The sequence below is a fragment of the Haliotis rufescens genome, unplaced genomic scaffold (genome assembly GCF_023055435.1).
Source record: "Haliotis rufescens isolate VD_foot unplaced genomic scaffold, xgHalRufe1.0.p SCAF_11, whole genome shotgun sequence".
Taxonomy (NCBI): domain Eukaryota; kingdom Metazoa; phylum Mollusca; class Gastropoda; order Lepetellida; family Haliotidae; genus Haliotis; species Haliotis rufescens.
The window spans coordinates 32568354-32856711 of NW_025963791.1; the positions used below are offsets into that span (position 1 = coordinate 32568354).

A 288358-nucleotide genomic window follows, 5' to 3' on the forward strand; every position below is an offset into this window, starting at 1 on the left:
ACATTATTTGTGACATTAATTGTATCATTATATGTAACATTATTCGTAAAATTATTTGTAACGTTATTTGACATTTTTTGCAACATTATTCGTAAAATTATTTGTAACATTATTCGTAAACTTACTTGTAAAATCATATGAAACATATTTGTAACATTTTTTGTGACATTATTTGTAACATTATTTGTGACATTATTTGTAACATTATTTGTGACATTATTTATAACATTATTTGTGACATTATTTGTAACATTATTTATGACATTATTTGTAACATTATTTGTAACATTATTTGTGAGATTAATTGTATCATTATATGTAATATTATTCGTAAAATTATTTGTAACATTGCGGAGACGAGTTTTACACTAGTTCCACCGCATTAGCATTCGATTGGCATTCGCAACGGCGTATGGATCTGCCTTAAAGAAATTACAATATGTTGTTTGTAACTTTCATCGTGTTTCATACCGAGCTCAGGTGCCAATCGTATCAGATACAACATTGCATATTCAAGATCGATGGTGTAAACCGAAGAGAATCAATGTTTTTAATGCTGTCTCGATATAGTGAATATGGTTACTTTATGAAACACATTATTTATAACAACGTGATTCCTACCCGCCAATACTAAACTTGCAATAGACAGTGTTATGCAATGCAATGCGTGTTAATAAGTATAATAAATTATCATGAATTAACTAATGAAATTACTATTCATATCTGTGCTCGTCAAACGACCTGAATTATACCCCAACATTACAAACACAAACAAACACGTATGCCAAGGACCCTGAAGAAATACATAAAATATATACTTTTCTAAATCGTCAATGTCAGGTAATAAACTGCCTCGATTATTCTCCGAAACAGATTCATTAGGCGTCAAATGCAAAATAGACAACTGATGAAGCCTATATAAATAGATCCCTGAAAATCACTTATGTCACCTCCGCCTCCGTGGTCTAGTGGTAGAGCGTCCGCCCGGAGAGCGGAAGGTTCGGGATTCGATCCCCGGGCGCGTCATACCAAAAGACGTTAAAAGATGGTACTTGTTGTTACCCTGTCTGACGCTCGGCATCAAGGGGCTAAAACAAGGACTGATTGGCTCGGAGTCAGTATACTGTGTCTGAGTGTTAAACTGCGGCATGGTATCTCAGTGAGCTAGCACTATAAATCGGCATCAGTCCGGACTACGTAGTACAAGCAGCCACACAAACACATACACGTGCATGCACGTCGCTATATAAGTGCAATAATCTTGGACGCGACGTTAAACCCCATTTCACCTCACCTCACCAGTTATGTCACCACGTGTTTGCGCAAAGGTGTCCTGTTCCACCGGTAGCACCCGCCACTCACGCAATGTGCTTAAAAAGGGATGTGTTGGTTAGTTGCCCAACGACGCACCCAGTAATACTCCTGCCATGCGAATCGTTTGATGACAATCTCCAACACGCTGTAAATCATGGGAAAACAGGAACAGCGGGCGCCTGTTCTCAGGTGTTAACAAAATACACATAAAGCGTACGTGTCTCTTTTGTAAAAAGGGCAAATGGCACAGTAAAACAAACTGTTTCTATGGAAACAGAACATTATCAACTCTACTACAAAGAATCGTGATTGCTTTTCTTTGTGGTTATGCGGAGAATGCATTACATAAAATATGCGCAGATATAAGAAAATATCTGATCCACAGTGCGGTTGAAAGTTCCTTTTTTAAACGGTCATGTTAAGATTTTTACAGACTTGTATTCGGTGCTTACATATGTTTATCATCCGCTTAGTCATCAGCCAGAACTTCTACTGTTATATTTGAAGGTGCAAAAAAATTCAAGGATGGTTTACTCTCAGTTTGAATTGTCAAAAACTCCACCTGGTTGATGTATTCCGTTGAGGGCTGTGTGTCAGCAATCGGATATATTATAGTGTCATGGATCTGAGCATGTCTCCACTGCAATCATTACTCTAACCAGTTTCTCTAGCATCACGTGGGGGCAAGTAGACCTCCAGGTCGCCCACGCAGTGTTAACTTATAACTCCTCCTCAAGCAGGTCAGATGTGTACATACTATAGCGTGGACAAAGCTCGGCCGTCATTTACTGCTACTATAATAAACGGACCAAATTTCTTAAACTGTCGTGTATGATGATTATAGTGAGTATGATCGAGATCCATGACGTAGTTTAATCAGAATCAATTGTGCTTAAGCCTTCTGGTCCACAATTAAGGATTATCAACATGCATTTTCATAACACAGGTTAATTACATGTGAATATGGTACTATTGATGTCCGTATTAAAAACAGCAAATGCGAAAGTACAGTGGTCCAAGGTCTTTGTACTGAGTGTTCTTTTAAATGTTTTACATGAAATACAAGCAGGGAGATTTGTGATAAAACATATCATTGCGTGGTGTTGGTACTTAGAATCACGAATACCTATCAACTTGTGTTAGATATTCGAAGGTAAGAATGCAGTGTACACACAAACCTAAAATGATGGACTTCTAACGATGTTGCTATATATTTGATAAAGTTGTTTATTGCAACAAAGTGTTTGTTGCAATTTAATTGCATTTTCAACCCAAATCGGTTCTTTTATGGAACAGCAGTGACCTCTCTTGGATACTACATAGTCATAAGAGAATGCAAGATTCGGGGCAAAATATTCGCTTTGCAACGGCATCTGTCCGTGATTTTGCTTGAGAAACCATTCTGACAGGTTGATTGTGACATTCATGGTCGACAAAGTTATTTAATGTTGAATAACGCAACATCATCCAAAAACAATAATGTCTTATATGTTTTAACAGATACGCCGATATTTTAAACATCTTACATGTGAAATAACATGATTTGATATCTACTGTAGGTGTGTGATATCATCATTTGAAGGAGGAAACATGAGATTATCATTCGAAGGAGAAAACATGAGATTATCATTCGAAGGAGGAAACATGAGAACATTATTTTAAGGAGGAAGCATTGGGTCATCATTCGAAGGAGGAAACATGAGATTATCATTCGAAGGAATAAACATGAGAACATTATTTGAAGAAGGAAGCATGATGTCATCATTTGAAGGAGGAAACAACTTTGAGAATATATCAGATTCTACTATTAATATCTTTCCACACTAGCCAGCGGCATATAAATACATCAAGTCTAGATACCTGCTATTCCTGAACACGGGACACATCAGCCCTGACCTGTGAAACAGCTAGCACATACCCATCGCTCTATAGCCTGCACGGGATGCCTAACCCTAAGTATTACGCACTGTCCATGGGCACAGCGAACACCTATCAGACCTGCGGGTAAGCTATAGACCAAAGTGTGTCATATCACATCCACGGCATTAGAGTATTACGCAATGTGTCAAAATAAGATTAAACAGAAGTATTATGCAGTATAGGAATTGACTACTCACGTTGTGCATTATCAAACCAAAAGTTCTGTTTGATTTGCCTGGCTTCACTTTGTTGGTGTGACAAGTTTTAGAGATATAGATCACACATGACGTTTTGTTTGTTTGTTTGATGCTTAACGCCGCACTTATTCCAACCGTATGACGGCGGTCTGTAAATAATCAAGTCTGGACCAGACAATCCAGTGATGGACATCATGAGCATCGATCCACGCAATTGGGATACGATCACATGCATCAACCACGTCAGCGAGGCTGACCACCAACCTCTTACGACAAGCATAGTCAGTTATTTGGGCAAGCATGGGTTGCTGAAGACCTATCGTCATGCTTTCTTGGTTTTGGTTGTTTCATTTTTTAACGCCCCATAAATTACACATGACTCAATAGCACTGACTGAGTAGCCAAGCCATTCTGTTTGGTTTATGTCCACATGTTTACGCCCACTAACGGTATACTGTTTCCTGATTAATTGATAAAAGGATGGACGTGGCTTGTGTTGCAATATTTCTAACAATTCGTATTTCTGGCTACAATTATTTGTGTTAATGATACAATAAGCAGTCTGTTAAGTTATTATGATAATTGTTGACGTAGTTATTCATGATAATTGACTTCAATATATTCTTTTGAGCGTTTTGGGAGTTGTACGCTAACAAGATTGAAATCAATTCTTAAATGCCAGCATTTTAATATACAGCAACAGTCCAGTTATATGACGGTGGCCTATAAAACGCGAGAAACTTGTGATTGATAGTATGAGGGACGTCTCATGCCGTCGGATTATGTAGACACCAAACAAAACAAATCACCAAGCCTGACCACAGATGTATTAAGTCTCCTCTTACGACAAGCGTGTGTTACTAGGGATCTATTCTAACCAGACATCCCAACTGATGCAATTTTCCTTTACTTACTCCAACCTTTGGTGTCTACATTTCACAACTTGTGAGGGACAATCGATCATGTTCTTTCTGTCACGATTTCAAGCCGCGTCATACAACTCTTGCTCAGAAGTTGTTTGGGCACTGTTACAACATTCAAGGCCTCAATAAAGCTTCACACAGTTTTATGGTAGACATGTGAAGGACATTTTCAAATTTGAAGCATCAGTGACAAGAATTATGTTCGATGCAATTCCTTATTTTGATCTGTACCATATGTTCCCGTGTTGTTTTAGGTGAACAATTGACTTGCCTTGCATGTGTTTGCGACGGGGGCAGGATGCGCTTACCTTATCGCGAACACCTGGTATCATCACTATTTGATAATGTTTCATGAGCACATGCTCAAGATAAAGTCGGAAAAGTAACTGACTCTGTTGTTGGCAGAGATATCTTATGAATATGGAAAAGGTGTCCTCGTTTTTATGTACAACGGGAGATATATCGACCGAGTGGTTTTTCATAAGTATCAATAATTATTTTGAAATTACAGAAGGCGTGTTGGTAGCATGATACTCACGCATGAGTTTGTGTAATGCGAACAGCACACAATGACTACTCAGATGCTCATAGAAAACCTTTTTGCTTTGAATAACACTCATGCAATGCCATGAAAATCACCATCTACGCGCCGTGGGCATGCTGCAGACAGGAATGGGGCAAAACGAAGTTGCCAAACATTTTCATGTTCATCGAAACACAATATTATCTCTTTGGAGATGTTATCTACAGCGGGGCAACACTTACGACTTGCCACAGACCGGTCGTCCACGTGAGTTGTCATGGCAACAAGACAACCATATTCGGCTAGTGCATCTACGAAAACGATACCAAACTACCACATTAACAGCTCGGACAATTCCTGGATTGAGACCAGATAGTGGCAAAACCGCACGCAGCCATATAAGGGAGCAAAACATCGAGCCCAGACGTCCACCGATATGCCCATTTTGTCTTCCACGTCACCGTCGTCACCAAATTTGATGTAGCCAGCATCGGTGGTTCAGAAGACCAGACTGGGACTGTTCACAGATGAATCCAGGGCCCATCTGGACAAATCTGGTGGTCGTGCAAGGCTCTAAATGGGTATAGGAGAACCTTTTAGCTACGCTAACAATGCCCAACTTCGTCTGTTTGGGGTTGAAGTGAAATGGTAAGGGGTGGCATCACAAGTCCTGTGAGAAGACATCATTGTCAATGGCAATTTCAACAGCGTACGCTACCGGAACGACATCGTTCAAGGTCATGCTCCACCCTTTGTGCAAATGCAGGGACGTAACGCCTACATGTTGCACGTGTTGTAATGTAATATTTAAGGCAGAATAACCTTACTGTACTGCCATGGCTGAATGTTTCTCCAGACCAGAGAGGACCAGATCCAGCCGGTAACGCTAGCTCAGTTGGACCAATCTTTGGTTGAAATTTGGTACAACAGGCTGGTGTCTTAAGTGTCCCACCGATGCCTCGCGCACACACGACATTGACATTGTTAATTGAATAGTTGCAACATCCTCTTGTTGGCCGTGTCTCTCTGGCTCATGTTATTAGGTAGGAGCCTTATCAGGGAATTTATTATTATGAAACATTGATCAGACGAATGGCCACAGAGCTCCAGATAAGCTGCGTATCTGCGTAAAATACGCATCAGAAATGCAGAAATACGCAGTAAAATAAAATCCAAGCGTATCAAATACGCAACGAACATTACAGATACGCTACAAAAATAAAACTTGTGCGCATCATCAAAATATTGTGAAGTAACCGTGCGTATGAGATTAGCAAATCAGCAACTTATTTTGAAATTATAAACGGGCATTCCGTCAACCTTGCCAAATTCCACGATGACAGTTACATCATGATCATTTGCCATCACACTTTCTTGTGGAAGTATCGTGGTATTTTTGAGTCCTATAAAGCTCTCGAACCCGCACGAAACCAGTTTGCAGGGCCTAGATGAATAGTGTTTTTAAATATTTAACTTAAATACCCACATGTGTTAAAACTAGTGGGTAACAGAAATTTGAATACCCAGATAGAATTACTGATACCCAGTGATTTTAAAATGCATGGGTAAAATACCAACAACACCAAAAGCTTAATAACATAATTTTTAAACCAATGTATATGAATCGCAGTCACTAGGTGTCGCTATTACAGATACTTTAAGAAAATGATAGTCAACGCCAGAGACTAATCAGCTAATCAGATTCCATTGGGCGTAAAAGGAAAAATAGTCACTGTGGTAAAGATTTAATGAATAGATCATTGACAATCATGGATGACCGATATGTTTTGTGCGCTGTCTTAAGAATGTCTTTCACAGAACCCACATAGTCTGCACGGTTTACAAGAATACTTATCATCTGGTGACTCGTAGTAGCTAAATCACTGAAACTTTACATATTTGTATTCCTGAAAGTGCAACATACTTTTGGGGTACGCCCGTATGCGGAGGATGCTTTCTCGGGGTGATGTCTACATTGGGGAATGAATGGAAACAGTGTGATCAGGTTGCGTGTGTGTTTCATCGTACACGGACGGTGTGTGTAGTTGCTCTTACTTACAGCTACTTGTATGTCTGGTCCAGACTTGAGAGTATACAGGCCGTCTTGTTATAGCTGGAATAGACCTGACTGCGGCGTTTACAGTAACTGTACATATGTTGCTGTCAATGCAGGTGTGTTGCTGGAGAGTTTCATCATTTGTGACAAAATGTCCTGATATGATACTATCACTGTGGTCACCTGGTTTAGTTACTGCCCATTGGGGGGCGGTCGGGTAGCCTAGTGGTTAAAGCGTTCGCTTGTCACGCCGAAGACCCGGGTTCGATTCCCGACATGGGTACAATGTGTGAAGCCCATTTCTGGTGTCCCCCGCCGTGATATTGCTGGAATAGTGCTAAAAGCTGCGTAAAACCATACTCACTCACTCACTCACTCACTCACTCACTACAGCCCATTGGATAAAGGAATAAAGTTTTCCTTAAGTTTGTCTTGTGGGATAGTGGTATACAAAGAGAAAACATCAAATGCCTTGACATAATAGAACTTGGTTCTTTTTCTATGATTGCAAAGACTAAAGCAAGATAAACATGGTGACTACAGACACAGTCTCTGTCTTCAAAGGTTCAGGTCAACACAAAATGTCGAAAATGAAAGCAAAAGACATCTGAGAAACAATATGTGAAATGCTTGGCTTCCTCGTATACCACATCTGTGTGAAATTTGGGGGTAAGACATTTAGGCAAGAATGAGGCATCTCTAATGTAGGCACTTACCTGTTTCTTTATGTACACGATTCGGAATTCCTGCGCAGATTGGCTAACCAAAACAAGACGTTTAACTTCAGCTTCAGGTATATCGATGCTCTGATATATATAGTAGTTCAATATTGGTCAAATAGCCAATTTCTTTCCACTGATTTGCCGACCAAAGCAGGAAAGTGAAGGAGACCAGTGAAACCGACTCATCTGTTTCATATTTAGATTCAGAATAACAAAACATATCCACAAGACTGTATGTTTAGAGTGATGACAACTTTTCATTATGCAACTTACCCTTTATACCCCAGCAGATCCAGCCTTGGGTGTCTACAATCCACAGGGCATGAGGCACAATCGAGCAAGCTCTTTCTACGATTATGTCAAAGAGTTTCATATGACTCTTGCTGAAAAGACAAGGTTATAAACTTTAAGGTCTCAGTTAAAGCTTTCAAATGTCTTATGGTAGACATGTGGAGGATGTTTCCAAATTTAACTATATTGACTTGCTCTTTCAGATGAATATTTGACTTGCCATTGTATGTGTTTGTGACGGATGCCACCGGTGGAGCAGAATACACTCACCTATTCGCGGATACATGATATCATCCCTATTTGACAGTAATTCATAAACATGCTTATGACAGTCTGCATCGTACAACGGATTTCTTATGATTAATATGAAAATGTTTTTGTCTGTTTATTTATAAAACAGAACTACAGTTGTAACATCGATTATCAGCTTCATGTAGGAGGGCAAAAGCCGAAGGTATCACACACGAACATGGAGAATCCGGGATTCGAACCACGACCTCGAGTTTATATACCTATGCGGTGCACGACGGAATGCGGTGATCTGGACAACCAACTTCCAGTATAAAGAGTGAGTGAGTGAGTTGGGTTTAACGCCGCTTTTAACAGTGTTCCAGTTACATCACGGCGTGTCAGCTTAATGTTGGAGGAAAGCCCGAAGTGATGCAGGTCTTAGACGTTTACCACTTCGGTGAAACCCACGAGCACGGATATGGTGCTGACAAACCTAGAAACATAATCGGGGCGAACCAGGATTCGAACCGTGCCCCCGCCAGTATAAAGAACGACATCGGCCGTATACTAAATTATATATAGTTTATATGTACACATATTGTGTATGACAGTCCGTATTCACTTCACAGACCACAGGCAACATCCACAGGTCGCATATGCATCATACATATTGTTGAGAAGGTTGACAATAAATAGGCTAGTGTGTGGCTAGATATGGATAATTGATGACGTCACGAGTACGTCATTTGATCCGTCCTCATGACGCCTCTAAGCTGCAGTAAAAGCTTATGGCGTATGTGCAGAAGAAGTTGCTCTACCCCCATGTGTAGTGTAATAAAGTATAGTCTTGCCCTGATGTAATAATAGTCCAGGGTAAAACTGTACATTGTGACACTAAACATGAGGGTAGAGCAAACTTTATAACTTTTGGACATGCGTCAAAAATCAAATGTGTTATAAGGGGCGCCGTAGTTGACAGTTTGCGAAGAAAGGTAACTTACAATATGTTGCCTGCACTATGATGTTACCATACAAAATACGTATTAAACATAATAAATAGATGTCACTATACGTTATAAGAGCAATGTGTAATTATTATCCAACATTCCATGCGGCAATACGCAGCATTTGTAATTATGTTCATTTATAAATATGATTCATTTTGATCACGTGACAGTAAACATCCCCCAGGTGCATTGTGGGGCCAAGGTGACCCATGTAAAGGCAAGTTTGTGTCGCTGGTTATTGTGAAGTTTCGTCGTAATAGTTTAAACATGTTTCTGCCTCTAATGTTAGCAAACAGGAACAGCAAGATAAAGTACTGTCGGTGCCTTTGATCTTTTAGCGAAGCATCTTAGTATGCAGTTTTATGTAGCGATTTTCACGGCACAAAAACGAGTAGTTTATCTTCATTAAATGAAAGCCCTTTTCATCCTGTAAAATCTATTGCCATAGGATCTTAATATTTTTGAATAATTCTGTATCACTGTCACTGACATGTACTATTTGGTAGATTCAAAAATGTATATTCGTACATAAACTCGTCTATCCCATAGTAAACTTACCCTGATGCTTGCTTGTTTGGTGTTTAACGCTACACTCAGCATTATTCCAGTTCGAGTCTGAAACAGACGGGGCGGTCGGGTAGCCTAGTGGTTAATGCGTTCGCTTGTCACGCCGAAGACCCGGGTTAGATTCCCGACATGGGTACATTGTGTGAAGCCCATTTCTGGTGTCCCCCGCCGTGATATTGCTGGAATATTGCTAAAAGTGGCGTAAAACCATACTCACTCACTCACTGAAACAGACAATCCAGTGATTAACATCATGAGCATCAATCCACGCATTTGGGATACGATGACATGCTTCAACCAAGTCAGCGAGCCTGACAACACAATCCCGTTAGTCGCCTCTTACGACAAGCATAGTCGCCTCTTAGGACAAGCATGGGTTGCTGAGTACCTATTCTAACTCTGATCATTACATGTTATCTGTAAATTATTTTCTTTTACCCCGATACGATTCTTCTCTGCATGCAGATCTGAAGACACCTCCATTTGAGATTCGGTCAAGTGAACATTGACCGAACATTGAGTGCCCAATCAAAATGAAGAATGACTGGGTTCTTTAACCAATCAGATGTCAGCTCTCTCAATCGATTAAGCTTCACACCGAACACAAATTTTCTCAATAGTTCTGGTGTGACGTAATATGAGGTGAGATGGAATGGCAAAGTGTGACATGAATACCCCTCCCAGACTCAGCATACTGCCTTCGAGCTGACCTGTCCTTGTTTTAGCCCTTAATGCCGATATACAGGCAGAGTAACAACAAGTACCATTTTAACGTCGTTATGTGGTATCGGTATGACGCGCCCGGGAAACGAACCCCGGACCTTCTGCTCTCCGGGCGAACGCTCTACCGCTAGACCACGGAGGTGGTCCGACAGAGTATGAGGAAGTATTTGGATCTTCACCCAGAGAGATATCGGAGGAAAATATCTGATTTTGATTACACTGATAATGCCTGTTTAAAACATTTTAGTATATAAATCTCTATTGCAAAAGAGGGGTTTGGGGGTAGCCTAGTAGAAAATCCGGCTTCTTTTAAAGGGGTTCCCTACCCATGATGCCCCTACTGTGTTACTCTATGCTTATATAGTATATTGCTTTAACTTAATGCCCATTTACCTGTCGCAGAATAATACAAATAACGTTACAATTGAGACCCGTGAACCATAAATCATCGACAATGATATGCGAGTTTTGCGTTTGGGTGTGTTTACCATTCCCTGCTGTGACGCGATCACGCTGTGCCGAGATAACTCCCAGTCTGTTGACCCCCGACCTCCATGTGACAGGTTGACAGGCATAACTTGTCTATTTCGTCGCTTGATGTGTTTATAACGGTATAGATATCTCGGTGTTGGACAACAGTGTCAAAACAACCCTATGATAGTTAACACTTGATAGCCATGTGTGGGGGAATCGCGGTATCTTTGCTATAGCGTGGATGGTATAATCCAGGGTTGTCTTCCCCTTGAATATATGCAAATATTGATTGCCATGAGAGTACAACGACACACTAAGTCAGCCAGGGTGGTGATTGCCACCATAAAATGTTGTCGCCAGTGCTCCTGTGCAGATACTATGTCTCAATATCCCACCCTTAATATATGATTTGCTTGTCTGTTTATTTGTTGTTTAACGCCGCACTCAGCAATATTCAAGCTAATATGACGGCGGTCTGTAAATAATCGCGTCTAGACCAGACAATCCAGTGATTGACATCATGAGCATCGATCCGCGCATTTGGGATACGCTGACATGCATTAACCAAGTCAGCAAGTCTGACCAACCGATCCCGTTAGTAACCTCTTACGACAAGCATGGGTTGCTGACGACCTATTCTAACCCGGATCTTCATGGGTCCCTTATATCTGAGGTCCATGTTGAACTTCGCCATATGTTTTAATCAAGATTGATAATAGTACATAGTTCATAAGAGCCGGGGGCACGGCTGGCCCAGTCGTCTAAGCCGCCGCGATTCGCTGTGCAGAGTTGCGTCGCTTGGACACGCCGGAAACCTATGATTGTGGGTTCGAATCCCGGTTCGCCACGATTATGTTTCTAGGTTTGTCAGCACCATACCCGTGCTCGTGGGTTTCACCATAGTGGTAAACGTCTGACACATTAGCTGACACGCCGCGATATAACTGAAATACTGTTAAAAGCGGCGTTAAACCCAACTCACTCACTCACTCATAAGGGCCATACAAATTGATAAACTGTTCATTCAATACTATAATTCAAATTACCAAGCACCGTTTCCATTGATTATGAATTGTGTACGCTGTATTATATAACAGTTACTTACCATTGATATATATATATATATATATGAAAAGGTATATACATCAATATATCAATATATATATCAATATATATATATATCATATATATATATATATATATATATAAGTATCAATCTTTGCATATTTCAAGACAGCATGTCTTGTAATTATAAAGAAACATAATTCTCACTTGAGAGCTTCTTTTGGGATCAATGTATAAATAATGTATAACATCTCGCCACGACGTAAGGCATAAACTCACTCACTCACTGTTTGGGAATCACAAATATAGTAAGTTGGTGTTTCCTATGAGCAGAGGGGGGTATGCTAGAAGGGGGTATAACAAGAAGAAGATACCACCGTTGTCAGATTTCTATGATGTTTGAAGACAGCCCTGTACATATCAATGGGAACATGTTTTATTAGATGACCAGCACTAAAAATGAATTGAACATGCATGGAATGATATCGTAAACGGTATATCCACTTGTACATGTATGAATGGCCGTGCCACCATGTCTCCCCAGTTCTCACACACAATAGGGCATGCATATACCAGCTACGGCACGGTGACGAATAAACCTTTCCACCTTTGATCGGGTGTTTCCACCTTTGATTTGAACAGAACTTGCCTATTGATACCAGAATGAGTTTATTGCTTACAGACCATAAGGCACACAGGTAGGTAATTCGCATTTGTAAATAAACAACCTTTGGTATGCAATGAATTGGACAAGGAGCCCCAGACAATGAACTCTCCTGTACGGTTGGGTAAAGGTTAGTTGTATCCATCTCGTCCCCCATTCGCTTGAGACAACCCGTGAGGAATATATGCTCCATAAAACTATGCCTCCACATGTACGCAAAGCTTTATATTTGATGTCTTTTGTCAACATGATTGCTGCCTTCACAGGACATGGCGTCCTTACAAACGTGTATACTTTTGTCATTTATACAGAAAATAAAACATGACTAAATAGTTCAAACAACATTCCACATTATTTGAAATATTTTTATTAATAATTCATAAATATAAGTTTCGTTAATAAAACCTTATGTCCCCATGACAATATATTCGCAAATGAGTTCGTTTGTTGCTGCCAATGTTAGAAGATTGTTTTGTCGTCGGTAAGCTCTTGGAATGTCGGAAACCTTCCCACTACCAACACCACGCCACGCCACGCCACGCCACACATCACGTCATCACCACACAACACTACACCACATCGCCACGCCACGCCACGCCACGCCACGCCACACCACACCACACCACACCACACCACACCACACCACACCACACGCACAAACGCCATCCACACTTCCATCACATCAGGAATTTTGCCTACAGTTGCGAGTACCGTATCCAGAACATTCGCCCTTGTAACCAAAATAAACGAATAACGGACACTGTATGCTCCTTTCGTGACATGGTGAATCACATTCATTTTGGACGGTACAATTTTCAGGGCAATCGTCATCAATAACAGAATTTCGGATTACAGAATCATGAGTATCATGTAATAACTAGTGATTCGTGTAGACGTTCCCAACAGTAATCTCCACAATGCTGTGGATCTGAAATGACGGTGTCCGGTAGACTACACCTTACTGTTTACAGAGAATAATCGACAAGAAGCGGGAAATCCGGAGTGACGGTGTCCGGACCATCAAACTGCGCTGAATAGAAACAGTAATTGTTCAGAATCGGACTTTCGAACTTCACTGTAAATAAACAGTAATTGTAACTGAAGCGGACTGTCAAACTTCACTGTAAATAAACAGTAATTGTTCAGAAGCGGAAACATCAAACTTCACAGTAATAAGACAGTAATTGTTACTGAAGCGGACTTTCAAACTTCACTTTATTCTGACAGTAATTGTTCAGAAGCAGACTTTCAAACTTCACTGTAAATATACAGTAAGTGTTCAGAAGTGGGCATACAAACTTCACTGTACATAAACAGTAATTGTTCAGAAGTGGGCATACAAATTTCACTGTAAATAAACAGTAATTGTTCAGAAGCTGACATACAAACTTCACTGTAATTAGACAGTAATTGTTCAGAACCGGACTATCAAACTTCACTGTAAATAAACAGTAATTGTTCAGAAGCGGACTATCAAACTTCACTGTAAATAAACAGTAATTGTTCAGAAGCGGAATATCAAACTTCACCGTAATTAGACAGTAATTGTTACTGAAGTGGACTATCAAATTTCACTGTAAATAAACAGTAATTGTTCAGAAGCTGACATACAAACTTCACTGTAACTAGACAGTAATTGTTCAGAAGCGGACTATCAAACTTCACTGTAAATAAACAGTAATTGTTCAGGAGCGGACTATCAAACTTCACTGTAGTTAGACAGTAATTGTTACTGAAGCGGACTATCAAACTTCACTGTAAATAAACAGTAGTTGTTACTGAAGCGGTTCATAAATGTTTCCTGTATATAGACAGTAACTGTTCCCAAGCGGACTTTCAAACTTCACTGTAAATAAACAGTAATTGTTACTGAAGCGGTTCATAAATGTTTCCTGTATATAGACAGTAATTGTTCAGAACCGGACTTTCAAACTTCACTGTAAATAAACAGTAATTGTTCAGAAGCGGTTCATAAATGTTTCCTGTATATAGACAGTAATTGTTCAGAACCGGACTTTCAAACTTCACTGTAAATAAACAGTAATTGTTCAGAAGCGGACTTTCAAACTTCACTGTATATAAACAGTAATTGCTCAGAAGCGAATATCAAACTTCACTGTAAATAAACAGTAATTGTTACTGAATCAATTGTTACGGTGTCCGGTAGATTACACCTTACTGTTTACAGAGAATAATCGTCAAGAAGCGGGAAATCAGGAATGACGGTGTCCGGACCATCAAACTTCACTGAATAGAAACAGTAATTGTTCAGAAGCGGACTATCAAACTTCACTGTAAATAAACAGTAATTGTTTAGACGCGGTCGATAAATGTTTACTGTATATAGACAGTAACTGTTCCCAAACTGACTTTCAATCTTCACTTTAACTAAACAATAATTGTTCAGAAGGGGACTTTCAAACTTCACTGTATATAAACAGTAATTGCTCAGAAGCGGACTATCAAAGTGCACTGTATATAGACATTAATCATCCAGAAGAGAGAACTCCTGATTGACGGGGGCCAAACTAAAGAGGTTTTCACTAAAATTCACAACACATTACAACAGCATGCTCACACTAAAGATCTTAAAACATACAGGTGCGACATGCACGTGTTACTTTTCACGCATCTTTCGTCAAGTTCAAAGCCTAGAGTGCTTCCATGTTTCACAAATATACGTCATCAAGACTTGCGTGGCCCTATCAGAAGATCTAGGGTCTTCGTCTTGCGTTAAACCTACCCAGCAGTTTATTAGCCGTGACAGAGTACCGCAGGTGAGGGCATATAAGATCGTTTCTAAACTCTGGGTAAATAGTCAGTCAAGTATCCGAGGTTTTAAGTCAACAAAAGATCGAGCGGTTTTAACAGAACACAGTATCCCGAGTGTGTTCTTATTGTGCAGGCATTTCATGCGAGAGAAGATAGCGTAAGGGTGAAAGCAATCTGTTTGTAGGTCATTCTGATGGTGAAAGGTTAAGGCGAGGTACACAAAGATATATTGTAGGAACTCAAGACGAGCATAGGGTTGCCTAACCTATATTTTCATATTTAAATGATAATGGATAGACATGCACTCAACGAACCAATGAATAATAAGAGAGGAAATGACAGACGCTCAATGAAGGCCTGCATCCTGAATACATTTTCCGTTGCATTGAAACGTTTTCATATTTTGTTCTGTTCGTGGTTGTTCGAATAGTTGTTACAGCGCATTATACGACGAAAATATTTCCCCTTTATTGCGACATGGGAAATATTCGTATCATGTGGCTGCAGAGATAGATGAACGAAATGATCTCAACAGATGCAACTGATCCTTAACGTTCACAGAATGTGGGGGGCACGTCTACGGCGCCGCGAGTCGCAGTGCAGAGTTGCGTCCCTTGGGCATGTCAGAAACCTATGATTGTGGGTTCGAATCCCGGTTCGCCCCGATTGTTTCTAGGTTTGTCAGCACCATACCCGTGCTCGTGGGTTTCACCGAAGTGGTAAACGTCTGAGACCTGCTTCACTGCTTTCGTCCCACATTCAGTTGACACGCCGTGATGTAACTGTAATACTGTTAAAAGCGGCGTTACACCCAACTCATTCACTCACTTACAGAGTGTGACAGTAAATTGTTTTGTGAACACTGCGACACGGAAATAATCTGTTCCGAGTTTCATTAGTATGTACATGAATGTAGAATTAATGTATTCACTCTGTTTCCTGTTATTATCTAAAACATATTTTATCAATGAGTTTACTAGTATTCAACGCGTGTTCACTGTTTATGAAACCAGGATCACATTTCTAACAGAATCAAACACAGGTGATATCGATATATCTCAGATTTATGTTCAGATACTAAAAACGAAATCAGATAAAGGAAAACCACATTGGGTAACGAGAAAAAATACACAATAATCGTTTCATGCACGGAGATCAAATGAAATGCATAACATCCTTTAACTTGCGACTCATTCAACGCAGTATGAGACGCCTCGATTGAAACTTAGGATAACTGTGTCAATATGACGTGTACATGTCCACGCAACACAGTTGCTTTGTGATAGCTTTCAACAATAACATAGTCGCATTGAAATTATATTCGATGCATTTAACCAGCTGGTGACACTTCTCACGACAACCACCCAGGCGGTGAGAGTGTATGAACACATATCCTTCCCACTGCCTTCTAAAAAAGGGTGGAAAAACCACAGTGACTGCTATATCTCAACAAGGGAACCTGTACGAATAACACCCGTCGACTCCAATCTGTCGAGAGCTATGGCAGTCTTATCGGGAGTTACCTCCCTTTGGAGAGCCACGCTCAGGTCATGTGACTGAATAGCGGCTTGTACTAAGCAGACGAGATTTAGCCCATCTGTTAAACCGCACTATACTCCAGCGTTCAGTCTACGAAGGAGTGTGTTGGAGTGTATACATTTCGTAAACCGGGCTTTGAGAAGCCAGCGGAAGACCATGCTGGAATCATAGCGGTGTCAAGGGTTATTTGTTTAAGGAGAGAGCGTTTGTGTGGGTACCCACGTCAACTTTCACCGACAGTATGGAAAGTATACAGGAACTCGAGAATTTACTTCGATTAAAAGATGACAAGATCCGAGAGTTGCAAAGGCTGGTGGAGGATAAAGAGGACAAGATACAAGCCTTGAGGAGCAAATTAGACAAATTTCAGTCAATATTACCCCAGACATCAATAATTGGGGGTCCACGAAAACAGAGAGCCCAGGGTATTAGTGCTGAACCCCAGGCTCTGCGATCTATCCAAGACTTAGCCAAACAATCCTTCAAGAAGCATTCAAAGACAAACAGGTGAGTGATATAAACAACGGATGTGGTGTGGTGTAAATGCTGGTATTGTTCAGGACAGATGTTTCTGATTGCTATCGACATGTTATTAACCTGATATTGACATGCAAGATTTATGATATTGCCAATGTTGACATGTACACTTATTGCTAGTGACATCGATGCTGATTTTTGTTTACATACATGACGATAAACAACACATGCATTGTAATAGACACATGTTTATTTTTGAGAAACCGGTGTCAATGTCGTCTGTGCTTGTTGACAGCTGTGACCGCATAGTCCACCTTATACTCATACATACGGAAGTATTGATCAGTATTTGTAAACATGTGCTCTCAAAGACACCTGTACCATAACGGCACTAACGTTCACCCAGATTTCGTTGTCAGTGGAAAATCCCTGAATCTAATACCACGGTGTATGTACAACATGTATGGAAAGTTCATAAGTCTTTTTTCCTCGAGGTGTTATCACGCAACCAACGCTATCACTGGGTAATTTATCATAGGAGCTATCACTGAAGCGACCACACTGCCTCGGGCTGTAGTACGACTTGACGCAGTGCTTACACATCTCGGCAGAATAAGCCCTATTTTCCATAAACAATTCGCTATGAGAGGGATATTGTTTTGCACATGTAAGCTTATCTTACTTCTGAACAATGATGAGTGGGCATCTGAAATGTCTCAAACGTCTCTACTTGACAAACGATTAATAAATATAAATAAAGTAACTTTAGTCGATCCTAACATAGATTGGGTGCACACGTGTTTTGTTCGACTACAAGGAGACGTATTGTTTTCAAAACATAGCCTGAATGCATCTCACTTGTCAAACGCCGTATTGTTTATAGGCTAAATGTTCTTCGTACCTACTATCGTTAGTTAACCGTGAATGATCATTCGGACGATTAAGCATATTATGTAGCCATTCTTACTCGATTGTACACCATGTATTTGACATTTGACGATGATTTTTTTCTCTTGGTTAGATTTGAATCTACTTACGATGTGTAGAATAGTACGTCGGAGGTACGACAAATGTACCTTTTCAATAAGAGCCGACTGGCGAACAACGTGGCCTCTCGATCCCTGCCTTTCGTAAACATAAACATCACTACACATTGTATATACTCTGGTAAACAATTGTTATTTTCGGACCAGGTTGGTGAATTCCAATTTCCTCGTGTAGCGTCTAGGTGCCACAATTACTCATTATGTATGTAATGTATACAGTGACCTTGTGCAGGAACAACACCGCTGAGCGAGCGAGTGACATCTCGCACATTTCAAATGTGTTTCATTAAATATGGGTCACTCTATGCGTCTCCACAGGCTATAAGGGGTTATGTGCAAATGTACATTTCAAACGCGAGTCTCTTTATGCATTTTGGTCATGAAATGAAGCATTCCAGGCAAATGTATAATCTTGATTTTATGATGTGTGATATGTCTGATTCGTGAAACATATGGCAACATATGTCGAAATATCATATTTCAACAAGATAGAATACGTTTGTGTTGTGATTTAGTTGGTTGCGCCAACACGGGCCCAACACGGAAGTAGACCTACTCGGTAGTCGTGCTGAAATCAATGACCTGTCAATCACAAACCGTATCGTCTTTTATCACTTTCAAAATAGTTTTAATAGATATTGGCATGTATGACTTTTATCCGACTATTTGCTGGTCCTATTTCAAATAGTTAGTATGTCCACAAGTATATTTCATCCCATTATATTAATCTCCTGTTTAAATTTATTTTAAGTGTCGCTACCTACTTACAGCATATCACCTAACAGGACACGCCGCACCGGAAAATCCGCTTTTGTCTACTTTACCATTCAAGTTAGCAATGTAGAGTCACTCTCTTATTTGCATTACGTGAGCAGATATTTGTTATGATTATATGGTAAGGGCTGTGTCGCTTATACTTATTTCAATGAGTTACAATTTAATGTCACATCAGCATTATTATTATATATATATATTGTGTCCCATTACATGGCACATACAGGTAACTGTAAAGTATACATAATCATTTACATAATTATTGCCTGTCATACCTTCAAATGAACATGGACATTAATTCCCTACCGTAATGTATACGCTTCCAAATGTATTACACAACAAACTTAAAGTTTCCAATACATCCCTACCTTGGGGGTATAATTAAGGAGAAGCTAATGTGACCACTGTCCAGATAACCTTCAGGAGAATTATAGGAGCCTGTAGGGTACCCCCGGGATCGGGGGATCACTCGAGTGACCTGTGCGTTTCGCTTGACCTGTCTTTCCGCTTTGCTGAACATGGTGACTGTTTGCGGAAATGCTTCATCACTTTTTCTCTGGCATACGCACCTTTCATTTTGACATGGTTACGTGGATTTATGCTGGGCGTTATATCGGCGGTTATGCATGACGCCGTATAGCGGGACTGTGACGTTTCACGTTTGTTTTTGCTTCAGCTATGTGAGAAGCTTAACCCATATTGGAAATTGTATCCATGTTCAAAGTACATAAAACATCGACATTTTGAAACTAAAATCGTCAGGTTGAGATTACCCTATATTTGTTATCGTGTTCGTCGTGCAATTATGACAGGTGTTTTCTCGGGGCCTGGGGGTAAAGGGAACGGCGTTGTCGTACATGAGTGGAGCCACAGTGCTTTCATGCCGACACTAAGCTGACACTACAGTTGACCAACAAACCAACTCATGATATGACAACCAGATTATTTTTATAACTTTCACAACACATTTCAGAGAGAGAAATACGCACTTTGCGACGTCCTCAAATCGTGCACTTTGCAATGGCCTTGAACGTCTGACCGTTAACAAACGTGAAAACATTCAGATTAACGGTGATTGTAGGCAATGACCCTTGCATAAGTAAACGTTAGTATTATACGTATTGTACACACTGTTACAATTGATTTGTTGTTTAATGTGATAAGTCGTCGAGCCTTTTAACAAAGACATAAGTATAGCGGTAGATTTGGTGTGTTTGCGTGGATATTCTTCTCGACTATGTTGACTTTTAAACACTAGACATTTGTATAGGATATATGTTCTCTTAGATGTAGTTCGTGCAATATATGTTGCCACTTAGCATAGATGTCTATATAGACGTATATACCTGGTGACACCTTGTCTGGTAGTCCTGCACCATGACCGTGGAATATATTTATTTTATGAACAAATAATAATCTAGAAATGCATACAAAAGCAAGTCTAGCCAGCTCAAGCTAGCTCTATTCCACATAGGGAATTTTTTTATTTTTAGAGTCAAGAAGGATATTGTGTAATATAAGATTTCAGAGACTAAATGTTAGTCTACTTGTCTGGTAACACTACAACCTATGGAAACATGCTAACATATTTGAAAGTCACCTTCGAAAGTAAAGCTATCATGAACCGAAGTTTAACTAAGAAATCGAAATAAGACATTTCGAGGAAAATGGGTGGCTATTCTTGTAAATAATCGTGGCATTTATATTCCATAGGTAAGTATACGTTTTCAGAAACGTACAGTACATAACAGTGATATACTTCCATAACGATAAGATTGCAAGACAAATTGGGGCAATACGCCTACAGCCATGTCTGAAATCTTATCAGTCCAGTGAGAGAAGTACACCGGAGACATGCATGCCGTTACTTCCCATGGCCCCTTGTGTGCGTTTGTTGATAAGTAAATCCTACACCGAAATTGAATTAATTACGAAGCTGTATATTTCAAATCGATTTCAGTATGCGACAGCAAATATATTTGCCGTGGTTGAAGATGATTTATGACTTTGATTGAAAAGAAATACAAGAGAAAGTCATTAATATGGATATATTACATTTTCGATTATTATTTACCGTACATAGTTTGTGAATGTCGGCGTTTAAACTTTGATTTGTTGTCCATGCACAAGCTAATGAATTAACGTGTGTCTTTGTTACCTGTTAAGTATCTCCCTGTTTTATGACGTGGTCAGTTACTATACGAACAATAGACCAGTGAGTTGGGAATCATGCTGTAGTTTCTACTCGCCAGGATCTGTAGTTATTTTTCACTCTTAATGTTTCCTTGGCGATATAGTTTGTACACTTTAGTAGATTGTAAATAGCAATAAAGTTCGGGTTTCATGCATCACGACAAATAAGCCTTCACAATTACCACCAACTATTACAGCCTCCAGCCTCCACATTTGTCTCGCTTAGTCGCGAATCGTGTCAAGTTCTGGAGGACGAAAATGTCAACAGACGGAGAATACTAATTGTCTCCTCAAATTATGTCTAGGTTGTCAACAGGTAACCCTTTGATCAAGTACATGGTCGGTTCGATGTACCCTCATTCCCCACCACTGAGCGTGACACAGCGGTTCTGATGAAACACCTGTATATTCAGGGTGTTTACTGACTGTAATAGATAGCGTCTAGTAGCTTACCTTTCTTTGAAGGTATAACTGATAGCATCAGAGAGACAATTTTTACTCGAATCACTTGCTTGACTTTTATTGTCACATTGTACATGTATGGGGTCGTTTGTCTCTCCTAGGCTATCAAGGACGTATCGTTCGTTTATTTATGTTAAACTTTATAACTGTATACTAAAGGAACATGAATAGTTTGTATGTCAGGCTTCAGTAAGAGCGAGCTCATGTCTTTCTTGAGGTGTGATATATTTTATGACAGAATATTGTAATCTCGTTATGTCTACATCGATGGGAACGGGTTTTTAACTTTGAGCTAACTGATCGGTATGCTTCTTTCATATATATGCAGTTGAGATGCAGTGATCAAGGTATTATGAGATAATTAACCGTATGATGTGAGATGTGCGTATTTTGTTCAGGTAATTTGTTCAGGTAACTATACCAGAGACAACTGTGTCAGGTTATACACCCTCTACATCTCCTTTAAGGTCTCAGTTGAACTTTGACACTGTATCCGCATTCTGAATAACTCAAAGACAGAATAATCTTTCCCATACGCACAAACACCAATGTGACCACATAACTTCTACCTCCTTTGCCATGTCAATTGTATGCCAGTTTCCACATCACGAGCAATATGTACGCAGTATGTGATTTTAAATCACACGTACGTAGTAAGCTAAACATGCATCCTAAACACAATGCATCACATCACGCAAGGAAACTGTAAATCTAACGCCCTGCTTCTTGTTGTCATTATCTTCTCACTCCTCCATGTTGAGAATCCCATCAAGACTCTCCGCACCATGATCAGCGATCACAAGTCACATTAACGGCTTGCCACTCATCCAAACCAGCTGAGGTTAATTCTACATTGCCAGGCTAATATACACGTAATCCCTCTTGCTCACAAAGTCAGGGCGGTACTCGTACGCGTGTTGTCTTTCTCTGCCTTAGATGTTCTCTCTCCAGCATCTATTAAGTCCTCTCTGTACGTGAAGGCAATCTCAATCTCATTCTGTCAACATATTTCTGCCTGAAATGTATACACGCTGCCGATACCGTCAGGGAGAGATTACCTTGAAAGCTAAACGATAGCAGTTATTGAAACCATATGTCTCCGGAATATGCAGTGGTACATAGCAACCGGCGAATGTACAATGACATATATGATGCAATGAGACAATTAACTTGTTTATCTATATACCTCCGTCATCTTAGGTATGTATGTATGTATGTATGTATGTATGTATGTATGTATGTATGTGTGTGTGTGTGTGTGTGTGTGTGTGTGTGTGTGTGTGTGTGTGTGTGTGTGTATGTATGTATGTATGTATGTATGTATGTATGTATGTAAGTATGTATGTGTGTGCGCGTGTGTGTATGTAAGTATGTATGTACGTAAGTACGTACGCACGCACGCACGCACGCACGCCTTTCCAAATTGCGTTAAGAGCACCGAGTTAAATTGTCGTACAAATACTGCTGATAGTTTGAAGACTTTCATGTATAATGATGAATTACAATAACACGTTGAAATGAAAAGCGCACTATTAGGTATAGCAGATGTTCACTTTCATAATAACATCCTGCACGCGATATTCTAGGACAACGCTTTCAACCTTGTTAATATGATTTGATTACTGATTCTAATTTAATGCTGCGATCAATCAAAACATTATCGCCGATAGCGGGTTTTCCATACATCTTGTGATATGTCGTATGAAGCCTGACCTGCATTTGTGCTTGCTGGAAAAGAAAATCTGGATATAAAATAGAATTACGTGTCATTCAAGCTTGCGCTCCTTACACGTCAAAAACCTATGTGACAGACAGGATATGTCAAGCCAGCTCCGGGGTTGAAATGTCGTTTGCATAAAGATTATTTTCTTCTAACCTTCCTGATCAGCGCTGTATACATGCTAAACTCATCTTCCCGGGGCAAGGGAGTTAACTGATTGTGAGAGTCTAGTTTCCAACCTCGCCGAACTTGGTGCACGTGCTCTGCAAATCCTACAATCCGACAGTCGCCATGTTGTTTATCAAACGGATGTTGATCTCGTTACGCGACTTTGATTGGACTATGCATAGACTCGTTAGTCCAGTCCAAAATATAACTCCATAATTCCAACCTAGTTCGGCAAGTGGGGAAACTGGACTTTTGTGGTCAGTTAACTCCCTTGCCTAGGGAAGATAGTTAAAGTAGACATCATATCACAATAAAAATATATATCGCCTTGGGCCTACCAGACACTAATAACCGTGTTACTATTTAGCGAAAATACGTTTTACCGTGTTACTATTTAGCGAAAATTCGTTTTTGTTTCAGTTTTGAGTGCAATGTTTGTTTTAACGGATGACTGGATCTTATCCCTAAAGAAGTATTCCTTTCCTTATCATCGCCGTACTGTGTCTCTGTGGTATATTGATCTTACGTTGCTGAACATCAGACCTATCTCAGATTAGTCAATTGTCTGATATCTGAGGTGTAAAAAATTGGCTACCCTATAAGTCTATTCGAAATCGGAAATATGTTCAACAGCTTTAGCCTCTTAATCTTGCCATCTGTGTCGATATGGGTGGCGAGTATAGGAAAGTGTAATTGCAGATGTATTGCTTAAAATCAAGTGTCAGGCAATAAAGTATTGCAATAAATGCTTCCTTATTTATGCAAATTATGTGAATGGCAGGTGCTACCGACCGGACATGCTTACCCTTTTCGCGAACACCTGGTGTCATCACTGATTTTCGGTGGTCCATTCATATAATTTTCACAGCTATTTTGCCCTTTGCGCCAAGTGGAAGCTGTTTCGGTGGATAACCCAGACTGGTCGTTCTCTTGCAAGATCGTTTTATATAATATTGTCTAAAGAAACACAGGGTATTTTGTTATATATACGTTCTGATTCACAGACGGAAACAAATATCCGATGGTACTTAAAGAAAAACAGGACACCTTCCCTTGTTAAATCATTCTTTCGTGTTTGGAATATGACCTTGAACGGAAATTTATGTTATGTCATGAAGCGACAGGCAGTTCCAAGAAAGCTGCAGATTCCAACGGACTTGTATTGACATACTAGCAGCCTATCTCCGACAGGCACCAGGGGGTCCTATGGATTGTCAGAACAAGTATTTTGTCACCTCCCTTGCGACGCCCTAGAGAACCCCGTCATCCCGATATCTCACTACAACAGTGTCCCCTGTCGTCTCCGAAATGTTGGGAATGTTTAATCAGAGAGATAAACAAGTGGACAAGTGTGAAATTCTCTATCAATAAGTCAACAATAGATATGTGCAAACTTGATATTATATAGTTCTCTTTATCACAAACCTTAAATGTAATGTAGATAGATAAGCTTACTTTCAGGTCCTAGGTGTGCTTAGACTGCGTGTATAATCAATATTATATTATTTTCCAGCAAGCAGTGACCATGTTGATAATTGGGAGTTTGTTGAATTAGCAAAGGGATTGTCTACGTGATAGGATGTGTCTCTTATGATTTGCTCCTGTTAGCCCGTGGCTAGTAGTCTAGTGGCATAGTCCAATTTCAAACCTTTCGTCAAGAGTGTCGACATTTAGTTTGCTATACGCGTGACAAATGAATTAGATTATGATATTAGAGATTGACGATACTTGTCTAGATATAGAACACTATAAAGCTCTATCTGATGTCTCGACTCTGCACCTAAGCGATGTATGTATGTTTGTAATTGCTTGCATTTCCTTTGATACTGACGTATGCCAGAGAATACGTACACATATGAATGGTATCATGTAATGTTGATGTAAGGCGTGGGGGAAAATCTTGATAGCTCGATGACATTCAGAACGTGAACGCGAGAAAATAATCATCTTGTTTAAATAAAAGGCTTTTTTAATTCGTAAATTAAAAACTTGTTTAACTGTTTTATATATCAAGTACGAATTTAATTACTATTATGAAGGGGTACGGTTGATCCAGTCGTCGACCGCGCCACAATTCATAACGAAGAGTTGCGTCCCTTATCGTGCATGAAACCTAATATTGTGGGTTCGAATCCCAGTTCGCCCTGATTATGTTAGTTCGTTGTTTCCCTCGTTGGTTTCCTTATGTAGCGGCCAGCATTACGTTAGGAATTCTCCAAAGCAAGCTGAAGTAACTGAACTACTGTTCGAAATGGCATCGAACATAAAAAACCCACTCACTTTTTTTTTATTTAGAATAAAGGTATATTTCCATAGATTCGAGTTCATGAACTGTTACAGTATTCTTGAGAATGGCGGATGTAGTATTGTTAGGGTGGTGTGTGTATTTACTTGGTGGGGTGGAGGGCTGTCGGATAGCGTACAGGTTGAAACGCACAGGGACCCCTGAAGGTCCGGGTTGGAATAGGTCTTCAGCAACCCATGCTTGCCGTAAAATGCGACTGTTTGTCGTAAGAGGCGACTAACAGGATCGGGTGGTCAGGCTCGCTGACTTGGTTTATGCATGTCATGGTACCCCCATTGCGTAGATCGATGCTTGTGATGTCAATCACTGAATTGTCTGCTCCAGCCGCGATTATTTACAGACCGCCGTTGATGCATGTTATCGTATCCAAATTGCGTAGATCGATGCTCATAATGTCAACCACTGAATTGTCTGGTCCAGGCTCGATTATTAACAGACCGCCGTCATATAGCTGGAATATTGCTGAGTGCGACGTTAAACAACAAACATACAAACAATGATATCCTCACCCCGTGTGTGGGCAGCACCGCCCAAGCAGCACTGGGTTCATTGTGAGCACCTGTTGAAATTCCCGAAACGACAAGGAAATTAGTTACCTGTTCATACGGGAAGGTCACACATTATCCTACACAGCAGCATGTCACATTTACATTCCTACCATTGTGAATACAGAAGCGAAAGGAAATGGAGTTGTAATGATCGAATTTCGGCTCATTGTACATATATACCTGTTGGACACAACCCCTTGAAGACAACCAGTATGTCGGTTAATGTTCGTTGCCGCAGGGAAGGATATTTTCCGCCTTGGATTTCCATAATCACGTTTCATTGTGTTTGTATTTGATATTTCCAAATCCAAATTCTCAAATTAAACAAGGATTTATACGTACACAGGTTTGACTTATGCTGTCAGCCTTGTAAGCGATTCGTCGTTAGGAAGAGGTTATGAAGAGACTGAATAGTTCAAGATAAATGAAGCGTGCAGTGGATTAAAGATTATTCAGTTTTCCTATGAATGTCAATTGTTATGTTATTATTCCTATGTAAATGTTGTGATCTAGCATGGTATGTAAGTAATGTTTATCTTTTGCTATTAAGAAGCTTATAACAATTGGATAAGTGGTAAGCTTATATTTGTGATCTTCTCAAAGTTCGTTATGTTTGTTTGTTGTTCAACGCCGCACTCTGCAATATCCGAGCTATATAACAGCAGTCTGTAAATAATCGAGTCTGCACCAGACAGTCCAGTTATTGGCATCATAAGCATCGATCCACGCAATGGGGATACCATGACATGCATCACCCAAGTCAGCGAGCCTGACCACCCGATCCTGTTAGTCGCCTCTTACGACAAACATAGTCGCCCTTTACGACAAGCATGGGTTGCTGTAGCCATTTACTGCACGGGTAGTTCGTTAAGTGACCAATTACGGACTGTACCGTTACCTGCTAGTAGTCGTCACAGATACATGCAACATTGTATCTTAAAACAATATTATATACGTCTGAGCATTCGTCAATAGGTATCTTTTAATGGTATCATTGGTGCTACATTCACTGACACAGTGCAAAGTAGTATGCATTTATCACACTTATTTCGTACTGGGTATTTATAGATGAGAATGTGTAGCAGCGGTACCTGTTAAAGAGTGGGGTTAATTTAGACTGTATGAGTGCGCATGGTTTTACCAATACCACGGCGGGAACACCGGACGGGCTTCACACATTGCACCCATGTTGGTTGGTTGGTTTGTTGTTTTCGCCACACTCAGCAATATTCCAGCTATATGACGGCGGTCTGTAAATAATCGAGTCTGGACCAGACAATCCAGTGATTGATATCATGAGCATCGATCCACGCAATTGGGATCGATGACATGTATCAACCAAGTCAGCGACCCTGACCACCCAAACCCGTTAGTCGCCTTTTACGACAAGCATAGTCGCATTTTACGGCAAGCATGGGTTGCTGAAGACCTATTCTACCCCGGAATCTTCACAGGTCTGCACCCATGTGGGTAATCAAACCCGTCTTCGGCGTGACGAGCAAACACTTTAACCACCAGGCTACCCCACCTTATAGTTTGTGTGACGGTGTTAGAGGGAGTACATACACTTGGCTTATTCAATCAGTGGTTCGTGCACGTTAATAACGACAAACACTCTCGCAGAATCTCGCATACATTCCTTTTAGCATTAAGCTTTGATCATACGGTATGGTTGTTGGCGAGTAACGTCGTTAGTAACGAAGAATAGATGGAAAGCCTTGAAGATGATAGATGCCGACTATGAGGAACCACCGGTAGTCGGTGGATGACATACATGTGATATGTTCATCGATCCTCCGCCCAACTGCACTGCGATATCGCATAGCTGTGTGCGCAACAGGTTACTGATGTCTGTTCAAACGGTTATGATACTTTCCTGAAGCCTTGCTTCATGATGTTATGGTCAGTGTGACGTTAAGTATATAGAGCCGACTTCTTGTGTGTCGGTGTCGGTGTGACGGTGTCGGTGTGTCGGTGTTTATACTGTGGCATATTACATGTCGTTGTAGACCCGTGAAGATTCCGGGTAGAATAGGTCTTCAGCAACCCATGCTTGCCGTAAAAGGTGACCATGCTTGTCGTAAAAGGCGACTAACGGGATCGGGATCGGGTGGTCAGGCTCGCTAACTTTGTTGATGCATGTCATCGATCCCAATTGCGTGGATCGATGCTCATGGTGTAAATCACTGGATTGTCTGGTCCAGACTCGATTATTTTACAGACCGCCGTCATATAGCTGGAATATTGCTGAGTGCGGCGTTAAACAACAAACGAACAAAACAAACATGTCGTTATCATGGTTATGTCATGCAGAAACCTTTGGTAGTGTAAAAAGGTGAGATGAGAATGGATGTAACATTCACCCGAATATGTAACAGCGTAGAAAAGTAGCATTCACACTTGAGCACACAATTACGTAGTTTTGATGTCTTTCAAACGAACATTTATTTTCACACAAAATGTACACACGCGAGTTTATAGTTATAATGTTACATTTCCAACCTGAATGAAATCTCCCCACTGTCCAGTATAGAACTGTTATGCAATTAACAACTAGATGGATATCACTTGGCCATAAGAGCGCTGTTACATAAATCATGTCGTGTTTGTCTTTGACACATGCTTATAGGTGTCTTACAGTTATGCAATAGGAAATCTTGTATCCCAAATCAACGTCAATTTACTGGAGTGGCACTCATGGCTATTATACTGCTTGAAGCTATTGCCAATAAAGCATATCTCAGACAGGTCGATGTTAATTGACATGGATAAATAGCCTCTGGCCACTCATTGACAGCTTGGCCAGTTGTCCTGACCCTTGATAGTTCATGAAGAGGAACCTAGAATGCATTTTGCTTCATAAAAGAAGGGAAATCGATATTGATATTGACATTGGGGCATATCCAAGATGTTACTTAAAGTGATATGGCACCTCCTTCACTGTATCCATCATTTCAGGAGCGGACACAGGGGTGGGAAGTGGGTGCTAAGTGATATATATTGATGTGTTCCTAACAAACACCATACACACACACTAACACACACACATCCTTCAAAAAGGGATGTATCCCCTCCTTGGATATATATATATATATATATATATATATATATATATATATATATATATATATATATATATATATATATATATATATATATATATATATATATAATAATAATAAAATAATAAAGTCCACGTTAGTCCATCATCTTCTTTATATCAGTTTCATACATAGTACTCATGACAGCTCTTCAGTGTAACTGACAATGACATATGTATAACTCTCCATGATCATATACATATGTTTCTTAGCAGTTTAAGATATTTTAATGTTAATGATTAATCCCATTGGTTTTACTGTACATGTGCATCATGTATCCGCTTGTATCCGATTTTCAGTGATCCATTCCTGTATGTTTCACTGCTATTTTGTCTTTTACGCTCAAAGTACTCTTTTTTCGGATAATCGAGACTGGTCGTTCGCTGGAGTTGACGTTTTATTTTTTACATGCACATTATAAGAGTGAGTGAGTATGGTTTTACGCCGCTTCTAGCAATATTCCAGCAATATCACGGCGGGGGACACCAGAAATGGGCTTCACACATTGTACCCATGTCGGGATTCGAACCCGGGTCTTCGGCGTGACGAGCGAACGCTTTAACCACTAGACTACCCGACCGCCCCGCACATTATAAGAAAATCGTAGGGGCGTTCGTACTTGTATTCATCCAAAACGGTGACCAACCAGTCCCCATATATTTTTTAGGCAGCTGATCTAAGAAAACACCATCAGCCTTTACCCAAGTATCAGGTGTCGTCATTACATGGATGAACCCCTTGGTACAAAATCGTTGTACAGTCAACGTTATCCTGAGCGTCATTTAATGTGTTTCATCAACGTACGTTTATGATGTTATTACGTATATATAATACAATTACCTGATACGTAGTATGCACGAACCCAGGTTAAATGATATATTAGATTATATAATGTTTCAAGGTGTCTCTTTCAGTCAAGTAGTGATATGTATACACTTCAAGTTATGACATAATATAACACCAGGCAGTCGCTTCATGTCTTAATCCTTATAGTCTTTTCAAGTTCCACATGTGCAACAGACAAGTTTAATGGCACTTGCAAAGATATGTAATTTCTAGGTCCTGACAGATAAAATTGATAAAACTGCCAATCCCTTAACGTAATATTCCTAAAAATAATTTCTAAACATCTTGCGCCAAAACACCATGCCAGATATTTTAACTTCATTTGAAATCGTAGCTGTGTTTTATGTTGATAGCAGCATGTGTTTCTTAACTCATTTATAACGTAATGCCCACAACATAAATCACCCCAAGACGTGAATATTACTGATGTTAACCCACATCCAGCTGTTACGCATATAAATACAGCAATGTGTTGTCAATAAAACAAACTGTATCTTTATTGCCGCACACCGACTGCAAGCTAACACGAAATAAATAACAGATAGTGCAAGGTGCATTTGAAAGTAACAGATATTGCTGTAGTAATGGCCTCTGTCGTGTTCTGGGATGGACGTACTTTCCGTCAAAAACAGATAACAGGTTTGGGCTTTGTTTTGTTTTGTTTGACATGTATTGTACTGGGTGTTAACTCAGTTATATGGATTTAGGTCAGATTGAGGAGAGGTTCTCATATGTCCACATGATGTTCATTTCTACTGCTGTCGCTGTTTGTTGTATGATTATTCCATAGTCCTCACTTCTGTATAACTCTCCATGATCATGTGGTGTACAGAACATGGAATACTATTCCATGGTATCTATCAACACATGCAGACCCTGTTTGGAGTCAGAGCACATGTGTTCCTGGATATTTGTTTTTTGCGTTGAAAGTACTCGTTTTGTGGGGATTGGATGGCTGAAATAGCTGTCGAGGCGAGCCTTGCTCCAAGGCTGTACTGAATGTTAAGTCCACGAGTGTACAGTAGTTCTTTTCTTTAATAGGCAAAGTCATGTCGTTGCCTAATGTACATTCAAGAGCTACCTGTTGCTGACAAATATTTATATATACTGAATAAACAGATATAGAACAATGTGGCAGAAGCGGAGAGTTCTAAGGAAGCCAGTCTCTTATAGGGGAAAACTTGTTCTTATTGTTGATATAATCTAGAAATTCTGATTTAAACTAATACTGTTTGCCTTCGAGACTTGTGCAAGTCTACACTGCCCCCCGACTATGGCCTACTCTGTTCTCTGACACATGCATGAATAAGGCATTTATGAGCTGTTGATGTGTACACGAGTGTCATGGCCATAGTGCCACTGACTCGGGATTAGTCATGCGCTTTCACTTGATCCTGCTCTTAATGATGAAACACGCCTCCTCAATTTAATAAGCGTATCGCATTGTTGCTATCGAGAAGCAAACTATGTGGTTAAGGAGCAGTGTACGTGGTTGGCCTGCTTGGTCTGATCCTACATAAAGTCTTCTATAGTAATACTGGTTAATTCAAATCGGAGTCATGTTGTTTCCTAATGTACATTCAAGAGCTACCTGTTGCTGACAAATATTTATGTATACTTAATGGACAGATATAGTACAATATGTCAATGTAACGTTTGCTCAATGTGCGTACTCGTTGACCTAACAGGTGATATTAATTTCAAGAACAAGCTCACATGATATACTAATGTACATTAACAATAAGGTTAAAGGGTTTTCTGCTTAATACGATCATTTAAGAGAATTGTGTTTCGTTCATAAATACAACTATGCAAATGTTGAAGGCAGCGACCTTTGTTAACACTGTCTCGTTTCGAACGTGCTTGCATGAATTGGGGACATCGTATGGATGCATACGTGCGGCATGTACGTGTAGACGGAAGTAACTTAACGTTGCTTTATGCAGAGATTTCTTTTGGATATGGAAAGGGTTTTGTCGCTTTATTTAGTTTCTGTTTTACAACAGTTAATACACATTGAGCTAAAACGACATGAGTAGAATACTTGTGTTGTAAATAGGAAGATTGCCAAGCGGGCATTTTTCATGACCCCAATCCCCACGTGAACACGACGCAACAAAATGAAGAAAAATGGTATACTTTTTTACAATCTTTTGCAAAAAACGTTTCCTCATCGAGATTACTGTACAGTGGACAATAAGCAATGCGTACCCACTATCAGTTTCCACATGCATGCCATAAAACTGTCTCAACTCTTACCGTAAGATCCTGAGTTTTATCACAAAACGATATGAACACAGAACATTTACAACACCGAGAGGATCAGTTGCAGGTACTATGTCATTGTAGGCCATTAAAGATGCACATTGCGCCAGCGTTACGATTCCACCAATTGTTATGGCAGATGTGTCGTTTCAGATGAACACGCCCTTGTACGTGGGAATGGGAACTGTGTGCTGATATTTATTCATCAATTATGCCTCCCCCACAGATAGATATTGGCCGGTATGAGATTTGTTACACCCTTGCTAAAAGCTTGTCTTGAAAGTACATAATAAGTCCATTTGCATGTCTACTGGCAAGGGAACAATCTTACAAGTCGTGATAATTCCTATTACAGTTGGTTTGGCAGACTGACATCTAGTCTCTTAAATAAAAATATTTTACAGAAACGGTACAGTTGTTAAAACACACTTCAATAAACTATAATAAAAAGGAGCCCAGTGACTCCTCGTTTTCAATAACTTAAGTAATATAGACTTGCCAACTATATTGACTTGACTTGCATAGGTTGCACTGGATATATTTCTTTTAAGGTAAACGTGACACATGATTAGCTTGGGTGTAGTAAATTACCCATTCGATTGCTGGTATGGAGAAATCGAAGTGTAACATTCCTGTTAGAGGAGCAAACATATGACAATAGGATTTCATCAACTGGGTGGATGATAATGAATGTATGCGAAACATCTTAAATACTGGATACAATATAAGCATTCCTAGAGATTGCATTGGCTAGCAATATTTGGACATCAATTTGCGTCAAGGTTGCCTCCATGGCCGTTGTCCTCCAGGCTCCACATGATGTAAAGCGCCCCACGACTCGGCAAACCATCTTCTACACTATCAGACTATTCAATCCTGGCCTTTTAATCAAATCTGTATGTTGTTTCTAGCTCGAATTCACGTGTCACTGCATATTCCTTTCTGCATCATATCCCACCCCTCTCGCGTTGTTAAACTCGCCACAAACACAATGCCACGAATAGACGACATTAAGTGCAGCTAAGTGTATACGTTTAAGGGTACCTATTTAGGTACATTTACTTGATAGGCTAGTTTATCAACGTTACCCGATGTGACAATACATTCAAGAATCCAGTCACACGTACCAAGTTGTTCACAAAAATCACAACCAAACACATTACCTTGTTTCCTGATCCGTGAACATCCGGGTAAGATTGGTCTTCAGCAACCCATGCGACAACTATGCTTGTCGTAAGAGGCGACGAACGGGAAGGGTGGTTAGGCTCGCTGACATGGTTGATGCATGTCGTTGCGTAGAACGATGCTCACGGTGTCAATCGTTGAATTGTCTGGTCCAGACTCGATTATTTACAGACCACCGTCATGTATTTGGAATGTTGATACTTTATGTATCGTTATGTATATCAACTAAGCTTTTGAAAATGTGTGAAGAACTACTTCATACAAGTGTCATTGTCTTCAGATCGAGTTCATTTATCTGGTGAGCCAAAGTACCCCCTACAATGATTCAACATCTGGAACCTTCGTTTACCATTAATTACCAGAAAATTGCATTCACAGACCGATACCGGAGCTCCAAGTTACCAATCACGACTCTATTAGTGTACACACTGGAACAGTGACCACCACGTTTGAATTGTTATTGGTAATCCCAACACATCGCCTTTAGTTGTCAAGGTATTTCTTGGGGCAATATACAACTATTAACCGGACATGTAGAAGGGTGGAAGGCGCTATGGAGACGGTCGTTTAGGTAAACTGGGTCGGTGTGCTCGTTCCCAGTGTCAAAACGTCATCGTTTATCACATGGGGATTGTTGACGTCTGTCGACACCATTAGGCGGTGTGATGAATTGTGTCGTGACGATGAGTGTTTATTGATTTTGTATTTTGTAATTTTGGCAAAGTGCATTTCTGAAAGAATCAAACGCTTTATAGAAACCGCGTTGATAAGGTATGAAAGATGAATTTGCATGGTTGTGAAACACTTATATTCCACTTTGCATACCGAAAATTGTGCTCTTGGTTAGACATTGATTGATAGCGATCGCTTTCAATGTGATATGTTATGAAGGATTTTCTCATAAAACGATATCGAAAAACATGCCTTGTGTCATTGATTGACTAGGTACATCGCCACAGGATTAACTATAGAAAATTGATCGCACGTCTTTAACACATTTGTGCCCAGTTTTAATATACTGATTAAGTGGTCAAATTGTCCAAATACGATAATTGATCTAAATCTAATATTACTCCAAATGTACGACTTATTTGTGAAAATATATATCCGACTTACCAAAATGATCTAAATGTTTTCCCTAATCTGAATTCAATACCTCGATCTAAGAGTCAAAATTGCAGGTCAGGTCCAGTGTGTGTAAACATATTCCAGCCTGTCTCTCGTTAATCAGGGTTTGGTACGCGAGTTAGATGCTGAACACATAGACCAGTTTGCAAAAACGGTACATGCTATCATTTCTTATCATGCCTGTGATTTCCCCTCCACTGTGATATTTGGCCATTATCATTGTGACCTGTCCCTCGGCGGCTATGCCTGGGTGGTGTGGGATGCGAGTCAGGGACTGAGGTGAACAGTAGACTAAAGTATGAGACAAGATAACCTTCTGTACAAGGCAGATAGCTAATGATGTTTTCCAGTAGGCTCTGTATGGGTAAACTAATCCTCATTATGATATCATTGTACTTTGTGTGGTCCTTGCAGGATTTTCCTGGATCATAATTCTGAAGATGCATTAATGACTATACTTATGTATTAAAATTATAAATATAGATATGAGCTAGTTCATAACCAAAGACTGCCACGAACTGTATACGAGAGCTGTGGTAATCTAGAGGTTTAACGAGGATAAGGCAATGGCAAATTGGCAAGTTTGAATGAGGTCGGTCTATTACCATATTGTTTACTGATTTTCTCCACTTTTGTTATGTATGTTAAGAAACTGCCAGGCCAAAGAAAGTATGCACTTGAAAAAATAATGTTTCAATAGAATTACACCTTTTGTAAAAACGTTACTAGGCTGAAAACACGGCAAACGTAAGGTCCAAAACACATTTAATTAACCCGTATTTAATATATCACCATCGAATAACCATTTCTTGTTTGTTTCAGTTTTAGACACCATCAAACATGGGTGTATATTATCCTTTGCCTGGCAATGTATTATATCAGTTAATGATTATCCTAAATACACGGAGACAATGCCTCTGTTCACACATGGCACATGGCACTTATTACACCTTTACTTATAATGGATCATACGATTCTCAACATTATGAGACGCCATTGCACCTTGTGACATGACAACGTTTTAAATGAGAGTCTCTTACAATTCTCCTCAATGGCTTAATGTTATAGACCTGATAAACGTAGAAGTTCACAATGCAAATGCGAATTCGACACCCTTGACTTGTAATATGATACAAACTGGAGGAATACAAATGAAAGGAAACAGAGATTTATTAAGCTGGGTATGTGAGGACATATTAAGTCAATGCGATAAGCAGACATGTAGTTTCCTTGTAACTGTTGACAGTTGTCCCAGGCGAGATTTAAGAGAGCCGGAAATACCGCTTATGTTCTCAACGAAAGTGAATTATGGTTTATGTTATTTACTAAGTATATAAGTATCTCTTTTGGAATATGTTTATCTAGGTGTTATGGCTCTGCATCGAATGAAGCGAATTTCAATTGCTTGTTAAAGCTACAGATTTATTGAATTGAACTATTAATGCTGCTTTGAGGAAGATGGTAGTGTCAGAGAGAGTTTATTGGCTTATTGTTTGTCACGTTGACATACATTTGTCTGTTGAGAGACCAACGAGTTAATGGTCTTGGGTGGGGGCCTGGGACTGCTGTAGAATCGAAACATATTTGCGGTGACTGATTCAAGACATTGTTTGCTTCAACATATTTGTTTTGGTAAGGCTTTCGACAGTGACCCCTGCTATGAGTTTTTTTTCAAATCCTAACACCTGGGCCCTATTCCACAATACGTCATAGGATCCGTGAAGATCCGGGTTAGAATAGGTCAAGAAGAGGCGACTATGCTTGTCGTAAGAGACGACTTACGGGATCGGGTGAATTGACAGGTGTTAACGGTGATATCACCATCACACATATCACGGCAATCAGGGACTGTGGTTGATAGTGTGCACAACATGTTCGCAAGAGTTGGTGACAATCTAACCAAGTACTTTTTGCACTCAACAATGGCCATGATTACCTGATCAAGATCGCCATCTAAATCTGTTCTGGAGAAGGCCAGAAATGATATTACGTATACTAACAAGCAACTAATATTATACATCCGAATTCATTTGGGAAATACCTTTGTCATCGTTTGACGTACTATGGACGTATATGACAGTTACTGAGATTGATTAACATTTGACGATGTCATGTTTCATACGTACAACCAATGTCAATACTTGAGACGGTATCAGTTTGATGAATAAGTCATATGTCACTGCTCCTTGAGTAACTGTTTTTGGCGTGTCTATCAACCCTCACTTCGGGCTACATACATGCTCGACCCTAGACTTGCACAAGTCTCTAAGGAAATAGTTATTAGCATAAATCATTATTTCCCGATTACATAAATAACACGAACAAGTGGTCCCTATTGGAGACTGGCCGCTCATCTAGACTTGCCTATTATGATGATAAAATTACCACACATCCATAGGCTTATCTTTCAGTACAGACTTGGAGCAAGGCTAGCTCGATCCCAAATCGGTCACTTCCCCTCCTCTAAGGTCACAGGGTGCGTCAGACTAAGATGAATCAACGGCACATCACGCATTATAAGAGCTATAAACTAAACTGTTAAACGTGGAAATGTTCTAATTGGCCTATCAATATTCGCTGTAAGCATTGCTTTACAATCACCCAGACGTCGGGCTTTCACTGCGCTGACATGATTAGATAACACAAGATCTACTTCCGAGAAACAAAATTACACATTGCCGTAAAAGACCCACGTGGCTTTATTACCGTTTCGTCGAAAGTTTCCATTCATTTCCGGTTAGGCAGAAACGTATTGGCGTTGAGGACGTTTACGTGTAAGCAAATGTGAAGGTCAACATTAGAATTATCTTGTTCATTAGTGGGTTCTATTTTTAGTCTCTAGCGTGTCAGGTTGGAAGGAGAGAGCCTGTAGCAGATGTGTAGATATGCTGATACAACATCACCGCCATTGCTGTATATTTTGTAGGTCACCAGCAACGTCAAATTATATGACGCTTTAGACATTACATAACGCTTTATGGTCATATAAGGCATGTGTGACTTCTTCAGAGTATCACTTACCGAATGAGTTATCAGGCTTTCAACACCAATGCTCGCCTAGAAGATTTTACCTACTTTTTAGAGTTTCAGTCTGCTTTCTAAAACAGTATGTATGATGTGTTTACTGTGGAAGATACATACCGATGTAAACGATGTAACTATAATTGCAGACCGTCTGAATGTATTTTAAAGTGGGTTTATGACCGGCTTGTATCAACTAATGCATACAACGGGAGTCTACATCAGAGTATCACTGAATGAAGTATACCGTCCTATCTAAAATGATGCCATGGTTTATGCAGAGTGACAGGTGAAAACCGCAAACATTAATCCAGATTTACATGAATGCAAGTAGCAGACATGACATCAGAAAATGATATGTTTGCAGGACCAGATGCTGTGTTCGTATATGCTCCTAGTACACCTGCTTCGACCCCAACCTCAAACTTGCAAACCTTTGTAACCTACTTTCATATCCGAGTTCGCCAGGTTTAAATTTGAAACCCTCAAGATGTTGTTTGCTTATTGTTGTTATTCATGCCGATAAGGACATATCAGGATTGTCAGGGTGTTGTGTCGGTATTAGTAGTATCTGGGTACAGTAGCAGTCCACCCTGGCACACTCGTTATTGTCAGACCAGTAGATAACACCCTGTAATCCGGAACACGACGGTGGTAGCCACCAACCAACAATGTTTGTCGATAAAACTTTGTTATCTAATGTCAACGCGAGCAACCGTAATATCTTGCCCGGAGTAGATCAATACATATCAACATGAAGAGTAACAAGCATTGGGTTACTTATCAGTGTTGTGAACTGGATGTAATGACCGTCAGGATTTTAATGTTTACTGCTTGTTTGATTACTTATGAGAAAATGTTTTAGTGAGAATATATGGTTCATATCATGCGTCATGGCCTCGCTGCATCTACATAACAAGGGGTGTATGTTTGAATCTACATAACACGGCTTGTATGTTTGAATCTACATTACAAGGCTTGTATGTTTGAATCTACATTACAAGGCTTGTATGTCTGAATCTACATTACAGTGGGTGTACGTCTGAATCTACATTACAAGGGGTGTATGTCTGAATCTACATTACATGGGGTGTATGTTTGAATCTACATTACAAGGGGTGTATGTCTGAATCTACATTACAAGGGGTGTATGTCTGAATCTACATTACAGGGGGTGTACGTCTGAATCTACATTACAAGGGGTGTATGTCTGAATCTACATTACATGGGGTGTATGTCTGAATCTACATTACAAGGGGTGTATGTTTGAATCTACATTACAAGGGGTGTATGTCTGAATCTACATTACAAGGGGTGTATGTCTGAATCTACATTACAAGGGGAGTATGTCTGAATCCACATTACAAGGGGTGTATGTTTGAATCTACATGACAAGGCTTGTATGTCTGAATCTACATTACAAGGGGTGTATGTCTGAATCTACATTACAAGGGGTGTATGTCTTAATCTACATTACAAGGGGCGTATGTCTGAATCTACATTACAAGGGGTGTATGTCTGAATCTACATTACAAGGGGTGTATGTCTGAATCTACATTACAAGGGGTGTATGTCTGAATCTACATTACAAGGGGTGTATGTCTGAATCTACATTACAAGGGGTGTATGTCTGAATCTACATTAAAAGGCTTCTATGTTTAATCTACATTACAAGGGGTGAAGGTTATATATTTATAACTGCCCACAGTCAAAGAGACATTAGCAAGATAAAAAGAGATATTTATATTCTGACTGTCATTATTGGAAGATAGTGAATGCCTTGCTTTGTTTATTGTAACTAGATTATATTTGTGCCATGTGACAAAGTCACAGGACCTAGGTCACAGGTCTATATTCACCGTATGTAGATAAGTATTCATTTCTGCCCCTCCCTGATAGTGTGTGGGTCACTTAAGTCGGCATTTGTAGAATGTTTTCAGCAGTATTCAATATTCATGTATGTCTTCCTCGAATTGTCTCCTTAAAACTTAAGTCCTTTTAAGAAGAACAGATGAAATCTGAAACTCGCAGTGTTATGATTGGTATTTCGGGAGAGCATAAATATTACTTCATCATGAAAATATGACAGAAATAAAATATCACGTACAACGATTGCCTATTGCACACGTAGTTTGTCTTATCCACAGCAACATACAAGTGAGACAATATTCCTGCAGATATATTATTTAACCCTTACCTTTTTCTCACCACGTCAAGCAGCGAAAATAGAATCCTATTCTTTCTACTTCTTTTAAACTACTATCTATCGTGGGCATACATGAGCTGAGTACGTTTTCCGTACTCTCTATCCTCAATCTTATTAGAAAACTCTTGACATGACTGCACCTATTCCTCCTTAAAAGCAACAACGGTGAACTATTTGTTTTCCTAGTGTCAGCTTCCTCGCTGAATTCTTGGATCGTATCAAAGGAAATACGTACACCGACGGTAGGGTGAAAGATGGGGCCTTCACGAACTGTTACTTTACAGCTTAGCGGAGAACGTTGGCATGAACTGTTATGAATTGTGTCCCCCTTTTTCAGTGACATGCTCCTACGTGTTTTTGGTGCGGGTCGGTAAGCTAGTGGTAAAAGTTTTCGCTCGTCAAATCGAAGGCCGGTTCGATTCCCGACATGGGTACAACGTGTGAAGCCCATTTCTGAATATTTCTTGAATTATGCTACACGCGATGTAGAACCATACTCACTCATTCACTCTGCGTGCTTTAGTATGCGTTTGTTTCCAACCTTAGCTCTTTACAATTCCTCCCAGTCTACAGCTTCTATATGTAGTTCACGAACCTCTCTATTTGTGCTTCATAACCATGTCACAGAAAAGAACAACGTGTATCAAAATAACAAGTCTTTGAGAGTTGTTATCCAGAAAATGTGCATATCTTCATATCTATATATCGACTACAACCTCACATGGGATTTTCCTACAAGATTTATAGAATAGGTTGAAACGTACGTACGTACAGACAGTTTGAACTGAGCTTTACACCTTTCCTGGTGCAAATTTATTGTAACAATTACACAGTGAGAGGAAGAGGAAGACAAAGGTGTATCCGTTTCCTCTGAATTAATCAGAGAATAACACCTTTCTCCCACTTTAACAACCTCAATGAGGACAGACATCTGTTTCACTTTCTTTTTGTTTGAAATGAGATGTTAGCCTTACGTTCTGTCTTGTACGCGTTGATGAATGTGCTGTTGAGAGGTGTGCAGGAAGCGCGCCATCAACATGAACTAGGTGTGGGGGATTGTTATGTAAGCCAGTCATATATCATATTGCATGATGGTGCATTTGACACAGGGTTAGAAAGTAGTATGACGGCTGTTTCAGAGACACTGTTACAAAACCTCCAGGTATATGGAATATTTTTTATAGCCACGGTTACAGCTTATCTGCATTCAAAATTTACATGTTCAACGTAGCCCCGAACGTTTAACAAATAATTTCTAATCGAGGTATAATATGGACAAACAGAGTTACGTGTAATGAGTTGGTAGAAGTTGGATATGTACATTAAAATAGGAATGATAACTGAACTTAAATTATAGGTAAGTGAAGCCACAAACACTTATCTCACTAACAAGGGAGGGAAATGTGTTCGTAACAGTCTAGATAAATAATTATCAGAATAATTAGGAACTATATTCTTTATGGTAATTGTGTAACATGCTTTGGCAAATGGGCTGTTGTTCACCTGTCTGAAAGAGGTTAGACTTGCGTATTCGGCAAAAATATCAATTAAAATAATTTGGCTCTAACAACTGCAGGTTGGAGAAAATTGTGCCAAAAGTGTTCATAGAATAGGCGTAAAGAATTTGGAGAAGACAAGCAACACCGCCCGTGGTATGTGCATCCTCCCATGCTTTCAAGATAAACTTGCAACATAGACTCTGTGTGTAACAACATACACAACTGCATCAGGCCGTTTTTATAGTGCATTCAATTACCTACATAGCTGCGTGTTACTGCCTAGACCCAGACTCAGCCACACAAGATGGGTAGTTTTTGCAAGGTTTATTTGGTGGAAAAACCGACCTGTTCAAATATCCTTGTTTTTTGGAACAAACAACAGTAGTTTGTGAGGCATTCTATCTTATACACACATACATGTCGGCTTTCCGTAGATATAAAGCAATGCCCATCTGTACTGATTGTACACCAATGACTTGACAAGATCAACAGTACAATGATTCCGGTGGGATGACGTGAGTGTAACGTTATCGATAACACGATGTCACTTCCTGTTCGGTATAAGTTGTGTGATTATTTGACTCCAATACGCCATATTGAATTACGTATATACAGTAAGATTAAGAAAGAGAATTTGTGGATGTCAACTTCTTTATTAGAAGGAACACAGCGTTTGTGAGTATATACTTACTCCTTCAACATGATGTATATACTCCGAAACGTTATGTTCCTCATAAAAAAGAAGTTGACATTCACAAATTCTCTTCCCTATGTGTATCACTTCTGAATGCGTTTCAACGACTTGACACAGCAAAATTACCCACCGAAATATTGTTTGTTCATCTCCGTCATACCACATTAACTTCATTCATTGACAGATCACTCCTCAGCATACTCAAGACGCAATTACTTGTGTCGCTTATTTGTGAACCGTCCTGTTGAGAGACAATATTTACTGAACGTGGTGTCAAGATATAGGGTATAGGCATGCATCCTTGTACCATTCAAAGCTCTGGCATCGACACAATTTTACAATCAGAATGGTCGCTGCCACAGCACCACATACCTTTGGTAAACATCTTCTTCTTCTACACACGCACATATTTATCTGCTCATGAGCATATATAGTGTCTTGTTGTGTCTTTGTAACGTTCCATGTACAGCCTATAGCATATTGTCAGTCAACCCGGAACCGGGTGATCATGTTAACACCAGCAACAGAACAGGGAAGGTTAACAAGATGGGTATCTTATCTGTGCAAGCAACCCAGTGCGCAGTTAGGAAATCGTTAATATGTTCCCTTGCCATCTTCGTGTTAGCCCAGGGAGATAAACGCTGCTTTATCTAGGTGATAACTCGTAACGAAGCATCACCTACTATACATGCAGCCTACAAGTCTATATCAAAGCTTAAGTAGACGGCAAAGTAGGCTAGGGTAATATAGATAAATACACACCAGCACGATGCTGACGGTAGGGCCTGTGTGCATATTTGTTTAAATCACACGACTGGAAGTCTCATATCTGCTGTTTTAAAGTTTTCTGGAATATAACTATCGAGTTGTTCGTCTACATTTACAAGTGTTTATTTAACTGTGTTTTTTCAATCTGGTGAAGGAGATGTTATCTTTATGTTGGTTTATTGTTGAATCGAGAATTATTGCTTCTCTATAGTGAGTGAGTGAGTGAGTGAGTTGGGTTTAACGGCGCTTTTAACAGTATTCCAGTTATATCACGGCGTGTCAGCTTAATGTGGGAGGAAAACCTGAAGTGATGCAGGTCTCAGACGTTTACCCACGAGCACGGGTATGCTGCTGACAAACCTTGAAACATAATCGGGGCGAACCGGGATTCGAACCCACAATCATAGGTTTCTGGCGTGCCCAAGGGACGCAACTCTGCACAGCGAATCGCGGCGTCTTTGACGACTGGGCCACCCGTGCCCCCTTCTCTATATTGAGGCTCTGAGTAACTTCGTGAGTGACTGAGATTTAATACCTCTTTGGCAGTATATTACGCCGTGTCAGCTCAATGTGGGAGGAAAGCCCGGACTTTGGTGAAACCCACGAGCACCAGTATGGTGCTGACAAACCAAGAAACAAATTGGGGCGACTGGGATTCGAACACGCAATCATAGGTTACTGTCGTGCCCAAGGGTCGCAATTCTTCATAGCGAATCTTGGCGCCTTTGGACGACCTGGCCACCCGTGCCCCCTAGTGTCTGAGAGAAAGATACGCAAGAACAATAGAATTTTCTTCACAGGGTTTATGTTTATTAAGTGAGGACAATGTAATGTGTGAAGTGATGCTCCTAGTAATATTACAAAAAAATGACAGCGAGGGACACTAGAAATGGACTTTTCACACTGTACCCATGTGGGGAATCGACCCCATCCCTTCGGCGTGACGTGTGAACGCTATCGCCTCTAGGCTACCCTGCCACCCTGTATAACAATTAAATCAAGCTCCATCCTACGTATAGAATAATACATGTATGTATATGTGTGTGGAACCGGGACGACACAGGACAGCGAACTTGTCGACACCAGGATCTTAATGAGTACCAGATAATCACTAAGACCTTTAGACATCGATGCATTTGAGTTGATAGTTATGTTGTACCCCAATCAGTATTGGAATCAGCCTGGTATGTTACAACACAACAGGTGCTCCGACAGTCCGGTTTTTATGCATACTTCTAAACTGCAGGGCTGATTAAAGTATACATCGTTTGATGGTGGTTAACACTAAAATGAAACAAACAATATATGGTTCTTATGATGACTTATTTGATACGGGTATCATAGGAGATATTAACCTTAGGTTTGGAGTGTTTCGTCGGCTGTGTTTAACATTGTAACTTTTTGGTCAAATCCAACGTTCATGTGTATAAATCATCCATACTACCGTGCCATATTAACGTTAAATGGTATTGTATGGATAAACGGCGCACAATCCACTGATGTTATACATTAAGGTGTCGACGCTAAGTCTAACACCCTGTTCACGTCAATGACAAAACATCGAGTTCATCAAAGTCAGGGGTTATGTTTCAGGCGGCCGATCACAAACAATAACAACTCTCAATAAATATACCTGCAATTTCCTGCTATAATAATAGACTCACTCAAGCAGAATCCAAAACGAGATGTATATCAAACCTTTTTGAAAAACATGCTAACCTGCTGAACATGATCTTTATTATACACAAGCCGGTATCGTTTACATATTCTTTTCTTCAGGAAAAGTGATTGTTAAACGTTTTATGTTTAATAGGAGGATAGATATTATATTATGGCCCTCAGGGTTGATGTTAGTGCGTCACTAGGTTGCCATTGTGTATTCTAATGATGGATTACATCAAGGGAAATGTAATAAACATGGTGGTTGTGTACGGTCTTTGTGACACATTACTCAAATAATAGTTTCAGTTAATCTATTTCGACGGAGAAAAATTCGTTGTGCGGCAAGGAAAATAGGTTATGTGGAAATTAGAAAGTGCCTCTTTTGATATAGGGTTAAGCGTCGCTTTCATGGGGGTGGCCCAGTCGTCTAAGGCGCCGCGTTTCGCTGTGCAGAGTTGCGTCCCTTGGGCACGCCAGAAACCTATGATTGTGGGTTCGAATCCCGGTTCGCCCCGATTATGTTTCTAGGTTTGTCAGCACCATACCTGTGCCCGTGGGTTTCACCGAAGTGGTAAACGTCTGAGACCTGCATCACTTCGGGTTTTCCTCCCACATTAAACTGACTCGCCGTGATATAACTGGAATACCGTTAAAAGCGGCGTTAAATCCAACTCACTCACTCACTTTAGATACCGGGCTGCAGTATAACATGAATACAACACTGAGACACACGAGACAGACTCCGGGCCAACCAGTCCTTGTTGTATCCATTTTATGCCGAGCGTCAGGGAGGGTAACAACAAAGACCATCTTTTAACGTGTTTTTAACTGTCTGCCAATGGTGTCCAGTATCAATCAGTCTTTGTCGTTCAAAGAATCTCTGCCTATTTCATGTCAGTCGTGTTTCAATTTAAATGATATGTATACATGTGTAACCTAAAACAAGTCTCTTTACTCCCATGGTTGCAATGACGCCTCTTAGATACGTCGAATGACATATAATTAAAACTTTTATAACACTGAGAGCATGAGAGCAACTACACAGCTACTATTTACAGAGGGACCTGGGAGCCGACGAAATCGCTACTTATGCAACTGCGCAATGATAACATGCACAGTATACACATATCCTTTCTTGAAGATGAAAGGAGCGTGAGCGTGTATATATTTGTACATCATCAGCTGATTTACTTATGTCTGCCCCGATCCAGGAAGAGTGAGTTTTACGCAGCTTTTCACAATATTTCAGCAATATCAGACATTGTTGCCCTGTGGGGAATCATACTTGTGACGTTGACCGAAGTGATAAACGTCTGAGACCTGCATCACTTCGGGCTTTCCTCCCACGTTAAGCTGACACGCCGTGATATAACTGGAATACTGTTAAAAGCGGCGTTAAACCCAACTCACTCACTCACTCACTCATACTTGTGACGAGCGAACGCTTTAACTGGGCTTCCCCACTGCCCCCGATCCAGGGAGGGTAACGGTAATGTCTGATCAGGAACCCCCTCTCCCCATGGGGGTTTAGCTGTGAAATGTCGAGTATTAATGCCAGAAACCTTTGATCGTGGATTCGGATCCCTGTTCGCCCCGATTATGTTTCTAGGTTTGTCCGCTCCATGCCCGTGCTCGTGGGTTTCACCGAAGTGGTAATCGTCTTATACCCCGCTCACATGCACAACATTTACTAACGTAAGTAGTTTTACGCATGTGTAACTATACCTACGTGCGTTTATGTAAATTTACTATGCGTTCAGATGAAAAGCATCTTAGGTGTGTAAATATTCATCAGTTTGCTCACGACTTTCAACACAAAACAGGTTGTTTTCCAATCAAAGTTGAATGAGAAGAGAGTTACTTTTCAACATGCGTTTGATTTAATTTGTACACAACGTTTTGACTCCTTGAAACCATAAAGAAAACACCGTCCCCTCAACTCTGTATATACGCATAAAAGTTGGCAACTGTTGACAATTTGTTTGGTGTTGGCAAAAGAACAGATATTAATTAGATCAACCACTTACGTTGACAAAACATATACATACAGTGCAAATGTACATTTACATTTGCACCTGCTCCAGACTTGATGCAAATTTGCTCCTGGTGTAAATATACACGAGTAAACGCGTTCACATGACAAGTATACACACGTATGTATTTCACACACATATGTATAGAGGCGCATGTGAACGGGGTATTAGACCTGCAATCAGTTCGGGCTTTCCTCCTACATAAAGCTGACACGCCGTGATACACCTGGAATACTGTTCAACTCACCCACGCACTCACTTGCCATGCCAGGTACGATACCAAATGTTTTGGACATGTAATTAACACAAGCCAGACCAAAAATATAACCAGCGTGTGACCTGCTCAAGGGGACCCCTTGTACAGACCCTCTGCCTCAACCTGCCGCAGAGATTAGGTCAGCAGACAGGCTGAATGCATCTTTCTGCCAAATAATACCACACTTGAGAAGTTCAGAATATGTCGAGATGGGCAGGTTCCTTATGATACTGTGCAGGAATCCGCGAGGTGGTATTGACTGCTGCATGTTCCGTGACTCATGAAACTGTGATTTACTTGGGGAAGGTGTAGTCGTTCCTCCACCCGCCGAGGAAGTTTGTAGATGTGTTTGCTGTCAAACCAACTTTATATTTCCCCAACCATAATATCTGGTTTCCATTGTGTCGGCATTGTATTTGGCTTTTACGAGTGTAACGTGGGAGATGGTTAATGTAATTCTGCATGTAGGTCCAAATCTGCACTGCTTGATTTTGACAGTGAGAAGATGCATTAATGAGCATGTGTGGAATCGAGATGATCGCAAGAGACAGTTCGAGTTACTATTGCAACATCACGAGTCACCTTTGAACACAGTATTGTGGAAACTTAACTTAGATGAATCCGGTTTTAGTCAGATGGAGTGAGTGAGTGAGTATGGTTTTACGCCGCTTTTAGCAATGTTCCAGCAATATCACGGCGGGGGACTCCAGAAATGGGCTTCACACATTGTACCCATGTCGGGAATCGAACCCGGGTCTTCGGCGTGACGAGCGAACTCTTTTAACCACTAGGCTACCCGACCGCCCTACTAGTCAGATGGAAGTGAAGTGTATGTCGAGAAACACACTTAAACATATTCTACCAAAAAAGAGGTACCTACAGCTGGGACAAAAACAGAGTGGTTGAACGACTTTTTAACGTAGAACTTCTTTTGCAAAGAAACCGGACCATTTGCAAAGTTTTGCCACGGTCAATTGTACCCAAAGAACACCCATTACACAAAATATCCAAAAAACACGAAATTCTGTTCGTTCGTTCAATTTCACGGTACCTGCAAGTGCTACCCGAGAATAGAACGTCGTCGCCATACCGCACTCCATAAATATATAAAGTAAGTACTTTCTATGCCATAAAACAATGTTTCCCCCTGAAACAGATATGAGTGCTTAATCAAAGTTGGCATGAACTCATCTCTGAGATTTTGCTGGAGAGCCTACTTCTTGGTTCATTTGTGATGGGTATAAAACTTTTCGTTTAAGCTTGTGTGCGCGGGAGCTGTGAAAATACATACACCACATTGGACGGTTCTCTTGAAGCAATTATCGCTCTACGTCATAGTCAAGGTATTACAAATATTTAAAATATTCATTATATTCATATTAATATCGCTTCTGTTAACTGGAAGTTGAAAATATTAATGGGAACACTTGAGGTTATGAGATTTATTATATACACTCGCAATTTAACCAGATCACGAAGAGTTTGGCTTTGAGGGGCTTAGCGTATAATATGCCTTTTGGACCATGGATTGTTTCTTGTTTAACTCCACACTTAAAATATTCCAGTGATTAACGGGATCGGGTGTTCAGGCTCGCTGACTTGGTTGATGCATGTCATCGTATTCCTAATGCGGCGAACGATGCTCATAATGTAAAATGCTGGATTGTCTGGTCCAGACTCGGTTATTTACAGACCGCCGTCATTTAGCTGAAATATTGCTGACTGACGCGTAAAAGAAACAAACAAAATATGACGGTGGTCTGTAAATAACCTAGTCAGGACCAGACTATCCAGTGATATATCTTGTCACCAATGCCCACGGGGTATACGCTGACACACTTTCAGCTAAATCATCAAGCCTGATAATTGTTTGTTTGTTGTTTAACACCACACTCAGCACTCTTCCATCTATCTGACGGCGGTCTGTAAATAATCGAGTCTGGACCAGACAATCCAGTGATTGACATCATGAGCATCGATCCACGCAATTGGGATACGATGACATGCATCAACCAGGTCAGCGAGCCTGACCACCCGATCCCGCTAGTCGCCTCTTACGACAAGCATATGATAAAACGATCCATGACGTTGCCTCCTGCAACAAGTACATTCTAACCCCGAATATCCAAGTAACTCAGTGCGATGTCTACCATTAAGATGAGATCACTCAGACTGTTTTCAAACCTGGGGTCAGAAAAACACATCTTCTTCGAGATGTTGATTGATGCGATTTCTGCAATAAGAGATTTCACCGTGCGTTTATATCCAGATATATAAAGCGACACATATACCAATTGCTTGTAAATTCTCCGTATCTGTCAGACAAGAGCATCAGTGAAAACGATGTCCAAATTCTAATTGAAAACGACCCGTCCGTCTATGTTGATGACGGTTCAACTCGTCCTAACAAACCAATCTTCCAACTGTCTAGACCATCGTTTGCTACACATACAAACAAGAGGAGAGCATTCTATTAATAGCCTGAGGGAGGTCCGGGGAAGCTGGGGCTGCTCATCAATCGTCACGTGATCTGTTCCGAGTTCCAGAGGCATATTTTGACGTAAACGATGCATGCTACATTAACATCTACTTGTTTGCCGTTAACCGAGCGAAAAAACAAATACTCTTGTAAGCTTGGGCAATCCAGTTTGTAAACAGGGGAAATGATCGTCACAGCCATCTATTTTGTCATATTTCTATGGCATCTGGGGGGCGGTCGGGTTCGCTCGTCACGCCGAAGACCCGGGTTCGATTCCCTACATGGGTACAATGTGTGAAGCCCATTTCTGGTGTCCCCCGCCGTGATATTGCTGGAATATTGCTTAAAGCGGCGTAAAACCATACTCACTCACTCACTATGGCATCTGGTTTGGTAACATATCATTTAGCGTCTGTGCCTATGTATGCTAAGCACATGCTATGCGCGTATATCTGGAGGGACAAATGCACCAGCGTGTTGGTGACTTTTTAATGAAATATAATTATTTCACCTTAAGACACCTGTGTGAGCGATAATCACGCTGAACTGACAATGACAAAGCAGGTTTTCGCAACTACAGCATTTTGTTTTAGTTGCACTTGAAACTGATAATAAATAATACATGGTTTGCGTATACAAGTGTAATGAGGTAACCTAACGTTTTCAACATCCCCATCTATCACGGCTACTTTCAAAGGATGTATAAAATAACAATTATGCGTAAGCTAGATAGCATATGTCTCGTCGGTTACTATTTCTGTCTTCAAACTCGTGTGCGAAGATTTACACAGCTCACAATGATATCACGGCCTGAGGCTTGGCGTCAGTGAACATAATAACATGTAACGATTATCTTTCATCTGTCTATTTGTGTTGCTTGTTAATAGTACAAACAGGTAGGGGAACCCATCATGTTCTAATTTTCTTTTAAGAAGCGTTTCTTGAAACTATACACCTGATCTGTTTTGGTATTCTGTGATTACATTTACGGTGAAACCTCGATAAGCCGAACTCGATATATAGTTTAAATGAAGTCAATTTAAGGTCCTCGCTGAATCCTTATTGGCAATATTGGTTAAAATCACTCGCCTTGTCGCGATCTCCATATGGCTCCACGTAAATGCGATAGTGCACAAAACCTCTTGAATTTATGTTGAGCCATCTGGATATTCGATGTGCACAAACCTTCTTAGATTGTTTTGGCAAGTCTAGATTGCCTCAGCTCTAGTCAGAAATTTGGTATTGGTCTGGGCTCCGTTTGAATTTTACTTTTTATTTAGTGGATCTTTAAACGAGATATCTGTATTTCTGGAACGAAATGTCAATCCAAGCCTGCCTCATGCTGCCCATCATGACTTCCTTCATACAGTTACGCTGCGTAGTTGTCTACGATTTCCAACAAATCATTTTGGATTTGCGTGAGTGAGTGAGTGAGTTGGGTTTAACGCCGCTTTTAACATTATTCCAGTTATATCACGGCGTGTCAGCTTAATGTTGGAGGAAAGCCCGAAGTGATGCAGGTCTCAGACGTTTACTACTTCGGTGAAACCCACGAGCACGGGTATGGTGCTGACAAACCTAGAAACATAATCGTGTTGAACCGGGATTCGAACCCACAATCATAGGTTTCTGGCGTGTCCAGGGGACGCAACTCTGCACAGCGAATCGCGGCGCCTTAGACGACTGGGCCACCCGTGCCCCCAATTCTGGATTTGAAGTGTGACAATCAAGTTCAATATAGGAAAAAGAGCCAATTTCTATTCAGTGGAACAGAGGGCAATACTGTTCTTCACTTATTGGTGGGTATTCAAAGTGTTAGGGGTACGTATCTCGTAGAACATTGTATGCGCTGATATATCACCGATGACCCTTTCTGGTCTATAGTGTATTTTAAGAAACTCGTTACGATATATTCTGTTTCCCATTTTCTACCAAGCCCAACCTATGCAGAGCGTAAGCTGGACTGATCACAACACGGCATAAGGCTTCTCTGTGAACATTCTCCATCCACCAATGCGTGCCATCTGCTCAACAGTTTGTTGCATGTGTTGGTACGGGCGTTTAGAATGGCAGCGGTTTTCATTTCTCGCAGTGAACCCGCGGTACGGGTTAAATATATCCATACCCCCTCCAGGTTTCTTCAGTTCATGCATCGAGGTGATTCCTTTCTCCTTTGTTGGATCGTAGAGTATGAGGGCAATCAGGTAATATGGGCCTATCATCTGGAGTGCTGTGTCAATAGAAGGTGGCGAATACTTGTTTTCCTATTGGTCTAAGTACATACAATCGGTCCCGATCAATTAAGGTGATAAATGGTACCCAATAATACCCGTTGTTTATGTTTTATGTTTGATTCATAGATCATAATATAGGTCGTTGAGAGTCAGTCTGACCTGTGATGTGTCATTTGAATTATTATCGTAGTAATAATTTGTGAGATTGTTATGATGTTCATGTGGCGTGACTCTGTTGTATGATATGATACACGCATGAGTCAAGTTTCAGAGGTGTAATCAACACTCCTTGAGAGTAACTTTTATGTAATTTGTACAATTGCCTATATATATATGTGTGTGTGTGTGTGTGTGTGTGTGTGTGTGTGTGTGTGTGTGTGTGTGTGTGTGTGTGTGTGTGTGTGTGTGTGAAAGAGAAATCCAAAGTTGATCTGTATAAATTAAAAAGCACAGTAAAGTTCTAACTCTCACGCACTATATAGTAATAATTAAATAAGTGGAGTAAGATTGAGCACAGTTTTAAATGGCTAGCGCTTCAAGTCTCATCAGGCCATAACGGACATGAAGTAGTAAGAATAATTATAGATATTAAAACCAAATGTAGTACTGGTTTTCCTGATATCTTGATTTGTTTCAAATGTTACAAATAAACGAAAAATAAAGTAAACAAAAATCGTAAACGAGAAATCTCTGTTAAAAGCGTCCATTGTACGATTCCAACTGCGTCATAAGCAGGTGCTTGTGAACGGTTACATCTAATGACGGATATATCCCGGCTAAGCGTATGATTATCAAAATGTCTTAAATAAAAAGGATATAAAACTCTAACAGTCTGCAATTTGTGTAAATGTAAAACTTTCCCACAAGTAAAGGTACTGGTCTAGAACAACATCTAATTCACATTTCATTGCCTGGCAATATATCGGTGGAGATGAGTTATGAATGGCGGGGTGATATCTGACTATATCCGCATGCACTGATTACCATGTGTTGTATAGCAGAGTGACAACTGACTTGATTAGATTGTTCCGTGTATCAGATTACTTCGTTGACTACGTTGTAATTGACTCTTGTCTCCGTACGTACCAGGAAATCCGCTCACAGCGCTCACATTACTGAATAATGCGTTTTATGCTTATATATTAGTCTTCGGATAATACACATGTATCGTGTGCGTGTGAAATTGCAGATTAAGTACACATTCTTTCTGATGGTATAGTGTGTTCTGTACTCACTAAATGAAATTTATAAATGGACATATATGAGGGATTTCTTGTTGCTGCACCGGCATACCAGATACATTATCAACATGTATATTCAATTAGGTTGTATTAATTCAAGTCTACGCTGCGTTTGTAACCAACTCGTGTTATTCCGGGACAAGCCGAATAGCGACTCGTATCGCTCTTTTTTGCGACTCAGTTCCGCCTAAGCGCAAACGGGCATAGCTAAAAGAATTGTCAACATGTTATGTAACGATGTGGATTGTGGATTCGAACTCCATCAGATCCAGGCACGATTAAGGGACGACACTCCTGCGTTTTGACAACTGAGGCTACTTTCCCGCACTCAATATGAAGATATCATATCAACATAAATGCGTTAAATACTTTGTTATCCCAGTAAAGAGCTTGCATATGCTAGTCAGTCGCTGACATCCCGGTATGTATATGTGTAGATGTTTCTCTATAGGACAATGTTAATTAATGCTGAGCTGATATATGCATAAGGCGACGTACTGACAACGAAACCCTTGTCTAGGTTTACAGTATGGCTCCAATGGGACGTAAAGAGCACGGGAATATGTGTCACTTATCCATAAATGTGTTTTATCATTATTAGCGCACATGTTTTTACAAATAATTGATAATCACGACAGGACCGGTTGGGTCCTATCCTAGTGCATAAGTGTTCGCTCGTCACGCCGATGATCTGAGTTCTATTCCCTACATGGTGTCAACCACCGCGATATTGCCGAAAGTGGCATAAAAAATAATACTTTACAGTCCCTCCAGTTTTAGGATTGATATCGTCCTCTACAACATTGATTTGTGATTGAGATAAGGCAATGGATACGAATGTGTATTAGCGTTGACTGGTCCTTACAAATAGTGTGAAGCCCTTTAACTGACCAGCAGGGTGTTTTCTATCGTAGTATGTTACCCGAGTACTGCACTCATTGGTATACTGAACCAATCTTGGCTTCACTAGTAATTACAATGAAACTAACCTAACATCCTACACTGGCATTCAGGTTATGGAAACTTTGCTTAAATTGTCTCCAATTCTGTCTGGCTATGTTTCTATTATTTGTTAAAATAGGTAACGAAGCGACGTCATGGTTAAAATGAAACAGGTATGTCGTTACCACGTGCTTTGTGGCGATCAATGTTGCTGAGAAAAAGTTCTGAGATTACATGTGTGCGTTGCCAAAACCTTACACGCCGGCCAGCGTGAACAACATGGCATCATTAGGTATGTTTGATCCCCATTTTGTACAATGTCTGGAGCTCATTTCGTTTGCCCCCCACCATGATATTGAGGTAATATTGCTTAAACGGTATAAAACATTTATTCACTCACTTTCATTAATAATAATAATAATAATAATAATAATATAGTGACAAAACCCTTTCCATAGCCACAAGAAATCTCTGCTTAAAGCAGACTCGATTGTGTGATTCTGACTGCATCATGAGCATGCGTTTATGAATCACCGTCAAATAGTGATAATACCATGTTTTCGCGAAAGGTTCACATATCTACATGTCAGCCATGACCAATCATCTCAGTATAATCAGATATGTTACTGGAAACTTGGCGGGGACGTGCAACTGAAGGAATTCTAATGTTCTAATCGAAAGGTGCAACGCTGTTGCTCGGCTTCTACTTGCCTATCTATATATACATGTCGTTCAGTCAGATATTTCGATGAGTATCCTTGGCACCCTTTCCCCGCAACAATGACCACAACGAGGTCTTATCTGTCCGCATCTTTGATGTCTATCCCGATAAGCCAACTAAACGTCAATCTACGCCAAAAATGGCGGATGACGGTCAAGATGTGGCGATACCGATGCTTCAATGGCAGGGTTGGCGGGCTGTTTCTTCGCGGCATGTCGGTTTGGGAGATTGACGTCTTGTTTATTGCACTTCACGTTGTTTTATAAGGTTCTCGGATGTAGAGAGAAGTGGTTTGAACTGACGTTGGTGTTTCACGTTTACAGGACTTTGTTTTTACGGAATTTTATAGAAGTTGCATTGGTGGTTTTTCTCGTAAATAATGAATTATTGGATCTGAGAGAGATATGATTTGGAGCCATATATCGTCGATCATTACAAACCAGATCTACTTTCTTTTCTTTAAACATTTAGGCATTATATACATTGGAGGTAATGCTTACAAATCGCGACACAGACAACGTACTATCTAAACATGAACACGTTATATGTTGGTTGTTCAGGTATCCTGTGTCCACAGGTACGGTGGAGTATCCTCGTGGTTAAAGCGTTCGGTACAGGGTGTGAAGCCCATTTCTTGTGTCCTCCGCCGCAATGCGAGGCCTGTTCAAAAAGTTTTAAGCCTGATTAACTTTCAACTTTAGGCCATAACAAAGTGAACTAGTCAATGTAGTACATTGTTTGAGTAGTTCATTGCAAGTGCAGTTGGTCTGTTGATGCCGATGGTATATTAGTGACAGCCAGTTGAACGTGATAGGGGTCCAAATGGACACGCAAATAGAACAAAACGAGTTCCGAACAGTCATCAAGTTTTAGACTTTAGAGAAGTACTTCTCAAGAAATTCATGACCGCATGTTACAAGTGTGTGATGTTGATAACTGCCCTCGCTATTCCACTGTTAAACGTTGGGCGGTTATGATTAAGGCTGGGAGGACAAACCTTGAGGACGACCCTAGGTCTGGACGTCCCTAAACTGTCATCAATTAAGATTCAATCAAGGAGATGAAAAATATATAGTTATATTACTGTCATATAGACGTATTACCATTGCTGAACTTGAGGGAAACACAGGTCTAAGCCATTGATCTATTGTAACTATCATTCATGAACTTATACAGATGAATAAGATATCTGCTCGTTGGGTGCCAAAGTGACTAAATTCTGATCTCAAGGAAAAAAGACGTGACATTGCCAGAGAAGATTTAGAGCTGATTGAGGAGGATTTCGTCAAATTAAAAAAATAAGATTAGTAACGGATGATGAAACATGAGTCTACCACTATGATCCCGAGTCAAAACGACAATCCATGGAATGGCACCATTCCACTTCTCCGGCACCAACAAAATTAAAGTTTTCAAGATCAGTGAAGAATTTAATGGCCACTGTATTTTGGGATGCATAGGGTGAGATCCTTGTTGATTACTTGACGATTACAAAAGACGATTACCGGTGCTAACTCTGCTGATTTCTTTCATCGCCTTAGTTATGCTATCAAAGAAATCCGGCGAGGAATGCTAACTGCTGGAGTTCTTCTCCTTCATGACAATGCCTCTTCTCACACTTCTCGACTTGCAAAGGCTGCTGTGCGACAATGTGGGTTCGAAGAGCTTCCTTACCCTTCATACTGAAAGCAAGAACACCTTTTGGAAAGCGCTGTGATGGCAACGATGTCCTCAAAGTTGCTGTGAATGGGGGTTTTTCAGGGTGGCTTGAAAAGCTTCACTATCGAGAAGTGAATTGAAAAGCAGGGAGATTATTTTTGGTTTTGATGTTAGGCTTAGAACGTTTTGATCAGCCCTCGTATTGCTTGTTTATTGCTAAAAGCGGATGTAAAACTACATACTCTCTCTCTCTGTCACTCACTCCCGTGCTCATATACATATTATATAGGATGAGCTTCGCTTACTGTTGTCAATGCCAGCGACCATGCCAGTCTTGGTCGATGGGACAGCCTAGTGGTAAATGCGTCACGCCAAAGGTTCTCCTCCCAATATGGGTACAAAGTGTGCAGCCCATTTCTTGTGTTCATCGCTGTGATTTTGCTGAAATATTGCTAAGAGCGGCGTTGGACCATGCTCACTCCAATCAATCATTCCCTTCTTTCTCGCCTTGCGTCCCGTTTCTCCTTTTTGTGAAATTTTGAAAATCTTACACACCTACGCTGCAAATTTCCTTCAGAACGTTGGATCAACCGCAAATAAACGTACAACCTTCTCCTCCAGATATTGAAATATACACCATTAAACGCAGAACGAAATTCGAGCGAAACGAAACAAGCTTCCCTGTTGCGAACACAAACCTGGGAATGTATTTTAGATCAAGAAATATTTACCTTAACACAGTCTCTCACAATACCGAACGTGAACTGAGTAGAGGGAATGCTTGTGGGGGTGTTCTCAACAATAAAGAGGATAATTTTACTTCCAACTGTTTTTCATGGTCTTTTTCCAAACTTTTTTCAAGGACAATTGGAAATGTGTTTACATATAGAAAGAAACAGGATATTCAGGCTCGGAAAGTTGAAATTTTAGTTCAATAGATTGTTTTTGTTGTTTAGGCACAGTGAAGAGAACATGGTTGGGAAAACAAATAAATACACCCCCATCAGATGAAAACTTAGTCTGCTGACAAGATGTGTCTTTACGCTGCGGGCTGCCCTGGTGCTTGTCCTGTAAATCAACTTTGTTGTTCATCTACGGCATGCTGAAATATGCCAATGGCAGTTTGTCTATCATGTCTCTCATTGAAATGTTTTTGTAATACTGAAATCGAGTGAGTGAATGAGTGAGTGATCATTGCTTAACGCCGCTTCATCAATCTATCAGCTTTTCCCAGCGACACTGAATTCGAAGCAGAAGTTTGAATCTAAGGCATGTTTCAATAACAATATCATATTTATATAACAAATTTATAAGGAGCAGAACTAAACTTCACATTTCCGAATTTAAGTATGCGTGTAGATTCAAAAGAGTACTAATTGTTTCAAGAGCACACAATTGATATGTGCCCCTAAATTCAACATGCCCCGTTCCTTTACGACGTATAAGGACATCAACCAATCCAAATATATCCTGTCTTATTTAAAAAAGCATTAGGACTCGCCTTCTAATTATACTTGAAAAGCCCTCTTTCATCTGTATCCAATTTACAAGATCAAGTCAGTCTGCTTGGGGGTGGGAAAGATTACAGCTGACGCATGTTCTGTTAAATTTGATTCTAAGTCTCAACCACATGTCTACGTAAGTACAGAAATAAACACACTCGTGTGTGAAAAATACACATATCTTGTGGATGTGAATAGCCCTCGAAATGTGGTGTACTAATACACGTCGTGGGAGGGATAGTGGGAGGGAGTCGCCGACTAGGTCTGACAGAGTTGTCTACCTTGTAGGATTCTAAACTGTATCGGCCTTTCATGTTGCTTGTGCAAACACAGAGCTTGCAAATTACAACAATATTATCTTTGGCAAACTAAACCTGTTATTCGTTATGTAACATGGGTTGTTTCTTCATTTTGTAAACTGTTTCAGTATGTCCAGGACATGTGTACAGAATGTCTTAAATCAAAATAAACATTTTCATTAGGAACTTTCTTGGTCACAGTGCACCCTTGAAACGTTAGACCGCCCCTGTGGTATAATATGGTGGATAGAGTGTCGGTGGAAGGTCGTTGGTTTGATCCCCGGCCGCGTCATAACAAAAGACGTAAAAAGGTGGTACGTGATGTTACCTTGTCATTAAGGGGATAAAACAAGGGCTGGCCGTATCAGAGTGTGATGTGTCTGAGTATCCATGCTTAACTGTCTCATGGCATCCCAGTCGGCTAACACTATAACATCCGACTAGTACAAGCAGCCACACACAAGTTCATCCACATCACTATATATACAAGTGCAATAATCTTGAACGCGACAACCCTTTTCCCTTCACCTTGATTCGTTATCGCAGTGAAAGGAAATTGAATGAAGCACACCACAAATATCCGGGTATCAACAAATACAACGTGTACTGTGACAGAAGTACCTGTATGTTCGGACATCCTTTCATTGAGCACATGTCTGTTTCATTACATGATGTTGTCATCGTGTGGAACAATAGACTCATTATATGTTGTTAATAGAACAATATTATATAATATAGCTACGCGATAAATCGCCAAAAACAATAAGAACGAAATGTCGTATATTTCACGATATAACATGTCATGACGTAATTTCTGGGATTCGAACATGCGCTCGCAAGTTGATGACGTCGTATATTGGACAACGGTTTTTTTAGACGGGAGTGTCTAGTGAGTTATTCCCCATAGATGTAGCTGGACGGATGAACTCAATGGCCGAACGATCGCACCAAAACGTTGGAGAGATATGACAATCGGTATCAGGAGAAAAGGCGCAGATGAACGACGTGAGGATTGTGAGAAAACCAAACTTAACTATACCTGTACATCAAATTGATTTGTCCGACATTCCCGATTTCGGATTGTATTCGGGGAGTCGTCATTATCTAAAGACGGGTAAATGTTTTTAAAGCTCATACAATTTATTGAAATTGTTAAAAAGGCCTGTACAACATGTTGATATCACATATAAGAAATAAACGATTCGTGGTCGTTGTTTATCGTACAGTAAAACACTGCTGCGCCCCTCGTGGTTTATTCTCCCTGCAGTGTTTTATTGTACGATAAACAACGACCACGAGTCGTTTATTTCTTACCTAACACCCAACAGTTGTTTGTTATAAGTTGATACATCAGTCAAAATAAAAATAAGTCAATGTCATGTTTTGAACACTGCGACGTAAACATGATTCAGTGGGATTGTATACATGCGCTAGTAATAGCCTTCCGGGTGATTAATCTAACTGACTGAAGGAGAAGTGTAAATCATTGACAACATAACGCCAGCGCCCAAGCGATTTACACCGATGATTATTTGTGATGCACCAGACGCACTCTGGCGAGATAGCTTATTGTGTAGCTGCCCACAACATACGTGTGTGAGATATGTCAGGCAGAAATATTTACCAGTCAAATGGCAGAGGTGCTTACCGTAGGTGTAATGAGATATTTGTGTGAGATGCTAACTGCGTTACGTGTTATGCTGAGACGTCAACTGTCAACGCATGGCAATTACAAGTGGTCTTGTCTCGTTCGACAATACACATGTTTAAGAAATTGTGAAATGTGATTATTACACTATATTACACAAGAACTATTCCGACGTCATGTATAGTGTTCAGTGCATACAAGAGAATACTCTGCAGCCATAGGCATGTGTGGGGTTAATGTAGGACCAACCATTCTCAGTCGCAGCTTCACAGTGGAATGTAATCCCTGTCACACTTAGATGCACTGTAACACTTGAAACATTTGGCAGACATTTAAAAACGTAGCTTTGTACAGAGTCATATGACATTTAGAAGCACGTTTTGAGCGCCACAGAACTGCCAGCAGCTGCGTCGTCGTCATCATCATCATCATCATCATCATCATCATCATCATCATTTAACCAATGTTATATTTGGGGTAACACTTTCTTAGTAAAGTTTCAGATTCTAGTAGAGTACAGATTCTAGTATCTTAGAGAGGGCCGGGGGTTAAGTCCCAGACGGGATTCGAACCCACACTCCCAAATCACAAAAATAACTTATGTTACATTTAAAAGACCTTAAAAGACGTTATATTAAGACGTTAAAAGAAGGCACTTGTTGTTACCTTGCCTGGCGCTGTGGATTAAGGGGATAAACAAGAACAAGCCAGCTTAAAAGCAATATGATATGCCGGAGTGTGTATTTATGTTAAACTGCGGCATGGTATCTCAGTGGGCTAGCACTATATAATCGACATAAGTTTGGACTAGTACAATCAGCCACACTCACGTGCATGTGAGTTTTTATATTAGTACAACAATCTTGAAAGAGACATTAAACTTATTTCACATCACCTCATTTTCCGATGTTGATTGTGTAAGGGTTAAACTATGAAAGAGTTCCGTCCAAACATTATTAAACACCGAGTAACACAGCGACCTCTCGCACGTTAACCCCGAATCGCTAATATACAGTTCACTTGATCAAACGCACACAGCTTGTGTTCGAGGCAGCTGAAACGTAAACACAAATGTATTATCTACCCTATGTTTATTTTCTTAATAAAACCCTCAATCTTTTCGCGATTCCCTCCTGATTCGTGTCTACATAATCTTCCGTGATGTTAACACAGTGAAGCTTGAAGAATTACTTTTTACATTTGAATCAGATGTTGGCCAGGTTGCAGCTTAAAAATTCGTTTTTCCACTGATAAATTAGGAATTTTGTGACTTTTTATTGTCTCGTTATAATCAAGATAAACAATATGACGGGCGTCCATTACCAAAATAGCTATTGGTGTTTAGGATAGATATGTTTTTCTGTAACTAGACATAATTATTTTGTTTACGAAAACGTTAAATCCGATTAGACGTTTTAGCGTAGAGTGTATATTTATGTGGAATGATGCTTGGTAACAGAGGCACCAAATTATTTGTGTCGACTTGAGTTAGGAGATAAATTACTTTTGGAGTAACTTTAAGGATCGCATTGAAAAAGCGGACCACATGTAGACATAGATGTTCAGAAACCGCAGAATGGTTTCCATGGTACTGGTCATGACCAGAGTGGTTTACTCGAATGGGATAGTTCGACGTACCGTGAACTATTATATCGGGATCCACCCTTTAAACTACATTAAATTCGACTAACTGCAGCAAAACATGTAGAATGAGGACGGTAACAGTCGAAACGGGACGTTCGAGACAACCGTATATTCGACTAATTTCACTGTGAAGAGGCGACTAACGGGATCGGGTGGACAGGCTCGCTGACTTGGTTGATACATGTCATCATATCCTAATTGCGTGGATCGATGCTCATGATGTCAATAACTGGATTTTCTGGTTCAGACTCGATTATTTACAGACCGCCGTCATAATGCTGGAATATTGCTGAGTGCGGCGTTCTACAACAAACAAAACTATGACTATATTTCCAATTAGACCATCATTTTCTATTATACTAACTAGTGTACCAGCTACATGGGTTCCTTGCCCCACCCATTGAAAACACATTGATGTACACATGTACTTTGCTTGTACATGTAGGAGATAGTATGTCTCATGTAGGCGGCTACTGCAGAGAAGAGGGCAGCCAGTACAGCAATGTATCGCCCACACGTAATAGGGTGGGTTTGGTGGTTAAGTACCACAAATGAGGACTCCAGGCTTCGTAAACACAGTGCACGTACACTGTACATGAATGAATGAGTCATGCCATCGGCTGGTGCCTGTTTTGTTCTGCAACTCTCTCTTGTGAATGTCTGGAGTAAACAGGTGCAAGGATAGGATGTGTTATTGACATTGATTTGTTTACTCATCACTTTTGTTAGTTTGTTGGTTGTTTAAAGCCGCACTTCGCATTATTCCAGCCATATGACGGCGGTCTTTTAATAATTGTGCCTGGGCCAGATGATCCAGTGATTGACATCATGAGCATCACTCCACGCATTCTAACCCCGGATATAGATCTTCAGCAACCCATGCTTGTCATTAAAGGCGACTGTGCTTGTCGTAAGAGGCGACTATCGGGATCGGGTGGTCAGGCTCACTGACTTGGTTGATGCATGTCACCGTATCCCAATTGCGTGAATCGATGCTAATGAAGTCAAACACTTCATTGTCTGGTCCAGACTCGATTATTTACAGACCGCCGTCATATAGCTGGAATAATGCGGAGTGCGACGTTAAACAACCAACAAACTCAACACTATGCACATAAACTCGATGCAGTGGTCGTTAAGATAGCCTCTCCAGCAGTACAGAACCATCAACAAAATCAACACTGACATTGAGATTATGTCCCACGAGAAAACGTTCGTATTGTGGCGTTTGGGGTTTGATTAAGTCTTATTAAGGTGCGTTAAACCCAATTCACTCACTCACTTACTCTTATTTAAGAGCCCAACGCTTTTTCAATTTGGTCGTAATTCGAGCGTACACACACATTTTAGACAAACGACCGCCTGCAGTCTTGTGTCTTACTCCAATACCTGCACCTGATAGTCTTCGATAACACAAAGGAGTCAGGAGTAAGCAATACGAATGTTCACCATTATGAAGTAGCCAGGGACTTTTTTCTTGCCAAACTGCGGCGTTTAACGACCGTGCATCTGATGAAAGGAAGTACCTTACACCGGAGGCGGGCATCCCACTACTTGTAACAGATCGCGAAGCTGGTGTGTGCATGTAGGTTGTGATGGGAAGAGGAAATACCAACCCTGAAGCATGTTGCGCAAGGCTGATTTGTATCACACTTCAAATCTGAAGAACTCCTAAGATGTAAATAAAGTCACCTTGAGTGTAGGTGTCCCGAAATAGAACCGCTCCACGTGAAGTCGTGATCACTGATCAATTGTGCGTGCTTATTTTAACTCAAACATTGTTGGATCCGGGTGAGGGGGTGGGGCGATAAACAGTGCGTGCATCCTTAAATATTCTGGATCCACCTCTTTCGAATTATTCTTCATTCATTCATTCATTCATTCATTCATTCATTCATTCATTCATTCTGATTCATCATGGTCATTCAAACATTCTGCAGGAACAATCGAGTTATCTCGAAGTCAGTATTCGTTTTCGTGATCTTCGGGATAACGCGAGTTCATCTTCATACGCAGTATTGTTACATTACAAATACCATTGGCATTTACTGAATATGTGTACATGTAACTTATATACAGATTTCTCTGAGCTTGGGCTGTTTCTGTAATCCCATCAACCTGGTCCCATAAGTGTCGTAAACAGGAAACAAAACTATAAATATGTCGACGTGACATAAAAAACGCGGATAAAATAACGTTTAAAACAACGTAACGTCAATGTATTACAGCAATGTACAATCAGATGGGTTGTTTATTCACATACAGACAGGTTCACTGGTCAGTGCCAGTTGAAGATCCGGGGTAGAATAGGTCTTCAGCAACCCATGCCTGCCGTAAAAGTCGACTATCATTGTCGTAAGAGGTGACTAACGGTATCGGGTGGTCAGGCTTGCTGACTTGGTTGATGCATGTCATCGTATCCCAATTGCGTGGATCGATGCTCATGATGTCAATCACTGGATTCTACTGGTTCAGACTCGATTATTTACAGACCGCCGTCATATATCTGGAATAGTGCTGAGCGCGGCGTTAAACAACAAACAAACAAACAAACACTGGTCAGGAGGTACCTGGCGACCCGTTTCAACCTCGGAGTGCACATGTGTGACCCATGTTTCACGCCGTGTGGAGGCTCATCCCAACATCTGTTTCGTAACTAGATCGGTGTTGAACGATCATTCTCAGACCACTATTGCTCAGGGGAACATTTCTTACACACACAAGACAACATGTTGAAGGGTGTGAAAGCTATGTAAGTGTGAGACACCGGGAGATGTGTATTACTGGATACAGCTGATGAATGACATGCACATGGAATCTACATGCTTCGTTTAGGTTTCAGGTAACCTAATCATGAACAGAGGCAATAAGGCGTTGTGTATTATGTTTTGAATCATTTCCTCAAGATCTGGAGGGCGGTGGTCAGTCAAATGGTAAAGCGTTTGCAGAAGCCGTGGTTCGATTTCTACCATGGGTACAATATGTGAATCCCATTCTCGTGTGATGTTGCAGGAATAAGGCCAATGGCACATGTAGCAAAATGTGGTACAAATGTGTCTATGAAATCGAGTATTCAAATATAAAAACTGAATCCTGTTTACTACTACTACTACTACTACTACTACTACTACTACTACTACTATTACTGCTTCAGAATCGTTAACCTTTAACTACTACTACTACTACTTCTTCTACTACTTTAGAGTCGTTAACCTTTAACTGCGTTCGTAGGAGTAGCCTACCGGTTGCTGCATTCGCTTATCAAGCCGATATCCTGTGTTCCACTTCACAATGTATGATCACGATATGGCTGAAATATTGCCGCTGTGACTTTAAATAAATAATAACTAACTCCAATGTATGAAGCTCAAGTTTGGTGGAGTACGTGAGTGAGTTTGGTTTAACGCCGCATCGAATAGAATGTATATGTTACATCATAGCTAAATGTGGATAGACGTTAACCTCTGTTGAAAGCACTAGTCACGTTCGTGGTGCTGACTGACCAAGGTTTTACATCATGTGGAATCTGGGATGAGAGCCCACGACCAGCGGATCAAACAGTACCTTGTTGCGCTGCACACTGCTTGGTTATCCTGACTTAGGATGGAAGTGAACTTGTAAGTCAGTGACATGAGTCAGACACTAGGATTCCGGATTGTATAGGTCACGGTGACACTGCGTCAGGTCCACAATAGTGAAAACACGACAGAGTTCTAACCAATTGATATCTCATTGACATGTCAGGCACTTCACGGTTTTCAGTAGTGTGTGGTTTAATTATTAAGGCAAACATACTTGACTTAACGCGGTGGGAAAAGATAACAGCGTCGCCATCATGTGTTCAATCAATATCATGAATACACTTCCCAGTGTCTTCATGGCATTGATTTCCGATATGATTTCTTTTAATTTGACAGTTAATGTGTATTGCTGTTATGTTTGTGTTGTTTAGGGCTTGCCGTTTAGCGTAGGCGTAATGTTAGGAACAGGAATTCAGACACTACTTTTCTAAGCAGGACGTTATCACTTTCCTATTCAGCTTTCGTGGTTTGTCAACATTTGATTGATATCAGAATTAAAACATTTGTTTTCAGCACTGATAAGTATAGAATACGACAAGCAAGAAACATACTTACGCTTGATAATTATAATAAAAACGACAAAACCCTTTACATATATAAGAAATCTCTGCTGAAAGAGTCAGTCGATTGTACGATGTTAGAAGTGTTGTGAATAAAGAATGTTTTACAGATGACAACTTATTGTGACGTGTCAGTGTTACCTTTTGATTGTATGATAACTACGATGGCAGTTACAGTATCACCTAGGTTAGGGTACGAACGCATCGTACTATGAGAGAAGTAAATATGACACAAAGAAGTAAATATGACACAAAGAAGTAAATATTGACCCAGATCTAATAAGGACATATTGTATACTTGTCCACACGAAGAGAAATGTACCGTTACTTGTCTGACTATTTCCAAATTATCCCCATCATGCAACTGTATCTGCAACATTAACGACTGCTTGTTAACCCACCTGTTATCTGTATCAAATCTATTATATTGTGTAACGAAGGGTAAACATTTTGCAGAATGCCCACCATGTTCCTTTCATACCAAGTGTCATTATAAAAAGATAAACGCCGTAGCAGCACAAACGTACACCTTCATGTGCCTGATGGCGTCTACATCAATCGGTGTGGTGTGAATGGGGAACAAACACACTGTGTGCCCGGAGAGTGAAGCTTAGTCAATGAAAAGATGACACGACAGAAAATCATAATGCTTGTCCAATAATTCTGTGATCAGGGAGTAACAATGTAGTCTATTATCCTTTTTCTTCCAGAAATTCTGTCACATATTGTTTCCGTCTCAGCGCAACTCTTTTATTGAACGATGACAGAAAGCAAAAACCTGTTTCTTTGAAGTTTGTGAAATATGATAAATAGCTATGAAAACGAAATCATAGGATAGAAGTTGAAAAGGCTTTTTCCACTTCTTGTCAATACACTGTCGTGGCTGGAATACCGGTGGCATTGTCAAGTCAAGTCGGCTATACATAATTCCTTAACAATAGTAATCATTGACTCGCTCATTAACACACCAACATGCTGACTGAAGTGTGATGGCGTTTGTCACAACCTGCAGCGAGTTTGGGGCTGACGAGGGTGGGTCTGTTTTCATTCCTCTCCCCGAGATTTGTGCGAGTCTGACTGTTTGTATTGGGAATGGGGTGAGTCAGTGAGTTGGGTTTATGCTTTATGCAATATTCCAGCGACATCACGGCGGGGGACACCAGCAGTGGACTTCATACATCGTACACATGTGGGGAATCCAACCGGGCCCGCGTGGTGAAGAGCAGACACTATTACCACTGGCCCACCCCAGTTGTCCCTTTGGAAACTAAAGAAATGACTGAAACGAGAATATGGCATCTCAAATATACCTGATGTATTCCTTGGTATATTCGGCATGTTATGAATATGTGTATCATTGGTATGTTGAAAGGTATTATCAAAACTATGACCGATTGTATTCCGTGGTTGAGTTAACATTGGAATGAAACTATATTAAACGCATAATTCAATACGGTATCTCATCAGTCATTGTATATAGATTTTCATGTTTAGAGTAGGTGAAATTCAGAGAGTAAACGTGACGGTATAGAGAAAATGTCCCGAATCGAAGCACACTCTTTTTGCGGTCAGTAACTCATGACTTATGACTTTAATTGATTTGTCGAGTTGGGAATGTCATTATCCGCTCATCCGACTAAATGACTACATAAGACAGCCTCAGTGCACATCGTCTGAGTAGGAATTAATTCAACCATTTATATTTCGACATTTTCGTGGGACTCCTTTATTCCGGTGATGTTACTGTGTAGATGTATCTGTTGACCTTTACACCTCGTACAACGACGGGTATCTCTCTATGACACATGCAAAAAGTCACATGAATGTGGATTTATTATATACATATGAATGAAATACTGGAATTTATCAGTGACGATAGATCAAGTTATCAGTCACTAGTGACTGATTTAAACAAGGTGCCGGATGCCGACCGTACTCAGTCTCAACCGCAGGTGCATAACTTCTCTTCAACTGACCCGTGGAACTTTTTGACGAGTCTGATGTCTGGAAATAACATCTATGGCAATGTTACTATCACTCTTGCGCCGGCCATGCTTCGCCAGACATTAGGCACAACTGGCGACAGCGAGACGTACCGCCGAGGCGAGAAGCGCCCGCTTGAATTTTCCGAGAATTGAACTTTCCTAATTTCATTCATGACAGCAAGCAACAATGTTTCAGTTAAAATGTTCGGGGTTCTATAAATGTGTTTATGACAACTTTCATACTTATCTGTGAGAAAATTTGATCAAATTTGGCGGATTTTGTAAGCCTGGAGAGCGCTCAGCTGATCGTTCGACATGGTCACAGGACTAACTGTTTATGTATTCCTACGCCAATAAAATATATATATTGCAAGTAATAAAAATAAAACATGTATATAATAAATAGAAAATTCAATGTTTTCTCAAATACCACTTTTATCTCATCTCGTGAAGTGGGGAGGGTCTAATATTTTTACTCGTGACAGCGTCACTCGTGAAAATATTAGACTCTCCCCACTTCACTCGATGAGATAAAAGTGGTATTTGAGAAAACACATTAAATATCCTCTATATATTTAATCATGCATGGTGAAGGTAACGATTTCCTAAGTCTAATAGTTCCTAGTATTTTATGAGTGCTTCAGCTGCGTGTCGACCCTGTCAACATAAACGGAATGTTTGGTCACACGCGATGAAATAAGAAGTATCTCCGGTTTTGAGAGCTACGTGCCATCCCATTAAAAACTTGAAATAATATACCAAAAAGCTATCGAAATTATATATTATATGCTAATTTTAATATTCAAATTGTGTAACTCGATCATAAAAACAGCAATGTCAACAGCACCATAATGCGAAATACATTTGAGTAAACTCAACTACATTTGATAACAGCACAGAAGAGGCAAGTGAGGATAAGATAGATGGATGAACGATGTTTTATCATAATTAGGAGCAACGTTTCGGTAAAGGTTCTAACACAGTTATCAAGCAAGTGGTATTTCTCAAATGGCTCTCAAAGAGGTTAGCACAGAAGAGGTTTAAAGGCAATTGTTTCATGTAATACCATAAGGTATCCTATCGACTTAATAAGAACGGATGATATTGATTCGTCCTCTGTGTTTATGTTCGGGACATCTTCAAGCCCCTTTTACCAAATTTGCAATCGACCTCGAATGGTCTCACTTTTACTGTTAAGCGCTCAAACGCCCGTTCCGTCTGTTGTAGGGAGCTTATAGTAATGGCCCTACCTGGCTAGACTTACACCAATCAACACCCAGACGACGGTGAGCTGAGTGAATAACACCTAATAACACCCACCAGCCAGTTACAGAATCAATTAAAGCTTTAATTGGAGTCTAACGTTTCCTCCTTGGAAGGTTATTTCAATCACGTCACGTCTTTGTTGTCAGAAAGTGGGCACAGTTGGTTTAGCAGTCTAAACAATTGCAGCAGATGGCTTGTTGATAGGCAGGATCGAATCTCGCGGGAGGTTGTGAAAATGAAGGATATCCTGATGTCGATAGCTTTGATTTGTAATTGCTGTTACCTGCAGAATGTATTAGTTAACATATTAGTTCCACGCTTCAGGATTGTTGTGCAAGCGTTAATACAGTCAGGGTCTCTGCCATTGTGAACATTCTGCGTCAACAATCTCGCAACATAAGTACATCTAGTCCATTAGTCATCACTGATATTCATATAATTGTGGCAGCTGTTTTCCATTTGACGCCAAACGGAATCTGTTTGGGCGCCTAATGTAGACTGGTTGTTCCCTTGCATTGACAATTTATATTCAATTAGCACTACTTTTGATCGTTCATTGATGTTCATGTTAATTGTCATACTTCAGCCAATTGCGTATTAAAGAGTCGCTTGGCACCCGACACTGATGTAACTTTAGAATATATGTAGCGTTAACATTCGGTTTTATATTAATATGTTTATTCACGTTCAGATAATAAATCATGCTGACAAACGTGTCGAGATGCATGCGAGTCACATATTTCGTGAAAGTAAACACATAAACACCAACTTGGGTGCAACAACGACATCTTCTATGAAAATAAACATGTTATACTCGTAACATCGCTTTACTTAACTTCAAACCACCTCTACAACTCACACAACGGTGGATATAGCCGAGATGAGCAGTCGCTACACGACCAAGGTGTTGCCCAGTGCAGGTTTAGTCATTTGTAACGATAAGCTGAGCTTCAACACCATCTTGGTGGTCGTTGTTAAAGCATACAATTAGTTAAGATGTATACTACAGTATATCATAACTTCTACGTCTGTGTTTGGTCCAGGAATATGGATGACGTGTTTAGCAACCTAAATTGTCACAAACTGATAAACTTATTGTGTTTGACATGCCTGAATTCTCTAATGTCGGAGAAGAGAATAGCCAGTAAAACGAAATCTAACGAAATGTCGGAGAAGAGAATTGCCAGTAAAACGAATTCTGACGTAATGTCGGAGAAGAGAATTGCCATTAAAACGAATTCTAACGTGATTTCGAAGAAGAGAATTGCCTTTAAAACGAATTCTAACGTTATGTCGGAGAAGAGAATTGCCTTTAAAACGAATTCTAACGTTATGTCGGAGAAGAGAACTGCCAGTAAAACGATCGCAAGTTGATTGGCATCATCTGTGTAGGTTTACAGAAACCCAAAGTCGGTATTGGATATGCGGTGATTTAGATACACAGCATTAACTAACAGTAATAATGTCTCAAATATGTTATCCTAGGTATGTAGGGATGGTATATGCGAAGGAGTTTAAGGATAGGCCGTTGATGGTTTGATTACTGTATAACCTCATTAATCCGGAAACCAATAAATGTTAATTCAAAACTAAGCAAGGTTCGCGAGTTTGGATTAGAGAGGTTCAAATGTATCTGGTGGATTACAGCTGTCAGACACAGACCATCTTTGTTTCTTCCGGTGTCTAAACAACACGGATTCAGGAGTGGTACGTTAGCGTGATCGGACTAGGTAAACGTGTGTATGGCATTAGCTCATCATCTCAGGAGCATATGGTATACACTCAATTAAAAATTGTTTTACCTGTTTATGAAAAACGTCCTCCTTCTCGCACACTTCACAGTGTCTACTTTCTGGTCTATGTTGTCGTGGTCTTAATTCGTTACCTACGGGCAATGACCTTAAACCTATACATAATAACAACCATAGTACAAGCTCGAATATGATATAAAATGTCTAAAAGCATAAAATACATTATTATGTATATATATATTCTAGTTTCACATTAGTCACTATGAATTTGACGCAACAGTGACCAAAAACTTATGATGCATTTCCCTATTTTGACTTGAACCGTATGTCCCCGTGTTTTTCCTTCAGGTGAACAGTTGATTTGCCTTTGTATGTGTTTGTGACGGATGCCACCGATGTGACAGGATACGCTCATCTTTTTGCGAACACCTGGTATTATCCCATTTGATAACGATTCATAAACACATGCTCATGATATAGTCGGAATTAATCAATCGACTTGTGATCGATTTTGTTTTCACTACAACGTGTAAGGCTGAACAAAAAACCTGCAGGTACGCTTCATAATACAAGTTAATATTTCATTACATGTATATCTGCTGTGCAGGGAGGGAGCTTTGGTCATAACTGTATGTATTCATCCTTGTTTATTTGTCTATAAGCGTTCAGAATTCAAATAATGATTATATTCGAATCACGCAAACGTGAAAGGTGGCAATGCGAAGACGATACCTTTTTTGCCCATTCTAATCATTTCGACGAGAATATACGAATGAATGTAAGAGACATCTTCAACAATATTCCACAGATGTCCTGAAGGCAACTCATTGGTGTGTGTATTGGGTTCTGAGTGTCTGTTTCACAATATTTCATTACCGATAGCCGCGACAGTCCGTCGTTAGATAAATGAGCAATTCTATTTCAACACCTTCAGCAAAAAGTGCATTGCTCGTTCACTCGAGGAAAGCTAGTTACTCGCAGTTATCAATGCGCGCGCCTTGCCTGTAACCTACCCTCCGCTTCGTGCATTCAGCGGCCACTGCCTCAAGTGTAAACCGATACCAGTGGAGATATCAAGCGATTTTATTTTCTGCAAGGGTTGAAGGGGAAAGCACGCATGTTTCTTAGCTCTTCACGTGCTTCGTGTGATAGCACCTCGTCGTCATTGACACAGGACATGCGCTGTCACAGAATGTTGGTCAGTTGGCTGCGCAGGTCGGAGGTCATGGGACAGTGTCAAAGGTCGGGAAACGGGATGCGGTGAAGTTTGGAGTTTGTTTTCTTCTAGGAGTGGCCATAGGTATTCTACAGACGGAAGAGTATGAACAAAAGCATCGCCTCACACCGCCCCAGTCTCGCGTTTGATTGATGCGATGCAAGTCTAGGCGAGATTGTAACGCGGAGGAGGAAGACACAATGTTTTGCTGTCAGCTCTGCCGAGGAATTCTGAAGCTCAAATACTTTTCATTAAGAAGATTAGTGTCTTGTTCAACGAGTCTCTGTTTTATCCCTGAGGTGTAGGAATACTCTCCGTCAGATTCACAGTTAAAGCTTCTGTTGCGAAAGGATTCACCAACGAAGGCTATTCTGTCGGAGTTAATGTTTGTGTGGACCGCGAAATTGGATATATGTGTTTTTAATAATTGATGGATAAACAAGGTAGGTTTCATATTTCTCCTTCACATCCCTCATTTTCATGTAGTCTGGTCTACTGAAGATGACACTAGGTGTATGTTACAGAAACATTAATTGACCTGATATGTCGCAATCTATTGAGGTTTTTTATACCTGTATATAAAATATATTTAAGAAAGACGGGTGTCACATTTCGCTGAACTAAGACTTTCTTAACATGTCTGTGAAATTAAACGCCCACGCTGTTTCAGAAATATAACCCGTCATAGAATCGACACATAGGTATATCTATATCCAGTATCTTCAATACCACGTGTAATTCTGTGGTGACTTTAACGGTCTCCGTAGGATGGCAAACATCACAACACAGAAGGGTGATTACATTATGTTCAAACTGAGGATTTAATGACTACTAATTTTTTCACCTGTTAGAAAATGAAACACCTTAGGTTTTCTCAACAGGTGATATGTGTGGTGTTTCCTGAACAAATTCAGGGCCTATCCATTGCCGAGCCGCCGTTTGAAACATCCTAGAAGAATTTGTCTACGTGCATTCTTGAGTGGAAGCACCTCGTAGGGCGGAGGCTGGATCAAGGTTCGTGGAGGTTTATCAGATTATCCTGTGGTTTTAACTAGGGCGGGTGAATGCCGAAGCCGTGCCCCGCGACCGAGCGAGGTTCGGGGATCATGGGGACTCTTAGGGATCTTCAACTGGCCCTGCAGGAGAAGATCGAGGAGCTGAGGCAGAGGGATGACCTCATTGACGAGTTGGAGGGGGAGCTGGACGAAAAGGATGCTCTCATACAGAGACTCTATCAAGAACTTGACAAATACCGCTCCATTCTCAAACCCGTCACCGACAGGTCGAACTCCAGGGTCACAAACCATGGCCCCGTGCGTGAAAGAAGCAAAAGAACTGCTATCTCAGCTGAACCTGCTTCTGTTCGGTTTCTTCAAGCGGCATCATACAAAAGTAAAAGAATTGCAAAGTCACAGACGTAAGTTTTTGTGAGTTTGTATTTTTGTAGATTTCTGTGTTTAGATGATAGTACCGTGTTTGTAAGACTGACCATGGTGGTTCTGGATAAATGGTTTATCGCCGTTGTCGACTTCATAGTATGACAGCTTGGCTCTAATAATAGTGACATGTCGTATTTTAGGTCCGTGTATCACTGTTATATGGTAGACATATCTGTCCGAGAAGACAATACGTGCTTCAGTGTAAAATGTAGAGATCGATACCTAGGCCACATTGAATCATTGAAGACTCGTCGTCCTCGGTCGTAAGCCTGTGACTATAGAGTCCCATGGCAACAATAACTGGGAAAAACATGTTGAATTCTTATTTTGGTTTCAGTGATTCAAAATATATTACTGAGTGAGTGAGTTAACACCGCTTTGAACAGTATTCAAGTTAAATCACAGCGTGTGAGATTAATGTGGGAGGAAATCCCTAAGTGATGCACGTCTCGTTTACCACTGAGCATGGATATGGTGCTAACATATCTAGAAACATAATAAGAGCGAACCGGGATTCGAACCCACGTGCGCAGCGAATTGCGAAGCCTAGAAGACTCGGACGCCCGTGCCCCCACATTCACCAAGACAAACATGTTGAATTCTTATATTAGTTTCAGTGATAAAAAGAAAAATATTTATTTCTCGTTACATTATCCATGAACTACATTATCAATGAACTCCGCCCACCACTGACTTTATATTTACGCCTCCGGTCGTTTAATGTCACGTGTTTTAGTTTTTGCAAATTGCCGTGATAGGTCGATTGGGGCATTAAAACTCGCCACACAGCCTCAACACTGTGTGGAATACTTTGACTTTTATACGTACAATTTCCATGTAGGTTTCTGTGAGGTCATGAGTATTATTAATATGCATGTCAATATGTAGTTAAGCAAACATCAATACAATTTCACAATTCATTCTGGTAACATTATTGATTATGTTACCAATCACTAAGATTACAGCAATGATTAGAGCGACAAACAAAAAACACGTAACGTCCACTTAAATGCAATTTTCGTAGACAGTTTCAAATTCGTATCACTGTCTCATTGCAATTCCTCGTTGTGAATTTTGTATGCAACAAATAGCCTTTACCTTTTAGAAGAGTAACTAGAGTGATGATAGCAGTGTAACAATGTTTGTCATCGTACCCCCACGGATTTGATCATTGACCACTTGCCTATCTACATTCTTTGGTGATATAACTGTCATAGAATGAGAAGTTTAATTGCGGCGTTAAAGATCATGTATTCAGTCACATGAAACATAACACCGACTCAGGGGCCCAGAGCGTCTACCGGGAGAGCGGAAGGTCTGTAGTTCGATCCTCGTCATACCAAACGACGTTAGAATACTTGTTTCCCTTGTGGCGTTCGGCATCTATGGGTTAAAACAATATATTCAGAGTACTGTGTTTGTGCGGGGTAGCTATGTTAAACTTCATGGCATGGTATTGCATCTGAGTTGGCTGGCACTATGAAACCAACATTAGCCCGGACGTGTGCACACACACACATACGTGCACGGACGTGCATCCGCTCGTGGATGTATAACTGCAATACCTTTTACCGCGACGTTAAACTCTATTTCACCTCACATAGAAAAAGCTACAAAAGGGATAAATCTTCAGAGATCAGGATTCAAAGGCATCTGTATACGTAGCAACAATGCTTCCTTTTCTCGGCTATGTCGAACAGAACAGGTCACTGGTTAGGTTTAACGAAAGTGAATGTGGCTGCTTCGATACGTTTCGTACAATGTAAACGTCGACCCTCGGTACACATACCAAACATATATCGGTGTCTGTACACATACACGTTGCTTCAATTACTATCACTCAATGCTTCAGTCATCGCGATCTCTTTCTGACCAAAGATCAACTTCATGCCATCACTCTGCACGTACTGGTCATCGCTATGTCCGCTGATGAGATATACTGGTCATCGTCTGGTCAGTGCTGTCTGGGTTATTCCAGATAACGGAAACAGATGTTCATTGTAACTGAAGCACCACACCGATCCCTGTGTACATAATGGTGCTATCTACTCGTGTTGAGTGTATATATGTTTCATTTCCAAACAGTATGGGTCATGGGTGTGTTACTTCAAACTAGTCAGTGGCATTACTTAGAATAGTGATCATATAGGTATATTTAATCTCTGGAATGCAGTTGACGTTCCTGCCATTTGGATAGCTACACGTGCATTTGAATAATTTGTTTTGCCATTAATTCCATCGTGTCAATATTAATAAAGTCATAACACTCTGTTCCTGTAAAAGACATGTATGGTAGACAAAGAACAGACAATACAGAGACGTGGTGACTGTTTGCCTCAAATATCCCTTAATGTGCTATAGTTGCATGTATGTACACCTTGACGTTACGTTGATACCAACTCTGTTCTCTGGGTGTGTTTAACATTAGCCACAAATATTTGATTGACCCAAATTGCAATATAAATACAGACTTAGGTGGATTTATCTCGTGTAAACCGTTTGTTCAGGGGATTTTAAGACAAAACGTGTCACTGCCTAGGGCTTTAATTCAATTAATGTCAGTCGAGGAAGCAAAATACCAAGCATTCGTGCCCATTAGTAGCCAATCCCAGCTTGATTTCCTTATGTAACGGGATAGTTCTGACACTGATGTGTTGGGGGTGAGGGTGGTTGTAATTGCTCGTGGAAGATCTACAGTTGGTAATGACCCAGTCTCAGACATCTTCCAGAGACCTTGGTTGTGTCTGTTACATGTTGGTCAACTCGACATGTTAGTAAATATTTGAGTACGACTCGTACAAGCAACATGTACTTCGTACACTCTGGGAACACTTACGATACGTGGTTTCGCCACAAGGTTTATATACACTACTCAAAAGAAGAAGAAGAACCTGTTCTATTTTTTACATTACTGGAGTTAACCTGTAATGTCATGACATTACCCGTAGTAATATGATGTTTTTTAACTTCTTTTGAGGAGTATATTATCATTGTATTATGCAATTCTGTCCAAACCACCTGCACAAGTGGCCATCTTGAGTGAGTGAATATTGTTAATATCTGCAACCTATAAGTTACATATATTGTTAATTGGGTCTAGTCCATACACATCAGTGTTTGGGTTAAGACTCGCATGATGAACCAACTTGTACGTCGATGTCATCATTTCATTTGGCTCGTACGACAACCATGGGGCAGCAGACGTTTATTCTAACGCTAAGTCTCTGAAAATATATACTTTTGGTGGAAACAAGCAGTTACATTTCAATTGCAAAGGGGCCCAAGTGAGAAAGGAGATTCCGAACCTGAACCTGTGGAATATCTGGACTTGTTTCATTCAGAGCCATAGCATTACAGTAAGGGCTTGGCGGGAGGGAGAATATATGGTCTATGGACTGTGTGACCGACTACCTCATAGGATGTATTTTAGAGAAATTCTATTATGCTGAAATACGACCTGCATCCCGCAAATCACAGACATCACTGTATGGGATTAAAGGTGAATCAACTATATGTTCTTGGGTAAGCGGAATAGCCTTCCGCCCTGAAGCGTTCACTTTGCACCTACATTGAACGCTTTGTACACCTTGATGTTATGCTAATCAACATACTCCTCAAGTTTGAAGCATTTTTATTAATAACAAAAGGGGTGTCTGTGCTGATAAGTTAATAAGTTGCCTGAGAAGTTGCATAAGGAAACATTGCCTGAGTAATAACTGTGCATTACCGTTAGTAAAATTATGTTTGAGTGTTGTATGACATAGGTTGCTTTCAGCAAGATTATTTTGATATGATTATGGAAATGGTTATGACGCTTTTATTTATTTTATTTATTTCAACAATTTCCTACCACAGACACATCTTCCAGATTGACATTGTGGGTTGATGTTAATATACTACTCAAGAAACGTTAAAGAACATCCACACTTGAAAGGCTGTTTTACTATACCAACCAGCCAGATTATCTGTAGTCGTATGAAAAAGAAACCGTGTATTTTTTGTATGTCCGAAGGTTTGTTGGCGATAATTACTTTTATCACAAACCTCTTGTGGGTATGATAGCATTATTGAGAAATTAACATTTACAGTATTGTGTCTGCAAATTTTGCAAAATTATACGCGCTGCTATATGACCGTAGTTTGAAAGTAATTTACATGTATTATTTCAACGGTGGGGTTAGGGGGTAGGGGACTGAGAGGAAAAAAAGGACATCATCTGCATTAGTGGCTTGTATTTACCCAAACGATAGACACCATTTTCAGTGGGAAAGGAGGACCCACTCAATTGTTCTTAACCCTGAAAACATTTCCAGGACACCCGGTGTGGGAACGATTTATTTATTTTCGTAAAATCCGAGGACAATTTTGTTCCCGTGCTTCAACCACGAATATAAAATGGTCAGCCCCTAATGGGCAGGATCGAGAAGATTTGTTTCCCCGAAGTCCAAAGCATTATTCGTATACAGAATAGGGTACTTGAAAATGGTTGTTTTCTATAAGCTACTTCAAACGTTGGTAAGAGCTAGATCAAACCTTTCTGCCGTGGAAGAATTGAGTGAGTGAGTGAGTATGGTTTTAAGCCCGTTTAAGTAATATTCCAGCAATATCACGGCGGGGAACACCAGAAATGGGCTTCACACATCGGGAATCGAAACCGGGTCTTCGTCGTGACGAGCGAACGCTTTAACCACTAGGCTACCCGACCGCCCCTCCGTGGAAGAAAGTTCGCTCAGTTTCTATAATGAAAAGGCCTGACCAAAAGAGCAAATTGGTCTCGAAAAGTGATAAGATTCCTAAAGAAGGATTAACCAACTACTAAGTAATAACAGAGTTCAGCTATGTGGTACCATTAATATGAGAAGCACGTCTAAGACATTGACCTTAAGGTATCATCTAACAAGCACTAATAGCCGCCACTCAACTTAACCAGTTAAACCTGTGTATTTAAGGTGCTTAATCGGGAGGACGGGAAACACAGTTACATTATCTTCTCAACTAGCATCCAGTAAGGCGTGCTTAAGTTGGACCTCTAACTCCAGGTATCATATGACTTATTGTCATTTATACATTAGGACATCGACCAAGCATTTTGACATTTGTAACCAAAGAAACTAATGACGGCGTTGACTAAGGCACACGTCTGGAAGATATCAGAAGATTAGCTCTAAACCAGGCACTGTGGCGAGATAGGAGAAAGTCGTGTATCGGAACTGTACTTTAGTTTGTGGAGATTACTATCTTCCATGCACAACCGGTTCTGTGTACGTCCTTACGTTCACCCCTGTCTATTCGATGACGGGTTGGTGTGGAAATGGTGGCAGTGTATATCTTGGTGCTGGTGTAGGTGTATACATTAGGCACCTAGGTAATTACATGTGGACTATCATGACATAATATGTTACCTGAAGCTGCAGTTAATTATGTAAATGCGTGTAGTTTAGTTAATGTTGTAAAACTGACGAAAACCATGCATCAGTGTGAAAATTAGAGAACATGTACACATTGAGTTGAGCCAAGTATAATATTTTTCAGTTCAATTTTGTGTGCGGATGGATGAATAGATAGATAGATAGATAGATAGATAGATAGATAGATAGATATTAGTTATAAAATATAATGAAAAGGAGCCCAGAGACTTTCTTTATTTTCCTGATACTGCAGTAATCTAGACTTGCCAAACATTATAGACTTGTATGGGTTGTATTGGATATATTTGTTTCAGGGTCTGTATAACAGACTAGACAATGACATCAATGTCTATTCAAACGCATCGTACCAATTAGAGACATACAGAATCTGTATGTGTCTGTAATCAAGCTCTATTGATTTTGATAATATTGGTAAACTGATTGTTCATTACAAGGAAGCCGGGAGGCCGTTGATTACATCGATATTGACATTTGTCTATGGCTGCCATTATCTGGACCAATGGTATAATTACCCTTTGTCTATATACATTAATAATAAATGACTGATATGTATGAGATATACAGTGGATGCATTTAGTTCGAGAAAAATCGATAACCATTATTCCTCTGTGGCAGTCAGTGTGCAGTTATGATTGATAGGTATTGATATACATTACGAAAATAAGCATAGTTCATTTACAGGTATGAAAGCCAGCATTGATCGAGTAGGTATTGTCTTGGTGTTGGAAAGAAAATCATAGACATTTGTTCTGCAAATGTGTCTGCACGTTATTCGCCTGGCTGAAGTTGGAGTCATGGTTATTCATACATTCACATGTGATATGGCTTTAAGAATGATATATCGGAAACGGATCTTTTTATATTAACGTGGCCTAGTAACACCCTTGTTGTTTAACGCCGCACTCAGCAATATTCCAGCTATATAACGGTGGTCTGTAAATAATCGAGTCTGAACCAGACAATCCAGTGATTGATATCATGAGCATCGATTCACGCATCTGGGATACGATGACATGCATCAACCAAGTCAGCGAATCTGACAACCCGATCCCGTTAGTCGTCTCTTACGACAAGCACCGTCGCCTTTTGCGGCAAGCATGGGTATCTGTGTAAGGAATGATTTGGGTAGGATTTTGGAAGATTCGCTAAGATACCTGTCTTATGTGGGGAGCTGTGATAACAGATCACACGACCACCGGGTACCTCTTTACATAACGAGATCTTTCACACCCGAATGCAAACAGGGGTAGAATTATGGTCAGTTGCTTGTCTGGATATTTCCTTAAATGTGAGTACGGTTATCAACTTGTTGGTTTCCTTGTTGTTTAAAAGTCAATAATAGTGCTATTGTGATGGCGTCCTGTAAATAATCGTCTGGACAAGACAATCCACTGATTAATATCGTGAATAAACGATCCACGCCGTCGGGATACTATCACACGCTGTCAACCAAGTCACTGAACCTGTCTCTTAACCAGCTGGTCGCCTCTTACGACAAGGAATCGGTTTGCTTGGGACCTATTCGAACCCGAAATCCCCGGGAGGATTTCTTTAAATGGCCATGTAAGACTAGTGATGCCGATCACAGACCCTGACCCAGCATGTACACCTACATCACCATCACTAATACAACTATATTTTAGAAGCTTACCCGGAACAATAAATGGGGATTAAACTGTGATCATTATCTAGACTGGTCTCGCTGCAATGTCGTACATCAACCAGTCGCTGCACGGACGCAGACATCGAGGCGTACTGGAAAGATACCACAGTTTAATTAGACACACACAGTCAGGTGCTAGCTTGTGTTTTTACTCCCTTGTTGATTTAGTTTGCTGAAAAAGTACAAGACGCTAGCGTCAGTAGTATTTGATGTTGTGTTTCTCATGGTGTATTCTAGGGCTGAAACCGGTTGTGTTCGTAGTCACGGATTTGTCAAAGTCAAGAGTACAGGCGATAGGAAAAGCACATACGTCCTGTGTACCAGTTCTCTAATCTGTTAAAGGCCGCCACGTAAGACTGGGGATAGATTTTTTTCAAATAGTTCTTGCATATATATGCAAAAACAATATTAGGAAATAATTATTCATGAGATGGTCCATGCAGACAGTAACGTGATCTACACTTGAAATAATGGCTTATGATAAATGTTGTTGAAAATGTGTACTTGACATCCTGCAAAGAAATTTGAAACTTGACTTTTACAATTATATAATAGACTAAGTACATTTTCAATAGATTATAAACATGCTTCACATAAACACCAACTATTTGTAACACAGGGACGATAGCCATGAAAATATCAGAGGCAAAGTAAACATCCGTTATTAATCCATGTATTGACCGTTTAGAATGTATTGGTATGGTTTCATCCCGAGTCGACTGCGCTACTAGTGACCTTATCGCACATAATACCTCACAGTCATACTCAACTTTTTCCGATGGTAATTACAAGAGACAAATGGCAATTTCATCCTATCTACATGGTTGCATCCCATAAATCGTTTCTGCCGGAAGGTCCGGCTCATGGCAACAAAACATTAATCATCATACTCATCGGTGGAGTCATTCTTGTTCGACAGCTCTTCTGTGAAATTGACAATAGCCATTTTGAGCGTTATCTTCCTGCCATGTATGTCTTTCACTTAGAAAGCAGAGGTTAACAATTAAAATAGCTTACTTAAAGACCAAATATTTTAAAGCAGGTATTGCGTCGTCTTAGATATATACATTTTTGCCACAGACACGTCGTTTCACATCTTAGGAGCCTGTTATAAAAAGGCAATTTGATGGACGTATGGTTTCAGTTAAGAGATTCAAGCACAAATACAGTTTTTGTAAAAGGATATACGTCCCAGATGGTTTGGATCGGTGCGATCTTCATGTATACGTATGTATATTTCACACTTCAGAACGTCACTCTGAACGATTAGAATAGATAGAAGGAGATATAAGAACCGCTACAAAAAGATATACGTAGCATCACGAAGAATATTCAGCGTTTCTAATGAACAAACTACTTCAAATGTAATCTGTTGCCGTTTGAAGATGTTGCAGTTCATCGGTAATTGATAATGAAATCAGCATTTCCGGAAATGGTCAATTTCATATGCACGCGAAATGGACTGTATCTCATAACCTCCTGACCTTGACTGCAATGCGATAGTGTTGATATCTCTACAATAACAAACATGGATATATTGCAGGACATGATTGACAGCCAGGCAAAACCTTTGATAGTGTTTACTCTGGTCAGTTGAGCATCTGCTTAAAACGCTCTAGGGGTCGGAGAGGGGTGGAGGACATATGGCGCTGGGGGGTAGTGGCAAATGATAACGGGTTAACACCTCGTCTGTTGCTTTTCCCATGATGGCACGTTATAAGAAGAGGCTTAATAGCGGTTTCATTAGTCAAGAAAGTAGTCGATTACTTGGATTTGGAGCGTGGACCTGGCACATTGTTGCCCAGGAATTGTTCTGGGGTTTATCGAAAGAGTTCATGTCGCCACTGTATTAAACAACAAATCATCGCAATTGCTGCTTTTCGAACTGCCACTCACTGAGAAGAGACAGTGTGTAAATAAAGCTTTTCCTCAGCTTTTAACAGATATTTCTTATGATTATGGAAAGCGTTTCGACACTTATACCTTCATGGTAAACTAGCATCTTGGTGCCAGACGTATATTACGATATGAGATAATCTTAATGATGATTTGGAAAAGTTGTCCTGTGATGGAAACGAATAAGGGAAGAATGAAAAATATAGGGAAGTGAGCTTTACTGTATGTACATGTGAAATAGCGCGTATACAAACTCAACAGGTCAGAATCAAATATTGAGATACGTGCATTGTTTCCAACGTATATTTGGTTTTCAAGGCTGGGAACCCCTGATAGCATATCATTTTACTGTCTAAGCCTAAGTGTTCCCCTACGTGTTCTTTTCCATCAGTATACATGAAATAGTTTTTCCAGATATAGGGAAACCGTGATCACTGTTAAAAAGTCTGTCTGGCCATAAGTATAGAACACATTGATTCTCTGTATATTTTCTCAATCCGGTCGATTTCACTTGGGGCGGTAGCGAGTGGTTTGGGGTGTTTTTCTCAGATAACATGCACTTTTGTACGTGGTTGTTTTGAATGAGTAACTACGTCCGCTGCTGTATAGACTTATCTACTAATCTAAAACCTTTTGTACTTTTTCTGACGTATTATTCTTAAGCATTCTCTCTCCTGAAGTGTGACGCGTGCACCTGATCGACAAAGAAGTGACTGGCAGACATAAATAATATTTCTTCCAGCGATGAGGAGATAGACTGGAATGTTTGCGGAAGGGCGTATCCGCATCTCCTAATGTATGTTCCTATTTGTATTGGCTGAAGTGAACCTACAAATCAGGTATATCTAAAACTGATCATAATTGCTCATATCGCTCTCGTGGGCAATGCCTCGGCCTCGAATACCACCAGTATGGTGCTGAGCATACGACACGGTTGAAGGTAAATGACCCTCCTACTGCAAGTTCGTTTCACTCAATATCACCCCGTGTCCTTCATTTGCCGTGTCGTAAATCGTGTCAATATCGACTCCCATTTCAATCTTAAACCCAACGCCCTCATTTTATCAACAAATAAGCCAGCATTGTAGAGATTTATTTGCTCATTACATGTTCGTTGAACAACCGACACTGTGGAGCAGGACTTAGAGGGTTTGGATTTGTGAACGTTATACTTTTGGGAATCGCATTTGTGGAAAGAGTTAAAGCGCCCAGATTGCACCAGAGTCGTAAATTACTCGGACGGATTGTCAATGGTTTTAACTAAAGCTCTGTTTAATGCTTAATGACTTGACATGCCGACAAAAAATCTATTACCGTCACCAGATCATGTCTGAAATAACGTTTATTACCTTGAGATATTTCGGTGGTTTTCTTCGTAGTTGAGTGTACTTACATTACAACCACACGGTATAAATGCCATACAGCGCTGGGTTTATTAATACCACTTCTCGTAGTTAATAAACCCGTGTGATCTCTTGAAGCAATTACTTAGATTTTATTAAGTCGGTTTCCTTTGTTTCTGTTTATTAAATTCAAGGTACCTGACGAGAAACAAATGTTTGATATTGAAAGACATGAATACTGACATATCATAATGTTGAACTTGCCAGACTCGATATATGTGATCTAAATCCTATCTGTTTCCAGGCATGATCATATGCACGTACCCTTTTGATTTTGGGCTGTGTGATGTACTGGTGCCTTCGAAAAGTTCTGGTAATGTCTGAGTATCGAAACTGTTGACTGATGTACAATGGGTTATTCACTGATAAATGTAGAAGTTCATTAGAGGCTATATTTTTGTAAGAAATGTTTTGTTAGTCGTTAGATTATGTTTGCCACGAGCATCAATTTAGCCATCCTAGTTATCTGCAGCCGCTTCTACGAGGGGAGTGTATTATCACAATCGATCTCTGCAACCTCATCACTTTCGTCAACCGAACGACATATCACAAGAAACAAAATAAACATCAATCACTTTTGCGTTCTCGGCGTCTCAGGAGCTCACTTCAGATAATTCTACAAGTCATGTCGGCATTAGCTGATGTCATCACATACTTGTGTGAGATGGATGAACTGCATTGCGAAGATGGCAAATCCCTTGCCTGTTACATGAGAGTCGTGTAAAGGTAATAGGATAGGATATATCCCCTGCATTGGGCGCATTTAACGCTGACATGTAGAATACCTACTTACTGAATACAGGTGTCATGCTATTTACCGTGTTCGGCGTGTGTGGACATATTAGTAACTCGCCAAGTAGTGAAGTAGTTAATACCAGAGTAAAGAGATTTGGCCCATAGTACAAGGGCGTGAGATTGAATGACTTGATGAAAAATGATATCGACGCTTCCTAAGCACCACCAGTCACAAGGATATTTTTCCTGAAATGGTTTACATTCAATTGAATCAATTCTATTTAATCGAGAATAATTGTTCTCTGGCTTTGACGTTTTATTATTATTGTTAAAGGAATAAGGTTGATTATAACCACGCTTGTAGATATGAATAGTTACGTGTACTGCGTTAACGGTACCTCCTTGAGGTCTAGGAATATATGAACGCTGAAATTACGACGTCTTGAACCCAAGTTGATTTTCTCTAGGATTGTTAATTTCTGTACATATGTTTACAGTTAACAACGTATGTCGGACTAAGCACGTTTGATACCTGAAACCACACTTCAATTTCAAACAAATGCCTATTAACTATCCAAGCCGCGCGTCTTCATGACACTTTCCTCGCCTATATAACAGCTGATTTCTGCACCATATTTACCCCGCAATACCAGATTAAGTTTGACCTTTCTTATTAAGCCTATTGACCCGTGTTCTTTGATGTTTCCAAGTAAGCACCATCGTGATCAATCACGATTCAGGTGTAATAAAACACCATCAAAGTAGCATGCAAACGAGAACGAAATAGATTGTGTTGCATTTCATATTTCTCTCTTCGTCTATTGCGTGTAGGCATTGTGTCAAGGTCAGGTCAGATTTCCTCAAGAACAAAGCAGTTATTGTCAAGGTCAGTTATCGGGTACAGTTAATATTCAGATCAATATTTATGGTTTGATGTGCTGGTTGTAATATTGACGTTCGGCATCAAGAGGTTATATTGTTTCTACCACATTTTTGTGTACAGGTTGCCTTAGCAATTATTCAGTCTACGGCGGCCTATGAATTCGTTTTGACAATGATTTGCATATTTGTGCCAGACATATTTCCTTCTTCTTGCTAAACATTCGTAAAGGATGATCGTTTACCGTAACCGTAACGCTTCCAATAGATATAGGGTTTGGAACATATGTAGTCCCCGATTAAGAGTCGATGAACAAATTATTTATTAACTGCTGAAAATCAATATCGTTAAATGATAATCAATATCGTTAAAAAGAAGACTTTTAATATAAAGGACAGTTAGATAAACATTTAATTGCAAAGGATGTATAGCAATAATATACATAGAGGAAAAGCCTCGTTTGGGGAATTTATTGTTTGTCTCATTTTGCGGCACGGTGATGATGATGCTGCCGATGGTGATGCTGATGATGATGTTGGAGGTTTAACGAGAGCTTCAGGAGGAACCTGTTTGGAACTCAGCATGACAATGTGCTTCTAATTCTGTGCCGTCGTTTGGTACCCTCCGAACGTTCATTAGCACGTTTGGTATATACACTGTATACGAATGATATTCTGGAATGCACCCATTGTGTTAGAACATATCTACAGAAGCAAATTTGCTACCAATCATTATGAGAGGGCGTGGTTTGGTTAACGTGGAGGCTCTTCGTGACAGAATTGTTTTGTGCACATTTATTTGTTTGATAATCCTCTTGTGAAGCATGTCAAGACTCATGAAGAAAACAAGGCATTCCACAGTTTTCGTAAACGAGCCAAGGATGTGGGACATAATCTCATTGTCAGTGTTGATTTTGTTGATGGTTCTGTACTGCTGGAGAGGCTATCTGAACGACCACTGCATCGAGTTGATTTGCAGTGTGTTGAGTTTGTTTGTTTGTTTGTTGATTAACGCCGCACTCCGCAGTATACCGGCTATATGACGGCGGTCTGTAAATAATCGAGTCTGGACCAGACAATCCAGGGATTGACATCATGCGCATCGATCCACGCAATTGGGATACGATGACATGCATCAACCAAGTCAGCGAGCCTGACCACCCGTTCCCTGCAGTGTGTTGAGAAGGTCAGCAACCATACAGAGTCCTTCGCTTGGATGAGGTGGCCTGGCCTGAAATGAGAAACAGAAGGCGTTCTCAGGACCAGTCACTTCCCACTCGAAATCGTCAATGTATGATTTTGCATCAAAATGCAAATGTGAAATGTAGATTATGTAATGAATTTAATGAGACTGTCCAGGACATTGTCAGTGGATGCCCAGGTTTGGCACATACACAGCATCTTAAGCGACATGATGGAATGGCTCGATCATTTTATTACCGTCTTCGCCATGCTTGTGGTTTGACACAGAGGTCTATCCATGGTACGACCCATAGAAAATGATAAATACAAAATTCTTTGGTATAGGCCCGTATACAGCCTCAGACGTATCCAGGCCAACAAACCTGATCTTGTCCTTTTTGATGAATCCAATGAAATCATTTATATAATTTTCTCACCCCTCTGACACCAATGTGATTGACAAAATGCAGGAAAAACATGGCAAATTTGCGGACCTCGCTTTCGAAATGTCACGCTTGCTTCCCAAGGACCAAGTTGTCCGACTCCCCATTGTTCTCGGCGCCCTAGGTTTGGTACCTCTCAATCTGTTGACTGACACTGGGAGAGTACCCGGGCTTGCTACCAGGAATACAGCCCTTTCTGACAATCTGGGAAATGCAGAAGGCTGCAGTGCTGGAGAGCCTTCACTTTCTCCGAAAAGATCTGGGTGGGTTCGATGAAGTCCCATTCGCTGTCTGGGCTGTATGTAAAGGGGGAAATAAGTTGATGATGAGTCTAACCAGCCTGACTGTGCAAGGATCACCCAAACCCTACTTTCTGTATTTATTCATTTTAATCTGTAAATAGTAATTATAATGAATATATATAGCGCCTAATACCAATCAATAGGTGTTCAGTTTTTTTACATTTATTCTTGTTTCTCAAATGATTTATTGCTTGTGGACGTTTGATTTTGGTTTCTAGAGTACTTCAAACGTAACTTTCACTAGTGTTGGGCCATCTTATAATCTTAATGGTTTATTCTTTATGTGAAAAAAACATTCTTAATATTGGAGTTTCGTTTCACAAGTAGTTTCATGCAAAATGAAATGTACATATTTTCAGCTAAACTTTACGTCACTGACGACAATAGAATGTCTTTTTGTATTGAGCCTTGTCGGAGATAATCCAATCCCCTGATGAATTTTGCTTGGCCTTTGCTAAATTGTGTGTTTTCAAAATTCCATTTGGACATATCTTCAACATAATGCTTTTAATATGAACTGCCTCTTGGTATATCTTTTGTCGTATTTCAGACATATAACTGCGTGTGTAAATATTCATAGGAGAATGTATGAAGAAATTAGTACAGTATATATCTTATTATGGTCGATACTACAAATAACAACGGTTTCTGTTTAATCCCGAATGTTGTCTTTAAGAATTGTATCTAGAAACGCAGTGCCAACTTTCCAACAGGTGTTCGTTGTTTAAATATAATTTTTTTCTTCGAAGGTTTTGTCAGAAACAATAACTAATGTATAACATCACAATAACTCATTCAGTTAATTGTTGAGATGCCGTGTATCACGATCGTTTAGTTTGAATCAACGTGTATCCTTGAACATACATATAGAATTACGCTACGGGGAATGGGCGCCAGGGCGTGTATTGTGTTATCTCAAAATTGTAAACATCAGGTATTCGCATTGTCGCTGCCAGCAATCACTTCGACTTATGTTTCATTTTAATGCAAGGTAAAGGCTCAAAGATTATTTTCTCAGAAAATTGATTTTCGATTCGTCAAAGCCCTATTTGTACATAGACCGTGTTTTCTGAGCCACGAAGACTTTCTTCTCGCAGATGAGACTTATAGTGCTAATTTTGCACGTAGACTGTTCAGTTGCTATAGTTACCACGTACTAATGTTTCAGTGAAATCATTTGTGTCACAATATGATCTGTCTCTTTTTCACATGTTAGATGAAAGATATATAGAGATAAAGTTTTGTACGCATGTCAGATTTTTACGCATTTTAGGGATATATTTACTGTGTTTCAGCTAGATTTGCAGTAGACACTATAATATTCTAACTTAATTTGATATGAACTGCCCACAGAATGCTGGGCCAGGATATATTTTGAAGTTCATACATGTTGGTAGACTAACACTTAGTCTATGGAAACATTTCTGTAAAATAATTGTAATATACCTTTTTAAAAAAAAACCTTTTCTCCTCTGTTGATTTCATGTCAAGGATACATATATTCTACAGTCATGGTGTATGGCACTGTTGGTTCCGACATTGCACAGGTTCATGTTAGTAGTATAATTGAGATTAACATCATTACCTTTAGAACTGCTAAAAGTTTGGCTTGTGTTAATGAGATGTTGGCCGTTTCTCTCGGCTCGGCTTTGTTTATAACTAATAACAGATGCGCGCTTTGATATCTGTAAGGGTCCGAGATTCTCTATATTCCGGACACAGTTTATGGTAAGCGACGCCGTTGTGGAAGACCAGATGGTTAGATATTTCAGAATACTTCTCATGTGAGTCTTTGAATATACTAAAAAGGTATTCATATACGGTTATGAACACTTGCTTAGTATATCGTCGGAATCCTAAAATGGAAATGTTTTTGTGGCCTTTTACTTATGGTTGTGGAAATGTTTTTTCGCATGTATTTACATCGAATCTGGCCCAGTTCCAGTGACAACACAGCGGGGCGCCGTTGGCTCCTCACATCGTAAAAAGGCGGGGAAACGAACTCAAACCATTCACATTGCAGACCAACACACTAACCACTGGACCATCCCATCACATCTGCTAATGGTCATCGCTTTTCGAATTTCCTATCGCGTCGCAAATATGCAGTGTGACATACTGCTCTGAGTTGATGGTCTGTGTTGTCATTAGTCACTGAGAACTCAAACCTGCCGCCGAGTAGAAATTCATTAAATGATTTCGGAGCTACACCATGTCATCATTACCATAATATAACACGCTGAGTCACAGTCAATGTTTTCATTGAAAACAGTTTCTCCAATTTCTGGTATTAACTTCCCAACAACAGCTGCATTATGTCAGGAACATCAGATAGTAATGTACACATCCTCGTTCGACGTGATATCACTCTCTCCGTATCAAATGTTCCACTGGCTAGGCAACCTATCTTATCACTAACTTCGTCTGTTGCCAGCCACGTTCACTCTACACAGAGGGGATGCTATGTTTTTTATGACGACAAGAATTGATAAGCGGCTCACTCATTAAAATTTAATATATGATCCATTGTTTGAACACAATGCAGCTGAATAGGACTCGAAATCCCAATCATTCTTTTTTGATCTGTGATTTCATTTGGTTATTGTTGGATGTATTTAGCTTTATATATGGTCGGTAAGTACACTGCCGTTTGTACATAGCTTTTATACGATAGAGCCGTATAGTTTCACAGTTAAATGTTTAAGGTGGTGACGAGTCATTAAAGTATCGGTACATCTCAATGCGTTTTGCTACGATACGCTTATTGTACAGTAATGGAATATATCGATAATAAACATTCATGTATATGTGAGTAGAACGTGATACATGACATGCATGAACATGACTTGTGAACTACTACAGTTACTGTATGTACAAGAGTTCTTGAGTTGCTGTCAGTTATGTTGAATCCAATGTATGATGGTTAGATCTCAGCCCCTGTGTTGATGGCATAGGACCACAAAACACACATATCGAGTTTTCATGTGTCGATAAGTGTACCGTATCGCAGTCTTTCCATCGGGGTACGTATCGTATCGTATGTATCGTTAAACCCTAACAGTGTGTTTATGGCATTTGTGATTGTCTTTTAAGATTGGCTCACGGATGTAAATGAAACTCCAACCACCTTACAGGTTACACACAAACAACTGTTTTCCCATATACGTAATACTATAAAGTAACGTTAGAATAGCTTTCAAAGGCTATTTTCTGTACGTGTGTGCACAATTTGGCTTTAGAGCAGCAATAAAAACAAAAAAGACTAGCCTAGCCAGCTCCTGTACCGAGGTACAGGAAGCTAAACCAACCCCAATTCCGCACCAAATGTCACTCACTTGAAAATATCTTCGACAGCACTAAATATAGAAAAAACATGGTCAGTTTCAACTACTGGATGGATGTGCATTCAAACATAAAAATGTTTCACAAAATCATCCAACTACAGCAGCCAGATGATTCAATCTGCACTGAAGGCTGATTCTGGTTTGGTGTAGTAGAACCAACATGCTAAGTGTGGTGCGGTAGCCCGATGGCGATTGTCAGGTTTGTGCTGGTTTCTGTGTTCGATGTCCGAACAAACTTGGCTTGCTGATGACGTGGCTGAGACGTTCCTGGCTATTTATTAAACCATGTGAACAAACACGTGTTATTTCAGCACCATGCCGGTGGTCGGTGCTTTCACATAAATGGTAAAAAAAAGTGCTATAACAATTACAGCTTTCAAACCAACTCACTCACTCACTCTAACAGATATTTTGATGAATGTCAGGTTGTGAAGTTGAGTGAGTGAGTGAGTATGGTTTTACGCCGCTTTTAGCAATATTCCAGCAATATCACGGCGGGGGACACCACAAATGGGCTTCACACATTGTACCCATGTCGGGAATCGAACCCGGCGTGACGAGCGAACGCTTTAACCACTAGGCTACCCGGCCGCCCCATTTGTGAAGTGAAAGCCTAAACAACCGAGAAAAGTTCATGACGGCTCCTCTAGTCTGTGATCCAGTAGAACAGATTCACTGGATGACAGCTATGTGATATTATATTCGTATAATTATGCAATAAACCTGTCAAGGATTGGACTGGCAGAAATCATGAATAAGTAAAAGAAATGGAAATCTCAATCTGCCCAATGTGAATATTCGTTATACCCTTACGTGGGTCTCTAAGCCAAATCCTACAAGGAAAGACCATTAGCAAGGCATTTCATCATGGTCTGTCACTTGGAGACATTAGTTTTCTGACGCAGGTTGATTGTCGGCCAGGTGCCTTCGATCGGATAAATGGGTTAGCATTTGACCGCGATGGGAGGTGCAGTCAAGGTTAATTGAAAGCTTTCATTTCTTGTCATCTGGTCGAAGCGTGATGTGTTTCATAAATTAATCCGGATGATGTTTCAGTTCCATCCACTGTATGTGAACTGTATGTACCGTTCAGAAAATTGATTTTGACAAGTCCATCTTTTACCCAATCTTTCGTAATGAAATGTATTTTGTATGCGTTTTTTTGTTGGGGACGATTGTACTGGGTTCGTTGTCGGCCCATTGCGAACTTAATCGGAAGTCTTTGGGTGAAAGGATTTCTCTACGGGGGCGGATTTAATCTCAGCGTATTAACGAAAAAGTGTGCAAAATATAGATGGAATCAGCTTTATGAATTCTCTTTTTCTGTTGTATTTCTTAATATGCCCGAAAAGCAATTTGCCTAAGGGTTGTCGGTACATGTGATATATGTGTGTAGGAAGGAAATCTACAGTAAGCAGAAAGATAATACTCGAGTTGTTTGGGTTGTATCTTATATAACTCTTAAAGAGGTGTTCTATCCAAGTGCATTCAATATTATACTATAATACATTTGTATTTGAATACTGCATGTCATACCTGTACTTTCGGTATATCATGAGACAAACTGTGGGCCAATGAGGTCCACCATACCTAACCTACCGCTTCACCAGCCACAGGGCTGGATTTCATGGACACTATTCTAATACGAGTGTCATCTCTGCAGGCACTAGCTTGTCATTACTTGTTCTGTACATACACGTTGAAAGAATCTGAACTTTGAAATTGTCTTACGTTCTGCACACATGTTTGCGTTGATCAATTGTTTTCGTCAATAATTTCGTGTTCATATATCTGATTCAGACTTTGTGCCTTCCGACATTGCGCCATTCTGTTTCCTGAATGTGAGGTGTTACTTATCGGGGGATCAGACTCGCTGACTTGGGAGATGCATGTCATCGTATTCAAATAGCGTAGATTGTCTGGTCCATACTCGATTATTTACAGACCGCCGTTGCATAGCTGGAATATTACTAAGTGTGGCGTTCAACAACAAACAAACGAAAACTCTTTCGGCAGATAATCGAGACTGATTATTCTCTTGCGTTGACGTTTTATATTTACCAATGTAACGAAGGATATACTTTTAAATACTTTCAAACAGCTATTTATAGGATTGCCATGCACGTCAGCTCTCCTGTACCGACAGCACCGATTCATTATGCCTAAGAACAATCCTCACATATAGGTATCTCATGAACACAGCACAAAGGAGCAGTTGTTGTAATGTAGGATCTTGGAAGTTGTGGGCAATACTGAAGATAGGCAGTGACACTAATTACCCTGAATGGTTCGGAAGAGCGAATTTATCATTTGAAGAAGACGTAACACTTGCTTACACGATGTCTGGCACGTGGTTTCAAGGTCGTGCTTGCCTCTTAGGTACATTATCAAAGTGTATTCCCAGTGTAATCTACAGACTGACACAACTTTTGATTTAATGTGGCTTGGTGAACAGGGGTATTTATTGGTTGAAAGGATTACAAATGCTTATCAAACGAAGAACGACATCCGCCCACGATAAGGAATACATATTTATTAATACAAATGAAAATAGACCGTAATTCTAACGTAGAGCTGAGCGGATGAACATGACTTACAGAAATGAGCGCACCGCCTGATGTTTATTGAGGACAACAGGTGTATATTTTTTAGATACGAGTTCCTCGTTGGCCAGATGCTTCGTCTGCCAGTGGTGGATATTTTATTAACATGTACTTGTTCCAAAAATGATATATGAATAACATAAGAATATTTTGTCCTGAGGTTTATAAATAAATAAATGTTTGCTGGACCTTCTTGATATCCTGAAACAAATGTGTTCGACTGTTCATTGTACAGTAAAATATGGGTGCTTTGAAGTAGTGACCTAAAATATATACCTGCTTCTAACTAAAATCCGATCCCCACCTCGAATATGAAATGGTTGATCCCTAATGGTATTCATATCATTAAACTTTGGGTCAAAATGAATCCTCTGTTTAAGGAGAAACGCGGATCGGTGGACACAATGGCGACATGGTACGCTAGTACGTTCACTGATGACCATCTGTAAAGAACAATTTCAGCCATGACCTGGTTGATTTACAGTAAACAACGTTTATGACGAACACGCTTATAACGAACTGATCGATAGAACGAACTTAGTTTTTAGTCCCGGCCATTTGTTGTGTATATGCTGTATATATGCTTATAACGAACTACGGTTATTACGAACTAAAATTAGTGGTCCCTTTGAGTTCGTTATAACCGTAGTTTACTGTACTTCAGAATATCTCGTTCATCACAGATTCACACACGATCTACAAGTTTACGCCAATACTAAAGGATTTAACACACATTAACCATAGAAAACATTAGTATTTCTTGACGGTAGGTTATTCTATAAGTAGGCGTATGGTTGAGTGTGGTAGCTATACATACATGTAGTAGAGTCAGCACCAATCCATTTGCATTCCATTTACCAACACCGTTATCTGCTTTCAGTTCTCGGGAGTTAATAAAGCAGGCAATCCTGGACAATGATTTCATGAAGAATCTGGAGATGTCCCAGATCCGGGAGATCGTGGACTGCATGTATCCAGTGGAATACTCCAAGGACAGCACTATTATCAAGGAGGGCGACATGGGCAATCTCGTATATGTCATGGAAGGTAGGCCATAACCTAAGGTTTCAGCTTGTTCTGTTACGTATATATTAAAATTTAAAATGAAAAGTTCATAAATTCAATAACATTTGTTCATTATTCTTCTATTTACTTATTAACTTACCACAAGACCGCTGAATGTTTGTCTCACTGTCATACATAGTGTAACATGTTGTACTGATGTCGGGGGCTGTATTATAGATGTCATGCAGGAGCGCTTCCTGATACCTTTAACTTGTGTCTGATATATAAAGCAGCGATAAGCTGTTGCAATAGTTACAAATTTACATAATAAATGGTATGTTAAGCTTGCATTTTTGTGGAACGTTTACGCTTTACATTGAAACTACGTTGATATGTTGTTCTGTCTAAGACATTACATTCCATCACATGCAGACCTCTGTTCAGTGAACATGCACAAATCGTGCTGAAGCATTTCTCCAACTGGTAGAGCTGCATGACCCTCACGCAGCATGATACTGTTCTATCTTGCCTATCTCAGCCGTATAATCACTTCCCAATTGCCCCTGTATATGATAACGACCTTCCGACATACCTGGCAAGCCAGTTAACATTCCCTGTATTAAGGAACGCTCGCACAAAACAACCATCACCTTTTGCTCCCTACTGACGCCAATAGCCATCATGGTCAGACTGATGAGCCGTGGTGCTAGACCATCATATTACACCAAATGGTTCTCGGCCAACCTCCACGTGGTGCCTAATGCCTCTAGCACATCATTGTAACAAGTGAGAATGTTTTTAGTGCGTACTACGCCACCTTTATATGGGATGGAATGGGATTCATCAATAGCAGATACGGATGGGTGACAGTGCAGTGTGTGTGTTTACCGATGCGCGCTTAAATATGTGTGTGTATTCATTCCAAATACATCAATGAATGTTCACTACATGTTAACGGTGAACATTTACGTGTTATAGGGACAGGAAAAACAATGATAGGTAGATATGCAATTAATCGCAGACAAAATGTTATTTGTACCCTTATGACCATAAATACAGATTACAAGTCTACATGATTTACCATTGTGTATACGTTCAGTACAAAAGAAGGGAAAATATGTCGACTTTCTACCTCGAGTACATTTAGAGTTGGTATCGACGCTTCAGGTAGTCACCGGGCATTGTACATTCTGGTCCTTTCTTTGAGTTCATTTCCTCTCCCGGGGCGGTCGGGTAGCCTAGCCGTGATATTGCTGGAATATTGCTAAAAGCGGCTTAAAGCCATACTCACTCACTCAGTCACTCACTCACTCACTCACTCACTCACTCACTCATTTCCTCTCCAATTTACCCTGACTCTAGAAATCAATCTGAGTAAGGCAAACACTTCCTATTAACACTACAGGTAGCAGCAACACATAACACTGGATTATGTACGTGCACATGGGGCTAGTTCAAAGGATAGAGACTCTTTTAATGTACCAAATGCTGATGACAAGCAAAACCGCTTCTCTCATTTTCCACCTGTGTTAATCAAGCAGACCATCCCATAAAACTTAGGAATTCATCTTCTTTACAAATCGCTGCCACATTTTAAAACCGTTCTTACGTCACTGTTTAAACAGTTACGCATTTCAAAGGCTTGCAGACGCCCATTTACTATTAATATCGTCCTTTGCTTAGAACCTGAATTGTTGTGCAAAGTCAATTTACACCCCTTGAGGGTGTCGGCTGGATTTAATATGGCAAAGTGAGTTTTCATATCCGTCAAGTGAAGGCGAATTAGCAGAATATCGCATCAGTGCTTCTCAAAGCATGTGGGTAATTAAGACGCAGAATATGAAACATGTGTATATGTATTCGTGTAAACGCTTTCTAAGCGTTGAACCCTTTCGTTGCGATAAATCCTTGTCTTCTTAAAGTCTCATGTTTTGCAATTTAACAACGAATATACATTATGATGCAGGGTAAGAAACAGTTTTATATTTGCCAATCAAATACATATTCTAATCGGATGCATCTATGGCACCTCAGTCACAGAATTTCCGTCATATGAATATTTCTGCGAATCCATATGTCTGCATTGGAAGAAGGATGCTCTGTTCGCATTAACAATGCTGTGAATGTAGTCGCGCTGAAGCCACGTTCGCTCAGTTTGTAAATTCTGATTGATAATTCTGCCTTTACTCATTTGTCGATACTTTGTAATGTTCTTTTGAACAAATGAAGATCTCTCATTATCGGGAAGAACTTATGGAATCTAGGACTTCAGCTCTTTGAATGTCGGATTGTCGGTTCTTCAGCCAGGAGATAATAAACAGTTGGTTTGTGCTCGGTTAAAGACCCTGGGCATCAAAGGCACAGGGAATCTGCGTGATCTGGTATGCCGATTTGTTAGGGATTAGTCACACGATCAGAAGGAATGAAAATGTTCAACTTACCTGCACGCAGCTTTACGCTTTGAGGCGTTTATGTCAGACGGAAATGGTTGTCGTTTTGTAAATTGGCAAGTCGGGCAAGAACAATGATGATGAGCAGACATCAGGATATTATGGATAGATATATAGAAAAGTCACCCAACCGTCAATTATACATAAGCCATTGATGTCACAACAGGGATATAAACAATATAAATGTGGATGTGTGTTGAGAGGGGGGGAGGGTGCGTGTGTGTGTGTTTGGTGTGTGTGTGTTTGGTGTGTGTGTGTGTGTGTGTGTGTGTGTGTGTGTGTGTGTGTGTGTGTGTGTGGTATAGTACAGATTCTAGTATTGGGGGGGGGGGCATTTGAACCCACACTCCCAAATCCCAAATATAACATTGTTACAACTGACCACTTTATAATATGGTATTGTTTATTCATCATCATCAATATTATTTTTTCTCTATATATTCGCATCTCTGTGTGGGTGGGTGGGTGGGTGATACAGCTGACTGGTGGTAATAATAACCATAAACAGAATTCTGGTCGTAGTAAGCGACTACATGGACTGGGTGGTCTGACTCGGCGATTTGGTTGATAGGGTGTCATACCCTGTCGTCGTGTGTCGTTGTTCACAATATCAGTCACTGAATAGCCTGGTCACGATAATTTACACACATGGCTCCATCTTATAGTTGCAATATTGATGGGGTAGCGCTTAACAGCGAAAAGGCAAACAACAACGTAATGTAATATTACAATGAACATTTTGCCCACGTTTTCATCTCAACTATGGCTGCATTGTCTCCTGTGCTTTAGGCTAGCAGATACGTTAAAAGTTGCTCAGAAACCATGGGTCGCGCACATATGCAGTAGCAGTTCATATCAGTAGTCGGTTCGCATTCGAAATCTTAACCTCGTTATGTGAATTGCATTGTGATTAATCTTGTTCCAGATGGCAAGGTGGAGGTATCCAAAGAAGGACAGAAACTATGCACAATGGTACCGGGGAAAGTGTTTGGAGAGCTGGCCATTCTGTACAACTGTACACGGACAGCCACAGTTAAAGGTATGCTATCGCTATTTCTCCATATTCTCACCAACCTGAAGACTGAATCATCACAACGCACCGGATTGTTCCTTAGTTTGAAACCGACTAATTAGCGCATAATTCCAGGTTTAGGTTTCTGTGTCTCAGTCTTATTTTGCTGAATATACTCATGCTCATAATTACTGTCACCCCCTCGGTATATGTGTTAGTATAGCGGTGACTATGATTATAAGCATGGGTATATGTTATGCCATTTATCAACGCCCCATATTTTCTTAACGCCCCATATATTCATGCATAGGTGTTCGGAGAATAGATCCCACGGCCATTCAGGGTCGGAAGATGTCGTAGTAGAACACATGTTTGTTGTAAGCGGCTACTAAAATGAAGATCTTGAGACACATGCACAAAGCGATCTTAGCGCTAAAGTCGGCAACTCCCATACTCAACAATGACTGAGACCGGCGCAGCGCTAAGGTCGCTTTGTGCACGTGGATAGGGGTGGCAACGATGGAGAACTTGAATCAGTGATAACCGGATGGTGACAGCAGGGAGGACCTGCTCTTGCTGGTGATGTGCAAGATGACCTGCTCTTGCTGGTGAGGTGCAAGATGACCTGCTCTTGCTGGTGAGGTGCAAGATGACCTGCTCTTGCTGGTGATGTGCAAGATGACCTGCTCTTGCTGGTGATGTGCAAGCACGGAGTGTTGTTCACACAACACCACTGAAAAGAGTATCAAAATGTGATTGTTAATAATTACTTTGTGGGCGTTATGAAATTGCAATTGGTATTAACTGTGAGTATGCTCCTATCTTGGAATGCACAGACGTACAGTACCAGTTGCACCCGGAACCAAACATATTTCAACTGTCCCCAGAAACAGTTATGATTTTTCTATTGTTGAGAAATTAATGTTGTGCCAAATATAGAATATGTAACTTGGGTGATTGTGAACAGAATCAGCATTAAGATATGATTTCTATTTTCTGACAAAGACGTGAGATCTATAATAAATTAGGCTTTTTCATAATTTGGAAACGATGCTGTAACCAATATATGCAGATGATCCTGTATTAACTTACATAATATATAACACAGAAAATTGTTGCATCGATGTGATACCTAAATACTGTATTGAGCTTTCAGGTTTCAAACTCAATACTTTCTAATGACAATATCACAATTAAGTATCAAATACGATCAGTCTCCGTATGTCATCCAGACATTGATCAGCCTAATACTGCGCAGGTTAAATTCGATACCTGTACAGTGGTTTGTAGTGCTGTATGTTGGAACGTGTAGCAATACCGTCAATACAGACGCCACTGTATTGGTAATGTATCTCGCTGTGTCGTGCTTCTCCGATATTATCCGACACCGACTTTCTTTTATGTACAAGATGACCATCACCTGACCTCTGTAAACATTCTTGCATGACCAGTAGCCATTTTCACAGCTACAGAGCATATCTGTCTTGCTTAATTAAGCCAAACATGATTTAATAACTCCAAGCTACAATGAGTATGAAGCGCGGCGAAATGCGAGGCCGGAAATCTGTGTAAGATCTGTGTTCGTGGATTATGGTTGAATGATTTATCTATTTTGCAAAACGCGAGGACAGATTATTTTATTTAGCATCCCCCCAGAAATATCAAATAGTCGGCCCCTAATTAGCTCATCATACTCGCCATGACATCGATATCAATAGAATCTACGAAAAAGCTCTGTGCCTCGTCGATTAATCAATTAAGCTAAACTGGAGATGGAGAGTTCATATTGTAATGAGATAGCCGCAGTGGCCTTTGGCGGAACAGTGTCATTTGCAGGTCTTATAAGGGATTTTTGAAATCCGTATTATTGCAGAATCAATATAGCTTACGATTTACCTATGTAAAACACGCTGAACTTCGTTGTCCCTTTACAGGAATTTAATTCAGTATTTAATGGTGTCCATTTGGAATGAATACCGACACGCCCAAGCGTTCTTGACTAACACCGATGATAAACATACATGACTTGAGAATGACAAACTATTAGTTTATCATCATTATTTCCAAAACCTTATCTTAAATTTTAGTTTTAGAGTCGTGCATCCCTCCTGTACAAAATCAGCATGCTCTGTACGCAAATATGCCAGTCAGCTGGATTACTGACACATTCAAATGATAATAGAAGCCAAATTCCAAATCCCGAACGGTCAGACGTTAACGTTAATGCGGCTCAACGTCTTATCGGAGAGTCATTCTGAGTTTACTGTGTATTATCCCCTAACAGAGGACAAATGTAACAAGAATTGATCTGACCAAGTTCAGGCAGTGAGTTACTCCGAATCCATCTCGTTAGGACTCACTTAGAGGAAATGTAATTGTTTTCTACTATTGATATCTTTCGCAATAAGGTTTATGTCGAAGAATTTAGGGCATAAACATCCATTTGACGGAAATACTATTAGGCGTATACTCCGTTGGCAAATGGACGATCGTATTGTTCGTTAATTACTTTATGCGGTTATGCATTCATTTGGAAAGCCAGTCTCATAATACATTTGCGCTCTCTCGGGACATATAGGGACAATACATGTTGAACAAGTTTGAGAATAAAATCAAAGTGACCAATAATTCAATAAGCATAAGAAATATCTACTAAAAGCCATTATACGTTTCCAATATTATGCGCACGTGTTTATGAATCACTATTACTTTGTGGTGATATCAGGTGTTCGCGAAAAGGTGAGCATTTCCTGCCCCATCGATGTCACAAACACATGCAAGGACAAGCCAATTGTTCACCTCGAAAAACAACAACATGGAAACATATGGTACAAGTCAAAGTCGCGCATCATTTGTGTCATTGATGGGTCAAATCTAGAAATGCCCTCCACATGTCTAAAACGTTTTAAAAGCTTTACTAAAGCCTTGAATGTTGCAAAGAGGTGCACCCATGGTCTTCAAAATAGTCCAGTCAGACCAAGACCATGATGTTTCATGACTATGACCCCTTTCGTCAAATAGAATATGTCACTGGGATTAAATAGTAAGTATCGGTCCACCGGAACTGTAAATAGTTGGGTTCTTACATTCATGTTCGGATTATGTGATGTACTGTTTGTTCACTTAGCACCAGATGATTATGTTGACATAACACGGTCTGTTCGACGTCGTGACGTGGGCTAATGTTTGTGTTGCTAAAAACAAGTGTATGACTTGATTTAAGCCCGTGTCTACTGTATCGTTCCTCTTATCATTCAGTTGTCGGCAGATCAGTGGTGTGATTCTGCTCCAGATATATTCAACAAACCCGTGGATACCGATATGTTTCCATCAAGTACAGGCCCCAGGCCCCTGATCAATCGTATACTTCATCCACTGATGACGTGTATGGTGTTAACAGTGCCAGATTACGTTGACGAATTTGAAATATATCTTCTGTGTGTACATTTAGTACGTTTGCGTGACGCTGTATTATGATGCGATTGTGTTGCTATTGATATATATATAATCATATTATTTAATCAATTGAGTCGGTACTATGTGAAAGTACTCGTTTAAACCTTTCTTATTTTTAATTTTTAATTAACGAATATATATATATATACTGACTTAATTATATACTAAATGTCGATGAGCTATTGATACATGTATAACTTCATTAATAAGATTAAAAAAATATTAAGCGAGTACTTTCACCTTGTGCTGACTAAAGTATATGCTAAATTTAGATCATATGATAATAGAAACATTTCAAATCAATTTTGTCGAATAGCTCACAAGATAGAAGTCGCGACGCAGCATTGTATGTGAAATATCCAGTAAAAGAAGACAAAGTTAGACAGCCTCATTCGAATAAGCGTTTCGTCGCTGTGTAAGCTATTACATCGGGCTGCAGAGGCTGACAGTGTGTGATAATTATGGACAAGACATCAACTAACATAATCCCATAAACTGGGTTTCGCAATAAGGCCATACACATCATTACCTTAAAATAACTCTCTTCTGATATCATATGTGTGTGACATATTTTCAGGCCTGTGTAATAAATAAGTAACATATGACTACGTAACGTTAATCTCGGAAAGAATATAAAGTATGAAATGCATTCAAAGACAATTTATCATTGCCTCTCGACATGTCAGCATTTGTGTAATAAACACGGAATCCACATACTTCATCACAGCAGTTTTCCCATGGTTGTCAGTGACAGTAATATGGGAAACCTAACTACACCAGCGGCTGCTGTGAAGGACAATGTAATATTATCTGTAATAAATGGCTGAATACACAGACTCTAGATGGCGAAACCACCGGTGTACGACGGTCACCTTGTCTCAGGCCCCTATTACGAAAGAGTATTTGCAATCCATACCACCGCAATGTTTATAAAATGTGGTTTTCATTTGTCTCTGTATTAAAACATATCATACGCGCGGATTACATATAATCATGAATGTAATGAACATTATTATTATTATAATAAATTGTACATTTATATTCCGCACTAATCCAGATACTAGTATCTGCTCAAATCACATTTTTTTCCCCGACCAGTGGCTCCGTTTGCATTCCAGTTATCATTCTGAACTCCCTGGGGAGTATTCAACCCAAGCTGTCTGCGGTAGCTAGAGTGTTATTTACATGCACCTCGCATATCAGGTACCCATTCCCTGCTGGGTGAACATAAGCACATGTTAACTAAGTCGCTAGCCCACACGTTTTGACACTTATGTTTCGGATGTGTGAAACGCGCTGTGGTTAAAATACGATGTATTGCACCCAAAATTGTTTTCTAGACAAATTTATTATGGTCGATTGTATTGACATGCTTATGGTTCGACTTGACGACTTTTTACACGTATATAATATATATGTGTGGTTACTCTGACTGACGTTGTTTGATCAAGGTTATAACATTCAAGGCATCAGTAAAGCGGTCAAAAAGTTTATGGTAGACAAGTGGAGGACATTTCCAAATTGGACGCCTCAGTGACAAAAATGATGTCCGATGCAATTCTCTGTTTTGACTTGTGCCATATGTCCCCGTGTTTTTTTTTACAGAACAATTGACTTGCCTTTGTATGTGTTTGTGACGGTGCCGCCGGTGGGGCAGGATACGCTAACCTTTTCGCAAACACCTGGTATCATCATTATTTGAAAGTGATTCACTAAAACATGCTCATGATGTAGTCGGATTTGTAAAATCGTCCCTGTTTTTTTTACATTTTTTAGATTTCTTATAATATCGGAAAGGGTTTTATCTCCTCTATTCTTATGTGCACATTTACACTGCAATATACAAACATATGTTTGGTATGTCGATGAGCGGCATCAACTGAACTCAATTTAGCAGTGGCACAAAATATGTACCATTCGGAGGCATACTTGAAGCCCACGTGGTAACTCCGTATTTTAATGTTTTGGAGCAATAATTCTTTCTTCTCTCTAATTAAGTCTCAACCCCGGCATCGTATTTCTTATTAGACGCATAAATCACGAGAGTCGGACAGGTGCAACAGGGTTGATTAAAGGGAAGCATTGGCTTAAAAACGAAAGGTAGTATCGATGTGTTCCGTTAAAATACCATTGCCCTTCTTAATTGACACCATAGAACTTGTACGTGCATTATGGTGGAGGATCCACATTGAACAATCACTCAATTCAGTATACATAAAGATGGAAACTGCTTCTTGACAGTAGAACACATGCTTATACGTCTTCCAACTTGGACCTGATATTATTCATGACACGACATTTCGTGACTTGTGATAACAGTGTCAAAGTTCTCCGTGCAGTTTATTTGTTGTTTAACGCGGCACTCGGTAATATACCAGTTATATGACGTCGGTCTGTAAATAATCGAAGCTGGATCAGACAATCAAGTGATTGACATAATGAGCATCGATCTACGAAATTGGGATACGCGCACATTCATCAACCAAGTCAGCGAGCCTGACCACTCGATCCCGTTAGTCGCCTCTAACGACAAGCATAGTCGCCTTTAACGACAAGATGGTTGCTGAAGACCTAATCTACCCCGGATCTTCTCGGGTACCGTGCAATTTATGTCAATTTATGATTTATATCTTGTATTTCAGCCCTATACAACTGTCGACTATGGGCGATAGACAGAGCATGTTTCCAGAGTATTATGATGAAGACGGGTCTCTTACGACACTCGGAACATATGGACTTCTTGAGGAGGTACGTGGTGGTCTTTGCAATCCTGTACAATTGTTTTCGAACATGATATTCTTGTTCGTGGTTAATTATCAATCGGAGATTGTCAACAACATGCCTATTATAACTTTACCAACTGCTTAAACTAACACGAGTATGTAGCTCGCACGTTGCTTTTAAACATGATACAGGCTATAATTGTGAGGAGAAGTATGATATTTAACATACCCAAGGAAAAGACCTGATCTAGCCATGTTGACTTCGTGATGGATTATAAAGATTAGGAACTTTATCCTGGAAAAGATGCGAAGCCGACAAAAAAATAAACATCAAACGCATTCTAGTTCAGCTGGCACCATTTTTCCAAATTCGGATTTTATATTGCAAAATATCAGAAGAATTTGACGTCTAATTATCAAAGAAAAGCAATGCACTCGCACATTTTGTGAAAATAAGGCCTGAGTCATAACAAGACTCCTCTTTCATTACCTGTGCAATTAAGGTAAGTGAGTGAATATGAGGCTCGTGATTTCGGCTTTAATTCGCCATGGATTAAGTGATGAGACTTCCCGCTGGGAACATGTGTCTAGAAAATAATTCTGTTTACTCTGAAGGATACAGAGTTCCGAGCATATATAGTTTACACGCTTTCAGCGCCTCATAACATATGCTTAAATAGTTTCGCAGCTTCGTTACATTTAATAGTTATGGCTAAATACGTACAAGTGTGCTTACCATAAACCTATATGTAATATACACATATGTAGGCGTTATGTATGTATGCATCATTGGCATACACGATACGGTATTGTCTGATATAAGAGTATTTTATTAACTGTGATTTATGTTACCATCACTTTTCTACTAATGAAAATGAACTCAAATATCATAATGAGTACAGATGCATTAATAACCATAAACATACTAAATATAGTCCAAGAGTTCTTATATCAATACCGAGTTTTTCTGTTAGACATTTTCTTGAAGATTGCACTTTGAGATGTTTTTCTCTCGAGTGTTTGATTGGCATTACATATTGTCATATTCTGTAAACAACGTTTGTAACGAACACGCTTACAACGAAATGACGGATATAACGAACTATTTCTTCGTCCCGTCCATTTGCTGTATATATGTTGTACATATGCTTATAATGAACTACGGTTATAACGAATTACAATTAGCGGTCCCTTTGAGTTCGTTATTACTGTAGTTTACTGTATATATATATTATTGTTCCATTTGAACAAAAACGGTTTGTAATCCGGTTCCAATCAACATGGTTCAACTGGTGTTTCTTATGCTTTGTTTCCTTTGAAGTTGTAACCTGTGTGGGCAACTTGTATTTCTCAGGATGTCTAATTATCAGCGTTATTACGGCCACTCTCAGGCATAAAAGCTAATTAATTCATGTTTCATCTTTCATCTTTATCTACTGCAATATTTTCAAGCAAAACTCTTCTTTTTGCAATGAAACGAAACATGTAATATAAAAATCACAACATTTTGCTTGGGTGGGTTTAGAAAAGTGAAGATTAACACATGCTTTGAACGTCAGGCTCTTACATCTCAACTGTTAAACACTTAACAACAAACAATGTACAGACTCCGGATGTAGAAAGGCCACAAAGAAAATTGGTTTGCATTAATCAAACTTCCTGAAGATGTTTATTTGCATTGCAAGACACTTTCTTTTCATTTCACTTAGTTTCGAACTTTTGATCTTCCCTTGAATTTTCTTCAGGTGATGTTATTCTGGTAGGGGGATGGTATTTTGAAAGAAAGTTTAATCAAATCGTACCTATGACGCCATCTGTTTTTTCCATTCTTCATTGCTCTTCTTTGATTATAGTGTTCCTGCGGTGCGGGGGGCTGGTGCGGAACATGTTCCCCTTTCTTTGACATATTTATGGAGTTCTTATCTGTTTATTTATTTACTTTCAGTGTACCTACGTTTAAAGGCCTTCCAGAGGAAACGCTTAGTAAAATTGCTGATGTATTAGAAGAGGTAGGTTCATTCATGAAATAAGAATTTGTAGTGAAGCTAAGGAGGCTTGGCCCTGCGGTTTAAATAGGAATTACTCAGTCAGTCGTTCTGTAATGGAGGACGAGCTTTAGCGAATGACGATATAGAAAGTTAACATGATCTTCTATGCCATGCTCTGCTGAAGCTGAACGTGTGACTTTATTATCTTATATAGTAATGTTGTAATGAGTTGATAGTTTCACGAGTTTATAAGTAGATATGATATACATAGTATCTTTCATAATCATCTTCGACGTTTAAATAATTTTTCTTTATAACATGTAATCTTTTTGTGATGTATGTTTCATGGACGCTACCCAACATGTACACACATACATGCAGATTTAGATGGTGGACGCTTCTGTTATAGTCTGTGTGTTCTTATAACATTAACAAAAACAAATGCATTTCTTTCTCTCTTACCAGGCCCATTACGGTCAGGGGGATTTCATTATCAGACAAGGTGCAAGAGGGGACACATTTTTCATCATTGCAAGGGGAAAGGTAAGATATTTTAAGGAATTTAACACCACGAATAAAGTTCATATAAAACCCTTAATATGTACAGCTAAACAAATGAACGATTTCTGTTCGTGTCTGCTCGCTTCAATTTTCATATTTCGTAATTCCTTCCAATTATCCTACAGGTGAAAGTTACCAAAAAGAACTCTAAAGCGGGTTCTGAGCAAATCATTAGGTATTTACAAAGGGGAGACTTCTTCGGCGAGAGAGCATTACAAGGGTAAGATAAGAAGTTTAACAGTTGGTTTTAAACTGTTTATTGAAAAGATTATCTATCAAGATGGATGACAATGTTATGGCAATGAAACTGTGATCTATTTAATTCCACTGTGCATGCAAAAGTTACTTGTTTCTTCATGTTTATCATTAATTCCAATTAATATCAATTGTAATAAAAGCATAATAGAATTATTTCGACACTTTTATAAAGATGATAATTCTTTGCACGATGTTTAAGACAAAAAAGTTCTTCAGAATAGTATGCCACTGATGGAGCAAGATACGCCCACCTTTGCAGACACCTGGTATCATCGATATTTGATGGTGGTTCAAAAACACATGCTCATGATATGGTCGGAATCGAAAAATCGAATCAGCTTTTTGCCGACATTTCTTATGAATATGGAAAGGGTTTTGTCATCCTCTTTTCATCCTTATTGCTGTGAAATTGTTAAAGAGAAATCTATTATTACACATGTATAATCCGTCAGTGCACATGTAGTCACGAAAATGGTTTCTCATTCATTTATAGGGGTCGTGACAAGTATATAAGAGAGATCAATATTACTAATGATGTGTTCAATACATATTTTGAGCAAATCCTTTTGATTACGAAAACGATGTGTTGAAAAATATTAATTAATATTCATATCTATACAAATTGCAAAATAAATAAACCAAAAGTAGCTCAGGGTTATATATTTTATTATATAAATATCTTGTATACGTGACAAAGTTGACATATATTAATTGATGTTTTCATCGTCTGGAGAGTAGCCTATAAATATCTACTGTAAACTGCAACCAGTCAGCCGATCAATAGTTTCTTCAGAAAAGTCACAATGCGAAAGGTAAAAAAAAATTCTATCTTTATCCAAATCTGTTTTCCTTGCAGCGAAGACGTCCGCACCGCCAATATTATAGCCAATGATCCAGAAGGCGTGGATTGTTTAGTCATCGACAGGGAGTATGTATTTATTTCTTAAATAATTGATATCAATATGTTACGATAAGATAATGTTATGTCATGTTATGCTATTTTATGTTCTTAAGTTATGTTATCTTATGTTCTGTTATGCACTTAGATCATTATAAATCTTATTAATATCGCGTCACTGGATCGCCCATGAATACCTATAGAAATAAACTGGGGGGGAAATGTTTCTTGAAGCATGATTCCCATCTTGTGAACATTGATTTACGCAGGCTGTCAAAGTGATACTTACATCTATATTCGGTCATTCAGTTTCTTCTGGGTATATATGGCACGTGTTGTGTTTAGTCATGCTTGGTGTATAGATCATTCCAAATACAAGTACTCTTGAAGTACTATTCTTGAAGTATCGTTCGGTCCCTTCGTTTATATAACGTCATATTATTGGACATGTTCGATAACAAGAGATAAGGATTCATAATCACATGCTTATGACGTACAATGGATTTTTCATGGTTATGGTAAGTGTTTTGTCGGGGGTTTTACGCCAGACCAAGCCATGCAAGTTTATGGATTTTTCAACTTACACATTTTATTTCAGGTCCTATTCACAACTCATTAGCAATTTAGATGAACTCAAGAGAATTTATGAAGATGATGAAATATCGGCTGGGTGAGTATACACATGGTTACATATATGTTTAGACCCAGAGTATCGCGAGCGTGTGTGAGGTAAAGGTAGTAGCATATGCGTATTAAAACAGAGGCACATGCAAAACTTTGTAGACATTATAGATGAAAATTAAATTATAGTTGTGTTATTCTAGTAGTTAGAAGACATGTGCCAATATAGTACTTGTGAATTCACTGGGCATGTTATATGTGCGATGCATCGATGTGTGTAACGTTTGTTTGTTTGTTTGTTGTTTAACGCCGCATTCAGCAATATTCCAGCTATATGGCGGCGGTCTGTAAACAATCGAGTCTGGACCAGACAATCGAGTGATTGGCATCATGAGCTTCGATCAACGCAATTGGGATACGATAGCATGCATAATTGGGATACGATACCAAGTCAGCGAGGCTGACCTCCCGATCCCGTTTGTTGCCTATTATGACAAGCACAGACGACTTTTACGGCAAGCATGGATTCCTGAAGACCAATTCTACCCCGCATCTTTTCTGAGTATGATGGCTGGAACAGGGACACTAACGATCGATAGTGAGAACATACGTCGGGTCACACTGACACACGTGATTCTTGCCTTGGAGTCATTCTTTTTCTCGCAGACTTATTTTTGATAATGGATATGTTTTTGTCTCATTTATGATTATAGAACAACACTATGCAACATGTAAAGACAGGTTAATGCAATAGAGTCCCTTAAAAGTGATATTTAAAAATAAACAGAATTATCTGTATATACACCTCTCCCAAATACTGAATGTCTACTCTGTGTGTAGCAGTTTACGAGCATGACAGTTTCTAGCCAAGAAAATCCAAATATTTAGTCTGTAATCAAGGTCATCTAAATACATGCTAGCATCTTGAGGAAGTACATAAGGCCACTCTGTTCTACTATAACAGGACATAGTAAGGTTCTTTATTATTTGTATATCTGTTTACTTCCTCTGATTAAATCGTCTAGTAGGTCTGCTGTAACATGATAAGTCTAGATCGGCCTGTCCGCACCCCTGCGGAAACAAAGAACAAAGTGTTTGCCAGCGATACCACCCTTGGTTATGTCAAGATATGCCGACCACGATAGCATCTTTATGACAGCGAGAGGTTATTGTACTTGAAGTTCATCAAGCATTATAATGGTTATTCTGCATGGCATGTTTTAAATGAGCTTGAAACAATGACGGGTTGTACTTGTATGATAACTAGTTTCAATATGTAGCATGGCAGATTTGAAATCACCATCGTTTGTTATTTTGCAACACTACAAGATAACAGTTGAGAAGTTAAGGATTTAAGCTGTCGGTGAAGAACATGGTTATGTGTTGCCGCCAAAGTTCTAGAATACTGTTCAAGCGGCGTTAAACCCAATTCACTCACTCACTGGCATTAGGAACGGACCATTTGATATTCGGGAGCTGGAGCCTGGGGTTTTGTCTGGAGATGTAACTAGATATTCTTTTATAAAATAAAACTATGAGCCTGAATATTTTTTTAAGAAAACACCTTGCATTGATGTAATTGTTGTTTCTTTTTTTTTGCAACAGTCGGTAACATTTTTCTTTTTTCCAAGTATTTATTTGTTTGATAAAATTCTTGCTGATATATGAGAATATTGTTGAACATTATTGTGAAGATACATATGATGTTCCTGCGGTTGTCAGTAATACAATCGTTTCGTTTGCTAGATGTTCCTCGAAGGTTTCCTTGTTTGCTGACTTATTAGTTTATTGGATACGTTTCCAAGTAATATTCTGATTGCTTACTCATCTTCATTATTTACCATGTTGTCGATCATCCGTCTACAAATCAGAAATTGTAAATTGGCATAAATATGTATTGTGAATTTAATTGTAAAACGTTGTTTTTTTTCAGAATTGACTCAGAATACACCAAATTGAAACTCAAAGATCTCTCAGTGATAGCGACGTTAGGCGTCGGTGGATTCGGGCGTGTTGAACTGGTAAGGTCCTCCTTATTTCTCCAGTAATAAGATGCCAGTTCCATCATCCTATCTGACTCACCGCACTCGCCTATAGTCTGTGTGTACTGGCGTCAGCCTTGCATGCAACCATCCAATTGCAACGCCCTTGAAGGAATAGCAGTTAGAAGTTTGCTCAAATTTCAGTTTTGTAATGTGTTTTACGACATTTTGTCTGAAACATAACATTTTATTATTCAATTCAAGAAAAGAAGAAAACGAACCCCGAGCTTATTTGAAGTGGCTAAAAAGACTTTGTCATACGCCTGAGTGGCAATTGTTCATGATAACCGTTGCCTTGTTGTAGGATTGGTTTATATATTGATGTTAATCATCGACTATTATTTTTGATGATTCATATCTATTCGTTAATGTACTTACATCACTAACGTTTTCGAGTTTGAAGGTGCGGTATGGTGGTATGATCCTCAGGTTTAGAAGACGTGTGTTAAGCATTTATTGGCGATGTAAAATGTTGATAGTCACGTTATGAATAGTTGCAATAGCGGCATAAAAATACTGCATACGAAGTTTATGAAATCACAATGGCCAGTGACATTTCAACTTATATTTATCTATATTACAGAACGTGGACTCAAAATTTCCTGAACGAAAAACATCAAAGGTTACATTTAGACATCCGTCCTCAATGGACAGAATAAAAGTGATGTTTATTCTTATTAAATGTCAGTACACATTCAGCAGCAATCACCTGTAATTACTTTGATGAATGAGCTATTGTATTGCTATAATCTCTACTCGCCTTCTTGACAAGCGGTGCAATGAAAGACGATGTTTGAAAGGAATGCAAGAACTGTCACCAGAGACAAAGTCACATTCATCGCAAAGATGACACCTCAAATCGCATCTTTCGCGTGTGGTATAAGCCCTGGTAACGCTGATTGTGTATTGGTGAATTGCGTGTACAATCATTATGTTTGAAAACTATGGTTATATTGCCCTTTGTCATCGTTAATATGAGATCGACAAAGTGTGTGTGTGAATACCAATCTATACGAATGTGATTTAGTCACATTTGTCAGCCCCGTGAAGATCCGGGTTGTCTTCAGCAACCCATGCGTGTCTTAATAGGCGAATAACGGTATCGGATGGCCTGCACGCTGATGGATATCATCGTATCCCAATTGCATAGGCGTCCGCCCCGAGGGCGGAAGGTCCGGGGTTCGATCCCCGGCCGCGTCATACCAAAAAGATGGTACTTGTTGTTACCCTGTCTGGCGCTCGGCATTAAGGGGCTTAAACAAGGACTGGTCGGCTCGGAGTCAGTATACTGTATCTGAGTGGGGTATTCATGTTAGACTGCGGCATGGTATCTCAGTGGGCTAGCACTATAAATTTGCATGAGTCCGGATTAGTACAAGCAGCCACACACACACGTGCATGCACGTCGCTATATAAGTGCAATAATCTTGGACGCGACGTTAAACCCCATTTCACCTCACCTCACCAATTGCATAGATCGATGTTCGTGCTGTCAGTCACTGGTCATGGAGTATCTTGTCCAGACTCGACGATTTACAGACTGCCGCCATACAGCTGGAATATTGTTGAGTGCGACAATGAACAACCAACAAACAAACAGATTTGTCAAGTAGTGCCTTCACAAGGTTGTATAACACCGGAATGTATATTCCATACCAGAGAAACATAGGGGGTGTAGAGTCAGGGTAATTGGCGGTCCCAGCACGTTTGATTACAATCTCATTAAAATCATATCTCAGTTAACAAAGATCTGAGGACATCCCATTGCGTATCACGTCAGAACGACCTTTCATCCGACCAATCAAAGCGTCGCTTACCAGCTCGGGAAAGTGACAGTCGAAATGTGTTTTCTGATCATGCAACCCCAGTTACGGGCTGTTCGACTGATTCCGTCGATATCATCGTCTGTCTCTATCTCCAATCGGATACAAAATTGAACGAAAGAGACATTGCAACCCGCGGGAAGCTCATACAATCTCTGCCATTTATTGGACATTCCAGAATTTACTTTTGCTTAGTTTTTTTAATATTTGGAATAGATATTTATCAACGCGTAGTATTGAATGGAAGTCGCCAGTTTGAACAAGTGCCGTAAAACTCGAGAAAGCTGCTTTCTGGTTGGTTAATGTCGGCTTCTTGCTTGTTATTTTATTGGTCGATCAAAGTTTGCTAAAGGTCGTTCTGCCGTGACCTGCAATGGGATGTCCTCAGATCTTTGTTTAGCGGTGGCGAGTATTGAGATCTGATTTTAATGAGATTGGTTTGATTAGAGCTATGCCAATACAAATATGCGCGTGTATATTAATCCTTCTCTTACACAAGGGAAATGTATCAGTTTCATACATAGCTGGTCGTGGAGTGAGTGAGTTGTGTTTTTCGCCGCTTTGAACAGTTTTCAGGTTATATCACGGCGTATCAGCTTGATGTGGGAGGAAAGCCCGAATTGATGCAGGGCCCAGACGTTTACCTAATTTGTGAAACCTGCGAGCACGGATGTTGTGCTGACAAACTTAGAAAGAGGAACATAATCGGCGTCCCGGGACTGCTGCTGGAACAAACTCGATGAATAGATGGATCATTTTACAAACTTACGGAAACGGGTTTTGTTGTACGTTTGTTTTCGTAATGACCCCAATTCCACTGAAGTTGTAGTTTTTTCGAACAATTCTCTCATCACATGAATGATAGTATCTCAAAAAGAAAGTAAGCAACCCAATTACTGTCTCGCATTAAAGATACGGCGTAGTTATGTTCCAGTAAGCCTTCTAATGAGGTCGTAGAAAATAGCTTTCTTACTTCTACCTTCTTAACACCGAGAGAAAAACTGGTTATATTGTACTTTGAAATCAAACACTGTTTCGGGAAGAAAACTAGTTTACAATTGCAGGATGGTGAACAATGGTTGACGTATATAGTTTATCTTTTAGGTAAAGAATGCCAAACAATACCATACGCGTGATATCAATGAACTTATTTCCGTTTCCGAGTCCGTGTTTGAGATTTTGAAAGGAAGAGAAATTTGCCAACGATGCTGATGTTTCTATCGTTGACACGTTGAGATAGCGGCAAGTCTGGTATTCCACAATCTCACCGCGTTGAGAAACATGGTATGTTCAGTGAATCCCCTTGTCTCGCGATGCTATGAAATATTACGCTATTTCTACTAACAAGAATAGCGTAAGGTGATAGCCCTGTTGCTTATCATTGATTGATTCGTCCGCAGAATGTTTGTTTAGAGTTATGTGGGTTTCTATTGAAACTTTAACGTTTTTCTCCGTCTATATACATACACAATATAGATCTACCTCTTGTTTCAAGGTTACCAAGCTTTAGGCAACATAGAAACGCTTTATTAGTGTTATGGATAATGAAAAAAGTAGTCACGTATGATGGACCGCCGTCATATAGCTGGAATATTGCTGTGTGTGGCGTTGAACGACAAACAAACAAACGTATTGTGGTGATAATTGGATCGATTACAGATGAAGTTAGGATCATCACTGACACCGAGAGTGTAGTTTCACGAAGGGCCTACGAACACTGGCTGTCAATGAGAGAATTGTTTTAACCACCCACTGAAATTGTGCAGTGTGTGCGCATTTTGATACATCTTCACAATAAAAACCACAAGAAATCATTTTGGGGTATTTTCGGATCTATATGCCAATGTGTACAGAAGCGGAGAACGGGATATTTACTGTCATTGTTGAAACATAGATCGACTTAAAAATATATAATTTCCCTGACACGTGCTTATATCTAATGAACCTGTGGAATACTAAAGATTGTAGTTCAATAATGAGGGTCTACCTTCTTCCTATCCTTATGATGCTACACCTGGGACCCGTTCCATAAAATGACCTTAGCTCTATGTCTTTGTTAAAGTATGGGATTTACGATCGTCACAGCGCTAAGATCGCTTTGTGGAACGGGGCCCCGTTTTGCAAGCAAAGTTCCCATAGGTACTCGGTTCGTAGATACCGACTTTTTACAATCTGTTTAGAGTTGTTGTTTTTTTAACAAGGAGGAACAGATACCGAATAACAAATACGTGTTTTGCCTTGCGGTGTGTAACCTGTTATAGTATTTCGGTGTTTTCCGAAGCAGGCTACGACTAAAGGAAACCTAAACCAAAAGTGACTTGCATATCTTACGGGTGTGATTGATTGACAGGTGCACGTGAACAACGACAACACCAAGACGTACGCCCTGAAGATTCTGAAGAAACACCACATCGTCGAGACTCGCCAACAGGAACATATCATGAACGAGAAACGCATCATGATGGAAGCAAGATCCGACTTCATTGTCAGGTAGGTACAGTCCGGATGGGACGCCACGTCTGATGTTAAGGATGATGGTCATATGAATAACGAAGTTAGGATAGAGATACTTCAACTCACTAAGGTTCGTTACGGTTTGAGGACGTGGATTCCAAAATGTTCAGCAATGTTTAGGTTTCTGGATAAATATTTTGCAGCCCCGTGAAATGAGATCGCATTACGGTTTTGTCGGAATTTGACTGTCGTCTTGGATTTTCAAATACCACTACACAAAGTTTATTGACATGGTGCTGGGGAATTATTTGGTACCTCATGAAAAGGTTAAGGTCAGGCGATAGAAACAACTCACATAAGTTCACGGTTACACCTTCTGAATATAGTATGTATCTTACATAGTACGATACACCTTAGCTATGATACATCTTTGTCAGTTTCTGAGGCATGGTTACCTCTGCCATTCATACTTACCTGTTTCATAACAAATACAACCGCCTGAAATGTTGGCGGCATGTCTATCAAAGGTCAAGGTCATCTTTGACGTTAATGTGAAACATGGTTGTCAGTGGCTCTGACGTTAATGTGATTCATGAACAGTCAGTTGTGCACCTTTAGGTTTGAGGTTAAGATATTAAGAAGTATCGCCACGTTCTAGATATGGCCATGAAGACCAATGTTATAGGTTAGAAACGGGGCACTTGATGCTGTGATAATTTGACATCAGATCGGTGACACCAAGGTCGCAGTATACTACTTTCTTCAGTGTGACATAATTTCAAGCAGCGTTGGATCGATATAGATATCGGTATCATATATCCGCTGCCCCACATGGGTTTAAGCTTTGCAATAAACTAAAATACTAATATTTCAATTACAGCTAATGTTGAAAAGTTCATTTGTATAATGCCCGTCCAATACGACATGTGTTCATATTACACATAGAAGACAAATAAATGTCGTTGACATTCGTATGCTTATGTTCTTGCTTTCTCATCTTTCAGATTGTATAGAACATTCAAAGACAGAAAGTTTTTGTATATGTTGCTGGAGGCCTGCTTAGGGGGAGAATTGTGGACGGTTTTACGAGACAAGTAAGTTTTCACATAACGAATAGGACTAAAATTTCAAAGTATAAAATCGAGTTTTTAAGCCATACTGAGTGAAATGGCGAACACAAATGTAGGGGAACAAACCGCTTTGGCTTCGTCTTATCTCGTCAGCTTCATACGCTGAAAAGTCGGATATGGCACCAGAACATTTAAATGTCTCAGTGGGAATTAACGCAACTGTTAATGTGCGATATGAAATTCCCCCCTACCAAATTAGAAGTGACTGTAAGAGTTCATTTGACAAATGAATTGTGATGTGTGGTATGTTAATGTTTATCATCTTGAAATACTGACAGAAGTGACTGTTGTATTTTCTTTAGTCTCGAACTCTAAGACTGAATAAAATACGATGTCAAACGTCTGTTGTAACCCTGATAAAGATAAAGACCCGAGTTGAAAAAAATGTTTGGAATGCAGAAATTGTCAGGATCTATGGAAAACATGAAAAATAAATTAAGCATGGTATACCAATTCTTTACGAAAAGCTGATACGAATAACGCGCCTAGACCCGTCAAGTCATGTGTGCATTATCTCCGTCTTACAGGGCACCGTTTATCACCGAACATTCAACGGTTAATTGCGGTTTAAAAGCAAATCCAAAGTGTTTATTTTCAGCCCTAGCTTCATCCATTTCGGAATTGAGCAGATTATATCTGCTTTGGGGCGTTTATTTCATGCGAATGAATACGAGCAGGTTAGAATACAATTCACAACAATCAGTGCACGTTAAAAGGTACATGGAGTTTGTTTTGAGATTTTGTCCGCCATTTGGTATACAAACAAAATCACGGACTTCACATAAAGTCATTGGGTTAAAACCATTCATCATTATTAACTGAAATTTATTTGCTCAAATTGAGTTTGATAAATGTCTTTTTCAAAAACAAGTGCTCATGATATTGTCGGAACCGTACAATCGACAATGCATTTAGCAGAGATTTCCTATGAAAAGGGTTTTGTCGCTTATAATATTTTAATATAAACAATGCAGCCAAGAGGGTTTGGGTGATCCTGGCACAGTCAAGCTGGTTAGGCTCATCATCAGCTCAGGGCCCTTGCCCCCTCTACACGCAACCCAGATAGCGAATGGGACTTCTCCCAGGAAGCTCTGCTTAGTCAAATCCACCCAGAACTTTTTCGGAGAAAGTGAAGACTCCCCAACCCTGAAGCCTTCCGCTTCACCCAGATTGTCAGAAGGGCTGTGTTCCGGGGAACAAACACAGGTACTCTCCCAATGTCAGTCAACAGATTGGGAGGTACCAAACCTAAGGCACCGAGAACAATGGGGAGTCGGACAACTTGGCACATGCTTTTCCTGAATCTTGTCAATCATATTTGTGTCAAAAGGGATAATGATATAAATTATTTCATTGATTTATCAAAAAAGACAAGACCAGGTTTGTTGGCCTGGATAGGTCTGAGGCTGTATACGGGCGTATTCCAAAGAATTTTGTATTTATTATTTTCCATGACGCCCTCTACATATTTTGGGTCGTACCATGGATGGACCTCTGTGTCAAAACCACAATCATAGCTATTTTTAATTACTACTATTAATGGCCATCGGCCTTAAAATTTGTGGTTATAAATAACAACCATTGGCTTTGACGGTAATCATCGGCCCATACTACATAGATAAGACGAACGCACACGAAATGAGGCAATGATACATTCTAAATGTCACCATAGACGTTTCTATAGTTTGAAATTGATGTCTCCTCGTAATTTCGTAGAAGTGATAATATTGACGATGGTATTTTAAGAATACACTTAATCAGTACCTTAACGGTGTCAGCAGCCTGCCAATTACTAATGTCTGAACTAAGTACCTTGGCTCGTGTTCGTAACTACTTCAGTTTTACTGGCAAGATAGATCTACTATTCCAAGCTGCCCAAGCAAGGATAGTTAGTTAATGACACGTTTATGTAATGCACCTGCCATATAAATGTGAGCGTATATACACTTCACATGTAAGTTACTGTCAATCACCACTGAAACTGACAAGGTTGTTTATTTTCATAGATGTACATTTCCGATTGCTTGGAAAATTGTTGTAGAAGATATGTTGTTCTTCGACTTGGAAGCACTTGCCGAAGACATCACTTCGGAGGGGCTTGTTTGTTAAGTGAACCGTGTTTTTGTAAAGTTGTTATTTTAAGAAAGACGTGGCCAAGGTTTTTACTCTTCATTTCAAAGTATTTTTCAAAACACGTGCTTTATCTTTTAATGACGGGGTTCGGAAAGAAAGCTGGGGACGTTTCATTAAGTACTTCATCAGATTAGCCTCGAACACAACAACAGGTCGTCAAAGAAGTGTTTACCGAAAACGCAAAGAGGCGAGCAAAAACGAGTTATCTGCCCTAAAGCTATTAAGGTGTCCCAGTGTTACCATGAATCGATTAAGTGATACTCTTCTTAGGTGAAATGGGGTTTAACGTCGCGTCCAAATTTTTACACTTTTATAGGGACGTGCATGTACGTGTGTGTCTGTGTGTGGCTGCTTGTACCAGTCCAGACTAATGCCGATTTTGTAGTGCTAGCCCACTAAGTTACCATGCTTCAGTTTAACATGAATACCCCGACCAGTCCTTGTTCTAGCCCCTTAATGCCTAGCTCCAGACAGGGTAACAACAAGTTCCATCATTTGGTGTGACGCGGCCGGGGATCGAATCTCGGACCTTCCGCACTCCGGGCGGACGCTCCACCACTAGACCACGTTGACGGTCCACCCCTTTAAGAGGAAGGGCGGTGGGGTAGTCAAGTGGTTAAAGCTTTCGCTCGTCACGCCGAAGACCCGGGTTCGATTTCCCACATAGTAACAATGAGTGAAGCCCATTTCCGGAGGCTCCCGCCCTAATATTGCTGGAAAATTGCTAAAAACGGCGTGAAATTATACTGACTAACTCTTTTTAGAGGCTATTCAGAAACATGCAGTGACGTCAGTGAAATGGCATATTGCGGATCACGGATAATTTCATCGTCCACGATGCAATGTACTTTCACATATGGCTACTTTCTAAAGTAATCCCACTGATGTGGATTAGTTGGATAATAACAGAAGATACATGTTACATATGTGGTCTTTGTTGTGTGATCACAAGTTTGTCTTCATGATGTGCACGTGAGCTCGACCGCTGAAGTAAATATAGAATTTCGCAAACAATTTTCAGACTGGAATGAAAAAAAACACGACTGCATCATACATATACATCTTAATGCATTGTACTATATTGCATAAATTATTATCGTGCATATAACTGTTACTTATTTCGTAAGCTATGACGTTCAATCATTTCAAAACCAACTATTTGTCATCACAGAGCTTCGTTCGACGACAACACGACTCGCTTCTATACCGCCTGTGTCGTGGAGGCCTTCTCCTATCTCCACAGTCGCGGCATCGTCTACAGGGATCTGAAGCCAGAGAACTTGTTACTTGATGGCGAGGGATATGTCAAACTGGTGAGTAATAAAGCATAGTAATGATTATGAAGGAGAGAAAATGTTTCTACATTGTGCTTCCAACACTCGGTTTGGTTCGACACACTGTACAACACACGAACTCAAAATACGTGTACATGTCCCTCGGCTTTGGTCCATCCGTCAGTTAAATACAACGCTGCATCCGTTGGGCCCACCTGCACAAAGCTATCCTAGTGATACGACTATCGTAAGTCTATGTGAAAGTTTGAGAGTTACGATCATCTTCGCGCAAAGATCGCTTTGTGCAAGAGGGCCTGGTGCCATCGTTGTTTACTTTATTATATTTTGTGAATATATTATCTTGAATTTCCATTTTTTAATAATATTGTTGAATAATGAATTCTTCTTTTAAGATCTGTTAGTGGTATTACTGTTTCATCTGTTCGCATATGTTGTATACGTAAAAATATTTTCAACTCGGCCATAATATGTGATCACACTATATGAAGATAGAACAAGATTTCATTTTTTTGTACATGGTCCAATTTCAGCAGAGTCAGTTTGTGCTGCTGGAGGACAACACCCCTTGTCCGCTCACATTAGTCAGTCCAGACAAATGATTAGCCAGATCCTGGTGTTGTCATCCTACTCACAGGATCCGTTGACTTGGGCGATAATTATACTTTATCAGCCAAAGTGGTTTAACTGACACTGAGCTGACACAGCACGATATATCTGACATACTGTTCAAAGCGGCGTTAAAACCAACTCACTGACTCATTAAGATGCTCTGACAAATGACAAAGACGGCTTCATTCACTCACTCACTGTAGATGTTATGAGTTACGTAATTCCTGCTAAGTACGTAAGTAAGTACGTTCTTGTTTCATGACCGTGTAGAATTTATTACGTGAGAATACATACACTTCTGTGTGTCATTTGTAACGCATAACCCCGCTCCGCTTCTTTAATCAGACAAGAACCCATTTGCCGCTGTCGTTAGTAGTTTCACATGCAGTATAACTATTTGTTTGAGTTGTTATTGGAATGATATGGATTAGTTTCCAAGTCATTCAGCAAACCAGCATCAACGCTACAAATACACCACCGTCTTATAGATCATGGTCCAGGCTCTCCCATCCTGCTACGCGAAGCACTTAGGATACGATGCACATACAGAATGGAAAAGCGTGTTTTTTTAAGACTGGCATTAGGGCCCAATTTCGCTTGGCTTGTTCCATTATGCCCTGCACTCAAGCGGCGATCAGGCGAATGATTTACTGTAAACGTTTGCATTTACTTCTGTCAGGCTTACGTGCTGAAACTTAAGCAGTCGCTGTTAAAAAGTGTTTGCTTGTTTCCTTGTTATCGAACCTTGATGACGAGTGTACCTTTTCACCCCTGGTTCAACTTTCTCACCTGCTAAAAATCAAATAAGAAAAAGCCAAATTTCTATTTTGGTAATGGTGATTTGTAAAACATTATATTATTTTGAAGTTGAAATTTCGATTTATCAAGGTTAATGTATATTCATACAGACAAAAGAGACAGAAACATTTCCATAATGCTGGGAAATCTATGCTAAAATCCATTGAACGATTCCGACTATATCATAAGAATGTGTTTATTAATCACTATGAAATAGTCATACCAGGTGTTCGCGATGAGGTGAGTTCAACCTGAGTCACCATTGGCACCCGTCACAAACACATGCAAAGGCAGATCAACTGTTTACCTGAAAAAACACCGGAACATATGGTAAAAGACCTGTAGGGAAAACATGTCCTGACCCACAGGTCTAACAAGTTTTGCAAGCTCTAGTTCATCCAAGTTTCCTTACACTCTGACTTATGTCTGTGGTCCATTAAGCGTATTCTTCTTAAATAAACAACCTTCGTCATCTTGCTCAGACTCTGCAGTAGGTTCCTCTTCCTTTGCTGACCAATACAGTTAACACACATGGAGCTTTATCTCATGAAACGCGAGCTAAATGTGGGAGGAAAGCCCGAAGTGATGCAGGTCTTAGACGTTTACGACGTTGGTGAAACCCTATAGGACGGTTATGGTGCTGACAAACCTAGAAACATTATCTGGGCGAACCGGGATTCGAACCCACGATCATATGTTTCTGGCGTGGCGAAGGGACGCAACTCTGCAAAGGGAATTGCGGCGCCGAAGACGACTGGGCCACCCGTGCCCGAGCAAGCATGAAGACCATCATACCCCTTACCCGTTAAATATGTTGTGTGTCTGTTTCATACTGTTTCCGTTACAACACTTTCGCGATAACATAACAGCTTATTTATCAATTTGACATTTCTGGTTAATATAACCTCTTAATTATATGTCCTTGACCCGTGCCAAAACCACTCCACTACCGTACCCCCCGTGAGATAATTCCTTCTCCAATCTATTAAAAGTTCACCTGGTCAACTCATTCATTCTACAAGCTGTCCATCGGTCAAGGGCTGCAAACTGCCTCAGCGGTGAAGAATCTTGACCATTATGAAACCGACACAAGTACTTGACCAGCTGACTGTGATAAGTCACGTCATGTCACGTCATTAATACTAACGCGGCACTGACAGATGCATGAGGGAAGAACCCTCAAAATATTATTTTCATTAACCTGTTTTCACGTGCTTTGCAGCGGGATGTCGAGTCTCGCGTAGCAACGGCTTCGCGTTATATGCCTTTCAAATAATATAGTGGAAATATGTTTAATTGGATCTTAGTTTGGGGACAACTGTATTATGCAAAAGGAATTCGCTCAAGGAGGCGAAATGAAAGAAGGAATATTTACACGAATACCATGAACCTTCATATATTCAAAAGTGAGTGAGTTAGTGGCAAAGTTAGGGATGGGACACCAAGCTACAGACTTTTCAACTCATTGTATGTTGGCATTTTCGAGCCTACCAAGTGTCACGTATAAGGACGGTCGATATGGCAAGCAATTCTTTTATTATACAATGTCGGCCCAGAGACCATATACCGATAAAATAGAGTCTCTGGTTGGACGTTGTAGCAGGACTAAAACGAAAACTGTTTTAAAAAATGAATACATTGATCCAACCCATATGGCCATGGGAAGGACCCACTAAACCTTGACCAGAGAGCACGTGGAAGCATGGCCTTGCCGACATGCCTGGCATACTTTGCGTTAATTATGGTGAACACCTCCTCGGCAGTTGCCGGCCTCTCCTCCAGGATTGCCAGCTCTGTCATCATATGACGTCCATTATTAACTTGCCGACGGGAGCTCCGTGCTGTCTTCACAATATGCTTGGTAGCATGAGCAAAGAAAGCATTTGTCAGTTGACTGTGGCGTTGCGGGTGATGAAGCGGCGTTAAGGTAGTCTCCACTTATCAGATGCTGGCTTATTGAAATACGTTTCTGTCAGGCAGAATAGATGATGGTTAGGTAATATAATCATTCCCGACTTTATTATATGATGAAGTGTGTGGGTGTGGTGTTGTCTTGTATGGGGGCGGTGTTAAAGCGTTCGCTCGTCACGCCGAAGGCGCGGGTTCGATTCTCCACACTGGTACAATGTGTGAAGCCTATTGCTGTTGTTGTCTGCCGTGATATTGCTGTAATATAACTAAAAGCGATGTGAAGCCATATTCACTCACCCACCCACTCACTATCTTTGTGTGGCAATGTAAATTGGACGCATATTTTCATATGACTCGAGTCTAGATCGTAGATAAGTGTCGCTTTTATTGCATACAGATCAAGCGAGAAGGAATGTGTGAAAACATTGTGTGTACGACTCATTTATCAATTAACTGGGATACTTCAACGGTACGTGAACTCATCTGGAGGAAGAGTGAGTGAGTGAGTATGGTTTTACGCCGCTTTTAGCAATATTCCAGCAATATCACGGCGGGGTACACCAGAAATGGGCTTCACACATTGTACCCATGTCGGGAATCGAACCCGGGTCTTCGGCGTGACGAGCTAACGCTTTAACCACTAGGCTACCCGACCGCCCCTCTGGAGGAAGAAGAACCTATAGAATAATTCACCAAACTTGAGATAAACCAGTCACAATAGTAATGAAGTTGTAACGATGTTTTACTAAATATTCATGATACCAAACCAAGACGTCATTTTCTGAAGTTGTATGGTGTGTCGATTTTGCAATATCTGTGTCATAACTTACCTTGATATCATGATACAACCAGGCGTTCCAGAGAAACGTCCTAAGGCTGTGATCCCGCCTATCCCTGCATGATGTCCTGATAACCTAATGTTTACCGACTGCGTTGGCATCTACTATCTACGTCCCTTCATCACAAGCACATGGTCTTCGTCAGCGTTATCCCAACAAGTGTTCTTGTTGATGGTATCCATAATTGTCGTTATTGCCCTAATTCTGAAGACAGAACACGTTGTATGAGAGATATATAGTTGCGTGCTTGCTCCGGTAACCTCGTTATCGTTCCCAATTCCCAGGTCTTTAATGGACATCCTCCGGTTGGGATTCCAGGGCAAAGTAGGTACCCCAGTCCCTGATGAGTATTGTGGTATGAGCCGACGACTAAAATGAGGATCAGATGGTTACAATGTGTAACGACGTAGATAGTGCGCCGCTTCAACCCCTCCGCGTAAGCTCGTGCTGTCAACCATTTGTTTACTTTTCCCTGTTCCGATTATATACAGGCCAACGTGATATAGCTCGAATGGTGGTGACTGTGGCGTAAGACATTTCTAACAATTCTGCTATTACCCACACAATCTTCTTGTCACATACATCGACTCATACACTCGTAAAGCCTCACTTTTTGTCAGTTAGTGAGTATGAATTTCGCGGCTTTTAGCAATATTCCAGCAATATCACGGACGGGGACACCTCCAACACACACACACACACACACACACACACACACACACACACACACACACACACACATTTACTCACACGCACGCACACATACATATTTTTGTGACTTACATTCTGTTTCTAATGTTCTTTTGTTTTGCTTCGCTTCTCTCGCCTTCTATGTTATTGGAGGATGCGAAATAGTTTATCTACTGCCCATATGTGAAGCATATGTCAGCGGGAATCGTTAATCACCACGGCCCCTGCTGCCTACTGCTGTTCATTTAAGGTGACTGATTACAAGAGGCTGTCGAATGATCATGACCGTTCATTTGGTAGACGAAAGACTAAGTACATCCACCGTTCTAGGTGGTCGAGCTTCGATCGCGGCCTAGCTTTATGTGTGTACTACCTTAACTTTTAGCATGCGTTGATCGATTTTATTCCTTTTTTCGCAAAAGTTTCATTTTACATTCCAATTTTTGAAATTAACCTTTTCTACCCCATAAAAAGCAATTTAACTCCTTTGCCGACCCCAGGTTTTCATATCCAGCTTATCTGCAAACAAAACCGACAGTGTTTAAACTATCGTCTTTGACACTAGTTTTTTTGTAGGGGAAGTTACATATTCTATCATAAATGTCGTTCAAAAGACACCTACACCGCAGATGACAATGTGATGGCTTCTATGAGTTGGTAATGTGACTGTAAACGTTACGTATCCCAAGTTACTACGGTTATAATGAACTCAACGGGACCACTGATTTTAGTTCGATATAACCGTAGTTCGTTATAAGCATATATACGATATATATAGGCAAATGTCCGGTACCAAAAATATGTTCGTTATATCCGTCAGTTCGTTCGTGATAAACGTAGTTTACTGTGTGTGGACATGTTTTAATTGGACAATGTTCCTGCAGTAGAACATATACAATTGGTGTGACAAAGGAACGCTTTAACCGCGAGGCAATATCGTCGCCCCTTTATCCCTGAGCTGAAGTCATGACCCCGGTTCGTATAAGACTCTCACTTTCGGATGGTATCTCTCGGCTACACACTTCATTAGATTTCTTGGGTTTATCTGTGGAGAGATAACCTGACATCGGGAGACTAGGGTCGAAACAAGAGTAGTGAGATTCTCCACTCTGAGTTAACCCTTTCCTCACAGAAGGCATTTTGAACAGTTTTAATTATTATACACTCTGCATGAACTCAACCTGTGTATGTGAATGGGCCGCGTTCAGTTAAAACTCTGGTAGGAGGCGTAGTTAAACAGTGTAGCCTAGAACATCGGGGACAATACGGGAATTCATTATCGATCGCAGATCGTGGAATAGTTACGTCTTGTTACATGTATTGTACACGTGGTTCGCCCATATAATTGTGACTAATTGCTCACCAGTACTTCTCCTGTGATGTGCAGTCTTTTTCAAAGAACGAAACACATGTCTGGTGCAGCTACCTTCAAGGGTATCTTCGAACGAAAACATTCTCGAACGCACTTTAACTAGAACGTATGTATTTCTTCCGCTTTCCAGGTTGACTTCGGATTCGCTAAAAGGGTTGGCCATGGCAGGAAGACGTGGACATTCTGTGGAACGCCGGAATACGTTGCCCCGGAGATCATCCTCAACAAGGGCCACGACATCTCAGCCGACTACTGGTCGCTCGGCATCCTTATGTACGAACTACTTACCGGCAGGTACGTTACCACTAAGTAATGTTGAGTGAGCGAGTGAGTGAGTTGGGTTTGACGCCGCTTTTAACAATAATCCACCAATATCAAGGCGGGGGACACCAGAAATGGGCTTCACGCATCGTAACCGTATAGAGATCTAATACAGGATTTTTGAGTGAAGAGCAAACGCTTTAACCACAAGACAACCAAAACGCACCACTAAGTAAAGACATCAAACATATCAAATGAAAGTAAAACAATCGTGCAACGTGTTTAACATCATTGTAACACCACATTCAGCACACAATCAGATAAATATAACATTAACCCTCTGTAGGAACATACACAATATATTTATGACAATTTCAACAAAAAATGATTGATTCGGCCATAGTACGTATGTAACCCTGGAGCCAAGATCAGCGAGGTCCTATTCGCCGTGTACTGCGTAGTCTTGATAACGTAAGTCAGTATCGTCTCTTGTACGTATGATTAGGCGGTAGCCGCATTCCAGATCAGATTTTGTACTTATACGACTCAAAGAAGGCAAGGACCACGCGATTATTCCCTGCCATGGCAGATTAATTATTTTATAGTCATGTGAAAGAATCACGTGGTCATTTATTCTTATAGTTGTACATAACAGAAACGCAAGCCATTATCACATGCACCATACATTTGGATGACCATGTTAGGGAATACGTTTCACGTTGTTTATCTTCCCACTGGCAACGATCAAGTATTGTTTTGCAACCAAACGTGCTAAGACAACAACATATTAGAAAGATGGCCCATTACATAAAATGATTCAAATACTTATGAAACGATACATGACACAGCATGGAAAACTTCAGACCACCTGGTATATCCCGCGAGAGAGACATCAGCAGTCATCCATTCTTGGCGGCGTTAATGGATTCAGCGAGGCTGCCAAATAAGTATTTATCTGGCGCCTGTTTTCAACATACAATATTAATGGCAGCATGAGCGTCCTTCAGTCCACTCAATACAGTAACACGATGCTGTGTGTTGCCTCTTCCGCGTGATTAGTACTTGCCCATCCTAACCATTTGCACATTCTGTGGGTGACTTGTTCCTACCGTTTGTGGTTTATGTCCAGCAATAACAAATCTATACCCCGAGAAATTAGTGAAGCGACCCCTGGTTTTGCGACCATATTTGTCCAACAACAAGGTATTTTATGATTCGCGTCAAGTCTGAGCTGTGGTGAAGAATGAAATGTCTTGAGGAAGATGAGACTCACAGAGAATATTTTAATTGCAGTAATAACACAGTTGCGATAGTACTGTAATTGAGCAAACTTGATAAGCAGGAAACCATTGATCTGGGAGTGAGTGAGTGAGTGTGGTTTTACGCCGCTTTTAGCAATATTCCAGCAATATCACGGCGGGGGACACCAGAAATGGGCTTCACACATTGTACCCATGTCGGGAATCGAACCCGGGTCTTCGGCGTGACGAGCGAACGCTTTAACCACTAGTCTTCCCGACCGCCCCCATGGATCTGGGAAGCGGTAACTGCTGCCACTCCCGATGCAAAGCAGCCTCTAAAGCTGCCACGTTCTGTACTAGTGGATCCATTACCTGCAGTCGGCGTCCACGAATGCCGCAGACATGATCCAATGGATTCCAATGGTCCAGGCAAAATGTCAATAGCATGTTCTGGCTGAAATGCAGTCAAAGCACGAGAACGATGGGGTCTAGCATTGTCGTCCATAAACACAGTTCAAGTGTATGATTGTTAAATAGATTGAGAATGTCATGGTGTAACGATCGCCGTTGAGATATCCTTGTACTGTCACTATGTCCAGTTTATAGTCATGAGATATTTCTCCTCACCCTATCACGGAGCCTCACCACGCGGGACTGTTGCTGCAATGTTCCTAAGGGTATACGCAGTATCTCTGTGTCTCCAAACCCGCATTCTCCCTTCGGTGACGTGCAGCACGAATCTGCTTTCATCGGACCAATGGAGCCGTAGCCACGTCTTCAGATTCCGATGACGTCAAGCCATACACTAAACTAATCGAAGTCTCTGATGATGAGCAATTAACAAGGGACGTATGGTGACCCGTGACTTCAACCCAAATGATTTTAGCCAATTTCGGACAGTTCTGGTGACAGATGCCTGTTGGGAAGCCATTGTTATTCCAGAGCTTTACCCTTAGCAAAGGGTTGTCGCCTCACAAGACGTTCTAGAGCCCTGTATTCCCGTAGAGTTGTCTTTCGGGTGCCCATGGTCGTGGACGGTCCTTCAAGTGTCTGTCGGTGTCTTCTTACGAATCAGCTGACGGCAGTATGGTCGTAGCCACGTTGACGTCCAATGACTCTGTATGACATACCTGTGTCATGCATGCCAATAATTTGTCAACATGTGCGGATTAAACAATCGGATAATTACCACTTTATATACTCTTACGTGCATCAATATCAAAGTGCATTTCCTAAAACTCGATGGTAACATGCTACACGTTCGCATGTCGGTATGTTTGAGCGACATAGTCAGTCATTTTCATGAGATACTCGATATCGACAGCCATCCTATGAATGAGTATCATTACATGTGGATCTTTATGAAAGGGTGTATCGTTTGTTATCTTTATTTTATCAGGAGTGCTTAATTAATTTCTAGGGGCATATATAAAAGAGGCAAAAGCCTTTAGACAGTCACAAGAACTGTCTGCTAAAAGCAGAGTCGATTGTACGATTCCGACTGCATCATAACCATGTGTTTACGAATAACTATCAAATAGTGTTGATACCAGGTGTTCGGGGAAAGATGAGCGTATCTTACCGACGGCACCCGTCACAAACACATGCAAAGGCAACTCAAAAAGGAAGAGTTTACCATTGTAATAGCAAACCAGTTTTGTCCTCTCACAAACACAAACACACACACACACACACACACACACGCACACGCACGCACACATACACACACACGCACACTGATAATGACGCCGTATCATGTTTCGTATATCTACCAAACATGACACTGGCATACTTCATGAATATGTAGCCATCAAACCAATAGGGAATCAGCACCATTGCCTATACAGGAAGGGGGAAATAATTTGTCCCCACGAGCCAAATCCAACAGGTGATATGAAGAGTTTAAGCAGCCACCATTCATGATGAAAACACGCCAGGCATCCAAGTTACGTTCTGATATTTTCACTAGTTGTCAGTCCCTAACAGCTGACTAGGCTGACGCGTGGAAACTGTTTCCAGATTATATGGTGCCCGCGCTCGTACCAACCCAACCTCGCCGTCATTCGAGTTAACAATTTCATTCAACCACTTTGTACTTTAAACCCTAAGTGCGGACGTCCGTTGTAATAAGTGGATATTGGTGATAACACCAGCAGGGGTTGGCGGTGTTTAAATATAGTCAGGTTTGTGTGGTGCACACCTGTGCTGTTAGGGCCCTTTGAAGTGCTCGTTAGCATGTCATGGTTACGTGTTGGTTGTAAGAGGAAGTTCATGGTAGAAATGTGGTGCCTCGTTAGCAAGTGCGAATGAAGAAACCTGTCCTGTGATTGCATAATGTTTCCTCTGAGGGAAGAGTAAACCCATTTTTTAAAATAATTGAAAATTTCTCAAACGGTAACCACAACTTTGTATTCCACCGGTTCTTCTATCACGTACGTACTTGTGAGTTAAGAGGTGTACTTTAGCACATGTAATTTGAAGCCCCAACACCTCATGTAACCCTACGAAGGTACAATTTGGAAGTAGTTCGTAGTGTTACATGCCGTTCAGACACGTGTTCAGTCCTTACCTAGGTACAATTTGGAAGCAGTTCGCAGTGCTACATGTCGTTCAGACACGTGTTCAGTCCTTACCTATGTACAATTTGGAAGCAGTTCGCAGTGCTACATGTCGTTCAGACACGTGTTCAAGTCCTTACCTAGGTACAATTTGGAAGCAGTTCGCAGTGCTACATGTCGTTCAGACACGTGTTCAGTCCTTACTTAGGTACAATTTGGAAGCAGCTCGTAGTGTTACATGTCGTGTTGGGGCTTCAACTAAGTGTTTCCCACAGAACGCTGCAGTAACAGCTATGTACACTGACATCATAAATTGAGAACATGAAAATGAATTTCTAATTGGAAATACAATAGAATAATGTGCAGACTCTCAGACGAGGTTATATCCTCTACTGTATTAATCGAGTGTTCTTTATCTCTTAAGTTTAATTTGTTTTCTGTGGAAAAACAATTATCATTTTTTAATTCAGTACAAATCAAATCTGAGGAAGAAAGGATGTTGGCATCAGGAAGCTGACCTCGGCGTCAGTCCGCCATAACTGTCACAAATCGTTTAGTCATGAAAGCTAGACACAAGTATTTAGATTTAAAGTCAATTGATTGTGATTAAGAATCTCTCTCCTTTTCTTTCAGTCCCCCGTTTGCTGGCCCAGATCCGATGAAGACCTACAACCTCATCCTGAAAGGAATCGACGCCATAGACTTTCCAAGGAGAATCACCAAAAACGCTCAAAGTTTGATTAAAAAGCTATGCAGGTAATTGGGTGAAACCAGACATTTGTTTTGGCTATTAGTACTGCCATTGTACGCCTGATTGCTATCGGATCACTGTGTGGCACGGAGAGGAGCTAATGCAATGTAATGTTAGACTGATGACCTACAGTGGTCCTGTCTGGTCAAGCGGTCAGTGGTTATACGTTTCAACTGACCACCCAAAGTGGGGGCAGGCTGTCTGAGCCGAAAGTTGTGTCTGAATTAATTTCCTGCAAATTATCAGCTTGCTTAAGTTGAAAATCAATGCAACAGGTTATGATATTTGTGGGAAGTACATGGTAAAGTCATTTGATGCATCTGCCTCAGCATCACGGAAGTATGGTGTGTGATGACTTACGCAGAATGCTACCTTAGCTTTGATGCTTGTATGAATGTTACCCAGCTTTGAGAACCTTATTTTAGCGAGAACTAACAGTTAAGCATAACCAGTTTCGTATTTACAGGTAATACATTGGAATTCTACATTTCAATAAGTGACAAAGGTCAAAGGTTAGATCTGTCATTCATATCAACTGAAATATATATTGCATGATGTTGGAAATAGTTCTAAATTTTCTTGGCGTAAGATCGTTATCATATTACGTTTTCACTTTTTGAGTTTATTTGCAATTCCGTTCCGAAATGATGGAAGACGTTTTTTTATCTCATTATACCAAATACCGTTTGGCATTTCGACGCCACCAGGTACAGTATTGTGATAACAATTACCAGATTTCTCAGTCATCACTGGTTTACACGAGCATAATGAAATGTGCTTTTTTCCTAGCACCTGTTTCCTGATAATTGACATCCTATGAGCTTCTGCAGAGAACAAATATATAAAGAGTGTATCTCTCCTCCAACCGTAAAAAAATTAACCGTAAAACGCTTTCTTTCTCCGTGTCCCTGTTGAACTGAAGCATCCGAAATATCTCCACCAGCGATTTCAACTGACACCACTTGCGCCTTACGTTACGTTAACGGGGAATTTACAGTAACGTTACGCCTGAAATGAGCACAACGGACGTCAGTAAATTGTATCCGGGCCACTAAAAGTTTTTATTTCTTTCGACAGCACTCGAACATTAAGAATGTAATAGTATTATTACGTTGTCGGTATCCAACGAAATACAGGTGACCATTTTATGGTTTTAAACAGACCAGATGTCTTTGATCGGCATTTGTATTTCCGGTAACACAAGTAGCTTCCCTTGTGATGACCAAAACTGCTCTGGAATCATTTCTGAAAAATGTGATAGTTCGGTTGCTTTAAATTACCCCCGATCCTATTTTTGGCATCTTGCCATGCGCCACACATGGAGAGTTACTGTCAGTGTGGTGTTAAATTCCTCCTTTATAAACAGACAGTGTCAAGTGTTTGGGGTAATGCAACGGCAATGGAATTGTGTACACAGATACCTGGGCGTTATTGTAGTTAAGACAGGCGTTATCTTCAGTTGGAGGAATGTACCTCTATGGGTTGAAGAGCAATGGTGGTTTGATGTATGGTATAGACTATATTGTCTGAAAGAGAGAGTGCGTATTACGGGTGTGCGGGTGTGCGGGTGGTGGTGAGGGTACCTATTGCGGATGGCGGGGAGTCAGTTGTGTGGTCGACGTGAGCGTGAGGGTGTAGGTGGGAGTGCGTCTTGCAGAAGAAGGGGGGAGAGCCAGCCCTGTGGGTCTACTTGAGAGTGTTTGTTTTGTTTGTTGGTTGGTTAACGCCGCAATATTTCAGCTATTTGACGGCGGTCTAATTTATTGAGTCTGCGATATCGGTGAAAATGCGTATTGCGGATGTACATGAGATTGCGGATGTAGGTGAGAGCGGGTATTGCGGGTGTAGGTGAGAGCGGGTATTGCGGATGTAGGTGAGAGCGGGTATTGCGGGTGTAGGTGAGAGCGGGTATTGCGGATGTAGGTGAAAGTGCGTATAATCGGTGTACGGGAGGTTTTTTTTGTTTATTGCTACACTCAGCAATATTCCATCTGTATGACGGCGGTCTGTAAATAATCGTGTCTGAACCAGACAATCCAGTGAATGATCATGAGCGTCGATCTACGCAATTTTGATACGACATGCATCAACCAAGTCAGCGAGCCTGACTACCCGATCCCGATAGTCGGCTCTTACGACAAGCATAGTCGCCTTTTAGGGCAAGCATGGGTTGCTGAAGACCTATTCTACCCCGAATATTCACGGGTGGTGTACGGGAGAGAGCATATCGGATGTGTATGTGAGGTCGACCCTTACCTGGGACAGTTTTCAAATAATTACTAGTATATTCCCGAAAATTCTGAAAAGAATAATTAATGTTCCGGTTTGGACTGTTTGATGTTCATAAGAGAAATGGTGCCTGTTGAATGTCAGAGAGGTTTAGCTTCATGTATGTAACATTTATAGTTTACATGTATGTAAAATACATTTTGCTAGTCGTAAACAGACGTAAATAGCCTCACGAATATGTTGAAACCAGTGTTTGAAGTATGTATGAGCAAACAGTTGTTGTATGAAAAGATCAAATGTGACTTGCTTTATTTAAGAGCAAAACTAATTGCATGTAAGAAAATATACTTCTTATGTGTAAGTGCAAGCAATGCTGGTATGTCACATCGAGCAAATACCGCATGCATTGAAGAGAAAATATTTATGAAAGTGTGGCTAAAGTACAATGCTTGTATAGGGTTACTGATGGTACATTAGAATGCCTGCTTGTATTTGAAGCTGCAAACACCACGCTCGGAAAACCAGTGTTCCATACATGTGAGACTACTATTAGTAGCTGTCGTGACACAACAGCTGGTTCTAGGTAATATATTGCCTACTGTATGTAAAACCAATGTGTATATCTTGTACCTCGATCTACATCTCTTTCTCAAGGAGCATCTTGAATAGCAACTGCTTTCAAGATCAGTGTGAATACTGATTGCTATATTCCAGAGCAAAGATTACTCGTAGAAGAACGACATTGGCATCCTCGTTACTATAAAGCATAAATGATGTTCAGCCTCTCTTATATAGGAATTTATCAACGTAAAGGCACCAAAACAGCAACAAAGTACCGATAACACCTAGAAATAGGTCTTTATTTGAAATATACAGAGCTGCCCAGACGAAATTATCATAACTGTTACATTCATCCAATTTCGCTCATCATTACCCAACATATCCAGTTGTTTGATTCATATTTACGATGTGTATTCAAACTCAACTTTATTAATTTACATACAATGCATAAGATACTCCGCTGCAATATATGCTTCGCTAACATGACGTGCAGATGTTTCGCAGCACAGTGAATCAGGTTTATCACTCTGCATTAGGACCTAGTAATTGCATTCAACCTCTACCAACTACAGGTAATTACGTATCTATGTAAGTAACATGTAAACATTAGAGAGTGCAGGGAATCTCATTCTTAACCAATATATTATCGTACTTACGTAACAAGCTGATATAAAAATTAAATCTACAAGAGATATCCATATCGGACGTTAATGTAGCCTGTCTCATCAATATCAATATATCAAAACTGAGACTGCAACGAGCGTCGGTGAAAGCTCAAATAGTTAAGGAATATTTTGCTTGGAAGAAACTAAGCGTAGGTTCCTTGGATCACCTTGAAAAACCATCAGTCATTTTTGTACAGTAAGCCTTTTTGATGTTATATTGTACAACTTGGGTTTGGGGTGTTTTTGTGTTTTTTTGGGGGGAATGGGGGGATATACGTTCCAGTCATCCATATTCCAACGGCCTTTAGGGTTGCGAAAATGCACTCGTCATCATAGTTTTTCAGATCGAATTCGGATTTAACAAGAAATAAAGAAATGAAAATGTACATATATTTCTCTTCCTTTGTGATTGGCCAAGTCTTTGATCAAGGCTTTGATATTTAAAAAAGGGATTTACAAACAAGTTCACGTTTGTGTTTTTACTTCAGGGACAATCCCATGGAGAGACTCGGATTTGGTCGCAGTGGAATACGGGAGATTCAGAAACATGCGTGGTTCGAGAGTTTCAACTGGGACGGCCTCAGAAACAGGAACGTCAAACCACCCATCATCCCTTCGGTAAGCTGAGAAAGCCATGCTGCGATACGAGAACATCAGGCAAAGCGCTGAATTAACAATTTCTTGACTATGCTTAGTTTCTGGAAATGCGAGTGTGTGGAGTAGGTTTTGGCCTTGGTATGCTGTATTGCATACATGTCTGTCTGTTCAGTACTCATCCACAACACTGCCAAATTGTTATTACAAAAATTATCCAGGTTACAGATACAAGTTTGTCGTCTTTGTTGACATCCTATGGGTGATAATCCAGAGTATTATGTATCCATTATGTTGTGATAAATACCCAGGGCCCTTTCGCTACCATAGCTACCCCTCCTCCCCAATTACATTTGACCCTTATAGCATTGGCTCGTCCCAATGACGACCCAGACTCAATTCCCCACTTTCGTACAATGTGTGACGTTCTGTCTTTCCCCGTATGAGAATCACAAGCAGCCATTGTGACCAACCGGTTTTTATTGTATTCGTCTATTACAATAAATAAAGCGACAAAACCCTTTCCATGTCCAATAGAAATCTCTGCATAAAGCAGAGTCAATTGTACAATGACGAAACTTGAACAATGAAATTCGCATTTATATCCAGAAACCATATTCCGATATATGGTATCTGATGTATTGACATGGTTTTAAGCTGAAACTTTGCAATACTAGTACACGGGGCGTTTAAGAAGCAAATATGAATATTTAAGTTCTCCCTTCTTATTTCATTCTGACTCCCTTCTGACAATTCTTCCAGGTTAAGTCAGCCACTGATACGTCCAACTTTGACGACTACCCTGAAGACGAGGAGGAACCTCCACCAGACGATCTCACTGGCTGGGACAAAGAATTCTGAGACACGTGACCGGATATACCGTACCGGAAATGAAATTTGCAACGTCATCTGTGATAACCTGAGGACGTCAGGGCTTGCCATGCAACCGTCGTGCCTTGCCTTTCAATGATATACTTGGCCAGAGAAACGGGATATCTTTCATGGTTCCCTTTCCTTCTGTGGAGAGGTGGTTTTTACAAGCCAAGAAATGGATAGGGGGAACTTGAATCACATCAAAACTTTCCAAACTGTTTAAAACAAGATTCATCGGTCGACAGAGTACTTATAATATGTGTTGCAATTATGTGATCGGTTTTGTTGGGATAAGTGTGGGAAGTGTTTCCCGTGTTATGTCCTAAAGCAATAATGAAGTGCAGTCGGCAATTGTCAACGTTATGAGGTGAAGATGTTTGTCTTCCAGTTTCCGACGAAAACCTTCGGCGTTTTAAATCTTAATCATCGTTTCACGACATATCACTGCCGTCAGCCATTAATTCATAAAGGGGAGATAACTTTAATCTGGTTGCGTCACAATGAGGTGATTATCTCCCTCTACTGATGATAACATTCAGGTTTTATAACACTGGTGTTTGTCTGATTGATATTTTTGATTAATCGCCAGATGTGTATTATATGTTAATAGATTGTATTTATTTCCTTCACTGCAATTTCTGAAGACCGTGATAACTCTATCGGAAATATGCAGATATGGAATATTGGATTGTTCATGAGAGTGTTGAACATTATATGTCATATCATTTACTGTTGAGGTACACGAATCAGCCTTGTCATTCTAGGTTTGGTTCGGAATTTTTCCGATTTCTCCGTTAAAAAAGTTATGCTTATGTTATATGTCCAGTCATCTTGCCTTGTAGTTTGTTTTGAATCTTTCTGGCACAATGCAAACCACACACCAGACGGATCACATCAAATAACCATGCAACTAGACGAGATGTCTCTAACATGTGACTGGTGACATTGATGCTGTAGTGTTTACATGGACACATGTGCAGATATACTTGCCTGTATCATAGGGAAAGTCAGCCCAAGTTTCTGTAGTGTATTACAAATCATGCATTCCATGTGTGTGTATTTAACATACTATCATTCTCTATTTCACAGGAATATCCATGATATGGTATTCTCCATACCTTCAAATATTACAAAAAAACATCATGTCAGAGTAATTCGTTATGTAAATTTTTGTATGTGGGAAAGATCTATACTGTATTATCTAAAATAAATCTCGCTCGATTATCCAGCCAGTCTATATTCGCCTTTGGTTACTTGTTACGATACATGTATGTTTGTAATGAAAGTCTGGATAAACGAGGTGACACTATTGCACATTTTCAAATCATATCATGTTAAATGCGTTGAAATGTTTTGATACATTTTTAACCAAAGCCAAAGGTAATGGTTTCCATCACAGACAAATTATGTTCATAATTTGCTCCTCTCCCATCAATGGCAGAAATAATTCATGGTACAGGTCATCTTGCCAACCATTCGTGACCAACTCGTACCATTCCGGGACTTCTTGTTGTTTCACGGAAAGATGCGATTGGTGACGAATGCTTACAGATTTCATGGCATGTTGGTCATTCCAACTTAGGGTATGTTATATCTTTCATCATCAAAAGTTCATTTTACAAGATATTACTTTCTCGACTTTACCATCGGTACTTAAGTGAAGGGAGTATAGTCAACAAGGCCATATTCTTGTTCACACTCCATATAACTTTGCATCAGATGTGTGATGTCTGCCTACCACACACTTCCCATCATCACGCGAGTGAGTTGTTTGTGTGAAAGGGTGAATGTCACATGAATGGCGTCATACTATGTAATCTAACCTCTATAGGGCGCCTGGCACGGGTCTCAAGTGTCCGACAATGTCGATTGGTGAGGGATCTCGTGCACGGGTCAGCTGGAACAGGTGCCTTTTATTTGTCCTTCGTTGAAACTGTTTATTTTTCTCCGCAAGGGTATGTGAAAACTTGGACAATAAAGAATTCAAAGTTATGTCTTGAGTTTGTTGTTCCTGCCATATATAAAACTGCCTTTAGGATCTATTAGAAACCCCAAAGAAAAACCAACAGAGTTGTCTCCCCGGACAACTCTCCACTTCCGGCGCGTATAGGCTATACGAAACAAGACATGATGAATACGTAGCACTTGTTTGTGAATAACAACCACTTTATTCTTTTTGTTCACAAAAGGTTGGAATATTGTTCACAAATAACATCCTCACTACGATATTTTCTGGCAACAAACCAAAATTCTCTATACCAACATCAATCGCAGGAAAAAAAGGAAAATACAAGAAACTACTGAAATATAAAGGAAGAATCCAGCAATTCACATAGATCAATGCCAACTGACAATACACAAATATCATTTCTAAGTCTCTTGAAATAATATTTTGAAAATCCTTCTTAACATCATGATCATGAGAGGTAAAAAAAACTGAAGTTTAGTGCAACATGTAGTTTTCTTAATTTATTAAATTCATTGTTAATCACTTCAATCTTGCACTGCAAAAATTGTTATAAATATCATGGAATAGAATGTAGTCAAGCATTTTTCGAAATACACTTACAGTCGGGGAAATGCATTTTTCTCCTGTTGTTTTTTAGCCTGTGATGAGAAGTGTTTGCAAACTGCACAAACAGCAACATAATTTATTGAATACCTTGTTATCATAATTCAGTTAGTCACACTTTGGAATGTGAGGTGGTTGCAAACTGCACAAATAACAACGAACGTTAAAAACTTTGTCAAGCGGCCATACAATAGTACTGCTTATCTCATGTGACACGCCGAAAGGTAGACTAACATATAGTCTCTGAAATTAACATATTTTACAGAAAAAAATCAAACTTGACATGGTGAAACCTCGGTGATCGAGAACAATGCTTGAATTAACACCATTGGCTAGTGACTGGAGCGTATACGCGCCGGAAGTTATAATCGCCTAAAACACTGGTGCTTAGCGCCAGCGAATCAAAGGCAGATGAGTGTGTTTCTAATAGACCGTATAGTGACGACCATATTTTCAGCGTTACTTCTCGATGGACATTAATGTGACGAAGGCCTATTCTATAAATTTTGGTCAACTTGCCATCATCTATTTAGATGATTAATCAACCATGTACTGGAATGTAAAATGTTAAATAATAAAATAATTCTAAAATGATTGAAAAAATAAAAAATTATATAAAAAAAAAATTTAATGTGACGAAGGAAGACTTTCTGGGGCTTCCTGTGTGAAGTGAGTGAGTATAGTTTTACGCCGCTTTAGGAACATTCCAGGAATATCAGTGCCGGGGAACACCAGACTTCACACAATGTACCCATGTGGGGAAACGAACCCGGGCCTTCGGCGTGACGAGCGAACGCTTTAACCACTGGGTACCCCACCGCCCACTTGCATAAAAACCTCAAGTGATGAAAACCAAAATTGTGTTAGGAAACGGAGGTGTCCAGAATACAGGAATTTCAATGTATTCCACAAGGTTTACACGCAGCGAGTGAATGCAATGTAGCGGCCAGGTAATCTTGCGATTCATCAAGTTTGCAACGATGGCGCGGAGACGGTGGTTCGAAATATATGTATCACCTCGCTCTCAGATTCAGTAGATCACATCAGTAATCATTAGCAAGAAGCTGCCGAAATAGTATTAATGTTCCATTTCTGAAAATCGATGAATGTTTTATTGCTTAAAGAACACGAAGCCCCCCGATAGATTTCAGTGCTGCGTCTTGCGTTACACTGAAACACAGTTAGAAATACATAAAATGTTTATGTTTCCTGGGGCAAGTGACTTCGGTTTAAATGTGTCATCCAACAGGGTAATGTGAATTTCAAAATTTCACCTCGCAGACCAGTAGAAATTGACAGGAAAATAGTTAAACCCGGACATTTAATATAACAACCTATTTTCTTTAAAAACAACATTAGCTTTAGTGCAATTAAGCCAGGACAAAATACCAACCAAAATCAACCGTTGGTAAATGTGTTTTATGGGGCAATGAAAATGATGTTGAGAACTGCATTGAGCATAAGATCGTGTGAGTAAGTTGTCAAACTAGTAGTATGTCCTGTCATAACAACATCCAAGATGAAGGATGTTATGTCAAATTTATAGATAATCAATTGAAATTTCAAGTAAATATCTTAAAATTTCAACTTATAATCTTGAAATGTCAAGATCATTGTCTTGAAATGTCAACTTATGTATCTTGAAATTTCAACTTAGTATCTTGAAATATCAACATAACATCTTGAAATTTCAAGAAAAAAAATCAAATAGCCCTAAAATTATTTTAAGTAAATAGCCCTCAAAGGCTTCCATACTATAATGTGAAGTCATTATAAAAAAAACTATTTTATCACATTTTTTACAACAGTAATTTGCATTTTATTCAAGTGTCTACTCTCATATTTAATTTTGAGCTATATATCCCGAGAGTCATTTGTGGATGTTATGAAAGTTATTTCAAAATGTCTGTTTTTATGTGCGTATTTCAGATCACGTTGTACATGGTTACCATGGCAACGTAGCTTTCGGGACAATAACACACTGGTGAACGTTTGGACAATGTATGTCACGCTTATCCGGGAATCCAGTAGTTTGAATATTTTCTGGAAGATGATCAAGACTCATTTACAAGAGCCATGTCGACATATCAAAACAAACATCGCTACTTGAGGAAAATATTCAGAAACCCACTTCACTTACCCTTGATTCCAACTTTTGACAAATGCGTTACTGCTATCCTAGGATTGAAAATCGAAGTGGCCCGTAAGAACCGGGTTAGAATAGGTCTTCCGCAACCCATTCTACAAAGTGGTTTATTTTTGTCTCGGAACATGATACATTAAAAGACATGTCCAACGCCCAATCGAGTCTGGACCAGATCCTGTGATTGATATCATGAGCATCGATCTACGTAATTGGAATACGATGACATGCATCATCGGAGTCAGCGAGCCTGACCACCCGATCCTGTTAGTTGGCTCTTACGACAAGCATAGTCGCCTTTAACGGCAAGCATGGGTTGCTGAAGACCTATTCTACCCCGGATCTTTACGGGTCGACACGAGCAACCGGTAGAGATTATTGACATTATGTGAAGACGTCTAAAAATGTTTATTTCAACAACGCTGAAAAGTGTTGACGGGTCTCTAACGCCCATTTGGCGGCCATGGTAATCCCAAAGGTGTTCAGATCAGGTATTGGATTTTAAATCAGGTGGTGCTTAATTAACAATCGTATATATATGCCATGCAAGAATATTGATGCCTGAAACTGTAATACACATACTATAAACACGTACCTCACGCAGTAGCGCCACACTCTTGCGTACGGTGTCATTGCTGATTTTGACGCTTTTAAGGAAGATCCCTGTTGACCATTATTTATGTCAATCTTATTGATTCTGCTTATCATACAGTTGTGTTTTACATGTAATTGATTTCATTCGTTGTTTGTGTGTGAACTAGCGATGTGGCGTCTGTAACACGCTAAGTGTCTACCGGCTATTGACATGCTGGAAAGTGGCAGAAGTCAGCGTGCAGTGGCTATTACGTTCAATGTTTCTCAGTCTGTGATTAAAAATCGTCTACATGCTGCTCATCTCCATGCTCGATGGCCACGTGTTGTGCCGCCCCTTACAAGTCGACATATTGCCAAAAGACGCCAATGGTGTACACGACGTCGAAACTGGAGTCACATGATTTCAGATGAGTCCCGATTCACTTTGCACTTTCTTGACAGGCGTACAACTGAACGTCAAGCCAAAGTCAACCTAAGACCTCAACAGAGAAATGCGGGGCGGTGGGGTAGCCTAGATGTTAAAGCGTTCGTTTATCACGCTGAAGACGCGGCTTCGATTCCCCACATGGGCATAATGTGTGAAGCCCATTTCTGGTGGACCCCCGCTGGAATATTGTTAAAAGCGGCGTAAAGCCATACTCACTCACTCATGAGAGACTTAGCGGTGAATCGGTTATGTTGTGGTGTGTCATCACCACTCCATATTGTGCAAGGAAGGGTCACTGGACAGTACTATGGGGACAACATACTGACACCCTTTGTTGTCCCGTTTGCAAGGCGTGTGGGTCGACGTGTTGTCTTTCATGGCGACAACGCCCGTGCTCGCCGTGAACGAATCGTCTAAGCTCACCTCCAGCAGCACGACAGCCATAGAATACGCTAGCCAGCAATGAGCCCAGGCCTTCCCCCATAGAACACGTCTGGACATGATTGGGAGACGTGTGCGTCAACGTCATAAGCCGCCGGCCACGTTGGCTGAACTTGCAAGAGGAGGTTGACTCCCTCAAATCGCCAATGCGGAGATTCATACACGTATGCCTCGTCGAGTGAATGCATGTTTGACAAATCGTGACGGCATTAGGCACTACTGATCCAAAATTGTCACCTTAAAAATTCCCATCTTGATCCTACCGTCCTTCGAGATCGTTGGCGTCATTCGAGATCGTTGGCGTCATTCGAGATCGTTGGCGTCATTCGAGATCGTTGGCGTCATTCGAGATCGTTGGAGATCGTTGGCGTCCTTCGAGATCGTTGGCGTCCTTCGAGATCGTTGGCGTCATTCGAGATCGTTGGCGGTCATAACATCAACTGTCATACTTCACTACCGATTGTGATGTGTTCCCAATTCGTTCATTATAATCATTCAACTATTACTAGAAACTAATATCGCTTACAATTTTGGTTATTTCCGAGTATCCTCTACTACTGAAGAGTATGTGTTCTTGTTTGTTGTCTAACGACGCGCTTAGCAATATCCCCGCTATATGCGGGCGGAGAGTTGTACGGAACAAACATATGGTTCAATATCCGTCTTGGGTCGCGGATATTCTCATAGGTAGATTTTCTCCTGAAGTTCGTTCAGTGCCCGGACGACGTTATACCAAAAGACGTTAAAAGATGGTACTTGTTGTTACCCTGTCTGGTGATCGGCATTAAGGGGTTAAAACAAGGACTTGTCGGCTGGGGGACAGTATACTGTGTCTTAGCGGGGTATCCATGTTAAACTTCAGCAAGCTATCTCAGTTGGCTGGCGCTATACAACTGACATTAGTCTTAACTAATACAAGCACGCCAACACGCACAAGCACACGCACACACGCACAAGCACAAGCACACACTCATGTGCATGGACGTCGTTATATAAGTGCAATCTCGAACGCGAAAATTGGCTTCCACAGGTGTAATGAATTCACAATGCTTTGCAGACCATTGTGATGTCATCGGTTACCATGACATTACATTCAAAAGACATCACTAGTCTCTCTGCTACTGAAGCTGGTTAGCTGTACTGTGTATCATTGAGACAAAGGTTATTACAGTCAATAAACTTAAAAACGTTTGAAGAATGATCTTGGATGAAAAATAGAATATCATCCTTGTGACTTTTGATATCAAGCCTCAGGCTACAATCAACCTCGTTAAGCCTCAGAGTTTTGAACTTTTATCGTCTTGTGTTAAAATACGCTCGGGTGATATTCTCTCTGGAAATTCGAGTATTTCGCCTTACTTAAGTGACTGATCAGTCAGGGGTAAAATACTTACAGCGGTAAAGCGGAATGAAAATGAATGATGTCAGTGAAATGAACGTGTACGGTAACAATATACTTGAAAGTTTTTCGTATCTTTAATTTGTCATTTGGGGAACGGGGGCACGGGTGGCACAGTCGTCAAAGGCGCCGCGATTCGCTGTGCAGAGTTGTGTCCCTTGGGTACAACAGAAGCCTATGATTGTGGGTTCGAATCCAAGTTCGCCCCGGTTTCTAGGTTTGTCAGCACCATACCCGTGCTCATGGGTTTCACCGAAGTGGTAAACGTCTGAGACCTGCATTACTTCGGGCTTTCCTCCCACATTAAGTTGACACGTCGTGATATAACTTGAGTACTGTTAAAAGCGGCGTTAAACCCAACTCACTCACTCACTCACTCATTTTGGGAACAAAGATCCTTAAAATAGCGTATTACAAAATAACGCAAATCTACATAATCTAGCTCATCGTAACTGTCACTGTGATAAGCCTTAAATGGTACCTTTACTGGTAAAATGAAGATATGATATCCCTGTGTTGTCATGCATGTATGAAACAGACTATACCCTGTGGTAATTACTTGACACCTTTTCCGAGGTGATGACCTCACACAAGCCCCTGCATTCTCACATGTGCAATTGTCAGTTGTATTGACAGACAATCCAGTGATTGACATCATGAGCATCGATCTACGCAATTGGGATACGATGACAGGCATCAACCAAGTCAGCGAGCCTGACCACCTGATCCCGCTTGTCGCCTCTTACGACAAGCATAGTCGCCTTTTACGGTACGAATCGGTTGCTGAAGACCTATTCTACCCCGGATATTCACGGATAATTGAGATACGCGTTGACGGGGGTAGCAAGTCAAGTATGTACTGCATTACAGTTGCTTTGAAAAATGATGGAGTGGTTAAAACTAACGGGTTGAGTATTGGAAGCTTGGGTTTTTTAATCAAGAACACGAAGTATTTGTTCTACAGATTATGGCTTTGGCCAGCATCTGACTCAGCTGATGACTATCTGAATCTGTACTATCAACCAGAGATATGCATCAAGACTGGTATCCTCGCCGTTACGATGGCCATACTCACATTCTATTTCAGGAACGTAATCTTCAGCCTTTTGTCATACTTCTGGTGTGATTCTAGCAGAGGCTGCGTTGATCAACTCTTTGACATGTGTGGGTTTCAGCGGTATATTACGCCTTGCCACAAACCATATACTGTAAGCCCAGATAAGCTCAATAGGGTTCAGCTCACAATGGCTGACTGGCAAACGTAAGACAACGTGGCCGTGTTGTGCCGCCAGCACATATGTCTTGTACTGATATCTTATACAGGCGAGTTTTCTCCATGGGTTGAGCTTTCTTTTTTTGATGGTCTGAAGTCGACATTGCAAGATGTCAGATATTCCTGCATGGTCGCCCTCAGACTACACAGCACCTTGTTCCCGGACGTTATGACAACTGGCGTTATCTATGACAATGACATAGGGTGGTTTAGATTGGGCAGTAGCTGATGTTCAAACTAGTCTATGAACAAATCACCATTCATTTCTTTATGATAAATCATCAGTTTTCTTGTTCGCCTCGAAAACCAGCTCACATCCATCTATGTACCCCTGATCACGGGTTCCGGCGTGCAAAACAATACACGTTTACGTTTACCTGATTGTACCATGGATGCTTCTAGTCCATCCGACGGTTCCCACGTGAAGTCAGTGGAATGATTCTCATTCACCCAGGTTTCATCAAGGTAAATGATCTGGAAGCCCTGACTGCGTTATTCATGAAGGGCGCGAGATAATGTGACCTCATAGTCACGATGGAACATTTTCCCATGAAAGCTGCTCTTTCATCGCCATGTATAGTGTATCGAAATCCCATCTCGTGGAGAGCAATAATTAATGTAGTCCAGGGCCCCGTTCCACAAAGCGATCTTAGGGCTAAGTTGATTGTAACTCACTAAGTATGTGATCTTAAATTTTTGTTACGATCAGCCGCCCGTTCCACAAAGCAATCTTAACTAAGAGAGTTGTAAGTTAAGATCAAAATGCTAAGTTGCTCCGGACCAACTTAGGATTGCTAAAATCGATCTTAAATATTGTACCATAACAACAAAGATGGCGACTTTTATTATGGTGTGCAAGGAAATGTGTCGTCTGCTAAACATGACCAAGGGAGGCCACTCCAAGGGAAAATTTTGTATCTTTATGGCTGAAGATTCCGATCTTTGTTAAGATCGGCTACTTAAGAACTTGTAAAGTTACAATCACCCTAAGATCGCTTTGTGGAACGTTTGTAAACTTTAGCTAAGACAATTTTAGAATCGACGTAAGTCTCTAAGATTGATTGTAGTTATGATCGCTTTGTGGAACAGGGCCCAGGAAACATCAGGTGTCTTTATCTTCCTCCCGAATTCTGCTACAAGTCGGGGTAACCTTCTGCTCGTGAAGCTTGTACACTCTACGCCTAATCACCCCTTTATCAAAGCTGTCTTTTATCCTTTCACGTCCCTGTTTTGTTTTTGAGACAACCCCTACCTTCGTTGTCTTATTTATCATACCGTTGACTTGGTATGAAAGGCCCAGGGATTGGGCAGTCAGGTGATACAGCCTATATGAACTACTAAATGGTCTCCCTCTAAGTCTGTCAAGTGTCAACTTGTCTATACATCCTAGAACAGGCTCCATGTCGTGTACCAGGGCTAGGCACGTGTAACGCAACATGGGAGAAGTGTTGACTACACAAACACAGAGTCATTTTGTCATATCCTAGATGTACTTCGAGAATTTTCTCCAATTGACTTGTTGTTGTGGATTAGATGTTTTATGAAGACTATACGTGGTTTTTTTCTTTTATATTATCATCATCATCATCATCATCATCATCATCATCATCAATATTATTATTATCATCATCATCATCATTATTATTATTATTATTACAACGTAGTCGCATGCGCATATTTCTGTAGTCCATTTCAGACTTGGCTCATTGGACGGAATAAATCTGAACTTGCTGTTTTCGTTCGATTTCTTGTCCTGTAAAATTGTCGACAGGACCCCTTGTGATTGAAATGCTGCAGAAAACACATAGGTAGATCAGTAGTTAATCGATACCTCAATAGCAATATTCTGTGAGACATTAGATCTTGTCTACTTTTACTTTTTTAGTGGACACTTTTGCCTCTGGAAAATGCGTTTAAAGTTGAGTACCGACTAACCTTAATTTTTTAAGGTTAAGCATTCAAATGGTCCAATATATTTTTTGTTGTACCTGAATCTTCCGTCTTTCATGGACAAGAAAAAACATAGGAATGAAACAATTAAAAGAACCATTAAGATCATGTTGATCAAAAACAATATTTACTACGTAGTCACACTAAACCGATCGACAATCGCTTGACAAATATAGTTTTCAATGCATTTTACTACACACTATTTCGACCGACCAAAGCTAAGTATATAACAAAATACTTAGACGCTATTGTGAAGTCGTCATTAATGGTGAGATATTTAGAGATTTGAATGTCAATCTTACCACCTTCAGTCATCAGACATAACAGGGTTTTTTTTCTATTTCCGATACTACATTTACGTGCAAGCGATGCTTTATGTGTGGGTTTTACGTACATAGTTATAGAACACAGATTATGAAATACGTCGATTGTCTGATTGAGTGAAATGAGTGATGCAGCATAAGTTATTTCAGGGAGTCTATACAACACTTATAGACCTCTGGCTGTATTACAGCTATATCCGCGACAAGTCGGTCGTCTGAAGATTGTGTATAGAAAATCGTATTGTCTGTTGACTGAGTGCTTCTCACTGATTGAATTAACCATGACACGCGTGGCACAGTGGTTCACTGCGCTGCAATTTTCTATACATAAATTGCAAGTGATTCCGTGGTTTTTGGTTGGTTAACTTAGCATATTTCTTTCCGTTTATGTTTCCATAAACCTTAAAAAAAGCAGGCTTCGTACACTAGCGAACAACCGTTTTCTGATTGGCTGATAATGATGGGTGAGGCCGAGGTGTGCGTGCTTGCATGTACAAGTTCTGACTAATGCCGTTTTTTATAATGCTAGCCCACTGAGATACCATGCTGCAGTTTAACAGGATAACAACAAGTGTTGCATATTACTCTGAATAATGTCAAGGGTGTCGTATTGTTTGTCTGTAATTTTTAAATAAGCAGTCTGTGAGTTTTTACCGTTAACCAGGGACCACATTTCGGTATATGGTATCTGTGTTAACGTATATACTGAGGAGAACTGACTTCAACGAGTTTTGCGTGTGTGGAGGTAGCTTCGCTGATTTACACAAAGAATGCACGACGGTTTTGTACGTATATACCTCAACAAACGCAAGCAGATATTTAAGTCAATTCCCAAGGACAGAGTGTCCTCCTTTACGGGTTAGATCCCTGTGGTGAATTATATCATGACTCAGGAGGCGACAGTGGGGAAGCTCTATTGTTTCCTTCTCGTGTGTGGCCTATGATAGGTAAAGCTTGGCTGCTGTAACCGTGTCTTTGTGCTGCTCCCTATAAGCGATGTTGATATTGACTTCTTCACAGATCATTTATATGGAGGACAGAGGTTACCGCAGCTGGGCGAGTTCTGAAACATACAGACCAGTAGTTGTTATATAATTATATCCTTTTCCGATTTTAAAGTATACCACCCGACATTTTATGTCTTGGTAATAGGTATGTGCTCGTTTTGCACTAGGAGCGGTCGGGTAGCCTAGTGGTTAAAGCGTTCACTCGTCACGCCGAAGACCCGGGTTCGATTCCCGACATGGGTACAATGTGTGAAGACCATTTCTGGTGTCCCCGGCCGTGATATTGCTGGAATGTTGCTAAAAGCGGTGTAAAACCATAGTCACTAACTCACTCGTTTTGCACTAGCATCGTATATTCACAAAACGTTTACCTTACATTACATCCACACACACACAGAGAGAGAGAGAGAGAGTGTGTGTGTGTGTGTGTGTGTGTGTGTGCGTGCGTGCGTGCGTGCGTGCGTGCGTGCGTGCGTGCGTGCGTGCGTGCGTGCGTGCGTGCGTGCGTGTGTGTGTGTGTGTGTGTGTGTTAATGCCACTCATATCAATGACAAGTGGCAGTAATACCTATTCTATTTTTAATACTCGCGGAGTTCACTTTGTACAGTAACCATGTAGTCATCTTCCTGAGGCAAGGGAGTTCAATGACTTTAAAAGTCCGGTTTCCACCCTTACCGAACTAGGCTGGAATAGAGGAGCCATATTGTCTATGCGTAGTCCCTCAAAATCCCTTCACGATATCGACATCCGGTTCATAAACAACATGGCAACCGCCGTGCCGAATTCGTTCGATTGCAGGATTTGCAGAGCATGTGTACCGACAACTGAGTGTCGACAGATATTTTCCAAATCTTTATATGTTAATCAAGTTGCTCAAGTTTTATTACAATAAAGATCTTTATTATTTATGAAATCGTCTTGACTGGGTGTCGCCATGCTGTTCGAAGCTATAATCGAGTCCAGAAATTCCAGCCTAGTTCAGCAGGGGTGGAAGATGCCGTGCTGTGAATCAAGGGAAGTGAGTGAGTGAGTATGGTTTTACGCCGCTTTTAGCAATATTCCAGCAATATCACGGCGGGGGACACCAGAAATGGGCTTCACACACTGTACCCATGTGGGGAATCGAACCCGGGTCTTCGGCGTGACGAGCTAACGCTTTAACCACTAGGCTACCCGACCGCCCCGAATCAAGGGAAGGATAGGTCCCCGGGGTTTGTGAGATCCAGACTTCATTATAGTCAAAATGTCTTGCTCCAAAAATGCTGAATGCGACAACATATACTCACTTACTTGAGGAGAGTTAAGATCTTCATCACGGCCCACATTACAACAAACAGGCCTCCACAGACTACTTTTACTGATATTGCCTCACAGTTTACGTCCGCTTCATTGACTTAATTACAACACGATGTCGTTGGCGAACACACAATGTGATGGAAAGATAATCATGTAATGCAATCCATCTTCTTGATATAATTATCACAGCTTTATCACTTCGACTGGTGAAAGTTATCATATTATAAACACGAACATGAGATAGTTTACAAATGAGTTGTGTATTTATAGTCTCGTGATTATGTTTCTTGTTAATGCATCAAAGTTTGTTATTCAACCCAGCACTCGGGAATATTCCAGATATATGTGTGTGGCCTGTAACCTTCCTTAAATGTACCAGACAATCCAGTGACTGACATCGTGTCCAGAATATATATATTTACCATTAATCAAACAAATTGTAAAGTACAAAGTTCTTGTTTCATATTTGTTGTTACATGGCAATGCACTGTCACCAAATGATTCGTTTGTTTGTTGGTTGGTTGTTTAACGCCGCACTCAGAAATATTCCAGCTATGTGACCGCGGTCTGTAAAATAATCAGGTCTGAACCAGACAATCCAGTGATTAACCTCATGAGCATCGATGGGATCGATGACATGCATCAACCAAGTCAGCGAACCTGACCACCCGATCTCGTTAGTCGCCTCTAACGTTGGTTGTTGTGTTGGGTTGACCTAGTTTCAAAGATGCCTATGCATCTCTCTCTCTCTCTCTCTCTCTCACACACACACACACACACACACATGCACACACATGCACAACACTATATAAGTGCAATAATCTTGAACCATGTCAAACCCCATTTCACCTTACGTCTTTGATGCTGAGGGGGCATAAGTGCACTAGGTTGTTGCAATTTTCAGTAGCAAATGTAGTTGTGCTCACTGATGAAGATGTGCAACGATTCATGATACAGTAAACTACGTTTATAACGAACACGCTTATTACAAACTGACGGATATAACAAAATGAGTTTTCATCGCATCCATTCACTGTATATTTGCTGTATGTATGCTGTAGTGTATATATGCTTAAAACGAACTACAGTTACAGCGAACTAAAAGTAGTGGTCCGTACGATTTCGTTGTCGTAGTTTACTGTACATCCATACTGGAAGTGCGACGATACACAGATGCATCGCTGGATCACGATTTTTTACTTCTTGATACAAGTATCATTCACAATCGCACCCAAAGTAAAATGTATCAATTCTTACCTTAAATGTATTCTTCAATAAATGTTACACCAAGCACAAATTACTAGTGAAAATGAGTAGTGAAAACGTAAATACTTCCATTGCGACATACTTGACACTGCCAACTGGAAATTGTTAGTGCGCCAGGTATTTGGCCATCATGTCTATGAAAAATATAGCTCACGCACCACAGAAAAGTGCACATACAAGTATCGTGATACGTATCGGATCGTGAGCAAGGTATCATGGTACGTATCGGATCGCCCACTGGGTGTTTCGTCCCAGCCCTACACAGGATTTCAAGCACCTTGTGCACATCGTGCCCATGACTGCATGCCTCCGTCTTTTCATCAAGAAACTGGGGTCCTTTAGGGGTTACCCAATCACTGCATACCAGGATATTTCTTTATTTGTTGGAAGATTTTTTATACAAAAACTTGATCCTCAGCAAACTTTGAGTAGTTGACATAACAGTGTGAAATTGATCATCAAATATTTTCAATATTTGAATAATCCTTGTAACTTTGAAACTAATATGTATAATTTTACCTGCAACAACCTACGTGAAATTACGCTTATCTGAATTATCTGAAACAACCTACGTGAAATTACGGCTTATCTGAATTATCTGATTATCATAAATGAATGCTGTCCCGAGACTTATTAGCACCATTCATTCATTTGGGACAGACAAACTGTAATTCTTCGTTGCTCATTGGTTTATTGTCTAATGATTCTGTATTCTGTAATCTGCTTCTGCTCTCACTTCCTCCGCAGTCACTGTTTGTGTTTGTTTGTTTGTTTGTTTGTTGTTTAACGCCGCACTCAGCAATATTCCAGCTATATGATGGCGGTCTGTAAAATAATCATGTCTGGACCAGACAATCCTGTGATTGACATCATGAGCTTCGATCCACACAATTGGGATACGATGACAGGCATCAACCAAGTCAGCGAGCCTGACCACCCAATCCCGTTAGTCGCCTTTTACAACAAGCATAGTCGCCCTTTACGGCAAGTATGGGTTGCTGAAGACCTATTCTACCCCGGAATCTTCACAGTTTTCTACAGTTTTTGAAACTACAGTGTTTGTAAATGTGTGATCCTTTTCACACTGTTGTGAATAGATATATACAAACTATGTACAAATTTGTTCAGGATTCTGAACATGAAGGGATTGCATGTCTATTATCTCTTAAAAGACAATTTAACAACATTTTAACTGTTAAAATCCAGTCTAAAACCATGCACACAACCAATGAAGAGAACATCATTTATGACTGTATTTTATTCTTTCAAATAAATAATTGTACCAGCAATGCAAATAAATGATATATTCAGAATACCTGAGTATTCAAATTGTTCAGAGTTATGAAATGATTGTTTTGACATTTCAGTCCTCCAATATTACAAATCAAATAATCTTGATAAACTTGCATAAACTTTAAAAATATTATAAAATATACAATTAGCATTCCTGTTCAAAAAAACAAAATATCTTGAGACACTTGAGACCAAATTGAAATAAAATCAGTTTTCTTCCATGTGAGACTGTTATTTTATTGTCAACTCATCTATAAAGAGAATACAGTGAAACCTCGCTAATCAGGATGGTACCCTTCCAAATCCAGATTACCAAATCATTGGTACGGAGTTACCTTGGATATCAATAGATGTTCCTAACAAGGTGGTCTGGTAGGCAGGGTTCCAGATTACAAGGGTTCCAGATTACCAGGGTCCAGATTAACGAGGTTTCACTCAACTGTCATGAATAAAAGCCCCTAATTTAAAATCTAAAATACCGGTTAAATCTCCCTTGTCAAAAGTGACATAAATATATTGACAATAGCACAATCACAGAATGAAATAAATAACTTGATGTACTTGACACACAACAAGGGAATAGACAGACAGGAACATACTGGAAATGCTGGTCTGGGAATGTTTGGATTTGATATGTATTCGAATTTGATTATCTTGAAAACACAAATACAAAAATATTTGTTAGTAGACTAGAACCCTGAATCTTAGAACATAGTTAGTATATTAACCAACTCAGCAGATTGTGTTGTCGACTTTGGAAGCACCAAATACTTCTTATAAAACTCAAGGCTCTTAACACTAAGTTTTCAATAATGGACAGGACAGACATTTACATGACAAAATATGTTATCATAACATTGAAATTTGCACATGAATAAAAGTGGGCATTAAATATTACTTGGAATCAGGATAAATTAAAATTTGTCAATTTAAAAAAGACTGAAATCATTAAATCTGACGATTTACATCGGAAACTTGTGAGTCCTGAAACATTTGATTATGAGCCTTTACATCACACACATGCATTGAATATGACTGGACACACTCTATACAACTTGCACAGCTTACACACATATTCACACACAAGCAGAGTCTAGGACTCCCCGGCTGTCTCCCCCTCTCCCTGGGTCTCGGTTTCTCTTGGGGTCTCAGTCTCCCCCTGGGTCTCTGTGTCCCCCTGGGTCTCGGTCTCTCCCTCCCCCGTTGTCTCTTCTCCTGTCTTCTCCCCCTCTTCCTGGGTTTCCTCTGTTTCGGTTTGTCCCTGCACACAAAGAAATGAAAAAATGACAAGAATGTTTAATTGCACATATAGTACACATAATCAGGAAAGAGGGAGGTATTTGTCCCACCAATACTGGGTAACACCAACAGGAACACAGTGAGACTGGACCACAGTGAGACTGGGCAACAGCAAGACTGGGCAACAGCAAGACTGGGCAACAGCAAGACTGGGCCACAGCAAGACGACCAACGCAAGACTGGGCCACAGCAAGACTGGGCCACAGCAAGACTGGGCCACAGCAAGACTGGGCCACAGCAAGACTGGACCACTTGGAGATGCTATGGGGCAAATGTCTAAACCTATTTCTGTCTGATCTCACCTGACCTGTGAAGATCCGCAGTAAAAATAGGTCTTCAGCAACCCATGTTTGCTGTAAAAGGCGACTATGCTTGTCTTAGAGGTCACTTACAGGATCGAGTGGTCAGGCTTGCTGACTTGGTTGATGCATGTCATCTTATCCCAATTGCGTGGATCAATGCTCATGTCAATCATTGGATTGTCTGGTCCAGACTCGATTATTTACAGACCGCCGTCATATAGCTGGAATATTGTGTAATAAGTGCAGCTTTAAACAACAACAACAATCTGATCTCACCTCTTCCTGTTTGGCCTCAGTTCCTTCAGCAACAGGAGCTGCAGGTGTTTCCGCAACAACTGGTTCTTCCTTCTCCAACAGTGTGGGGAGTTTAGAGTCTGATGCTGCCTCCTTAGCCTGTTCTTCCTCTTCCGCCTGAACAAAAAACATCACAGTTTATTCCATGTTACTTTAAAGCATGTCGTTTTTTATCCATCATTAATTTTGCACATGAGAAATTAAGGTTCTTGCGTCATCTTGTAAAACCCCTACAGCCAGTCTAGTACAGATGAGCAGCCTGCTGAACAACAGTTTACACAACACAGGATACAGCTACGGTCCACTGACAGTTGCCACAAGGAACATGTGTTGCCATCAGCCTTTGTTTCACATTAGAAAACAATCGTAGTACACAATTAAAGTATTGATTATTATATTCCTGGTTGCAGGTATATGTGTTTCTGACTGATAGCTGTACCATGTTGATCATGAAACAGTCACCACACAGCCTCAGTTCTGAGCGCTGTATTTTGTCTCAACATGTTTTCCTCAACAGCTACATACATACAGATACCCTAACATTCTAGTATACCCATGGCTGACAGTAACATTCCAATATACTCATGGCTTACAGTAACATTCTAGTATACCCATGGCTGACGGTAACATTCCAATATACTCATGGCTTACAGTGACATTCCAGTATACTCATGGCTGACAGTAACATTCCAGTATACCCATGGCTGACAGTAACATTCCAGTATACTCATGGCTGACAGTAACATTCCAGTATACCCATGGCTGACAGTAACATTCCAGTATACCCTGGGTTACAGTAACATTCCAGTATACCCTGGGTTACAGTAACATTCCAGTATACCCATGGCCGACAGTAACATTCCAGTATACCCTGGGTTACAGTAACATTCCAGTATATTCATGGTTGACAGTAACATTCCAGTATATTCATGGTTGACAGTAACATTCCAGTATACCCATGGCTGACAGTAACATTCCAGTATACCCTGGGTTACAGTAACATTCCAGTATACCCATGGCTGACAGTAACATTCCAGTATACCCTGGGTTACAGTAACATTCCAGTATACCCTGGGTTACAGTAACATTCCAGTATACCCTGGGTTACAGTAACATTCCAGTATACCCTGGGTTACAGTAACATTCCAGTATACCCATGGCTGACAGTAACATTCCAGTATACCCTGGGTTACAGTAACATTCCAGTATACCCTGGGTTACAGTAACATTCCAGTATACCCTGGGTTACAGTAACATTCCAGTATACCCTGGGTTACAGTAACATTCCAGTATACCCATGGCTGACAGTAACATTCCAGTATACCCTGGGTTACAGTAACATTCCAGTATACCCATGGCCGACAGTAACATTCCAGTATACCCTGGGTTACAGTAACATTCCAGTATATTCATGGTTGACAGTAACATTCCAGTATATTCATGGTTGACAGTAACATTCCAGTATACCCATGGCTGACAGTAACATTCCAGTATACCCTGGGTTACAGTAACATTCCAGTATACCCATGGCTGACAGTAACATTCCAGTATACCCTGGGTTACAGTAACATTCCAGTATATTCATGGCTGACAGTAACATTCCAGTATATTCATGGCTGAGAGAAACATTCAAATAAACTCAGGGCTGACAGTAACATTCAAATATACTCATGTCTGACAGTAACATTCTAGTATACTCATGGCTGACAGTAACATTTCAGTATACCCATGGCTGACAGTAACATTCCAGTATACCCTGGGTTACAGTAACATTCCAGTATATTCATGGCTGACAGTAACATTCCAGTATATTCATGGCTGAGAGAAACATTCAAATAAACTCAGGGCTGACAGTAACATTCAAATATACTCATGTCTGACAGTAACATTCTAGTATACTCATGGCTGACAGTAACATTTCAGTATACCCATGGCTGACAGTAACATTCCAGTATACCCTGGGTTACAGTAACATTCCAGTATACCCATGGCTGACAGTAACATTCCAGTATACCCTGGGTTACAGTAACATTCCAGTATACCCATGGCTGACAGTAACATTCCAGTATACCCTGGGTTACAGTAACATTCCAGTATACCCATGGCTGACAGTAACATTCCAGTATACCCATGGCTGACAGTATCAGCAATGATCCACTCCTGGGTAGAGTGCGTCTATGTCTGTCTCCATTGACTCACCTTCTTCTTTGCGGCTTCCTCCTGGCTGAGCTTCTTTGCTTCCTCTTTCATCACCTCCTGTCTCTTCAGCTCTACTTCAAACACCTCCTTCTCTTTCACCAACTCATCTGCGTCTTCTCCTTCCTGCCAACACACATTACAACACAAAACATTACACAACACACATTACACAACATACGTCATTACACAACACACATTTCAACACAAAACATTACACAACATACGTCATTACACAACACACATTTCAACACAAAACATTACACAACATACGTCATTACACAACACACATTTCAACACAAAACATTACACAACATACGTCATTACACAACACACATTTCAACACAAAACATTACACAACATACGTCATTACACAACACACATTTCAACACAAAACATTACACAACATACCTCATTACACAACACACATTTCAACACAAAACATTACACAACATACGTCATTACACAACACACATTTCAACACAAAACATTACACAACATACGTCATTACACAACACACATTTCAACACAAAACATTACACAACATACGTCATTACACAACACACATTTCAACACAAAACATTACACAACATACGTCATTACACAACACACATTTCAACACAAAACATTACACAACATACGTCATTACACAACACACATTTCAACACAAAACATTACACAACATACCTCATTACACAACACACATTTCAACACAAAACATTACACAACATACCTCATTACACAACACACATTTCAACACAAAACATTACACAACATACGTCATTACACAACACACATTTCAACACAAAACATTACACAACATACCTCATTACACAACACACATTTCAACACAAAACATTACACAACATACCTCATTACACAACACACATTTCAACACAAAACATTACACAACATACGTCATTACACAACACACATTTCAACACAAAACATTACACAACATACGTCATTACACAATACACATTTCAACACAAAACATTACACAACATACATGTCATTACTAAACACTATTTTCAATACATTTGGATATTTCTTCACGATGACAGCTAGTTTCTCAGGTTTCAGTATTAGCTATCAGTAGGGTGAGTTAACTCAGCAGCAGTAGAAATTGGCACTAGTCCTATAGTCCTGGCCAAACTGCCCAATAGCTATGGTATCATAAGGACAAGCAGAAATTTGCCATTTTAGGGTTTTGCTATATGTTATCATTATGAGGACTAGGGGACAAACAATGTTAGCTTCTGCTGCAGACTCAGCTACTCGGGTCAGGTGGGTACTGAGTGGGACCCGGGTAGCCACAGGACTACCCGGACCCCTGGTTATATTTTTCAATGAAAAAAATAACTATAACTCCATGGTAACACTACAAGTCACTGATGTCCGCATTTCTTTTTGCCTATATGCGCATCCCTTCCAACTTATACAGAGGTCGATTTAACTACTGGCACTTTTGTCCATGGCCAGTTAAAATTACGAAAGGCTTGCTGAAACGTAAAGTAGATGATGTCACGCCTGGCTAATCAAAATTTCACCCCTTTAATTTTTTAAACTGGACACTGCTCATGAATCATGTTATTTTTATGAGAAAATATTTAAGGGAGATGAGGTTGTGTGAAAGGTTGCCTCAAAAATCATCTCTGTAGAATGACACAACTGGCAGCCATTTTGTAATGTTGCATACAACAACAACATCTATATTTGCTCATAAAATTGCCACTAAATGAGACAAATGGAAGCCAAGATTTAATCTCTGAGAGCAGGAACAAATGTTTCAGGGGTGAGGAGTTTTAAAATTTTCAGAGCCCCCTTGATTACTCAGATTCGGCCTCCAACATTCAATATTGGGACATTTTTAAGGGTCAGTAACTTTTGAAAAGAGCAAGCTCTGCTGGCTACATACAAATTCATTGTTACATTTCCCTCTGTTACATATGTTTGAATAAAGATAAGGCTTCCGTCAACTTCAACTTCAGTGCATGCATGATCAGATCGTTTAATACATGTATCTACCATCAATACTTCTGCAAGGGCTCCAGCAATACAATTCCCAATCAGACATTGTGAACCAAACTTAAGACCTACAGCGGGTGCCTTGGTAGGGTTGAGTGATAAGGAGTCTTGCAGTAAATGCGGACTTGTCCCAGGCCTAGTTATCAGCCCTGGAGCAAGCAAACCAACAGGTGACCAGTGGTAGCAAACAAAGGGTTTGAGTGCTGGTGTTCTTGAGGTTGTCTTCTGAGGAACACCTAAATATTTTATTTTCTACATTAGGGTTATGGAAGTAGCCAATGACTTTGGGACAGTTTTACCAGTCCCAACAGAGGTACGTAGTTTCTGTTTGTTTGTTGTTTAACACCACACTCAGTAATATTCAAGCAAAATGATGCCAGTCTGTAAAGAATCAAGTCTGGACCAGACAATCCAGTGATTGACATCATGAGCATCGATTTAAGCAATTGGGATACTATAACATGCATCAACCAAGTTAGCGAGTCTGACCCCCCGATCCTGTTACTTGCCTCTTACAACAAACATCTGAAGACAAAATCTAACCCAGATCTTCAAGTAAGAGAAACACAAACTTTATTAAAATTGTCACATTTTATTTTGAATTTGGTTTCTAGTGCAATTAGAATGGCTCCTAACATATTCTTTTGGCTTGCTGAAAATTAATATCAGACTCTGATTCTGGACAATGCCAGCCATGGCATTCAAACAAAACAACTGTACTTGTCTTCTACCTCAAGTTCCACATTGGCAACACCTCACAGTCACACGAGGCACAATGGCTATTCCTAGGTTTGTCTTGATAGGCAAAGAACGGGCAGACTCTCCTTATAACAGCTAATTTGGCAAACAAAACCCTATTTTAGTTGCCTGGGACCTGTTCTTTTCGAGAAATATTGGAAATTTTCCCATAAATTGTATACTTATGTATCTCACACTATACATTTCCTCTTTCTTCTTCAATCCTATGTGGAAACATGCTTGAACAAAGTTTCCAGCTTCTAAAATGCAATACACCCGAACACATCCTAGCATCACCATCATGTAATCCTGTGCATAGCAACCTACATGACCTGATCATGTGCTTACCCCTGCCACATTATTCTCTTTCATCAGAGCTAACATGCTAGAGGACGTGTGATGTGGGGATGATTTGGTGGGAATATCGTTTGTCAGATAGGATAAGTTTATAAATATACAATTTATTGGAAACTTTCCAAATTTCTAAACTTATCCTGTCTCACACTATGCATTTATCCCATGATAAATAAAAAAAACCATTTAAAACACTGCCTAGTGTCATCAACGACAATAACTCCTGAGCGGGAAAACACACCATACCTGGTGATACGATCCCGATGCGCTTGTCGGACCTAACAGCATGAGATCGGGTATAACATGTGGAACGTGTTTTCACATAGGTGATAATCATACGAATGTGACCGATCCCGACAATGGTAGATATCCACATAACTAGAGGGAGGGGAGCGATCGGAGGAGTGTCCAGCCAAAACCGAGTAATAACATCAGGAATAACTCTGGATGAGCGGTAGTAGAATGTGACAATTTTGTAGAATTCTTGCATGATCGTCAAACCATAGCCAGTCGATCATGAGAACGCAGATCCGGAGAAAGTCAATCCTTGGAACATCAATCATGTGAGTGCCGATCCTGAGAGCGATCAACCGAACCCGTATGTCGATTTTGAGAAAGTTGTTACCGAGTGTACCGATCGAGAAAAAGTTGATCCTGCGAAAGTCGACCCTTTGAACATCGATCTTGAGAGTGCCAATCCCAAGGAGTGACCAGTCAAATCTGTATGCTGATCTTTCGAATGCTGAGCCCACCTCTTTGAGCAGTCTTTAAAGCAACAACGGGTGTAGAGGATCCTTCTTACTCATTTCCCTTGATGTAGATTGTTATTACTACACTATCCAAGAAACAAAACAAAATGTATTCGCCAACACTTATGATACACGTCTCCACAGTGGCGATGAGAAAGAGAATGATGTGGAAGGGGTAGGCATGTGATCAGGTCGTATAGGTTGCTATACATGGGATAACATGCATGACCCATTTGTTTGGGTGGTGACCATGGTGATCCTGGGATGTGTTTGGATGAATTGTTTATAAGAAGCTCAAAACTTTGTTCAAGCACGTTTCCAGGTAGGATTGAAGAGGAAAGAAGAAAAGCATAGTGTGAGATTTGACAAGTCTAAACATTTGATTTTTCATTGTTTCCCTAATAATTCAGTTTGCGGTTGGCATCTACAATATGGCAATTCCTGCTCCAACATGGAAAATAAATTATTTTATTCAAATTTAAGCTACACGGTCCATCCACACAGCACTGTCACTAACAGGTACTCACCTTCTTGTGAAGTCGCTCGTTCTCTATCTGTTTATACAGCCAATGTGCGATGTATTCTATGGGGTCAGCAGGTCGCTTCTCAGCTACCTCTGTGAGACATGTCACCAAACAATCCCCAACATGCTTCTTCAGGTAGGCTGCTTCCATTGCCATGGTAACGACTTTTTGCCTTTATCCTACAAAATCATAAAATATATATGAAGAAAAACATATTTACTCAAACTGACCAGTGGTAGAAACTAACAGTTTCAGTCCACTAGTCCTTATAATGATAACATATAACCAAACCTTTAAAAATGGCTAATTTCTACTAGTCCTTAGGATACCTTTACTATTAGGCAGTTTGGCAAGGACTACAGGACTACTAGTGCCAGTTTCCAACCCTGCTGACAGTCAGGGCTCGATTTGAGAAACTTAATTTAATTTGCACCAGGTGCATGTTGACATGAAAACCAAGTTGCAACAAACAAAACCAGGCTGCACCCATACATTTATCAAAGTTGAAACATAGTCCGGTCTGCTGCCAGGGTCACAGACATTAGGCCTAGTGACGCATTGCTGTAAAACGTAACAGGAATATGTGCACATCATCTTGAAGTACCCACAGTTTGATGCAGTGAAGCCTAAGATGGCATAACAAATTACACATAACACAGGGATTAGTGATGTAGTATGATAAATAAACTTTATAGGGTGTTGAGTGTGTTCAAAGATCGGTGTTATGTGTGGACAAGCATAGCTGTCAACCCCTGGATGTCTAAATGAGTGAGAAGCCAGACCATTTTAATGGCCTTAGAGAGCATGTATTCTGAAATAACAACAAGTAACTGCGCGAAAGGGGAAAGAATGAACCCAGTCTCGTCGTGTTAGTTGCGATCGCGATAATCGAAAGAGAAAAGCTTTTCAAAATATTTTTATCTACATTTTATATGAATGCGTGAGAATTTCCCAACCTTGCGTGTGAGCGTGACATAGGTGATAAATGCGTGAGACTCACGCGAGATGCGTGAGAGTTGACAGGTATGGAGAAGTAAGGGTTAGACCCAAATTTGAATTTTATTTACATAAACTTGGTGCATGTAGAGATAAATATTAAGTTGCATTTTTAAATAATGGGTTGCACGTTTTATAAAGCTTATTCAAACCCTGACAGTACACATGCTTGTTTGTCTAAATGATTTAGGCCTATAGAGGACTTATTATAAGATGTGAAACTTGGTGAAATATTTATGATTATTCAAAAGCAATCAAATAAAATGTTCCGGTAGAATGAGAGAGTCAATAGAACCTTTTGTTGAAAGATGCCAGACAACTACAGGTCTGCATATAGATTTTAATACATCAATTGTAGTGTAAAATTCCAAACAGCATAGTCTTTAGGCCTATCGTTGATACGCCAACCGACGTACATGCCATAATGAAAGCACACACACACTGTTATTTTAGCGAGGCCCCTAAAACGCTCAAGAGTACAAAATAAAACATAAGGACAGGCAAAAAGCATCCTAACCATACATATTACCAGCCCTATTCAACCGTTTCTCTTATCAACGCGCTGCTACATTCACAACATGCTGCTATTTTCGTGATAGATCAAGATGTTTATTATTTACTAACAGTAACGCGCTGAAACGATGCGTCCAAAACCTTCCTATTTTCGGTCTGATGCACCCTAGCAGCGTTACATACTTTGTCTAAATCTTAAAATACACCATACTTACGTATTACGTCCCAGAAATGTTACAATATGTGTTAACAAAGAGATGTTAAAATCTAAAATGTCACACTATTTTCTCCCAGCCTCGTTATCGAAACCGGTAATCGCTTCCTTAGCTACGGTCACGTGACGTCGTTGCTATCTCGCTGGGGTCTGTCCTCGGTTCACCGTGTCGTGATATAGAAGCCTTCTCAGAAGGGGAGCCGCTCAAAGGTTCCACATAAATCCAACAATGAGCGCGCGACAAAATGGTGTTCCGTCGGGAAACAGCTCTAATGGGCCACCCATACATTGGCCTAACCCAAGAATGCTTTTTACAGGTGAGTTAGGTATTTTCAATCATACAATTAGGAAAAATTATGTTAAAACACTTATGATTACTAACAATATTTGCTATACATTTTAAAACAGTCCTTAAGGATGTCAATCTTTATCAATTGCGATAACACGAACCACCTACACGAATGTTGTTTATTCTATCATTAAGGTATATGGATCTAATATATATATATATATATATTAATTATTGAATTAGGAAATACAAAGTATACAATAAAAACAAAGTCATAAACCTTTACAAAACAACGTCGTTCAGGGAAAAAATAAGGTATTGACTACATAAGTATTCCAATATCCACATCACGTTAAAAGTAAACGTGTCAGGCATAATTACCCAAAGCTTATCAATTTCATACACATGTCAACAGTTGGTATTTCCAATGTCAAGTTGATATTTATATCTTATATCTCGAGTACACTATTAAAATCAACGGAAAAACACCTTTCTTCAAATAGTGTCTCCAAGTCAATAGAAAGAATATGTAAGTGATATATGCATGCATTATTAATAACGCGAGGAGAGAGACAGCAATATAACGAGAGACTGAAACATACATGCACATTCCATAGGAACAAGCTTCGTGTCTTATCGATCGCAAGCCTTTTTACGACATCTTACATTAACCCTGTACATGTGATAAAGTGACTACATAATATGTATATGTTCCCGTTATGTTGTCTTGTTTATGTTTTGAGTTCAAGCTCCAGTCGAACGAAACCGATAGTCAATAATACGCCAGCGTGTGTTGTGAGTGGACATCTGTCCAATTCGAGGGCTTTTCTTGATCTGAGCGACATTCGTAATCCTTATCTGTTTGCTAAAGTCTCGCAACGAGCAATAGTAAACCAACAAATCTAATTCTCAAATACCAGTACTCATATTTGTTGTTAATATTATTAATTATAATATTCAGTTTATCGGTTTACATTATATATATATATATATATATATATATATATATATATATATATATATATATATATATATATATTACATTTCTTATCACCGTCTGGAGAAGAATTTTCTTCAACGTATCGAGGCTCCGTTGCCAAAACCCCATGCATTCAGTAGACGTAACCTGGACCCACCTGAGGTTTAATGTGTGAATTGTTCAAGTTAGTGGGTAGATTATCTCGAGATAAAACTAAGGCTTAAAGAATAGCACTCGATAAATCCCGCCATGATTTATGAACGCTTAATTTCTCCTACAGTGTAAAGAACAAGCCACTAGACTAAAGCGATTACGTATCGGAGACCTTTCTCTGAATAAAGGTTATGAACGCCTCGGCGATATACCTCTCTTAATCCGTGGGGGTTTCTTTTCTTAGCAGATTTCGTGTTGGGTCGACATGTCATACTATATAGGGTTATAGTGCTTCGTTTATCAGAGCAATAATCTTAAATTACTTAAAAATGATTGCGTTGTGGTATTAAAATCGTTTTTGAAGTTTATACTTCACACGCGACTGACTGATATTATGAAGAAATCGGCACACACTGAGACAAAGACGGGTGTGTGTGTGTGTGTGTGGGGGGGGGGGGGGGGGGGGGGGGCAGAGAGAAAGAGAGACAGGGAGAGGGATAAAGAGGGTGGGGGCGAAGAGAGAGAGACAGAGAAAGAGAGTGATGGGACGGAGAGAGGGGAAGAGTGAGAGAGAGGTTGACCATTGTTTTCTTATGGGAATGTTAAACGGAGTATTTGCTGTGTGTATAATGACGTCGTTTTCAGTCGTTAATGCTACTTCTAAGGATGTGTTTGTTCACTCATTAAATATGGAACAAGATTAAGAAATGAGTATGTATCAAGGGGTAATTCTTCATTGATTACTGCATCAACGCGCGAATATATGCAATATACATGACCAGCAAATACACGATGCCTACATCAATAGCTCTGAATTATTTCGTGATCATTGACCTACAAACCTCATAGACTTTCTTCACCATGGATTCAATAACCGTCAAAACCAATAAATCCTGCCTCAGACAAAATGGGGACAAAGGGGCTGTATACAAAAGAAACATGTACCTCCTAATAAGGTCGTGTACATGACTATATGCAGCTCACGCCGCTTTCATAGAGTAGATGTACTTATGAGTTTTTGCAGTTTTAGATTTCTATATGAGTGGGTTATTTCAGCGTTCATGACCGGGACTCATGTGAAGGGTTTGGGGAAGTCGAGTGGGAAATACAAAGGCACTTTCATAAATCGTGTGAGTTGTAAATAATTGAGTCTAGACCAGACAATCCTGTGATTGACATCATGAGCATCGATCCACGCAATTGGGATACGATGACATGCATCAACTCAGTCAGCAAGCCTGACCACCGATCCCGTTAGTCGCCTCTTACGACAATCATAGTCGCCTTTTACGACAAGCATGGGTTGCTGAAGACCTATTCTACCTCGGATCTTCACGTGTCTTGTGATATGTATAGACTCACATATTAACATTCATTTCCAAGTTTTAGTTTTCAACAGCTGTCAATGAAAACAGTGTGTGTCTACAAGGCATATGTTGGTGTAGTTATCGTTACCTTATCAGACCACCTTATAAGATCAGGCATTAGCACCCTGTTGCTATATAACACATGTGTGTAAGTACATTGAATCCCCCGAGCTTCCTACTGTTCAGTGCATTCATTCAGCACACTGCTGATTCGCGATATTGTTTTCCCTTATTGTACTGGGTCATCGATTTCCGCCCACAAAACAAGCCAAAAGAATTACACACGTTGATATCTGAATAAAACATATGACATGCACGCTACAATGGCGCTGGTAACTGACATATTGCTTGCCGTCTGAACGTTTGACTGGTTTCTTGTAACCCCAAGCCTTTAGGGAGGCTTACCTCTAGCTCGGTACATACAAACAGGAGATAGTCGACAGGTCCGGTACACACAGACAGGAGATAGTACACAGGCCCGGTACACACAAACAGGAGATAGTCCACAGGCCCGGTACACACAGACAGGAGATAGTCCACAGGTCCGGTACACACAGACAGGAGATAGTCCACAGGCCCGGTACACACAAACAGGAGACAGACATCAGACCCGGTACACACAAACAGGAGATGGTCCCCAGGCCCGATGTACACAAACATGTGACAGTCCCCCGGCCCGGTACACACAAACAAGAAACAGTTCCCAGGTCCGGTACACACAAACAAGAGACAGTCCCAAGGCCGGTACACACAAACAGGTGGTAGTCCCCGTACCCAGTACACACAGACAGGAGTTAGTCCACGATGTACACAAACATGTGACAGTCCCCAGGCCCAGTACATACAAACAGGAGATAGTCCCCAGGCCCGGTACACACAACAGGAGGTAATCCCCATGCCCAGTACACACAAACAGGAGGTAGTCCCCAGGCCCGGTACATACAACAGGAGGTAATCCCCATGCCCAGTGCACACAAACAGGAGGTAGTCCCCAGGCCCGATGTACACAAACATGTGACAGTCCCCAGGCCCAGTTCATACAAACAGGACGTAGTCCACAGGCCCGATATACATAAACATGTGACAGTCTCGAGGCCCGGTACACACAAACAGGAGGTAGTTCCCAGGCCCGATATACATAAACATATGACAGTCCCCAGGCCCGGTACACACAAACAGGAGACAGTCACACAAGCCGACGTCAACTATAACCTGTGACATATATACTGAACACAAAACGTGGGAACCCTGAGATATTGCTAAAACCGACGTTAAGTTAACTCTTCTAACGCTAGCACATAGGCTCAATGTGATGAGCAAGTCAGTATGGTCTTTCGCCGCTTTTAAATCCCTGCGTGCCAACGAGGGGCACCAATAACTGCCTTTGTACCACATGGAGGAGGATCAGTGTATTCTCTGTGGAAACCAAGCGCTTCAACAACTATGCGGCGGGTACTCGTGTTCTTAGGTTCAAGTGTGAGACTCCCCATTTCAGTTTAATCGTTGTGATGAAAAACTTGAAATAAACTGTTTGTTTTATGTTGCCATGGTATCTGGCAATGTAACTGATGAGGCGGTCGTCAATGGCTGCGACGTGCTCATGAGTTTACCCAAGGTGACACACGTCTATAGGTCGGGCACATTAGGCTTTCCTTGAACATTAAGCTGATCGTTATGTTATTGAAATACTGTTTAAGTGGCTTTAAACCCCACTTACTCACTCTCGATATATACTGCATCGTTATTGAATGGATGCACGAAGCGTGCAATATATCTTGCTGTCATCACGTTCTGTCTGAACTGCAGGAGGTAAGGTTATCAGAAGACTCCATGCGGAATAAACCCGAGTTGAATCATGATCTAGAAAATACAGCGAAGTAATATTTCAAATATAACAAACAATATTTGTTTAAGCTTTCAAGAAAAAATATTTTATTTCACATATTCATATTAGTTAAATATCTATGCATATTACATTTAACTCCGGGGTAGACTAGGTCTTCAGGAACCATTGCTTGCCGTAAAAGGCGACTATGCTTGTCGTAAGAGGCGACTAACGGGATCGGGTGGTCAGGCTCGATGACTTGGTTGATGCATGTCATCGTATTCCAATTGCGTGGATCGATGCTCATGATATCAGTCACTGGATTGTTTGGTCCAGACCCGATTATTTACAGACCGCTGTCACACAACTGGAATATTGTTAGTTAAACAACAAACAACAACAACTTTGAGTGACATGTTCATAAAAGTTCATGAATGTTTCTGGTAATTGCACGTGAATAGGCACCCCAGTCTTTACCCTAGTTAATCCAACCCATCCGAGACCGCCTCCGTGGCCTAGTGGTAGAGCGTCCGCCCGGAGAGCGGAAGGTCCGGGGTTCGATCCCCGGCCGCGTCATACCAAAAGACGTTTAAAGATGGTACTTGTTGTAACCCTGTCTGGCGCTCGGCATTAACGGGGTAAAACAAGGACTGGTCGGCTCGGAGTCAGTATACTGTGTCTGAGTGGGGTATTCATGTTAAATTGAGGCATGTTATCTCAGTGGGCTAGCACTATAAATCGGCATCAGTCCGGACTAGTACAAGCAGCCACACACAGGTGCATGCACGTCGCAATGTAAGTGCAATAATCTTGGACGCGACGTTAAACCCAATTTCACCTCACCTCACCTCAACTCGTCCGATACATGTTTGTAAACACGTAATTGTCTTAAGATCTTACTAAACTTGTGACAAGACTAATTGTGAGTCATCGTTCACCGAACGCTGATCGTTGCGCATGTAGTTAACCACTAATTTGCGTGACCCACTTTAAATTATTTACACATCGCCATGATACAGCCGGAATACATTGCTGACTCACACGATAGAAGATTCGTATTGCCTCCTTCTTCGGCGCCCCCACCTGAGGGAGAACAGGTTGACAACTCCCTAGTTTTCTATATTACTCTCTTTGTGCGGGGGAGAACAAACACCACATGCTGAAGACACTCCAGTGTGCATGTGGGCGATTACAGCAACAAGGAGTGGTAATTGATTTGTCAATATATTTGCAAATAAAGAGCAGCAAAAGAGCAGATCGCCCTGGTGCACTCTATGCGTAGTTGGTCGGCGTGACAAATACGTTGGTGTCAATCTGATATCGATTACATGGTGAAAATAGGTTCGATCACTAAACATAAGATACGTGTTTCTTACCACCTCTGATACTTTACCATGGTAACGTATTCGTGCTGCAAAAACTATAACAGGACGCATCCTGTAAAGATGACAATGCTAAATCTGTCACGTTTTATTTCCCCTAAACCTAGGTCCCTCATACCTCGTTAAATCAACTGGGCCGCCTTCGTGGCCTAGTGGTAGAGGGTCCACCCGGAGAGCGGAAGGTCCGGGGTTCGATCCCCGGCCGCGTCATACCAAAAGACGTTAAAAGATCGTACTTGTTGTTACCTTATCTGGCTGGACATTAGGGGCTAAAACAAGGACTGGTCGGCTCGGAGTCAGTATACTGTGTCTGAGTTGCGTATTCATGTTAAACTGTGGCATGGTATCTCAGACAAGTACAAGCAGCCACACACGCGCGCGCGCTTTATAAGTGCAGGAATTTTGGCCGCGACGTTAAACCCCTTTTCACCTCACCTCACCGTTAAATCATCCACCATTATAACCATCCATGGGTCCTTCAGAATTCGTTTCCATTTTACATTATTCAATCCTGCTTTAGTAGTAATCTGCCGGGTCGATATATCAGGTCTGTGACATCAACATGCATGATGATTCACCTCACGTAGCCCAAGTAGACAGTGTCCAGTACGGATGGATGGACGAATAGTTAGTTTGTGATTGTAGGTTATAAATGTTTTGATACTCACTGTTGAGTACAGTAATATATACATTGTACATTAAACACATGATACACATGTCATTCTCGTACTTATTATATTTACATTACATTTAATTTCATGTCGACGCTTGTTTCGAACTGCTCTGTACTGCACTTCACTGCGCAGCGTTGCACTGAACTACATATTAACATTAAACCTCTTGTTAGACGAGGGGCGGTCGGGTAGCCTAGTGGTTAAAGCGTTCGCTCGTCACGCCGAATACCTGGGTTCGATTCCCGATATGGGTACAATGTGTAAAGCCCATTTCTGGTGTCCCCCGCCGTGATATTGCTGGAATATTGCTAAAAGCGGCGTAAAACCGTACTCACTCACTCACTCTTGTTAGACGAACACGGTCGCCTGCTTGAAGCACCAGTCGAGGGAGTGAAACACAAAGGCTGTGACGCGTGATCGAACTATCGATGAATTGAGACTGCCCATGGTCCGATGGCAATACATCGATGAAGTGTTAAAATATCAATAGTTAACACCAATGCAGCGCTAGACTATCGATGGTTTCGACAGACGTAATACAGTGTAAAAGAAATACTGTTAACAAGTTACTTTTCCATTCGCTTTTATCCAAAATACACATTACACGTGGGTATCCATTCAGAAAGTAGCACCGCTCTCACTTTCCTACGACTTCCCTAGCAGACTGCTGACCCTTGCTGGCTGTATTAGGCTTCAGTCGACGTGCTGACTAATTCAAGTAAGCTACCTCGTAGACCAGGTACATTTTCTCTTGAAACTCTTGTACCAAAATGGCAATAATATCGCGGTAGTGTTTTAACCTTCTCGCAAACACATTGTGTCATCACTGATATTCAATGATCCATCCATATACTTTTCATCACAATTTGGCATTTTTCAGTCAATAAAATCTGTGTTTCTGTGGATAATCGAGACTGGTTATTCTCTGTCGTTTAATATTTAAATATCGCACTACTACTGGAACAACACAAATGCCCTCGATAGTCACCCCCGACCATTTGCATACATACTTGCTTCTAAATTTGGTCCATCTTCACAAACGTATTTAATCAATTGCTGATTAAATGTTACCGCAGCTGCGGATTATCCGTTAGTCTTTGGTGAAGGTCATCACATTTGGGCGGACATGCCGAGCAATAGAGCACACACTACCTTCTTTAGTCCACCTCCAAGACCCTAGAGAATAAATTAAAAAGGAGACCAACTCAAGTCTAGAATGATTGACCAAATCTAGATGCTAGAGCATATCAGCTTTTATGGATAGCAACTTATTTTATTGTTTGTCACGACAAGGAATAAAAGAAGCTGCTATCCATAAAATGTATTCATGTTCTTCCATCTTCCAAATGCATATCAAGGACTTCATCTCTAGGATATTAGCCATTGTTCTAGGCTCCAATTGCGTTATATATTTTTGTTATTTTGTAGGTTTATATTTTTAGATAACTTTATTTCTGGTACATAACGTTAGCCTATACCTTCCTCACTGCTGTTCCCCAGGGCCCGACTATAACAGGGACCACCGCGTCACTGTGCAGCCAGAGAACCGGATGGTGGGAATAGGGACCATGTCCAAGGAGGGGACCAGCGAGTCGGACTACCTGTGGCGGGCCGCACCCAGGACCCCCTACCCCCGCTCCAAGACCACCATGGTGGGGGGGATAGGCTGGGGGATTCAGGAGTTTACGGACTGGTCCTTGCCTATCACGGGGAGACAGGTCATGGTGAGTTGTTGCATTGGGTGGAGTTTGAACTGGAATATCAGCTACAGTAAACTAGGTTTATAACGAACACGTTTATACCGAACTGGCGGATATAACGAACTGTTTTTGGGACCCGTCCATTTGCTGTATATAGGGTGTTTATGTGCCTATAACGAACTACGGTTATAACGAACTAAAATTAGTGGTCCCTTTGAGTTCGTTATAACCGTAGTTTACTGTATTTAGATTTGGGTTTAAGATACGTTCAGTCACTAGCATATAAGATATATTTATAGTTATAAGAATTGAACGACCGCTTTGAGTTATTTTGACCTTGGGTGGACAATAAGTTAGAGTGAGTGAGTGTGTTTTACGCCGCTTTTAGCAATATTCCAGCAATATCACGGCCGGGGACACATGGGCTTCACACATTGTACCCATGTCGGGAATCGAAGCCGGGTCTTTGGCGTGACGAGCGAACACTTGACCACTAGGCTACCCGACCGTCCCGACAAGTTAGAGGCTTCAGTATATTATATAATTCATAAAGTCTTTACATTGTGAAACAGATAAAGTGATAATTTAGAGGAGCCTTACTCAAATGATGATACAGTCATGGAAAGACATATACAAATTCCTTTTCATTCGTGTGTATATTGAAAGCAGAACGCTATAGCCACATAAATTCCAAGATGGCTACCTAATTTCAAGATGGCTGACAATTGCATGAATAATTATCTGAGATGTGTTCATTGCTTGTGACTAATTCCGAATGCATAACCCGTCGCCCTGACGATGTAGCCTTATCTGTTGAGCTGGAACCATGTAGAATATATTGATACTAAACGCTCTTCGTATGATTTCTACCTGAAGATATACAGCTGAAACCATATAGACTTAATACTATACGGTCTGAATATGATTTCTCTTCATTTATTCCTCAGATGGGAGAATTCCGACAGGAACTCGAAAACAGTCATTCGCACAAGTACCAAAACCCATGGTAAGTTCCAGCGAGATACAGACATGTGGGGGCACTTTCACTCGACCTCGATAGAGGCACACGAAGTCGACAGTCGTACGTTATCGTTAGTCTTCTTGAGAAATATGAGAAGAAGTATACATATATATTTCTTCTTCCAGCAAAACACTGTACATTATGTCGATAGATTTCTCAAAAAAACTAACGTAAACGTACGACTGTCGACCTCATGTGCCTCTATTGAGGTCGAGTGAAAGTGCCCCTCCCTACTCAACCTGGACAGCAAACACTTCACTGTCCTGAACAGGGTTAGATAACCCTGTCTCTATTGTCTTTCGGATCATGAGTGGTAACACGTAATTGACATGTGATGTATACCATACGATACACCAAATCAATATCTAATGTCATTCCATCAACATCTTTGGTAAAAACGTCACTGACGATCTCTGATCGTTAAATTCCGAGTGGGTTAGTTGAGTTGGATTTAACGCCGCTTTTAAGAGTATTCCAGTTATATCACGGCGTGGCAGCTTAATGTGGGAGGAAAGCCCGAAGTGATGCAGGTTTCAGACGTTTACCGCTTTCGTGAAACCCACGAGCACGGGTATGGTGCTGACAAACCTAGATACATAATCGGGGCGAACCGGGATTCGAACCCACGAATACAGGTTTCTGGTGTGGCCAAGGGATGCAACTCACAGCGATGGTTATATACTGATCGGCATGTGTATACCAACTCGTAGGCCATGGCCCAATCAGAATTATCCGCTGAATTAACGGGTCTTTAATTAAAGTATAAATTTACTTCCAACATGTACGAATTGAGCGTCTAAATTATACATCACACTGAAGTGAGAACGGAGTACTCTAAGCTGTAATGACATTTAAGAAGCTTGTATTTAGGGACTCTATTGCAGTGAGTTGACTGGTGCGATGTTATTTATTAAGATAGTTGGCGTAGATTTTCCAGGTCAGTTTTCACGTTTGTCTTACACATTAGTTGGAGGCAAATAGTTCAAGTTTAAGGTCAAGCTATAGTATAGGGCCAGATTTAAGAGTGGGCGACACACGTTTTGTCAATCGTTCGAATCCTTAATTGTTTGTCTACCAACCCCAATTCTGTAATTAGAAATTATCTGGCAGTTAATGAATATATGAGACAATATGTCAGTTTCAGATATGGCAATCATTAAAATCCTGTAAAGTTATATCATTGGGTGTGTCTTGACCGAATCACCGGTAGATTCCAAGAAAACGTGTGTACAGCTGATTGCTGTGTCCGGCATAGTTTACGAGAAAATACACAAGGTAATCTTAATCCCTGGATATAAAACAATGCCTAGCTGAAGACAAAATACAATTTAAACGGTAAATCAACATGTCTGGTGATTTTTTATCTCAAATTTCAAATTTGTACTGACGAAGTTTCTCATCACCCGTTCGTTTGCCGGACTTCGCTGAAGGGGTACGGTGATTTTTTTTTCTGCGCATAATATTCAAATTTCTTTTTTTCCAAAATATTGAACCCGCTAGAGGGGGGTTGCGCATTATACATGGGTGCGCACTATACTCAAGAAAATACGGTACATCTAAACCTGGACATGGTCTAAAGACCGTGGATCATTATCCCACTTGGATTAATGTTTATCGTACAATAAAACACTGCATGGAGAATAAGCCACGAGAGACGCAGCCCCGAGTGGTTTATTCTCTCTGTAGTGTTTTATTGAACGATAAACAACGACCACGAGTCGTTTATTTCTCATATGACCATTATTTACAGCCTCTTTAAGGATGATGATAAAATGTACAAGCTTTAAAATATTTACCCGTATTTTAATAATGACTCCCTGGATAGAATCCTACCTCGGCAATGTCGGACAAGTCCATTTTATGCAGAGGGGGGTATTTCCTGGATATTCTCACAATCCTAATGGCGATTACCTGTACCTTTCGCCCGATACCGACTGTCATATCTCTCCCGCTTTTGAATGCGATCGTTCAGTCATCGCCTTTATCCGCATTGCACAGCTACATCTAAACACTCCCCTCTAAAAAATAACGTCGTCCAATTCACGACGTCATCAAGTTGCGAGCGCATGTTCGAATCTCCAAAAATATCGTCATGACAGAACAACGTTTTATCGTGAAACAAACCACACACATCTTAATCTATAAATGCATGCATGTGGACATTCCCCGGTCGATCCATCTACCTCCATGTATACTTTTTTTCTACCCCAGGTATCCGGGGCCCAATGATGAGGTGGACCCCAACTCGGACGAGGCCATGGTGATGAACGTGTACAAGCGTCGCCCGGCCACGACAGTGCCGCAGCCATCAGGTACATGTTCACGTCCCTGGCGTCACAGAGGACGCACGCCGGCAGCCACGCCCTTGTACACAGTCAACACATTCACCGTCACTACTTCGTCAGGTATCGTAGTGACGTCATCAGGTGCCACTGTGACGTCAAAGTAGCGTAGCTGCAAAGTAGTTGATGCTTGTGCTCTGTGGAATGGCTTTGCTACAATCATGCTTCTATTAACCTTTATAAATTTACTCTTTCTCTAAATTCATTTATTTGTATAAGTCATGTTATCAGATAACTTGACCATACCTTCTTTTCCCCGTGTGGGGTCTGCTTGTCATCTCTATTCTTACTTACCAATGAAATTTGCGCCTAATTTCAGCAAATGCATTATTTCTGCACTCTTTTCCTGCTCTGACTCTGCTTTGAATGTACCTTCTCAATCTCATTCCAATATATAACATTTCTGCCATAACTATCAATGGGCCGTTTCCACAAGCGATCTGAGTTACTCAACACTATCGGTAGCTACGGTACTTTAAAAAAAATATGCTTGTATTGTTAGCGAGCGGTTATTGCTTAACCCCGCATCAGCAATCGTTCAGGAGATTCTTTGAGAATAAAGATAACTATAATCGCATTTGCGGAACGTGACCAATATATATCCAATGTCCTTCTTAGTGTCCAACCATTTGATATTCTTCGGATGCGGGGGGTCGGAGTTGGGGTTGGGGTGGAGTGGGGGTGTGTGAGACTGTTTCAGACTGTTTAATATACAACGTGTGTGCCACAATAAAATACAAATAGGTTTAAAAAAAATATCAAGCTCATAACAATAAGTAGAAGAATATCTGGTTTTGAAGTTGTAGCTTAGTGTGTCTCCAAACAAAATCCCAGTCTCCTCCCCCCCCCCCCCCCCCCCCCAAAAAAAGGGGGGGATATCAAATGGTCGTTCCCTTTGTCTCGTCTCGACTGTCATTCACTAACATATACTCTATATTCTTCTTCTTCTGTCATATTTCACTATCCATTGCTCTTTCTACCTAACATAAAACATAATTATATAATCAAATGGCGTAATTTCAAGAACAGTAAATGTACCTACTTCATGAACTTGTAAGATGCTTGTATGTTCTTTAATCCTGGAGTGGTTCTGCACATGTAGGCACCAAGGCCGCCCCCACGTCAGATGTCCCCCCGGAGAGTCAACCAGTTAAAGCATATTAGGAAGAAGGTCAGTTGGCTGTCATGTATGTGTTTGTATATCTCCAGTATATCATGGATATCCACCACATCACCGGAAGCTGGCGTATATATGTTCCATCGGTTTATATACCACATACACTTCCGATTACTGACCAACAGCGCTGACTTGGTTGATGCATGTCGTCGTATACCAATTGCTTGCATCGATGCTCATGACGTCAATCGCTGGCTTAAGACAGTCTTAGTCTACAGTCGCGTTTGGAAATTGGACTCGCTGACCTGGTTGGTTGCGTGTCATCGAACCCCGACTTGTTATTTACAGGCCGCAGTCATATAACTGCAGCGGAAAACAACAAACAAACAAACAAAACAAACAACACACAAATGTTGTGATTATCGATCGTCTGTCAGGATCCCTAGGTCTCGATGATGTGAAAAAAAGATTGCATTCCATTAATACTACGTTAGTTGTAAAACTTGGCTTGCCTTTGCATGTGTTCGTGACGGGAGCCACTGGTAGGGCAGGATAGGCTCACCTTTTCGCGACCACCTGGTATCACTAATTAATAGTGATTCATAAGCAGGAGCCTCTGGATAAAGTCGGAATCGTACAATCTATGATGCTTTAAATTGTTTGATAGGCATTACTTAGAACTTGCATGACAGGATGACAAAGTGGATGTTATCCATAATTGTGTCTACTTTGACTGTGCTATGAGCAGAGATTTCTTATAAATAGAGAATGGGTTGTGTTCATCATCATCATCATTATCATTATTATTCAATATATTTCTTTCCAGTATAAAGTCATCTTTACCAGAGCCCTGCCAGGGAAGGTGCAATAGACAACGAAATCAACATAAAACAGCTGGTGCTCATACCAAGATGTACATTTCACAGGGCGTTCCTAGTTACCAACTTGATCTTGTTGGATCATGCAAAACAAAGTCTATATTTTTTTGTAAATGACTGTATATTGCTGTCATGGTAAATGCATTAGTGTCATTTAGCCGGGTGTATTTGTAACCTTATCAAAACAATGAAATGATTAACCGACAGTAACACGTGATAACTTTTCGTTTACTTTGTTAAAATGCCTATCTTGTTAGGAACATCCTGAAATGACTATTGAATTTTAATGAAAAGGTACTGCATATGGAAGCACCAATAATATAATCCTTTAAATAAGCAAAGGTAATATTTGTAACAGGGTATTTGTTCTATTTAGAAAAAGAGAATTGTCATAAAATCCCAAATGGAAATTATTTGTTCAAGTAGTGGTGAGTTAGATTTGAATATCCTTTGTCGATGTTATGACTTTATTTATTGTTATAATGTACCAATGTTTTCATGACTTTACCAGTCAGTATTATTTTCAACAATCTCAACTTGACATAATCAGTTTCTTATTCTGACATGTCAGACTGGATTCTAATTTATTTATTTACCTTTCCAATTAATCTCTGCTGTTTTTGTAAATAAATGTTCTGACTTCTGTAAAATCTTTTGTATCTTCCAAATGCATAATTCCAGTGAAACCTGGTGTTGGTGTCTGTCTACTGGGAAATCATGGTAGCCACTGACATCTGCAAACAAGCATCAGTATAGAACACTCTATGTTACCATGGTGATATATGTTCATGGTTTTGTAAGGCAAGGCTGAACAATTTATTCAGTGAGTGAGTTAGTTAGTTTTAACGCCGATTTTTACATTATTCCATTTATATCACGGTGTGTCAGCTTAATGTGGGAGGAAAGCCCGAAATGATGCAGGTCTCAGACGTTTACCACTTCGGTGAAACCCACGAGCACGGGCATGGTGCTGACAAACCTAGAAACATAATCGGGACGAACCGGGATTCGAACCCACAATCATAGGTTTCTGGCGTGCCTGGACGCAACTCTGCACAGGGAATTGCGGCACCTTAGACGACTGGGCCACCCGTGCCCGAACAATTTATTCAGACCTGTGGTCCTCAATAGATTACAGAATCGGTGAGTGATTTGGGTTTAATGCTGCTTTGAACTGCATGCCAGTCTATATCACAGTGGGTCTGCAGGCGAACCGATAGACTTGTAATCAGACTTATAGACCTCCATTGACGTCATCCTAATATGACACCGTATACGGCAACTAAAGACACCATAATGAATGTATTATGCAGAAAAGTTTACATTCTCTGGTATCCATATAAACTTGACACTTACAACCCTTCGTTGACGTTAATGGTCAAAAGGAGACTACTCCTCGAACCTTAGAGGCCAAACCTTGTTGCCAATTTTAACTATAATCTTTATCAATAAAGTCACGAACGTGATCTAAAACACAGATTAATGTCCTTGCACATCACAATTAATGATAGTAAAACACAAAACAGTGTCAAACAGTGTCATGTCAAATAACCAATTTCGGAACCAGAATTTTCATGTGAAATATGTGAGGTGGGTGTTGGAAAATCCAAGATGGCTGTTATACTCTTGGTTGGTTTGTTGTTTAACGCCGCACTCAGCAATATTCCAGCTATATGACGCCGGTCTGTAAATAATCGGGTCTGGACCAGACAATCCAGTGATTGATATCATGAGCATCGATCCACGCACCCGATCCCGCTGACTGTCTCATATTAGGTCAGTAACAACAATCTTGGATTTTTACTGACTACGAGATTAGTAGCTATGCTCTCTGATTGGCCAATCTCACTTTGAGGCATAATAAGAGCTCATATGGGTTATTAGTTCTGCTCTCTGATTGGTCAATCTCACTTTTAGGCATAATAAATGGATATGTGGATGTTGTGAGACTGCATCCATATGCATTAAGCATTTGATACAAAGAAGAAGACATTGCAGAAGGTGTATAAGGTTTTATTTTCAAGATTAATAATAAATTACAAATTCTAACAGACAAGTAATAGTAGAGATTGATTAATAACAAATGTGTTTAACGTGGGAGTCAGCATGTACTCTTAACATATATCACTCCTGTAGATAAAGATGCATAATAGAAGTAGGTAAAACATACACAGAAACTGACTACACTATAGGGTGAAAGTGACAGGCTATTAACAACATAAAAATGAAATTGACAATAGTTTACATGACCTGAAAATAAACTGCTCAGTAAAATACATACATGTCTGTGTGACCTGAAATGTCACAACACCATCAAATAAGACATGGTCCAAAGGATCACCAGTCCAATGGATCGCCAAGACAATGCACATGGCAGGTGATAATATTTATATTAATTTTTGTTGTTTTGGATTGCGATTTTTTATACCAAGAAAAATTGTGTTGTCTGGATTGTGGGACTGAAAAAAGGAAACACTGATTTGGGCATAAAAAAAATTGTATTCAAACGTTTCGAAGTGATCAAATATTTAGGAGTAGAAAATCATTTCTTGTCAAACTATACTGGCAGCCTCTTTAAACTGTAACAATTTACAGAAATACAAATACATGTCTCGAAAAATATTTGTGGACAAGTTATAAATTTTCCGCTGAACAAGCAACTCACCATTCTCAAACACACATAATTTTATTCATTCTAATTATTGCCAGTGTGCATCCAGACAAACATACAAGCCTCACACTGCGTTCGGATGTTGTGCTATGCCACTTGATAATACCACAATACTTCACTGGACGGGACAGTTGGAAACAAGAATCACGAGCACACTGTTCACATCTTTTACAATAATTACACAAGGATAACTCCAAAGGTTGCTGAAACAATGCTGCATCAATATATCCCTGATGTATATATATTTTCGCAATTCTATTACAGTGATCCCTTGCCACAACGCTACCTTAATAATTGATGAGCGTTATAGATCATCGATCAGCGATGTAACGAGGTGGAGTCGTTGGGGGTTGATGACCAACACAACAGTTCATGCTCTGCCTCCCTAACATGATCTACGGTGCACGTTTCCGAGTTTGAAAAAAAGATTAGAAAAGGAGGTGTTTATGATTCATTGTGTAAAAAATGATTTATCAAGTGTTGTTCGCTATAAAAAAACTCATTGTATATCTTCAGCTCTAAAACATCGCTAGACATGATGATGTACCATTTTAATAAAAAGTTTATCAAAAATGTAAATAAATTTTAGGAGCCATGCGTTACTGTGCGCTATAACCGAATTAGGGCTATATTGAAAGGCACAATAGCAAGGGAACACTATATCATGATTTCGTAATGAGGAGGTCTCATTGTTCTGTGTATGTCTTCACATGCCTTTCTCTTCAAAGCAGTTCATCTCATTTCAGGTGGTTAAGACAAAGGAAAGATAAAGCAGTTATGTAGATGATTAAAAGAAATGTGTTACCAGGCATGCAAGTCCATCACAATAAAACAGATGGGAAGGAATCATTTTTCTTCAAGTAAGAAAAACATCCTTTGATTTATGTGCCTCTTTTGCATATGAACATATTAGCAAAATAGATATTGATACTGGAATTGAGATCTCTAAGTGTCAAGGTTGTACCAAAAAAACATGGTACCTGTTGAAATAGATTTGATATTGATATTATATTGACAAGGTATTACTGACAGGTCAAGGGTTAACAAAAACAAACAACATTCAGATATTGACAAAGTAAATATTAAAACAGGCCCTTTATGTCTAGCTCAAGATATATTTCAACAGGACAGGAATTACATTGCTACATATTTCAGGATAATGATACTGGCTTGAACAGTAAAGACGAATGGCTGCAAGGCCAGGATATATATATATATATATATATATAGGTAATTGTTAAAGAAAGTACGTCAGATCAGTGTTATGCCTATACATGTTGTTGCAGTGATGCACCCAAATTTTCGTAAATGGATCCTGTTTGTCGTAACCTCCCAAACAGGGACCCTCTCACAAAGCAATGCTTAACCCAACTTAGACTTATGATAAGAATACTGCTAAGATACCTTTGTGTCACAGGGCCCCTGAGAGACAGGTGACATTCTGGTGATCCTCAAGAATACTCAGGAAAGTCATTTTATTTGTTTTTGTGGAAATATTCACCACATAGATTTCAGATTTACTTATAGAGATTAACTGACATGAGAGGCCATTCTGAATTATCCTCATCCCAACTGGGCTGATCCATGGCTTCCTCGGAGATAGTAAACAGGCTTTCAAAAACACACCAAAATTGGTATTATATCAATTGAAGAATGCAAAAGAATAAATTCCTGAGAATGGTACATACATTGATGACAAATGTAATCAGATAGGGCAACTCAAAGTAGTAAACCATTTTCTCATCGGTGCCAAACTTGCAGGAACCATTAATCATCAGTGCATCACTGTTATTGGCATCGGAACAGTCAGTTGGCAAACTGATCCCTAGGATTGTGATGGCGTGGATATGGACTCGGATCATGTAGGACCAAGATCTGTAGCAGATTCTCAGATCTGTGACATACTTCTATCTGTGGCAAAATCTTACCAAACTACGTCGAGAATTGAAATGAAAAATACAATATTAGATCTTGAATGAATATCATTCTCCAAACCCTTAAGGAAATTGATGCAAAAATTTGTAAAAGGTCTATCATAGTAAGAGTGAATCAACACAAATACACAGGCAGTATGGCTATGAGACATCAACAGTAGAACAGTGGGAATGACATCCTGTTTATAAGATGACTTCTCCGACAGGATCTCGTATAATAATTCCTGCCACAGATTAGCAACCCACCACAGATCGGAGTCCATGTACCTTTCAAAATTCATACCCTGCTTGTCATTTACTGAAACTCAAAACTAACTGTACATGAAGAGAGACTGATGGAGGACAGCTTAATATGAGTTCAAAGAGCAGTGAAGGCACTTTTATTATAGTAAAATGTGATGCATCATATTCTCCATAAGGAAGGTAATAGATTCTTATCTAATTGTTCATATTTGATACAGATGAACAATTACAGCTAGCTCACACCTGATCAGAAAACATTCATGGTTAAATAAATTGAATAAAATCGTTCTGGGTGAAATCACAAATACACATATAATTTGCATATGTTGGATACAAATTTAGACAAAAACATATAATTACACTACCAGCTAATTCTTCTGATCAGCCTCTGTAACTTACTGTGTATGTGGAACCATTACAGGAAGCACTCTAATCTCAACCTTGTTTAAAAACTATGACTTGTCTTAATATTACCCGAAGATTCTGGCTATGTTAGCCTGACTTAGTAAGATACTAGCACCTACGAATATTTGGATGTTCTTTTACCTATTGTGCAATCTGCAAGAAACTGTTGTTAGAAAAATTAATAATTATTTTTTCACTTATTACAATGCTGATTAAAAAGGAGGTACGTATATAGCACTATAATGTCAGCAATTGGTCACTGAACTTTCACAAAAACACACATACAGAATACATGCGTAATGGTCAACCATCAGCACTAAATTGGAAATATCAGCAGATATTGTTTTTGGTGTATGTTTTAACTGTCCTAAGCATATCATAGATAACTATAAACATTACGCAGGAATGAAATTACATACTCCTTGCATAATCAGACAAGCATAGACCGTGAAGGCTAAAATAAAGTGAGAGAAGCATTTCTGCTGTGTCAGCAACTATTAGTGAACCACTATCAAAATTCCTCATCAGTTGCAAATTATCGAATGTTCTAAGCACAATGGCCAGGCACTAGTGAGATTCCTATAAGAACTACCAGTAAAAAATCTTTAGTCTTGATTTTGACACCTTCACATTAACTGCTCTCACAAATCCTGGTTCAAAGGCATCATTGCATCAACCAAACACTGCTGTTTAGGATTTCTTTCTTTTTTTGGACACAATAAAATATCTAGGGCAGTCGACCATGCTTGCAAACACATTGTCAAAAGTTGTTGACTGAGAGATGTTTAACTTCTGTTTAAACACTTACATATTTTACCATTGACATACAAAAAATCTGAATTTTGTTTTATACTACTCAAAATAAGTTAAAGAACACTCCATGGTTTTTTTCAAATGACTATAGTTGATCTGTCATAAAGATTAACTTTAGTCATATGAAACAATCCAGTGTTCAACATATTTTGAGAGGTATATTAACAGTGTAATTAGTTCAAATTGTTCTCATGAAAAAACGCCAGACACAACTATGAAGTTAACAAATGAATCTCAGTCTATTGTCAAACTTTTGATAACATTTTACACTGAATTTCAGTATTGCTGAAACTGATAACATTTTGAGATATATGCATGGGATTCTACCCTGAAAGAATCAATCCTAATGCCACTATACTAGTCCAAACAGCTGCTGAAACAAGCATGCAATGTATGACCTTCAGAGGGATAGGATGCTGACGTACATTTCTTTATGGGACTCCGCCAACCATAGCCATCATGATCCTCCTATAGTCACCCGAGATGTCATCCTAGGTGAAAGACAAAACACAGAGATAGCTATAGCTCAGACAGGGTTACATTGCTGAAACGACAAGTCGTTAATAGCGAAATCTACATCTCTAAAGCCATCAGTAATAAACTTGAGACATACAGCAAGAAAGGTTTCTGATCATGATGACTGTGATGGCATGCTACCAGGTGATAGTGTGGGAAAAGGAGCTTCAACACAACACAACACAACAAAAACACAACAAGCAAACCTGAGCAAAGCAAAATTAAAAATTGCAAAATTAACAAGGAATGATATGAACATCTCTTGTGGTTCTGAGAAAGTATCCATGCAGTTAGCTCAAGAACGCAAGACCAGACATGTGATATACAACTGAGACATGTGGAGGTCTGGCCAGTGGTGTGGTCGGTCAGTGACCACCATGTTAAACTGACCTCCAAGCTACTTCAACGTGAGTCATGAGGTCCTACGTGATGCTGGTTGACCCATTATTGTTTAACCCATATTGCTCCATCATCAACGAATTCAGGGTAGGAGAGTCGACATGATCAAATACATCATTGATCATGATGTTAAACAGGGAGTGGCTTACCATGCTACCTTGTGGCAGACCATTGTCCAGTGACATAGGATCAGACTGATTATTCCCTATTTAGATAGTGATCTGTCTTGAACCCCTCAGACAGCTTCACTATTTGTAGTGGTGGAGTCATATATTTGAGGAAGCTGTCGTGATGAGTAATGGTAATGTCATTCATTATTACATTCAATGATGGTATTTCCATTTATGAAAATAATTGGCCTTAAACAAACATGCTATGATTGCAATAAGCACAACATGGATTTCCTATATATATATTTTGTGTAAAAATGGGCCTGATATAACTGAAAAATATCAAGTTGTTTGGGTTATTGAGATTAATGCATTAAAACAAACCTGTAAATCTCAGTTTAGTAACAAGCATCATTCTTCATACTATTAATAGAGTATGATTGAGACATTATTTTGTGTCGGTGTATATTACAACAAACTTTCGTATGAAGACAATAACATGGTGGTTACATCTTCTATCAGTAATAGCTGCGTGATTCCTTTCCATTATTTGAATACGCTTTCATAAAAATGATATACAATGTTCTGTCAAGCCATTCTGTATATAGTGTGCATGAAAAAAGTATGAAATGATTTCAGCTGCTGATCACAAATCTGCCACTGACTTCATACACAACACAAAGGTTAACTTTTCTTACCATGGAGTGATTGAATGTACATGTATACTATCACATAACCAGTTACTGTTGCCTGTAGTCACACTTGGACTACAATAATGTATTTGTTTTCATATTGCAGGTGTGGGGAGGGGAAATGAGCGTGTGTTGCAGGGATAGACATGGCCACAAGTCCAGTTTCCACCCTTGCCGAACTAGACTGGATTTTCTGCGCTCGATCGTAGCGCCACAAGTCATTACAACTTATGTCGCTTCTATATTTTTCCTATTTACTGATCAGATTCCACCTCTCATATCACTTGCATTTTCTTCAAATAAAAAGGCGACGAAGAGAAGATGATCCGATTGATAATCAAGATCTATATTGTAATAAAATGTGTCTTTTTTAGAGAAGTGCATCAACTCATATGAGCACCTTGATTAAAAACATTAAAAGATTTGGAAAATATCTGTTGACGCTAAGTTATCAATACATATGCTTTGCAAATCCTGCAATTGACCGAAATCTGCACAGCAAATCCAGTTATTGTACATAAATCAAATGTCCAAAATAGGCAGCCAACTTGTTGGACATGACTATAGTGGTGATATAAGATCAGATTATTAAAAGGTACTGGCAACTCTACACACAATGACCTGTCTCTTCATCATGTTCATAAACAATACAACTTGACAACAGCTATAATTACTAGAATATTATATATCAAACATAGACAAAGAATATGTAACAATATGGTTCATTCCCAATTGTGATCATAGAAATCGTTACAGTATTAACTTGCAAGAAAACATTGTGTGTACTTGAGTAACACATTGAGTTTTTCATCATCATGATCATATTAAAAACTCAACAGTCAAATGAAGGTGATTGGTATGAATGATCTCTTTATCATAACAGAGATAAATCACAATGTGTGCCACACAAAGCAGAACGGAACAAATTATTTGGTCAGTATTTGAGCAAGACTGTGAGGGCCGAAGCATTTTGGCTAAATCAAGGAACTGTTGTAGGCTTATCGGGAGGCTCCAACGAGCGCCATCAAAATTCTTCTATAGTCGCCTGATGTGTCATCCTGGATGAAAAAGAATAGGACCTTTAACATGTTTATTGAGTTTCTTTCTTACTTCTATATGAACACAACTGAAAAAAATGGGGCAACATGGCAAAATGAATAAATTCAACTGGCATTTGTGCTTTGGACTACTGTTATTTTTATCAAGTAGTATACCGCCATGCAAACAAGCAGTTAGCCAGCAGGGCAGGGACCAACCATTTTATTGCCTGGCACCAAGAATACATGGTTGCAAGATGTTTTTCGAGAAAGATTTTTTGCTTTTTTTTTGTTTTTTAATGCCCTACTCAGCAATATTCCAGCTATATGACAGCAGTCTGTAAATAATCAAGTCTGGACCAGACAATCCAGTGATTGACATCATGAGCATCGATCGATGACATGCATCAACCAAGTCATAATTAAATAATATTTGTTTTGTGAGCTGCAGCGGAAAAAAATATCCAGTCTCCATACAAAATCCCAGGTCTTTTCACCAGAATATCAAGGTGAGACTTTCTTTGTATACGGCTTAAAGATTCTGACATCCTAAAATATTGAAAAATATTCCAAACACAAAAATATCTGAAAAGCACCATTATGTTAGTATTGCTCCCAATGCAAACTTATGCACCCATCACAATAACTAAATGTGCATGCTGTATCTTAAATACCAAGTCTGATGAGACAAGCAAAGCGAACAATGCTTTCAAGTTTTGAAGGTCCTTTGAGTTTATTTTGTTTGCCCATCTACCAACTAGGCATTTTCACACAAAAATCTGTAACTCAGAAATATAAAGTCTGGTCTTTGTGTTGATCAAATACAAAGTTAACAAATCTTTGTGGTAATTTTGAAAAAGATGCTGCTTTACTTTGAAATATAGTTCTATATTCCATAACATGCGTAAGTAGTAGCTTGTTGAAAGTTCATTGTATTTGGAGAAAGACAGCATTTGCAAATACTGTCAGTTTTATTATAGGGTGGTCACCTCATTTTATGTCAATAACAAGTGCAACAAGTGTACACTAAACACAAACTGATCAATGTATTCCTCACCCATGCAGAACTAGTTTGAAGAAACTTACAATTCCAATTTTAGAAAGAACATTACCGTATTCGACGTAATAAGCGCCCCGCTCTAATAACCGCCCACGACGAGATTTTCTGATATATTGGCTAGTGAACAATCCCAATTAGCACCTCTTCTGACCCCTATTCGCATATAATCGTGTGTTATATGTACCCCTTATTATTGGCAATTAAATTCTGGAAACATATATCTGTCGTACATAAACATTTCAGGCTGTCAGCATAAACAACGAAATTTATCTTTCAACTCTGTTTTTTCACCAAAATTATATTCTGATAAGAGCCCCCTATTTCTAATTTTGAGAGCGCCCTGGACGCTTATTACATCAAATACGGTACCATATATTGTAAATCTTGAAATTAATGCAAGAGTGAATTAAAAGCAAAAAAAGTGAGTGGTCTTTGCTCGCATTAATTAACTTCGCATTTATGCCTCCAAAATGACTATCAACAATAAGATGGCCCAGCTGCACACTTTGGATAGCAGAAATACCAACTTGAAAATAAACACAAACACGGATTATTGAGCAGCAGTTGTAACAAGTATATAACAATGTCATTCAAAGAATAGGAATTACACAATAGGCATCCAGTGAGTTATCACTGCTGGGGTCAAGAGTTCCACCCACTCGTGTCAAGCTTGTTGACACCTTCTCCGCATACCAATCAGTGAACTGTTGTTGGTTCAATCATTTTATTGCTTTTGATCTTCCTTTATGCCAGTCAACAAAGTAAACATATAAACATGTGTTGTTCTTAGGAAAACACTGCTCTACTCAGTGCTAATAAGCAATGTTATTACAGTATTAATGAAGTTGTTATCCATAAGCTGTGTCTACTTCAAATGCTATTTGCTGGGGAAGGGGGAGTCGCTTTGATTTTGAGTCACATTTTTGGCTAGGGGTTCACCGTCGTATTAATTAATTTCCAGATTTACAGTATCTCCTGTTTATTTTCTTCAACAGGTATGAAAAAACTGCTATTTTGTGGAATGTTTTTAAGCTTAATAGTTTCTGATACCTTATAACTGGTAAATGATAAAAAATATAAAAAAGTTTAAACATATTGAAAATGTAAGGTAATTCTGATTCATATTAATTCTAACATGTTTAAGGTCATAACAGTCAATGTGGGATATTGATCTAGGACTGTCCTTGAGACTTTGCTATAATGGAGGTAGGTTAAGTGCAAACCAATGAAAGAAAGAAGGACATGAAATATGAAGTTTAGCAGAGATTTGAGAACTCTGTTAGTCTATTAAGGGAGGTAACTCAATCAGGCCTTAAGCTATGAGTACCAGTAGTAGTATCTGCTTTTCATGCATGACAAAACATTACATATTAAAGGTGGCCAAACTGGATGCCAAATTATGTTAGCGAGTGAATATTGTTTTATCACACACAGTAGGGCAACAAAATCTCACACGCAGAGACGCACACACACATGAAGAGCTCCCCCCACTGTCCCCTGTGTATATATACTGATGGAAATAAATAAGGGAACACTTAGGTTCAGACACAGTCAAATAGTATGCTATCATGGGTTCCCGGCCTTGTCTACCAAATACATGTTGGAAACAATGCACACAAACACATCTCAACATGACAGTAAAGCTTATTTCCCTCTATTTTCATCATTCCCTATTCGGTTTCCATCAGTATGTGTTAATGAAATGAGCATAAATACAATTCACATAATTGGTGCACAATGATAAACAATCCATTTTCATGTTAGGCAACCCACACCCTATGAAGATTTTTCTTCCCTGGAATCTTAATGAGTTTGGTAATACACATCTTCCCGAGGCAAGAGAGTTAACTGACTACAAAAGTCCAGTTTCCACCCTTGACGAATTAGGCTGGTATTATGGAGTTACATTTTGGCTGCACAGTCCAATCAAAATCGTGCCCCAAAATCGAAATCAGGTTCGTAAACTGTCATGCAGATTCCGATCGATTGCAGGATTTGCAAAGCATGTGCACCGCCAACTCGTTGTCAGCAGATATTTTCCAAATCTTTTCATTTTTTTCATCAAGGTGCTTACGTGATTTGATGCATTTCGCAATGTAAGACACGTTTTATCACAATATAGATCTTGATTCACCATTTTGTGTGAAGAAAACGCAAGTGATGGAATCTGACTGGTCCATAGGAGAGGCTTAAAAGGGACGTAACTGGTAATAGCGACTGGTGGCGCTACGATCGAGCCCAGTAATTCCAGCCTAGTTTGGCAAGGGTGGAAACTGGACTTTTAAAGTCAGTTAACTCTCTTGCCTTGGGAAGATGGGTAATACATTGCTTTCAGCAATATTCCAGCAATATCACAGAGTGGTCTCCAGGAATTGGCATCAGACATTGCGCCTACATGGGGAATCAAACACAGGTCTGTGGCTTGATGAATAAACACTTTAACAACTAGGCTACCCCCCAACTTCCCATGAATCCTCATGAGGATGTTTTCAGACAAACATTCCACAAATTTGCATAATGTCCATAGTGATGGAAGTCTTAGATGTTTTCAACTTTGGTGAAATCCAAGTGTACGGACATGGTGCTGACAAACCATAATCAGGGCAAACCAGTATTCACACAGCGATTGCAAGTTTTTGACATGTCTGAGGGACAAGACTCTGTACAACAACTTGCAGCATCTTAGACAACAGGTCCACCAGTGATGCTGTAGCAGGGAACAGCTAGCCTGTATGTGTTGAGTGAGTGAGTGAGTGAGTTGGGTTTAACGCTGCTTTTAACAGTATTCCAGTTATATCACGGCGTGCCAGCTTTGTGGGAGGAAAGCCCGAAGTGATGCAGGTCTTAAATGTTTACCAGTTGGTGAAACCCAAGAGCACGGGTATGGTGCTGACAAACCTAGAAACATAATCGGGGCGAACCGGAATTCGCACCCACAATCATAGGTTTCTGGCGTGCCCAAGGGACGCAACTCTGCACAGCGAATCACGGCGCTTTAGACGACTGGGCCACCCGTGCCCCCTTGTATGTGTTGACTGATGGAACGAAAGTTCAGATGCTTAGTCTATTACACGGAGGAAGTAACTAGTTCTGACAGCACTATGTAACACAGGTTAACAATGCAGTCAGTTTGATTACCATGCCACTATTCCATACACTTAAATTATAAAGAACTGGTAGAGAGTGATCCTTGCACTACAATGGTTATGTATGGGAGTTGTAATAGGCATATAATAGGCACTTTGTCATACATTGCCTGTGACTACACACTCAACATTTGGAATTGTTTCAAAATTAAAACATAAGGAAAATTACATATTCTTTTCTTCCTATTCTCATTGGTTATGGCGTTCTGAGGGGAGGTCTGGTAGCCTAGTGGTTAAAGCATTCGCTCGTCATGCCAAAAACCCGGGTTCGATCCCTGACATGGGTACATTGTGTGAAGCCAATTTCTTGTGTCCCCCGCCGCGATATTGCTGGAATATTGCTCAAAGCGGCGTAAAATCATACTCAGTCACTTTGGCATTCTGAACAAAGGTAGCAAAGAAATTATGCATTATTATTGTAAGTTGACATCTGAGAACTCAAGAACTTACACATCCTTCATTTAGAGTGGTTAAAGTTTGTTCAGGGTTCACCAGACACAAGCTCCTGTTTAGGCTTTGACAGATCTGGTAACCGCGGTAACATATCAGAGTAAACAATGATAATGAACACCTGGAGTATACAAACCATTCTCAGCAGCCATTGTTACCACCAATGTCCATTGACATGGCCCAACAAGCATTGGGTGTGGGGACCAATTCTGACTCACAGTCCATGTAATACTAGCAACCATGTTTTGAACCAAGAAAGCTTCAGCTGATCGAGCCAAGTCGTGAGCTTTTAGATGAAATGAGTATTTGTCTACATCAACTCACCCTGATGAAGCTCTCCAGTGTCTTGCCAAAGCGTTTTGCAAACTCCTCCTTGATCTGAATCATATCCACTTCAGCTCTCGTAACAACAACCCTGACCAGCGTACGATCATCGGTTCCTGCACCCTGGAACAAGCCATATCGAAACACATTGAAGTTTGTTCTACACTAGATCACTTCAGCTCTCGTAACAACAACCCTGACCAGTGTACGATCATCAGTTCCTGCACCCTGGAACAAGCCATATCGAAACACATTGAAGTTTGTTCTACACTAGATCACTGCAGCTCTCGTAACAACAACCCTGACCAGCGTACGATCATCAGTTCCTGCACCCTGGAACAAGCCATATCGAAACACATTGAAGTTTGTTCTACACTAGATCACTTCAGCTCTCGTAACAACAACCCTGACCAGTGTACGATCATCAGTTCCTGCACCCTGGAACAAGCCATATCGAAACACATTGAAGTTTGTTCTACACTAGATCACTGCAGCTCTCGTAACAACAACCCTGACCAGTGTACGATCATCAGTTCCTGCACCCTGGAACAAGCCATATCGAAACACATTGAAGTTTGTTCTACACTAGATCACTGCAGCTCTCGTAACAACAACCCTGACCAGCGTACGATCATCAGTTCCTGCACCCTGGAACAAGCCATATCGAAACACATTGAAGTTTGTTCTACACTAGATCACTGCAGCTCTCGTAACAACAACCCTGACCAGTGTACGATCATCAGTTCCTGCACCCTGGAACAAGCCATATCAAAACACATTGAAGTTTGTTCTACACTAGATCACTTCAGCTCTCGTAACAACAACCCTGACCAGTGTACGATCATCAGTTCCTGCACCCTGGAACAAGCCATATCGAAACACATTGAAGTTTGTTCTACACTAGATCACTGCAGCTCTCGTAACAACAACCCTGACCAGCGTACGATCATCAGTTCCTGCACCCTGGAACAAGCCATATCGAAACACATTGAAGTTTGTTCTACACTAGATCACTGCAGCTCTCGTAACAACAACCCTGACCAGTGTACGATCATCAGTTCCTGCACCCTGGAACAAGCCATATCGAAACACATTGAAGTTTGTTCTACACTAGATCACTGCAGCTCTCGTAACAACAACCCTGACCAGCGTACGATCATCAGTTCCTGCACCCTGGAACAAGCCATATCGAAACACATTGAAGTTTGTTCTACACTAGATCACTGCAGCTCTCGTAACAACAACCCTGACCAGTGTACGATCATCAGTTCCTGCACCCTGGAACAAGCCATATCGAAACACATTGAAGTTTGTTCTACACTAGATCACTTCAGCTCTCGTAACAACAACCCTGACCAGCGTACGATCATCAGTTCCTGCACCCTGGAACAAGCCATATCGAAACACATTGAAGTTTGTTCTACACTAGATCACTGCAGCTCTCGTAACAACAACCCTGACCAGTGTACGATCATCAGTTCCTGCACCCTGGAACAAGCCATATCGAAACACATTGAAGTTTGTTTTACACTAGATCACTGCAGCTCTCGTAACAACAACCCTGACCAGCGTACGATCATCAGTTCCTGCACCCTGGAACAAGCCATATCGAAACACATTGAAGTTTGTTCTACACTAGATCACTGCAGCTCTCGTAACAACAACCCTGACCAGCGTACGATCATCAGTTCCTGCACCCTGGAACAAGCCATATCGAAACACATTGAAGTTTGTTCTACACTAGATCACTGCAGCTCTCGTAACAACAACCCTGACCAGTGTACGATCATCGGTTCCTGCACCATGGAACAAGCCATTTCAAAAACACATTGAAGTTTGTTTTACACTAGATCACTGCAGCTCTCGTAACAACAACCCTGACCAGCGTACGATCATCAGTTCCTGCACCCTGGAACAAGCCATATCAAAAACACATTGAAGTTTGTTTTACACTAGATCACTTCAGCTCTTGTAACAACAACCCTGACCAGCGTACGATCATCGGTTCCTGCACCCTGGAACAAGCCATTTCAAAACACATTGAAGTTTGTTCTACACTAGATCTCACATGTAGGAGGCATCTTGAGTTGTGATATCAACTGCATGACACTTCATGAATTGGCTTGTGAACAAACAATCAAATTTAACATTATGTAAATATTTTGGCAAGCCTCATGGATGTCCTTATGTTTACCTTCATAGAATAGTAGAGTCTGTCTGCAAAATAGGCGGCTTTGTTTCTCACGACCTTCACTGAAATAATAAAAAAAAGTAAAGTTTTGTGATGTCATGAGTGAGTGAGTGAGTATGGTTTTATGCTGGTTTTAGCAATATTCCAGCAATATTACGGCAGGGGACACCAGAAATGGGCTTCACACATTGTACCCATGTCGGGAATCGAACCCAGGTCTTCGGCATGACTAGCAAACGCTTTAACCACTAGGCTACCCGACCGCCCCCCGTGATGACATGAAATGTGGCAAAATACTATAATCACTGCATATTGATGGCATTAAAATGATAAGACAATTATTATTTAATGAAACACAAAGACATCGCAAAAATATATTTCAAGATGAGAAGATCAAGCCGAAATTTATCATCCTATAGGCAATACACTTAATTACAACTGAGGAGGACAAATGTGATTAAACCTTACTTGTGTTTACACTGTGGAACCAAACAAGTTTCATATCACTTTTCCATAGTGTCAACAACACAAACATGAGGTCAGATAGATCTACAGATGAAGAGGACCTCTCACTTTCATCATAGTACTGGACAATGAGTATCACAGGGGACTTCCTAACCAAACTGACTAGCAGTGGAAATAGAATCCGTCCACCACACAGACTGCCAACCATTTTCTATTCTTCATTTTATAAGTTCACTGCAGAGCACGAATCGGTTTCTGAAACCCAGCCACCTCCGTTAGTTTTTGTACTATCATTACTTAGTTAATGCCAGCATTGTTTTTACTGTGCCATAGGTCATTCATGAGTGTTTCCAGAATGTCTGACAGCGCTATCATATTGGTAAACTCCAGTAGCCTCTACACAACACAAAGCAAGGAGGCAACTGACCGATCGTAAGCATGCTCCTCTCCAGGTCCCCAGACATCTCCGAAATGATCGCCTTCTCGATGTCCTGGTTGACAATCCGACTGTAGGCATCAAACACTGCCCGCAACTGGTCATAGCTCTGTGCTGCCAGGATACGGTTGAATGTGTTCTCATCTGTTCCCCATCTCTTCTGGCCTGCCTCATACAATGCCTGTGTGAATGTAACAAATGTGAGGTTAGCGTGATGACACATCTTGATTTGATCTTTCCTGTTCAAACACACTCGTGATGAAGAGTGTACCAAGTTGTCAGACAAAACATAAAGGTTTAGTGAGTAAGTGAGTTTGGTTTAGCGCCACTAAAGGATGCAACTCTGCACAGCACCTTAGACATTTGAGCTACCCATGCTACCAGAAAGGCTTAGCAAAAGTATACTTGCCACTTAATCAGGGGTGCAATTTAATCTGTACTATGTACAAGCCCCAAGTGTGGTAAGGTACATATAGAGGCACCAACTAAAGGCCTGGAATTGTAATGGCTCTTAGATAGCTTTGACATTTGATAAACTGACTCAGGCTAGTGTCAAGTTGTATCCCTTAATGAACATAAATCATATTTCATATTGCCTGAGTGAGTGGGTTGGGTGCAACGCCGCTTTTAACAGTATTCCAGTTATATCGCGGCGTGTCAGCTTAATGTGGGAGGAAAGCCCAAAGTCATGTGGGTCTCCAACGTTTACCACTTCGGTGAAACCCACGAGCACGGGTATGGTGCTGACAAACCTAGAAACATAATCGGGGCAAACCGGGATTTGAACCCACAATCAAAGGGACCCAAAACCCCAAGGGACGTAACTCTGCAGAGCGAATCACGGTGCCTTAGACAACTGGGCACCCGTGCCCCCTCATATTGCCTGAAAAAGCACATGCTGTTATTATCCTCAAACATGGGCATTTAAACCAAACTATTGGTGAAATTCTTTTAAATGCCCTGCTTGTCTGCAAGCCGGTCAAATACAGAATGACAGTGTACATTTCTGAGACATCAACAAACATCAAGCCACAGGCTGAGCACAACAATACAAAGACAGTACAACACTCACCTTGGCATCCTGCTGGGCCTTAGCCTGGTCCACAGGCTGGTTCTCCATCCGGCCTCCCTGCAACCACAGCAGAATATATACAACCCAGTAACCAGTCATTTGAAAATATGTCATGGAGCAATTACTGGATTAAGTCTCTGGCATGTGTAGAAGTAAATAGATGCCAGTAAATAGATGAATCTACTCGATGCCTGCACTATAATGATGTGGTAGTAGCAATACTCACAGTTGTCATGGACACAAGAAGCTTCTTGAAATGTCCTGATGTTTCACTGATGATGTCCTGTTCCAACTTTCGGCCATACACTGAAAACATGATTCACTGTAAGTAACCCTACACATTTCTAAGCCTCTTTCACCAGATACCTCAAACATTGACTTCTAGGTGAGATGTGGTGAAATGGGGTTTATTGTCACATCCAAGATTATTGCACTTAAATAACGGGCATGCAGGAATGTGTGTGTGGCTGCTTGTACTAGTCTGGACTAGTCGATTTTATAGTGCTAGCCCACTGAGATACCATGCCACAGTTTAACATGAATATGCCACTCAGACACAGTATACAGACTCGGAGCCAACCAGTCCTTGTTTTAGCCCCATAATGCGAGCACCAGGCAGGGTAACAAGTACCACCTTTTGTAATGACAAGCTGGGGATTGAACCCCGGACCTTCTGCTCTCTGGTTGAATGCTCTACCACTAGCTAGGCCACGGAGGCGGTCTACATTGACTTCTGATGGAATGATAATGATGCTACTTCAAGTACAGATGCAAATCATTCATGGAATTGAGGAAATGGAGGCAGGTTTGTATGGTTCAGGAAGTGTTCAGGAAGTGTTCATGTACTGTTACTTACTGGCTTTGTAAGCTGCAACCATGGCAAGGACCTGTTTGTTGTTCCTGGTACACAGGATTTCTATCAGTGCTGCTTCATCAGTGCCGGCTCCCTAAAACAAAGAATGAAGCATGGATGCAAGTCAAGGTCTCTATGTGGTAATGCTCCCATTGATGTACTCATCTGGAACTGCATAAATTATTCTCAAAACATATGGAAATCATTGCTTGATAAACTGTAGCTTGCATGTGCTAAAGACGGTTTAAGACTAATCACTGTGAAATTAGAGCGTGTTTGCCTTGCCTAACATCATAAAGCCTAATTATGACAAATGACAATACAGTTAACTGTGTCTAACCCTCATGGCTCTCCTCAACTCATAGGCGTCGTACTCTTCCCGTGTGTACAACAGAGCGATGCAGGCGTCCTCGAAGTGACCACTCAGCTCACTCTTCAAGTCTTGAAGCAGATCCTACAAATCATAGAACAAGGTGTCAACACACAACATACATTGTCAGTAGTTTACTGTATACACACTTCTCAAATACTGACAACTCAAATGTGATTAAAGTCCTCCAGTAATGCTAACAACAGTGGAACTGCACTCCTAGAAAACCAAGTATACATAAGTGGGCACTCATTCTGAGAGTGTTGAGACTCCCAACGTGGTAAAGCTGATATCAGTGTAAGAGGAGAGGTGATGACCTTACCCTGCCAAAGCATGTCTTATACATCAGTTTGATCTGCTGTCTTTGGTCTGTGCTGCGATATCCCAGAATATCAATGATAGCCTTCTCATCAGTACCTAAAACACAATATAGTAGTTTGATTATCTTCTGTGCTGGACATTAAGAAACTAACACCCTGATTAAAACAAGTACATTTTCAGCAGGCACAAGGCCATAAAATACAAGCTTTGCAAACATAGTGTGGTATTAATCCATGTGAAGGAATAGGTGTATGAGAGTGAAAAACTATGGATGACAAGCTGACAAGATTAATCACAGGCACAGACAACAATGGTGAAGAGAGTCAAGGAACAGTTACACCTGTCTGAAGCAAGAACATCGGTAAATGAAGCGGGTGTGATGTGTCCAACAATATTACAGAAAGGTTGCCTACAATCAAACTAATTAATCTGGACCTGCAAAGATCCGGGTAGAATAGGTCTTCAGCAAGCTGGGATATAGCTGAGTGCGATGTTAAACAAAAAACAAACAAACAAAATTATAACGGGATTGAGCAAGGGAGGATTTTGAGAGGGCGTAAATCTTCTGATTTCAACTGAGTATACTTGGTCGAAAGAAGAGGCCATACAGTGGCTGGCGGTCATCTACATGAAAGCTTTACCGGTATGCCACTGGACACATTAAGAATGGGCTCCTACACTGATTCCATGTGACTGATTTGATACAATTAATACATTGTCAACACAGGGAACCTTGTTTACTTTATCTGATGAGCATAATGTGCAACTATAAAAGTGAGTGAGTAAGTTTGGTTTGACTGCTTTGGGCTGTCAGCTTGATTTGGGAGGATAGGAAAACATGATGTAGGTCTTAGACGTTTACCACTTTTGTCAAACCCCATGAACCTGGGTATGATGCTTACACCCCCTGTGCCCAAGCATCATCAAACAGCTGTATACAGTGTAAGAACAGGTGGTCCAAGTCAAGTGCATCCTCGATTATTTAGAGAATAAATCTCCATTCTATTGTGATAAATACCCTGGACCCATTCATCATAGGTTGTTCTGAGTCTTATTCAATTGACACAATGATAAAAGTCTCCTTCATTTCATTTCAAACTCATGTGAGAGAGCATCTTCCCGAGGCAAGGGAGTGAACTGACTGTAAAAGTCCAGTTTCCACCCTTGTAGAACTAGGCTGGAATTATGGAGTTATATTTTGGCTGGACAAAAGAGTCCAATAGTCCAGTCAAAATCACTTTACAAAATCGACATCCAGTTCGTCAACTGCCATGCAGATTTTAATCGACTGCTGGATTTGAAAAGCATGTGTACCGACGACTTAGTGTCAACAGATATTTTCAAATTCTTTTCATTTTTTTTATTCAAGGTGTGCACATTATTTGATGCACTTCACAAAGTAAGACCTGTTTATTACAATATACATCTTAATTATTGATCAGATTGTCTTCACTGGGCGACGCCATTTTATTTGAAGCAAATGTAAGTGATCTAAGAGGTGAAATCTGATAGGTCAATAGGAGGGGCATAGAAGGGACATAACTCTCAATAGCCACTGGTGACGCTACCAACGAGCCCAGAAATTCCAGCCTAGTGCAGCAAGGGTGGAAACTGGACTTTTACAGTCAGTTAACTCCCTTGCCTCAGGAAGATGGTGAGGGAGAAATTCTGTTGGAAGTTACTGATAGGAGAGATGGAGAATGTGACTTCACATCCCAAACAAAGCTGTGGCAGGGAGTGGGTCCAGGGGGTTCATCACAATAGAATGGAGTATACCGTATTCGACGTAATAAGCATATATGCTAGTGAACAATCCCAATTAGCACCCCTTCCGATTGATCAATGTTTACAAGATTTATTTATTCGCGTACAATACGCACGCGTGTGTTATATGCACCCTTAATTATGGGCAATTAAATTCTAGAAAAATATATCTGTCGTACATAAACATTTCAGGCAGTCAGCATAAACCACGAAATTTATCTTTCAACTCTGTTTTTTTTCACCAAAATAATATTCTAAAAAGAGCCCCCTATTTCTAATTTTGAGAGCGCCCTGGGCGCTTATTACGGGGAATACGGTAATATACTCGAAAATCAAGCAGGGGGTTATAGTTACATTTTCATAGTGTTTCAAGTTGAATCAGCTTTTACCATGTATGTAGGCTATCTCCTGCCTTGCACACATTTCATGCATACCTCTAATTTGCGTTACACATGTACACGATACATCGCACCTAGGAGTACACAGGAACATCATTACTTAGACAAGGTGTAACTATGTTCTACCACCAGGTGACATGCACACATTTGTCACACCAACAATACACATTCATCCTCAATTATCCAGTCTAGTATGTCTCCATTCTGGTACAGACTCATTTGCTACCATAGCTTTGTTTTGAACCGCATTCAAAACAAATAGCCCTCTAATCAGATTAACTTAAGCAAGAGAAATGTGCAAAGTTAATGATAAGAGAAATAGAGGATCTCACCTGAGTGTCTTTTGATATCAAAAATATCAACACGAGTTGATAAAAGTGGAAAAACTCCAAGGCTTGCCAAGGAGTTTTTCCACGTTTATCAACGAAAGTTGATATATTTGATATCAAAAGACACTCGTGTGAGATTGTATTTATCATCCAACATCATTCTTCCAACTTTTTCAGTTTGTAGACAGTAATTAGCAGTGTCTTATGTGTAATAAGTACCGCTAACAGCTTCAGTAGCAGAGCCATTAGTGATCTCATTTGATTGTGACGTCATGACCAATGATGTCACAGTGGTCTGCAAAGCATTGTGATGCAATTTTATTGCAGCGATATCTACAAGGTAGATATCGCTCGATCTCACCCAAGTGATATCTCCTGTTTTGGATGATAAATGATGATGTCACTTCATAACTAAAGTTTTTGGCAGTTAATGGTTGCAGAGTATCATAATACAATGGAGACACGGGATAATCGAGGACGAAGCCCAGCATGCATAGTAACTCTCCTGATAAGGATATCTCATTCAGTTCTCATTCAACAGGTGTACACCAACAGAAAGTTTATTGATAAGATAAGTACATCCCCATACAGTACAATTGTATAATTCAGATCCAATTTTCAAAAGAACTTTTTAGTTGCAGTTTTAGCAACTCCCTTCACTATTCCAGTCATAGTTCTTGACTTAACTGAAAATAGAAAGTTGCAAACATCATGCAACAGTAGACTGGGAATGCACATTGCAGTCAGTCAACTTGCCCAAATTATGATTGTTTCTGTGTTATGACTGTAAAGGTTATTATTGAGGGGTTTTAGTATTCAACATGCTGGAGATACTAACAAAATTCCTCAGACCAAAATATTGACTGGCTCCACGCTGAAACTCTCTCTTCAAATATTTTTCAATAAAGCATTCAAGTAAAACACTATTTAAAAATTATCATTAAGAAAATAGGCAAGGAAATCATAACCCATGCCTGAGGGAGCAGCACAAGCAGAGAATACACTACATACTGCAGAACATGTTGAAGCAGTGCTGGGTAATAAAGCTTCAGGTTTTACCAAGGCAACAACACACTAGCACACCTTGCTATTTACATTTGGTCAAGTAAGGGTATCACGTGAGACCAGACAATCTGGACAAAAGTTCTATTAGCCTGCAAAGCAGCACAAGTTAAAATACCAGTAAAATGTAAAAGGTATCCTGAGAGCTGGTATAATTTAAATCATCTTCTCAATTGAACACTTAGAAAGTGGTCAAATGTACCAATTGTTATATTTGGGACAACACTTTCTTAGTAAAGTACAGATTCTCATACTTTTTGGGGTTGAATCCCGTCTGGGATTCGAACCCACACTGCCAGAGTGAGGCACCTATTTGGTGGCTGAGTGGGTTAGACCACTGACTTTGTGTGCTGGCGAATAGGTGCCTCACTCTGGCAGTGTGGGTTTGAATCCCAGTCGGGATTCAACCCAAAAAAGTACGAGAATCTGTACTTTACTAAGAAAGTGTTATCCCAAATATAACATTTGTTACATCTTCTCAAGTGTTTTTAAAAGTTTGAAACAGAGTGCAAGAGTGATCCCTAGCCAAACTTCCCACACCAAAACATGTGTTGATGCAAGGGAGGCTCTGATTCTGAACTAATTTGTTGTGTCCGACTTAGCGAGGTCTTACCAATTCCCTTCATAGCCTTCCTCAGTTTCTGGCAATCTGTCTCAGCATTGAAGTTACTGGCTGGCCTCAGTGTCCCGCTTTCCTGGTAATGAAAATATGAAATATTTTGTGTTTCTAAATTAATCCCTGTTTGATCAATATCATTTTAAGTGCGCTGAATAACACAGGCATTTTTTTCCATGGAATTCATGCACTTTACTTGTAATAATGATAAAGTAGGAGCTGTCAGGTACCGGGGCAGGGATTTACTGTGTGTAAGTCCCGAGTACTATACCATTGTGCATCCACTGGGACACAGAAGATTTGTATACATGTTTAGGAATGAACTATTTCATCATTTGGCACCCCATAAAATTTATTTAGGTATGCAATCTCTTAAAATTGCAATGGGGTGGTTGTTATGTTTCAAAACAAGAAGATTTGCAAAAAGATTTTTGTGGGGCAAGTGAATGTGTTTTCGAAGCTTCAGTAAACACACATTAAGTAGAGTTTTATATGAATCGTGATTAATCATTATGATTACAAATTAGGTAAATATAAACAAGCAAGGAATAAAGCTGTCTTATTTGAATAACACAATAACATCATATATTTTATTCAGTTCTTGTCATTTCTCTGTGACATCCATGTTGTCAGTTGGGACCAGTGTATGAAAAAAAAAAATTTGCCAGACTGCCATCAGGACCCACAGACTTTAGACGCTGTATATGTCCTGACTAAACTCTTCAGGCCCTTATGTAAAAAAAAATGCAGCTTATTGTGACAAATAAATCAACACGTAAATTTGATGCAAGCACTAAGGACCAATACAAATTTGAAACTATGGGCCTGGCACGAGATCTACCTGCCACAAGCAGGCGCTTATTTCGAACACTGCCTGGGACCCCTACAATTATATAAACAACCCATGTATATCCCTGCCCTGGTACAGGTTAATGAGTTCACAGGTACATCAGGCAGGTCACACATTGCAACCACCAGCTCTCTATTAGCCATCTCTAATAGTAAAGCATTCAGTATTTTCCTTTGTAAAAGTACTTGGACTCAATGAAGTAGAAAGCCAGGAGCCCATGTTAGGTGCCCAATAAATGCAACAAATCGTGTGTATCAATCTAATAAGATGTCAGTCGGTTTGCAACCCTTATTTCGATCTTGGTGAGAGTTTTAAAACCTCTAGCTTATTGTCCCTCAAATTTTGTTTTTTTAAAATCCCACCCCTCCCCGACCACGACATCTTCCCGAGGCAAGCGTGTTAACTGACTATAAAAGTCAAGTTTCCACCCTTGCCGAATAAGGCTGGTATTATGGAGTTTGAAATCGAAATCTGGTTCGTAAACTGTCGGGCAGATTTTGGTCGATTGCAGAATTTGCAAAGCATGTGCACCGCTAACTCGTTGTAAACAGATATTTTCTAAATCTTTTCATGTTATTAATCAAGGTGCTCACGTGAATTGATGCACTTCGCGATGTAAGACTCGTTTTATCACAATATATAGATCTTGATTATCGATCAGTTCATGTTGACTGGGCGCCGCAGTTTTGTTTGAAGCGAAGTGATACGAAAGGTGGAATCTGATTGGTCCATAGGAGAGGCATAGAGGGGACATAACTCGTAATAGCCAATGGTGGCGCTACGATCGAGCCCAGGAATTCCATCATAGTTCGACAAGGGTGGAAACTGAACTTTTAAAGTCAGTTAACTCTCTTGCCTCAGGAAGATGCCACCACGAAAACATCAATTGAAAACTTGGTCATGAACCACTGCTTCAAGTCTGGGGCAATGAATGATTGTCTGTGCTAAAAATGTCACAGTTACAGTCTCATATCACAATCTGCAGTGCATGCAAAGAGTCCTACCACTGGTTTATAAGCTGAATGTGAAGCTCCCGGATTTCCATATCCACCATAGGCTGCTGAGGGTGGCTGGTGGCCTCCTTGCTGTGGGGGAGCTGAGCCCTGGGGCTGATATCCCCCTGGTGCTGGTGCTGGTGCTGACCCGTACCCTGCAGGCTGACCATACCCTGCCTGAGGAGGCTGACCGTAACCTGCCTGGGGAGGTTGACCATACCCTGCCTGGGGGGCTTGACCAGGGAAACCACCCACCTGAGGAGGCTGACCATACCCAGGTTGTGGGGCCTGACCTGCAAAACAAATATCAGTTTAATCATCACAAACAAATCATTATGAGCATCTGCATGATGAGCCAATTCTTCAAGCACCAGACTCCTTTATTCCTGGGATTGCTAGAAACATACACAAAGAGACAGTATTAAGAACAGCACTGTTCCAATACACCTTCACTGGACCTCTGTGTTATAGTATACTCACCATTTCGTAGGGATACTCTGAGTGTCCAGGTGGGGGATAAATCTGACTGGTTGTTCATAAACATTGTCGTACAACTAGGATGCAATCTGAGCTGGACCAGACACAACTTAAGCCTAATTTTATAATGAACAAAAGTTTGTTTGTTTGTTCTTTAACGTCATACTCAGCAATATTCAAGCTAGATGATGGTGTCTGTAAATAATCGAGTCTTGACCAGACAATCCAGTGATTGCCATCATCAGCATTGATCTACGCAATTGGGATACGAGACATGCATCGAACAAGTTAGCGAGCCCGACCAACGAAGAATACTGTATCACAACAAAGTATATCAATACAGCACTACTGAAGGCACTGAAGGCACTGAAGCTAAATGCACCACCCACCTGGATATCCTCCAGCCTGAGGCGCCTGGCCTGGGAAGCCACCCCCAGGGGGCTGTCCATAGCCTGGTTGTGGGGGGGCGTTGTAGGCCTGGGGTGGGTATCCTCCCTGAAACCATGAAAACTTGAAACTCATCTAATAATCATAATTGTGTCTATGAATCAGCGAATGTTTCCACACAGGGACAATGGTTCAACTACTAAATGAGCACTAACATGACTACAATGCTTTTGAAATTAAAATACCTTAACGCTATAAAAAATCTTCAAGGTTCTGATTCTACATAACGTACATGGAAATGGCTGAAGCAGACATTTGATATGAGAGTGTTATCATTGAGTATGAACAAAGATGTATTGTACATGTTGAAAAGTGTCCATGGCAGTTGCAATACATCACTGACAAATACTAACATCATTATCACACTACATATTGCACATGTTCAATAGGTTGGAAAATTCTGATAATCATTTTATTACCCTTCTTTATATTTTCAAAATACATCTAGCATAAAGACACATGGTGGTATCCATTCAGAACATCAGAGTTACCTCCCTTAACTCCCTAGCAATCTGATATGAACCTTGCAAATGGCAGACACAAGAGGCACATAATGCCAGGAAAGGTTACCCATCACACTATAATAATACTGCTCCAATACTAGAACAGTAATTGTGTTTCATCACATAAACGATAAACTTATTATAATGATCTGATAAATATGCAAATGAGTTCACCAAGCAGGAACTACTTGTCATCTTCATCCATCAAATCAATGTATGCTTGCTCAATAAACTATTGATTAAAGTTACCAATAAGTTTAGACAGAGTTTTTCCAAGGTGTGGGTCATCATGGAAACAAACATGGCTGCAAATTATTTTGGCACTATATGATAAATTGGTGGATCACTTCAACACTGAATTTAAAGTTTTCTGAAGATACTTTATTAAGAGACTTTATGACTAAAACGTCAATTACGGTAATTTTGATTAACCTCTTCATACAGTTTGAATTCCCAATATATGATGTTTACTATGCAGAAACACGTGAATCAAATAATCACTATTTAACCTACAGTCACAGCTACACAAATGGTCTCACCTGTCCTGGCATCTGGTATGTTGGCTGACTGGCACTGGGCCCTGATGGCATCGCTACCTGGGGTTGGCCGCCTGGCATCGGGCCCTGGAGAGAGAAAGTCAGGGCCGTGGGTGATACATGACCTGATTCAGTGTACTTGTCACAAGGGCAGGTTGTTTTCACATTGCTAGGATAGGGATAATGTTATGACAACAGGACATGATAACACCAGGAAGAAATAAATGAGAGATGAATAGAAGTATGTGAACAGATGACTACACGGATTGTGAAGGTATAAACTTCGATGAGCAATGAGTGAACAAGTGAGTGAGTTGGGTTTTAACGCCGCTTTTAACATTATTCCAGTTATATCACGGCGTGTCAGCTTAATAACGATCTTATTATGATTGTCATAGATAAAAATATTTTAATGAGGCATGTGCTCAAAATACAGTGCTGGCAGCATGCACTCTGCTACTATGCACATTGTCTCAGGCTGTCGTCACTGCTTAAATATTCAGACAGGATTCCAAACAAAGTGCCCTTGGCAGGCAAATTGGAAACTGTTTTTATAAAATGGTCATTTTTAAGAATTCAAATGTATTTTAACACTATGCGCCTCTGAACAGGTCTAGATAATTCCCTGTCAGATTAGGCCATATGAACCATTCCCAGTGTTTCTGTTTTGTTTTGGAATATACCAGACATTACCAAATTTTTCATTCAGTTTCGTTGGTTGATGCATGTCATTGTATCCCAATTGCATGGATCGATGCTCATGACATCAATGGATTGTCTGGTCCAGACTTGATTCTTTAGAGACCACATCATACAGCTAGAATATTGCTGAGTGCAGTTTTAACAACAAACAAACAAACAACAAACATAGGTTGCTGAAGACCAATTTTAACCCAGGTCTTCAGGGGGTATGTACAAGTTGTACCAGTACTTACACCAAATCCCAGCCCACCTGGGGCGCCTGGCTGTGGGGCATAGGGGAGTCCTCCTGGGGCGGAACCATATGCTGCTGCTGAAGCTGACTCAGGTGTGGGCATTCCCACCTGGCACAACACATCAGTAAGTAACAGTGAAAATACATACATGTTTATATACATACAGTTCTCAAATCTGAAACAAAATTACAAACTTTCAGCTGAATGGGCATACAGAAATTTCACTCAATAGATATTCTTGTTATGATAGGGAATATTGGTGTTGCCTTTTAGCTCATATCCATATCATAAACATTTCATGCTTCAGATAATGAAATTAAATTATTTCAGGCCATAACAACTTTTCTTTCGTGTACATGTTGTATGGTCAATAGTGCATGCATGTAATTTCAAACAAGCTTGATGTGGTCGCTAAATTTTGGCCATGAGAACGAAGAAAAGACTTTGTGAGAAGTTATCTCTTTAAAAAAAAAAGAGCTCAGGGACACAGGGGCTCTAGTTGAGTATAAACATGACTTGCCCTCTAACCCTGCAGAAGTTTTTGATGTTTTTGTCACATGTATTTCATACAAATTATAATGTATTTTATCTGAAAAGGAAGTTTATCATGCCAATATCAAGGTTCGGTTCCCCCCTCCCCCACACACACACCCACACCCACACCCACACCCACACCCAAAATGACCTGATGCTCTAGCACCAGCAAGTGTGACAATGCTCACCGGTGCCCCTGGGTAGCCACCTGGGGCTGCGGGGTAGGAAGGGGCACCTCCTGCAGGAGGGTAACCACCTTGACCTGGGGGGTAGGCTCCACCTGCTGGGGGGTAGCCACCGGGTGGTCCATAGGGGGGATAACTCATGTCTGTTTTTCCTAAAAAACAAACACAAAGAAAACAGTAATTCATGACACACCATCTTTCAATTGTATTCAAAATTATTTTCTCAAATGTCTTCAATGGGCCATCATTCCACTCTGACTATTTCTTCTACACTAAACAATATAGTAATATTTTATCCCATCATCCTTGTGGCTTTGAAGATTGATGAACTACTGACATTGTTTATCTCAATCTATATACATGTATTCACTGGAAATCAGAAAACAACACTCACTCGTCACTTATTCATATTTATGTCTAATCTTTGTTTAAGTCATGAAAACAAAAGTAGAATTGTAACCATTTTAAAATTGGACAGCTACCCGGTACATATAAATCTGATTGTTTCCAGCCATCATGCATGCTGCCAATACACTTGGCTCCAATTGATGATGAAACTGAGAACATATTGGCTTTGTCAATTGCGAGTGACTTAGTTGTGTTTAATGCCGTTTTAACAGTATTCCAGTTATTTCACGGTGTGTCAGCTTAATGTGGGAGGAAAGCCCAAATGATGCAGGTCTCAAACGTTTACCACTTCGGTGAAACCAACTAGCATGGGAATGGTGCTGACAAACCTAGAAACATAATCGGGGCGACCCTGGATTCGAAACCTACAATCATAGGTTTCTGCTGTGCCCAAGGGACGCAACTCTGCACAGCGAATCGCGACGCCTTAGACGACTGGGCCACCCGTGCCCCCGGCTTTATCAATAGGCGAGGTGATCAGTTTTGCTGGTATATTGGTTTACTGATGTACAACATCAAGGGTTTATCTGGACCTGCTCAGAGTCAGAGGTGGATATTTAGCCCCGAAGTCTGTAACAAATATCAGTCAAAATTTCCCTACTCTTAATATTCAACTAATGTTATCGCTTTGTTGAGGTGATTTGTATTTCCCTGGCTACAAAATCATCCTTTTGTTACTGTCACTAAGGAATTAATATACATTTTAAATTAACATCGTTTATAGTGCATGTGTTAAGTTACAGAGTAGTTTTTTTCTGTGTCAGATAGTGGCAACATAATGTGGTACTAGCTGTGAAGTCGTAGATATGTAAGGTGAGGTGAGGTGAAATTGGGTTTAACGTTGCGTCCAAGATTATTGCACTTATATAGCGACGTGCATGCAAGTGTGTGTGTTTGTGGCTGCTTGTACTAGTCCGGACTGATGCTGATTTATAGTGCTAGCCCACTGGGATACCATGCCGCAGTTTAACAGTTTAATACCCCACTCAGACGCAGTATACTGACTCCAAGCCAACCAGTCCTTGTTTTAGCCCCTTAATGCTGAGTGCCAGATAGGGTAACAACAAGTACCATCTTTTACTTTTAGCGTCTTTTGGTATGACGCGGCTGGGGATCGAACCCCAGACCTTCCGCTCTCCGGGTGGACGCTCTACCACTAGACCATGGAGGCAGTCTCGGAGATATGTTCTGCGCTGCTTTCAACATCTACTGAACTTTTGGCTACAAAGCCTTCTTACAGTAACTTTCTTGCTTTCGAGGGCAGATTTTCCAATTGATATATTTGGTCATCAGCTGATCATAGCCTTGCTGTCATGAAGGTTGAAACATTGTCCCGCACCTTTTTTTTTCTCCAAGAGAAGTTTTTAATTTCATAGTTGCTTTTTGTAGTTTTTGACCAAAATAGGAAATAATGACTTCCGAATACATTTATAAATGAAGCGACTTCCGAATACATTTATAAATGAAGCACAAAAAAATCAATAAATTGTAAATAATTCAGAACAAGTACAATGACACGCCATGGTGAGAGTTGGATTCCCCAGGGCCCCGTTCGACAAAGCGATCTTAGCGCTACGACTATCGTAAGCCAGTGTTAAAGTATGGGAGTTACGATCACCTTAGCACTAAGATGGCTTTGTGGAACGGGGCCCTGGAGAAAATGACCCCCTATTTTTTAAAATGACCACTCTTTTGTCTCTAGTGTCTCTAAGCCCCTCTATTAGTGTTCACTTGAATGAACACGGAGAGCAGCTAGCAGACAGAACATCACAATAAATATGTGGTACCTATTTCAAAACTGGCTTACTCTGTATTGCAATTACGCAACACCACAACATTGCGAGTCTATGTGTAGTAATGAGACTGGCACCATGTTGTATCACGGTTTCGTCGTCATGTATATATTCCTTGATCATTATTCCAGTCGTTTTATAATCCATGACAGCTGTAATGCCACCGACAAATACATGATACATTCTACCTAAGATGAATGTAGTAGCAAGTTAATATTTTTATTCTGTAGACATTGCTATATAAGTAGACTGCTAGTCTCGACGAGGCTTATTTCCTAATCCGGTGTCCATGGCCTACATACTGTCGAGAGGCCGATTTGATTCACCGCCATATCATCAAATAAATGAGCAAAACAAGCCGAATTATTAACAACTATATAATACAGAACATACCTTCGGTGTCTATTCAGTCCAACTAGCACAACCTGTCTTCAACTAGCCTGTTTAATATGTGAAATTGAAGCGAAAACACACTCCAGGCGTTTCTTCTTCCGTGAACGCTATTATTTCCACATACCAGTTAGAGTTACTCCCCTTTGGTGCGTTTGCGAGCGACGGATGAATTAAAATGGGAACGTAACCTAACTTCATATTCATGTTATTCAGTTTATCAAATATTCTATAGCGTGAATCAACTGAAACAGAAAATACACACAGTATGCACAAGCATGAATACTGCAATACGATCATCTTTTATTTAAGTTATTATTTTGAGTTCATGAACAAATCGCATAAACGCATCCACTGATAAAGCATTGCGAAAGTAATCCTGACGTCAGAAACCACTGGTGAACGTCATAATCGATTCATTCCGTGTCATGTGATTAAATGCTCACAATAGCTGTAATTACAACACGCCTACCTGTCATCCTGTCAATTAATGCGCAAATGTTCACAGGGAGCCAAAACGTTAGACACAATAATACCTTAATTAATAATTGCCTCTGTCTTTAATTATTAAACATAAAATCTTATTCACTGAAAATAACGTAATAATTGTTCACGAAAAAAACAATTGAACACGCAAAGCAAGCAAGTTGCTATTATTGGCTTTGTGTGCCACATTTATTGTAAACATCCGTTCAAATTTCCTTATCCGATCGAACAGATATGGCTCTTCCAAAATCATTGCTTTTTAGCTTAGAGGATCGCCGATGCGACGTTAAATTTAACTCACCCACTCTTTCAAGAGAGCACCAAAGAAAAATGTCCGACTATGAGTTTCTGAGTTTCATAAAATTAGTATTACACGGGAGCGAGTTAAGTATTTTATGTATTACTTACCGTTTAGCACTTTTTAAAACCTCATTTTTTAAACTTTGGGAAGTCCTACCATAAACCAGTCCAAGCGTAAAAATACAATATTTTAAACAGGCAAATAATAAAGGCAGATAAAACTAGGCAGATTTCCACAGTATGATCCAATTGAGTTAACAGAATAATACACCTTCGAACACTTTAAAAAATTATAAAATCTATTAATTTAATACCATGCGATGGCCTACCTTTAGAATTCTGCACCAAAAAGTTTACAAACACGTCACAAAAGCCTATGACGTAATTTGTGACATTTTGTTGCAAGATACACCGGCGAAACAATGCCCTGTGACGTCAACCTAGCAACAAGTTTGCTGGGGACATAAGCTCCTCTCAGGGACCTGTCGACGCTAGTCCCGGTAGTACATAAGCATGCGCTTTGGTATTAAACAATGTAATACCAGATAATTGTCATTAAACAGTGGTAACTTCAACGGGCGAGTTATCTATATTTCTTATATACTACGCCACTCGTGAGAATTTTGACTTTCGTTGCGTGAAATCAGTATGGCACATATAATAATATCTGTATAATTGGCGACTAATGGGATCGGGTGGTCAGGCTCGCTGACTTGGTTGATGCATGTCATAGATCCCAATTGCGTGGATCGATGCTCATGTTGTCAACTACTGGATTGCCTGGTCCAGACTCGATTATTTACAGACCGCAGTCATATAGCTGGAATATTGCTGAGTGCGGCGTTCAACAACAACAATAAACAAACAAACAAACCATATAATTATGTCCCCATAATGTAATCAGTATAAATAAACAATGGCACTGAATACTAGTATATCGGATTTCCCAAGCTCACTTGATACAAATGTGATTCGATATTTAGGTTATAGAACAGTCTTAAGTTGATGATGACGGCATTTCATTATTATATTTTATTTCATTTCATTTTATCAAACATGTTTTCCGATGTCATAGTCATCGATGCTGTTTGCAAACCCCACCGCGTTTATTAATCTGCCTGTAGGAGTCACGTCGTGTATCCTGGTGTTGTTTGTTTTAAAGGTTTTCCGTGACGTGGTGTGACGAAGCAGTAGGTTAATCACGTCTGTAGCTGAGAGAGTCACGCGTGGGTGTACCAGCTGAACGTTGATACTCAATCTGCTGTCACCGCTATTACGTGTGTGCCTCCCTTTACCGTAGATTTGTCTTAGGTCTTCACAACCCTTGGTTCTTGTAGAAACCGTGAAATAATATATACCGTACATACTGTCTGATGTTTTGTCTTACAGAGTTCAAAGTGAGGATCTGTTGACCAGAACGAGGGTACGTGTGGAAGATTGAACAATTTGAAATATCCGCTTTTACCCTTGTCCTGGCTGATCTAGTGTACCATCATACCCGGATGGCGTGGCTCGGACAGGCAGACGGACGGACGGACGGACGGACACATATATACATCGTACATAAATACACACACACACACACACACACACACACACACACACACACACACACACACACATACATACATACCAACACCCAACACCCACTGAACGGTTCAAATGACCCTACTCCTCACAACTGTGCAGCTCGAAATGTATATTTAAATCTCTATGGTTATTTCGCAGACAAATGTTTGAATAAAGGAATGTATGCCAGTACAGCGCGACTGCCCCGAATTCACCGAATTGATTCACCGACGCTGCACCGTCGGGTGACACACTCAGCAAGGTCACACCACCCCATTCATATAGGTATACCCTCGTTAAATGTAGGTTGCTGGGAGCCCATAGTACCTCTGAATCATTGTGTGGGTATATTGACTGACGCGGAAATAGACTTTTAAAAAAGGATTGGTGTATTTATTTCGCAAATCGTGATGGGTCTGTGATTTTGTAATAGTGATGTAATCCGTTTGCACTCGAACATCAATTACAGATCCGAGTGTAGAGAATGTTTCAGCAGAGGCCATAACATATTTCATGGTCTCTGGTTTCAGTATGCTCTTAATGCGCGCGTGTTCGTGTGCGTGTGCGTGTGCGTGTACGTGTGCGAGTGCGAGTGCAAGCTGGCCGCCACCAGCATCGCATCCATTTTTATCAGTAATGGCTGCATACTGTCGACACCTGGGGTATTTGTGTAACGCGGGGCGCATTGACCTGGGTTTTCGAGGACGCAGGGACATAAAGCACACAAATGCACACCCATACAAATATATAGTCATGACGTGATATGCCCTCGGGAGCGATACCTATTCATTACTGTAAAGGGACGTAAAAGGGTCTTCGATCTATTGTTTGTTTATTGAAGAGGTGGTAATGATTATCAAAGCCATTTATGGTGAACGGAAAAATCTCAGTAATGGATCTGGAATACAACTTTGACTAGGTGAGCTGAGGTTAAATTTGGTTTAACGTCGTTTAAAAGATTATTTCACTTACAGCGACATGTATAGGCACGTGCTGCAGTTTAACCTAAATCAGACACTGTATTCCGAGCCGACCAGCGCCAAGCAGGGTAACAACAAGCACGTCTTTTAACGACTTTGGGTATGACGTGACAGGAGGTCGAACCACAGACCTCCAGCTCTCCGGACAGAAGCTATCCACTAGACCACGGAGACAATCTATGACAAACAAGGGAAACTGAGAACTGTTCAGGAAAAATAATGTATGGAGATGCAGGAGAAAAAGTATCCTCCATTCTTCAGTTAGAGTGCTTCTCTATCCTCCTCGACCCCCGGTAATTTATTTGGCGTTCAGAGGGAATCATGATATGGTCACTTTAAAATCTCTAGAGAAGGTAATTAAAAATATTACACATATTTGGGGAGGGTCATGTTTATAAATGGGCATTATGTAATAAAATAAGTTGCTTTTGCATTTTGTGAGTGAGTGAGTTGGGTTTAACGCCGCTTTTGACATTATTCCAGTTATATCACGGCATGTCAGCTTAATGTGGGAGGAAAGCCCGAAGTGATGCAGGTCTCCGACGTTTACCACTTCGGTGAAACCCACGAGCACGGATGTGGTGCTGACAAGCCTAAAAATATAATCAGAGCAAACCGGGATTCGAACCCATATGTTTCTGGTGTGCCCAAGGGACGTAACTCTGCACAGGGAATCGTGGCGCCTTTAGACGACTGGGCCGTGCCCCCTTGCATTTTTCTTTTCAGGGAGGGTCATGAACAATATGTTCAAGGACATGGGGAGGGTCACCCAAGAATATGACAAGCATAATTATAAGAGCATAGTGCAACAAACCCGTATGTTTCTAGGTTTCTGGGGCGGTCGGGTAGCCTACTGGTTCGCTCGTCACGCCGAAGACCCGTGTTCGAATCCCGACATGGGTACAATGTGTGAAGCCCTTTTTTGGTGTCCCCCGGCGTGATATTGCTGGAATATTGCTAAAAGCGGCGTAAAACCATGCTCACTCACTCACTCATTCTAGGTTTTTTCCTTTTATTCAAATTAGAGTTGCGTCCCTTGGACACGTCAGAAACCTTTAATCATAGGTTCGAATCCAAGTTCATCCCGATCATGTTTCTAGGTGTGTCAGCACCATTCACGTGCTCGTGTGTTTCACAAAAATGGTAAACGTTTGAGACCTGCATCCCACATCAAGCTTGTGTTTTAATTGGAATACTGTTCTTTGCCGCGTTAAACCGAACTCTCACTCCAATCAAATTATACCCTGCTGTCTCAGTCTTCGACATATGACATGAATTATTTATTAATATCCAGACGACTCTGATCGATATCAGATGAATCGAAATAATAGATGATTAGATTCCTATTGTGGTCTGGTCACGTTGTTGGATCGCTATTACCAGACGTAACACCATTTGCAGGCCGGATTTCGTAGTGCTGTTGTTACCTTGTCGTGCCATGATTTCGCCACTCGCGGGATCGAATCCAAGATCCAGTCTTATTATATTCCTTCGCTTTTCAGCACCATACCTGTGATCGCGGGTTTCGCCACAGCAGTATTAAAACGTCTATGGCCTGCGTCAGTTTTGACTTTTCTTCTAAATTCCGTGATAAGGCTAAACCATAACAAACTCGGGGCGGTCGGTAGCCTAGTGGGTAAAGCGTTCGCTCGTCACGCCGAAGACCCGGGTTCGATTCCCGACATGGGTACAAAGTGTGAAGCCCCGCCGTGATATTTCTGGATTATTTGTAAAAGCGGCGTAAAACCATACTCACTCACTCTGTTATAACGCTGGGTAATCTAGAACCGATATCCAGTATATACATATAATTTCCATTGCTAGTTTGTGAGAATGTATTGGCAATATACAGAACAGGTAAGGACATAATAGCATGCACTTCAGGATTCTGTTAGACCTTGTACATATTTCAAGCGACACTTAACAAAAGACAAAAGAATGAATGCATGTGTTTCTTTGTTTGTTGTTTAACGCCGGACGTAGAAATATTCCAGCTGTAACATAGCGGTCTGTAAATAATCAAGTATGGGTCGAGCAACCCAGTGATTGGCATCATGAGCATCAATCTAAGCAATTAGGGTACGATGACATGCATCAACCAAATCAGTGAGATTGACCACCGGTTCTGTGAGTCCCCTCTTTGGACAAGCATAGGTTGACTGGCACCGATTCTAACACAATTCTTCATTGAGAAATGGATGTGAATACTTCATTTCGAAGTATAGAATTTAATATAACATGTATAATATAATTCATCTAATTTATTCAAGTATTTCTATTTTCCCCATTGCCTGTTTGAACGTCTGATTGACTGATTTCATGCATGAGAGGAAGAAGAGTGTATATGTGAATATAATTATGAATGTGGTTTTAGCCGAGATGTATTGATTTATAGTTACTGCAGAATTAATGTTGTAGCTTGTTTACACAGATTTTAGGTACGCTTGATACATTTGTCTTGGCGGCGCTAACGTCTGCATCATACTACTATACACCGGGTAGGAATGATTTTGCATTCTAATATATGTTTATGTGATACTGAGTATCACATCTATTTCATATGACATGCGTATTGCATTTAGATGACTATGTCTCAGCCACATCTATTTGTTTTGAATGTATGCTGTCAATCAAGGAGTTATCGCCCCTTGTTGCTAACTGTCTTACAATCTGTCATTTATATTTCACCTTTATTTGTATAATGAATTGTTTTGAAGCCTCAAGTATATTTTATGACGGTGTATTTATTGAATGCTATATTGTTTCAGGATGTGTTGTTAGACACATGGAATAAAACGTTCTCCCCCCTTATCTGTGTCTAGGAAGTTTGATCAGCACTAATTGGGTTACAACAATTCTGATGAGTAGGGTTTCGAGTTTGAAATTACTCCAAACGGGTGATGAGTTCTGTTGTGAGTTTGAATTACCCCAAACTAGTGATGAGTACTGTTGCGAGTCTGAATTACTCCAAACTAGTGATGAGTACTGTTGGGAGTCTGAATTACCCAACACTAGTGATGAGTACTGTTGCGAGTCTGAATTACTCCAAACTAGTGATGAGTACTGTTGCGAGTCTGAATTACTCCAAACTAGTGATGAGTACTGTTGCGAGTCTGAATTACCCGACACTAGTGATGAGTACTGTTGCGAGTCTGAATTACTCCAAACGAGTGATGAGTACTGTTGCGAGTCTGAATTACTTCAAACTAGTGATGAGTACTGTTGCGAGTCTGAATTACCCCAGACTAAGGGTGAGTACTGTTGCCAGTCTGAATTACCCCACACTAGTGATGAGTACTGTTGTGAGTTTGAATTACTCCAAACTAGTGATGAGTTCTGTTGCGAGTCTGAATTACCCAACACTAGTGATGAGTACTGTTGCCAGTCTGAATTACCCCACACTAGTGATGAGTACTGTTGCGAGTCTGAATTACCCCACACTAGTGATGAGTACTGTTGCGAGTCTGAATTACCCCACACTAGTGATGAGTACTGTTGCCAGTCTGAATTACCCCACACTAGTGATGAGTACTGTTGCGAGTCTGAATTACCCCACACTAGTGATGAGTACTGTTGCGAGTCTGAATTACCCAACACTAGTGATGAGTACTGTTGCGAGTCTGAATTACCCAACACTAGTGATGAGTACTGTTACGAGTCTGAATTACCCAACACTTGTGATGAGTACTGTTGCCAGTCTGAATTACCCAACACTAGTGATGAGTTCTGTTGCGAGTCTGAATTACCCAACACTAGTGATGAGTACTGTTGCGAGTCTGAATTACCCCACACTAGTGATGAGGACTGTTGCCAGTCTGAATTACCCAACACTAGTGATGAGTACTGTTGCCAGTCTGAATTACCCAACACTAGTGATGAGTACTGTTGCGAGTCTGAATTACCCAACACTAGTGATGAGTACTGTTGCGAGTCTGAATTACCCAACACTAGTGATGAGTACTGTTACGAGTCTGAATTACCCAACACTAGTGATGAGTTCTGTTGCGAGTCTGAATTACCCAACACTAGTGATGAGTACTGTTGCGAGTCTGAATTACCCAACACTAGTGATGAGTACTGTTGCGAGTCTGAATTACCCAACACTAGTGATGAGTACTGTTGCGAGTCTGAATTACCCAACACTAGTGATGAGTACTGTTGCGAGTCTGAATTACCCAACACTAGTGATGAGTACTGTTGCGAGTCTGAATTACCCAACACTAGTGATGACTTCTGTTGCGAGTCTGAATTACCCAACACTAGTGATGAGTACTGTTGCCAGTCTGAATTACCCCAGACTAAGGGTGAGTACTGTTGCGAGTCTGAATTACCCAACACTAGTGATGAGTACTGTTGCAATTTTGAATTACCCCAGACTAATGGTGAGTTGGTTAACTAAATAAATACAATCTCCGTGTTAATTGATGATATGTAAGATGGGGGAAAGAACACAATACAGGGACAGTGCACACATCTTTATTTTCAGGGTTGAGAGAACATTTGGTTAACAAATTAATATCAGTAAAATAACATCTTAGTGCTTTCTAAGATATGATTTTAATGAGTTTAGTAATAAATAAATGTCAGTTCTACACGGAAAGTATGACAGGATATATACTTGGCTCAATATGTACATCTGTAGCAACCCTGACAGTTCATGTTTACAATAAACAGGTGTGTACAAAATCTTTATTTCCAGGGTTGATGGAACATTTGGGTAATAAATGCACCTCAGTTCTTTCCTATAATAAAGATGACAGATGGGATCTGCTCAACCAAATATGTACCTTATAAGCAATCCTAAAAAATTATTTAATTACCGGTAATTTATCTCTGGGGATTAACAAGTTCTAGTATCCTGTAAATATGTGTTCTACATTTATATTCTAATAAGGAAGAAAAATATATAAGCATTTGTAAATCTTTTTCAAATCAACCATCCTATTAGCAGACTTTCACAAGATCCTTTAAACAGTTTAGAAACTTAAAAAACAATATTAAAGTCAAACAAAAAGAAAAAACCCAGCAATAAATAATATTTTTTCATTTCCAAAAAGTCTACAATTTAGTTTTGGGCTTCTCATCATTAAGACTCTTATTAGTTTTATTGACACCTCAACAATTCATCTTTGCATTTTTTTACTACAAAATTATTTTTTGTACGGTACTTCTGGAATTTTTTTGCATTTCATATCACTTAATGTGATACTTAAACAATGAGTTTAACATTTGCCAGAGAGCAACTCTTTTTCAACAGATTGACAATTTGTCCCAAAAATGAATTTAAAAACACTTACTACCAACTCAATAGTATTTTAGGTTTTTGTATAACATAATTCAAGACTGACAGCTCACCATAGCTGTTGTTTACAACTGATATCATGAGCTGCACACACATGTGAATGTACAAGACTGACAGCTCACCATAGCTGTTGTTTACAACTGATATCATGAGCTGCACACACAAGTGAATGTACAAGACTGACAGCTCACCATAGCTGTTGTTTACAACTGATATCATGAGCTGCACACACATGTGAATGTACAAGACTGACAGCTCACCATAGCTGTTGTTTACAACTGATATCATGAGCTGCACACACAAGTGAATGTACAAGACTGACAGCTCACCATAGCTGGTGTTTACAACTGATATCATGAGCTGCACACACAAGTGAATGTACAAGACTGACAGCTCACCATAGCTGGTGTTTACAACTGATATCATAATGAGCGCATGGCCATTCTATGGATCCATTGTTTCAGTGACAAATTTCCTCAGATTACAATGCTCCAAACCGTGTCCCAGTGCCCTGACAGAAGGCTCCTCCGACCTTGCCTTCCACAGCTTGAGGAGGCTGCAGATCATCTCCGTCCTGTCCTTGTTCTCATTTGCCTTCCTGGTCGTGTCGATGTCCTCATGACTCAGTCCCAAGTGCAATGCTGTAAGCAAAGAAAACTCTATAGACCAGGGCTATCTTAGCGCTAAGATGATCATAACTCCCCTACTTCATAGACAGTCGTAGCGCTAAGATCGCTTTGTCCAACGGGGCCCAGGTTGAATTTCTTGGTCTTCACATGGTTCTGGTACAAATTTTGCAGGTTAAAATAAAAATTCAATGCAGTTCTTGAACAAATCTACAAGTCAAAATAAGTTCAAAAGCACCCTATTTTTTTCCATATGACTATAGCTGATCAGTCATGGGTGATAGGTATTGCAACACACAACCGTCAAATTGTGTGCATTCTTTAACTTGTTTTGAGTAGTATATACTAATATCATTTTCTAACAGTCATTTCACAAATCTCTGTTAGGAATTATTTCATCAACCTTTATGACAATTTTGAGTAATATTTTCCCATACATCTTGGTACATGTATTTCCAAAAAGAAAATCCTCACATAAAAATAAATCAACCTGACTGGCCTCAGGCAGATTATTTACGAGGTCAACTGATCTGCCAACCTAAAAAATCTACGAAATGGCAAGACGAAAGCAAATAACAATCTTGTTGAATGCAAACTCATGTGTTCACCCTCAAAACAATTATGACGTGTACATAAAACATCAAACTGCAAGACCACCAATTCTGACTTGATGAACATGGCAAAACCATATGAAGAAAAATGTTACCAAAACAGGATCAAATGGAAATGTCTTTTAGCGTTGAGATACTGACCTAAATATTCCAAAAATAATTGTAAACTAACAAATAAAAAATTACTTTTCACCTTTCGGTCAATTGTAGATTGAATTACGTACACACGATGTTTTGTGATCATCATAGGGAGACACCACAAACCCATTACAACAGGGGCCACAGGTGGCCAAGTTTCCTAAGGCAGATACGAGTCCTTTAGGGACGCCAGAAACCTATGATCACATATACGGTAAACTATGGTTATAAAGAACTCAAAGGGACCACTAATTTTAGTTCGTAATAACTGTAGTTCGTTATAAGCATATATGCAACATATACAACAAATGGCCGGGACTAAAAACAAGTTCATTATATGGGTAAGCATGTTCGTTATGAACATAGTTTACTGTTCGAATTCTGGTTCACTCCTATCATGTTTCTAGGTTTGTCAGTACCATACCCACGCTTGTGGATTTCACCGAAGTGGTAAACGTCTAAGACCTGCATCACTTCGGGCTTTCCTCCCACATAAAGCTGATACGCTGTGATATAACTGGTATACTGTTCAAAGTGGTGATAAACCAAACTCACTCACAAGTCCATAAATCTTTCCAGACTAGTTCTTATGTAACAAAAACATGAATTGTGTGAAAACAAGTGACAGGATTTGATGTGGCTGTGTCTAGCCCTGAACATGTGTAAGACATTTGGGGCAATGTTTAATCATATATAATAATGCTGATTATTTGTGTTCCTTTCTGAGTGCCACAAAACATCACTCACTCAGTCAATGAGAGATATAAACAACATTCCTCACCTAACTTTTTGTATTTTTCATCTTCGAATCGGAGTTTGTTGGCAACTCTCTTCAATTCATCATCTGTGACTGTTCTCCTTGAACCTAGAATAAAAAATAGCATAATTGCAAAATGTACATCGTTCAATGAACTTTATAGGGCTTAACAGGCATTTTAAAAGTCTGAAATAGGATACAATGAGTTACTTTAACATGACCTTTCTCGAAAATAAACAAAATATAAGCATGTTTATAAACTGATAATTATCATTAGTTATTGATCAGTTGGGACAAATCAGTTGATAAGCCCATTCCCACAAACACTTGTGTTGAGAAAGAGTTAAAATTGAAAATAAAATATCATTGATTCATCATAAGAACTTGCTGTAATTAGTGGTTATCACAAATTTAGTAATACGAAGTGTAATATTATTGTAATTTTATTATTATTTGTTCATTTTATTATTATTCGTTATTATTATTATTATTTAATTGTTTCATTTACTTGTTTCATTTACAAAAAATAATTCCTGAATAATAAAAACAATGGGTTTAATTTCATGTTCAATAACTCTGGTCCCCTTCAGATTTTTTTCATTCTTTCTATATTTGCAAGGTAAAAGTGAAAAAAACCTGAGTCTTCTTTTGTGCGTATATATGCATGTCTAGGAATGGGTCTTTCCCCAAGGACATTTCCTTTTCCACGGTAGCAAAGTTCAAACATGCAAATACCATTGTAACTGAAAAGATCTCTTAACTTCACACACCAGTTTCAAAAAAGGAAAAACATTTCTTTTGACACTGTCTGTGTCACCAACACAAATTCTTTTCCAGGTTGAAACAAACAGATTTTGAGGTTGAATTCTTGATGTTTGCTGCCACTACTTTGACTTATAACAAGAGTTATTATTTCGCACATATCTGACACCTGTCTGACAAGTGGTGGGTCAGACAAATTGGGGGTCAGACAAATGGTGGGTCAGATAAATGGGGTTCAGACAAATGGGGGGTCAGGCAAGTGGTGGGTCAGATAAATGGGGTTCAGACAAATGGGGGGTCAGACAGTGGTGGGTCAGATAAATGGGGTTCAGACAAATGGGGGGTCAGACAAATGGGGGGTCAGACAAAAGGGGAGACACCTTTATACCAGTATATTATCACAAGGCATTGGACAAACACATTTCAAATTGATTATTGTACATATTGCTTGAGATTTGTATGTTTCATCCATCTATGACCACAAAAGGAATACATACCTAAAATGTCCATGTATCTGTCTGTGTTCACGTTTGTGCGCTGATTGTTCCTTGACTCTTCATCATCGGAGGAGGAGGAGGAGCTGGGGGAGTAATGGGGGGGACGCCAGTTTGGCTGGTTGTTGTAGCTTTGTTGTTGTCTCGGAGTCCGCCGAGTCTCTCGGAACTGCACAGAGTCCTCAATACGCCCTTTCTGTATGTAGTAGATGTCTCTCTGGCCTGTGTTGTTGTCAATGCAATCAAACACGTTGATGGTGGCGTTTTCAAGAAGATACACAAATTGGTTCCTGATCACCACTGGAAAATACAACATAGGGTTGGTAAGACAGGAAGCAGTCCCTGGCACCAGAAAAGTAATAACATGATATAAAAATTGCCCCAATGCACAGTCAGTCATGAGTCTACATATTATATGTGAGTGAGTGAGTGAGTTCGGTTTAACGCCGCTTTTAACAGTATTACAGTTATATCACGGCGTGTCAGCTTAATGTGGGAGGAACGCCTGAAGTGATGCAGGTCTCAGACGTTAACCACTTCGGTGAAACCCACAAGCACGGGTATGGTGCTGACAAACTTAGAAACATAATCGGGGCGAACCGGGATTCGAACCCACAATCATTACTCTGCACAACAAATCGCGGCCCCTTAAACGACTGGGCTACCCGTGCGCCCCTTTATATTATATTATATGTAGTGAAATCTTTGGGCATCAGGCAAAGTGAGTGTGGCTGTTAATTGGCTTTGTATTTGTTGTTTTTGAACGCTGCACTCAGCAATATACAAGTTTTATGAGAGCGATTAGTAAATCATCAAGTCTGGACCAGACAATCCCGTGATTGATATCATGATCTTCAATCTACACTTTTGATACGATGACAAGCATAAACCAAGTTACCGAGCCTGATCACCCCTACAACATGGGTTGCTGTAGACCAATTCTAACCCGGATCTACAGGGGGGTGACATGTCAGAAAGTCATCTGTTTGATATCACACAATAGTATGATATCAATGTATGGAACAAGTATTCATGCAAAATATTACCACATTTGGTAACTCAGATTTTGACATAGTATTTCCTCTACATCGTCAACATTGGTACAACATACAGTGCCCAATCATGATTATATTCTTACCACTTGGTTGCCGGGCCATGTTGATTTGTGTATTAGATGACAGCAGATCTTGGAATGACTGGTAACTGAAAAATCAAACAATAATAGAATAGTAACTGTACTCCCATGACTGCTGTCAGTCCTGTCTGCTGAGTTTCTGGGGTAGATCTAGTAGATCTATATACGTGTATCGTTACATGTATCGAAATGCTTAAAAATTGTTTCTAGAGAGGGATTAGAGTAAGGGTGTAAGCCTACAATTAAGCGGTTGAACAAATATTCTAGTTGGCTACTTGTTGCAAGAAATGTTGGAACTAATTAAGTAGCAGCTTGAAAATGATTTTTTATGACAGTTGGTTCAGCGTTGTTGGATGAAGCACCATTTTCATTTTGTGAAGTTGTTACAGCACAATATCGTTACAGCATAATATCGCGGAAATGACTGAATTCAGTAATATGACTAGGCACTTTTCGGATTCATATCTATGAGCACTGATGACTAATTACCTTTATAGCATTCAGCTCAAGTTTGCTTTCACTTCAGAATTTGACTGGGAAATCGCACAAGGGGATTCCCCAACATTCGACACATCCTTTCCGCGTTGAGCTAAGATAATGAACCCTCAAAATATTGTGACCCTCACCGATCAGGTTATTCCATAACAATTTACACAAAAAGGTATGGTAATGTTAATAATGTAATATATAGGTGGAGAAAATGTTGTGGCTAATATCTTAAATATTAAATTATGTTTCATGTAAGAATGATATAACCACCTTGCGTTTATAAAGTGACCAGTATGACAGGGTCAACAAATACCATAAACACCGCCCGCGTTTTACCGATACAAGCCGAACGTTGAATCGCATCATTCCGTGACGAATAGCCTAGACTGAGCACCTGTCTACATAAAAGACTAAATGCGTTGTTTGTCGCGCGAAGTAATCATGGAACCAGTTCGAAGATCGTCCGGTCTTCACGGAATTGCACGATTGGGCACGAGTGGTCACGAATGCTAAACGCACTAACGATCAACTCGCGTTGTATTGGTTTGCTCCAGAGGAATTTAAACACTGAGTACGTCGTGGAATTATGACATGGGTCACCCGTGAACCATCTTCTGGATGAACTCAGTGTGTGCATGCACTTATCTCTGTATATTACATAACATGTCATGATATAAACAATGTACCTGTGTCAATAAGACCGTTCGAACAAAATGTCAAACAATTTGTGGTACAGCACTCAAAGTTTAATACTGATTGACATGTTTACTTTTCTTATTATTCGGCAACTTGAGGTACAGTGGATTATCAAACAGTTGTGGTAGGGTAAAAAACATAGAGACAGACTGAATAAAAATTTAACTCAGTGAAAATACATTTGCATTGTCGGGTACTGCAAAATAAATATACAATATATTGCTGCTTTGGTAGGCATTTAGAAGTTGGAGTACTAAGTAAGGATAAGATTTATGGATGAACAACTTCTTTATTACAATTAAGAGCGACGTTATCAAGCAAGTGATAGATACTTCGACGATAATTGTCTTTACTACCCTTGTGTGTACATAACAGGCTTCTCCACTCCAGTATAACTACATCTGATATCTACTCAACTGTATAAACTTTGCCCCCTACCTGTATATATACGTGTCAATCATACTCTGTATATCACTGAAACGTCGCTCTTAATTGTAATAAAGAAGTTGTTCATCCATAAATCTTATCCTTTATTATATACGTGTTTAGCTGACTAATTCCGATGACTGGAGATCTCTTTAATGGAATTATTTCTATTAACATGTCCGAATGCATTGCCTAGACATATTTTGAATTAACTACGAGCTATAAATAAATGTTTCACCAATGTCGCGACTAGTTTAAATAGCGATATTCACTCACTCATGCACGTGTGATTATGCCATTTTGTTCTCGCTACGGAACTATACTACAATGTACACTCGTTAATCAACGATTGCGGATAATAGTGAAGCCAGTGGTTGTCATGTCAACTGAAAATGAAAATTCGAGTTAATCGGCATAACCATCAGCAACCAGTAAAGTCTCGATCAAGCAGGAACGTCCATGGGAGATAACTCTTTTCATTTTTACATTTTGCCCGGCTAACGACATCCGGTTGCAAAAAAAGTAAACATGCTTCGGCGAAGTTTGACGTGTGTTTGTCGATGTTCTGGTCGTCTGATGTCGCCCTCAACATCACATATGACCAGAATACTGGCAGCGGGCTATAGGAGTCAATACAGTATCGACAAGATATACCCAAACAGCGAGCAAGACTACCTTGGCTCAACAGCATTCACGGTTCGTGCACAGGTGGATAAATTGTCCTAATTTCGATCACATTGATCATTTCAGAAGGTGAATTGTAGCTTTGTCAGGGACGCTACGTCAAACCGTGTCTATTAGTTGATAGGTAAGGGTACACTATTTATAAACAATGTCAGAAGGAGCGAAAAAAGTTTAGTGGAATCAGTAGAGGACATAGTCACATATCCCTAAAACAAACAAACCAACAACTCATTTTGCAAAAGTGTCCTAATAATTGCTCAGAGCAACATAAAAACATAAGCCCTTTCTTAAAATATCCACTTCTGGGTGCAAGTAATAACTCTACAGGGGATAGAAAGTGTGAAATGATTTTGTGGAATTTAAGTTTATTTGATTAGAAAAAATCAATTTTATTTATTTCCTCTCAAGCATGCAGCCATTTTTCCTCAAAATATCAGAAATACAAGAACTGATCTGAACCAGCTGATCATTTAAACTGTACTGGCTAGTGACCATCCAATGGACATCCATTTTATAGACGCCTTGGTGGCTGAGTGGGTAGATGCTAACTTTTGTGTTGGGTCGATTATGCGATTAGGCGATAGGACTCCCTATCTTAATATCGTTTCCAGTATCAAGTATAGTGCAGTGTTCGAAATACCTGCCTGCCCGACCGTCCGAGACGGGTTGATTTCAACTCGGGCTGCCAGATTTTCAAACCCCCCCTGCCCGACGGTCAGGTTATATTTCATATGTGACAATATTCTAAATATTTCCCGATGATAATCATTAATTCACATGTAAAGATGAATGATAAAATGTAACCAAAAAGAAACCCTGTTAGTTTATCCTGAGAAACATATGATTATAGTGGGCAGGCAGGTTTTGGTCAGGGCTGGCAAGTATTTCAGCTAGCCAGTCCTGTGGTCTGGCTGAAATTTTTGGGAGTTTCATACCCTGGTATAGTGTCAGTTATATTTTATATAAATGCAGTCAGAAACAGCCTATATCAAACATGCCTCCCGTTGCCATGTGATTCCCATTCTGATTCATTGAATGATGTCCTGTTCCTTTTTTTTCAGCATTCAAGTTCTGTCACTCCGGATGGGAAAGAGTTGTTCTCAGGCTATATTCCAATAAGTATGTAGAAATAAACTTTCATCATCTCAAGATTCCTAACGTGTAGGATACTGGGACTATCACAGCTACAACACATTTGCAGTGTATCATGTATATAGTTCTGTCCAGGAGTAGTCAGGAATCTCTTGTACAGCTCCCCAGTTCCCGAACTATTCATCTCAAGGTCCACCTCAATATTACAAAGAAAATATATTTTGTTAAGATTAATGGACCAGACCACACGTGCATGTGTACATGGTGATGATTTTACAGCTACAATTATTACTGCTGTTCAATAAATTGTTAAATTAGAAGACGATAGTTATAGGAATGATAAGAATGTCATGCACTAAATGGGCACATGTGCATAGTTTATCATAGAAGTATCATGTAAACAACCATGGCAAGTATAATCCTGTAAGTTTCATGCATAAAACAGGAGATACTTTTAGAGGTCAAAGGTTATAGCTAGGTCATATTTTGGCTGTAAGCTTGAAGCGAGTAATCAGCGTTAGAAGTTTTCACTAGTCCTATAGTCCTTGCCAAACTGCCCAATAGTAAAGGTATCATAAGGACAAGTAGAAATTTGCCATTTTTAAGGGTTTTGCTATATGTTATCATTATAAGGACTAGTGGACTGAAACTGTTAGTTTCTACCGCTGGTAATAGAGTATGTAGACTTGGTTTTATTGGGATAATTGACACTGTATGAAAATCTATATAGTCTTCATTCAGGTATATTTCCTATTTCAGATAAACTTGACATCAAGTACTCTAGGGGAAGTGGGCCAGGAGGTCAGAATGTCAACAAAGGTTTGTCTAATTTTTCGATGAAATAATATTGTCATAAAACATTCATTCATGCCTTCGGGGGCACGGGTGGCCCAGTCGTCTAAGGCGCCGCAATTCGCTGTGCAGAGTTGCGTCCCTTGGGCACGCCAGAAACCTATGATTACATGTTCTAATCCCGGTTCGCCCCGATTATGTTTCTAGATTTGTCAGCACCATACATGTGCTTGTGGGTTTTACCGAAGTGGTAAAAGTCTGAGACCTGCATCACTTCGGGCTTTCCTCCGACATTAAGCTGACACGCTGTGATGAAACGGGAATACTGTTACAATCGGCGTTAAACCCAACTCACTCACCCATGTTCCGTAGAACATTAAAGTAAAATGAAGTTCTCAAGTGAAGGAAACAGTCAGTACTTCTATGGCCAACCAGTATCAAGGATAATCAAATATTCTCTAAAGATTGAACCTGGGTACAAGTCTTATTAAGTTCGCATATTGTGGCCATGACTTTCACCACGGTAGCTTTTAGCAAACAAACATCTGTTGTCCAATCATGAAAATGAGATCTTAGTTCTGAGGTCTGAGGACATCCTACTTACAGGTCTGAGGACATCCTACTACAGGTCGACCCGTGAAGATTCCGGGGTAGAATAGGTCTTCAGCAACCCACGCTTGCCGTAAAAGGCGACTATGCTTGTTGTAAAAGGATCGGGTGGTCAGGCTCGCTGACTTGGTTGATGCATGTCATCGATCCCAATTGCGTGGATCGATGATCATGATATCAATCACTGGATTGTCTGGTCCAGACTCGATTATTTACAGACCGCCGTCACGTAGCTTGAATATTGCTGAGTGTGGCGTTAAACAACAACAAACCAAACAAACCAAACCTACCACAGGTCATGTCAGAATGACACTTCACGAACATTGACTGCCCAATGAAATGCCTAAGAGGAAAGTCAACATTAACCGATCAGAAAACTTATCAGAGCTTCATGAGGCTAGTTTTTCTTCCAGAATATGCTATGAAAAATATCTGAACAAAGTTCTCGATTCAAAATGTGAAAACTGAACAAAAGACAGTTCTGGGATGTTTAACAGGTGACTTGGATTGTATTGCAGTACACTACTTACAGGCTATGGAAAGTTTCCTCCCTGGTACATGTACATGTACATGGTACATCCCATTGAACATGTTGAAATAAGAGATAGATGATGCTTCGTGCTAAATGTCCATGTTAACCTTTTCCAGGTTGTATGGTTAGAAAACATATATTTTTTAACTTATCCTGCATTACTCCGTATTGCATTTACTGCTGTCTTTGACAGAGAGACGAACTGTGTGAGATCCAGCTGCTGAAGAAAGTTGTTTCCATCTGTCCAGGAAGCAGCGCCCCCTCCCACACAGTCGGCACGTGACCCGGAAGACATGACGTCATGTCAAAACTCATAACTGCTTTGTCAACCACATGGATCGGACGTGAACTGTATCCCTCAGTGGAATTATTAAAGAGAGCTTTCTTGGTCCTGACTTTCTTTCGTTTTCTACGACAAAAGTCTGCTGTATTACCTTTGCCTTCATTATATTGTTAATTGGTAATGTTTCTCGCTCGGGTTCTGACTCTCGTCACGGTTTTTCCGAGCGTATTGTTGTTTCCCGCCATTTTGGTTTACCGCCATTTTTTCCTGCCCTGTTGCGATTCACTACATGTCCACGTACTTTCGTGTTTTGTGTCTTGAATTCGCTCTATGGTTGGAGTTTTACATTAAGTTTAATGATTGTTTTCGGCGTGTTTGAAGCGTAATTGTTTGCTCTTATTAACTTTGTAACAAAAGAATAAGTTATGTTGAGTTACATTATGTTTCACGTTGTGTGTTTACACATCGTTATGTTTTTTGCTTCAATTCCAGTATGTCTCGCTGCTCTCGCTGCCGCGGGAATAAATCTGGACGGGACCCCCACCCCTGCTGCCTGGACTGTACAACCCCGTGTACCCTCACAGAGCGTTGCAGTTATTGTAGTCCCCTGTCGCCAGTCGCCTTCACCGCCTACCTCAGAGTGTCTCGGAAACGATTCACCCAGCGTGTGCGTCGACTCGCCAACATGTCATCCAACGTAGAGTCTGCCTCCCATGGCACGACATCCGACCGTACACGGTCTCCTACACCACCCTTACCGTCATCTGCTTCGACATCATCGTCTGCAGCATCGCCCGTTTCGGGTTTCCTGTCACCTCTACCATCTACGACGACAACTCCGGCGCCTCTTGGTCCTGCGCCTCCGGCGCCTCCGATCTACCCGGCGCCTCTTGGTCCGGCGCCTCCGATGTACCCGGCGCCTCCGATGTACCCGGCGCCTCTTGGTCTGGCGCCTCCAGCGCCTCCGATCTACCCGGCGCCTCTTGGTCCGGCGCCTCCGATCTATCCGGCGCCTCCGATGTATCCGGCGCCTCTTGGTCCGGCGCCTCTGATGTCTTCGATGTATACGGCGCCTCTGACTACTTCGGCGCCTTTGACTTGTGCTGCGCCTCCTACTTATGGACATGCCCTTCCGTCATCGTTCATGGATCCATCTTGGATGCAAGCTTGGATGCAGTCATTGTTTGCGCAAGCTCAACCCACCTCAGCGACGCCGACGGTGCCTCCTGCGACGCCGGCGACGCTGACGGCCCCGACTACTGTTACTGCGATTCCTGAGGCCCCCTCCACATCGGGTGCTTCTCGGTCTCGAACATTGTACACCTCGTCGCCTCCGACTGTCTCTCGGCACTCGTCCAAGTCTGCTCGTTCCCGTCGTCGCTCTCGTAGTCGCTCTCGTAGTCACTCACCCGTACATAGACGACGACGTCGTTCCTCCTCCTCGGAAGGATCATTTCGCCCCAACTATGACCCTCCATCTCCCGAGATTGATACACACTTGGGCCTTTCACAGGTTGCTGATTGGTTGGCGGACCGTCTGGCCTCCGTCGCTCCCTCCCCGGGCTCCGATGTGGATAAAAAGTTGACGATCTGGTCTAATCCGACTTCTCTACCACCCGACCCAATGCTCATTGACCTGGTTACGGCGTTGGACGAGGACTTCGCTAGGTTGTCCCTCACGCCGTCGTTCAAGGCTCCGCGTTTCCGGCGGGAAGATTTCCCCGTCCACTCCTTCGACGTGGCCGACGGTGCACATATCCTGGACGAGGACTTACATCGAATGACCGGGTCTTCTCAGTCCGTCACCATACGTATGCCGGACTCCCGACTCGCTTTCGTGGAAACAGAACTGCGCCGTACTTTGAAGCCACTATCTACACTTGCTTCATCTGCCAGAGCCATTGACCAGGATCTCGCTGAATCCAATCCTAACAGGATCGACCACTTGCGCACGGTTATGACGTTCCAACTTCGCCAGATCGATCACATGCGCAATCACCTGAGAGCTGCGCTTGTGGAGATCACCACTACTCGACGGTTGGGTTACTTGACTTCCACGGACTGGGATTCCGAATTCAAGCGTTCCTTACTACGACAACCTTGGTCGGGTCCTACCCTTTTTAATGGTGCTATCTCCGCTACCCACACCCGCGTCTCCAGTTTCGCCAGGGATGAAACTGCTCTCAGAGCCTTGGAGCATGTAACACACCAATCCGCGGCCAAGTCCTCCAAAGGCAACTATAAACCACGCCGTTCCTCCCTCAAGGTCGTCTCCAAACATACCTCGCCCTTTCGTGGGACAGGGCGTGGTCGTGGTAGAGCCCGTGGCACTTACCAACCCCGAAGGGATCGTCGCCCCGGCAAGGGGGCCGATTCCACCTCGAAGCGTTGACCGGCGGCACCTCAACGACTGGGACCTCCCACCCCAAGTCGTTCCGGTAACCGACACACCTGTGGGTGGGAGACTAGGCCGGTTTTGGAGAAACTGGTCCATACTGGAGGACCCGTTCGTCACCGACATCCTCCGTCAGGGGTACCGGCTCCCATTGTCTGCGCTGCCTCCTCTGACGTCTACTCCGTCAACGGCCGCTTATTCACCCCACCAGCTTCGGCCCCTTCACGACAGCATCCTTTCCCTACTGCAGAAGGAGGCCATAGAGATCGTACACGACCCGGCTCGACACCCAGGATTTTACTCTCCGGTGTTTCTGGTGCCCAAGAAGGGGACCACCAGCTGGCGCATGATACACAATCTCTCCACTTTCAACCGGCTCTACCTGGAACGTCCTCCCTACTTCCGCATGACGACGTTGCGACTGCTCAGGACGAGAATCTCAGCTGGCGATTCCCTGATCAGCCTCGACATCCAGGACGCCTATCTTCATGTCCCCATCCACCCCAACGACCGGCGTTTCCTCAGGTTCCTTTTCAATGGTACCCATTACCAGTGGGCGGTCCTACCATTTGGAATTTCTACGGCCCCGTGGCTTTTCACACGGATCACCCGCCCGGTCGCCGCCTACCTACACCTGAGGAACATCAACTTCGATCCATACATCGACGATTGTCTCCTCAACAATCGGGACTCGGCGTTGCTACTGCGTCACAGGGATTTTACCCTGCGGCTCTTCAATCAGTTGGGTTGGATCGTCAATCAGACCAAGTCGGAGCTGATCCCATCGTTCCGTCTGCAGTTTATCGGGGGCCTGTTTCTCACGGATCTCGACCTCCTTCAAGTCCCCAGAGACAGGTGGTTGAAAATCCTCGCTCATCTCTTCCCTGCCCTTCAACAGGCTCGAACTCTCCGCCAATGGCAGGTTCTATTGGGTCTCCTCACGTCGGCTCAAGACCTGACTGCCAGAGGTCGCCTCCAGCTCCGTCCAATTCAACGGTTTCTCGCACCCTTTATCCGGCAGCAGGATCCGGAGTCCCTCATCGTCCTCCCGGTCCACCTCCACCCCTTCCTCCGATGGTGGACGGTGGAATCGAACGTCTGCGGCGGCGTCTCCTTGACCGCGCTACAGCCCTCCCTCCACCTGTTCGTCGACGCATCCAAACAGGGTTGGGGGGCTCATCTGGGGACTCAAACAGTTGCAGGGCTGTGGTCAGGAGATCGACTCTTCTGGCACAGCAACAACCTCGAACTCGAAGCTCTCATACTGGCCGTCTCCCACTGGCAGAGCATTCTCCGGCACGGCCAGTTGGCCATCTCCACGGACAACATCACCGTGGTGTGGTGTCTGAGGAATCAGGGTACTCTCCACTCTCAGTCCCTGCTCAACCAGACCTTCCGATTTTTCGACCTGGTGGACCGTTTAGACTTGCAATTCCTTGTTCAGCACATTCCAGGTTGCCGGAATGTTCTGGCAGACGCTCTGTCCAGGCCGGACAAGGTGGCTCCCACCGAATGGCGACTCCACCCAGAGATCTTCACAGTCCTTTGTCAAACGATCGCCTCTCCAAACATCGATCTGTTCGCCACGTCTCAGAACTGCCAGCTGCCGACTTACATCTCGCCGGTCCCGGATCTGGCCGCTGTAGCAGTCGACGCCTTCAGTGTTCCCTGGGAGGGATTAAGCGCGTACGCTTTTCCGCCTCCGGTTCTCCTTCCTGACACTGATTTTGGTCGCGCCTTGGTGGCTGGCCAGAAGTTGGTTTGTCGACCTCCGAAACGTCGCCAGAGACAACCCTCTAGAACTGCCAGCGTGGTCCAACCTTCTGCTTCACCCACACAGTCGGTTGCCCCACCCAAGTCCCGCTCGGTTTCATCTGCACGCCTGGCACATCTGCAAAAAGCCCTAGGAGCCAAGGGCTATTCGACTAGAGCAGCCAAGGCTATTGCTTTCGCCCATCGTCCATCTACACGGGGACTATATGATGACAAATGGTCCTCGTTCCAGGCGTTCTGCTCTGACAAGCATCAGGATCCGATGACGGCATCCCCGCAGTTCCTGGCTGAGTTTCTTCTATACTTGCGCAGCACGCGTCGATTAAAAGGCTCTACCATCTCCACGTACCTGGTCGCCATTAACTCCGTCCTTGCCATTCCGGACGACCGGAGAATGACGAAAATTCCCGAACTCCAGGCTATGCTGCGCTCGTTTCGTCTCGACGACCAGAAAGCCAAATTCAGACCGCCTGCGTGGGATCTGAATGTGGTCTTAAAGGCTCTTCGGGAGGCTCCCTTCGAACCACTCCACACGTCTTCCTTTTACGACTTAACGAAGAAGACGGTGTTTCTACTGGCCTTGGCTACTGCCGCACGGGTTAGTGAGCTCCACGCCCTCGACGTCTCTCGGGTCAGGTTCGAACGCGGGACTCATGGAGCAGTTCATCTTGGGCTGTGCTGGGACTTCATCGCAAAGAATCAACTCCCCGGACAGCCTGATAGATCCTTCACCATCCCTCCACTTTCGTCGATTGTGGGTGCCGACGACGTGGAGGAGCTCTTATTATGCCCAGTTAGGGCCCTGAAGGTTTTCCTGCGACGCTAAAGCCTGCCGTAAGTCTAGGAAACGCCTTTTCCTACCGGTCTCCCCTTCGTCGCTGTCGGAGGTCAGCCGGAATACTATCTCCCTGTGGCTCCGGGCGGTCATCCTCCAATCTTATAAAGTCGCCGGATTGGACCCCCCCAAGGCTAACAACCCCCACGAGATTCGCGCGGTCGCGTCTACCATGGCTCTGCAGAGTAACTGTTCCCTCAAATCTATCATGGAAGGCTGTTTTTGGCGTTCCGACACCGTTTTCGCCAACCACTACCTCCGTGATGTAGCCTTGGAAGATGTCGCTGGCGTTCATAGCTTTGGTCCCCTGGTGGTAGCTCAACAGGTCACCAACCCCCGACGCCACTGATTCTCCGTTACCCTGAGCGGGGCCCGTCGACCTCTCTGGTGTTTATCACCACAGATTAGAGGGCTCTACTGCGTTCCGCATTCGCTCTTAGGTCAGTGCTAGTTTTGGCATTCCCGCCTCATACTATTTCTGTCACCTATTTCGGGTTCCCTCTTTTGCATCGACTCTCGTTTCCTTTCACAGGAATGGTCGCTGGTGTTCCGGTCATCGCTTGTCCATGCGGTGCGATTTCATCGGACCTTTGTCGAGGGTTTTCTTCTGGCTCACATCTGAAGGTATGCCCACCGGCCGTGCCGTCTGATAAAGATGCAATACGGAGTAATGCAGGATAAGTTAAAAAATTTAGTAAAATCTAAATATTTTTTACATTTGTATACTTATCCTGCATTACGAAGTCTAAGTGCCCCCCCTGCGCTCCGCTTCCTCCCCACGAAGTTTCCGATGTTATGTTAAAGCAGTTATGAGTTTTGACATGACGTCATGTCTTCCGGGTCACGTGCCGACTGTGTGGGAGGGGGCGCTGCTTCCTGGACAGATGGAAACAACTTTCTTCAGCAGCTGGATCTCACACAGTTCGTCTCTCTGTCAAAGACAGCAGTAAATGCAATACGGAGTAATGCAGGATAAGTATACAAATGTAAAAAATATTTAGATTTTACTAATTTGACATTCACGATCTTGTAAACAATGCTCTGATTGGTGGGATTAAAGGTCATTCTGACATGACCTGTAATGGGATGTAGTCAGATCTTTGTTTAGCGATCTGAGATTGTCTGTTGTCTGTATGGTGACTGAATGTTTGCAGTGAACACCAAGGTGGAGGTTCGGTTCCATGTGGAAAGTGCTGACTGGATCCCGCAGTGGATTCGGGAGAGACTCCTGGAGAAGGTGGGTTACCTCCCCTTCCACAAGTCTGTCCCCATCCAAACAATGGACAGTATTGAGTAGGGCTGTAAAGATGCTCATACTTTGAGTTTCACAATATTATAGGTTATATTTATTACTTGCCCGTGAAGAGATAATAAACATACAGCTGTATTACACACTGTGTAATACCAAAACGCGTGCTTATGTACTCTCGGAACACGTTTCTAGAACTAATATTGAAAGCTCTCAACATCCCTTGGCTTATTCAACGACATTGCGTATGGAGATGATAGATCACTGAGAGGAGCTCATGCACACTCGATGACCCGAGCAACCGGTGTTGCTAGGCTGACGTCACATGGCATTGTTTCGCCGAAGGATCTTGCAACAAAATTCTACAAATTACGTCATCGGGTATTGTGACGTGATTGTAAACTTTGAGGTGCAAGGCCCCGTTCCACAAGGCGATCGTACTGTAGCGCAACGACAGTCGTTGGTCTAAGTTAAAGTATGTGAGTTGCGATAACCTTAACGCTACGATAATTTTGTAGAACGGACGCCTGAATTCTAAAGGTGGGCCGTTGTATGGTATTAAATTCATACGTTTCAACTTTTGACGTGTGTGAAGTATTATTGTGTTAAACTCAATTGGATTATGCCGGGGGTTGTGTAGATGTCAGCCTATTCACACTCAACAGTATAATTCTAAAAACGTTATAAATGGCAAGTAATAAATAAAATACTAAACTCGCTTCCGTGTAAAACCAATTTTATGAAACTCGTGAATAGTTGTGGTATCTGACTCGCTTTCGCTCGTCAGATACCACAACTATTCACTCGTTTCATAAAATTGGTATTACACGGGAGCTCGTTTAGTATTCTATATGTATCACATGCGGTGTGGTGCAGTAGTACAAACATAGACCAAAACCATTCAACCTTATTGCACTGAGATCCTTTACTCCGATACGATGCATCTCTGAGGACACTTCAGGAGTCGAATCAGGTGAACTTTCCAATCAGCCAATAAGCCTCAGGACCTCTAAATTCCCAGTACAAGTGAGCAAAGCATTCAAACCAGTATGTCAGATTTCAGTTTCTCAAAAAGGAATTATAAGGACCGGTAGAAGTATCAATTAACATCTTATGTATTGCATAACATTTCCATATCGCCATGATATTAATGGATGATGTCATGTCCACAATTAGCTTGAATCTGCTTAGTGGTGCTTTTAGAACGGTTGAGTCCAGTGAAATGTAGGTCATGTGATGGTCTTTTAGATTGTTATTTATCATCAAAAACTGGCCTTCTACATTTGTTTGTACTTCTTCATGCATTGCATGGTCCATCTTGAATCTCTTGAAAACTGGCCTCCTTGGGAGATATCGCTTGGGTGAGATATAGAGAATCTCAACCGAGTGTCTTTTGATATCAAATATATCAACACGAGTTGATAAAAGTGGAAAAATTCCGAGGCTTGCCACTTTTATCAACAAGTGTTGATATATTTGATATCAAAAGACACTCGGGTGAGATTTTATTTATCATCCAACATCATTTCTTCCAGCTTTTTCAATTTGCAGACAGTAATTAGCAGTGTCTTCACTGTAAAAACTACTGCTAACAGCTTCAGTAGCAGAGCCATTAGTGATGTCATTTGATTGTGACGTCATGGTAACCAGTGTCGTCACAATGGTCTGCAAAGCATTGTGATGCAATTTCATCCAAGCGATATCTCTTGTGGGAGCCAGTTTCGGATGATAAAAAACGATCTCTGCCAGGAGATATTTCAGCAATGAAATTGCACCTCAATGCTTTGTAGACCATTGTGACGCCATTGGTTACCCTGACGTCACAATCAATTGACATCACTAACCTCTCTGCTACTGAAGCTGGTTGGCTGTACTTTTTATGCTTATTTGATAAAGATAACTGCTTATTTAATAAATTAACGAAGAGGGGGGAGCTGTTCATTGTACAATAAAACACTGCAGGGAGAATAAACCATAAGGGGTGCAGCCATTGAGTGGTTTATTCTCTAGACAGTGTTTTATTGTATGATAAACAAAGACCATGAGTCGTTAATATCTTAAATGAGATATCAATATTGTTTACAGTTTCTTTAAGGATGTTAATATAATTTACAAGATTTAAGAATATTTACCCGTATTTAATTAATGATGACTCCCAGAACATGCTTAATGCAATCCGACCTTGGCAATGTCGGACATGTCCATTTTATGAAAAGGAGGTTAAGTTCGCTATTTCTAGGATATTCTCAAAATTTTCACATCGATTATCTGAACCTTTTCAATACTGATTGTCATATCTCTCCCACTTTTGGATGCAGTCTTTTAGCTTTTGCGTTTCTCTATGTTGTCCAGCTACATCTATGGGGAAGGATCCACAAGACACCTTCCTCTAAAAAATAACGTCATCCAATTTACAACGTCATCCAATTTACAACGTCATTAAGCTGCAAGTGCCTGTTCAAATCTCCAGGAATGACGTCATTGTAGAACAATGTTTTCTCGTGAAATAACCAAGCTTCGTTCTTTGTTATTTTTGATTTATTGCATAGTTATCTTATATTACTGTTTACAAACTGAAAAAGTTGGAAGAATGATGTTGGATGGTAAAAAGAATCTCACCCATGAGACCTTTGAATATCAAATATATCTACACAGGTCAATAAAAGTTTAAAACTCCACAATCTCATTAAAATCAGATCTTAGTTCTCGCTATCGCTGAACAAAGATCTGAGGACATCCAATTACGGGTCACGTCAGAACGACCTATCATCCGACCAATCAAAGCCTCGCTTACCAGATCATGAAAGTGACAATTGGAATGGGTTTTCGATCATGCAACCCTCAAAAACGTTAACGAGGGTTTTTTCAAACGAGAGTTACGGCCCGTACAACCGATTCTGTCAAACTTATTGTCTGTCACTCGCTTCCATTGGATAACATTTGAAAGAAGGAAGCATTGCACAGTATGTGTGAAGCACTGCTGTACAATCTCAACTATACATTAGACATCTCGGAATGTTCGTTTTTTCAGTTTTCAAAATTTTACTCGAGAACTGTGAAAACATATTTTTCAAGTGTAGTCTGAAATGGAAGTCGCCAGGTTGAATCGAGTGCCGTAAAGCTTGAGAAAGCTGCTTTCTAATTGGCTGATGTCGACTTCTTGTTAGTCATTTCAGTAATCGGTCAAAGTTCATGAAAGATCGTTCTGACGTGGCCCGTAATGGGATGTCCTCAGATCTTTGTTTAGCGGCTGCGAGAACTTAGATCTGATTTTAATGAGATTGAAAACTCCGAGGCCTGCTTGATATCAATATACACTTGTTTGACAGTCCATATGTTCTTGTGTGCATCACAAATTTATTAATATGCTTACACAGCAACATACAAGGGTTCTATAACTGCCTACTAATATATTTTAAAAAGTTCTACTTTTATTAAGGTTTGAACTAAGTTTGTACACTGCCATTTGCTGTTAATTGTTTTAAAAAGTGTTCAATTTTGTCAATTTTCTAAACACGAAGGTGCTTATTATGGCAAATACGGTATCCCTGATGCAAGGACTTGTGTCTTTTGGTACCGCTCCAGTGTGTCCTCATGGTGAAGTGGATACTGTTTCTGCCCAGAGAGTGGACGGGCACCCTTGGGTTCCTCAGATCAATGATTGTACTTCTGTTACCCTGCCTAGCCCACAGCAGGCAATAAGGTCAAAATGGGAGGACTGGTCAGCTGGGAGTCATTAAACCGTGTCTGACTGGGTAGTCATGTTAAACTGCAGCATGGTATCTTACTGGGCTAGCACTATAAATCGGCATCAGTCCGGTCTAGTACAAGCAGCCACACACACACACGTGCATGCACGTCGCTCTATAAGTGCAATAATCTTGGATGCGACGTTAAACCCAATTTCACCTCACCTCACCTAGTGGGCTAGCACTAAAAACAGTGATCAAGCCATTAATGCATGTGACAATACAAGTGAAATAATTCTTGAAAGTGATATTTGACCTGACCTCTAGGGCTTAGTGTGATATTATACCCTGTAAGTATACCAGTCTCATTCAAATCCAATCCTAGTGCTCACTACCGATTCATAGATCTGGTTTTAATGAGAATGCAATGATACCAGGGGTATGTTGAGAGATTTGCGGCCACATGAATTCCTGACTTGATATCTGAGTTAACCTTATTGCACAGGAGGCTGGGCGGATCACCAAGGGAGGCTATCTGGTAGTGACCTCGGACACAACGAGGAAGCAGATGTTGAACCAGGCTGACTGCATGGAGAAGATACGGTCGGTCATCTTCGGAGCTGGCGTACTTCCTCGTGAACTTACAGAAGAGGAGAAGACTGTGAGAGACAAGAGGTACGGAATCAGTCCTTGTTGTTTAGTTCCATGTACCCACACTTGAAGCTGAAGTTGAAGGTGTTCCAAGTTGTATTCAGTCATGGCTACACTGGGTCAACATGTACATATTGCAAGGCATGTCTTGTCCTGAGTTTAATTAACTGGACATTTTGACTGGTGCATGTTTCAGAATGGCCAAGGCAAAGCAGGCTGTGCTGAGGGAGAAGAAACAACACTCCCTCAAGAAACAACATCGCCAGACTCCAAGTGTGGGCAGTTCATGACCCCAGAAGACTGTGTATAAGCATTGTAGAGTGTGTGTGAGAGTGAAGTCAAGGGTGTGGTAGGGGTGAATGTCAACAGTCCAAGGACAGCTGCAGGAGGTGTTGATTCAGTCAAGGTGGAAGTAGTGTGTCATCAGATGTGTCGACCTGTGTCACTTCACCTCAGTCAGTTTGTAGCCGTGATAATAAAGTGAAGTTCTACAGTGTCTGCTTTATGAATTTAATATGGGCTGCCGTTTGGAATAGAGTGGAGGATTGAAGAAAGCTGAATATTTAGTGCAGAGGATTTTGTGCAACGGTTTCCCAAACCAGAGCTCTGCCACTGTCACCATTATTTTTCTCAAGCACGCGACCAGTGAAGATCCGGGGTAGAATAGGTCTTCAGCAACCAATGCTTGCCGTATGCTTGTTGTAATAGGCGACTTACAGGATTGGATGGTCAGGCTCGCTGACTTGATTGATGCATGTCATCGTATCCCAATTGCGAGGATCGATGCTCATGATACCAATCACTGGATTGTCTAGTCCAGACTCGATTATTTACAGACTATTGTCATATAGCTGGAATATTGCTGAGTGCCACGTTAAACAACAAACAATTAATCTCAAGCACACACTTTTGACAGATGTTAGAGACCTCTGAAGTGATCATAACTTTATTACAAAGGAAGCCAGAGGCATGGGACTTCTGTTTCAAGGGGAAACAACACTCCAACTCTCAGTCGTCATGCAGGCGCCGGTTTAATTCGTCTGTATAATCAACAGATTACATGTAGTGCAGAACACAATCAGTCGAGATTATAGTCCATATGCATATTTCGAATCTGTGAAGAAAATCATCTATATTTCAATATGCTCTTTAAAGTTGCACTACTCTGAATAGCATTAGGGGTCAAAGATGAGTGTATATATTGTTGAGTCAGCTGTTACCTAATTTGGTGAAGTCCAAATGGTTCCAGATATATTGGGGACGGATATATTGGGGCCGTCTAGTGGTTAATGTGTTCGGTTGTCACACCAGAAACCTAGGTTTAATTCCCCACATGGGTACTGTGTGTGAAGTCCATTTATGCTGTACCCCATCATGATATTGCTGAAGTATTGCTAAAATCATACTCACTCACTCACTCCAGATATATTGGTGGTGGTAGGAAATAAATCGGGGCCTTCAAGAAAAGGTTGAGATGTGCCTGCTTGCATTTTCGCATGTCATGCAAACGCCTGTGTTCTTGCAGTTGTGTTTGACATCAGAATCACAGGACCTGTCCCAGACGTGCAGTCCTTGGAGACATTCCATGGAAGGATCTGGGCTATAGGTTGAGTTACATAAGAATAAGTCAAATTATACCATGTGACTTCATACACACATTCATGCACCATGTTCCGCCTTATGTCTCTTTGTAAAAGCTAGCACACCACAGTACTTATTATATATATTTCCTGGGAGCCACATGGCTGCTAGCAATATTTTTCTTGGTGCCATTTTGCTCTTTAAGGAGCCACATTAAAATTTAAGGAGCCACATTGATTTAGGCTTACAAAGAATTTATTATTTGAGAACTTAAATAACAAGACAAGACAAGATTGAAAACATTCCAATTGTTCTGATGTGTCTGAACAACAAACTTTGAATTTGCCACAATGAGTGAATGAGTGAGTATTGTATTACGCCACTTTTAGCAATATTCCAGCAATATCACTTCGGGGACACCAGAAATGGGCTTCACGCATTGTACCCATGTAGGGAATCGAACCTACTAGGCTACCCGACCGCCCCTGCCACAATGAAGACAAATCATTGAACAATGACCCTTGTTGAAAGACAATAACTGGAATTCACTAAGGCAGTATCCTGAAACAATACTGCTGCTGCCTTTTCGCATTTATTCTACCAGACACACACATTCATAGCAGTTGAAGTAATCTCGGGTATCTCGCATCTCTGATTCCATTATTCCCACTAACATCTGCATCTAATAAACTCTTTTTAAAACTGCTGGCAGTAATTCATATCATCATTCTGTGATGGACAGTTTGACTTAGCGATGGCTCTTGAAAACATGTAAAATAGTCTTCTATGATATGAACATGCCACCATTGTGAAAGTAAACTGAAAAATGTGCATGTGACCCGAAATACATAAACTTGTAGCATTACAGACGATAGCATCAGAAGCAAGATATCGCTGTAGTGAGTGAGTTGGTGAGTGAGAATGGTTTTACGCCGCTTTTAGTAATACTCTAGCAATATCACGACGGGGGACACCAGAAATGGGCTTCACACATTGTACCCATGTGGGGAATTGAAACCGGGTCTTCGGCGTGACAAGCGAACGTTTCTACCGCAAGACTGCTACTCAACCGCCCCTCGATATCACTGTAAGGAGTGGCACTACCCAGCGAAGTCATACTGTTGAGATAGATTAGTTTCTTTCAATAAGTGAAATATTTTAGTCACCAAGCAAATTTTATTAATGGGAGCCACTGACAACCACACAATAAATTAATACAGGTGAACAGGCAGGTAGATGGCTAATAGGGATGAGATGAGTCCAAAATTACTACCCGTGTACCCGATCCCCTATTACCTGATCCTACCCAGGTACCCGGCCTCCTATTACCTGGGGCGGTCGGGTAGCCTAGTGGTTAAAGTGTTAGCTCGTCACGCCGAAGACCCGGGTTCGATTCCCGACATGGGTACAATGTGTGAAGCCCATTTCTGGTGTCCCCCGCCGTGATAATACTGGAATATTGCTAAAAGCGGCGTAAAACCATACTCTCACTCACTCCTATTACCTGACCCTACGCAAGTACCCGACCCCCTATTACCTAACCCTACCCAAGTACCCGATCCCCTAATTACCTGACCCAACTCAAGTACCCGATCCCCTATTACCTGACCCTACCCAGGTACCCGACCCCCTAATTACCTGACCCTATCCGGGTACCCGACCACCTATTACCTGACTACTGGAAAGTAAAACCTCACAATAGGTTTTAATACCAAAAGAAAGAAGTCTCTTACTTAATAGCGATCCCAATGAATAGGTTTTATATATCACAGAGAAATGAAAAAATACATTGAATGATACCGGACTTACGTACCCTCTCAGGGGGGACACTTATTTTACGATACTTCAACCCCCTGTGAATAAACAGCCACTAACAATCTCAGTTATGAATTCATTCTACCAAATTAAAATCACTTTCTATATACTATACATGTTATAATCAAAATTTATCTATTAATTCTATTTCTTTAAAAAAAAACGATGATTACATGAGAACTGATTTGACTAAAAAGATCCTTTATGGATGTAATTTTGAAATACTTATCTCTTGTCAAGGAAAAATCAATGCAGTCAAGCAGGACATGCTTGACCGTGATTCTTTCATCACAAGGGATGCAGAATGGAGGAACCTCGCCTTTCAATAAATATTCGTGGGTATATCTGCTGTGGCCAATACGACATCGTCGCATTATGACCTCTTCAAATCTGGACTGACAGCCTATGTAGGTGTAACCGATAGTTGGTTTAATTTCATGTAATTTATTGATACCTACCGGGGTGTCCCACTTCTTCTGCATGAGATCCCTGATGTAACATCTCATAATCACTGTATGGGATAAGAAGTGGTGTCGCAGATTTGTTGAGTGCTGCTTTCGCAGCAGCATCAGCCATTGTGTTACCAATGATTCCAACATGGCTCGGTAACCAACAAAAACGATGTCGTATTCGCCAGTAGCAAGATCATTAAACTATTCAATAAGTTTGATTTAAATCGGACGTGTACAAGATTGATCTTTAATGGCTTGAAGGCAAGAGAGTCTGAAAATATAATAAATTGTTTATTGGTTATTGATATATTCTCGTGCTGTGAATATGGCCTTTGCTTCGGCCGTAAAATGGAACAGTTGTCTGGTATTCGGTTTGACATAGTCCTGGATCCAATGACAGTGGCGCTGGCAACAACGTCACCATCCTTGGATCCATCTGTAAATATAGATTTGTAGGTATCGTATGAGGATCGTAATTGATTATATTCTTGCAGATACATTAGTTGATTTGTTTCAGATTTTTTAAAATTAGTGAGAGAAAGGTCTACTTCAGGTCTGACTCCAAGGAGGAGTAGACACAAGCCGGCATGGAGATATTATATCTAAGTCAATATTAGCATCTGCAATGTGAGACTTGATCCAAATGCCAAGTGGCGGTACAAGCTTTGGCTTGTTGTGAAACAGTTCCTCATTGAGAGGACTAGTTATAAGCTGGATTTGATGGGTTTGTACGTAATTTAGTTATTTACTGAAGGGATACTTTTAAGCGGCGCTGTGCAAGCGAGGGCTCATCGGCTTCCACATACAAACTAGCTACAGGAGAGGTGCTAAATGATCCAAGACAGAGTCTTGGTCCTTGATGATGTATGCTATCTAATTTCCCTAAATTACTTTGAGCAGCTCCAGCATATACAATTGAACCATAATCTAGCTTAGAACTAATAAGGGATCTATACAGGTGAAGTAAGGTTGTCTGATCCCCACCCAAGCTTAGTATTTGCAACAACTTTTAGTAGATCCGGAGCCTTCAAGCATTTAGTTTTAAGATGTTTTATATGAGGTTAAAACGTCAAGTGGCGATCACAAAAAAGACCCAAGAACTTGGTCTCCTCAACAACCTTGATGGTGGCACCGTTTAACAGTTGCTCCGGGCCTTTATGCGGTCTAGAATGTCAACAAAAATGGATACAATTTGTCTTTGCTTTGGAAAATCTAAAACCATTCTCAAGCGACCACTTTTGGATTAAATTTAGGGAAAGCTGCAGTTGCCTTTCTATTGTGTGCATTTTGTTGCCACGAGAAGATATGTTGAAGTCATCTACAAAGAGTGACCCATCAATTGAGTCATTCAATACCTTGGAGAGACTGTTAAGTTTAATCATCCAATACAGTTAGAAGTGTCTGGAGACTTGGTTCGGGCAAGTGTTTTAGAAGCTGATAATGAATATTAACAGCTCAGTTGCAGTATCATGAGCTTGCCCAAGGGCGGTGTTGAGCTCATGTAGTCCTTTGCAACTGGCACATTTTATTTATGCATCACAATCGGTGTTCTCAGTTTCACCACCGCTACGCTGACAAATCACAGAGTGGTTACAATATTTGGAGCCATGACCAAATTTTTGGCACTTGAAACATCGGAGTGGATTGGGGACATACACCTCCACTCCGATGTTGATATACCCAGCTTTTGACTTTTGTGCAAATGTAAACAGATATGTGCTTGATGGGATGATGTCACCATCTCTTGATTTCCTGGTAAACCGTTTGACTGCTGTCACTCCTTGGAGTTTGAGTTCTTCCGTAATTTCTTGTTTGGACATATCGGACAGGCAATCGGCTCTGTCACGGACAATGTCACGAATTCGGACAGGCAATCGGCTCTGTCACGGACAATGTCACGAACTCAAAGTTTTGTGCACAGACACAGCAACCTCAATATTGGCAAATGTGTAGTTAATGATAACAGATTGAGAGATTGCTTTCTCCGTGACCACTCAACAAGGAGCGAGCCACTACGAAGACGCGACACATTCTTTTCTCCACAAATTCCAGATAAAGCTTTGGGAATGGCAAAGGGATTTCCGGTTTGACCAATGTCATCTAGATCGACATGTCTACGTTTGGAATGGTTTGGGCCAGGGTATTGGTGAGACATGATGAAAGAAAATAATTCACAACCCTGCTCTCCACCCACCATGGTGTGCCACAAAGAGCGATGTTTTAAAGCACCGGATCTCCAACATGCCAACATCAGGGATACAGAGGCGGTATACTCCAGTAACAGCAACTTGAACAGCTGAATTTGTCTACCAAATATAATGCCAGGCTGGTTCGGCCCATGACAAAAAATTGGAGACAAACAGAACTCAGAGGTTGATAGTACCTGATTGGCCAATGAACCACCGCCTTCTGGCATGGGACTCTAGGCATGTTTATATCCTATAATGTTCATTAACAACATATATACCCAACTTTCACATTAATTGAAATATTTCAATATGGACGTGTTACATACACAGGGCATGGCGTGACCAGCCGATTGATAGAACCGGGCCCATTCTTCCACCCGCCTAGGTGAAGCCAGGGTCAGAGTAGTGTGTTGGGCAAAGGAACACTGTTCCTGGCTCCGGAGCCCTCAACCACCAGAATCCCCACGGCAAACAGGTTGCCCAATGTTGTCGCCTCTCAAGCAATGGGGTGCTGTGGACACACTCTACCCCGAGTCCACACGGGGGAAGAGCGATTAACGTTACCCAGCACTCACAACGTTGAGGTTGCTCTTCATGACTGCCTATTTAGAATTCTTCCAATCTTTTCAGCTTGTAAACAGTAGAATAAGTGCAGATAACCAGCTTCAGAGACATGAGTAGGTCAGTTGGTCGTGACGTCATAGTAAACGATGACATCACAATGGCCTGGATTAAAAGTTTTTTGTTTATGGCATGTAGGCAGACGACAAACACTGTTATCATGGATTTTTTTATTTGTGGAAAAAAATACATTTTGCTCGTGCTGTGTGTAAATGATATTTTAAATGAACCTATGATTAAGTGTATGACAATCAAAAAAGTAAAAATAATTCATTGAAGTTTTCATTCATCGATTTTATTTGAACTGGAGTCTATGCATATCACGGGCTAGGGCTAGAGAGAGAGAGAGTATTATGTTTATTATAGTGCCACATGTTATATACACTTCAGAGAAACAGGTTGCTTGACACATAATGTGATGTGGACCTGGTACAAAGAAAACTGCTAATTGCACCTCTACGTACTTCTCCTACATACATGAGTTAGGATATGTGCGAGGAATATCACTATTTACTTCTACAGGACGGTGTTCCTTTCCATATATGTATTGAGATAGTGTCATCTCCATGTGTATGTATATGCTGGCTGAATGGGTATTTATTTCACGGTAGTCTGCGTTTACAAATACAAATTTACACTTGAGTCTGTGAGTGAAGAATGTAACCCTATAGGGACGTTACTATTGACATCTCATTGATCAAAACAGATGTTGAGTTGCATTTTCATGCTGAAGGGTCACCCTTCGATGGACAGCTGTGTTTCAAAACTTGTTGACAAATATAACGATGGATATACACTGTATTTGTTGAATAAGGATATCCTACTTCAATATCTCCCATGACCCTACAGAAAAACAACTGAACCCTCGTTTATATATGTGTGAGACTGGAAGAAACATGAAACGAAACTGCTGAGAAGCTACCTTAAATTATGTGTTTGTTTTAGTTTGCAACATGAATTCTTATAGCAACTAACTAAGGATTGTAAAAGCATTCAAACATTTGTCTTAATTAATCCCGCATTCGCTGCAATCAGCAATATTCGAACAAAATGACGGCGGCCTGTAAACAATCGAGTCTGAACCAGACAATCCAGTTATTGACATAATGAGCATCGACCCGCGCAATTTGGATACGATGATATGCATCAAGCAACTAGCCTGGCCACCCGATCCCTCGACAGTAACTGCACAAAATGTCCAATACCCTGGTGAGAATAAGAATGAGATCCCACTTTCAGATGAATATGTAACCATGCGATTTCATATTTAGATCAATATGCAACCATGAGATGCCACATTTAGATCAACATGTAACCATGAGATGTCACATTTAGATCAATATGTAACCATGCGAAGTCACCTTTAGATGACTATGTAACCATGAGATGTCACATTTCGATGAATATGTAACAATGAGATGTCACATTTAGATGAAAATGTAACCATGAGATGTCACATTTAGATGAATATGTAACCATGAGATGTCACCTTTAGATGACTATGTAACCATGAGATCCCACCTTTAGATGAATATATAACCATGAGATGTCACATTTTTTTTATGAATATGTAACCATGGGATGTCACATTTAGATGAATATGTAACCATGAGATGTCACATTTAGATGGATATGTAACCATGAGATGTCACATTTAGACGAATATGTAACATTTATACATTCCGTATTCATAAGTAATATATCCTTTAAGCAGACTTGTTTACAATTCCGACTACATGATGATCATGTGTTTAGTAATCATTATCAAATAGTGATGACACCAGGTGCTCGCGGAAAGGTGAGCGTATCCTGCCCCACCGGTGTCACTCGTCACAAACACATGTACACAGGCACGTCAACCCTTCACTTGAAATACACGAGAACATATGGGACAGGTCAAATTTTGGAATTGCATTGGACATTATTATTACATCTATGATATCAGTGAAAATATTTAAAAGTTAATTATTAGCCAAATTACAGCCTCAATGTGTTAGGTAAAGAAATAGTAACCAACGTACCATCACCCGCTGTGTAACAAGTCCAAATCAACACCGAAAGAGAGAGTGAACAATATATTATTGTGTATAGCAAATGGTCTTGGGTTATTGAAGAGAATGAGTAGGGTGACGTTGTCTAACGGAATCACCGGTCATCCTATATCCAACAAAATAGCCATACTATAGCCATGTTAATATGAAACTGTACATACATTACACATCACTGTCTTTATACATGATCAATATCATGTTGTATCAAGGATCCATGTATACCAGAAATAACTTGACCAACCTGGAAGAATAACTTTGACAGAGACATCACCCCGTCTCGATCAACGGCACAGGTACATGTTTATCAGCATTTCCTATTCAAAACACATTCTCAATACGCGCAGATGTGTCCCGTCTCGGTTGAATGTCGCGTCTCTGGAGATTATACTTCATACACACGCTAACGTTCTGATGTTGGTTGCGTTACCCGCCCAGGCGAGTCTACTCAAGCATGTGTGCAGTCACCCGTATCACTGGGTTCAGCCTTGTACGAGACGTATGAAAATAACTGTCAATAACAGACAAAGTATGACCAAAATCGCATAACAGAATCAACTGCACTGCACACATACAGTTAAGAGTGTCTCGTCTGTTTGAGTACGAAAGGGCAGACATGTCAAGAGTCGATCTTTTGAGGGGCTTAATGTATTTCGTCTTTTGTGATCTGTCATACTTCTAGTTTGTAGCTGACGTTTGTTGTTGGTTTCAATTTCTATAATGTTTAGATTCTAAAGAAACCATAACAAATGTCAGGTTTAAACACAATTATTTATCACGTATTTATCGCGGTTGTTGAAAAAAATACTAAATAGACATGTTGGAAGTCGTCATAAAGGACATATCGGGGAGACACTCAACCACTACACCACGCATGTGTACGATAATAACGGCTTTGTGAGTTCATAAAGGCATGTGTTGTTGGAAAATGTTCAGTATATGAACTCTTGAGACTAAGACTTCAAATTGTGAACCTATTTTGCGCATGTTTTATCAGTTGTATTCAATTAATCGGAGTTAGGTTTATTAATGATTTAATTTCGTCGACCCACTCCCTTTGAACCTGAGCATAGAGGTGTGAAACACAACACACATAGTAATATGGGTATCCTAATAAAGACTACGTCATGCGTGACTGACGTTACACTGTTATATCTTTCATATTCATATACTTCCATGAACTAACAGATTTATTATGGTTATGTTTTTAATGTTACGTGAATTATGACGAAGTTTTACATATTTTTCAGGAAGTTGTTTTCTGGAAAACCTAAGATAACACGCTGTGGGCTCGGCTTTACCTTTGGTGTTGATAACCATTATCACTGACACCACCTATATATAACGTGCATACCATGACGTCAAAATGGCCGTGTCCTCCATGTTGTGTGACGTCGTTGATGGCAGGGTAAAGCTTGACGCCATGGAGGCTGGTCTATCTGATGTCATTGTTTTTGTCATAGATGCTATACCAAAAACAGCCGTTACGGATTAACGTTTCGTTACAAGTGCCTGAAGTCTTTTTATACAAGGAACAACCAGTCATGCCACAGCAAACCTCCCTTGAATAACGAACCAATTGCAAGGTGTATAACAAAGTTGAATGAGAACCAGGTGATGGCTGAGGTTCCAGACGCCCGGCAGATTGTAACAGTAGCAGTATCTCCTGACCTGGTGATGCTGAGAACGACCACGGTCAGCGAAAGATACTCCATCGTCGCCGTTTGAGATCCATCACAACTGATAGCGGGCTGTCGGACCTGGGTTGATATCCTGAATATGTCAGGAAAAGTGTTGAGATCAATCGCAACACATGGCAAGCAAGGCCTGTTTCCTTTTCCCTTTCTGTCTTAGTATGAAGGGCAAGGACAGGATTCTAGTGTCAGACTGGAAGAAGTCTTTGACCTGCATAACGTCAGAGTGGAATATCCTGTGGGAGTACGTTCCTGTACGAGACAGGTCTCTGGCCTTCAGGCATCACAACTACCAGTACAGGGGATATCCTGCTAGCAGACAGGCGCCGAAACAAGGTGAGGCGGGGAAGTTTGTCAGTCATGTGATCACATCACAAGTTGAGGTTGACGATTTACGGGGTATACGTGAAGTGAAGAATTGTTCCTTGTGTGTTTGCGATGGGTCTGGAATCAACATATTCCCGTTGCCCCGTGACTGAATATACAGTGACGTGCAGCCGAAGATATCGAGAACGGTAATAACTTACATACGTCACAATATTCTATTCTGCTTCTCCTTCCTTCTTTCTGCCTTCTGTACATATTGTAATTGGATTTTGTAAATATTATGGATTGGGTGTTCTAATTTGGACAACTGGTACCATATCCATTTTACTATAATGTATTGTGGATAGAATATGTTTAAAACAAGTAATTGTTTGACATCATTATGCATGTATGATTCTGAATTGAAACCATCAACTCACAACTCTTGCACTAAGATTACGAATCTACTATTGTGTATGTTTGACACAGGACGTGTTCACATTCATGCTGCTTGGAGAGATCCTGAAGTTTCTACATGAAATGAGAAAGTGAATGCAACAACCGTGTCCATGACACTTTTGGAGGAACATACACACAAACAAAGCAGAACTTGCCAACAAGAAGGGAAATGTATTCAATACTGCGAGATGACATTACATCACATAGCTGGACACTGTTCTTGAAACTTGTTGAAACATACACAGCAATACCATGTGTAGTGTCTCCTGGATAGACTTTATATCCTGGCAGGTCTCTTTCGCTGAAATCATAGAAACTATAGGGTGTGTCCAGGTGAACAGTCTCTCATTCCGCAATCTAGTCATCTCATCCAATGCTTTTCTGTTTACTACAATTTTGTGTTCATCAAAACCTACAAGCTTTAGGCCTTTCCTTGATTTGACTCTGAGCATCGTATACACTTGACCAGGCTGGGCTTTAAATTTACTTCCTTGTGCAATTGTCATGTTCCCAATCATCTGCTCATAGGTGCTACCTTGTGACTTGTGGATTGTGAGGGCCCATGCTAAGGTTCCTGGATACTGTTTTCTTTCAACCATGACAGATTTAGCATTGTCTGACACAGAGAACAAGATTAGATATGTTTCAGAATCAGCTACAGTACCAGATAATTTAAAAATAGTTTAAGATTGTTCACATATATCTTTGAGCCTGAATTTGTTTTAAGAAATAAGTTCTGGCAATTTCTTTTTCCAACAATTTGAAGGATAATTATGTTTTTTTAGAATATTTGGGGAGAAGATATTTTTTTCGAAAATATCCTCGCCTAAACCCAACCCCTAAGAATATCACATGACTGCGCCCTTACAAATACCTTTACATATAGTGAAATTTGTAGACATTTTTAGACATTTTGTTTGCAAGAGCATTATCGATTATGGATCATTATGGTCACAATAACTGGTGCATATACTAGTATTATTATACATCATGTCCGCATCATATTCAGTGTTAATAATGAACATGTTAATAAGTAGCATCATAGCTAAAATATATAGTACACCTTTTTCCCAGTGCTTTGGATACAGTAGGAAGCATGCTTTTGGCAAACTCGTCTTATGGATAAATGTGTATTTTCTAGTGTTAATTTGAGTCAATTGTTATCATCGGAACAGTGTCTTACTGCAATAGTGTAAATATACTATATATTTAAAAAAGACATCAAATACCATTAAAATGCACATGTTATCAATACCTGTTTTGACAACACCAGCTTATGTGTCAATCAGCCCCTGTATAATGATGCTGGGTTTAATCTGCCCCGCCCACTCCTCCACTGGCCGGCTGGGGTCAGGGACCTTGGTATCTTGTCGACAGAAGGCACAAGGGATCGTCTTGGACTGTACAGCATCTGGTCTGGTTTGGATGTACTTGGTGACACATTTCCTGCAAAATGTGTGATCACACCTCAGTGTACAGGGATCTGTGTACAGTTCCTGGCAGATCACACAGGTGAGGAATTCTCTAACTTCCCCCATCTGGTATGTCGCCATCTGGTAAACAAGAATGAAGGTCACATAAATCATTTTTCAATTTAAAAAAAAATATAACTTTGGTTGGTTTGGTTGGCACACACTGAACATATGTTGTAGAGAGCCACTTCGGACTTACATTCCGCATCAAGCTGACATAGTATTACTGAAATACTGTTCAAAGAGGGATAACACCAAACTCATTCACGTGTTTAGTGCACCATTTAATATGTTGAAACGTCTATTATTCGATGTCAAACGTGTAGTTTGTCTCTGAGAAGTCAATGTTGTTTCTATGCCGAAACAACATCACAGTCAACTACACAATAGCGATCAGTATTATATGTAGAGTGACGACCAGGCAAACCTACTGCTGACATCATGAGCATCGAATCACCTCACCAGGGTACGATTAGACACAGTCAGCCAGGTCTCACATTGTAACAAACGGTTCAAATATGAAATTGTCGCTCTTATGAATTCTTGTTCCAAATTTGATAGCGTTTTTGTGTCAAACAGGCAAACTCACAGCTGCTGATGTGGCGAGCACGGAGTCAAGACGCCAGGGTATGATTAGACAGTCAGCCAGGTCTCACATTGTAACAAACGGTTCAAATTGAGTCACTCTGGTGATAAGCGTTCGTTACTTGATTATATTCAGCCACAAGTGGGGTAGTCTCTCAGTAAATGAGACTTTAATATTCTTTTAAAATCAAGTGGAAGTTTTAACCAAAACTGATAAAAATGTGTTCCCAAATTGACTATACATAGTGCTATAGGAATACATTATTCTACATATATTTATATCACGCCAACAAGGCGTTTTAGAAACGTAGGTCTAATTTAGGTATGTGTTAATACTTGTGTTTTAACTAAACTTCCCCTTATAATAGTTGAGGGGCGGTCGGGTAGCCTAGTGGTTAAAGCGTTCGCTCGTCACGCCGATGACCCGGGTTCGAATCCCGACATGGGTACAATGTGTGAAGCCCATTTCTGGTGTCCCCCGCCTTGATATTGCAGGAATATTGCTAAAAGCGGCGTAAAACCAAACTCACTCACTCACTCACTCATAATAGTTGAAATCATTATCTAATGACTTGCTGTTTCCGCACATTTAAGTATTTACCTTGTAGAGATGAACTTATACTTAATACATGAATTATTGTGACAATGTGAGATGAGGCATAATTAATGCCAATGAAACTCACACAGGCGTGACATTGTCGTCATTATTTGAAATGCACACGTGTTTCCTATTGAACTTTGAAAATCTACCAACAGTCAGTATAAATGAATTAATTATGTTAACACCAAGCCTTGTGGATGTGGGTTTTTTCTGGGAGAAGGGTTGTCAGTATTAGATCAGATAATCGACAGCGTTTCCATTGGGAATATTCAGTTAATTCTGCATCCGTCATTTTCGAATTATGGAGTTGATGCATGTTGAGGTTAGTTGGTGTCCTTGTACTATAACTAAAGACTGTTCAGTAAAACTTAACCCGAATTATTACATGAAGCAACAAACACTGCAAATCTCACCAGTTTTCATTCGCCTCCACTGGATACCGGCCTCAGTAAGGATCGAACATAAGATCCTGAGTATCGCCTATCGACGTATTAAAGGCTCAGCTCCATCATACCTTTTGAGTTTAGTGAGAGAATATGTACCCCAGATCGACCAGCGTCTCAATGCTCACCATACCACCAACATGTGACCACAGACGCTGTTCCTCCACATTTGCGTCACTTTGGAACAATCAACCTCTCACCATAAAAACATACTTGTTCAATCAAACTACTTATATTTGTAAGTATTGTTTTTGAAAAAAAACCGGTCACACGAAAACCATCACATTAGACTCAGTTGCGCACGGTTTAATCGTATGTAACAACAAATATAACTGTATGGATTTTCCTCATATCGAGTAATTAATTGGATTTCGAATAGATCATCACATATCAATTTGTGTATCACTTTGCTATTTGGATTGTCCTGTGGATTTATAATTATGAACACAAGTCTTCTCCCTTTCTCGACATATGTCATATCGATGTTGGAAGGATGTACGTTGAAGTTACTGTCAGTTTCCAAATAAATATTTATATTCAAATTAGAGTTCTTTTCTGTAAGAGGGAATTGGGTTTTACTTTGACTGGCTCATAGTTAGATTTTAGAAGTTGGAAATATGCACGGAAGAAAAATGACAACTTGTAAATAATATTAGATGTTTGCAATGGGCAAACAAGAACCTTTATCTTACCTCGCCCCTTGAGTCAACTTCAGCCTTGCAGTCAGTTTAAGTTAAAGTCTCACTAAGACATTATTAATGCCAGCTTCATTCACTCCTGAGTGACTCGTAAACTTGAAATTCAGAAAGTATTGTCAGAACGGTGATGAGACATGTTCATAACACCTCATCAGTCTATAAATAGAAATGTTTTCGCAAGCGTGTGGTAACGATTAAAGGTCAACATCTATCAATGTGAAAACGACGTCGAAGAAAGCTTGTGTACACAATATCATTACATGGATGTATTAATTTGAGAATGTTCCCAGTGTCCTCAAAACAATCAATCCTTTATGTCAATGATTGATAATACAAAGAATGTTTCAATGATAAATATTACAATTAACAATTAAAATAAGGACGAGACAGGTTGATACCGAATGTACTAAGACAGTGAGAGTGAAACCCCGTTAATCCAGGTGTCACCATCTGCGGGGGCGGGGAGGGGAGGGGATCTGCAATGATCTACAAAACTGTAACCACTAACTATCAAAACAAGGGCATCTGTTTCTAAAATTTGATTCATAGCCGCTAAGGTGAGGTCGCGTCCAAGATTATTGCACTCATATAGCGATGTGCGTGTGTGTGTGTGTGTGTGTGTGTGTGTGTGTGTGTGTGTGTGTGTGTGTGTGTGTGACTGTTTGTGCTAGTCCGGACTGATGCCGATTCATAGTGCAGGCACACTGTGATACGATGCCGCAGTTTAACATGAATACTCACACACAGTATACTGACTCCGATCCGACCAGTCCTTGTTTTAGCTTCTTAATGCAGAGTGTCGGCCGGGAATCGAACCCCGGACGCTCCACCACTAGAACACGGAGGAGGCCACATAGCCGCTGAGCAAAACATCAACAAAGAGTCTTTTTCCTAATATTCTCTGTGTATTACAATGTCTGTTTATTCATTGTTTACAAATGCCCAGTGACCAACATATTATGGTGTAACGCTAAGGTCACTTTGTGTAACGGGGCTCAGGTACACACAGAAGAGAGGCCTGCACTGTGTCACCAGCTTATATCTTGAGAGATAGTGACGCTGTGGCTTATAACAGTATTGTGCATGTGGTTGCCAGCTGTGTCCTGTGTCATGTCATATTTTGTACCATGATCCCATTAACGTGCGAATGGTTAGCGAGCAGGTACAACTTTTAATCTCCATACATCGATTCAATATCTGCTTCATCCGTAACCTATAGACGAAAGTTTCTTCCCGATATGTGGATAATCATGTCGACAAACATGGCTGTAAATCACCATATGATAAATGGGACAGTTCACTCAAACATTATATTCATAAGCGGTTTCTGAAGCTGAGTGAGATCAGGTTGAAAAATTGAACAACCTTGATCGAGATTATTGTAAGAATGACATGACAGGGTGAAAAGATTACCCTCGTGTGATTCCGAATCGTAAATATCAAATATGAGGAATGTGTTGTATGCTCGTTACAGGGTCGAACAATTCAACTTTTATTCTATAAATTTTGATATTTATGATACGCAAACACACTCATGTATTATCCTCTACAAGCGTTTTGTTGTGTTTGTTGTTGAACGCCGCACTCGGAACTATTCCAGTTATATGACGGCGATCTGTACATTATCGCGTCTGGACCAAACAAGGTTGTGACTGACATCATGAGCATCGATCTAGGTAATGAGGACACGGTGACATGACACAATACGACAAGCATTGATTGCCGAAGACCCATTCTAACCCGGATCTTCATGGGGAACACATATATGCATGTGTTAGCTATACATGTCATTATATACTGGTACAAATCAACTTCTTATACAGGAATTGTTAATGCGAGGTCATTTTTGTGAAAATATTTTGCATAAATGTTACAGCGTCCAATGCTGACATGACAGATTGCGTTTAACTGACAGGTTGTTGTATGAAGGCAGTACATACACTGGTGTATAGATGGGAACAAAAGGATAATGCGGGTCGACCAGTTAGAAAATGACTTCACCTCTTGATCTCCGGTTGGCTATAAATAATAAAATATATATTTAATGTCTTATCTCTTCCTAAATCATTTACCCCCCAAAATATATACTTTGGCGGTGCTAGCAAAACATCGTCCAATCTTAAATATTAACAAATGTTCATTAATAATGTGAAAGGGAAGGATTTATATATTACGCAATTATTCCATGTTATGTCCAGTGCCAACACCAAACATACCTATCAGTTGTCCCCTGCCCTGTGTTGATATGATATCTTTCCAGTCACAAGATCAGTATACGTCAAACCATGTGATCTACTTGTGTAACCCAGACTACTAATGTTATCTATGAGATAGGCCTTCACTTTAGAAAAGAAACAGAAAGCAGACAAATAGTGCAGACTCCTTTTCAAGAAGCTTTGAGTGTCTCTGAAGCATTTTTGGTGGAAGTAGTGAACTTTCTAAGCCGAATTTCCAAAGTAAACACACCGTGTTTATGCTCCTCCTTGCACGATGTATATCTTTCAACTGAGTCTTATGGTAGCGTTAACCTGGTACGTTGGATCAACACTGTGGCAACAATGTTGCAGTAAAGTTAAACGTCCTTTCGTAGATATAACAACAAAAATGCGTCGGATACGTTTCTTGGGTAGGTACATGAGCGGTGCAAGAATATATGCGGTTCACTTTCACTGTGTTACTGCGCGTCACATACAGAGATACCTTTAGCTGACATGTTACTGGCCTTCGTCGAATTAAGATCGTATTAAAATTCAATTGATCTTATTTCAGTAACGTTTCAGATAATATTTAAAGATATCTTAGCAAACAGAAAAATACTTGTCATACGGGCAATATCCCTAACTGAATAACCTTGACCTTGTCCACAACGCTGCCAAGTTCATGTGTACAGCAAACTACATTCGCTACACTTTAACATCAGTATGGACATCCCTGAGATGTGCCTGCAATACTAATCATCAACAATCGGCGTATCGCGAAGTGTCGACGTTCAAGAATCACGCCACGAAAGAGAAATGACAATCCGGAACTGGAACAAGCACGTAAACTGAATGAGTAGTTCCAATAGATACTTTCACTGTTTACTTGAGCATGGGAAAGTTCATTGTGTGTGTTTATATCCTGAAACATCAGCAAGGCCTGTTTCCTAAAAGACGAAGCCCGTCGAAGGTTGACCATAATGTGAGGTTTCAAATTTGTTTGTAAACATAGTGAACACGTAAATTAGTCATTCGAACTATTTTGGCTCTTATTTTCACAAGTCGTCAATTCCTTAACCCGTCTTGATTATCATATTATCATCAGTTCGTTTTCGTCAACATATACAGTGAGTCTCTTGTGCAGGATTAATACACTGTCACAATTTGTTTTCTCAAGCACACTCTTATAACATATGTTATAGACCCTGGAAGTGATCATAACCTTGTTTTAATTGAAGCTAGAGGCATTTGACTTTCTGACTTTAAAAGGGCAACAATACTCCAACTTTCTGATGCGACGTTAAATTTAAACTCACTTACTCAGCAGATTCTAATAAGCAAGTCAAACAAGTCAAGATAATAGTCCATTATATGGAAACTCTGAATCTGGGAAGAAAAAGCCATCCACTTTTCAATACTTTCAACATTGGAGTGTTGTTGTCCTTTAAAGTTGTCCTGCACAAGACAACGTTAGGGCTGAAAGATGAACACAGATATTGGTGAGGTCAGCTGTCACCTAATTTGGTGAAGTCCAAATGGTTCTGGATATGTTGTTGCTGGTGGCGAAAGGGTTCGGGACATTTAAGAAGAGGTTGGGGTGGGTCTGCTTGCATTTTTGCATGTGATGCAAACACCTGTTTAGTTGTTTTGTTGTAGTTCTGTGTGACGGCATAATGATGTACCATGTGCTCTGTTAGAATATTCTAAACGATTTTCAACAATTTAGATGGGTTCTTTTCAAACCTAACACTTTGGTTTTAGTGTCATGATATGCTCATAATATTAATCTCATACATTAAGCAGGTTCAAAACGTAATTCGAACCTGAACAGACAGGTAGATGGCTACTAGGCCTGAGATGAGACCAAATTTACTACCCAGGTAGCCGACCCCCTATTACCTGACCCTACCCAGGTACCCGACTCCCTATTACCTGACCCAACCCAGGTACCCCACAACCTGTTACCTGACCCTACCAGGGTACCCTACAACCTGGCCTGACCCGACCAGGGAACCTGCTGTAGGATTCGAGGAGGGTAGAAAATGCCTGATTAGAAATGTTTTACCGGAGCCCTGGCAAAAACCCTTGAGATACATGTACATACGAACTAATCATGAATACACTGAAATTGACTGAAGCTTTACCTTTACTCAGATATATAAAAGTCAGAAGGAATACGTGGAGTGTCAGAAAGATATATGACACATTAGTGATTTTCGGTGTAGCCATGGAGTTTTATTGTTATTGAACAATATAGCATGTGACTCACTACGGGTCCGGGTAATCTTGTGGGTGCCCAGATCCAACCCAGGACCAAACCAACCAAGCCCTAATGGCTAACAAAAAAAGTGTACGAGGTGAGATTCTGATTCCAACCTTTTCAGCTGTAAAAAGTAATATCAAGTATCTCCGGCGTAAAAAAGTACAGCTGACCAGCTTCAGTGGCAGAGAGAAAAGGTATTTATGTTCTAATTCGCTTCGCTCTGACGAACATAAAATATTTACCATGTACAACATACGCATCTCAAGGATTATGCCTACCGCAGCTGACAAGCGAGCAGGTTTATTAACAATCACAAATAAATACACTCGTCAAACTCGTAAACAGTCTTTCAAGTCGAATCCACGAATCTGTCAAATCTGCAGTTACGTGAAATATACAATTCCCAACTATAATTGTGACCAAAGCAAACGTGATGTAACACGTTTTGCAGTTATTCAGAAATGTTTGAAATTATAATCATAATATACTTATCTTAAATTAATCTTCATCTGTGACTGCTTTTTCTTCCGTTTTCCTTGGCTCAGTTTTGGATCCCAACTGTAACTTGACCAGAAACTTCCCACATCATACCGAACACATCGTACAACTCAAATACAAGGATCTGCCCTACGGCTTAATTTTGCCCAACGGCTCAACTTTGCCCAACGGCTCAACTTTGCCCAACGGCTCAACTTTGCCCAAGGGCTAAACACTCCAATACTTTGTAACCTCAAATTCTTGAGCCAATATTTTGCAAGTTGTAAAATATGCTCGCCTGTGTAATGCGAAGACCTCGAATGGTTCAACACAGTCAGTGAACACTACAAGTCACCTTCCTCACGTGACTTCGTGACACCACATTCACGTGCAATGTACCTGGCTGCGGCAGGCAAACTCTTACCGTATTTAACCCATAATAAATTAATGTCACTTGACCATGGCGTCATAGTAACCGATGATGTCACACTGGTCTGCAAAACATTGTGACGCAACTTCAATGCAGCAATACCTCCTTTGGAAACCAGTAACGAATTAAGAATTTACTTCATTATGTTTTTGCGTGTATGGAGGTGTAAGCACATGACAGACAATGGTACAGTGTCATGTTTTTTATTTGTGAATTGCTATCTAAAAAGATCCAATGATTATGTGTGCGGTACAAATAAGTAAAAGAAATCGATTGAAGTTTAATTTCAATAATTTCGATGATTTTATTTAAACTGGGGGCTATGCATATCACGGGCGAGCCACCGCGAATTCCTACGACGTGTTTTTTTAGGTTAACCAATCTAATGCAACGGATTCACTTGCAATTTATTTATGTAAGAATTAACTTAACAATATTTATTGTGTTTATGGAGGTATAAACCTAAAAAACCTTGTGTGCATACCATGCGTTAATCTGCGTATAAAACGCAAAGTGTGCATTCCCTTCTAAGCAAATACATTTTACAAGACAACAATAACAACTTCAAAGGCTGTCTATTAAGTCATTACCACAAACAAAGAGTAGACGATTCAAAATATGACACTGTACAGCGCAATAGTGCAACACAAGATCTGCCAACTCTATTATCAGCCAGTCATGAAACAAATCCGAGGGTGTCCGTGGCCTAATGTTTGTTCAGTTTATGCAGAGTAAACTAAATCTATTTTATGGTCTCTGATTATGGAGCTGACGCACAAAAATATTTTTTTAAATTTAGCCAAACAATAACATGGAATCACTTACAGTTTATTTTTTGACAATTGAATAATGAAATGTACTATGCCTACAACACTATTATAATCATTATAGATATGGACACAATTACACAATTGTAGAAGAGTTCCTCCGTACAGGTATGATGCAGGAGCTATTTGTTATTAAGTGGCTCACTATAATGTTCCACAAAACAAACTTCATGACATCACAAACATCCTACATGGAACACCCTATCTACTATCTAAGAACGTAACAACATTCTAGGACCACGGTGCAATGGACCACGTTCGTAACATGCTACTGACTGGACCTGGGACGAGTCCAAATCTACAGCCCGGGTAACCAACCCGACCCGGGAACCCGCTGATGGTCTCAAGAGTTGGGAACTCATTAGTGTCATTAAACCATATATCAAGTGACCATCCACAGGTCCAAATAGTCATGTGAGCACTTCAATAACAAGTAAACCATATCATATCTACTATAGAGTGAAGTATTGGTATCTCTTGAGCTGATTGGGATCACGCCACGGGCTTTTCGCCTTCCTGGTCGACGCCATACTTACTAGAACACGGAGGCGATTTAACAAAGAGAACCAGGTTGCTAAACACATAATGTGATGTGTAAGGATGTGGAAATAATGTCTGTGGATACACCTTTGTATGATCATTCACACCCCATTTGGAAGAGTCCATTTTGAGTTGTTATAGTGAATTTAACACCAGTGATAGTGATGATTGAAATCATGAAATTATTGATGTGACTACGTGGAGTTGATTTCGTGTATCTGACCTTCACCACAAACATACAGTGTGTCATGTCTATCTACATACAATCCCAGTGAAACAAAACCAATGTCCTGATGATCTGTGACATAATCCCCTGTCTCTGTCAGCCGTATCACCTTGTTGCTGTCAGCAAGCAGGATGTCTCCTGTTGGAGTAGTTGTAATACCATAAGGGTCGCTGAGTGCTCTGTCTCCGGTAGGAGCGTATCTCCACACAACACCCCCCTCTGACGTCACACATGTCACAGACTTCTTCCCACAGTCAGACACGAGTATGTTACCCTTGTTGTTGACACACATGTAGAAGGGGCAGTAAAACAGTGTCTCATTGTTGTGTGTAGTGACTGACCTCAGCACGTGTCCCGCCATGTCCAGGATATCAACACAGTCCAAAGTACCTGCTGCTAGAGAAGAAGGACTCAGAAAAGCGAGACTGTAGTACCCCTTGCTTGTTGTGATGGTTGAGAGCAACAATAGATCAGGGGATACTTCTACAGTTACAAAATGGCGGGAAGCAGGGACAGCAACCATCACCTGGTTCTCCTTCAACTGCGTTACTCCCAATGGAGGGGCATCCAGGGGAAGTTTACTGTGGCATAGTTTATTGTTTCTAGTGTAGAAGGATTTCACACACTTGTTGTTCATGTCAGTGACTACAACTGTCTGTATACCATTTACAACCAGGACTGTGACGTCACGAAGTACAGGCTCCATCTCAACACCCGCCATCCTCCCATCTATCATGTCAACTCGCACTGGAGACAGCAGACATGTGCCCTGATCCTGGTATGTGACGTCAATCTTCCCCAGCTGTAGGTCATCTAGGATGTGCTGGACGTTGTCAGTGTCAGGTGTAAACCTGATGTCATCTATTCTCCGTGTGTCTGCTGTGTCTGTGTCCCTGACATCCCCCAACTCTACAGCCCCCGACTCCCAGGCCTGATACGCGTCATACAGGTCCATCTCACAGTCCGATACCAAGGCCTGGTCAATGAACTCACAATGTTGTTTGTACATCTGTATCTCAATCTCGTCAAGTTTTACATCTACTTTAAGTTGCCTAGTTTGTTTGTCTGTAATATGCTTGAATTCATTCATCAACTGTTTTCCTTTCTGCTTGATGTTGGCTATGGCTCTCTCAACAGCAGATTTAATGTGATTTTCTACTGCTATTTTGTTTTTTTCAATTCCGCTAATTTTCTCGTCTGTTTTCTTAACAATTGTTTCTTTTCTATGTATTTTCTTTGATAACTGTTTAGCATGCCTTCTTAAATGGTATTTCAAGTTTGGCAACATTGACTCTATGGTAACGACAGACTCACATTTCCTATGGTAAACAACACAACATGTCTGACACACAGCTTTGTGGCAGCCTTTACAGACGAGCTTTATAACCTCATCCTTATGTTCCCTGCATATGACCTTGCGCCTCCTCTTCACCTTGACCTCCCCTGAAAGGTCACAGATCTCATGGTCATGTGATGCTGGACTTGCACGATGTATCTTGACACATCTTTCGCAGAGGGACACTTGACACTCAGAACACCATGAGGCTCCAGGAGTTGTCTCCCCTAACTTCTCACACACTGAGCAACATGAAGCGGAACCTGTAAGTGGACATGTCTATAGTTATTTGAGATATCATGACAATATTTATATAAATTAGAAGATTGAGAATCCAGGTAATGCACAAAAAGGACGGTGGGTGTAGGCTTGGAGTTCAAGTGTTGGCTTGTAACGCCAAGCTTTTGATATGATTTGGCATGATTGGCAGTGGCGTGAAAATGAACTCATTCACCCAGTTGTGTACATGTAGTTCAACAGGTACAATTGCTCTTATAAGTGTACAGTTCTGATCACTATCATCACGGGCGGTGGGGAAGCATTGTGGTTTAAGTGTTAGCCAGGTTTGATTCCCACATGAGCAAAATGTGTGAAGGACATTTCTTGTGTCCCCCGCAGTGATATCGCTGGAACATTGCTGAAGGCGGCAAAAATACATACTCACTCACTCACTCACTATTATCAACCTGAAACATTCATTCATTACAAATAACCTTTTCATCAATTGCCATTTGTAGATGTTTTTCGATAATAATATTTTCAAGTGCTTTATGGATGATCTGCTTATATTTGCATCATGTAAACCGATAATAATCAGCAGGTCAATTAGAATTGACAGTGCACATTGTCCCGACGTCAAAATATATTGTAAATATTTCTATGCTGTGATTACAGTTGGAGTCATGTTTGTAACAAATGTATATTTTCTGGAGTCGTTTAGTGGAGTCAATTGGTATCATTGAACATACTGTTAACAGCAATACTGTAATTATACTGCATGTTTAAACAAATAATGATTACCCTTTATCATGCCTTTATTACAAACATGATTCTTATTAATAGATATCAGTTTGTGAAATCAATGTGTAATTCATAATATAATAAACCATTACCTGTTTTGACAACGTCAGCTTGAGTGTCAATCAGCCCCTGTATAATGATGCTGGGTTTGATCTGCCCCGCCCACTCCTCCACTGGCCGCCTGGGGTGGGGGACCTTGGTATCTTGTCGACAGAAGGCACAGGGGATCGTCTTGGACTGTACAGCATCTGGTCTGGTTTGGATGTATTCTGTGACACATTTCCTGCAGAATGTGTGATCACACCTCAGTGTACAGGGGTCTGTGTACAGTTCCTGGCAGATCACACAGGTGAGGAATTCAGTCACTTTCTCAGCCCGCGACGTCGCCATCTGTAAAACATAAATAACTGTTCACTTTTCCAAGAAATAATTTCAGCTGAAGTTGTTCCGTCTTTGTAATGGCGTTACATGTGTTTAGTTTGAGACAATAACATTTCTTGAGTGCGACTTCGGGACAACCTTCCATATCAAGCTGACACGCGATGATATAACTGAAATACTGCATTAAGCGGCATAACACCAAACGCACTCACTCCGTCAGTAACTTGTGTGCACCACAAAGTATGCTGAAACGCCTCTGTAAACCAATGTCGAATGAGTCGTTTACATATCATTTCTTGTAACAGAATTGACCATATCGACCAATCCATAGTGCTACAGGAATAACAGATTCTACATATCGTGACTTCATGTCAAACAAGGTGTTTCAGGAGCGTGTGTCTATGTATTTGTTTTTACTATTGTTTCAATAAAACATGTGCCTACATTATAGTTTTTTTTATGAATTCTGTCATAAGAACAAGCTCGATCGTTGTTTCCACACAATAAAAGATTTACCTAGAATAGATGAACCGAAACTGAATATATGAATGTATTGTGATCATGTGAGATTAGGATTGATGTCAACTTCACTCGTGTAGATGTGGAGGTAAACTGTCGTCATTGATTCAAATGCGCATTTGTTTTAATGTTAAAAGCTAACTTTAAAACAACTACCAATAGGGTCTTGTATTGATGACCTGTAATCTACCTCCGTCAACACCAACCAGGCCTTGATTTACTGGTAATGGACACGCCCCCTCACAGTCACAATACAAGGGAGGTAACTGTGAACGTTAGTATTCAGGACCAAGTCAACATATCTTTATTGTGTCATTTTCACGTCGACGAATGACTTTGTTTATCTGAATGTCAAACATTTGTAAAACCCATAACAATATAAGAAATGTAAATCAATATACTTTACATTTTTTTATTACCTTGGGGCCAACAATTCCTACTTTCGGTTTCTCTTCGTTTAATGTTTTGTGTGTTTTTAAGTTTAAATTTAAAAAACACAAACCTTATATAAGTTTGATGCCGTCGATGTCCTGAATAAACAGGTATACTAGTTCTTCATGTGCACTGTGTGAGGTTTAATTGTACGTCCTGGATGCCTTGAAATAACCAAATCCCACCGAGGTACACACCTGTGCCAACCTGTCCCTTCCGCATGAAATACAAGGGAGGTAATTGCGAAATCTCGACTAGTGGTGATTTAAAAGCGGTCAAATCTGATGGCAACGTAGGTTCCTGCATCGAATCAAGGATGATTCTTATAACAACGCAAGAGATCGGCACATTTCAATATACACACACAGTACACATTGTAAACAGTATTTATGTAATATCCTAAGATGTTTTACACATTCGTATTTGTACAATTATGTGCGAACATGTATACATGTAATGTCGTTTATAGCAGTACAAGAAGTAAAAAGTTGGACAAGCAGCTATATGGCTTGTGTGGCGATCCAGATGTCATAGATGTTACAAATAAGAAATATACCACAGATACAATAACTTTCTTGAAACGTAAATAACAATCTTTCCAGTATTTCAAAGTAATCCGAACGGGCAAATCAACACACCGTCATGTAAACATCTTAAGCCCGAGAAACATGTAGGTGTTACACCAGTCTTACACCAGCAGGATTCCTGTGGCCTCCGTGTGTTACAACAAATAAATAAAAAAAGTCATGTATACTGTTGTGGTCAGAAGCATCAGATCACCAATCGAAGTCACGGAGTGTAATGTTAGTATCAGATATGTTCAATGCATGCAGAATAATCTCTTGTTTCGTTTTACTTGAACACAAAACCTGCATATGTAGCACGTGCAATACCCTACAGGTAATCTCTTACTTGTTTCCCTCAGTTTGTATGATTACTGATGTTTAGCCTCTGATTATAGCATGATAGCATTTACTGATTCAATACACGAGATTTAACGAATATATTTACGTGTTTTACTATTCCTTCATGATTTATTGATGTAATGTTACATGGCCCTGATCAAGTTTGGATCTGTGCGATGAAGGAATATCCCTATTATATCTACAGGACGGTTTTCATTTCCATATATCTATTGAGATAGTGTCATCTCCATGAGTAGGTATATGCTGGCTGAATGAGTATTTATCTCACGGTAGGCTGCGTTTACAAATACAAATTTACACTTGAGTCTGGGAGTGAAGAATGGAACCCAATGGGGACGTTACTATTGACATCTCATTGATCAAAACAGATGTTGAGTTGCATTGTCATGCTGAAGGGTCACCCTTCGATGGACAGCTGTGCTTCAAAACTTATTGATAAATATAACTATGGATTTATGCTGTATGTGTTGAATACTGATATCCTACTTCAATATCTCCTATGACCCTACATAAAAACAACTGAACACTCATTTATATATGTGTGAGACTGGAAGAAACATGAAACGAAACAGCTGAGAAGCTAGCTAAAATTAATTGTTTGTTTTAGTTGACAACATGAATTCTTATATCAACCAAATAAGGATTGTAAAAGCATTCAAACATTTGTCTTAATTATCCCTGCATTCGCTGCATTAAGCAATATTCCAACTATATGACGGCGGCCTGTAAACAATCGAGTCTGTACCAGACGATCCAGTTATTGACCTAATGAGCATCGACCCACGTCATTTGGATACGATGATATTCATCAAGCAACTAGCCTGACCTGAGATTACAAGGCCTGCACTGTGTCACCAGTGTATATCTGGAGAGATAGTGACGCTGTGAACTATAACAGTTTTGTGCATGTGGTTGCCAGCTGTGTCCTGTGTCATGTCATATTTGGTATTATGATCCCATTAACGTGCGAATGGTCAGCGAGCAGGTACAACTTTTAATCTCCATACATCGATTCAATATCTGCTTCATCTGTAACCTATAGACGAAAGTTTCTTCCCGATATGTGGATAATCATATCGACAAACATGGCTGTAAATCACCATATGATAAATGGGACACTTCACTCAAACACTATATTCATACACGGTTTCTGAAGCTGAGTGAGATCAGGTTGAAAAATTGAACATCATTGATCGAGATTATTGTAAAAATGACATGTCAGGGTAAAAAGATTACCTTCGTGTGATTCCGAATCGTAAAGATCAAATATGAGGAATGTGTTGTATGCTCGTTACAGGGTCGAACAATTCAACTTTTATTCTATAAATTTTGATATTTATGATACGGAAACACACTCATGTATTATCCTCTACAAGCGTTTTGTTGTGTTTGTTGTTGAACGCCGCACTCGGAACTATTCCAGTTATATGACGGCGATCTGTACATTATCGCGTCTGGACCCAACAAGGTTGTGACTGACATCCTGAGCAACGATCTAGGTAATTAGGACACGATGACATGACACAATACGACAAGCATTGATTGCCGAAGACCCATTCTAACCCCGATCTTCATGGGGAACACATATATGCATGTGTTAGCTATACATGTCATTATATACTGGTACAAATCAACTTCTTATACAGGAATTGTTAATGCGAGGTCATTTTTGTGAAAATATTTTGCATAAATGTTACAGCATGACAGATTGCGTTGAACTGACAGGTTGCTGGTGTTGTAGGGTTAACCTGGTACGTTGGATCAACACTGTGGAGTTTTAGGACAAATTGTATAAAATGTTGCAGTGAAGTTAAACGTCCTTTCGTAGATTTACAGACGAAAATACGTCGGCTGCGTTTCTGTTGTAGGCAAGGATATATGCTGTTCACTTTCATTGTGTTACTTCGCGTCTTATACAGAGATACCTTTAGCTGATATGTTACTGTCGAATTAAAATCGTATTAACATTCACTTGATCTTATTTCAGTCGTGCTTCACATAATATTTAAAGATATCTAAGCAAACAGAGAAATATTTGTCATACAGGCTATATCCCGAACTGACTTTGACCTTGTCCACGACGCTGCCAAGTTCACGTGCACAGCGAACTACATTCACTACACTTTAATATCAGTATGGTCATCTCTGAGATGTGCCTGCAATGCTAATCGTCAACAATCTGTGCATCACGAGGTGTCTACGTCTACGTTCACGAATCACGAGAAATAACAATCCGGGAATGGTGACTGTAACAAGCATAAAGTGGAAATTGAATGAGGAGTTCCAAATTATATATTTTCACTGTTTACTTTAGCATGAGGAAATACATTGTATGTGTTTATATCCTGAAACATCAGCAAGCCCTGTTTCCTGATATACGAAGCCCGTCGAAGGCTGACAATGATGAGAGGTTTCAAATTTGTTTGTAAACATAGTAAACACATAAATCAGTCATTCGAACTATTTTGGCTCTTAGTTTTACAAGTCGTCAATTCCTTAACCCGTCTTGATTATCGTGAGTTCGTTTTCGTCAACATATACACTGAGTCTCTTGTGCAGGATTAATACACTGTCACAATTTGTTTTCTCAAACACACTCTTATGAAACGTGTTATAGACCATGGAGTGAGTGAGTGAGTTGGGTTTAACGCCGCTTTTAACAGTATTCCAGTTATATCACGGCGTGTCAGCTTAATGTGGGAGGAAAGCCCGAAGTGATGCAGATCTCCGACGTTTACCACTTCGGTGAAACCCACGAGCACGGGTATGGTGCTGACAAACCTAGAAACATAATCGGGGCGAACCGGGATTCGAACCCACAATCATAGGTTTCTGGCGTGCCCAAGGGACGCAACTCTGCACAGCGAATCGCGGCGCCTTAGACGATTGGGCCACCCGTGCCCCCTATAGACCATGGAAGTGATCATAACCTTGTTATAAATGAAACAAGAGGCATGTGACTTTCTGACTTTAAAAGGGCAACAATACTCCAACTTTCTGATGCGACGTAAACTTTTAACTCACTTACTTAGCAGATTCCAATAAGCAAGTCAAACAAGTCAAGGTTATAGTCCATTATATGGAAACTCTGAATCTGCGAAGAAAGAGCCATCCACTTTTCAATACTTTCAATATTGGAGTGTTGTTCTGCACTAGACAACGTTAGGGCTGAAAGATGAACACAGATATTGGTGAGGTCAGCTGTCACCTATATAATTTGGTGAAGTCCAAATGGTTCTGGATATATTGTTGCTGGTGGCAAAAGGGTTCAGGACATTTAAGATAAGGTTGGGGTGGGTCTGCTTGCATTTTGTCAAGTAATGCAAACACCTCTTTAGTTGTTTTGTTGTAGTTGTGTGTGACGGCACAATGACTTAACCTGTCCCGGACATAATACTAATCTTATACATTAAGCAGGTTCAAAACATAATTCGAACCTGAACAGACAGGTAGATGGCTACTAGGGCAGAGATGAGTCCAAATTTACTACCCAGGTACCTGACTCCCTATTACCTGACCCTACCCAGGTACCCGACCCCCTATTACCTGACCCTACGCAGGTACACTACACCCTGGCCTGACCCGACCAGGGAACCTGCTGTAGGATTCGAGTAGGGTAGAAAATGCCTGATTAGAAATGTTTTACCGGAGCCCTTGCAAAACCCCTTCGATACATGTATATACGAACTGATCATGCATACATTGAAACTGACTGAAGCTTCACCTTTACTCAGATATATAAATGTCAGAAGGAATATGTGGATCGTCAGAAAGAAATAGGAACATAAGTGATTTGTGGTGTAGCAATGGAGTTTTAGTGTTATTGAACATTATATCAAGTGACATATGTTATAGACCCTTTGTTATAAATGAAGCTAGAGGCATGTGACTTTCTGACTTTAAAAGGGCAACAATACTCCAACTTTCTGATGCGACGTTAAATTTAAACTCACTTACTCAGCAGATTCCAATAAGCAAGTCAAACAAGTCAAGATTATAGTCCATTATATAGAAACTCTGAATCTGTGAAGAAAAAGCCACCCACTTTTCAATACTTTCAACATTGAAGTGTTGTCCTTTAAAGTTGACCTGCACAAGATAACGTTAGGGCTGGAAGATGAACACAGATATTGGTGAGGTCAGCTGTCACCTAATTTGGTGAAGTCCAAATGGTTCTGGATATATTGTTGCTGGTGGCAAAAGGGTTCAGGCGTTTAAGAAAAGGTTGGGGTGGGTCTGCTTGCATTTTGGCATGTAATGCAAACACCTATTTAGTTGTTTTGTTGTAGTTGTGTGTGACGGCACAATGACTTAACCTGTCCCAGACGTGCAGTATTTGGGTACATTCCATGACGGATCTGTGCTATAGGGAGAATTACGTAAGAACATGTAAAAAATACAGTGAACAAAAGTTATTATAATTGCATGCACAAATCTTATTGTGTTGCTAGACGTCACATAATTGTTCCAGATTCCTTGACCGTGTGCTTTGTTAGAATATTCTTTAAGATTTTCAACAACGAAGATGTTTTTGTCAAACCTAACACTTTGGTTTTAGTTGTCATGATATGCTCATAATATTTCAGACTCATACATTAAGCAGGTTCAAAACATAATTCGAACTTGAACTGACAGGTAGATGGCTACTAGGGCTGAGATGAGTCCAAATTTACTACCTAGGTACCCGACTCCTTATTGTCTGACCCTACCCAGGTACCCGACCCCCTATTACCTGACCCTACTCAGGTACCCTACATCCTGACCTGACCCGACCAAGGAACCTGCTGTAGGATTCGAGTAGGGTAGAAAATGCCTGATTAGAAATGTTTTACCGGAGCCCTGGCAAAAACTCTTGACATACATGTGTATTGGGGCTGGGATGGATAACTCGGGTACTCGGGTCGGGTGTGTACTGAGTAGGACCCGGGTACCGACAGGACTACCCGGACCCTTGGTTAGTCAAGTGATATATTGTTTAATGACAAAAAATAACTAAAACTGTTTAAACTACAAGTTACTCATTTTTCGCAGTTCTTTCTGACTTTTTCGCCCATTCCGTCTGACCTTTTTATGTCTGAATAAAAGTAAAACTTCAGTCAGCTTCAGTGTATGCATGACCGGGTCGTTTTACACGTGTATCTAAACACATTTTGATTTGTGGAGTAGCTATGGTTTTAAGTGTTATTGAACAATATATCACGTGACTAACCACGGGTCCGGGTAATCTTGTGGGTGCCCAGATACAACCCAGGACCCACCCAACCCAGCCCTAATGGCTAACAACAGAAGTGTACGAGGTGTGATTCTGTTTAGAATTCTTCAAAACTTTTCAGCTGTAAAGAGTAATATCAAGTGTCTCCAGTGTAAAAAAGTACAGCTGACCAGCTTCAGTGGCAGAGAGAAAAGGTATGTCAGTTGATCGTGGCGTCATGGTAACCGATGATGTCACACTGGTCTGCAAAACATTGTGACGCAACTTTAATGTAGCGGTACCTCCTGTTGAATCCAGTTATGGATTAAGAATTGACTTCAATATGGTTTTGCGTTTATGGACGTGTAAGTATATGACAGACAATGGTATGGTGTCCTGTTTTATATCTGTGAAAAATACATTCTGCTCTTGCTGAGTGTAAATGCTATATAAAACGATCCAATGCAAGTAGTTCGCTAGTGGGCTATTTTAGGTTAAATCTAATGCAGCGGACTCACTTGCAATTTATTTATTTCAGAATTTATTTAACAATAGTTATTGTGTAAAGGCATACCATGCGTTTATCTGCGTACAAAACGCAAAGTGTGCATACCACTCTAAGCACATAAACACATTTTACAAGTCAAACAATAACAACTTCAAAGGCTGTCTATTAAGTCATTAACACAAACAAAGAGTAGACGATTCAAAATATGACACTGTACAGCGCAATAGTGCAACACAAGATCTGCCAACTCTATTATCAGCCAGTCATGAAACAAATCCGAGGGTGTGCGTGGCCTAATGTTTGTTCAGTTTATGCAGAGTAAACTAAATCTATTTAGGTCTCTGATTATGGAGCTGACACACAAAAATTTTTTTTTTTTTTTTTAGCCAAACAATAACATGGAATCACTTACAGTTTATGTTTTGACAATTTAACAATGAAATGTACTATACCTACAACACTATTATAATCATTAAAGATATGGACACAATTACACAATTGTAGAAGTGTTCCTCCGTATAATGCAGGAGCTATTTGTTATTAAGTGGCTCACCATAACGTTCCACAAAACAAACTTCATGACATCACAAACATCCTACATGGAACACCCTATCTACTATCTAGTGAAGTGAATACAATCTATGACCACGGTGCAATGGACCACGCACCTTACATGATACTGACTGGAGCTGGGACGAGTCCAAATCTACAGCCCGGGTAACCAACCCGACCCGGGAACCCGCTGATGGTCTCAAGAGTTGGGAACTCGTTAGTGTCATTAAACAATATATCAAGTGGCCATCCATAGGTCCAAGTAGTCATGTGAGCACTTCAATAACAAGTAAACTATATCATATCTACTAAGAACAGAGTGAAGTATTGGTATCTCTTGAGCTGATTGGGATCACGCCACGGGCAGTTCGCCTTCCCGGCCGACACCGTAGTTACTGGAACACAGAGGCGATTAAAGAAAGAGAACCAGGTTGCTAAACACATAATGTGATGTGTAATGCTGTGGACATAATGTCTCATTCACACCCCAATCGGAAGAGTCCATTTTGAGTTGTTATAGTGAATTTAACACCAGTGATAGTGATGAGTAAAATCATGCAATTATTGATATGACCACATGAAGTTCACTTCGTGTATCTGACCTGCCCAACAAACATACAGTGTGTCATGTCTATCTACATACAATCCCCATGGAACACAGCCAATGTCCTGATGATCTGTGACATAATCCCCTGTCATTGTTAGCCGTATCACCTTGGTAGTGCCTGCAACCAGGATGTCTCCTGTTGGAGTAGTTGAAATACCATACGGGAAGAGTTCTCTGTCTCCAGTAGGGGCGTATCTCCACACAACATCCCCCTCTGACGTCAGACATGTCACGGACATCTTCTCAAAGTCAGACACGAGTATGTTGCCCTTGTTGTTGACACACATGTACCAGGGGTAGGCAAACAGTTTCTGCTTGTTGTGTGTTGTAACTGACCTCAGCACGTGTCCCGCCATATCCAGGATATCAACACAGTCAAAAGTACCTGCTGCTAGAGATGAAGGACTCAGAACAGCGAGACTGACGTACCCCTTGCGTGTTGTGATGGTAGAGAGCAGCACCAGGTCAGGGGTCACTTCTACTGTTACAATCTGACGGGAGTCAGGGACAGCAATCTTCACCTGGTTCTCCTTCAACTGTGTTACACAATAGGGAACGTTATCCAGGGGAAGTTTGCTGTGGCATAGTTGATTGTTTCTAGTGTAGACGGATTTCACACACTTGTTGTCCATGTCAGTGACTACAACTGTCTGTATACCATTTACAACCAGGACTGTGACGTCACGTAGAGAAAGCGTCGCTTCATCACCCTCCATCCTCCCATCTATCACGTCAACCAGCAGTGGACATGTGCCCTGATCCTGGTATGTGACGTCAATCTTCCCCAGCTGTAGGTCATCTAGGATGTGCTGGACGTTGTCAGTGTCAGGTGTAAACCTGATGTCATCTATTCTCCGTGTGTCTGCTGTGTCTGTGTCCCTGACATCCCCCAACTCTACAGTCCCCGACTCCCAGGCCTGATACGCGTCATACAGGTCCATCTCACAGTCCGATACCAAGGCCCGGTCAACGAACTCAGAATGTTGTCTGTACATCTGCATCTCAATCTCGTCAAGTTTTACATCTGCTTTAAGTTCCTTAGTTTGTTTGTCTGTAATATGCTTGAATTCATTCATCAGCCTTTTTCCTTTCTGCTTGATATTGGCTATGGCTCTCTCAACAGCAGATTTAATGTGATTTTCTACTGCTATTTTGTTTTTCTCAATTCCGCTAAGTTTCTGGTCTGTTTTCTTAACAATTGTTTCGTTTCTGTGCATTTTCTTTGACAACTGTTTAACATGCCTTCTTAGATGGTATTTCATTGTTGGCAACATTGACTCTATGGTCACGACAGACTCACATTTCCTATGGTAAATAACACAACATGTCTGACACACAGCTTTGTGACAGTCTTTACAGACAAGCTTCATAACTTTATCCTTGTGTTCCCTGCACACGACCTTGCGTCTCCTTTTCACCTTGACCTCTCCTGAAAGGTCACAAATTTCATGGTCATGTGATGCTGGACTTGCACGATGCATCTTTACACATCTCTTGCAGAGTGACACTTGACACTCGGAACACCATGAGGCTCCAGGAGTTGTCTCCCCTAACTTCTCACACAACGAGCAACATGAAGCGGAACCTGTAAGTTGACAAGTCTAAAGTTATTTGACATATCAGGACAATATTTATATAAATTAGAAGATTGAGAATCCAGGTAAAATCACCCCCTCTCACCTATTTTCCAACGCACGTATAGGGCGGTGGGTGTAGGCTTGGAGTTCAAGTGTTGGCTCGTCACGCCCATGGGTTTGATGTGTGAAGCCCTGCATTGGCATGATTGGCAGTGGCGTGAAACTGAACTCATTCACCCAGTTATGTACATGTAGTTTCAACAGGTACAATTACACTTATAAGTGTACAGTTTTGATCACTATTATCATTGGCGATGGGAAGCCAAGAGGTTTAAGTGTTAGCCAGGTTTGATTCCCCACATGAGTAAAATGTGTGAAGCCCATTTCTTGTGTCCCCGCAGTGTTATCTGTGGAACATTGCTGAAGGTCGCAAAAAATACATGCTCACTCACTCACTATTATCAACCTGAAACATCATAAACTGCCATTTGTAGATGTTTTCAAATAATAATATTTTCAAGTGCTTTATGGATAATCTGATTATATTAGTATCATGTAAACCGATAATCACCAGCAGGTCAATTAGCATTGCCAGTGCACATTGTCCCGACGTCAAAATATATTGTAAATATTTCTATGCCGTGATTACAGTTAGAGTCATGTTTGTAACAAATGTATATTTTCAGGAGTCGTTGAGTGGAGTCAATTGGTATCATTGAATATTCTGTTAACATCAATACTGTAATTATACTGCATGGTTAAACAAATAACGAGTACCCTTTCACATGCCTTCATTACAAACATGATTCTTATTACTAGATATCAGTTTGTGAAATGAATGTGTAATTCATAATATAATAAACCAATACCTGTTTTGACAACACCAGCTTGTGTGTCAATCAGTCCCTGTATAATGATGCTGGGTTTGATCTGCCCCGCCCACTCCTCCACTGGCCGGCTTCTGTGGGGGACCTTGGTATCTTGTCGACAGAAGGGACAGGGTATCGTCTTGGACTGTACAGCATCTGGTCTGGTTCGTAGGTATCCTGTGACACATTTCCTGCAGAATGTGTGATCACACCTCAGTGTACAGGGGTCTGTGTACAGTTCCTGGCAGATCACACAAGTGAGGAATTCTGTAACCTTCTCAGCTCGTGACGTCGCCATCTGTAAAACATAAATAACTGTTCACTTTTACAAGAAATAGTTTCAGCTGAAGTTGTTCCGTTTTGTAATGGCGTTACATGTGTTGTGTTGAGACAATAATATTTCTTGAGTGCGACTTTGGGCTTACCTTCCATACCCAGCTGACACGCGATGATATTACTGAAATACTGCATAAAGCAGCATTACACCAAACTCACTCACTCCATCATGAACTTGTGTGCACCACTAAGTTTGCTTTAACGCCATTGTAAATCCATGATTGAGTCGTTAACATATCATTTCTTGTCACAAAAATAACCACATCGACCCTTCCATAGTGCTACAGGAATAACAGATTCTACATATCTTGACTTTATGACATAAAATATGTTCCTACATTATAGCTTTTATGAATTCTGTCATAAGAACAGGGTCGATTATTGTTTCCACACAAGAAAGGATTTACCTTGAATAGATGGACCGAAACTGAATATATGAATGTATTGTGACCATGTGAGATTAGGATTGATGTCAACTTCACTCGTGTAGATGTGGAGGTAAACTGTCGTCATTGTTTGAAATGTGCATTTGTTTTCATATGAAAAGCTAACTTTAAAACAACTACCAATAGGGTCTTGTATTTATGACCTGTAATCTACCTCCGTCAACACCAACCAAGCCTTTATTTACTGATAATGGACACGCCCCCTCACAGTCACAATACAAGGGAGGTAACTGTGAACGTTAGTATTCAGGACCAAGTCAACATATCTTTATTGTGTCATTTTTACACGTCGACGAATGACTTTGTTTACCTGAATGTCAAACATTTGTAAAACCCATAGCAATATAAGAAATTTGAATCAATATACTTTACATTTTTTTATTACCTTGGGGCCAACAATTCCTACTTTCGGTTTCTCTTCGTTTAATGTTTTGTGTGTTTTTAAGTTTAAATTTAAGAAACACTAACCTTATATAAGTTTGATGCTGTCGATGTCCTGAATAAACAGGTATACTAGTTCTTCATGTGCACTGTGTGAGATTTAATTGTACGTCCTGGATGCCTTGAAATACCCAAATCCCGCCGAGGTACACACCTGTGCCTACCTGTCCCTTCCGCATGACATACAAGGGAGGTAACTGCGAAATATCGACTAGTGATGATTCATAAGCGATCAAATCTGATGGCAACGTAGATTCCTGGATCGAATCAAGGATGATTCTTATAACAACGCAAGAGATCGGCACATTTCAATATACACACACGGGACACACTGTAAACAGCATTTTTGTAATATCCTAAGATGTTTTACGCATTCGTATTTGTACAATTATGTGCCAACATGCATGTAATGTGGTTTGCAGCAGAACAAGAAGTAAAAGGTTGGAACAGCTGTTATGTGGCAGGTGTGGTGATCGACATGTCATAAATGTTACAACTAAGTAATATACCACAGATAAAATAGTTTTTCCTGAAACGTAAAGCAAAATCATATCAGTATAACTAAGTAATGTTAACGGGCACACCGTTATGTAATGCAAGTCACTGCAAAAATGAAATAACCTTGCAAGTGATATTGGTCCGTACTTCACCTCATCTCCAGAGCCTAGTGTGTAATTATAGCATTGTACGCTATAATATCGCGGTAGTCAAATTATAATGGATCGTAATGGCACACGCTTACAAACTTATTAAAATTTGTCATACGCAAAATGCTTGTTCTTTGTTCAACTTTTATGACACATCATTTAAGAGTTTGGTAAACAAAGCACCTGTCATTAGCGAATGAAGGGCGGGCAGCTCTATATTACCGAGGTATGGCTATGTTGTGGCGTGATACATGTGGATCATGTGGTTTCACTTCCTTATTTGTATTATGCATAATCGGTATGCATACGACCTACGTTGGGCCAAGGGACTTCGTCCAAACAAATGGATTCTTTCCTAATCAATTAGAATGGAGGCAGGGATATTTCCACTTCAAATACATTCAAGAAACTACCATGAAAAAATTAAAGTGTGTATACATGACATACCACAACGAGTCCTGTATTCGATCATGCGATGAAATTTCGTGCTAAGATTTGCATAAGTAAACTGTCGACATGAGTGTGGATTACGAGATTTACCGATACCGCAATAATATAGAGTCATACCCTGTAATGATACCAGTCACATTCTAATACAATCCTCGTGCTCGCTACCGATTCATAGAGAGGACCAAGATCTGTTTTTAATGAGAGTGTAGTGACACCAGGTGTATGTTGAAAGATTCGCTGCCACATGAATTCCTGACTTGATAACTGAGTTGACCTTATTTCACAGGAGGCTGGGCGGATCACCAAGGGAGGATATCTGGTAGTGACCTTTGACACAACGAGGAAGCAGATGTTGAACCAGGCTGACTGCATGGAGAAGATACCAGTATACAAACTGAAAATACCATTTGGTCCATTTTCTTAGCTATCTATCTATAAGATGCGTAGAAGCTGATATGGCGCTAGGGTTTGTGGATAAATTTTGCTTCTTTGTGTGATGTTTAGTTTCTGCATATTCAAGGGTTTAATAAATTATTCAGCAAATCATATAAATTAAATATTGGAAAATAAATACATATTAATTCCCATGTGGATACTTGGTTAGAACAGAAGGCCACAGTGAAAGAGATTACATGGATCGTGCGGTCATGCTTTTTGACATTCTTGATTGCGTGTCATTGTGACAACATGGTGTGTTGCTCATAATATCCATCACTAGTTTGTGTGACCCAGTCTCTGTCACCAACAGGCCTCTGTGAAAAAGCTGGACATATTGCCGAGGGCAGGGTTAATCATGTAACAAAGAAGCCATAGGGTGTGTGGGTTAGAATTGGTCCCAAATAACCTGTTAGAAATAGGCGACTGCAATGGATCGTTTGACGTGTTGTGTCACCATAACCGGACATCATGGGACATTTGTCTCAATATCAACCACTGGTCTGTCTTGTCCAGACTACCTTATCAATAGGCTCTCAGGATATAGATGGAACAACATACTCAGGTAAATGCAATCATGATTATGTGTGTTTTATTGTGTTTAATGTCACAATCAGAAATATTCCAGCTATTTGATGTGGACTTGTAACTAAGTGATTGATATTGTGAGCAATGACCCACTCCAACAGGGTACATGAAACACAATAACTCAAGTCACAGAGCCTGACCACTCGGTCCCTTTCGTTGCCTTTTACAACCAGCATACGTTACTGAGGACATATTCTAACATGGGATCCATGTTGGGATCAACAATGTCATTTGAATTGCCCAAGTAATGATGAAATATGTAGGACTCAAGCATATATGATTGTTTGTTGACAAATTGTTGTTGAGGGCTGCACTCAACATTATTCAAGCTATGTCTGTAATTATTTGAGTCTGGACCAGACAATCCAGTGATTGACATCCTGAGCATCGATCATGCAAGTCAGTGATCCTGACCACCCGATCCCGTTAGTCGCCTCTTAAGACAAGCATAGTCACCTTTTACAGCAAGCATTGGTTGCTGAAGTCCTTTTCTACCCCTGATCTTCATGGGTACAAACAAATACGAATGGCCCAAGCATTGAACCTATGGAAAGAACATAAAGGTTTCAATTCTGTCTGCATCTAATATTTACGAACTGCTGTAAAAAGCTGGAATTTTGCTAGCTGCTGTGGAATTCAGTATTCACTCAAGCCTATGTGAGTAATTAACTGGACATTTTGACTGGTGCAGAATGGCCAAGGCAAAGCAGGATGTGCTGAGGGAGAAGAAACAACACTCCCTCAAGAAACAACATCGCCAGGCTCCAAGTGTGGGCAGTTCATGGCCCCAGAAGACTGTGTATAAGCATTGTAGAGCGTGTGTGAGAGTGAAGTCCAGTGTGTGGTGGGGGTGAATGCTTGTGATGAATGTCGACAGTCCAAGGACAGCTGCAGGAGATGTTGATTCAGTAAAGGCGGAAGTTGTGTGTCATCAGATGTATCGACCTGTGTCACTTCACCTCAGTCAGTTTGTAATAAAGTGAAGTGCTACATTGTCTGATTTATGAATTTAATATGGGCTGACGTTTGGAATAGAGTGGAGGATTGATGAAAGCTGAATATTTAGTGCAGAGGATTTTGTGCAACGGTTTCACAAACCGGAGCTCTGCCACTGTCACTATTGTTTTTCTCAAGCACGCGACCCAGGATAGGTCTTCAGCAACCCATGCTTGCCGTATGCTTGTTGTAAGAGGCGACTTACAGGATCGGGTGGCCAGGCTCGCTGACTTGATTGATGCATGCCATCGTATCCCAATTCCGAGGATCTATGCTCATGATATCAATCACTGGATTGTCTGGTCCAGACTCGATTGTTTCGGACCACCGTCATATAGCTGGACTATTGATGAATGCCACGTTAAACAACAAACAAAAATATCAAGCGCACACAGACCTCTGAAGTGATCATAACGTTTTTCCAAAGGAAGCCAGAGGCATGGGACTTCTGTTTCAAGGGGAAACAACACTCCAACTCTTAGTCGTCTTCCAGGCGCCGGTTTAATTCGTCTGTTTAATCAACAGATGTAGATGTAGTGCAAAATTCAATCAGTCGAGATTATAGTCAATATGTATATTTTGAATCTGTGAAGAAAGTAATCCATATTTCAATATGCTCTTTAAAGTTGCACCGCACTGAACAGCATTATGGGTCAAAGATGAGTGTAGAGATTATTGAGTCAGCTGTAACCTAATTTGGTGAAGTCCTCCAGATATATTGGGGGAGGTGGGGTAGCCTAGTGGATAATGTGTTTGATTGTCACATTATAAACCTATGTTCGATTCCCCACATGAGTACAGTGTGTGAAGCCCATTTCTGGTGTCCCCCATCATGATATTGCTGAAATATTGCTAAAAGCAGCGTAAAACCATACTCACTCACTCTAGATATATTGTTGGTGGTATGAAAAATATTGGGGCCTTCAAGAAAAGGTTGAAATGCCTCTGCTTGCATTTTCACATGTGATACAAAAAAACTGTGTTCTTACAGTTGTGTTTGACATCAAAATCACGGCACCTGTCGCAGACGTGCAGTATTTGGAGACATTCCATGGAAGGATCTGGGCTATAGGTTGAGTTACTTAAGAACAAGTCAAATAATATCAAGTGACTTCATACACACATTCATTCACCATGTTCCGACTTGTGGTTTTTATACAAGCTAGCACACCACAGTACTTATTACATATTTTTCCTGCCCTGCCCTGCCCTGCCCTGCCCTGCCCTGCCCTGCCCTGCCCTGTCCTGTCCTGTCCTGTCCTGTCCTGTCCTGTCCTGTCCTGTCCTGTCCTGTCCTGTCCTGTCCTGTCCTGTCCTGTCCTGTCTTGTCTTGTCTTGTCTTGTCTTGTCTTGTCTTGTCTTGTCTTGTCTTGTCTTGTCTTGTCTTGTCTTGTCTTGTCTTGTCTTGCTTAATGTGATGTGTAATGATGTGGAAATAATGTCTGTGGGTACACCTTTGTATAAACAATTCACACCACAATCGGAAGAGTCCATTTTGAGTTGTTGTAGTGCATTTAACACCAGTGATACTGATGATTGAAATCATGCAGTGGTTGATGTGACTACATGAAGTTGATTTCGCGTGTCTGACCTCCACCACAAACATAATGCAGTTAATACTGATTATTGAATATATGCAACAGGTGATGTGACTACGTGAAGATGATTTCGTGTATCTGACTTTCTTCACGCACATACAGTGTGTCATGTCTATCTACATACACATACCCATGGATCACAGCCAATGTCCTGATGATCTGTGACATAATCCCCTGTCTCTGTCAGTCGTATCACCTTGTGGCTGTCTGCAAGCAGGATGTCTCCTGTTGGAGTAGTTGAAATACCATGAGGGCTGAGTGCTCTGTCTCCAGTAGGAGCGTATCTCCCAACAACATCCCCCTCTGACGTCACAGACGTCTTCCCCCGGTCAAAAACAAGTATGTTGCCCTTATTGTTGACACACATGTAGTAGGGGGTAGGGAAACAGTGTCTCATTGTTGTGTGTAGCAACTGACCTCAGCAGATGACTGATCATGTCCAGGATATCAACACAGGCGGTAGTACCTGCTGCTAGAGATGAAGGACTCAGAACAGTGAGACTGTAGTATCCCTTGCTTGTTGTGATGGTTGGGAGAGCAGCACCAGGTCAGGGGTCACTTCTATTGTTACAATCTGACGGGATGCAGGCACAGCAACTATCACCTGGTTCTCCTTCAACTGTGTAACACCCCAGGGAAAGTTACCAAGGGAAAGTCTACTTTGACATGGTTGATTGTTTCTAGTGTAGAAAGATGTCACACACCCGTTATTATGCCAGTGACTACAACTGTCTGTATACCATTTACAACCAGGACTGTGAAGTTACGTACAGCAGGCTCAACCCCAACACCCGCCATCTTCCCATCAATCGTGTCAACTAGCACTGGAGACAGCAGACATGTGCCCTGATCCTGGTATGTGACGTCAATCTTCCCCAACTGTAGGTCATCTAGGATGTGCTGGACGTTGTCAGTGTCAGGTGTGAACCTGATGTCATCTATTCTCCGTGTGTCTGCTGTGTCTGTGTCCCTGACATCCCCCAACTCTACAGCCCCCGACTCCCAGGCCTGATAGGCGTCATACAGGTCCATTTCACAGTCCAATACCAAGGCCTGGTCAATGAACTCACAATGTTGTCTGTACATCTGCACATCAATCTCTTCAAGCCTGACATCTGCTTTAAGTTGCTTAGTTTGTTTGTCTGTCATATCCTTGACTTCATTCATCAGCTGTTTTTCTTTATGCTTGATTTGACATTCTTCAGCGTTTATCATTTCATTGTGTCATCGACACAAGGTGCAGGGTATCGTCTTAGACTGTACAGCATCTGGTCTGGTCAGGATGTACTTCGTGACACATTTCCTGCAGAATGTGTGATCACACCTCAGTGTACAGGGGTCTGTGTACAGTTCCTGGCAGTCCACACAAGTGAGGCATTTTCTCACTTTCTCAATCTGGGATGTCGCCATCTGTAAAACAAGAAGTGAGACGTCACATAAATCATTAGTTCGTTGCTCTCTGTAATGGGTCAGTTGTGGTTGGCACATACTGAAAATATGTTGTTGAGAGCCACTTCGGACTTACCTTCCGCATCAAGCTGACATGGTATTACTGAAATACTGTTCAAAGAGGGATAATACCAAACCCATTCACGTGTTGAGTACACCATTTAATATACTGAAACATCTGTTATTCGGTGTCAAACGCGTAGTTTGTCTCTGTCTCTGTTTCTATGCCGAAACAACATCACATGTGAACTACATATCAGTGATCTCTCATATTATCCGACCAGGCAAACCAATTGCTGACATCATGCGCATCGAATCATGTCGCTCTTGTGATAAGCGTTGCTTACTTTACAAACAAGGCGTTTGAGAAACGTGGTGACATTATGAGCATCGAAACACGTCGCCAGGGTGCGATGAGACACATTCTGCCTGGTCGTCACACATTGTAACAAACTGTTCACATTGATTCGCTCTTGTGATAAGCGTGCGACAAACAAGGCGTTTTTGAAACGTGGGTCTGGATCTATATCTTTGTTTATACTTATATTTTAGACTAAACCTTTCTCTCAGTATTCTTGAACTCATTCTCGCCTTAAGTTACTGACTCCGCTACCAGAACAAGCTTGTTGTTTCCAAACAATTAAGGATTTACCTTGCAGAGATGAACTAATAATGAATATATGAATTATTGTGACAATTTGAGGTCAGGTTTAATTAATACCAATTCAACTCGCAGGTATGACATTGTCGACCTTATTCGAAATGCGCACGTTTTTCCTGTCAAATTTGTAAATACTTCCAACAGTCAGTATTAATGAATACATTACGTTAACACCACGCCTTTCTTTACAGTAAATAGAAACGCCCCCTCTTTCACAATACAAGGTAGGTAACTGAACGTTAATATTCGATACCCAGACGACAACATATCAGATGTCTTTATTTTGTCAGTTTTACACACACCTGCGCCAACCTGTCCCTTCCGCATAACCTACAAGCAAGGCAACTGTGAAATCTTGACAAGTGGGCACTCAGAAGCAATCAAAGCTGATTGTCATATCGCAAGATGTTATGCACCGTCGTGTGTGAACATGCATATGTTTGTCAGAACAAGAAGTGACCATGTACCGATTTCACAATTTAGTTCTGTGCGTTCCGATTACTGGGTTATCAAATCAACTCGTGACAATAATATTCCAGAGTGCTGCCCTTCTTAGAAACCCATCATATTGACTTTGTAAAGCAACATTGTATGGAATGTCTGCTGTAATAGTATTGCGTGATGATAACGTGCATGACATTGTCAGTCTTCTAATAAAGTCCATCACAGAATATACATATCAAAATACAGTTCAACGCACAGTCCATGTTTTGGCCTGCTTGTACACAGTCAGATGTATTCACAAGAAAGTGTTCAGTATGATACAGAGAAGGGACTGGGATTGTGTGAGGCCAAAGTCATCAAAGCGGCAGTAAAGAGGTTCCCTGACGACCGATCAAAAGTACAGCGGGATGTGGAAACAGTATCGTGGAGACGGAAATGATTTTATTTCTTTTGCATACTGACATTTGTAGTACGTACTAATGAATCCTGATTCGTTGACGCGAACATGCGTAGAGGGCACAGCGAATACCATGCTCTAATATGAGTCTCTGAAATGATTCTGTAAAGGCTTTTATCATTAAGATTCACTTGTGCTGTTGGGTTATTGCGTTTCGTGGCATTATCCGTACAGTATAAGTGCCTTATCCGTGCATTAATCATGCAATACCCGTATATTATCTGTGCATTATCCATACAATATCCGTGCATTATCCGTACAGTATCCGTGCATTATCCGTATATTACTCGTGCACTTTCCGTGAATTATTAGTACAGTATATGTACATTATCCGTGCATTATCCGCACATAATCCGTACATTATCTGTACATTATCCGTACATTATCAATTCATTATCCGTACAGTATCTGTACACTATCCATACAGTATCCGTACATTATCCGTACAGTATCCGTACATTTTACCGTTTCTGCCTCTACTTTGAGCAGTATTTCTGGTAAATCACGGGGTGCTTTAAGGAGGAAAGCCCAAAGTGATGAATGTTTCCACGGTTTAGTGTCATCACATCTCTGGGTCTCTTCAGCTTCAACTTTTCTCGCCTCCTATTCAGAATGGTGCAGCTTCTCATTGTCACAGTTTGTATAGCGGTGTTTACTTTCGGTTTTTTTATACATCCAGGTGAAGTTTTGCGTTAGGACTGAGACAAAATATGAATTATGATGTATTTATGATTTGGCTGTTGATTTAGTTATTCTATATGTACCTTTTCGACATCCATGTGTATACTTATTTCGACTCAAAATCTTAATATTCACAAAAGTACATAAATTGGTTTCACTTGAATTAGTTTGTGTCTTGATGGACGTCAATGCGCCCAGTGGTAAGTAACAATGTGAACGCGTTCCAACAGACAGCCATTTACATTTTCAACTTATGCCATGTACCAACACTCTGGTAATGGAGGGTGAGTGAGTTTGTTTCAACGCTGAATTTCAGTTTCATCATGGCGTGTAAGCTGGAAAGAAGTGGATTAAACTGTACACGTAGTTAGTTAAGCCTTATTGTCACAATTCTCTCCTTACTCCTTTACATCACTTTCAAGTTTTAAAGGAATGTGACGACCAAAGGCAAACAAATGCCCATCCTAACCAGTATAACATGCCTTACGTATCGTATCATATTTTGAGGAACATTGTGAATGCATGTTTTTCTTTTTCTGGGAGAAGGGTTGTCAGTGTTAGATCAGGTAATCGACAGCGTTTCCGTTGGGAATATTCAGTTAAACCTGCATCGAATTATCGAGTTAATGCATGTTGAGGTTAGTTGGTGTCCTTGTACTATAACTAAAGACTGTTCTGTACAACTTAACCTGAATTATCACATGAAGCAACAGACACTCCTAAATCTTACTAGTCTTGATTCGCCTCCACTGGATACCGGCCTCGGTAAGGATCGAACATAAGATCCTGAGTATCGCCTACCTATGTACGAAAGGCTCCGCTCCATCATACCTTTTGAGCTTAGTAAGGGAATATGTACCATCTAGATACCCCAGATCGACCAGCGTCTCAATGCTCACCATACCACGAACATATGACCACAGACGCTGTTCCTCCACATTTGCTTCCCATTGGAACAATCTACCTCTCACCATCAAATAATACTTGTTCAATCAACCTACTTATTTTTGTAAGTATTGTTTTTGAACACCATAACACCATTTTAGCCTTATTGGCTCACAGTTTAATCGTATGTAACAACAAATATAACTGTATGCATTTTCCTCATATCGAATTAGTAACTGGATTCCGAACACATATCAATTTCTGTATTAATTTCCTTTTTGGATTTTCCTCTGGATTGTGAACAACAAGTCTTCTCCCTTTCTCGACATATGTAATATCGATGTTGGAAGGATGTACGTTGAAGTTACTGTAAGTTTCAAAATAAATATTTATATTCAAATTAGTTCTTTTCTGTAAGAGTGAATTGGGTTTAGTTTGTCTTTCTCAGAGGCAGGTTGACTGTAGTAAGACAGTGAGAGTGAAGCCCCGTTAATCGAGGTGTCACTATCTGCGCCGGCGGGGACGGGATTAGCAATGAATCTACACAATTGTAACCATTTACTTTCAAAACATGGACATCTGGACATTTTGAATCACAGCCACTGAGGTGAGGTGAAATGGTGTTTGACGTCGCGTCCAAGATTATTGCACTCATGCAGCGACGTGAGTGTGTGTGTGTGTGTGTGTGCGTGTGTGTTGTGTTGTGTTGTGCTGTGTTGTGTTGTGTTGTGTTGTGTGTGTGTTGTGTGTGTGTTGTGTGTGTGTTGTGTGTGTGAGACTATTTGCACCAGTGCAGACTGATGCCGAATTATAGTGCAGGCACACTGATATACCATGCTGCAGTTTAACATGAATACTCACACAATATACTGACTCCGAGCCGACCAATCCTTAGTTTTAGCTCCTTAATGCCGAGCACCAGGCAGGGTAACAACAAGAACCATATTTTACCGTCATTTGGTATGACGCGCCCGGGGATCGAATCCCAGACGATCCAGCACCAGACCACAGAGGCGGTCACATAGCCACTGAGCACGACATCAACAAAGAGTCTTTTTCTTGATATTCTCTGTGTAATGTAATGTCTATATGTGTAATGTTTGCAAATGCCAAGTGACCAGAATACTGTGGTAAAATCCTAGCACAGAGAAACATATCACCATAACAACTACGGCTATACATGTAGGTTGTCTGCCGCTCCTAAGTCGAGGGTTGTGCCCTGTGTCAACAGTTTATATCTGGTGAGATAGTGACGCTGTTGCCCATAACAGTATTGTGCATGTGGCTACCAGCTGTGTCCTGTGTCAGCAATGTAAATCTGGCGAGATAGTGACGCTGTGGCCTATAACAGTATTGTGCATGTTGCTACCAGCTGTGTCCTGTGTCATCAGTTTATATCTGGAGAGATAGTGACGCTGTCGACTATAACAGTATTGTACATGTGGCGGCCAACAGTGTCCTGTGTCAACAATTTTAATCTGGTGAGAGAGTGACGCTGTGGCCTATAACAGAATTGTGCAGGTTGCTACCAGCTGTGCCCTGTGTCACCAGTTTATATCTGGTGAGAGAGTGACGCTGTGGCCTAATGATATTTTTTGTGCATGTTGCTACCAGCTGTGTCCTGTTTCACCAGTTCATATCTGGTTAGACAGTGACGCTGTGGCCTAATAATATTTTTTGTGCATGTGACTGCCAGCTGTGTCCTGCATGCAAAAGGATTAAGATCGCCTTCCGTGAGACCCATTGTGCTGGACGAAGGTTTGATGGTGGCTGAATATGAAACAAACAAGAAGTGGTTATTCGATCTTGTTGTTTTTGATACGGTTATCAAAATCGATATTACATGCTTCCCTTTAATGAGTACCTCACAACAGGTGAGGTGCACATTCGCAATTTCAGAGTGAAGCAGGTATTGCCATGATAAGTTTGCATAATCACAGATTGGTTACTTTGATAATGGGATCGGACGTTACATCCCAGACCCCCAGGCCTCATTCGCGTCCTACGGGATCATCGTAAATCTGATACAAAGGTCAGTTGAAACAAGATCATCAGGCCAGTCACATACAAAGGTCAATGGAGACAGGATTACCAGGCCAGTCACATACAAAGGTCAATGGAGACAGGACCACCAGGCCAGTCACACACAAAGGTCAATGGAGACAGGATCACAAGGCCAGTCACATACAAAGGTCAATGGAGACAGGATCACCAGGCCAGTCACATACAAAGGTCAATGGAGACAGGATCACCAGGCAAGTCACATACAAAGGTCAATGGAGACAGGATTACCAGGTCAGTCACATACAAAGTTCAATGGAGACAGGATCACCAGGCCAGTCACATACAAAGGTCAATGGAGACAGGATCACCAGGCCAGTCATATACAAAGGTCAATGGAGACAGGATCACCAGGCCAGTCACATACTACAAAGGTCAATGGAGACAGGATCACCAGGCCAGTCACATACAAAGGTCAATGGAGACAGGATCACCAGGCCAGTCACATACAAAGGTCAATGGAGACAGGATCACCAGGCCAGTCACATACAAAGGTCAATGGAGACAGGATCACCAGGCCAGTCACATACAAAGGTCAATGGAAACAGGATCACAGCACAGTCCGCTACTAAAATCTTTTCATACAGAGATCAGTAGAGACAGCATCACTGAAAAGTCTGATACAGAATCTGATACAATTGAGATAGGATCACTGTACAGTTTCATTGAAAAACCCTTTCATACAAGATTGTTGTACAGTCCGATAATACGGCATTGTCTTACAGGATCATCATAGTCCGGTACAAAGGTAAGGTCATACAAAATTGTTGTACAGTCCGATACAAAGGTCAGATGAGACAGTGTCATCATCACAGTCTGATACAGAGACCAGTTGAGAAAGGATCCCTGTACAGTCTGATTAAAAAATATTTTCATAGAGGATTATCGTACTGTCTGATAATAAGGCATTGTCATTCAGGATCATCATACAGTCCAGTTCAAAGGTCAGGTCATAAAGGATCACCGTACAGTCAAGTGCAAAGGTCTGACCATACAGGATCGTAATACAGTTAGGTGGATATGCTTTCCTGAGGCAAAAGTAACACCATCGGCAGACGTCAAAGTGTGAGAGTATAGTCCATTGTGTGATGGAGGTGAAGGTTTGTAGAGAATGTGGACATGCCAAGGTCAGCTGCGAAAGGTGGAGAACTGTGATCGATGTAGCTTTTAGTGAAAGAATGTCGCCTCATCAGTTTGATGATAAAATATTTGAAAAAATATAGCCACACGTTAATTTGGGAATTACATTGTGGAAAACTTTCAAATTGAACGGAGGATAGATGAAAAAAAATACGTAGTGTAAAAGTATTTGTGAAATGTATATGAATATTTTTTGTGGTTGTAACTGTTGTACTTGGATACATGACATAGACAGGATGTGTGCTACATGGAGAATTAATCAGGAATAATCACATGACATTACACATATTTATTCCTCATATTCAACTTTTTGGAATGTCGAGTTTATGGTTTAGTGTTGTCGTCATCTGTTCGCCTAGCCTCAAGGGAGGATGTCTAGCACAATTACACTTTTGAAAATCTTCAAAGAATAGTTTTTTTTCTGAAAGCAGACAATCTGACGGAACCGGAAACATTGACATGATGTCTACCTATTCAAACAGAATCAGATTTGTTCATAATATGCAAGTAAAATAGGAAAATATTTTTTTTCAAAATAGCTTCAAAGTCCGAAAATGTGTAAGGATGTTCGCAAAACAACTGGTGTGTTTATGAAGGCCCAGAACACGACTTGATTTCTTCATGTTATGGAACTGACATTTTATCCAATTGTGGAAAATGTTATTAGTTATTTCGAAAAGAGAAGATGGTGCACATATTCATCACAATAGTATACTCGATGTTGTGATGCATAATACATTCGATTTCTTATCCAGTGCAAAGAACGATGAAATACTATTCAAGAAGTAGGTAAGTAATAAAAAATGTGAACAAGGGTAAGCATTCTAACGAAATATCAAGAAATGCACAGCACATTCAAGTCCACACTTCAAACAAATTTATACATTGGATAAACAACAGTATTAAGATATGAATATTGGGCACATTTCCTATGCAGTCTCACCTTTAAATAAAAACAGAGTTTCTTATTTAAAAGCAATCACATATTGTGACATATATATAGTACCTGTATACAATGAAACATATACTGGGGATAAACACAATATAGCCATTATTTATAAATATATCTAAGTACAAACCAAATGTCAAGACAATTACACAAACTACCTTAACTGCCCATCATGTTTGTTATTGACAGTGTTATTTTATGATGAAATAATCGACTTAAGACATGACATTTCGAAGGATCGGTTTTCTTGTGTATTTAATCATCCTACAACAAAAAAAACAACATGTCTTCCAAATTGAAATCATTTGTTTTAACCAAGCGATACCGATGAATTCAATCATTGATGTGACTACATGAACTTGATTTTGCGTATCTGACTTTCACCACACACATACAGTGTGTCATGCCTATCTACATGTATCGCGCAAAAAACACAATGTGCGGCCTGTGACGTGGCAACATCTCCGACATACTCCGCTGAATCTGTCAGCTGTATCATCTTCTTGGCTTTCATGTCTGCAAGCAAGATGTCTCCTGTGCTGGTAGTTGTGATACCAGCAGGCATACTGAGAGCTCTGTCTCCGGTAGGGGCGTATCTCCACACAACACCCCCCTCTGGCGTCACACATGTCACAGACTTCTTCTCACAGTCAGACACGAGTATGTTGCCCTTGTTGTTGACACACATGTTGTAGGGCATAGCAAACAATGCATCCTTGTTGTGTGTGGTGACTGACCTCAGCACGTGTCCCGCCATGTCCAGGATATCGACACAGTCATCAGTACCTGCTGCGAGAGATGAAGGACCCAGAACAGCGAGACTTATGTACGTTTTGCTTGTTGTTATAGTCGACACGAGCTTCAGGTCTGGGGTCACTTCAACTGTGACAATCTCACGGGACGCAGCAACAGAAACCAGCACCTGGTTCTCCTTCAACCGTGTTACACCACATAGCAGTTCACCCAGGGGGAGTTTACTATGACATGGCTTCTTTTTTCTGGTGTAGAAAGATTTCAATGAATTGTTCCCCATGTCACTGACTACAATTGTTTGTATACCGTCTACAAATAGAACTGTGATGTCCTGTAGATCCGGTTTCCCCTCATCACTCGCCATCCTTCCATCTATCATGTCCACCCGCACTGGAGACGGCAGACATGTACTTTGATCCTGGCGTGTGACGTCAATCTTCCCCAACTGAAGCTCATTCAGGATGTACTGGATATTGTCCATGTCAGGCATAAACCTGATGCCATCTATTTCCTGTTTGTCTACTGTGTCTGTGTCCCTGAAATCCCCCAACTCCACAACCCTCGACTCCCAGGCCTGATACGCATCATACAGGTCCTTCTCACAGTCCGATACCAAGGCCTGGTCAATGAACTCACAATGTTGTTTGGACATCTGCATCTCAATCTCTTCAGATTTAACAACTGCTTTAAGTTGCTTAGTTTGTTTGTCTGAAATATCCCTGACTTTATTTATCAGTTGGTTTTCTTTCTGCTTGATGTTGGCGATGACTCTCTCAACAACAGATTTGATGTGACTTTCTGCTGCTACTTTGTTTTTCTCAATTCCGCTAACCTTCTTGTTTGTTTTCTGAACAATTGTTTGTTTCCTATGTATATTCTTTGACAATACATTAGCCTTCTCTC

General features: G+C 40.6%; 9 protein-coding genes across 18 annotated transcripts in view; 3 read left to right on the forward strand and 6 right to left on the reverse strand.

Annotated features, from left to right (window-relative positions):
- Positions 1 to 16999: 16999 nt before the first annotated feature.
- LOC124132484 (cGMP-dependent protein kinase 1-like) lies at positions 17000 to 137184 on the forward strand. Of its 2 annotated transcripts, XM_046496396.2 has the most exons (18): positions 71942 to 72516; positions 72955 to 73490; positions 94272 to 94438; positions 97772 to 97885; positions 103957 to 104062; positions 105983 to 106046; positions 106491 to 106568; positions 106712 to 106806; positions 107701 to 107772; positions 108341 to 108412; positions 110297 to 110384; positions 114579 to 114718; positions 115687 to 115776; positions 119117 to 119258; positions 125590 to 125753; positions 130153 to 130275; positions 134214 to 134343; positions 135082 to 137184. In XM_046496396.2, the coding sequence occupies exons 2-18, from the start codon at positions 73138 to 73140 to the stop codon at positions 135178 to 135180; spliced, it is 2097 nt and encodes a 698-aa protein (XP_046352352.1). In that variant the 5' UTR covers positions 71942 to 72516; positions 72955 to 73137; the 3' UTR covers positions 135181 to 137184. The 2 variants fall into 2 exon arrangements, with proteins under 2 accessions (XP_046352353.2, XP_046352352.1); XM_046496397.2 differs by lacking the exons at positions 71942 to 72516; positions 72955 to 73490 and adding an exon at positions 17000 to 17495.
- Positions 137185 to 151123: 13939 nt separating this feature from the next.
- On the reverse strand, positions 151124 to 161515 carry LOC124132500 (DPY30 domain-containing protein 1-like). The gene is made up of 5 exons (XM_046496438.2): positions 161385 to 161515; positions 159664 to 159839; positions 155271 to 155393; positions 153054 to 153188; positions 151124 to 152437 (listed from the first exon to the last, which is right to left on the reverse strand). Exons 2-5 carry the CDS (start codon positions 159814 to 159816, stop codon positions 152270 to 152272), a joined length of 579 nt encoding a protein of 192 aa, XP_046352394.1. The 5' UTR covers positions 159817 to 159839; positions 161385 to 161515; the 3' UTR covers positions 151124 to 152269.
- Positions 161514 to 175760, forward strand: LOC124132498 (uncharacterized protein C4orf45 homolog). 4 transcript variants are annotated; one of them, XM_046496434.2, is made up of 6 exons: positions 161514 to 161700; positions 169553 to 169776; positions 170700 to 170758; positions 172985 to 173085; positions 174218 to 174286; positions 175059 to 175760. In XM_046496434.2, the coding sequence occupies exons 1-5, from the start codon at positions 161613 to 161615 to the stop codon at positions 174277 to 174279; spliced, it is 534 nt and encodes a 177-aa protein (XP_046352390.2). In that variant the 5' UTR covers positions 161514 to 161612; the 3' UTR covers positions 174280 to 174286; positions 175059 to 175760. The 4 variants fall into 4 exon arrangements, with proteins under 4 accessions (XP_046352390.2, XP_046352387.2, XP_046352389.2 ...); XM_046496431.2 differs by having other exon boundaries at positions 161569 to 161700; positions 172985 to 173178; XM_046496433.2 differs by having other exon boundaries at positions 161569 to 161700; positions 172985 to 173178; positions 174218 to 174281; positions 175057 to 175760.
- Positions 175761 to 177107: 1347 nt separating this feature from the next.
- On the reverse strand, positions 177108 to 206976 carry LOC124132491 (annexin A4-like). 3 transcript variants are annotated; one of them, XM_046496414.2, is made up of 16 exons: positions 206844 to 206976; positions 204253 to 204401; positions 203531 to 203638; positions 202599 to 202682; positions 201499 to 201604; positions 200642 to 200925; positions 198785 to 198866; positions 194620 to 194714; positions 194268 to 194381; positions 193931 to 194021; positions 193301 to 193380; positions 193075 to 193131; positions 191994 to 192183; positions 191105 to 191163; positions 188911 to 189033; positions 177108 to 181667 (listed from the first exon to the last, which is right to left on the reverse strand). In XM_046496414.2, the coding sequence occupies exons 2-16, from the start codon at positions 204388 to 204390 to the stop codon at positions 181608 to 181610; spliced, it is 1671 nt and encodes a 556-aa protein (XP_046352370.1). In that variant the 5' UTR covers positions 204391 to 204401; positions 206844 to 206976; the 3' UTR covers positions 177108 to 181607. The 3 variants fall into 3 exon arrangements, with proteins under 3 accessions (XP_046352370.1, XP_046352371.1, XP_048248550.1); XM_046496415.2 differs by having other exon boundaries at positions 177108 to 183951; XM_048392593.1 differs by lacking the exons at positions 177108 to 181667; positions 188911 to 189033 and adding an exon at positions 190321 to 190398.
- Positions 206977 to 214635: 7659 nt separating this feature from the next.
- Positions 214636 to 220600, reverse strand: LOC124132499. 2 transcript variants are annotated; one of them, XM_046496436.2, is made up of 5 exons: positions 220490 to 220600; positions 220004 to 220068; positions 218869 to 219165; positions 217634 to 217717; positions 214636 to 216118 (listed from the first exon to the last, which is right to left on the reverse strand). In XM_046496436.2, the coding sequence occupies exons 2-5, from the start codon at positions 220020 to 220022 to the stop codon at positions 215922 to 215924; spliced, it is 597 nt and encodes a 198-aa protein (XP_046352392.2). In that variant the 5' UTR covers positions 220023 to 220068; positions 220490 to 220600; the 3' UTR covers positions 214636 to 215921. The 2 variants fall into 2 exon arrangements, with proteins under 2 accessions (XP_046352392.2, XP_046352393.2); XM_046496437.2 differs by lacking the exon at positions 220490 to 220600 and adding an exon at positions 220363 to 220385.
- Positions 220601 to 222081: 1481 nt separating this feature from the next.
- LOC124132497 (peptidyl-tRNA hydrolase ICT1, mitochondrial-like) lies at positions 222082 to 236689 on the forward strand. 2 transcript variants are annotated; one of them, XM_046496429.2, is made up of 6 exons: positions 222082 to 222319; positions 223357 to 223414; positions 224147 to 224206; positions 231761 to 231843; positions 236050 to 236219; positions 236392 to 236689. In XM_046496429.2, the coding sequence occupies exons 1-6, from the start codon at positions 222140 to 222142 to the stop codon at positions 236483 to 236485; spliced, it is 645 nt and encodes a 214-aa protein (XP_046352385.2). In that variant the 5' UTR covers positions 222082 to 222139; the 3' UTR covers positions 236486 to 236689. The 2 variants fall into 2 exon arrangements, with proteins under 2 accessions (XP_046352385.2, XP_046352386.2); XM_046496430.2 differs by having other exon boundaries at positions 222083 to 222307.
- Positions 236690 to 256947: 20258 nt separating this feature from the next.
- LOC125378016 lies at positions 256948 to 273438 on the reverse strand. Of its 2 annotated transcripts, none has more exons than XM_048392600.1 (3): positions 273289 to 273438; positions 260569 to 260866; positions 256948 to 259719 (listed from the first exon to the last, which is right to left on the reverse strand). In XM_048392600.1, the coding sequence occupies exons 2-3, from the start codon at positions 260864 to 260866 to the stop codon at positions 258089 to 258091; spliced, it is 1929 nt and encodes a 642-aa protein (XP_048248557.1). In that variant the 5' UTR covers positions 273289 to 273438; the 3' UTR covers positions 256948 to 258088. The 2 variants fall into 2 exon arrangements, with proteins under 2 accessions (XP_048248557.1, XP_048248558.1); XM_048392601.1 differs by lacking the exon at positions 273289 to 273438 and adding an exon at positions 261879 to 262021.
- LOC125378098 lies at positions 268412 to 278342 on the reverse strand. Its single transcript, XM_048392953.1, has 3 exons — positions 278106 to 278342; positions 272039 to 272336; positions 268412 to 271021 (listed from the first exon to the last, which is right to left on the reverse strand). The coding sequence occupies exons 1-3, from the start codon at positions 278340 to 278342 to the stop codon at positions 269547 to 269549; spliced, it is 2010 nt and encodes a 669-aa protein (XP_048248910.1). The 3' UTR covers positions 268412 to 269546.
- Positions 278343 to 287033: 8691 nt separating this feature from the next.
- The window catches only part of LOC124132485 (tripartite motif-containing protein 2-like), a 4439-nt gene continuing 3114 nt past the window's right edge, over positions 287034 to 288358 (reverse strand). Inside the window, exon 3 of the mRNA XM_048392597.1 lies at positions 287034 to 288358. This exon is cut by the window's right edge and continues 339 nt beyond it. Coding sequence (XP_048248554.1) covers positions 287052 to 288358 — 1307 coding nt within the window. The 3' untranslated portion in view covers positions 287034 to 287051.

Excerpts from the sequence above, each read along its gene's own strand:
- LOC125378016 (XM_048392600.1), bottom strand. The coding sequence starts at position 260,866 with ATGGCGACGTCGCGGGCTGAGAAAGTGACTGAATTCCTCACCTGTGTG. Across the intron at positions 259,720-260,568 it reads AGCTGACGTTGTCAAAACAG|GTTCCGCTTCATGTTGCTCA; the intron begins GTAATGGTTTAT and ends GTCCACTTACAG.
- LOC124132491 (XM_046496414.2), bottom strand. The coding sequence starts at position 204,390 with ATGAGTTATCCCCCCTATGGACCACCCGGTGGCTACCCCCCAGCAGGT. Across the intron at positions 193,381-193,930 it reads GGTTGCAGCTTACAAAGCCA|TGTATGGCCGAAAGTTGGAA; the intron begins GTAAGTAACAGT and ends TCATGTTTTCAG. Across the intron at positions 191,164-191,993 it reads GAGGAGCATGCTTACGATCG|TGAAGGTCGTGAGAAACAAA; the intron begins GTCAGTTGCCTC and ends TTATTATTTCAG.
- LOC124132497 (XM_046496429.2), top strand. The coding sequence starts at position 222,140 with ATGCTTCGGCGAAGTTTGACGTGTGTTTGTCGATGTTCTGGTCGTCTG. Across the intron at positions 222,320-223,356 it reads CATTCACGGTTCGTGCACAG|CATTCAAGTTCTGTCACTCC; the intron begins GTGGATAAATTG and ends CTTTTTTTTCAG. Across the intron at positions 223,415-224,146 it reads CTCAGGCTATATTCCAATAA|ATAAACTTGACATCAAGTAC; the intron begins GTATGTAGAAAT and ends TTCCTATTTCAG.
- LOC124132484 (XM_046496396.2), top strand. The coding sequence starts at position 73,138 with ATGCCGAAGCCGTGCCCCGCGACCGAGCGAGGTTCGGGGATCATGGGG. Across the intron at positions 106,569-106,711 it reads TCATCATTGCAAGGGGAAAG|GTGAAAGTTACCAAAAAGAA; the intron begins GTAAGATATTTT and ends ATTATCCTACAG. Across the intron at positions 119,259-125,589 it reads GCGAGGGATATGTCAAACTG|GTTGACTTCGGATTCGCTAA; the intron begins GTGAGTAATAAA and ends TCCGCTTTCCAG.
- LOC124132500 (XM_046496438.2), bottom strand. The coding sequence starts at position 159,816 with ATGGCAATGGAAGCAGCCTACCTGAAGAAGCATGTTGGGGATTGTTTG. Across the intron at positions 155,394-159,663 it reads ACGAGCGACTTCACAAGAAG|GAAGGAGAAGACGCAGATGA; the intron begins GTGAGTACCTGT and ends GTGTGTTGGCAG. Across the intron at positions 152,438-153,053 it reads CTGAGGCCAAACAGGAAGAG|GGACAAACCGAAACAGAGGA; the intron begins GTGAGATCAGAT and ends CTTTGTGTGCAG.
- LOC125378098 (XM_048392953.1), bottom strand. The coding sequence starts at position 278,342 with ATGTGTGTCAACAATAAGGGCAACATACTTGTTTTTGACCGGGGGAAG. Across the intron at positions 272,337-278,105 it reads ACATTGGCTGTGATCCATGG|ATGGCGACGTCACGAGCTGA; the intron begins GTATGTGTATGT and ends TATGTTTTACAG. Across the intron at positions 271,022-272,038 it reads AGCTGGTGTTGTCAAAACAG|GAGAGGTCAAGGTGAAAAGG; the intron begins GTATTGGTTTAT and ends GTGACCTTTCAG.
- LOC124132499 (XM_046496436.2), bottom strand. Across the intron at positions 217,718-218,868 it reads CAGATACATGGACATTTTAG|GTTCAAGGAGAACAGTCACA; the intron begins GTATGTATTCCT and ends TTTTTATTCTAG. Across the intron at positions 216,119-217,633 it reads TGAAAAATACAAAAAGTTAG|CATTGCACTTGGGACTGAGT; the intron begins GTGAGGAATGTT and ends CTTTGCTTACAG.
- LOC124132498 (XM_046496431.2), top strand. The coding sequence starts at position 161,613 with ATGAGCGCGCGACAAAATGGTGTTCCGTCGGGAAACAGCTCTAATGGG. Across the intron at positions 169,777-170,699 it reads TCACGGGGAGACAGGTCATG|ATGGGAGAATTCCGACAGGA; the intron begins GTGAGTTGTTGC and ends TTTATTCCTCAG. Across the intron at positions 173,179-174,217 it reads CACCGTCACTACTTCGTCAG|GCACCAAGGCCGCCCCCACG; the intron begins GTATCGTAGTGA and ends CTGCACATGTAG.